Source organism: Cimex lectularius, unplaced genomic scaffold (assembly GCF_000648675.2).
Source record: "Cimex lectularius strain Harlan isolate CLEC.00 unplaced genomic scaffold, Clec_2.1 scaffold106, whole genome shotgun sequence".
In the NCBI taxonomy this organism is placed as follows: domain Eukaryota; kingdom Metazoa; phylum Arthropoda; class Insecta; order Hemiptera; family Cimicidae; genus Cimex; species Cimex lectularius.
This window is the reverse complement of record NW_019392769.1, coordinates 11,044-299,401: the sequence shown is the minus strand read 5'-3', so window position 1 is coordinate 299,401 and position 288,358 is coordinate 11,044. Positions and strand designations below refer to the sequence as shown.

At 33.2% G+C, this 288,358-nt stretch overlaps 13 protein-coding genes, 1 long non-coding RNA gene and 1 other non-coding gene across 19 annotated transcripts; 8 read left to right on the top strand and 7 right to left on the bottom strand.

Annotated features, from left to right (window-relative positions):
• The first annotated feature begins 15,435 nt into the window (after positions 1 to 15,435).
• Positions 15,436 to 31,957, top strand: LOC106673352 (U2 snRNP-associated SURP motif-containing protein). The gene is made up of 21 exons (XM_014405441.1): positions 15,436 to 15,693; positions 15,791 to 15,907; positions 15,983 to 16,076; positions 18,575 to 18,770; positions 18,842 to 18,924; positions 19,038 to 19,123; positions 19,325 to 19,490; positions 19,559 to 19,722; positions 19,784 to 19,849; positions 22,578 to 22,621; positions 23,072 to 23,176; positions 27,299 to 27,414; positions 27,482 to 27,747; positions 29,249 to 29,328; positions 29,571 to 29,760; positions 29,818 to 30,004; positions 30,061 to 30,286; positions 30,360 to 30,519; positions 30,592 to 30,674; positions 30,812 to 30,880; positions 30,938 to 31,957. The coding sequence occupies exons 1-21, from the start codon at positions 15,673 to 15,675 to the stop codon at positions 31,164 to 31,166; spliced, it is 2,748 nt and encodes a 915-aa protein (XP_014260927.1). The 5' UTR covers positions 15,436 to 15,672; the 3' UTR covers positions 31,167 to 31,957.
• A 2,532-nt stretch (positions 31,958 to 34,489) lies between these two features.
• LOC106673362 lies at positions 34,490 to 40,420 on the bottom strand. The gene is made up of 2 exons (XM_014405454.2): positions 40,144 to 40,420; positions 34,490 to 35,577 (listed from the first exon to the last, which is right to left on the bottom strand). Exons 1-2 carry the CDS (start codon positions 40,187 to 40,189, stop codon positions 35,153 to 35,155), a joined length of 471 nt encoding a protein of 156 aa, XP_014260940.1. The 5' UTR covers positions 40,190 to 40,420; the 3' UTR covers positions 34,490 to 35,152.
• A 9,584-nt stretch (positions 40,421 to 50,004) lies between these two features.
• LOC106673359 (troponin C) lies at positions 50,005 to 79,641 on the top strand. 2 transcript variants are annotated; one of them, XM_014405451.2, is made up of 6 exons: positions 50,005 to 50,084; positions 64,792 to 64,816; positions 67,091 to 67,234; positions 77,563 to 77,682; positions 77,744 to 77,875; positions 79,449 to 79,641. In XM_014405451.2, exons 1-6 carry the CDS (start codon positions 50,082 to 50,084, stop codon positions 79,475 to 79,477), a joined length of 453 nt encoding a protein of 150 aa, XP_014260937.1. In that variant the 5' UTR covers positions 50,005 to 50,081; the 3' UTR covers positions 79,478 to 79,641. The 2 variants fall into 2 exon arrangements, with proteins under 2 accessions (XP_014260937.1, XP_024083319.1); XM_024227551.1 differs by lacking the exons at positions 50,005 to 50,084; positions 64,792 to 64,816 and adding an exon at positions 66,038 to 66,190.
• A 1,711-nt stretch (positions 79,642 to 81,352) lies between these two features.
• LOC106673351 (hypodermin-A-like) lies at positions 81,353 to 82,352 on the top strand. Its single transcript, XM_014405440.2, has one exon. The coding sequence runs from the start codon at positions 81,383 to 81,385 to the stop codon at positions 82,313 to 82,315; it is 933 nt and encodes a 310-aa protein (XP_014260926.1). The 5' UTR covers positions 81,353 to 81,382; the 3' UTR covers positions 82,316 to 82,352.
• Positions 82,353 to 84,278: 1,926 nt separating this feature from the next.
• Positions 84,279 to 202,823, bottom strand: LOC106673358 (synaptotagmin-15-like). 3 transcript variants are annotated; one of them, XM_014405448.2, is made up of 10 exons: positions 202,709 to 202,823; positions 168,991 to 169,082; positions 157,200 to 157,350; positions 135,699 to 135,844; positions 130,312 to 130,531; positions 125,994 to 126,087; positions 124,334 to 124,498; positions 113,420 to 113,527; positions 91,929 to 92,136; positions 84,279 to 86,102 (listed from the first exon to the last, which is right to left on the bottom strand). In XM_014405448.2, the coding sequence occupies exons 2-10, from the start codon at positions 169,070 to 169,072 to the stop codon at positions 85,975 to 85,977; spliced, it is 1,302 nt and encodes a 433-aa protein (XP_014260934.1). In that variant the 5' UTR covers positions 169,073 to 169,082; positions 202,709 to 202,823; the 3' UTR covers positions 84,279 to 85,974. The 3 variants fall into 3 exon arrangements, with proteins under 3 accessions (XP_014260934.1, XP_014260935.1, XP_014260936.1); XM_014405449.2 differs by having other exon boundaries at positions 202,713 to 202,823; XM_014405450.2 differs by lacking the exons at positions 157,200 to 157,350; positions 168,991 to 169,082; positions 202,709 to 202,823 and adding an exon at positions 152,752 to 152,939.
• On the bottom strand, positions 129,097 to 129,169 carry Trnae-uuc. Its single transcript has one exon. It is a non-coding gene; the product is annotated as a tRNA-Glu (tRNA).
• A 2,129-nt stretch (positions 202,824 to 204,952) lies between the features above and the next one.
• Positions 204,953 to 208,580, top strand: LOC106673360 (hexamerin-like). The gene is made up of 13 exons (XM_014405452.2): positions 204,953 to 205,062; positions 205,140 to 205,261; positions 205,316 to 205,504; positions 205,570 to 205,747; positions 206,075 to 206,400; positions 206,728 to 206,892; positions 206,954 to 207,121; positions 207,185 to 207,316; positions 207,375 to 207,524; positions 207,584 to 207,788; positions 207,855 to 207,997; positions 208,053 to 208,249; positions 208,314 to 208,580. Exons 1-13 carry the CDS (start codon positions 204,993 to 204,995, stop codon positions 208,390 to 208,392), a joined length of 2,124 nt encoding a protein of 707 aa, XP_014260938.1. The 5' UTR covers positions 204,953 to 204,992; the 3' UTR covers positions 208,393 to 208,580.
• Positions 208,581 to 211,858: 3,278 nt separating this feature from the next.
• Positions 211,859 to 224,986, bottom strand: LOC106673357 (mitochondrial folate transporter/carrier). The gene is made up of 7 exons (XM_014405447.2): positions 224,510 to 224,986; positions 217,329 to 217,479; positions 217,120 to 217,257; positions 216,465 to 216,576; positions 216,155 to 216,268; positions 215,943 to 216,088; positions 211,859 to 212,136 (listed from the first exon to the last, which is right to left on the bottom strand). The coding sequence occupies exons 1-7, from the start codon at positions 224,661 to 224,663 to the stop codon at positions 211,998 to 212,000; spliced, it is 954 nt and encodes a 317-aa protein (XP_014260933.1). The 5' UTR covers positions 224,664 to 224,986; the 3' UTR covers positions 211,859 to 211,997.
• A 2,781-nt stretch (positions 224,987 to 227,767) lies between these two features.
• Positions 227,768 to 231,332, top strand: LOC106673363 (ATPase inhibitor mai-1, mitochondrial-like). The gene is made up of 3 exons (XM_014405455.2): positions 227,768 to 228,038; positions 228,119 to 228,260; positions 231,055 to 231,332. Exons 1-3 carry the CDS (start codon positions 227,983 to 227,985, stop codon positions 231,184 to 231,186), a joined length of 330 nt encoding a protein of 109 aa, XP_014260941.1. The 5' UTR covers positions 227,768 to 227,982; the 3' UTR covers positions 231,187 to 231,332.
• Positions 231,333 to 234,776: 3,444 nt separating this feature from the next.
• Positions 234,777 to 240,131, top strand: LOC106673353. 2 transcript variants are annotated; one of them, XM_014405442.1, is made up of 4 exons: positions 234,777 to 235,007; positions 237,968 to 238,172; positions 238,982 to 239,130; positions 239,207 to 240,131. In XM_014405442.1, exons 2-4 carry the CDS (start codon positions 237,989 to 237,991, stop codon positions 240,053 to 240,055), a joined length of 1,182 nt encoding a protein of 393 aa, XP_014260928.1. In that variant the 5' UTR covers positions 234,777 to 235,007; positions 237,968 to 237,988; the 3' UTR covers positions 240,056 to 240,131. The 2 variants fall into 2 exon arrangements, with proteins under 2 accessions (XP_014260928.1, XP_014260929.1); XM_014405443.2 differs by having other exon boundaries at positions 234,785 to 234,954.
• A 208-nt stretch (positions 240,132 to 240,339) lies between these two features.
• On the bottom strand, positions 240,340 to 243,848 carry LOC106673355 (splicing factor 3B subunit 6-like protein). The gene is made up of 4 exons (XM_014405445.2): positions 243,711 to 243,848; positions 240,752 to 240,870; positions 240,555 to 240,684; positions 240,340 to 240,498 (listed from the first exon to the last, which is right to left on the bottom strand). The coding sequence occupies exons 1-4, from the start codon at positions 243,735 to 243,737 to the stop codon at positions 240,403 to 240,405; spliced, it is 372 nt and encodes a 123-aa protein (XP_014260931.1). The 5' UTR covers positions 243,738 to 243,848; the 3' UTR covers positions 240,340 to 240,402.
• A 175-nt stretch (positions 243,849 to 244,023) lies between these two features.
• Positions 244,024 to 247,751, top strand: LOC106673354 (60S ribosomal protein L27a). The gene is made up of 4 exons (XM_014405444.2): positions 244,024 to 244,133; positions 244,334 to 244,397; positions 247,277 to 247,527; positions 247,594 to 247,751. The coding sequence occupies exons 1-4, from the start codon at positions 244,131 to 244,133 to the stop codon at positions 247,720 to 247,722; spliced, it is 447 nt and encodes a 148-aa protein (XP_014260930.1). The 5' UTR covers positions 244,024 to 244,130; the 3' UTR covers positions 247,723 to 247,751.
• A 3,718-nt stretch (positions 247,752 to 251,469) lies between these two features.
• Positions 251,470 to 263,779, bottom strand: LOC106673356 (zinc finger with UFM1-specific peptidase domain protein-like). The gene is made up of 9 exons (XM_014405446.2): positions 262,535 to 263,779; positions 262,345 to 262,462; positions 260,258 to 260,373; positions 259,070 to 259,238; positions 258,880 to 259,003; positions 258,540 to 258,821; positions 255,335 to 255,462; positions 255,040 to 255,263; positions 251,470 to 254,963 (listed from the first exon to the last, which is right to left on the bottom strand). The coding sequence occupies exons 1-9, from the start codon at positions 263,213 to 263,215 to the stop codon at positions 254,919 to 254,921; spliced, it is 1,887 nt and encodes a 628-aa protein (XP_014260932.1). The 5' UTR covers positions 263,216 to 263,779; the 3' UTR covers positions 251,470 to 254,918.
• Positions 263,780 to 266,620: 2,841 nt separating this feature from the next.
• Positions 266,621 to 272,316, bottom strand: LOC106673361. The gene is made up of 4 exons (XM_014405453.1): positions 271,946 to 272,316; positions 267,966 to 268,176; positions 267,700 to 267,866; positions 266,621 to 267,620 (listed from the first exon to the last, which is right to left on the bottom strand). Exons 2-4 carry the CDS (start codon positions 268,165 to 268,167, stop codon positions 266,712 to 266,714), a joined length of 1,278 nt encoding a protein of 425 aa, XP_014260939.1. The 5' UTR covers positions 268,168 to 268,176; positions 271,946 to 272,316; the 3' UTR covers positions 266,621 to 266,711.
• A 2,845-nt stretch (positions 272,317 to 275,161) lies between these two features.
• LOC112127149 lies at positions 275,162 to 286,486 on the top strand. The gene is made up of 2 exons (XR_002910417.1): positions 275,162 to 275,390; positions 286,405 to 286,486. It is a non-coding gene; the product is annotated as an uncharacterized LOC112127149 (long non-coding RNA).
• Positions 286,487 to 288,358: the final 1,872 nt, after the last annotated feature.

Sequence of the window (288,358 nt, the reverse complement as noted above, 5' to 3'; positions counted from 1 at the left end):
ATTTAAAACTTATCTCACTATAGAGAATCTGTGTACGAATAAAACTTCTTTTAATTCCAGCACGTATCCTCACAACAATTAACAAATATACACACATCAACAAATTCCCAGTTCATTAGCTGGTTTTATAACTTATAAATTAATGTGTGGTGATTAGTAACCGTTAATCGATAATTGTTCAGAAATCGTGAAATGCGGTCTGGTGTGATGTAGGTTTCAGAAAAACATTTTCTTTATCGTGCCAACGTTTCGATCTTTATTGAGATCATCTTCAGAGCCTGGGATTTACAAACATTGTTTACATTTAACAAATACATGTAGAGTGTGGAAAAAAGTGAATTTATACAATGCAAAATATATTTTTATATCCAACCAACGTATTTCTACTCACTCATAATGTTGTCTTCAATCGTGCCATTCTTGCGTGTCGTGTTGAGAGTGCCAGTGAGATATTGCTGTATATACGAACTATTACCAACTTTTTTTCCCGTCGTCGGCTCTTTTCACCTCAAAGAAGCCGACGCCTTATACAAAAATGTTTTTTCTATACCGACTTCCTTCCCCACCCCTTCAAAATCCAACGTCCAATTTCTATATAAATCTCACTGGCATTCTCAACACGACACGCAAGAATGGCACAATTACACAGAAGACAAACACTTTGAGTGAGTAAAAATACTTTGATTGAATATGATAAAAAAAAATATATTTTGCATTGTATAAATTCACTTTTTCACATCCTAAATGTATTTATTAAATGTAAACAATGTTTGTAAATCCCTGGCCCTGAAGATGATCTCAATAAAGATCGAAACGTTGTCACTGACTTTTTTATCTCAACCACTACATTACATAAAAATTAATTACATAGTTTAATACACATTTTACATTAATCCATATTTGTTTAGTGGTCATGATGAACATATTAGTTATTCTTTTATCTAAAATTTTTGGTTGAAATTAAAAATTCATGTCACGAGCGGTATTCGAACCTTCGAGCCAAACCCACACTAATTTTTCATTTCAACCAAAAACCATAGATAAAAGAACAATTAATGGGAATATTTTAAATTCATGATTTTGTTATTATTTTTTATTATAGATATTTCTAAATTTATGTAAGCTATAAGCTCTATACTTTTCCTTATATGTTTAGCGGTCATAATTGTCGTATTTAATTATTTCAATTAGTTATACTTTTTATATCAACCAAACATTCATATATTTATTCTAAGCATTTTTAATTGGAAAACCGTAAAATAAATAAATGTGAGAGTTCATAGTTTTAGTACGCTATGTTGTCGAAAAGGTTAATTAGTTCATTAAATTCACTAATTTAGTGGTCCGCTTGACCAATTAATATATTATGATTAATTAAGGTTTTTAGTAGAGATAAAAAAGTCAATGGCACGAGCGGGATTCGAGCCCACGATCTTCGGCTAGATACGGCGCTGCTCTACCACTTGAGCTATCGTGACCTCGATCCACTCGGACACCAACTTTCCATCTCAACCCCTCCTTTTGAGTTTTCCCTCGTTTTTGCCATTTTTCAAGTTAAATAAAGTTAATTAGTTCATAACTGTAAAACCATGACCTCCTGAAAAGTTGGCTTACTGAGCCAGATTAAGACTTCCTATTGTTAGGCCAAATTCACAAAATCCATTTGTTTAAAATACTTGATATTCATCTTATCAATTCGTCTGTGGTTTTTCTGTTTATCTTGGGGGAGAACCCTGTTCCATTTGATGTTTGATTAATTTCTTCTTTTTATCGACTTAACCCTTCTACTATTACCAACGTTTTTTTCCCGTCGTCGGCACTTTTCACCTCAAAGAGGCCGACGCCTTATACAAAAATGTCTTTTCTATACCGACTCCCTTCCCCACCCCTTCAACATCCAACATATATAAACATAAAACAGCAAAATCTCACTGCCACTCTCAACACGACACGCAAGAATGACACAATTACACAGAAGACAAACACTTTGAGTGAGTAGAAATACTTTGATTGAATATAAAAAATATATTTTGCATTGTATAAATTCACTTTTTTCCACACTCTACATGTATTTGTTAAATGTAAACAATTCCAATTAATTAAGGTTTTCAGTTCAGATAAAAAAGTCAATGGCACGAGCGGGATTCGAACTCACGATTTTCGGCTTTATACGCCGCTGCTCTACCACTTGAGCTATCGTGACCTTCATCCACTCGGACATCAACCTCCCATCTCAACCACCGCTCGTGCCATTGACTTGACAGCGGTCTGGTGTGATAAAATGTTAAAAAGTAAACAATGTTTGTAAATCCCAGGCCATGAAGATGATCTCAACAAAGATCGAAACGTTGGCACGATAAAGAAAATGTTTTTCTGAAACCTACATCACACCAGACTGCATTTCACGATTTCTGAATAATTATAAAATAATTATACAGTCTATATCCAATATACCCAACATGGCTATTGTTATTTTTGATACGTTCTTATTAATTTTGTATTTTTTTTAAATATTATAAATAAAAGTATCTATCGGGGTGTTCGGGTGTTACTCGTGTTACAAACTATGCCAGTAGATTCTACATTCAAAATGGAACCAAAAAGTCCTCATTAACTATGGATCGAATGTCTACAGTTTAGGAGTTATTCCACTTAATCTGATTTTTGAAGATTTTACGATCTTGCTTCAAATAAACAATGATAACTCCGAAACAAAAAGGTTTTGGACAAATCCGTTGATACCATTGTAAGCTACGTTAAATTTCCAATAATGTTTAATCAATACTAAACTAGTAAACGATCTCGAAATAAGCGTTTTAGCAGCGAGGTAAAAAAAATTTCATAGTTGAAAAACATTCTATGGTGATTTTACACTACTATTTCCAAACCTTGGGACCAGCAAATTTCAGCAAACGTACTTCATTTAATATCTTTTTTAGTGTGCAATTGCTGTTCTAATTATTTTGTCCAAAGATGAAGAAATTGATGAAAAAAAGGAAAAACGTGCTTGAAAGATTGGTAAGATGGAAGATTAATAATAATAAAAATTTTTAAAAATTAAGGAAATTTTAAATGAATTTATTAAACGGTTTTTTCATTTTGATTCGAAATGCTTTCCACCCTCCGTAATGTATTTTCGACGCGCTGCCTTCACATTAAACCCGTACACAGCGTATTCTTCATTAGAAAAAGTAGCTATAGTTTTAACAAAATATTACATAGATAACTAAGAATGTTTTAAAACTTTTTTATACCGGAGAATAATAGTGCAATAATCCTTTAATCAAAGTTGCAGTCACTTTAGTAATAAGTAAACACTTGCACTACTTCGGTTTTGAACCCAAATTTAAAAAAGTTTAATAAATTCATTAAAAATTTCCTCAAGTTTTTTTTTAATTTTCCTCCTTGAAAATCCATCAGCCTCTGTTTATTCCTTTTCTCGATCAATTTCTTCATTTTTGAAAAAAAGTAATTAAAAAAGAAATTACACCACTAAAGAGGATATTAAATGAAGTACGTCTACTGAAATTTGCTGATCTCTAGGCTTGGAAAAAAAATTTAGAATCACCATAGTAATTTTTTCAATTTTGAAAAAAAATTTTAATAATTGGATATTTAACGTATTTTTCAGTGGTATCAACGGATTTGTCCAAAACCTTTTAGTTTATTTGAAACAAGGTCGTGAAATCTTAAAAAATCTGATGAAGAGGAATAACTCCGAAACTGTAGACATTCGGTCCATAGTTAATTAGAATTTTTTGGCTCTATTTTGAGTGTAGAATCTACTGGTATAGTTTGTAAAACGAGTAGCAGAACACCCTGAAAAGCGGTTGTTCAAAACTCAAAAAATCTTTTTGACTTGCTTCCATTCAGTTCGGTTGAAAATAACAGAAAAACGTCAAAAGTAAAGACGAAAATCAAACGAGCCATTTAGGAGATATACAGATGACTGTGCCAAATTTATCGGGGTTTATAACGAGAAGGATTTGGGTAAATTTTTACAAGTAAACACTGAAGCTTAACTCAAAATGTACCGACAACAGAATTAACTGGTATTTCATACCTGTGATGTCACCCCATTTTCAAGGGTTCCTAAAGCATTCTAAAAACGTTGGAACGAAGACTATGAAATCCTAACAAAAATAAATAAAGAAAACTTGAATTATTGGGTTGTCCGGAAAATAATGCAGGATTTTGGTATTAAACAAAAAAAAAAGAAACTAGTTACTTTAAAGCAATGTTCTTTAATCAAAATAATTTCCCATACTCTCAATANTCTCAATAAAGATCGAAACGTTGGCACGATAAAGAAAATGTTTTTCTGAAACCTACATCACACCAGACCGCATCTCACGATTTCTGAATAATTATCGATTAACGGTCATTAATCACCACACATGTCCTTAAAAAGGAAAACTACAATTTTTTACTTTCTTGTCTTGTAGAAATAAGTTGTTGAGTAAAAAGAGCATGAAGTATTTTAGAAAAACACCTTTTTCATTTTTTCTGCGGACGTTTCTTACTTTATTCCGGTCATCTTCAGATCTGGTTGAATTGCCTAAATTTCTCCGTATTTAGGAAACAATGTCCTGGGACGTGATATGGAGGAAATTAACACCCTTTACATCAATTAAGATTTAAATTACATTAGTTTTCTTTAGTTTAAATCCTTGATTCTTCATGTTTACTGTTCAACAGGCGTTACAGTTTTAAATTAAATAATACGATGTTTAGTATTATTTAGGTATAGGCGGTGCCCTTTAAAGTTCTTGCGGCTCCTTTCATGTCCTAGGAACGTGAAGAATTTTCATAAATTATATAGCCTGAACTGTAAAGAAAGGTGAAAAACCGAGGCCATTTTATAACGAAAAGGAGTAGTGGATCTATTATAAAAAATGCTGTTTTTTCTGTCTTTATTTTTCCTCTGTAGTTAACTTTTATCAACCAATCATGGCCTGAAATGGAAGAGAAACATACAAGTAACATGTTTTACGAATACTACTCCTGTAGGAAATATGTTCTTAATTTATTTTTTAATCGTTGTCCTGCAATAAAATAAATTATGTCTTTTTCGATGACCGTGTGCCTGATAATGGCTTTAATTCCTTGGATTGACATTCTAACTTGTTTCGTTAATTTAGCTCGAGATGCCAAGCCATTAAAAAACAAAAACTGTTTTAAATAGAGAAATATTTAAAAACATTAAAATTCTGTAGCTTATTAATTAAGAGCTTTGTGACTTATAAAAACCCTCAGATTATTATTATTTTTTGGTCGTTTTGCAATTCTCCCGTACCTCGTACTTCTTTCTCTCCCCGAATTAATAGTTATTCTTCTCCATCAGACGTCTTACCGCCCCGACAAATTAGTCCTGTTAAGAGAAAAGTCCTGCATAAATAATTAGCACATTAATTGCGAGGGCTGAAAGAGAAATGTTCCCTTCTGGAAATTAGGAGACCCATTAACTTTGACAAAACATCACCTCGCTCCTGATGTGGCGAATTCAGAGAGTCAAAATGAATTTATATTAAGAGATTCTAATTTACAACCGCATCGTTAATTTGCAAGTTTCTCGGTTTCAATTTGAACCAAATGTTTTAATAAAAAGACTCCATGAACAGCGAAAGTGTGTATCAAGAAAAATCCTCTTCAAAAGCATAGTAGCAAAAGCATGTAGATTTCTTTACCATTAATTAATATTTCAGTGATCATTGTGAATTCAGGAAAATCAAACATTCAGAAAAAAGTCACAGATAGCAAAAATGACAGAGATATTGAAATTAACATTTAAAAAACTAACTTTTTATCTCAACCAATAACTTACATAAAGATTAATTAATTAAAAAACGTTATTCTTTATTAAGATCACCTTCAGGGCTCAAAATGTTTATGAGCACTCTCAACACGACACCAAATACAGACACACCTACAGAAAAAAAAACACCTCGAGGTCTGAAGATGATCTTAATCAGCGGTCACTAAACACAAAACATTTGTGATTAGAATTGCCATGTTTCTAGGCCCTGACTAAGGGCAAAGAAGCTTTTATTGTACCTATAGTATTCTACTGTAGGATAATTTGTACGACATTGATCAATTATATATTCAAGACTTACAATTCTTTAAATATTACGTTGTAAAAAAATGTGCATTTTCCGTACATTCCTACGAAACACAAGCACATCGGGAAAAGATTAACTCAACTTAAAAACAATTTTAGAATAAAATAGAAAATAATAGATGTTACAGCACTTAACTATAAAGTTCAATGTTTTTCATATAACATTGAAATGATGTAATAAAACACATGGAAGCGATACAGACTTCATATAATATATTTTGTATATTCAAATAGTTATTGAATAAATAAAGGTTGTTGGATGAGATCGACAGTATTAAATTCGATCCTTTAATTCTGTAATGTGTAATGGAATCCAAATCTGTCGATCTTTCATTTAATCGTCAATGCCAACATTGATCAGTTTTCTGAATTCTGTTACAGTTCTGGTGACGTCAATATTAAGGATTCCCTGCAATGTAAATAGACTCGTCCGTGTTGCATGCCAATATCCATCTGTGTTCTGCCCCCGAATTATGATGATGTGATTGGTACATCCAGTTATTCATGTCATGTCAATGTTCGCTGCAATGGAAGTAGTCTCTTCCGGGTTGGATGCCAATATTAATCTGTGTTCTGCCCCCGAATTATGATGATGTGATTGGTACATCCAGTTATTCATGTCATGTCAATGTTCGCTGCAATGTAAGTAGTCTCTTCCGGGTTGGATGCCAATATTCATCTGTGTTCTGCCCCCTATTTATGATGATGTGATTGGTACATCCACATTCATGTCATGTCAATGAATCGCTGCAATGTAAGTAGTCTCTTCCGGGTTGGATGCCAATATTCATCTGTGTTCTGCCCCCAATTACAATGATGTGATTGGTACATCCATTTATTCATGTCCTGTCAATGATTCGCTGCAATGTAAGTAGTCTCTTCCGGGTTCGATGCTAATATTCATCTGTGTTCTGCCCCCGAATTACAATGATTTTTTGGTACATCCAGTTATTTATTCATGTCACTCATTCGCTGTAATGTTAGTCGTCATATCCGGTTCGATGCCTATATTTCTTATTATATCAATGATCATTTCATCTCTGAATATTTACTCTCTTTTTTTGGATTGTCATGTTTGTGTATTGTCGATTCAATTTGTAGAATTTTGTATTTTATTTATTGCTACACGACAATGGTATCATTATTACTCATTCTCATTGCCTCCGTGCTATGTAAGAACAAAATTCCATAATCATTCAATGAATCACTGTTAAAATGGTCATTAAAAAGTTACTTCTTTTTTTTCATATTTAGTAACTTTATTATTTGATTGCTTGGCTTGGGTGCGGTGCTAGGATTTTGACTATGTTCGTTTGTGGGCTGTGTTTGAAGTGTAGCAGTGTGAATCGACAGTATTTGTGATGTATATGTGGATCTAATTTTTGGGTGTTTTTTTCTTAACTTGAATTGAATATTGGGTTTTTTAAAAAATTGATAATTGATTTGAAAATTGTAAATGTCATGTTTTTTAGTCTATCCAGCTCTATATCACCCAGCACTCAAGGCGCGTAACATATCCCGGTTGTGATTCAAATATTAAACATTGCACTTACCCTTGTTAAGTCCTTGGCGTGTGCTGGGTGACCCCAAGCCAGCATTAAAATTTTTGAAAAAGGTTGTTAGGGGCGCCTGCAAAATGCAGGATGCATTTTGCTTCGCCTTTCTTCTTCCTTGGTTCTCAAGTACTGTCTGTAGTAAAGTATTCCGCCCAATGTAAGCAATCCTGATGCATACCATAGTTTGTTTGATTTCTTCATTTTATTGTTTATCGGATATACTGCCACGTCCCAGCCTTTAGTCAGTGGAGGCTCGTCCACGGTACGCTTGTGAAAAAAACTGAACAGTTTTTTGAACATGATGTAGGCAATAATTTTTCTTCACAGAAATAAGAATGGTAACTATGACAACACTAAGCACTTTACAAAAAATAGTTATTAATTGTTTCACATTTGTTATGGTTTCTGTTTGAGTTGTAAACACATGTGTAATCTGAATTCAATTCTCAGTGCTTATGAAGGTGGCCGCAGAGAGTTGTTAGCAAAGTTATAATTAGTTTTTCTTATTAAATCCATTGTGTTTAGTGGTCTGATTGACCATATTACTTCTTTCATTTAATTATTCTTTGTATGTAAGGTATTGGTTGAGATGAAAAAGTGTCATGAGCAGATTCGAACCATGACCCTTGGCTCAATCCCTTGGCCGCTGTTCTAACCACTTGAGCTATCGTGACTTCGACCCACTTGGAAACCAACCTCTCATCCCAACCTACAACCTGTCGAATTTTCCCTCCTTTTTGCCACATTTTCAAGCCGAAGGTCATGGGTTCGAATCCCGCTCGTGACATTAATTTTTCATCTCATCCAAAAACCTTAGATTAAAAAATAATTAATTGGAATAATTAATATGGTCAATTATGACCACTAAACAAATATGTTTTAATGTATACATTATGTATAAATATAAATTAATGTATAAACTAGGTTTTTTAAGTTAGCTGTTAATAGAAAATAAAAATAGATGATTAAGGTATTTTTATACCTAGCAATGTGTCGTTTGAAAAGTCCTACCCCTTTCCTATAAAAAAGAGCCTATATAAAAACCTATAACAGATGATCCAAAGCTATGGCCATTTTTTAGTACTAGTTAATTAACTGTTACTTAAAATTATCCCTAGTTACAAGATCGATATAGGAAATATTTATCGGAGAATAGTTTTGAGAGTCTTTGTAATAAACTGTAAAAAACGACATTAAATCTTTTATTATACCTCAGCAACATGGTTTCTGCTCTAATAGATTAACTGTTACTAACCTGCTCACATTTCAAAATTACATCTTAGATGCAATAAACTCTGGACACCAAGTAGACTCAGTGTATACTGATTTTTCTAAAGTTTTTGATAAAGTAAATCACACAGTACTGTTAAGGAAACTAATGGATTATGGTTTCACCGGAACTATCTTGAATTGGTTATCCAGCTTTCTCTCCGACAGAAAACAAATAGTCAAAATAAAATCATTTAAATCATGTCCCTTTGCGGCTTCCTCAGGAGTCCCGCAAGGATCTCATCTTGGACCAGTTCTGTTTCTCTTATTTATTAATGATATCCATCTTGCTCTCCCTTCTGCTCACTTTTTATTATTTACTGATGATCTGAAAATCTATTCCATAATCACTTCTCCTTCTGATTGCTTTCAATTACAAAATTCTATCATTAATGTGCTAACCTGGTGCTCTAATAACAAACTTGCTCTTAATGTTTCCAAATGCTACACATTCTCTCATAAGAAACAACCTTTTATTTATCTCTATACTCTCCATGATGCTCTTTTAACGCGAGTTGAGGTCGTAAAGGATTTTGGTGTACTTTTTGATCAAAAGCTTCTTTATAAGAAAGAACATATTTCTTCAATAAAAAATAGATATATGAAGATGCTAGGTTTCATCATCCGGAACACCTATTCTATGTTTTGTCCATCTTTATAAAGCTTTTGTACAAGCCATACTAGAATACGCTACACCTGTTTGGAACCCATTCTATCTAAATTATCAAAACATTCTTCAATCTGTACAAAACAAATTTTTAAAAAAACTTTCCTACAAACTCAATTTTCCTCCGAATTCTGCCTAGCCTGGAATCCGCTCTGAATTTAAACTTTTCGAACTGGCACTAAGAAGGTATTACTTTGATATTGTTTTTGTATTTAAATTATTAAGCAATCTCATTGATAGTCCTTCTCTCCTCTCTCATCTACAGCTACATGTCCCTTTGCACTCTCTTAAAACCTATAAACTATTTTATATTGAATTCTAACTACATGCTCTCTTCTCCTCTACACAGAATGATGATCAAGAGTAACATCTGCAATAGCATTGACTTCATCAATAGTTCTGTGCAATCTGTGAAAAACCATATCCTACAACCTTAGTTGAATGCTTTTGTATTTCATACTGTACAAAATTATTACAATTTATTTCATTTACTGGTTCAACTAATTCTCGCACTCTAGTCTTATTATATATTTACAAAGAGCTTTATTTTCATTAAATATGTACCTAATTATTGTAGTTTCAATTGTCTTTCAGCTTTATTTTGTTTCCTCTGCCTTATTTGGTTAGTAATTATGTCTTTCATTTTTGTTGTTCAGTTTTTACTCTTTAATTGTATTTTTATATTTGTCATTTATATTTACCATTTATATTGTAAGCCGGGCCCCGTCTTAGCGATAAGTTAAATTGTAAAATAAGAACAAAATAGGTAAACGAGGAAAAGGGACAGGGGTTGTGCTTTGAAGGGGCAACCGCCGTGACACATCTGGCAAATGTAGCTTGGAAATGGTTACCCAGGTAGACAGTGAGGTAAGAACAGAGGACATCGTAAATTGGGAATACGTCAACCCTGTGCTAGACCGCCGTCTTTGCCGGCCCAGACGCGGTGTGAGAACTCCCCCGACTTCTGAGTTTACTTTCCACCCCTACTCCGGGAGAGACCCGGTATAAAAGGGATGACTGGAAAATCAAAAGTCAGTCAAGATACAAGACTCACCCCAGGCAGACCAAGACCCAGTCAAGACTCACCCCAGGCAGTCAAGACCAGGGACTCTCTCAGGAGCCACCTCGGAAGACTGGCCTGAGACAAAATCCGAGACTCACCCAGGCAGTCAAGATACAAGACTCATCCCAGGCAGTCAAGACCAGGGACTTTCTCAGGAGCCACCTCGGAAGACTGGCCTGAGACAAAATCCGAGATTCACCCAGGCAGTCAAGATACAAGATTCACCCCAGGCAGTCAAGACCAGGGACTCTCTCAGGAGTCACCTCGGAAGACTGGCCTGAGACAAAATCCGAGACTCACCCATGCAGTCAAGATACAAGACTCACCCCAGGCAGTCAAGATCAGGGACTTTCTCAGGAGCCACCTCGGAAGACTGGCCTGAGACAAAATCCGAGACTCACCCCCAGGCAGTCAAGACCAAGGACCAGGAGAGAAGCAGCCACACTCTGTCTGGGATTCAACAAGAGGACTCAGCCAGCCAGAGCCAGCGAGGATCAGCCAAGTCAGAGGTCGAGAGAAGAGATGCTGTGGACACTGATATCGTGGTGAGCATCGTTTGGGGTAAGACCCTTTGTTGATAGACTCATCCCAGATTTAGAGTTGTAGCTGACTTGTAGAATAATTAAGATTCTGTGGTTTGCGTACCGTTAAGAGACGGAATTGTGTACAATAAATGTTACTGAATACGTTCTCTGGTTTATTGAATTCTGGAACCTTAGTCCTTACCTTCCCCTACACAAGAATAAGTAGCGACGCGCTTACGCCGACTCATCTCTTGTCGCTTGGAGAAAAACAAGCGAATATCGAGAGATATTCGGCCGCCACGCCGTCCGCTTACAATATTATTACCATGTATATATGTCCTTATTCTTTTTATATATACTATTTGTATTTTTACATATATTATTTGTATTTTTTGTTATTGTAAAACGTCTTTTTTTATAGTGGATTTCGATCCGTAAGTAAATAAATAAAGTGGTGGGAATTTAAATTTTGTGCGTGGGGATAAACCCTACCCCGCGACCTTTGGTACCTACTACCTTGCCTGTCGTGGTATGCCAGACTCTTACTTCTAAGTAACCGCCGCTATTGGTTGTTCCTTGTTACGTCTAAAAACGATAAACAATCACTATTTCTACGCAGTGAATTTTTGTGCGAATTTGTTGTTTCATTGCTATAAATATGGAAGAAGGAAAGACTTCGGAGGATCTGGCGACGGCAGGTCAGTCAACTTGTGAGGAGTAAGTACTTTGGCACTGTTAGTTGTTACTTTGGTATTACCAACCTTTTGTTTTTGTTTTCATGTAGGTTTCGTTAGCATGGAGCCAAAAATTATAGTTTATCGTGACCTAGATCCACAATCTTTTTATCTCAATAAAAACATTAATTAATTGTAATATAGTAATTGGTCAAGCGGACCACGAAATTAGTGAATTTAATGATTTAAAATGAAGTACACTAAAGCTCACCGTGGCCATTTCAATTGTCGTCGAGAATCCAATCCGATTACACGACATTTGAAAAATTGCAAAAAGGAGGGAAAATTCAAAAGGTGGGGTTGAGATGGGAAGTTGGTGTCCGAGTGGATCGAAGTCACGATAGCTCAAGTGGTAGAGCAGCGGCGTATCAAGCCGAAGATCATGGGTTCGAATCCCGCTCGTGCCATTGACTTTTTTATCTCAACTAAAAACCTTAATTAATTGTAATATAGTAATTGGTCAAGCGGACCACGAAATTGGTGAATTTTGAAAAAGGTTATCTCAGCCTAGACCTTACATAAAAAGAATAATTAAGTGAAATAAGTAAATTGGTCAAGACCACTGAACATAAATGAATCTGGAATAAACGTTCAATTCTCATCCAATGAAGAGTGAGAAAGAGAGATGAGTGAGGAGGATAAACTGATAGATAGGAATAGAGAGATGATAAAAGGTCAGGTAGGAGAAAAGAGAGAGGAATGAGGATTATAAATTGATAGATACAGAGACATGATAAAGAGTGATGGAGGGAGAAGAAAGAAAAGGAGGGGAGAGAAAAGAAAGAGAGAGGAATTAGGAGAATAAATTGTTAGATAGATTCAGAGAGATTACAGACCACAGAGAGCCAAGCCTGCAGCTAATAAAATTTGCTCATCACCCCTGGTTTTATTGCTGGGAACTGGTACAAGAGTTCAATTATTGATTTATTAGAAGATATTTTTACTTAATCAATGGTATATAAATCTATCTTGTTCTGTGTTTACCAGATTATTTTGTTTTTCTATTATTTTTCTTTCAGATTATATTATAAAGCACAGGGAATATTATTGCATTTTATTGGTTAGTTCATTATCTGTTATCAGTAATGTCGACTCCAAGACGGATATTCCATTGCTGTAAATACTTATATTTTTTTAAAATGGTATGCTTTGTTATTTATCAATTAATTAATCTTTATGTAAGGTATAAATAATTAATTGAAAGATGTTATTTGGTCAATAGGACCACGAAATGTAATGAATTTTTTATTTATGTTAATTGTCAAATAAAGTATTATTATTATTATTATTATTATTAATAATTTTATGGGCGTTTTAATGGCTAAGGTCATTTCACGCCCTAACATGCCAAACCTTCTATCTTAGTTTAGCTATATCTCTTCTGAGTGCTATAAAGCTCTGACTCCAAACATTCACTCGTAGACTAATTTATCCTATTGCTATCCAAGCTTTAATTTATCCTCTTAAAATTCTTAATTTGGAAGGCCAAATGTATGCAAAACTCACATTTTAAATTACATGTAAAATTTATTTTTTATTTTATTTTATTTTATTTTTTAATTAGAATTCTGAATTTTTGTTCCAAAATTTAAACATTTCCCATAGGCTTGTTTGGCTAATAATAATAATGGAGTCAGACTAGCAACAGTCTCAGCATGAGTATAGGCTCATCCTTATCATTTTATTCTTCCATTCAAATAAAATAAATAAACTAATTCTACATAACAATAATAATAAGAAACAAAACCCAGTAACACTTCTTTTGCTTTATCCTTTTTTTTTTCTTTTCTTTTTTTTTTTTTTTTGAGGAAGCTATCTTTCTTATTTAAATTGGGATTTTGGGCATTGCAGTTTATTACCCCGCAATTTGTATTTTTTCCATTTCATTTTTCCGCTCCGGCAGCCTCAAAAACTTCTGAAAAAAGAAATCTTGCACACACAACTCTCATTCAAACATTAGCAGGCAAACGTTGAATGGTATAACAATTTGGAAAAAGGCCTAAACATCATTATAAATTCCAATAAATTTGAGAAAACTGAAAAGTGCTCTTCAAAAAAAAACAATGGGGACCCAGTAACTCCTGTAAATCACTCGAACTTGCAACCTAAAGGGTTGCAAAGTGGAACAGTCGACCAAAATATGTTTTACTGTCAGAATGATATGTACTCCACTTCGTATACATCGAGGACAAGTTGGAAGATTGTTGCCTATTATGGATTAGCCTGATGTGACCTATTCGTTATTATTATTATTATTATTATTAATTTTTAAGGGCGTTTTAACGGCTAAGGTCATTTCACGCCCTAACATCCCAAACCTTCTATCTTAGTTTTATTATTATTATTATTATTACTGAGAAATTATAAAGAGTGAAGGAGGAGAGAAAAGAAAGAGAGAGGAATTAGGAGGATACATTGATAGATAGATACAGAGAGATGATAAAGAGTGAGGGAGGAGAGAGAGAGAGGAATGAAGAGGATAGTTGATAGATAGATACAGAGGGATGATAAAGAGCAAGGAAAGAGAGAGAAGAAAGGGAGAGGATTGATAGATAGATAGATACTAAGAAATGATAAAGAGAGAGAGAAGACAGAGTAAGAAGCGAGATGTATAGTTGTAAACCAAAAGACTGAGGTAAGACAGGGTAAAGAGAGTGATGCATGTAGATGAGAGGAAGAGAGAGAGTGTGAGTGAGAAACAGCAGCAAATAAAGAGAGGAGGGAGAGAGAGAGAGAGAGAGAGAGAGAGAGAGAGAGAGAGAGAGAGAGAGAGAGAGATGTATAGTTGTAAACCAAAAGACTGAGGGAAGACAGGGTAAATAGAGTGATGCATGTAGGTGAGAGGATGAGAGAGAGTGTGAGTGAGAAACAGCAGCAAATAAAGAGAGGAGAGAGAGAGAGAGAGAGAGAGAGAGAGAGAGAGCGAGTGAGTGAGTGAGTGAGAGTGAGTGAGTGAGTGAGAAAGTGAGGAGGTGAGAGAGAAATGGGTGGGGAAAAATGAGAAGAGCAGGGGTTTGAGGAATGACAAAGGGTGAGAAACTGGGTGAGTGAGTGCGGGTTTTAAAATCACCACGAACATTTTCTACACTCAAATGTCAATAATAAATTATATTGTAACATTCAATTTCTCAATTGAAAGATAATTTATTCATTTGATTGAAGTTTGGCGGAGGCTTGTCAATAAATTGACACCATTGCTAATCAATTAACCATGTTTTAATGAGGTCAATGAAATGCGGTTTTTGTTAAGGAAAAGTGACATAGTTTCGTTTTTGAATTGTATTTAACAAACTGGCTACTGGCTAGATTTTTTTTTTTTTTTGTTAAATGTATAAGTTTTTATCGGGTTTATTTTCGTGACGTGACTTCTTCCGGGAGTGAATTTATCAAAGTTTATCTTTGTAAAGTTGAATTTTTAAAATTTTTTTATTTTGTGACTTGGAAAATAGGTGAAAGAGTGTGAACAGTTGATTTTGATTGAAAACGACAATGAATGGAAAATGAAAATTCCCAGCCATCGATCCAGCAGGCGTTAGCGTCAGCGGCGAAAAAGTCAACTCGAGTCAAGTCGGATAAGCGTTTCGCACCGTCTCTCGTTTTTTTTTTGTTTTTTTCCGTGGAAAAATGCCTTTTTATGTCGATGAAGCCGAAGCCGTTGTCCGTCTGGTCTCGCTGATCTGTGGTCTTAACTCGATGTCGTTTTGATTTTGTCGCCGTCCGAGGGAAAATCGCTCGAAAATGGCCGATAAAGTGCTCAAAGTGAGTTAACCCAAATTTACAAACAAGGATCGGAAAGACGTAAAAAAAGTTTTTCCTTCAATTTGTGATTTTATTTGATATTTTCTCCGTCTTCCAGCACATCCCGGAGCAGAAGCTGAAGGCCTTTTCCATCGGGACGATGGGCAAGAGGCAGCTTTCAAAGAGGGAGATAGAAGAGAACAAGAAAAGAGAACAGGAAAAGGCCGCCGCTCAGGTATAGACTGCGATCTTTCTCGACCTTTTTGTGACCTATTTTACACTCCGATAACAAACGTTTCTCCGCTTTCAGGCCTTCGAGGAGTTCGTGGCCACGTTTCAAGAAGCCCCGACTAAAACGAACAAAGTCTGGGTCAAAGCTGGGACTTACGATGCCGGCAAAAGGCGTAAGTGTTTATCAAATTTAATCAGTTTCGGTCTCATTCCTTATGTCGCATTTAAACATTCGCGCTCGTGGCTGGCCTTGTCACTCTCTACCTTTGCGAGAGGTATTCGCACGTTCATTCCCCATAGCACGAGTGGCCATTTACACACTCGCTGACTTCAGTTTACCAATGTGAACCTTTGACGCGTCCCCAGAAAACTGTTTCCAGAACGAGCACTGTGAGCAGTGAGGTCATCTACACGACCCCATCACTCGCCTCACGGTTCAACTCGCTGCTCGTGTGAATATGTAAATGCAACATTACAACCTAGTAGAAATGGCATCAGGTCTATTGATAAAGAATCTGACCTTGTATCGTACTAGTATGAGACAGCTTAAGGAGGCTACTGGCTCAGGGATATGCGGATCTGGTCACCAGCCGTGTGACACCAAGAGACTTGAGGTTTGTTCCATCCAACCAGTTGCCAATTAATCCGTGATTTATGGCTGCGCATGCCCCAACATTGCCTCATCATCATTATCACATTAACTCTGATGGAACACTCTTTCCAATGATTATTTTTGGAGATCATGAGATGCAGTCTTGTGTGACGTAGGTTTAGAAAAAACATTTTCTTTATTGTGCCAACGTTTTGATCTTTATTGAGATCATCTTCAGGACCTGGGATTTATAAACATTGTTTAAATTGAACAAATACATCAAATATGTGACAATTAATTAATAAATTATATAAATTTTAGGTTTAATCAAAGTATTTGTACTCACTTAGTGTGCGTTGTGTTTTCTGTTAAGATGTGTCATGGTTGTGTGTTGTGTTGAGAGGTTGTGAGATATTAATGTTTTTAATTTTTTCTCACCATTTATGATTTTGTTAAAAAATTTCACTTGTAATTTTTTTTTTTAAATTTATTTTATCACTAGCACTAGGAAGATAGAAAGATACATTTTTATTTTTGAAAATTTAAAAACGTGTTATTTCAAATAAATTGTCTATTTTGTATTTTATTAACTTTGTCTTTTCTTCCTTTTTACACATTTTTCAACTAATATGTGCAATTTTTTTTTAAGCATAACTAAATGTTTTAATTTAATTAATTAAGGTTTTTAGTTGAGATGAAAAAAAGTTAATGGCATGAGAGGGATTCGAACCCACGACCTTCGGCTAGATACGCCGCTGCTCCACCACCTGAGCTATAGTGACCTCGATCCACTCGGACATCAACTCCCCATCCCAACCCCACCTTACGAGTTTTCCCTCATTTTGCCGAGTGGATCGAGGTCACGATAGCTCAGGTGGTGGAGCAGCGGCGTATCTAGCCGAAGGTCGTGGGTTCGAATCCCTCTCGTGCCATTAATTTTTTTTCATCTCAACTAAAAACCTTAATTAATTGTAATGATTTAATTGGTCAAGCGGACCACGAAATTAGTGAATTTAATGAGTTTTAATTTAATTTTTTTTACTTGGATATTTGTTCAAAACATAATATATGAGCATTATTTATATTTTATGTCACATATAAATCCAGTCCCTTGTTGAATAAGAACTTTGCGATTTGACAAGAGTGAAAGCATTGGGAAACATCTGCTCATGTCTTTGACTGTCAGTCCTTAGTAAAATCCTTGGACTGTTTTGACCACTGACAAACCTGGTCTGAAAAGATGATGGAACGACCAAGTGATAGTAGGGCTTGGGTTTGAAGCATGATGGAATGCCTAAATTCAACTTAACTTAGTTGGTTTGGATGCATGATGGAGCAAACCTTTGGTGACTAGTTGATTCAAGTAGCCCATCCTTCATACAGACATGAATCAAGTAACACCAAGTCATATCAAATACGTGCAGAGTGAACATGTTAACATTTCACTAGTACCATTTCCACTCTTGTAACATTCATCTACAAAAATAATAGTTTCTTCTTCCTTGTCCCCCCCCTCTATTTAACACAATGTGACCACGCTACCTGAGTGGTTAACACATCAGACTCTTGGCTAGTAGATCCCACAACCATGGGTTCGATTCCCACCATTGTCTCTAGACTTTTTCTGATGCCTAAGGGGACCGGTGGCTGCAATTAAAAAAAAAAAAAAAAAACACGGCACTCATGAATGGATGGTCTGGGGCTGAATAGCTCTCAACAACCCTACATTTGATTCCTACCCCTTCAAAAATGAGTTTCTTTCGGTTGAAGAACACAGGCACACCGGGGGCTCAAATTAAAATGCGTGTTGCAATCTCTCATAAATGAAGTCAGGAAAGAAGTTAAGGGGAAACTCCTCTAGTTCCTGGTATCCATTAAAAAAAAAATAATAATAATCAAATTTTGCACCCTTTTCTTTGTGCTTTTATTTAATCTGTGGCCTTTTCATTAATAAAACTTTTATGAATGCCACTGCAATATCAAACAGGTTAAATTTATTGTATGAGAAACAACCAAATTTAAGTCATTTTAATATTCAGTGAGCGTAATAATGATTGAATTTGTTAATCTAAATTTTAGAGGAAGATACTAAAGAAAAAGGTAAACTATACAAACCTCAGTCACGATTGGACTTCCCAGAGAAGAACTCCGCTGAGCGGGCTCAAGAGTACGCTAAACTACTCGGAGAAAGGTCCAAGCCGGAGCGACCCGGCAAAAAGAAAGAAAAAGAAAAAAAGAAGAGCAATCTTGAATTATTCAAAGAAGAATTAAAAATGTAATATAAAGCGAATTGATATAGGTTTTTCTTTATAAAGTTTTTTTGTTGATTGTCTTTTGAAATTTCAGGATACAAGAAGAACGGGAAGAACGGCATAAATACAAGGGAGCCATCAAAGCTGCCGTCGTTGACCCTGATTTTGTAAAAAACTGTAAGAACCTTTTGGAAGAAAGACTAAGTCAAAAAGGGAGACTCCCTTAATACAAATTATTGTCCTTTTAATTTATTGTTTACACAAATTAAAATGTTTACATAATTGTTCAGCTGGTGTTTTGCCGGAAGAAAAAGGTTCTTTCGATTGTGGGGATCCGAACACAACAAACATTTACCTGGGAAATATCAACCCAAAGGTAAACAACCTTTACTTTAAAAAATCCTAACATTCACATTTTCAGACAAAAGGTAAAATCCCTGTAAAATTTCCTTTTCCATTATTGTAAGAATATCTTGAAAAATATAATTTGTTTGAAATTCTATAACGAAGTGGGTTTAAAAGAAGTTTTTTGTTTTCTGTTTTTTGCTTGTTCGGTGTTCGTTCCTTTATTGGATAGATTACAGAACAACAGTTAATGGAAGTGTTTGGCAAATACGGACCTTTAGCCAGCATTAAAATCATGTGGCCTCGTTCTGATGAGGAGAAGTCGAGAGGAAGGAACTGTGGGTTCGTCGCTTTCATGAATAGAAAAGATGGGGACAGGGCGATGAAAGCGCTAAACGGTAATAATCTATTATAGCCCTGAATTTTTTTTTTTTTTTTTTTTTTCAACGCTTGGGTGTGGTTTCAGGAAAAGATATTCTTGGTTACGAGATGAAATTGGGTTGGGGCAAATTTGTACCTATTCCCCCTTTCCCTATATACATTCCTCCCAACCTCCTGTCTCTTACCCAACCGCCACCACCTTCTGGTTTGCCTTTCAATGCCCAGCCGCATCCTAGAGATAGAAATCGAGTAAGTCATCTATTGTGAATCAGCTTTTTGTATTCAATAATTTTATTTCATTGTTGTAAAGGTGCCAAGAATGAAGACAAATGAGCCATACCCAGTTAATCCTGAGGACATGGACAAAGTGGAGAAGGTAATTCTCATTAAACCAGGTTATATCAATAAAATAAATATTTTTAAAATTGTGCATGCTAATATTTACACTTGACAATTTTAAAATCAAATAACACCATCATCTAGTAAACTAAATTTTTATGAGACGAGTCTGGTAAGTAAGGGTGAGTGGTACATTTTTTCAGAGAAGGAGCCAAGAGGGAAAAAAAGGAATGGTGTATCACACTTAATGTTTATTCTTAATATTGTTTATTGTAATCATTGAGAGCGAACGATGATCAGTGTTGATAATGTGCGTGATTGATACATGAAGTATATATATTTTTTGTTTTAATCTATACAAAAATAATTACTTTTAACCACTCTTAGATTATTTTTTCAAACAAAATCAAATTATCGCAGTTTATGATATAAAAATAATTGTTTTACCTACCTTTAGATGATTAGTTTATCGTTTTATCCAGTTCATTACTTTCAATTACCTTGTACATGAATGTTGTATATTTTATGAACAATTACAGTCAACCTTCCCATAAGTGGACACCACACATGAATATTTATAAGGATCCACATTTTGAAAAAATCTTAGGTATCTCCATAAAAAATTAATTGAATACGAACAGAATTATAAATGCACATGAAAGCTGATTTTCTCTTTCTCGTGGACTTGCATGACTTAACCTTTTCTCTGACAGAAAGAGTTACTTTTGAGCATTTATCTCCACATCGTCTTGTCACAATCACAGTCTGAGAACTGGATCCTGAGTTTTTCTTTTTGCTGTCTTCTTACAAGAGACTTTTTTATGGTTAGGCTGAATATGGCAATAAACCAAGGACTAGAATTCGTATAAGCTTTGGACAATATGCCGCAATGTTTCAGGTGAAGACTGTGACTGTTCAACATTGTGCCAAGAAGTCTGCAAGAGGGTATAACAAAAGCATAGCTATCTAATGATAGTCAAGTGGCACTAAAGTTAACTACCTCATCTATAGTAAAATCCAAAGCTGTCTGGAATTGCATCAAGGCCCTGACAGGCATTGGGACAAAATTTGCCCCTACTAGGGAAGAGAGGACGAGTAAATTGGCCAAGGAAATGGATGAGGACACCTATCCCCCTGAACCCTTTTACAGCATACCTAATGTTACTAAAAACAAGATTCCATTTGACACTGGATTAAAAAAAAGTCCATGGTTAAATAAAAATGTATTCCAGGTGAAAGGCATTTACTGCTGTAGAAACAACAACTACTAAACCTAGGACTAGAGTGCAAGTAGGACTGCTCATTAGACAATGCAGACTCAGGAGTCATACTGTAAACTCGGAGCAACTGAAACAAGCCTGTGCTGGATTGCTAGGAAGAAAAAGAAAAATCTCCTTTAGGTGTAGATGTATTTGTAATATTAGAGGTGTGTATTATACTGGGACCTATTGAGATTACTGTATCCCCGTTCAGTACCGGTGAATCCGAGTTAAATCATGAAATTAGTCCTGGTTTCAATGGTGTTTTTTCTTTTATGGTTCAAAACCATCAAGTAACGTTCAAAAGAACTTCCTCCTATGGGCAAGTGTAGCACCACAGTTTGTTAGTAGATGCACTGGTTGTTCTGCTTCCTTGCAGAATCTGCGTGTACTGTGTTGGATTGCACCAATCTTCCTCAGATGCCGATTCAATCAGTAGTGTTCTGTTTGGAATCCTGCTAGGATTTGAAGTTTAGGCCTGCTTCCTTTGATATCTTCTGTTTGTACGAAGGCTTATCCAGACAAGGATTTACTCCTGGGAGAGGAGAAGTCAAAAAGTGGGGTCCTTACAAACCTTGGGATCTGGCAGCAAAAAAAAAAATCATTAAGCTTAACAAAGAGCTCTAGATGATAATGGAAATCGGATAGACCAAATATTGGTCTTAAAGTGGCTGATTGTTAACCATAAACTTTACCCTTACAAAAAGGCTTATTTATCAATAAATTCATAGTGTCTGTTTTCATTTATTAGAATTTCCATTTATTAGAAATACTTTTAGTAGAGTAAACAAAATAATGCCAGGAAAGCAGGAAAGATAAAGCTGTCTGGTCTTGAGGGATGTCCAATTATTAGAAGTGTCCATTTTGGGGAAGTTTGACTGTACATTTATTTATTATTGCATTCTCAAATTGTTTAAATTCAAAATAAGTGTTTTTTTTCTTAATTTTTCTTTACTTTAAATTGCTTCATTCCTGTTAAGTACAGCAGTAGCATACTTTTTTGCTTTGTCTATAATTTTTTTTAATTCAAATTTTGGAATGCTGTTTTATATTAAAAAAAAATATTGATGTCATTTTCACATTTTTGACATCATTCTTTTATTTCCTTAATTTCTTCAAAATTTGATAGTTGATCTGCAAAAAATTGAAGAAAGTTCCATTCATTGTCAGATTTAATAATTTATAAAGTTACTAGTTCCACATCAACTTTCAAATTCCCGAGATTTGTTTTGTTAAGCATAAAAATTAATCTGACATATATTAATATGTTAAATAGAATATTTGAGACATTCAAAAAATTATGTTACATTGATGTACTTTTCTAACTTAATGCTTCATTTTTAATAAAATTAACTAAATGTTTCCTGTGTGAGAATGGTGTGTGTGTGAGTGGGTGTGTGAGTGTATGCATGCGTGCGTGAATGTGTGTATTTATGACTTTTTCTTTTTATGAGTGCTCTTGGTCAAAGTCCTGGTGTGTAATGTGTTCTGCTGCTTTTGTCACAGATTTTACCCCAGGCACTCGTCAAAGTGGTTATCCCGACCGACAGGTAAGGTCACTTCCAAGGTATTACGTTAAGGTAAGGTATATATGTCAGTTCCAGGGAAGACTGCCCGTCGAACGGGAGAGAGAGAGACACTCAAGAGAATTTAAGTGATAAGAGGGAGAGGAAAAAACTTGAGGCAGTCTTGGACCGACAAAAAAAATATTGAAAAATGAAAATTCTATTTTTCACTTTTCTTTTATTTTTTTACTTTTTTTTTAAATTCCCTAACTTTTTTCAAAGCTAAATTTTTATAAAAGAAAAATTTTTAATTCAAAAGAAAAATACAAATTAAAATTTTCATTCATTGCATGTCAGCCAAATCAAATTTAGTTTTTATACTCTTTGTTTTTTAAGATGATTTCTAGTAGTAAATTAAAAATAATTTTCTGGGGTTCATTATTTACTTTTTGGGTATTTGGGGATGAGTGGTAGAATGTTATTGTATATTGGCAGGAACCTGTTGATGTTGATCCACCGAATGATAGAATATGTGATCCGGGAAGGACCTATGTTCGAGGCCATGATTATGAACAGAGAAATCAACAACCCTATGTTCAGGTAAATACAATTTTCATTCTATTAGTATTTAATATAGAAATGTATGACTGGTAATTTTAAAGCGGTGATAGGCTATTCTTAGAGGAAACATTTTTAAATCGGATAAAATCAAAATCACCAATATTTAAAACGAACAAATTCTGAAATATGATCGAGGGATAATTTAAAACCCATTAAAACACTTTTGAACTAACTTTAGAGTAAATTAAAGAAACAGCATAAATAAATGGACAAGACCTAGCTCTTTCATCCAATTTAATTGAATCATCTCCTTAAACTTTAACGAAGTTCAAATATTTTAAAATTTCAGCTATTTCCTAGAATATACAGTTATTTATGAAGCCATGTTCAAAGGTTTTTAAATTGCTGGATTAAGCAAGAATAGTAAAACTAGAACCAATATTTGAAAATCTATCTACAAATATTTAAAAGAAACTGTTATTCTATTAAAAATGATAAATTGTTATTATGTTTCATTATTGGAGAAATATTGTGGTAAGGTTTATGAGTTTGTCTCTGATCTTGGTTTGCCTATTCTCGCTGGTTTTGTCTGACAAGATTAAAATTTAATGTACTTGTTAACAAATTTAATCAACAATATATGAATCATTTTGTTGCTGTAGCCATTTTCCATGTAATTTTGTAAATCTGTCCTCCCAAAATTTCTCAGGTTTTTTAGCGATTAACTCCTTGATGTGCTTTTTGCAGTCCTAAAGCAAAGTTTTTCCATTAAAGAGTTTTTTAGAGCCTGGAATAAGTGAAAATAAAGAGGCAATGTCAGCCAAACGCATTTGGTGGAGTAGCACACCCCAGCCAAGATTGAACAATTTCTGGTACGTCTGTCAAGAAATGTGGGGTGAGCTCTATCCTGGTAGAAAATAAGCCAATGGTGGTGATTTTTGGTAAACTACTGACTTTAAAGTTCCATTTGCTTCCAGTCAACTAGAATTAATGGTTCGTCTGGGCAGAAGAATTCATAATAATGCTCTTTTTCTATAGCCCACTAAATGCATATTATCTTCTTGGGATGTAAGCTGCCTTCAAGGGTTGTGCATTTAACCAAGATTTTCCTCAGTGAATATTATGAAGGACTCACTTTTCATTCCCAGTTATTAATTTTGAGAAAAAAAAATGGGCCTCACATTGCATTTTAGGATGGATTTCTAGATGGAGATCAAATCCAATAAATTCTTCTCAGTAAACATGTGAGAAACCCATATATCACTGTGACAAACAGATCCAACTGCTCTCAGATGCTTCGAAACATTTTTTATGAGATATGTAGTTGGCTCATGTAGTTGAATGTGGGTTATTTGTGACAAAAGCCAGCATTTGTTTTTCATGAATGGTTGAAAGACAAACTATCTATTTGAGTCTTTGAAATCATAATTTCTGCTTCTAAACTGAGCAGACCACTCATGAACAGTGCTTTCTATTCAGGCTCTTCCTTTTCTGGTAATAAAAACCTCCATTAAGTGAACAAATGAAATACTTTCCCTCCATTTTAAATTAGAAAAAATTGCTATAAAAATGTGCTATCTGAAAGGAAATTGACGAATAAAAAACACCTTAACTAATCTCATTTCTAACTTTGTAAAAACTAATGACAACGTGTAAACATTGCTTCAAAACACAAAAGGGATAAAATTGCATTATTGAAAAACGCTTCAGATTATTTTATAAGCCCATAATGCCTGCCAGGGGCTTCAATGGATGCAACCCTTTAGAAGTTGACATGGTGCTGATCTTTGTAAAGTAAAGGTCCTGGGTTTGCATCTAGCAGCCTTGCATTCAATCTCAACATAGGACTTTTCCCCCTTCCTCAAAAACACACCCCAAGGATTTGATGACCTGCTTAAAAAACAGGGCCAAACCACTTTATAATATTATTCTATATCTCTTTGGTGTTTCCTTTTACTGGCTGGATAATATGTAATAGTGTGTGTGGTGTTAAGTGACAGTTAGCCAATAATTATTTGGAGATCGTGAGATGCGGTCTGATGTGACGTAGCTTTTAGAAAAAAAAATTTTCTTTATCATGCCAACATTTCTATCCTTATTGAGATATTCTTCAGGGCCTGGGATTTATAAACATTGTTTAAATTTTACAAATACATTTAGGATGTGAAAAAAATGAATTTATACAATGCTAGAAAATTTTAGATTACAAAAAATGAATTTATACATAAGCGTTGTATAAATTCATTTTTTTTCCCAAAGTCGGAGACTGTAACATGGACAATGTGGTCCCCAAATTTTTACTAATGTTTTGAGTGACCGTTAATTCATGATTATTTGGAGTTGATGAGATGACAAACCATTACCCTTTTTTCCCCATTGTCGGCCCCTTTCACCTCATAGAAAAATGAATTTCAATCCCTACTTCCTTCCCCACTTCTTCAAATTAAAACGTATATAAGCAAAAAATATTTATATAACTACCACTCCCAACGGCACACAACTGTGACATCTACAAAGAAAACACACTTTGAGTGAATACAAATACTTTGATTAAACCTAAAATTTCTACTTGTGTAAATTGTATAAATTCATTTTCACAACTTACATGTATGTGTATGTGTGTAAGGTAATCAATGTTTGTAAATCCCAGGCCCTGAAGATGATCTAAATAAAGATCGAAACGTTGGCATGATAAAGAAAATGTTTTTTTTTAAACTTACATCACGCCAGACCGCATCTCACAAACTCCAAATAATCATTTGTCCTAATATTGTATAAATCCAGGGTTGCAGTGAAATGTGGGTTTCAGTCCAAAGAAGAATGCTTCTTCGTGACATTTACAAAAGCCAGAAAAGTCATCAATTGAAATAGGAAACATTACATAAGAGTCTGAAAACACACCGGAGTAGTCAGTTCTGTTGAAGAAAGCCGAAACAAAATATTTACTTGTGACTGAATATGACTGCATGTCTAACCACACTGCAGGCAAAAAAAAAAAAAAAAAATTGAGTTATTTTGAACCTTCAGACTCCTTTTGTGTACTATAATATCTTCAGATGAAGAAAAGAGTGATAGTGTTCCAGTTTTATGGCAATGGCTAATATTGACCTCTAAATATATAATATTAGGTCCTAAAGCGAAACCCAATAAATAAATAAATGTGTATAAACCTGAAAGAACTTGGTCTATACATTGCTCCCATCTCTTGTGAAATATCAATCCACAATTTGTCAGTTTTGACTATTGCTTTATTCTTTTAATTATTTTAAATCTTTATTGCTGTAATTCATTTTAAATTTAAATGAAGAAAAATTGTGACTTGTGCAGACTGAAGTAAACAAAATGTCTGTTTCATTTTCTCTTGAGTGTATTCTTAAAACCGCTATCTCATTTTGCTTTAAACCTGCTGACACAGCCCCAGGCTGTTTTCACTAATTCAGTATGGTTTTGGCCTAAGACAAAATAAAAACAACAAACATATACTTCTTGACATTTTATCTCTCAACACATTTATGCCTTACGTCATCATCAGTGGTTGGTTTTTTAAAATACTTTTTTATATAAACGTACAAAATAACCCTGAAACACATTGAACAGACAAAACCAACGAGAATGGCCAGGATGATCGGGCGATCAAGTATGGAAATAAAAATATAGTTCCTAACTCAGTTTTTTTTTTTTTTTTTTGACGGGCTTTTGACATATAGGTCATTTCAGCCCCCCCACAGTTTGTAATTGTGACACAAAATGTGAGTAGGAACTATCTTTTTATACTTTTTATAAAGATAGATCAAGGTATGTGTTATTGGTTTCCATTTCTGAAAATATTCCAGATAATGATTAAACAGTCTGTGCCATTATGTGAACAAAGGGTAAAACTGCTGTGAATCTATATAAATAAACAGTTATTGACAATTTGTTTAAAATTCATGTTCATTTCTGTAAAATGCTGAATGTTTTAACACCTTAAGGGTCACTGTATAAAATGTTCAAGTTGCTGAGTCTCGAATCACACCACATTAACTTAAACAATTAACTAGAAAATTGGAAAATTATGGCAACCTAGATGGGAAAAAATCAAAATTACCATTACTTTTAAGGCGCATTTTAAGTTGTGTTTTAATAATTTTAAATTTAAATGGTTTAATTATGTTTCTGTAGGTTTCTGTTTGATAACCAATCTCCTGCACACACCTACTACCGTTGGAAGCTCTTCTCTCTGTTGCAAGGCGACTCTCAGAAGGAATGGAGGTTACAAGAGTTCAGAATGTTCAAAAGTAAAATTTAAACAGATTTGTTACAGTTTATTTCATTACTTTTATTAAAAATTTATTAATTCTTCAGACGGTTCAATATGGCGGCCCCCACCATTGAACCTTTACACTCAGGGAATGCCTGAAGAGCTGATCGAAAAGGACGATGATCGCAAGGGTGGGCTCTCGCCAGCTCAGCGCGACCGTCTCGAGCAGCTCATCCGTCACATGACCCCTGAAAGGATGAAGGTAGCCGATGCCATGGTATTCTGTATTGAACACTCAGAGGCCGCTGATGAAATCTGCGATTGCATTGTGGAATCACTTGGTAATCCTGATACACTCTTGTACAAGAAGGTTAGTATTTTAAATTTTGATACAATAGGAAAGGTTGATAATTCATATATTTTTTCCACCTTCAGCAAGCACGAATCATTGAAATATACACTTCACTATTTAACAAAACCATTATACATAAAACATAAAATGTAAAATCATACTGCTTTTTAAACATAGGTCGATCACATTTCCTTTTTTTTATTCATCCTTTGTTCTCGATTTCTTTTTACATTATAGGGTTGGTGTTAAAATTTTGAACTCAAAAAAACCATACCTTATGATCTCTGGTCATCATTAAAAGTTATGACAAAGCTGTTCAATGTTGAAACTGCACTAATAAAAAAGTCCTCTTTTTAAAGGGATGTAGTTTTCGGTCAAATAAACCATTTTTAATTTCTAATTGAACTTTTTTAATTTCAAATTAACCTTCTTTCAATTGAAAGACCTTTTTTCAAATTAACTCTACATTTAAAGCTATGGATGGTATCAAATGGAAGCATGTAAAGGAAAATTCCTGCATTTGAAAAAAAAAAAAAATGAAATGTAAAAACAAAATACATTAATATATAACAAAATAAATAGAAAAATATTATATTTCAAATTTAAAATGACATAAAACAAAACATGAAAAGAAAGCATTCTTCTTTTAATTTGAGCCATGTAAGAAATTGTGGTTTTTCAGAGCCCAATTATTTTATTGTCTAAAAAATCTCAAAAAAAAACAAAAAAAAACAATCATTTATTGTTTTTATATAATTTTTTATTTTATTTGTAATTAATTTTCATCATATCATTTCAGTTTTTTATATGCTATAATGAATTAAAAATTTGGTTTAAAGAAGTTTAAAAAGGTTAATCTCAAATTAAAAAGTTTAGCAGTTAAAATAAGGTTAATATGAATTTAAAAATAGTTACTTTGAAATTGAAATGAAGAGGTAATTTGAAATTATAAAGTGTTAATTTGAAGTTAAAAAAAGACTATTTGCATTAGGAAAAAATAAGGTTAATTTGAAATTGAAAAAGAGTTAATTTGTATTTAAAAAGTGTTAATTTGAAGTTAAAAAAGGCTAATTTGAAGTGGAAAAATGATTACTCCAAATTAAATGGTTAATTAAAAATTGTTAGTTTGAAGTTTAAAAAAAAGCTAATTTGAAGAAAAAAAATAGAATTTTATTAATTGAAATGGATTACAATGAAATTAAAAAGGGTTACATTGAATTCTAAAAGGTTAAATTTGAAATTAAAAAGTGTTAATTGGATATTAAATAAGATTAATTTGAGGTAGTAATAAAGAAGGCTATTAATTTGAATTTTTACTTTAATTTAAAATTAAAAAATTATTTTTGGGTTAATTTGACAGAAAAATCGATATGTGAATACATTATGTAAATTTTCTTCCACATTCCAAAATTTTCTTTCGGAAAAACAGCAGTCAGAAAAAAACATTTTTCTTTTATAATAAACGTGAAATTTTGTAGATTTGAACAGTATTTTTTAATTAAAATTTTTTATATTCTAGGTTGCCAGACTATATTTAGTTTCAGACATACTACATAACTGTAGTATTAAAATAACTCATGCTTCCTACTATAGAAGATGGTAATTTTTTATGACTTATTATTTATTTGGATACTCAAGTTGATGTAGTTTTGTCGTTTCTGATTATTGTTCTGCCTGACCTTGTCATTTTGGCTCTTCTAATATGTTTTAGCTTCTCACAATCACTGAAATGCGCCTCGGTATAGGCAGAACAAAATTATTAGAAATGAGCAAACTGCAGGTTCATCACCCAGCAGACCTCAAGATTCTCAAAACTCAAGTTTATGTTATAATTTTTTCAGCCTAGAATCAAGACTGCTAGAGATATTTTACTTAGCTCACATTACTTATACCAGTTTGGAGTCGAGGTTAAAAGCCGAAAGTTTCCGGGTTAGAGTTATGAACATCTTCAAAGCTTGGGATGATTGGGCCGTTTACCCGAGAGAATTTCTCATAAGGTTGAAATCGACCTTCCTCGGAACACCGATTACCGTATGTGCTGATCATGTAAAAATTCTAGGCCGAGTTATTTTTTTGTTTTGTTTGTAGCATGAAGACGAAGAGGAGACAAGAAGAAGCAGTGAAGTGCACGATGATGACATTGATGGCATACCATGTGACAACTTAGGGTCGGAGATGGATCAAGATGACCTCGATGGCGTACCGCTAGACGGTGCCACATTGCTCAAAGGGGCTTACAAACATACAAATGTTGATGATATCGACGGAATTCCAAGTATGTCAGGCGACGACCAGTCGTGAAAAATTTTCCTGATTGAATTTATTTTACAGTGGACGATGACATCGATGGAAAGCCAATGGAATTTGGGTCAAAGAAGACACAACCTACCGGTGCATTTGTTCCTTCCCGGTGGGAAACAGTCGATCCGGAGCTTTTAGAACAGCAGGCGATGACAACAAGTAAATGGGAGCTAATTGAACAACAGCAAGGAAAGCCGACCGATGAACATCAAAGCCAACAAGAAAACTGCACCCCTGATGACAGTTTAGACAGCTGGTATGCTGAAAGTTATATTTTTCTTTCATATAAATTAAAGTGTCTTTTTTTAATCATTTTTTTTATTATTTAGCCGTGATATCCAAGAAGAAATACGCAGGGCGCGGCTGAGGGAGATCGAGGTCAAAGTTATGCAATATCAGGATGAATTAGAATCTGGGAAAAGATCTCTTAAAGTTGGATGGACTGTAGCTGAACAAATTGAACATCATAGAAAAAAATTATTAAGAAAGGTAAAACATAAAAATATGCAATGTCATTCATAATTTTGTCTTCATATACTAATATTGAAATGCTTATTTTAGTCTGAAAAAGTAGACAAGGATAAAGTTACAGATAAAGCACAACTTAAAAGAACTCCTTCACCAGTAGATTCTCAAGATTCTAGGTAAATAATACACAGGATGTATCAATTTTTTTCTGTTCAGCATTCCAACATAATGCTAAGACATTCTGAAACTCCTTTATTTATCAAAGTTTAAACAAAATTAAATGCTAAAGATTTTGTTTTTATTTTTAATATAGGGGTTGTAGAAGATCGAAAAGATCTAAAAGTAGTTCATTGAGTCCGCCTCCTTCAAAGCGATCATACAGGTGAATAAATTATAATAAGACTCTATTTTATCTATATTTAACATGGTGTTTAAAAAGGTCAAGGAGCAGGAGTCCATACGGAAGGAGGAGGAGGTCAAGGACACCACCGAGTCACAAGAACTCACCAGGTAGGAGGCGATCGCCGGTCAGCTCCAGGAAAAGACGTGGCGGCTCGAGCCCAGATGCGAACACTCCACGACGCAGGAGGGGCTCAAGCGGCGAGCCGTCGCCACCACACTCACACAAGAAACACTCATCGAGACACAAGCACAAACATAGGCATTAGCAGTTTTTAAGCAGCCCCTTGTAAATAACGGAGATCCTCTGTTCTGGAAATTTGTAACAAATTTTCTTGTTGTACGGATTTTCCTTTTTTCCCCCGAAGGCATTTTACGTATGTTTCTATTGTAAATAGCACTATTATATCTTTTTGTTATTTAACAATTCAATTTTTTCCCCTCAATTTTTTTTTTTTTTTAATTTGTAATAAACCTTTAAGACTGACAGATGAAATTTATGTACTTTTTTTTTTTGCTCTTCTTGTAAATTTTAATTCAACTTAAAAGCTAGATTGACACAATTGTTAACGTGAACAGCATACTCAATAAAGTTCAAATACTAACAATAAGACTTTACCTAATTTTTAACTTTAAAAAAATTGAATTTTTTGTTTTAGGGTAGTGTAATTAAAATGGAAATCTTAAATAATGAACATTATAAATTTTGTACTTACATTGGACATGCAGTTCTACCATGAAATTCCAACTACGATTTATGAACACTGATGAACTAAGCGGGCACGGGAATGATATTTTAGCCCCTTATTTAGAAAGGTCCACACTCACAGAAATTAAGTACATAAAGTGAAAGTAGAAATGAAGTAAATTTGAATGAGTGATACATTGACATCTGGGCACGAATACTAATTTTGTCTTTCTCACGGACTTTATGACTTTCTCTGACAATGAATCAGACAAAACCTGCTAAATAATTTTAACTTACAAATAGTGATGATCTAGGTGAACTAAATTTCTGAATGTATAATTGCATAATAAATAAACAAAAGTATGAATAGTATTTGTTACATTCTTGCCAGCATAAAAATAGGCAGCCCCTATACATGTATGGTATATGATGCACATCTATGTAATCTAATATCCTGACTGTCTCATCTTCCACATGATGTCTATAAAAAAACAAAAAAAAAACCACATTTTTCTTTATTAAGATAGATGAGTTGACGCATAAAAATCTGCAAAAATCAGTTGTTTAAAAAAAAAATTAACAGCAAACAGTCCATAAATGTATTATCTATAACAACGATAATCTACCAAATCTATAATATATTAATAATGATTAAACATAATAAACTTACCATGAAATAATTATTATTCATTACTTAATTGTAAATAACCAAAAGGTAACAGAAAATTTTACATAATTTTTTAAGGTAGGCAATTACAGAGGCCCTAAATTCTCAGGCTGTACATCAAAATTATTCACAGGACTGTTGCTAATGAGAATTCAAGACTGGGCTAATAAATAAGATGTGTGAGTAACAGGCCGGTTGAGAAAAGACTTCTCTGATGAGTATAATATAGCTTAAAACAGTTAATAAACAGGATTTTTTTCTAAATGTGAAAGCGGCCTTTGGTTCTTCAGATAGGTTAGACGTAGTCTCTAGGTCTAAAATGGAAATTAATATTAGGCCAACCAGCGCGCAATAATGAGCGATGGGTGGTCTTGTTTAAATTTTTATAATTAAGGTTTTTAGTTGAGATAAAAACATCAATGGCACGAGCGGGATTTGAACCCACAATCTTCGGCTTGATAGCCGCTGCTCTACCACTTGAGCTATCGTGACCTCGATCCACTCGGACACCAACTTCCCATCTCAACCGCACCTCCTTTTTGCCATTTTTCAAAGCAATGTAGAGCAGCGGAGTATCAAGCCGAAGATCGTGGGTTCAAATCCCGCTCGTGCCATTGATGTTTTTATCTCAACTAAAAACCTTAATTAATTATAATATATTAATTGGTCAAGCGGACCACAAAATTAGGGAATTAAATTTTTATATTTTTTAACGAGGCTATTTCAACTACCAGGTTATATGAACCCTTGGGGTGCCGATTTGCAAGTATGTCGGTTCGTGGATTCAAACCCGGGACCTTTACCTTACAGTGATCAGTGCCTAAACCGTTGCGGCCACCAATGCCCCTGAAATTGAACTTTAAAATGGCAGATTATATAAATGATAATAATTTATTAGAGGCATTGGTGGCTGCAATGGTTTAGGTGTTACACTGAGCTCATCAGTGTAAAGATCCCGGGTTTGAATCCACTGACACCCCAAGGATAAAATTAAATTAAAAAAATTTTGTTGTTTATTATTCAGAATTCACTAATTTCGTGATCCGCTTGACCAAGTAATATATTACAATTAATTAAGGTTTTTAGTTGAGATAAAAACGTCAATGGCACGAGCGGAATTCGAAAAATGGCAAAAAGGAGGGAAAATTCAAAAGGTGTGGTTGAGATAGGAAGTTGATGTCGGAGTGGATGGAGGTCACGATAGCTCAGGTGGTAGAGCAGCGGTGTATCTAACCGAAGGTCATGGGTTCGAATCCCGCTCGTGCCATTGACTTTTTTATCTTAACTAAAAACCTTAATTAATTGTAATTATTCAGAATCTTTAAAATAGGACTCAATTACTAAACTTAAATTTTAGAATTGTAAGGAAGGAAAACAATTTTTTATTTTAATTTATTTTTTTAACGGCCTTATGTTTTCCATATTAGCTTAACAACCTGTGCTAAATGATTTATACGGAAAAAAGGGAGAGTGATAGAAAAATCCAAGGGCAATGGTGCGAATTGAACCCACTACCGTGCAGTATACGAACCTAGGACTATCTTGCTGACCACTCGGCTACCATTTTCCCCAAAAACAAAACAAAATTTACAAGAAAGCAAATTTAAGAGCTCATTGTGCTAAGCCGACACGACACCCATTTTCTATCACAATGTCTTCACTGAGTTTAGAAAATGCTACATGCATAATGAATATTTGAATGATTTATGTAAACATGTATAAATGCGTGCATCAATTCTTGGTCCATTGGCAAAACTGTACCTTAGTAAATTACTAGCAGGTCTTAAGAACCACCCACTCGAGTGTTGGCAGTCCAGGGTCAGACCTCGGTTTCAGTCATCCAGCCTCTGGAGGTTGGGCTCCGGGGGCTCTCAACAGCTAGGTCATTTCTGCCTTCTATGCAATCAGTTCTCAAATCCAAACCCAATCACACTCTCACTCACTTTTAAATACATTTTTTCTTATTTACATTATATTCACTCAGTTACTCAATATTCCTCCATCACCCTTTTCACTTATATAACTAACCTATTATTTCATAACCAGTTAAGAAAAAAATAATTGTGATACAAAACTAAATGATTTAGAAGGACCAACTCCAGCAGACCACCAATGTGGAAATGTTGTTGCATTTATGTACCATTTAGTTATGTGTGTACCAGTTACTTAATTGTAAATAATGCCACTGCACTTATTGTTAAATGTCATGATGAAGGTTAGAACTAAGTACTAGAAAGTAATTATTCATAAAACATGTCTTCATTTATTTTAAAAAATTAACTCAATTTTATTATACCTGGAATAGTACAATTTTGCACATTTATCTTATCTATTAGGTGAAATCTAAGTTGTATCAAATTTGTAATTGTTTGAGGTATCCAACAGACAATCATATTGATCTCATTTCTAACTTAATAATAATTTAATTTAATTTGCCAATAGATGCATTATCCATAAGGGAAGTGTCCATAACAATTTACAATATATGTTGTTAATTTTTATTCTAACCTAGCCTTACAAGTAAAACTAAACACTACACATGTCGAGATATTAAAATGATATTAAATCAAAAATCAAACAAATACATTTTTTGGTCAATGTATACTTTTTCAATTTAATATCTGTCAGTAGGACAGTACTCACAGCTCATTGTTTAAGCAATAATTCAATAAACATATGTGTTTATATGTATTTTCTAACTGTTGTACTTTGTAATCATTAACCATAAAACATGGCACATGTCATTCTGAATCATACTGAAAATAATATATTTTTAAACCATTTGATTTAAAAGTATTGATTTACATTTGGACAAGTTTATTATTTAATTGTACTAATTAAAAAAGGTAACGTTAAAATAGTAAAATTCAGTCTTAGGAGGAGATAGCTATCGGTGGAAATTATTCAGTAGTGAATTCTGATGGGGGCGATTCCGAAGTCGTCTCGCCAAGAATCGTTTCGTCTGGCGTGTACACTGTGTACTTTTCTGTCCCTTCTTGTTTGGGCGGTTCACTCGTCTCCTTTGACTCAGACGATTCCATCGAGCCGGTGGTGATTTCACTCTGAGGGTAGTTTGTCGTCGAGTCCATTTTCGGCTTTGGATTGCAGGCTCCAAAGCCGCAGAGCGATGAGATGAAAGTTTTAATAAAAGGCGGTTCGACGACTGGCTTCAGGCCCTTTTTTTCATACTCGTTCTGCTCCTCGATGGCATTCTCGTTTGAATTCTCCTTTGTCTCCTCAGACACAGTTTCCTTCGAAATATCAGATTCAGTTGTTTTGAGGGCTGATTCTGACAGTTCAAAAGATTTCACACTGATTACACAAACTGAAAAAAATTACAAAAGATAAAATAAGTATTTCCGGAAATTTAATGATGGCAATAATATAATATAATATGAGTTTTTATATAAAAAAATATGCCCTTTTATTTTTACACTGTTTATTTTATTGTACAACTAAGTATGGTTACAAAGGTAAAGAATCATCATTTATCACGAAGAATAATGCTGGTGTTATTAGAATTTTAATAAATTGGTGAAGTTTAATAATCTGGTGATCAACTTTTATTTCTATTTTTCAAACGTTATTCCATATTTTTTCACACATTTTGAAAATCCTTTCCATTCGAAAAAAAATATACCAGAAACTAAAAAATTCATCAACTCATCTTGGAGACATTTTTCTTTTAGCACTTGGTAATTTCAATTTATTGGGTCATTGGTTAAAAAAAGGAGCAAATTTAAAATTTAATTGAGCAAAATATAACATAATAAATATAAAATAACTAATAATAAATATATATAAAATTTAACCCTCTGAATACCGGCTGAAAAATTTGACAAAGTACTGGGTGGTACTCCTTCATTCCCCAATTTTTGTTAATTTATGTTAATTTTTTAAACCTAACTTTAGACAACAACAATCAGTTACATGATAGATAAATTGAAATTATCGAGTTCTGAAGCTGAAGGCGAACTTTTCAATATTTCCAGAACAAATCGAATTTTAGAGGATCTAATTTTTTTGAACATTTTGAAAGTGATTTCCATTTTAAAAACAATGATACTAGAAATTAAAAATGTCAATGTATGCTTTTGGTTATTTTAAATCATGCAGAGCTGTATATCTATTATCTGTATCTATTTATTATCGTAGGATAATCTCAGACAGTCAAAATGCTGATTAAATATAATTTTCTACATTGTATAGGCTTTTTTATTATGTGTTTTAACACATCCAAGAACAACATGGCAAAACGTTTGGAAATTTACTAGATGCTAAATTTAAAATTTATGAAATTTAGGCTGACTGTGGCAAGGACATGTTCATGAGTTAAAGGTCGTATTTCTGCTATAATATTTTCATAAAATGTTTACATTTTAGGCTAAATTTTTAGTCTATAATACTTTCTTAAAATCAATATCTGAGTGTTGATAAACATTGACAGATTTTCATCAAAGTTACAGCTAATTCATACACGGAGGCCTGTAGGAAAGAAGAGTTTTCAGTTTCTTAAAAAAATTTTTTTTAAAATTAGTGATCTGTAATGATTACTGGTGCTTAATTTTACTTTATTTGGTGCAAAACATGCTACAGACATAAAAACAGTTAAATTGATCTACCTTAACAATCTTACACCTACAATCCTGACTTATAACAACTTTCACTTGTGACCATGAATATGGCAAAATTGTATGACAATTAAATAAAAAAAATCTGAGAACCGGTTTAGAACGCTGGATTTAGGAGTTATAAAACACCAAAACAAAGCTACAAGGTTATGTTAAAACAACATAATCTGTAGACTAGACATGCAGCACAAAGGAAAGAAGGGCACTAAGCTAGGAACTCGTCAAATGTAGAATTTTGCTGTCACCTTGACAATTTGATATTTAATTAATAAGCCCTATATTATTATTTAAAACATAAATAAAACAGTAATAAATCAGAGAGGTATTATTGAAACTGCTTGATATTTGGTACTTCATGATGAAGTAAGCATATTTCACAGGATTTTTTTTGCACCTTGATACAATGGAGAGATTTGAAACTGTTTAATTCTTTCAACTATGGTTGGTTTACATGACAGTTTTAATAATTTACCCAAGTATATTTCAAAATTAAAACTTACATGTGACTATGTATCAATCCTACTTGAAACTGGCTGGTCAACGATTTTTTTCAGCCTACATAAAAAATTTTTTGTTGCTCTATTAGTTGAATATGTGTATTGTGTGTGTGTGTATATAAAAATGCTCTGCTACTTCATAATTATACTCAAGTTTTATGTAAGTCTGGATAAGTAAAAAGCTGAGCTTTCCAGGGTTGCCTGTTGAAAGTTTAATTCCCCCTTTGGTACAAATCCAATGTCTGCAGTAGATTTCTCAATACAGGTAATGAAATTGTAATATTATCATAACCAATGAGTTTAGTCTGATCATCCTTGATGTATTATAAATAATCAGTAACGACCAAAATATCAGACATGTTTCAGTAGAGTAGGCAGATCAGAATTATCTGAGACAATCAATATTCATTCCAGAATGGTTTTCGCTTTATTCTTAACTTTTTTTTGAGACTAGTTTTGAGTATATAATTAATAATGAATGAAAAATTAATAGCTGGAAAAGTTTTTTTTTTAATACATTGATTAAAAAGCAATAATTATGTTGAGTATTTTTTGTGACTATTTGTGTTTGTGTGTTTTTTATTTTGTGCGTATTTTATATGAAATATTGTTTGTGTGGGTATTGTTTAGGCGGAAAATTGTGTTTGTGTGTCTGAAATAGCGACAATTCTTAAGTCAAAATATATAGATAAAAACATTTAAGAGACATAGTTAATTTGTTTTAGTTTTGTGACTAAATGAAAATGAAAAATTATAAAAATATATATATAAAATATTATAACACCCTTTGGTTGCTGTCTATCATTTTGTCTGGTTCAATGCCATTGATTACAAAATGATGATGGTCACTAGATTAATAAGGCAGTCTACACACTACATGGGTTAACTACTGATGACCATAAAAAATTGTTAGGGCTGTATATATCTCAAACAGAAGGCACACATCATTGGCTTAAAAATTATACATATGACAGTGATAAAACTTGCCTATAAAGCAGGTTCAAAGGCAAAAATAGTCATTCCAGAACGGTTTTCACTTTGTTCTCATATTTAGTTTTTTAGAAAGACGGTTCGTGATACTGGAATATGAAAACTTTTTGTTAACTAGTTATAATTAATAATGAATGAAAAATTAATGGCTGGACAAGGTTTTCTTTTTAAACCAGCTTTAATTAATAAATTGATTTTTTTTAAATATTGTGTTGAGTATTTTTTGTGACAATTTGTGTTTGTGTGTCTAAATTAGCGACAATTCTTAAGTCAAGACATATAGATAAAAATATTGATTGAAGAAACATAGTTAATTTGATTTAGTTTTGTGACTATATGAAAATCAAAAGTTATAAAAATATATCAAATATTAGAAATTACAAATTATATGTGTGCCAGTGATCAAACTCTTCTATAAAGCAGGGTTTGAAAGCGAAAATATTCATTCCAGAATGGTTTTCGGTTTGTTCTCATATTACGTTTTTTAGAAAGACGGTTTACAAGACTGGAATATGAAAACTTGAACTTTGTATTAACTAGATATAATTAATAACGAATGAAAAATTAATGGCTGAACAAGGTTTATTTTAAAACCAGTTTTAATTAATAATTTTTAAAAAATATAAAAAAATGTGTTGAGTATTTATTGTGACTATTTGTGTTTGTGTGTCTGAATTAGTAACAATTCCTAAGTCAAGACATAGAGATAAAAATATTTATTGAAGAGACATAGTCAATTTGATTTAGTTTTGTGACTATGAAAATTAAAATTTATAAAAATATATAAAATAATTAATTACAAATTATTATTTAGAAATCGTGAGATGCGGCCTGGTGTGATGTAGGTTTCAGAAAAACATTTTCTTTATCGTGCCAACGTTTCAATCTTTATTGAGATCATCTTCAGGGCCTGGGATTTACAAACATTTACATTTAATAAATACATTTTGGATGTGGAAAAGTGAATTTATACAATGCAAAATATATTTTTTATATATTCAATCAATGTATTTCTACTCACTCAAAGTGTTTGTCTTCTGTGTAATTGTGCCGTTTGGCAACAAACAAACACTTTGAGTGAGTAGAAATACATTAATTGAATATATAAAAAATATATTTTGCATTTTATAAATTCACTTTTCCACATCCAAAATGTATTTATTAAATGTAAACAATGTTTGTAAATCCCAGACCCTGAAGATGATCTCAATAAAGATCGAAACGTTGGCACGATAAAGAAAATGTTTTTCTGAAACCTACATCACACCAGACCGCATCTCACGATTTCTGAATAATCATCGATTAACGGTCACTAATCACCACACACATCACAAATTATATATGTGCCAATATGAAACTCTCCTGTAAAGCAGGGTTTGAAAGGAAAAATATTCATTCCAGAATGGTTTTCGCTTTGTTCTTATATTTAGGTTTTAAAAAGACGGTTATGACAATTTCAACTTTCGCTTTAAAACGAAGAAAGGATTTTACTTGTATTGTGAGATATTTCAAAATAAAATCTGTTTTCTCATGATCGCGAAGATGGGCAGAAATAGCGTCCCTTATTTTTAATGTCGCGCCCTATAAAATTGGCAAAGGTTGTTTTGTTTTTTAAATATTTCTTTCTTTAAAAGGCCCCTTTAAAGATTCTTGGCATTCGTCGATGACCGATTTTAGCGTTATGACGCAACATAATGAACTAATAGTGTAAGGGTAAATAGTGCACAAATAGAAGAGAGATGGGCAAAAAAAATTAGATGAAGCGTGACCTACTTGCAGAAAGGAGGAGAGCAAAGAGGTGCAACCGGTTCAGTTCCATGTTGTTCACTGAAAATCGGGACCCCCAGATCTCGGATGTTGAGTCATCCACGTTAACCCGTTCCCTCTCTCCGTTTCTTTCTCAGGGACGAGAGAAGATAAAAGCAATTTTCTCCAGCAATACATTTTCACGGACTGTCCTTGATATTTCGCTGTTGGATTCGTGCCATATCTTATCCCTTCATCTTCGTTCAAATCGAAGTAATCATCAGTCGCACAAACCTATTTGTTTTCTAGTTGTTTTCAAGCGTTTACCTTATGTGTAATCATTTATTATGTTTTATAAGTAAAGTATTAAAGAGGGCGAAGAGGGGGTACAAATTAGCCTCGAAATGTATGTACAATAAAAATAATATAAAAAAATTGTAAAATAAATTTGTTAAAGTCGTGAGGAACGGTCAAGAATGAGGTTTAGAAAAACATCTTTTTCATTTTTTTTTCCGCTGACGTTTCGACCTTTATTCGGGTCATCTTCAGGGTCTAGGTAAATTACAAAACAAGTTGATCGGAAAAAAACAATTTAAGATGTAAATATAAATTTTGAACCAAGTATTGCATTCAAAAAGATAATCAACAACAATTGTAAGCCAGCACTACACAAAACAATATCCACAATCATACAAAGACAAACCAATATACATGTCCATTCCGTTCGGCCACACATTGTCACACAAATTAAGTAAATTTATCTCCTCAGAACATACTCAAATAGCTTTTAAAACATAAAACAGTAAATACGTTTTTTTACAAAATCAAAGACCCAATACCAACAGCCTACGAATCCGATTTAATTTATAAATGTGTGGTGTTTAGTGACCGTTAGCCAATGATTATTTGGAGGTCGTGAGACGCGGTCTGGTGTGACGTAGGTTTTAGAAAAACATTTTCTTTATCGTGCCAACGTTTCGATCTTTATTGAGAACATCTTCAGTGCTCAGTGTTTGTTTTATGCGTAATTGTGCCCTTCTTGTCTGTCGTGCTGAGTGAACTCACGTAGGTTTTAGAAAAACATTTTCTTTATTGTGCCAACGTTTCGATCTTTATTGAAATCATCTTCAGGGCTCAAAGTGTTTGTTTTCCGTTTAGATGTGTCATTCTTGTCTGTCGTGCTGAGTGTGCCCACGTAGGTTTTAGAAATATATTTTCTTTATCGTGCCAACGTTTCGATCTTTATTGAGATCATCTTCAGGGCTCAAAGTGTTTGTTTTCCGTGTAGATGTGACATTCTTGTCTGTCGTGGGTGTTTGGGCACTCTCACACGACAGACAAGAATGATACATCTACACGGAAAACAAACCCTTTGAGCCCTGAAGATGATCTCAATAAAGGTAGAAACGGGCACAAAGACAATAATTGTATCAGCGTTCGATGAACAATTGATTCTTTATTGATTGGATACAACATCAATTTAAGATCTAATTTCTGTTTTTACCTATCTTTCAAGAGCGACAAACCTTACAAACCACTCGCAAATTCAGCTGTTTGTGGTCTACGACTCATCCTGTAAGGTAAAGGTCCTGGGTTCGAATCCAGAGGTCCTGAATTTGAACCCAACATTCTTACAAATTGGCTTTTCTTGTAAAAACTCCAGCACCCAGGTTATGACCTCTGCTTTTCAGAATCCCCGTAAAAAAACTGGTTCTCTTTGGCTTCGTCCAATTTCGCTTTCTTCCTAACCGAAAATACTCTTATGGAGATCACTTGTTTTGTTTATGCTGTTAAAAAAAATTGAGAGTGGAATAAAGCACAGTACCTTCAGATTTCTTCATTTTAATTGGCAATAATCAATTGCATTATCTTATGGTAGGTAATTGATTCCTGACTGCTTGCCATGTTTAGTATGCGGTTGAATTTTAAGATATTTCTTTTAGTAATTAGCTTTCAAAGGGTAACAAATTGATTCAGTTTAATAGCATCACGGAGCTGTGGGAAGTCAAAGTAACCCCTAGACGAAGTTCACCAAATTCACCAATTCCCCACCGGATAAGAATACTTCCTTGTGGACAACTTCCTATGGAGGGGAAACGCAATTCTGCCAAACGATGTTTCCAAAACTCCTTTGATCCCTTTAAATTTTCTAATGGCGGGTCAAGAATTTTTTTAAATCTTGGGCCGGAAAGTGCTATCTCACCCCTTAAATAAACGGCGGCTTATCGCGTACAAAGATTGACATCTCTTCCGGCCAAATTTATTCAAAATGATTAACTGGACGGAATAAAAATTTCGAACATATGACACGAAGTTATCCAATAAAAGGAAACAATTGTATCATCAGGATAACTATTGGCAATGTTCAAAAAACAAGTAATTTAACGATTTTTTTAAGATGACTCGATCAACGAAAAGTTTATTTAGCATTGGAATAAACTTAAATATAAACCTTCCGTAAAAACAGTAAAGTCTCGAGGCAATTAGTATAATTAATTAAGTTCGATTTCAGCAAGGGTGATAATGGAATTACTCTTGACACCCCGAGTGTAGAAAACAACTTAGAATTACGAAAGGGTGCAATGTTGAGAAGGTTAGCATAGAAATTCTAAACGTATAAGGTTTTACATTATTAAAATTATAAAAGCAATTAAAATTATTCCTCATTTCTCTGCATAAAAGTGGAAAATTTTTATAAAATAAATATAAAAATTTGTGGATTAATGTTGAACGCAACAGTGTTGAAAAACAAAAAGCCTTTCTTTAAAAAAATTAAATTGGGTAGTCTTTGTAAGTTGGTGAACTATTTACAAAGGTTTTATCCGAATGGGGAATATCTGAATATTCTTTATTGGAGAAAATTGCCGTCTTTCCAAAAAAGTTCCAATAGATTCAATTTTTTTAAATTAAAAATAATTTCTCTCTGTATCATGTTGTGTATCTAGGCATCTTTTAGATTTTTTTCCCCGAGGATGACGAATCGACTGAATCATGACTTTTAATAATTGCTGAAGTGGAATTTATTATAACTCTTGTGCAATTCGTTTTCTTTTCCTTTTGACTGTCAGTCACAACTTTCATAATAATTTTCACACGTTCTGACACAGTTCAGCATGTGAAACGTAATGGAAATGAGACTAAGAAAACATACCAAAGCATGGAAGTGGCTTAGATATTAAAACTCCAGTGAACTGAAATTAGGTCTTTCCGATCTCGGTCCGCCTATCGTCGCTAGTTCTGTCTTTCAAACATGTTTCGGCATTTCGCTAATTTAAGTTTTTTTTTTTCAAGCTTCTTTTATACGTGTTACTCTTCAAACGTCATTATTGGACTTGATCATTGACATATTAAACCTGTTTATCATAAAATGGCATGAGATGAATCCAACAATTTTAGAAATGTTATTAAGAACCTTTAAAAGAAGTTAAACCAGACAATCTCTTGACATTTCGAGCAAATAACTGCAGATAGTTTGGATTATTAAATCTTTTTTGAAATTTCATAAACACTTTTCATTACTCAAGAAATGAAAATTGGACCAGTAAGCCAGTAAGACCAATAAAGCGTTCAGGTAATCTGGCAATCTACTGTCCCAGTTCCAAGACAATGAAGTTTTATAAAAATAAAATAAAAAATTATTTAGCCGATATATTCCGAAATGTTTATCGCACAAAGTAAAAGCTGTTATATCTTGTCTATTCTCTTCTATCGCTACCTATCTCTATTTCCATCTCCAGATATATAACTCTTTCATTTTCACTTTATATCATTTTATGTTTTCAAACGCCTTTTTTCTTTATTCTCCTCTCTCTCTCTCTCTCGCTCTCTCTCCCTCCCTCCCTCTCTCTCTCTCTCTTTCTTTCTCTCTCTTTCTCTCTTTGGTTCTTTTTTACTCTATATTTTTATCTATCACTATCTATCTAACTTTTTATTCTACCTCTTTTACTTCTTTACATCATCTTCTTTCTTAATCAGTCTTTTTCTTTCTCACTTTCTCTGCCTTTGTTTCACTCTCTCACTTTTTCTCTCTCTAAATATTACATCTCTATTTCTATTTATCGCTATCTATGTAACTATTATATTCACTCTTTTCTTAATCCTTTACATTTTCTTCATTCTTAATCTGCCTTTTTCTTTCTCTCTCTCTTTGTTTCTCTTTTTATCTCTACTTTTATCTATCGCTATCTATCTAACTTTTCACTCTATCACTTTTACTTCTTTACATCCTCTTCTTTCTTAATCAGTCTTTTTCTTTCTCACTTTCTCTGCCTTTGTTTCACTCTCTCACTTTTTCTCTATCTAAATATTACATCTCTATTTCTATTCATCGCTATCTACATAACTATTTTATTCACTATTTTCTTAATTCTTTACATTTTCTTCTTTCTTAAACTGCCTTTTTTCTTTCTCTCTCTCTCTTTGTTTCTATCTAACTTTCCCTTCTTCCTTTTTTACTGGTTTACATCATCTTTCTTAATCTGTCTTTTTCTTTCTCTCTCGCTCTCTCTCTCTCTCTCTCTTTCTCTCTCTCTCTTTCTTTCGTTTACGCTTTCAAATAATTTAACAATAGGTTTTTTTTATTCAAGAAAACTGTGCTATTTTGTCAAACGTGGTATTTTCTTGCAAATATATCTCAATGAAACTGTTTAAACAATATTTTGTATTGAACATTGTGCTATTATTGGTCATTTTAAATATTGTTTTTTAGTAATCGTTATATGAAATGTAGTTTGGGATTTGTTTTTAACTTTTGCAAATATAGATAAATAGGCTAAGTGGAGATATTTCTATCCTGTACTACGCAACAAGAAATGTTATTGAAAACTTCCAAGTTGGCAAATTTTTATTTATTCTTTTTTCCCCTTTACAATATTAAATATTGCTAGAACCTCAAAGTACGTAAAACATGGCATTTCTTTCAGAACGATGAGACTGAAAAGTATTCCAATCAACATCGAACAATAACAAATTAAAGTTCAGATCAGGAACGCCACGACAAACAATTTATCCCCAGAATTGATCCGACTTGCAAACGTACAGATTTTTTCAATGTCTCTCTGGTAAACCGGTTTGTAGGCCCGACAAGCGGCGGGTCTTACTCTGTAAACATGGTGCCAATATAATTCCAGTCGATTCAGCCATGCCTGAACGAGCCCTAACCTCGTTTGGTTCGTATTGAGAAAAAACGTTCGCCTTGAGCAGACAAGCGTCTTACACGACGTCGACCTTTGACATCACGACTGTTTGCATTCCGTGGCTCTCTTTCGAGCCCTGGTCAATCACAATTGGTTTAGCCAAAATTGAATTTCTCGTTGAAAGCAAACGACGTTTTCACTGTCGGGGGATGTGAATTCTCAGTTGATTTCCCGAATAAATAAAAGGGACGAGGCGGAAACTTTTCCTCCTTTTTCTGATAGAAAATCTAAGTGGCTGTCGAACCCTTGAGAAATGAGAGATTCCAAATGGTTGCATTCACTGAAAACAAAAATCAACTCGAGTAAAGGAAACTAACTGTGTGAGTTTTCTGAGCAATTTCCGATGTTACGCTAATGCAAGCACGCACGCACGCACGTACGCACGCGCGCGCGCACACACACACACACACACACACACACACACACACCACACAATCCATAGTCAAATAAGTTAACACAAAACATTGAACAATTATACACATATAAACAAACACCACTGTTTTATTTAAACAAAACAGAACAGGAGACAGAGAAACGTAGTAAACTACTGTACACAAAAAACTCGTTGAGGAAAATTGTTGACTTAAATAAACTTTGGTAGCTAGCAAGTCTCTCTCACAGATTTTTAAACAATCAAATAAAAATAAACCAACAAAATAAACTAAACGACAAGTAAATGAACTCAAAACATATAAAATATATATACACAAGCTAATAAGCTAACAAAAACACACACACACCCACACACACGAATTAAAAAGAAATCTACACATAAAAGTACAAGTACACAAACAAACTAACCGACTGGCATATACAAATAAATTAACCGTCCCAAAAACGAACAATCTTCGGTACAAACAAACCAAAACATACTAAGAAACAAACACACACAGGCTCAGACATTAACAAACAAATAAATCAGCACGCAAATACACAAAGTAACCCAAAACAAACTTACTAACACGCACGGATTAACAAAGAAACCTATACACGCACAGTCAAACACATATAAAAAACCAACACAAAAACATATAAACGAACTCTGACACAAAGCAATAAGCCCGACATAAACAAACCAACAAAAACACACAAAAAGCCGACCCAAAAAATACAAACAAACTCAGACAGAAACTTACCAATTTGCATAAAGGAAACTAGGCAACAAACAAACTCAGACACATATTTACCAATACCCTAAAAAAATATAGACAAAAAACTCAAACATAAACAAACAATGGAATTAAAAAATACCCAACACACATAATAATAATAATATAATAATAAACAATACACCAAACAATATACAAACAGCAACAAACCAATGCAAACAAACAAACTAATAAATCGACACAGGTAAATACAAAAAACATACTATTCACACAAGATTTTCTCGAAAAAAGCGAACACAATACCTAGACAAGCTTCCTTATTCCAAGCGCGTATCTCACGATTGGAAAGCGTTTTTGAGAAATACATACAACGTCGCCATTAAAAAACCAATAGATGATCATAAAACGCAGAGTGACAAAATGGAACAGATGTATTATGAATCCCTTGCACTTTCCATCGAGTGTACCAACGCCACTAACACCCTGGTGAAGGCAACGGAGATACTGGTACTTACAACACCGCGTACAAAGTTGCCTGAAGTCCACCTCCCAAGTTTTGATGGCAAATTGACTAAGTGGCCAACATGTAGGGACACTTTTAAGGCTCTCATACACACCAACCCTGAATTGTCGGGAATTCAAAGTACTCACTGCTGCGATAATAACTTACTGAAGAAAACTGCTGTCAGTCTGTGCTTTCTCACTCACACTCTCTCTCCCTCTCTCTCTAGCTATCTACCTAGTTATTTACCTATCTAACTCAAAAACACAAATAAATAAACCAACACACAGATCTATAAATCTTTAAACAAAATATCTTACAAAGAAACAAATGCAGAAATGCAAAAAAATAAATCCAATCCACAAATATTCCAACACAAAATTATAAAATATAGTACGTAAATGTGTGGTGTTTAGTGACCGTTAGTCAATGATTATTTGGAGATCGTGAGATGCGGTCTGGAGTGACGTAGGTTTTACAAAAACATTTTCTTTACCGTGCCAACGTTTCGATCTTTATCGAGATCATCTTCAGAGCTCAATATGCTTTGATTGAGTCTACAATTTCGAGCATTGTAAAAATTCATTTTTTCACGTCCTACATGTATTCGTATAATTTAAACAATATTTATAAATCCCATGCCCTGAAGATGATCTCAGTAAAGATCGAAACGTTGGCTCGATAAAGAAAATGTTTGTCTAAAACCTACGTCACAACAGACCGCATCTCACGATCTCCAAATAATCATAGTACATACACTTACAAACGCACAAACAACTTAGGAATACACAAAAACAAACATACATACGAAGTAATTCGGATATAAAAAGCACAGAAACAACCCAAAATACAAATGTGTGTTTCTTAGTGACCTGTTGTTACATAATTTGTTGAAGTAGTGAGGAGCGGACAAAAATGAGGTAGTTTACATAAACACGTTTTTTATTTTTTTTGCTGACGTTTCGACCTTTATTCGGATCATCTTCAGGGCCAGGGTAGATTACAAAACATATGTTGATTGGAAAAAATACAAATTATACAATTAATAAATTATAATTAATTATAAATAAGTATGCAAATGTACGAACAAACCAATGCGCACAAGCAAAGTGAATGAATCAACATAGAAACATACAAACTCGTACATAACCACCCACACATTGTTTCTTCGAAAATACGGAACAAAGTACTGAGAAGCTCTCTGCTGTGCTCAATAACTTCCTGAAGTAAATTGTTAACCTAAGTGACAATTAATTAGGGTTTTTAGTTGAGATGAAAAAAAAGCTAATGGCACGAGAGGGATTCGAACCGACGACTGTCGGCTAGATACGCCGCTGCTCTACCACTTGAGCTATCGTGATCTCGATCCACTCGGACATCAACTTCCCATCTCAACCCACCTTTGAATTTTCTCTCCTTTTTGCCATTTTTCAAATGTCGTGTAATCGGTTTGGATTCCCGACGACAATTGCAATGGCGACGGAGAGCTTTAGTGAAGTGTACTTCATTTTTAAATCATTAATTAACTACTTTCGTGGTCCGCTTGACCAATTAATACATGACAATTAATTAAGTTTTTTAGTTGAGATGAAAAAAAAGCTCTGAGAGCAGCGGCGTATCTAGCCGAAGGTCGTGGGTTCGAATCCCTCTCGTGCCATTAGCTTTTTTTCATCTCAACTAAAAACCCTAATTAATTGTCATGTATTAATTGGTCAAGCGGACCACGAAAGTAGTGAGTTAACCTAAATAATTAAAAGTATTTAAAACATTAAATAGAATATGTCAAATCTCTCTCTCTCTATCTTAATCTCTATCTTTCTATCGATCTTTCAATCTAACTATCTACACAAATAAACACATTTACTTATCTTAGAAAAGACACATCTGCACCGATACAAAAATAGTTTGAAATATTGCTTCGTTCCTTATTATTTATCTAATATTTTTTATTTTTCTCGCATTTCTCTGTTTTTCTTGTTTACGCAGTACGCAAACCTTACTCTTGTTGCTGGTTAGTAATGAGCATCTATAATTTTATGTTCTAATTCCTCTTTTTTTTTACTTTACGCCAAATGCACAAATTGGTTAAATAATTAAATTTTCTTTAAATTATATTTTGGTAATTGATATAGGAAAACCATAAAAAAAGTTGTAAAATAATAAAATTTAAGGATTTACAAATAATACACGATAGGAATTTTATTGACGCGTTAGATCCACTCAATGAAAATTGTAATCTGATTGCGACGTGACCATAAATTAAGGACAAACCAAAACCCCAATATTTCATTTTAAAAAAAACTTTGATTTCAAAATTCGCAAGTGCGCAAGGATCATTCCATACCATGCAGCTACTCGCTCTTTATAAGGAGCCAGACAATTTGTACGGCACGCTGAGAACAAATATTTTTGTTCTATTTTCAGAACGTTGGCACATTCTGTGTCTCGTGACTTCGATCACTCCGGATGTGCGCACGTTAAATGAATAGAGGTTGTAAATTGTATAACAGGCCAAGGGGCTTTCTCTCGACGAAAAGCCCCAGTCAGGTCTGATTACCATTGTATTAGTATAATTCATCCTCTTGTCTGCGGTGGGCGCTTCGAAAGCCAATCTGGGTTACTCTGATAATGGTTTCTAGGTGTGAAAGTAGTTAAGGGAATAGCAGTTTCTCCTGTATTTCCCAGAACAGAGGATGAAGAATTGAACGATAATTGCATGGGTCTGATTGAGGTTTGTTGGGTCTTGGACGAGTCCAATAATTTATTGTTGCCTCACTGAAATGACGACCAATGTATGAAAAATAATAAAGGTGATAATATTAGTTCTGTTTTTACTTTTTCGCTTTTAATTACTTTGATTTATATGTTTTTTTTTAGGTTTTAAAATACACGATGCATGTTGGCAAATTGGGTTTATAATTTCTCGTTTGGAAAAAAGACGCGCAATTGACAACGTGCTTCTGTGTAACTGTTTTCACGTCCGGTGTTATAAAAAATATATTCCTCCATTGTTTTTCTTTCGGTTGGAAAACAGGTATGCGGTCTATTCCCGTGGCGGATTGTCTCGAGTCATCGAGGGCTTGAAATACCCTTCGGTCGCGGGGGTGGGGCGACGACGACCGAGGGCTGGTGCAGTGCTTTCGGGACAAACGGACGGACATGGTCAGTATCCTGTATATAAGCTCGATCGGTACGCGACGAGTTTCAAAACCGACGGAGGATCATTTTCGGTTTAGCACGCGAAATGACGGTAAAGTGGCTTCATCTTATTTCCGAGAGGACAAGGCCTACTTTTCAATGAGACAACATTGACGATAGCATAATAACATGAACTACTTTAACGTTTCATAACACACTAAGGTCTTTTTTAAAAGCCCAACCCTGCAAAAGATACAGGAGTGTATCAATAAAGAATTAATATTGAGGAAAATACAATTTTTAATACTTAGTTTAATAGAATTGAGTAATTGCCGATTTTTCCGCAATATTCGGTAAATTTCTAACCTGAATTTTAAATTTCGTTTATATGAGATTTTTTAGAGTAAAAATACAAATTTTTTGAAAATTTTATAATAATAATTTGTAAATTTTAAATTTTGAAAAAGAAACATTTAATAGAAAAATGTAAAAAAGTCACAATACACAAGCCATATAGAAAAAAAGTTTTGGAAACAGAAAATATAACAGATAAAATAAAAATAAAATATAACAGATAGAAACTATGTAATGTAAAAAAAAATTATATGCTGATTGTTCAGCATTTTCTTAATCTCGAAGAAAATAAAAAATAGAATTTTTAATATTTAGTTGTAATAGCATTGAGTGATTGCCGATTTTTCCGCAATATTGGTAAATATCTAAGCTGAAATTTTAATTTTGTTATATAAGATTTGTAAGATAAAAATATAAATTTAAAAAAAATATTGTAATAATGTGTAAATTTTAAATTTTGAATAAGAAACATTTCATATAAAAATATAGAAAAATCACAATACACAAGCCAGATAGAAAAAAGTTTTCAAATCAGAAAATTGATATAAGCTTTATTAAATGTATAAAAATTATATGCTGCTTGTTCAGCATTTTCTTAATCTCGAAGAAAATAAAAAATAAAATTTTTAATATTTAGTTTTAATAGCATTGAGCTATTGCCGATTTTTCCGCAATATTCGGTAAATATCTAAGCTGAAATTTTAATTTTGTTTATATAAGATTTGTAAGAGTAAAAATATAAATTAAAAAAAATATTGCAATAACGTGTAAATTTTAAATTTTGAATAAGAAACATTTCATATAAAAATAGAGAAAAATCACAATGCACAAGCTAGATAGAAAAAAGTTTTCGAAACAGAAAGTTGATATATAAGCTTTATTCAATGTATAAAAATTATATGCTGCTTTTTCAGCATTTTCTTAATCTCGAAGAAAATAAAAAATAAAATTTTTAATATTTAGTTTTAATAGCATTGAGCTATTGCCGATTTTTCCGCAATATTCGGTAAATATCTAAGCTGAAATTTTAATTTTGTTTATATAAGATTTGTAAGAGTAAAAATATAAATTAAAAAAAATATTGCAATAACGTGTAAATTTTAAATTTTGAATAAGAAACATTTCATATAAAAATAGAGAAAAATCACAATGCACAAGCTAGATAGAAAAAAGTTTTCGAAACAGAAAATTGATATAAACTTTAATCAATGTATAAAAATTATATGCTGCTTGTTCAGTATTTTCTGACAATTTATGCAGTAAGAAGTATTAAAATGTTATGGTAAGGTGATAAAGATAACTCAAACAAAACATAGCAGCTTTTAATTATTTTTTTAGTTGTTCAATAATTAATTAATTCAGAATGCAATGCGATACAAATTTGAAAAGAAAAACTGCCTTTTTAAGAGGAAAATGTATTAATTCAAAACATTACAAATTTTATGCTTCTTGTGAGATTATTATAATGTAATCAGTGAAACCATGTGCAACTCAAAATCAAACCTCTTCCAATATTTTTATATTTAGTTTTTATTTCTAAGCTAAAACTTATTTTTTTTATTATATAGGTTAGGCAGAGAAAATATTTAATTTTTGGTATATAATTTAAAAATTTTACTTTTAAAAATATATAAACTTTTCAAATAAATGTAGAAATGTCACAATTTATGTCACAAAACAATTGTTTTTTAAACAGAAATTTGATAGAAGTTGTATTAAAATATATAAAAATTATGTACTGCGTATTCAGATTTTTTCTGGCAGTTTATGAAGTTATTCAATTTTTATGGAAAGAGGAAAGGTTAAGACATTAAAAAACCCACAGTTGATTTAAATTCTTATCTGGCAGTGTAAGATTTTTCGAAATAATTGAAACACAATACAGGGAAAATCTCTCGTAAGCTAAAGAATGTTTTCTTTCCTATTAATAATTAAAACAATTAACAAATGTCTCACGTTTTTAAATAAAATCAGTTAGACCAAACCTGCCATAAGGATATATCTGTTTTGAAAAATATTGATCAGAAGCAGTGAGTGAATCCAAAATATTCACAAATTGATGGTGATGTGATATTAGTCACGGTAACTGAAATAATTCAGGTGAAACTGAATGTCCTTTGACTAAATTAAATTCTTTTTTAAATCTAGAATATTAAATAAAAGTGTAAAGTTTTCCAATAAATAAACGATCTGTCTTGCAATACGTCATTTCAGTTTCAGAATAAATCATTTCACTTTAAGATGAACGAAGTGAATGAATTCAAATTATTTCAATCACTACAGAGGTTGATTTTGTAAAGGATTGTAAAATAAGTTAAACAACTAAAATATTTAACAAAAATTGCACGTATTCCAATAAATAACTATAAGCGATAAAATACAAGTTAAAAACTAGACCAATTCCTGTCATTCATGAGGGCTTAACTCCCAACTTTTCCAGTTGACTGTCGCGGACGAGGGTCAGAACCACTTTCTCCCAATTTATATCAAATGAAATTCTAAGGACTATGACGGGATTCATACCCAGAGCTGATAGCTTGCTCATAAGCAATAAATATCAATTTTAAAAGTAGACAAAAATGACAGTTTAATCTTAATTAATGAGAAGTCTTAATGAACTTTAATTATTATAAATTTTGAGAAAGTAGGGCTTAAGAGGATATAGACTGGGTTCACCGATTTTAATGAAATATTTTTGGCGATACCAGGCGGAAAGATATTAGACAGGTGTCCTTTCGATCTCCATCCAGGTTCTTTCCAACCCTGGGGACTAGAAACCAAGAAAAATATTTAGGCAATTTAGGTACTTTTAACTAGATTTTCTGCCTTGGTTGTACATATATATTTCAAGGCTATTGTAATATTTCTGTCCATTTTGATTTTATTTATTTAAATTTTTATGTAGGATAATATGAATGGTTGTAATAAGTTCATCTATAAAAAAAGATTCGTTTTAAGCACCATTAATGCTCGTAGCTACGAATTTTTAAAGTAACAAAAAATAAACATTTTCCATCTGTTTCTTTTCTTTGTCTCAGATATCCGGTACATTTAAAAAATTCATAAACCTCTGCATTGTATACATTTGTCATTATTATAATCAGTGGAAAGCTGAGATTCTCTTCTTTTAGGCTAAGTCAACAAGGTTTACATTTTCAAGCTTCATAAGTTAGAAAATTAGATATAAAATCAGCTAACACTCTCATATCCGGCTGTTAGTTGTGTAAAGAGGCAAAATGTATGCCATTCTGTGTGATTTATATGGTTCTAAACTCCTGTAAAAATTCCTATAGTTCAAAGGAGTTGTTTAAAAGTAATCGCCATTTTTGTGATAAAAAAATGGAATATGTATTGTATGAAATGGATATGTATTGATGTTTTTTTCAAGGAACAGAACACGAATCTCAATTTTGTATTTTTATAAAAAATAATTATTTTATTCTGTTTTTGCTACGTTGCTCTGGCAAACGTCAAAATTTATTTTACTTCTTTTTAATACTAACCTACATATTGTTTTGATATCCTACGTAAAATCGACTGATACAATAACCTTGAAATACAAATGCAATAAATACAAAAAATTTATGAAAAAATATAGATTAATTGTAATATATTTTTTATCCGCTGTTAGGACCACATAGTATTACAAATAAAATGCATCATTCTTCCATTTAATAAAGGTTCAAAACTTATTAACTTATATTATATCCTTTACTTCATAGACTTTATTTCGTCTATAAAACCTGGAGTATAAGATTACTTTTTAATGGTACGACGTTGTCGTAATAATAATTTTTTTAACAAAAGAAAACCAACAATCTTATATTTTTTACTTTCTAAATTTTTCACATATATGGTTGTAGGTACGTATTGAAAGTGTCGTTTTCGTCCACTTTCAAATAGGGATTTTAACAAATACAAAATCTGATAAGAATATTTTTTTTCAAAATTTCCTGTTTTTTCCTTATTTAAATTTAATTAAGATTTGTCGACTGTCTTAGATAATGAAATATTTAGTCTTTACTTTAATATATTAGGGACATTTTTGCACACGTGTCTTGTTATACCGGTTTGTAAAAGAATATCTTATAAATTGGACACAATTTAACTAATTTTTATATAATATTATAAAGTATATAAAATATTTCTGTAAATTCTATAAAAACTATAATATTTTTCTATATAATAATAGAATGCAAAGGTGTATTTTAATAAAGTTACAAATTGATAAACACTGAGGCATAAATTATTTGAAAAGTGTGGTGGTTAGTGCACTCTCAACAGGGCACACAAGAATAGCAAAATTACGTAGGAAATAAACACTTTGAGCCCTGAAGATGATCTCAATAAATATCGAAACGTTGGCACGATAAAAAATGTTTTTCTAAAACCTACGTCACACCAGACCGCAACTCACGATCTCCGAATAATTTATTTGAAAAAAAATTCCTTCTTTAAATGATCAGTTCGGCTTTATTCGACATTTATTTAAAAAACAGTGTACTATTTATTAAAAAAGTATGTATTTATTTTTATAAAAACAACAATATATAAAAAATATTTACCCAGTAATCTTTTTAGATCGTCCCTGTTACTGAGAGAAGCGGCTTCTAAGAAAGAACTTTTCTGCTTTTGAACTAATTCTAAAATTTTACTTTAATCAGGTTTCCACATAATTACATAACCCGAGAAAAACGTTTATAATTATTAAACCTCAAGCCCTTCTACTTTTTTCTTTAAAGTTTCAAGTTAAAAACAAAGTCTGAGTAACCCTTAATTAAAAAAAGCATGTATTCACAGCACCATTTTAAATTTGTCAAAGCTTGTAGCTTATTCACTGGCGGTAAAGTAAAACTAATTGATGAAGCTGAAAAAAACGTTTAATAACATAGTTAAATATAATATAGTCCGTTTTTTATATTGGCATAATTTTATATATTCTTAATTGAGTTTTCCCTACCATTTCAAAGAAAGATTACAGAAGGCCTTCACTTTTTTTTAACATTAGACACATTTGCTTTAACTATAATTGGAAAAATTCAAATTTTCTTTGCAAAAAGACATTGATTGACCTGAAATAATTAATGGCAAATATTTGGCAAAGTTCCTGCAGGTTTGAGAGGAGATTTATGTTTAGACCTGTCGTTTTAATTCTCAGCCGTTAGAACGCGGATGCGCGACTATAACTTTAAAGGGAAAAAAATATCAAAAATGTTTTTTTCTTATCTAGGTCAAGATCTATTTGTGAGGTTTATTTTGAAAAGCTCAAGATCAACGTTGATCATTTGACACTTATAGCCTATAAAAAAAAGTGCCACAAAAGAGTTTTAATAGTTACAATTTAACACGCATTTTATACTGCCTACTAATAATCTACTTATCTAAATTACATTTAACATGTTCAAAATATATGTTTAACGTAAATAGCGGAAATTTAATGATGAATTTTTTGTGAAAAACCTTCGCTTTTGACTTTGCCTATCTAACTTAAAACACATATGTGATTGCCACAGAAAAAATCACCTAGTAGGTGTATAATCGTCTTTTGTTATTGTATTTTATAAATATCAATTATTGATAATATTGATATTGTTTTTTAGAAATCGGAAATTGTAAAAAATTCAAAATCTGTTACGTTTCTATTTATGTCAATCATACAAACATTCCGCTTCCAGACAAAAATCACTTGGGTACAAATTTCGAGATTTTTCTGCAATAGTTCTAATATAACTAAACCTAGATATTTATAAATGAATGAATAATAGTACTTATTTCCATAGAATACAAACAAACTCAAAATAATTTACGGCATGGACAACAGTCCGTCAGCCGGAGTCTAAACCTACATATCTAAAATTTCATTAACTGATAGGCGTTCTGTAGTGGCTATAAACTTTGAAAAGCACATTAAAAAATATATTCTCTGTTTTACTGTGTTAGATGAGATTCTTTCTTTTGAATGGAAACAGTAATAGCCAGAGATCATTTTCAAATTTTTGCTTGAGATCATGTTTGTTACCAGGGCTTGTAGGTTCAAAACCACTTTTCCGTTCATTTACTTCATTAATTTGTAAACATATTCTGTCAAATTAAAACAGAAATTATATGCATTGTTGCTATAATAATTCATCGAGGCAGAAGCTAGTTTCTTATGCTATTCAGCATACTAGCGACAATCCAAACAATTCTTGAACAATCCTTTCCATTTGAGCTGAATATATAAATATTCTGGGACGTCCATTCCAACATTTTATTCATGACAAACCTACTTGAGTCCTATACTTCACAAGCAATAAATTAATCTTTCATTAATAATTATCTCCCTCACTGGACTCCACTATACATCCTATATAAAATAACCAAATTTAATATTATCCTATTATTTGTAATTTTCCCTAATATATTAGTTAACAAATTAGGAATTAATAAGAAAAAGACCAGGAACACAATTGGAAATCTTATAAGACAAATTTGACAAAATCAAACCCATTTGTAATCAATATGGAAATGCGGAAACAAATGCAAAAACATGTAAGGTCGGTAAAGGATGATGATGGAAACTAACGTGGAACGTCACACTCACAGAAAACTATCTCGAACCCTCAACAAAACAGACAAGATCGAAACGACGGCCCAAAAAAGACAACTACTAGCTGAAAAACTTGGACACAACACATTTAAAACTAAAAACTCATTAAACACAAATTAGCAAAAGTTCAAATCGTTTACAGGATTTCGCACCAATCTAGCGACAATAGGCAGACCAAAAATTATATAATGACTTAGAGGTCATTATGACCACCCTAACCATCCCTTATAGGTGCATCACCTGCTGATCGCACATAAAAATCCTTTAAAATTGATTTGTTTTGACAACATAACAGGGTAACTAAAGTTGAACTATTGGAGGAGAGGGGTTAAAGAAAATTGAAATAGTTCCGTTTGCAAAGAGTAAATATTTTAGGTTCCTTTAACCTCCCAAGTACGAACGTAGTTGCATTGCTTACATAGCCGAATCTGAATATTTTTGGGGGTTCAGCTATTTTTTCCAAACAACCCCAAAATAAAGAAAATTTATTCCTTATTATCTTTCATTATCCTCTACGACCTGTAGAAACCCTAAATGTCCAATCTTTTTCAGAATCTGGATAGACATCAACAAATTGATTGCAGAGTAGATTAAACTATATTCCGTAATTTTATAATAATTATTATAGTTTTATAGTAGTACACACAGTAATTATTTGAAATAACTAGAACCTTCTAATATAGTTTCACGGATTCAGCTGTTTTCGAAACAAATGCTATTAACTGACAGTCATCAACGATGAAAATTGTTTTGGCGTTGATCTCATTTGACAAAGTTCTATGTTTTATCCCTTCCTATTATCTTTCAAGGGGCTCCACAGCCGATTGGTACGCAAAATTACCAAATTACTTTGAGCTCTTCATAGACGTTGTCTAGAAAATTTTGGTTTTTAAAAAAAAGACTGAATAGCTAAAAATAGAGGGATCCGAAAAAAGTTTAAATATATTATTTCTTTTATTGTTGGTTGTTGATCATATAATGTTGCATGGAATTTTATTTATTAATAGAACGTTTTTGTTTGTTTTATTAAAATGTTCTTTATTAATAAAATTCCATGCTGCAGTATATGTTAAACAACCTACAATACAAATAATAAAAGAATAAAATAAACAGCAAAAAGTTGATTATTATTTTTTAAATATTTCTTTTTATTATACATGGCAATCCACAACTCATTGATACATCAAATTACCGAACTGCTTTGGGCTGGAGTTTTCTAGAATTTAATTAAGGTTTTTAGTTGAGATAAAAAAGTCGAGCGGGATTCGAACCCACGACCTTCGGCTAGATACGCCGCTGCTTTACCACTTGAGCCATCGTGACCTCAGTGAGGTCTTTGAATTTTAGAACATTTTCTTTATCGTCCCAACGTTTCGATCTTTATTGAGCCCTGAAGATGATCTCAATAAAGTTCGAAACGTTGGCACGATAAAGGAAGTGTTTTTCTAAACCTTACGTCACACCAGACTGCATCACAGGGTCTCCGAATAATCATAGACTAATGATTAGTAAACACCACACATTTTATTTTTTCTTATTATTCGTCAAGGAACTCTTCACCGACTGGACGGTACACCAAATTACGAAACTGCTTTAAACCCCGCAAAACCTTTGATCTAGCCAATCGATCTCAATTAAATTTAACACATACTCAAAAACATACATAAACAATTAAAAAAAACTCTTCCCGACCAAAAAATATCAAGTTCGCCCAAAATTTCTTACATCAAAGAAGGTTTAAATCGTTAAAATTATAAATAAATCCCTAATTCCTTACATAAAGGCGTTCATTGTAACAAATAGGTCTGAAAATCTGAAAGGGGTAATTTTTCATCAGGATCACTAAAGAAGTAAACCAAATCCATTGATTATACTTTGCTATTGGAAAATTAATAATATTGGCAAAGCATAATAATTATAATCCATTAGAGTTCGAGGTCGATTGATCGAATAACGTTTTTCATTGGTCGAGATAAAAAAGTCAGTGTCACGAGCGGGATTCGAACCCACGACCCTCGGCTAAATACGCCGCTGCTCTACCACTTGTCACTTGAGCTATCATGAAATCAATCCACTCGGGCACTAACTTTTACACTTTGAAAAATGGCAAAAAGGAGGGAAAATTCGACAGGTGTTGTTGAGATGAGAAGTTGGTGTCCGAGTGAATCGAGGTCACAATAGCTCATGTGGTGGAGCAGCGGCGTATTTAGCCGAAGGTCGTGGGTTCGAATCCCGCTCGTGACCCTAACTTTTTTATCTCAACCGATGCCTTATATAAAGATTAATTAATAATTATAGTATTAAACTTAGCATGAAAAAATGACTTTTGAGTTAAAATTTTTAAAAAGTAATATTTTTTCTGTACATACATTACATATAATTTAACAAAAATATGTGCTTCATTAGATTTTGTAAAAACTAAGAAAAAATTCTACAAGCGTGTCCGTTTTGGTCTTTCTGTGATTGTCAAATAATATAATTTGTGTTTACAATACTAGACTTACAGCTACGTGAAAATCGTTTCTGTTTGTCGAGCGTTGTTTATCATCTACGTGAAACGCACATCCCCATTCTCACTGTTCAAATACAACAGTGTAAAGTCTGTGATTATTATTACGACCCACATACATATCACAAGGATTTTCCGTTGATATATGTATTTCGTTTGGTAATTGGTACAACGTTCCCTTTTCAACCTGGGTCGATGTGATATCAAAATTATATAAATTAAACATGTGGCTTATATCAACTCGAATATTATACTTGCATATTACAAAGTAAATTTTAATAAAACAGTTATTCTCAGTATTTAAAAAATGCTAGCCTTCATTAATGTAGGATAAAAATTAAATAAACAAGAATCTTTTATCCAATCATAGTTGAAAATCGATCTTTCGTTTTTACTCCTTAATCAGGACGAGGTGCCCCTGATCTCTCTAAAAGAATAAATGCCATCGCCAACTTGAAATTAAGGAAAACCCCTGTATTACACGGAATCCAAAATAAATTCTACATTTTTTATGGTGTCCATCCTGATTTTGTATAACTATATAAAAGATGATGGTTAGGAAATAAATTGTCTTTTTCACCATAGGCATTTATTTTGTCAGACGCGTTTCGGTCTAATGTACAGGGTGACAATTTAAGATCGCCCGTCTGAATTTTTCTTGAACCAATGACCCTATAAAAAAATAATATAAAATAAAAGAAAATATTTTTTAGTCTAGTTTAAAATTTTTACCTTCTTTTGAGAAAAATTATACAGGGTACATCTAACGTTCCTTGCACAAATGTCGATTTGGGACGATCAAACTTGATACTTTGAACCACCTGATGATGACAAGAGTACGAAATTCTCGGCTTTTGCTATGTCCACGTTCGAAAATTCGTCCAGTATGGCATTGGTGGTGAACTTCGATTCATCAGTCCGTAGGATGTGTGGAAGAACGTTTTCTTCAGCCTCCCAAATCGACATTTGTGAGAGGAACGTTAGACGCGTGCCATAGAACCCCGAAGTCCCTGGACAAGATGAGAACGATACGGCTTAAAATTGTAAGTCTAGAGTATATCTCTACATTTATTTTTTGAAAAACCTAAAACCCTTCTAACATTTCGGAGAGTGGAATTCGGATTTTCGCGAACGTAAGTAAAATATTCAGGCCCTCGTCGAAATTACGCTGCCGGTTCTTTTGCCACAAGTTTGTCATTTTTTGACTTAAAATCCAATTGCATTATTGTTTTCAGCGTAAATATCCTTTAAAATGATGTGTAAGGATGTCTGAACTTGTCTTAAGGTACCTTGTATATTTTTTCCCAAAAAAAGGTAAAAAAGTTGTAACTAGACTAAAAAATATTAAACACGTATTTTTTTATATATTTTTTAATAGCGTTATTGGTTCCCACAAATTCAGCCGGCCATTTGTAGACCATCTTCAGTGACTTTTTTTATATAAAATGGTTTGGTGGATGTTTTACATTCTTATAAGTCAGAAGTGGATGTCTAGACGACTATGAATTTGGCGTGTAGTCTGTCAAGAATCCAGACATCCAATTCTGAACTTATAAGAATGTAAAAAATCGTGACTTATTTTGGGTTAAAACATCGGAAGAAGCTAATAATTTGCATAAGTTTGTCATTTCAGCACTAAAACTGAGACAATTTATTACAGAAGTGTAACGTAATTTCAATTCCATTAAAGACAAAAAGTAATATTATGTCCATTTATTTATTTTTTAATTTTATTTACTCTTACGTTACTTTTCAGCAAACAGTACCTAGAATGACTTGTGTTATTTTCTCATTTTTAATCCTCTTCACCTATTGCCGAGTAGTATTATGATTATTTGTGGTTACTAGTTGTTTTTTTTTTTTTTTTTTTTTTTTTTGGTGCCGGTGTTTTTGAAGAAAAGCCCATTTGTAACGCAGGGCCGCTGGATTCGAACCCCGGACCTTTACCTTACAGTGATGAGCGCCGTGTCAACGTCTAAACCGTTGCGGCCACCGACGCCCCTAATTACTAGTATTAAAATATGTATTGTTTTTTATTAAAATTAACTTCTCTTACTTATATTTTTATATTTCTCTATACAGATCTGTAATAATAGAAGTGACTTTATCTGTTAAGGTTGTATTTCCTATGTACAGATTATTTATAAAATAAAATAAAAAATAACTACTTAATGCACATTTTACAAATTCATAATTTAAAATAGAAAAATTAAACGAGTATAAATGAAAACAGAACTCATACTAGTTTTTTAAACCGTCCCTTATCATCCAGGTCCACTTTTTCGTGATTAAATATTTCAATCGTGCCATTCGGCATTTTGCCACGTCGAAATATCCAATTCTCAGCAGGTCCAACGAGACTAAACAACTTAAATTGTGTTGTTTTTACGTAATGTAAAGATTTGCTTAGAGGATAGCCAGGCTAGAAGGAAGATTGATCGGTTTGTTTTGGATACTGAATAGCAAGTACCCTTTAGGAGGGTGGCCAAGGAAGTCGAAACAATTAACCCTTGCAAATGCAAACAGATCTGTTCGCATATTGTGCATTTTTGTTCAACTATAACAGATTGAACGACGGAAAATTAAGAATTTGTAAAAATTAATTTTCATAAACTATTAATCCTTAAACCTTTATGGAAATACATAAACTTTGGTCTCAAGATTTGTTTACAAATCTGAATAGCTCCTAAACGAAGCATTCTACAAAAATTATGCTTTGGATAAAACATTGTTTAATAAATCCTAGATCCAAGTATCGTCATCGAAAGTATACCTTCAAATTAAAAAAAAGTCACTCCCTCCTTGGGACCTTACGTCTAATAAATTTTTGACTTTACATTCTACGTACAAAATTATTTAAAGACACGTCATCAATTTCTTTAATTAATTCCAATAGAAAGAATAAAATGAGGTAGTTCGTAAACAATCACCCAGTAAATCTTCCAGATCAGTCACGTTTTTGGTTGCTTTGCTCTCTGATCGTATGAGAGTTTTATTGCTAGTAAACTCTTTTACTTGGAGCTTTCCTTAATTTTTCTTGCAGAACTAGTGAATATAAGTTTTTTATGTTTAATGTTCCTAATTGAAGACCAGGTGCAAACTGCTAATGACGGCTAAGGCCTTTGATCATGTTTTTTATACACTACAAAAATTATGCTTTACGACAAACATTGCTTAAAAAATCCTAGAATCGAGTTACGTCATCGAAAGTGTACCTTCAAATTAAAAAAAGTTACCCTTAATAGAGACCTTACGCCTAATAAATTTTTGACTTTAAATTCAGATTCTATTAATTTTCAGATTTAATTAATTCCAATAGAAAGAATAAAAGGAGATAGTTCTTACATAATCATGTAGTAAATCTTCCAGATCTTCCTCAGGCAGGTTTGTCTGCCTGATCATTAAAAATGATTCCTTTATACATTGGCACCCTCAATATAATGAGGTTGTTATGTTTCACTACGTTTTGAAAATGTTTGATGTATTCATTTTGGATCTGACCTGGTCACGTTTCTGGTTGCTTTGCTCTCTGATCGTATGAGAATTTTATTGCTAGTAAATTCTTTTACTTGGAGCTTTCCTTAATTTTTCTAGCAGAACTAGTGAATAATAAGTTTTTTATGTTTAATGTTCGTAATTGCCTTTTGATGACCAGGTGCGAACTGCTTATGAAGCCTGAGGCCTTAGATTATTTTTCTTTTTTTCACTAGCAAAAATTAAGATTTGAATTGAGATATACACCTAAATATTTAACAGCCTTTGATCTTGTTATTGAAGAGTTGTCTTACATCACTGTTTATGGTCTTTCAACGCCGAGTAAACCATATTGTAACAGGAAAATTTTGAAGTAGTAGGAAATTATGATGTTCACAGGACGGAATACATCTTGTAATTTGAGGTTTTTTAAATAATTATTCAGAAATCGTGAGATGCGGTCTGGTGTGATGTAGGTTTCAGAAAAACATTCTCTTTATCTTGCCAACGTTTCGATCTTTATTGAGATCATCTTCAGGCCTGGGATTTACAAACATTGTTTTCATTTAATAAATACATTTTGGATGTGGAAAAAAGTGAATTTATACAATGCAAAAAATATATTTTTTATATTCAATCAAAGTATTTCTAAATTTAAACAATGTTTGTAAATCCCAGGCCCTGAAGATGATCTCAATAAAGATCGAAACGTTGGCACGATAAAGAAAATGTTTTTCTGAAACCTACATCACACCAGACCGCATCTCACGATTTCTGAATAATTATCGATTAACGGTCACTAATCACCACACATATTATTTAAATATTTATATTATATACTGTATAGTCTTGAGGGGAGTCGCAAACTATTGTTGGTCTTCCAGTTTTCTGCAAGGTGGTCCTGATTGTAGGGATGGCTTTTACCGGACGTGGATTGTGCTAGTGGGTTGGGGTGAGTGGATAGTTTGTCGTGGAATTGGATGAATTTGGACGGGATTAATTTATTTGCAAAGGGTATTTTGAGGTCATTGGAGGGTGGCGTTGGAGATATAGTAAGGAGCGTTAACTATAATTCAAAGGACTTTGGATTGGAAGGATGTTAGTAGGTTTAGCGGTGCCCCACACTTCTAGTCCGTATGTCCAAATCGGTTTCAGTACAGGAACGGAATTAAAGATGTTAGTAAGGAAAACGAGGGCTTTTTTATTGGTACCGAATGATTTGACACGTAATCAAATCAAATCCTGATAGGGGGAGGTCAGGAGGAATAAGGTATTTTTAATGATAATGGTAGTGCCTCCGTGACAAACCGCGTCACTTGGTGGTCTGTCCAGTAGGATGTAAAAATGTGATCTACCGGTAATGTGCGTCTCGGTGATAAGTGCAATGTCAATTCGTCTGTGGTGAATCAGTGCGTCACGTCTTTGAAGGCCAGCTCTTTAGCATTCAAAAGAAATATTGACAGTGATTTTTGGTTTAAGAAGCTCATTTGGATGTTCGAGGAAGGAGATTGGAAACTACTGAGGTAGAAGAGAAATGAGGGGATTTATGGTATTCTTTGATCACTCAAGAAGAATGTGAAGTGATGTCATGTGTAAGAGGAGGTGCCGACTGAAACGCCATTCGTGGCTTGAGCGTATAAAAATTAATAAAATGAATGTGAATGATATTGATTTATTGTAGTAATGAAGGCGCCTGTTTAAGAAAAAATGCTAAACCGGCAATGTCTTCTCGTATTGCGTATCGTACCGTTCGAGCTGTAGGGCGCGTAGAGATGTAAAAAAGCTAATAACTTTCCAAATTTCAGGATGAAGACGAACAAAAGTTGGCGAGTGAGTATGATTGCCTTAGTCGAAGCTTTTATCCGCCTACGTAGGAGGAAGGGGAAGTCGCTTTTCAACGAGCCGATCTTATTTGGGAAAGCCAGGATGTCATAACGTCGAAGATTGACAGCCGCTTGCCAGGCTTTCCGCTCCGGCCAATCCATCACTCGAAAGGATAACTTTTGAAAAACCTGCATTCTTCGCTAATTGCTCGCCGATATAGTTCGCAGTATCGTTAATCAGCCTGACGGGGGAAATGGCTTTTTTTTCGATTCTGGAACTGCCAAACTGGGCGATTAATATTCTGATGCTTACACAATAGGGGAAATTCAATTTTAATATCTTACTGCTATCAGATCAACTTTATCAAGTTTATGTTGCTTTTTGTATTGTCTTTTGTAATTTTGCAATTACATAAATACAAAATTGTATAGCAATTCTTTTCACGATTTTTTAAATCTAGATCGTTGGTTTTGTTGAATTTAACCTCCAATTATTTTTTATGCCAAATAATTTATTATTTATGCATTTCGGGCCACGTCCTTGGTCCCACTTCAGAGATGTTATTTGGGCTAAATAGAAATTTTATTAGATTTATTTTGCCCAAATAACAGCGATGAAGTTTGACCAGGGACGTGGCCCGAAATACATAAGCGAATAAAATATTTGGAACAAAAAATCGAACTCCAATTATTGTTTATGACAAATATTTTATTCGCTTATGCATTTCGGGCCAAGTACTTGGTCCCACTTAAGTGCTGTTACATGGGCTAAATGAAACTAATAATACTTTTATTTAGCCCAAATAACATCTGTGCAGTGAGACCAGGGACGTGGTCCAAAAGGCATAAGCAAACAAAATATTTGGCATAAAAAATAATTGGAGTTTTAGTTCAACTCAACGAATGACCTAGGTTGTGAAATCCCAAAACGAGGAAACGAAAGAAAGGAAAAATGGGTGAAAGTAAATCAAATTGAAAATGCCATTGGTCACCAGAGCAAGAGAAAAGAGAAATAGAGCTAGGAAAACCACAAAAGAGCAGCAAGAAAGGAAAAGAGAAAAATGAGAGGGATAGAAAGAGAAACGAAGCGCTCTCTCTTTCTTTCTCAGATACATACAGAGAGAGAGAGAGAGAGAGAGAGAGAGAGAGAGAGAGAGAGAGAGAGAGAGAACAGACAGATGGATAAATAGATAAAAGAATTCAACAGAAGACATAGAAAAAACAGACCAAAAGAAGAAAAGAGAACGAGCAAGCATGAAGTGTGACAAAGCAAGGAGAAATAATCAAGTGAAATATTTGAGAGAGAGAAACATATCTGAACAACGAAGAAAATCCTGAAAGGGAAAATAGGCGAAAGTTAAATAAACGAGAAAAAATGATGGTAAGAGTGCACGCGAGAAAGGGGTAGAGAAGAAAAAAATAAAAATAAATAGATAGTAAATAGATAGACAGATAGAATGAGAGAGAGTAAAAGAGAGAGAGAGAGAGAGAGAGAGAGAGAGAGAGAGAGAGGGAGAGAGAGAGGGAGAGAGAGAGGGAGAGAGAGAGAACAGAAAGATGGATAAATAGATAAAGAAATTCAACAGAAGACATAGAAAAAACAGACCAAAAGAAGAAAAGAGAACGAGTAAGCATGAAGTGTGATAAAGCAAGGAGAAATAATCAAGTGATATATTTGAGAGAGAGAAACATATCTGAAAAACGAAGAAAATCCTGAAAGGGAAAATAGGCGAACGTTAAATAAACGAGAAAAAATTATGATAAGACTGAACGCGAGAAAGGGGTAAAGAAGAAAAAAATAAAAATAAATAGATAGTAAATAGATAGATAGATAGAATGAGTGAAAGAGAGAGAGAGAGAGTGAGAGAGAGAGAAACTGAAAATCGGATAAATGAATAGAGAAATGTAATAGTAAAAGAAAACAGTAAGAGCATAAGAACAAAGAGAGTAATTAAGAGAATGGCTGACTATTGAGTGCTGTTTTATTTAGTCCCCGAATTTGGTCACATACTGATCACTCTTACAATCAATGAGAAAGATATAGATAGAGAGAGAGAGAGAAAGAGAGAGAAAAAGAGAGAGAGAGGAGAGAGAGAGCGAGACATAGATAGATAGATAGATAGATAGATAGAGGGAGAGAGAGAGAGAGAGTGAGAGAGAGAACTTAAGTTGGATTGACTTTTTAGCTACTGGTTATCGAAAAAAAATTCTCCTAATGATTCATTTACGTAACTGCTTTCTCAATGTTTGACTATAGATTAAACCATTTGTACTTTTACAGTGCTTAGAAAAGCATTCCAAATGTTCGACACCACCAAATGCGGCTTTATAGACACTTGCAAGATCTCGACAATTCTGAACACGATGGGCCAGCTGTTCGAAGACGCAGAGCTCAGCCGGATCATCGAGGAGGTCGACGTCGAAGGTAAGCCGCGTCGAAAAAAATAAATAAATATAATTAAAATAAAAAACACGCTAATTTCAGTTGGGTAAAAGGCGTGACAAACTCATTTCCCGAGTATTCGCCCATTCAAAAATAGAACCGACGGTCACAGATGCGTGCTAACGCCCCAAATAATTATTTGTTTACAGAGTGCCCTGAAGTATTTGGATGTTGGCCAGGTATGACTTATGCCCCGTTCGTAAAATACATTAGATCACTCGATACGGTCTGTTTCAACAATTAAACAATTCATTTAAAATAAAAAACATTTTTAGACGATTCACATTGCCAAACGTGCAATACAGCACTACTGTATCTGGGAAGAGCATATATTTTTCAGTTTTACACTGTTTCTTTGTTTTTTGTAGTTCACCTTTTTTTATAAAGCAATCGTCAACCTTAAGCTGAAGGTAACCACAAGGAGTTACAACATCCACTATAATATTAAGGCGGTTTCGGATGATGTAAAATTTATTGCCGAGCCTTGCCGCAGTTCCCCGGGTACAATTAACTTCCTGACTTACAAGATGCCACGTATAAGAGCAGGATTAGTCAGACAACACAAAAGGAATTAATAACGGAGAACATTCAATACCGAGAACAATCATGCTTGAATATAAATACGGCGAATTTTCTGCAATGGAATTCAAAGGCTTTAATCATTAATTGTTGATAATTATATCCGTTTTGTTTTTTATTTTTCTTAAGATTCATTAATTTTTCTGGAAATTAGCAATTTACTATTATTTAGCCAATAATGCATACGCTAGATGCAAGATCAGGAAGGCAGAACTAATTTTTACCCGGTCTGTAATGAAGCATGGGACTGAATATAACAAATCTCCACCAAATCTGAAGTTATGTCGAATGTTTAAATGTCTTTTTAATATGGATATGGGCTGAATACATATTTTTTGCGTGACCATTTTGGTGTTATCAATTCGGAAATACGCAAGGGGTGGTTTTGGTTTGGTTGTGTTTTGCTAGGTTAAAGTTAAGGATTATTTGGAGACCGGGAGATGCGGTCTGATGTGACGTAGGTTTTAGAGAAACGTTTTCTTTATCGTGCCAACGTTTCGATCTTTATTGAGATCATCTTCAGGGCTCAAAGTGTTTGTTTCCTGTGTAGATATGTCATTCTTTTGTGTCGTGCACTCTCAACACGAATGACACATCTACACAGAAAACAAACGCGTTGAGCCCTGAAGATGATCTCAATAAAGTTCGAAACGTTGGCACAATAAAGGAAGTGTTTTTATAAAACCGACGTCACACCAGACCGCATCACACGGTCTCCGAATAATCATTGACTAACGGCTAGTAAACACCACACATTTTATTTTTTTCTTATTATTCGTCAAGGAACTCTTCACCGACTGGACGGTACACCAAATTACGAAACTGTTTTAAACCCTGCAAAAACTTTGATCTAGCCAATCGATCTCAATTAAATTTAACACATAATCAAAAACATACATAAACAATTTTAAAAAACTCTTCTTTTATTTTCCGCAGATATTATTAATAATGTGTGGTGATTAGTGACCGTTAGTCGATGATTATTCAGAAATCATGAGATGCGGTCTGGTGTGACGTAGGTTTTAGAAAAACATTTTCTTTGTTGTCCCAACGTTTCGATCTTTATTGAGAACATCTTCCGGGCTCGATGAGTTTGTTTTCTGTGTAGATGTGTCATTATTCGGTGGCGTGTTGAGAGTGCCACACCTACATAGAAAACAAACACTTTAAGTCCTGAAGATGATCTCAATAAAGCTCGGAACGTTGGAACAATAAAGAAAATGTTTTTCTAAAACCTACGTCAACCAGACCGCATCTCACGGTATCCAAATAATCATTAACTAACGGTCATTAAACACCACACACACGTTAGAGTTAAAGTTATTTATTACCACTAAAGTAACATTGCCATGAGTCTTTCTACTCGACCATGTCTGATTACAGAATAAATTTACCTAATTTATTTTTAATATTATTTGTTTTAAACTGGACTGTTATTTTGACGTAACATAAAGATAGATTTATTTAGTTTTTTTATTGCCATTTATTTTATTATTCAGATTAAGTTAGTCTAGAGATTTTAAACCTAGAAAAAGTCTTCACAACATTTCACAACTAGTGTAATAGTTTAACGTGAATTTGAATCTTCGAGCACTTCCAGAGTCATTTGGCTGTCTGTCCAAATTATCGATGTTAGGCTGGATGTGTGTCGAGGAGCATGTTCTATTGTGTCCTTTAGCCACAGTACTGGCTTAGCAATAGCCAGAAGTTCTGCATGATTACTACATTGTTTTGATAATTTAAACCTTGTGTATGAATAGATAGGGTATTTTCTTGTTACACAAACACACCACATCTAACTTAAAAATCATACTTCCATCTGTACAGATCTCATAATAAGCATCTCCTTTCTCGTTTCATTAGAAATAAATTTCTCAGCAGCCAACGATGGGTTGATCTAGAGACTGGTTTGAATCCTGATTACATATTTTCAATAATGTGAACTCGCAGCTATCAAACCATCCCTATCGACTAACGTACCACTGAAAATGCCAAAACGCGTCTGAAGAAGAAAACGATAGGACTACATACCGATTAATTTTGTTTTCATTTCAGGAAGAAAGGAACACAAATAATTCAATCCCAAACCAACAAACATTTATACAATACAATTTTCTGTCGTTTTCGACGTATATTTTAAGCATTATTTTATTTCAATAGTACCTTTACACCATGAGATCAGAATTACAATCAAATATTGTTTAGAAAACATGTCGAACAATCATTTCCTTAATTGTTATCGGGTTGTCCGGAAAATAATGCAGGATTTTAAGTTTTCATTAAAAAAAATCTATATAAAATATTCTGTTTACGTTTACAGGATTACTCATTTGTATGAATGTCAACACTTATTAATCCTCTTCCAAATGATATTGTTTGTTTACCTCTGTAGCATTCCGCTACTTGGAAATAATTCAGTCATCCTTATAATGTCAAAGCGAGAATTTCGTACGATTTTCTTTTACGAGTTTAAACTCGGCCGAAGCGGAGCCCAAACGGCTAGAAACATTAACCAAGTCTGGGGCGAGGGTTGTGTTAATGAGTGCACTGTGCAAAGGTGGTTTAAAAAATTTCGGGAGGGAGATTTCAGCCTTGAAGATGAAGAAGGTCGTGGAAGGCCTTCCTCTCTTAATGATGATGTTCTGCGATCAGTGGTGGAAGAAAACCCCAAAACAACTGTTCGAGAACTTGCAGAGCAACTCAAAGTCAGTAAAACGACCGTCGCTGACCACCTCAAGGCGATTGGAAAAGTGAAAAAACTCGAAAATTGGGTTCCACACTCATTAAACGATCGCCAAAAAATCAGCGCTTTGATGTTTGTGCATCACTTCTTTGTCGAAACAAAAATGACCCATTTCTGGCCAGAATTGTTACATGTGACGAAAAGTGGATTCTCTACGATAACACTAGACGTTCTGGACAGTGGCTCGACAAAGGAGAAGCTCCAAAGCCCCCAACTCATCAAAAAAAGGTAATGGTTACGGTATGGTGGGCTTCATTTGGTTTAATACACTACAGCTTCTTAAATCCTGGCGAAACCATCAATGCTGAATCATACTGTAACCAAATTAATACCATGCATCAGAAATTGGCAGTAATGAAGCCCTCTTTGGTCAATCGGAAAGGGCCCATTTTGTTGCATGACAACGCTCGACCACATGTGTCACGTGTAACGTCACAAAAATTATTGGAGCTTGGCTATGAAACTTTGCCTCACCCACCCTACTCTCCGGACCTCTCGCCTACTGACTACCATTTTTTTAGACACCTGGACCACTACTTAGAACACATAATATTCAAAAATCAAACGGAACTGGAAAATGCATTTATTGACTTTATCAATTCTAAAAATTCTGAATTCTACTCAGACGGAATTAATAAGTTACCAACACGTTGGGAGAAATGTATTGAGAGTATGGGAAATTATTTTGATTAAAGAACATTGCTTTAAAGTAACTAGTTTCTTTTTTTTTGTTTAATACCAAAATCCTGCATTATTTTCCGGACAACCCAATACAAAAGGTCATTTTCGACTCGTTTTATTTATATTATTAATTGCACAATAATAAATCTGTAGATCGTGAGATGCGGTCTGGTGTGACGTAGGTTTTAGAAAAACATTTTCTTTATCGTTCCAACGTTTCGATCTTTATTGAGATCATCTTCAGGGCCTGGGATGAAAAAATGAATTTATACAATGCTAGAAATTTTAGACTCAAAGTATTTGTACCTACGTCACACCAGACCGCATCTCACGATCTCTAAATAATCATCAACCAACGGTCACCACACAATCATAAATGTTTTTGATTTTTATCTACCACGTTTTTGAGAATTATTTAGAGGGGAAAATAAGTGACCGTTGATTTATAAATATAGAGAAAAATATCTAGTAAAAATAAACTCGGGCCCATCTATTTTCAACTAATTGGCCTTATGTTTTCCATTAGGCATTCATTAGGCAATAAACACAGATTGTGCCGAAACAGCAAGTTTAAAAAAATGTTAAACCCGTTAAGTTGAGAATGTACTAAATTGCACTAATAAAAAAAAACTCTTTACCGGACAATAAAATAAGTAAAAAAGCAAAAACCACCCCTTTACAATATGAATAATAGACTTTTCGACTTGAGAGTGTTTTTAATCCATTTTCTTGTGTTATAACTGTCAGCATTTTATCTTAAAAAAAAATTCGACTTTTCAGAAAGCTAGGGAAACAACCCAAACTAACTCTGAAAAATAAACTCATTTTTTATTATTTTGAGACCTATTTGGACTTAAAGCATCAAACATTAGCGTCCAACCAAATATTCCAACCTCCAACTTATCGAGTCGTTCCAATCCTAAATCCTGCACAATCGTCAATGTTCCTTTCTATGTACCTAGACTTATTATTCATAGCAACTTTAATATCAAATTTTGAAGAAATCAAAAATAGCTCCAAGAAGGTTCACAAGCGATTATCCTTTTATACAACCCCTCATTTCAGCAGCTTTTCATCCCACACCCTTTCAAGTAATCGACCTTGATGGAAGCGTCATTTGCTCGCGACCTTCTAAGGAGGTGTTTGTTACTTTACCGTGGTACTACTAGAAGCAGCATTTTATAACTGTTTAGGTAAAATAAAATATATAAATATATATTTTTTATCGAGCAAAAAACAACAACTCGTATTTAGGAATGTAGATGAAACAGTGATTGAAATTTTACAACTTTCCTTTCTATTTAATTAATTAGGGATTTATCACATATTACTATTATATTAAATTTTAATTAGCTAAATTGTAGAATGCTCGTATTGTTCTACGAGTTGAACATTTGTTTTACGATTTTATCGTCTCTGATTGTCTGAAGTAATGTCGGAATGTTTAATTAAAATGCGTAATAAGAGTTTGGATTCGAAATGTTCTTTGTAACAATTAACCTAGATTCTTGATTGGCGGAAGAAAGTTGAGATTGTGATTACATCCAGTTGGAATTGGTTAAAGTTCTAAAACGAAAATTGTTTTTCAGTTGAGCTGCTTAGTAAAAGTAACTGACCAATAATTTTAGAGTTAAAAAAATAATGGATATTAAGCGTTAGAGAGCTTAATAATTTTAATGTCATTGAAAAATTACCAGCCCTGAACATAAGAAAATATTTTTATTTTTCATATAAATATAAATACTAATCAAATAGAAAACTAAATACAAATTTATTTGTGACAATAGTGAAATTTGTGGGGTACTTTAAAGCACAAATTGGAAAATCCTTCTTCCCCACACTCTTTGCTGAAGCGGGTGTTTTGCAAGGTACCTTCCTTAGTCTCATTCTATATTCAGTTTACACGGCAGACAATCTTATCAATTCCGACACATTGCTACTGAAATATTCAGACAATACCACCAAAATTTCAGCAAATCTAGAAGCCAGTTATATGTTAACACACACACACACACACACACACACACACACACACACACACACACACACACACACACACACACACACATATATATATATATATACAGGGTGGCCCCAATCGATTCAGCACACTTCCAGATCTTACAGGAAATTGAACGCTGAATAAAAAAGGTCCTATGTACCTGTGTCCGCAAACCCTTCAGTTCCGAGCTACAGGCAAAAAAACCATGAAAAACCACGTTTTTTGACCTTATTCGTGAAATTGTTAGTAAACCATTAGCCTGACCATAAAACAGCTCGAAACAACATCTGTAGAGGATTAATTTCTGCGTCGAATGAGATTAAAACCAGCCTGATCGGCCGAAAATTTCATTTTTGACGATTTTTCGAAGTTAGGATTTGAAGGGATAAACAAAATTCACCATTTCTGACATTTTTATCGAAAATTCACAACTTGAACCTCTATCAAAAAATTCTCCGTTACAAAACTCCAAACTCCGCTTTCATGATAGGTGTCCTTTTTAGATGTCCCGGCTGAATTTCTTTTGAACCAATGACCCTATAAAAAAGTGTTTAATATTTTTTAGCCTAGTTACAAATCTTTACCATTTTTCGGAAAAAAATTATACAGGGTACCTCAGGCCAAGTTCAACTTCAAAATTTTAAATACGACCCTAAACACCCTGACACATCATTTTAAATTTTTTTACGCTGAAAACAATGGTGCAATCGAATTAGTTAAAAAATACCAAAGTTATGACTAAAATTTGAAAAACGCATTTCGTTTGTTATGTTGTTAATTACAATTACTTGCTTCTTCTATCATTGTTTGCCAAACTGGTATTATGAAAGTAAATCTTCATTTTTACATCGACTGAAGAAAACGTTCTTCCATACATCCTATGGACTCCAAGTTCACCTCTAATGGCATTTCACTACCGTTGTAATTTTCGAACATGGGCAGAGGAAAATCCGAGAATTTCGTATTCTTGTCATCATCAGGTGGTTAACAACATCAACGTTTGATGTGGACTTCTCGGAAATAAATTAATTGGGCCTTATTTCTACGAAAATAATTTAAAGGGTGCTCAGTTTCCCAATTGTTTTACCAACACTCTTAGATGATGTTCCTCTGCAACAAAGGCAAACTATGATTCTCCAGCTTGATGGATGCCCAGCATACCGCATACAGCAGATGAGAAGTTATTGGAATTGACACTTCCAGGATAGGTGGAAAGGACCTCATAAGAAATTCAGCCAGGCTATATATAAAAAGGACACCAAGTATATTTTATATATATATATATATATATATATATATAAATGCTAAAAAATAATTGAATCAAGATCGGTGCAACAAATATCAGGTCGATTGCTATATCTTAAAGTTCCTTTAACTTTCCTTTGACCAACAGACCAATAATTATTGATATATAATTATATATATAAGTTTTTAATAAATATATATTGTTAGAGGGAAGTCAATTTTATACGATGGACAGAAGCAAATGGTTATGCTTTACTAAAATCGTCTTACTCTGACTTCATACCTCGACTCCGGAAATACAGTTGGCTTGAATTTTTTCGGAAATTAAATCTCCCTCGGAGGCCTAATTGCTCGGCCAAGGGCATCGGAATTAACAGTACATTAAGAGGGGTTCAATTAAATCCGGCGGGGGAAGGTGCCAAATGATACGAAATACCAGCGATTCCGGAGAGACGGTTCCGGCCCGAAAGTGGCCCCGCTCCAGCGGTTTGTTTTTACGGCCAACCTGTAAACCGAGTCGACGTCTATTTCGAAATGGTGAGCCATATATTTTCAACATTGCGGAAAATAAGTACGACTCCTTTAAATAGTATCAGGAGGCTGGAAACGCGCATTAAAAAATACTGGTCAGTAAGAAATCTATGAAATTCATAAAAATGCATTTAGTCGTAAAATTCCATTAGAAGACATTCTATCTAAGTGCAAGGGTTCAATTATTATACTCTTTACTTTTGTTTGAACACATCACCTATTGACTTTTGTTTTTAAAAGAGATTTCATGGTCAATGCCGTTTTAGCTTCGTAGAGGGTTTAGAGGATATCTTGGTGAAGACATGGAGAACAACTTTTTAAAAAAAGATGTAGAAATGTGTAGGATGTCTGACCACGCAATGAAAAAAAAAGTTAGAGGAAAAACTTTGAATCCGGTCAAGTTTCTTAACAGGACACTACAGACTAAATGGGCATCTGAAGAAGATTGATATAACCCAACATGGCACGTGCAGATTCTGCAAAGAAGCAGAGGAGGCACCAATACAAACAAACAAGCGCCACATTCCCTCGCAGGAGAAAGTATTTTGGGATGTTCATGGTAACCGTAGAAGAAATTAAACAACTGAGACCGGGTTTACTAATCAAGTTTCTTGATGAACTAGGATATGTGTGCTGTAGGTACAGAACGGAGGATTCAAGTTATCAACGCGCGCAGTTTAATCTTAGTCAAAGAAGCATATTTTAATGTAAACTTATTAACCTTGTCATCAAATAGACTAACATAAAAAATGATAAGAGTTTCAAGTTGGGTTTTATTTGAGATATAGAAAGGTTGGTTAAAATGAGGATCACTTGGGTCTGAAATGTTTGAATTTGGCCTAGGTTTCATTACTTGGTAGAGTGATTATTTGGAGATTGTGAGATGCGGTCTGGTGTGACGTAGTTTTTAGAAAAACATTTTCTTTATCGTTCCAACGTTTCGATCTTTATTGAGATCATCTTCAGGGCCTGGGATTTATAAACATTGTTTAAATTATACAAATACATGTAGGATGTGGAAAAAAATGAATTTATACAATGCTAGAATTTTTAAATTTAACAAAGTATTTGTACTCATTCGAAGTGTTTTTTTCTGTGTAGACGTTATTGTTTATGGTTTATTGGGTGTCGTGTTGAGAGTGCCAGTGAGATATTGATGTTTTATATTTATATACGTTGGATTTTGAAGGGGAGGGGAAGCGAGTCGGGATAGAAAGACATTTTTATATGACGGATCAGCTTCTTTGAGGTGAAAGGAGCCGACAATGGGAAAAAACGGGTAATAGTTCTACCTGATTATCCTTAACTTGGTAGAGTTTCAAATTCCAAATCAGTAAGTCCAGATGGGGCATGTAGTCTCGTAAGTTAATTAACTTTGTTTTCTTTATAGTCTGCATGATAGTTCCAGACTGCTTAGTTCTAATCTATTCCATCTAATGTGCGTACATTAGTTACGTTTGTTGCCATGATGAAATCGAGGTATCGGATATGGGTCCGTGCTGGAATAGTGATGTTAAAGTAAAGTAATTCCTCTCATAATTGCATACTACTATCAATTAAAAAGTCATCGGCTCTGCGGGGATCGAACCTAGAACCAGTAATGGCAAATACAAGTCGGACGCTCTAACTACTCGTCCATCGCGGTTCAATTAATAATAGTGCTATTATTTATAATAAAAGACAGGCGGTTGGATATTTGAAGGTAAATGTGACGTGATCACATTTATTTTCATTCAGGGTTAGTACTACAGCAGACAGAAAGAAAAGAGGCAGATGAATATTTGGAACAAGACTGCGGATAACCACACCGGCACAGATGGTCAATTGAGTTTCTCTCCAGGAAGGATTACCTGTCGTAAAAATATACAAGATAAGACAAAGTACAAGTATGAGACAAACCGCTTTTTGTGGAAAGGAACGAGTTTTCAGAATCTGTACTACCTGTATAAACAATCAGACATAAACAAAATTAGGACTAGGTGTAGGTAAAAGGGAGGATAAGCTTGAGCCAAGCTGTGCCAACAAAAGGAACAATTAATTATTCTTTCTAAGGTTGAGATAAAAAAGACAGTGTCACGAGCGGGATTCGAACCCACGACTTTCTCTCTCACCCTTATCTCAACCAAGACCTTAGAACGAATATGAATTGATTGAAATGAAGTAACATGGTCAATTGACCACGAAAACGTAAAAGGAACAATGTTTTATTTCGAAATGTACCAAAATCATAATCGATTGTGACACTGTGTCTCCGTGGGAAGAAATATCAGCTGTGAAAATTATACAGAGAATGTAGATCTTTAAACCTTAAAAGACAGCGAATTTTACATGTTGAAGTTACGAGTTTTCAGTATCTTGCAACCTGAAGAAACAGTCAAAAAAATTTTGGGACTAGTTAAAAGGTTGAAAGGAGGTTCTTGAGTTTGTGCATGCCATGAGTTTGATAAAAAACAAATCATAAAAAAATTGGATGTTTGTCTTAATTTTTGAAACATTTTGACAAATTCACTCACAATCGTTTATTTAAAGGTAGCGGGAAAGTGAATTTCGACGGTTTCTGCGAGGTGGCCGCTCACTTCTTAGAAGAGGAGGACGCCGAGGCAATGCAAGAAGAGCTTAAAGAAGCTTTTCGCCTTTACGACCGAGAAGGTGAGTTTGGAATAAAAATTCCTGTTTATTTTCCTTTATTTTTCGTCATGAAACGTTTCAGGCAATGGATACATCACGACGGCTACCCTCCGGGAAATCCTGGCTGCTTTGGACGACAAGCTGAACAACGAGGACCTCGACGGAATCATCCAGGAAATCGACACAGACGGATCCGGCACCGTGGACTTTGACGGTTTGTATGATAACAGTCCTTTAGTTGGTAATATTTTTAACTTTTAATTCTAAATTAGCAGCAATAAATAATGTTATATATTATTAGTTTTTATTGTAATCTTCTTACTGACGTCATAATAAAACGAACAAGGTAGGAAAAAAATTATTAGTGACCGTTAATCGATAATTATTCCGAAATCGTGAGATGCGGTCTGGTGTGATGTAGGTTTCAGAAAAACATTTTCTTTATCGTGCCAACGTTTCGATCTTTATTGAGATCATCTTCAGGGCCTGGGATTTACAAACATTGTTTACATTTAACAAATACATGTAGGATGTGGAAAATACAAAAATTTCTTTTCTATACCGACTTCCTTCCCCACCTCTCCAACGTGTATAAACATAAAACAGCAATATCGCACTGGCACTCTCAACATGACACGAAAGAATGGCACAATTACACAGAAGACAAACACTTTGAGTGAGTAGAAATACTTTGATTGACTATAATAAAAAATAGATTTTGCATTGTATAAATCCACTTTTTCCACATCCTACATGTATTTGTTAAATGTAAACAATGTTTGTAAATCCCAGGCCCTGAAGATGATCTCAATAAAGATCGAAACGTTAGCACGGTAAAGAAAATGTTTTTTTGAAACCTACATCACACCAGACCGCATCTCACGATTTAGGAATAATTATGAAAAGCAGTAAAATATTGTATTTACAAGTGAAAAGTCATACCACTTCTATGTACAAAGCTTTTTTCAGAATAGCCTCCAAGAACCAACTTCCCAAAACAGTCGAATTTCTAAAGATAGTCTGGCGAGGTGTCTACAAATGTACGCCACCTCAATAAAGCACCGGTCACGGAAAACCACAAAGGACGGCGGAAATTTTTCGAAATACACTAAATCAGACAGCTCTTGGCATCTGTCCTTTGACGGGAAAAGAAACGGTGAATTATGCCGGGCTTTGACACGATTTTTTTACGTTTTACCAAGGGGGTCTTTTTCATCGTTTGGGGCTGTGTTGAATTAGCGCGGTTTGTTCGATAAGCAAAGAAGAAACGTCTGGGCCTAATTCTTCTCTTTTGACAATTAGGACTTGGCCCAGTAAAAAAAAACAACTCTTTTTGGCTACAAGACAAATACTATCTCTACAGAGACATCCCCACTTGATTTTCATGTGCAACGAATTATTATAGTTTAAGGATAATCCTAAAAATAAATTTATTTCAAAGTAAAATTGTCTCTCAACGAATGAATTTTTTTTACAATAATCTTGAGATAGATAGATAGAGTAGAGAGAGAGAGAGAAATGAACAATTGCTAATTAACTTGAGAGAAATTTTACAATCAAGAATTTTATAATCTATCACATATTACCAAAACGTTCGATTATATTATCCTTACATGTTTTATTATTTCCTTCTTTGTAAGCGTTTTATAATACTTAATTATCGCAATTTTAATAAATAAAGGTATATTAGATATAAAGCAGCAATGTTAACCATTTTATTTAAGAAATTTGTTAGTAATTGATTAATACTTTCTAATAAACTTTTGACTTTGTTGGTTTTGTTTCAGAATTCATGGAGATGATGACTGGAGAATAAAAGTAATGATAACGAATTATGAATACTTACTACTTCTCGCTTAAATTTAAATAAATGAAAATGATCATAATTGTATAATTGAAATTTTGGCATTGATGTATTTGCGATACAAAAAAGTGAGTGTTACACCAACTGAATATTGCCAATAAACGTATATTTTTTCACGTTTGTTTCATTTGCAAACAGCCATCTTCCATATTTACAAAAAATATTTTATAAACAAATAATCTTGTTTCTTCTTCTTCTTCGATGAAATCAAGGATTTTTTTAGGAGTATAAAGGTCTTCACATTTCAAGTATTTGATGATGTGAAATTTAGTGAAATGGTTCTTTTTTGGGTTTGTTTGCTTTTCCACGATTTGTTATACAGGTATTACAAACATTTGACTTGCCAACAGGTTGTACAATGTAATTATTAGCAGTTATATTTTCTTCGCGAGATGGCCATCTTTTAATAGCTATTTTCTTATCTATTACTATATCCGGGCAAGTGATCTCTCTCTCTCTCTCTCTCTCTCTCTCTCTCTCTCTCAATCTCTCTCTCTCTCTCTCTCTCTTTCTCCCAAGCGAGTGAGAGTGAAAGAGAATTACATTTCTTATGCAAAATGAATTTTAAAATGTTTGTAAATAGTCCTGTCAACAGAGCTCTTCAAAGTAATCTTGTCGAAAATAAGTTGAAGGAGACATCTGTACAAACTTTCAACTCGATGCTTTAAGCTTGTTTAAGTATTTAATTCTGTAAAAAGAACGTTTCAAGTACAAGAAGTTCTTTTTAATTGAATACTTCAATTTATATTTCAAATTATTAATAGCTAAAATATAATTTGATAATATTAAAAATAAGTACAAAAACAAAGCACAACCTGCTTAAATTGACGATCAAGCTACTTATTTATAACCATGCCCGTAGTCGAAGTGTCAAATCGTCCGTTGTACGAAAGGGCAGATTGAGGAATGACACATTGGGAGTTGAGGATGAAATGTACAAAATAAAATAAAAATTATGCCACAGATCACTTGGACTTTCGTTTTTCCACAAACTATCTAAATGAATTTTCTCAGTTGTGCTGGCATGATGTCGTTAAATTTTGTACAGCTTACTGAAATTGGTTTCTATTTTTTATGTTGGAATGAAAAAATTTCACATACCCACCATTCCATCGATGTTGTTAGTCATCCACATAATGAGCGGTGGGTGGTCTCGTTCAATTTTTATTTTCGCAACAGCAGGGGTCATATAAACCCTCAGGGTGCCGGTGTTTTTGAGAAAAAAACCATTTGTAAGTATGTCGGGTTCGAATGCAGGACGGCAGGATTCGAACCCAGGACCTTTACCTTACAGTGATGAGCACCGGGTCAACGCCTAAACCGTTGCGGCCATCGACGCCCCAAATTTTTATTCTAATTTGACATTGAGTTCATTCGTAATGAAATTTTTTTAGCTTTTTCCCGAATTCGACAAAAATTTTAGTTTTTTTTCTATTTAGTTTTATTAATTAGAAAGTACCTAATAAATTTTCATTTTATCGATGGTTTTGTTTAAATACAAAATGATTTTTAAGTTTGACGGAATTCTTTCATTAACAGTACATAGAAAAATTAGAAATAAATTCTTTCTGGTTAACCAGGAATTCGTTATAATTAAAAACTTAACAAAATTCGCCAGAGTCCATTTAAACAGGTGGTGCATTGTTTGTCCCCAAGGGGTGGCGAAAAATTCACCACCCCTGTTTACTCGCATTCGTAATGAATGTAATTGTTAACATTGTATTCAAGTTATGTTATACACAATATTACGTAATTTTCGAATTTAAACTGAGACATATGTAATGAAGTGCAAACGTATGTTACAAAATTGTTATAAACAGGTGCTTTTTTAAATTTTCAGAAGATTTTATTTATATTATGTTTTTAGTTTTGTGTTCGTTCGTTTTTACTTTACTCTTTTCCAATGGACTGTCGATGAAGAAGATAGTCGGTGGAAGTATGGCATTTCAAGAGGATTTTCCGTATATAGTCAGCCTACAGTGGAAAAACAGACACCACTTTTGTAGCGGAAACCTGCTGTCTTTGAAGAAAGTCCTGACGGCCTGCCACTGCACGAGCATATTCTTCAACCACGAGCACATCCTGTTCGATAGAGAAGACGTGATAGTCGTCGGCGGGGTGTTGAAACTGAAGAACAACATAGACGAGCAGATACGACACGTCAAGGAGCTCTTGCCCCACGAAAAGTGCGAAGAACAGGTGTACAGCTGGAGGTTCGACTACGCCCTGTACATCCTGGATGCGCCTTTTCAGAAACATTTCAAAGGAGGCGTGGTCTCCACGGTGCCGCTTTATTCCACAAACAGGATAAAGGCGATCGAGAAATTGGAGAATATGTCTAAATCGTCTCAGGTGTGCAGAACCGCCGGCTGGGGAAATCAACTGGTAGTTGAAAACGGCACCGTCTATTCGACACTCTCGGAATACCTTAAGGTCTTAGATGTCACTCTGCTCTCGAGAAAAGACTGCTTGCTCATTCTGTGCAGGCCTCCGATGTGCCGTTGTTTGGACGATGGCGATCTCCAGAGGAAGACTCAGTGGTGCGCCATCGGCCCTGATGAACAGGACGTCTGCGAAGGGGACTCTGGCGCCCCTTTGATCTGCTCGGGCTTCCTCTTCGCCATCCTGTCATGGGGGCCCGCCTGCGGAGAATGGACCTACCCCTCGATGTACTCCGGAGTCTACGAAGTCCTAGACTTTTTGTCTTCAGACGTCTCCATGCTCGCTTCAAGTTCCTACACTCTATTAGAAATCGGCTTTTTCGTCCTCATCTTGATACTACTTTTTTAACAACTTTAAAAATAAAATCAATCTTTTTGCATTGTAACATGTGTTTTTTGTACATTGAGTTACTATTTACTGCAACTATATAAGGATTAGATTGATCAAGCATTCATCATTTTAATCTATCAGATGTAAACAATTACAATAGAAAAAAAAATTCAAACTAACTTGATCAGATTTCTATCTAGTAAATTTAGAATAAAACACATCTTTGTCTCTGTACCATAATCCCGAAACCCAGCAAACGGCAGCACAACATCTCCTTCTGTCGTCCTACTCTCATTTTCTAGATGGAGAAGATCCTGAAAAATCCCCTCATACAATGTCTTTATCAAACACATGATTACTCCCATTTAATCCCTGATTATCAGTTTTGTTTCCGACAGTGCCCAGCTGTCCTTCTCGACGTTGCGCAAGGATCTTTGCATCTGGTCTGACATGTGATGCAGTGTAAACTCAGAGGGGATCTCCAATTTCACCTTGTCCTAAAGTCCTTCTTTGCCGACCGGTACTTTTGAGTAAACATTCAGTTTACTTCTTCCAATTAATTTATCTTTTTAGGTAAGGTAACCTAAATGACCCATAGTGGTTGAAGGCCATTTAATAATAATTATGTAAGGTTAATAATAATTATGTAAGGTTTCCTTTACTTAATGTATACTGCTGACATACTTAATCATCCGAATATTTTTCTGTTCTCAATTGTAGATGATACTACTATCCTGTCCTTGTCATTCATTCCTTGAAATCTCAACATAACTGTCTTTGAGTCTTGGCTAAGGAAAAGGAAGATTACATTTTACCTGTTTGTAAGGCATTGGTCGAGATAAAAAAAAGTCGGTGTCACGAGCGGGATTCGAACCCAAGACCTTCGGCTAAGTACACAGCTGCTCTACTGCTTGAGCTATCGTAACTTCGATCCACTCGGACACCGACTCCCCACTTCAACCCACCTTTCCAATTTTCCCTCCTTTTTGCCATTTTTCATTTATTCTCGGCGACCAATGAAATGGCCTTGGAGAGCTTTAGTGAAATATACTCCATTTTCCTTATTACATCTATTAGGGTCCGTGGTCTGATTGACCAAATAAATGATGTTCAAATAATTAAGGCTTTCGTTGAGATAAAAAAGTCAGTGCCACGAGCGGGATTCGAACCCACGACCTTCGGCTAATACGCCGATGCTCTACCACTTGAGCTAATGTCCGTGTGTGTAAGCGAACCTTGGACCGAGTGGATCGAAGTCACGATAGCTCAAATGGTAGAACAGCGGCGTATTTAGCCGAAGGGGGGTTCGAATCCCGCTCGTGACACTGATTTTTTATCTCAACCAATACCTTACATAAAGGTGAATTAACTGAAAGAAGTTATTTGGTCAATCGGACCACGAACTCTAATAGATTACTCTTTACATTACGGCATCCTGTATATCTCACCCATGTTCCTCTACCTACGATAACCTGTGTTCACTGCTTAGTAGTACATCGCAACTTCTCATATGTGGCAGGACTTTTTGCAAGTAATCCAGCTTCTAAAACTCTTCGCCTTACACTTCAGTCGGCTGACATTCACATATCTAACTTGAAGATGTTGATCTCAACAACGTAGAATGTCAATTATGGACGACATTCGAAACAACCTCTGAAATGTCATACGATGGCGACCTGATCCTTGCCTTTTGAGTAACATCTTGGTAGCGAAGGAAGCACATTCCATGATTCCTTCAAGAATTCGGACAGCCCCTGGCCGCATTCGCTTGACTTCTTCCATCTTCCAACATTGCTATGGTTCTAGCCGAAAAGTTGTACACTGCCCAATGGAGAAATATCTATTTTCTGTTAATACCTTTCTTCTTATTAAATAATTCATTAGGCTGTAAAGTAACTTTTTCCATCGAAACTTACATCTTTATGCATTGCTATTGCACAGGATTGGGAATCGGGATCAAGAAGGATGAATGACAACAGACAATTTTGCAATAATTGTTGATTAAAATAAATTCTACAAACTGTGACTAAGAACCGCTAGAAATCTAAGCCGGCGAACCCGGCGGTGCTTTACCGATACAGCTGCAACTTACAAGCTACATGGCTAAGCTATTATCTTCTGAACATGTGCCATCCACGCATTTTCAAGACACAAAGAAAAGCAGTATAAATAATGATATAAAAAAATTAAAAACATCCATCAGTCAAAAACCTTTTTTTATAAAAAAAATTATTAAGATTCGTTTTGTCCAAATTATTAGTAAAGAAAAACTTTTATTACAACACTTTTTGTTTTCCATTTCATAGAAGGAAAAAATCGAAAATGTATCTTTTTCAAAGACTCTTATCACACCTTTTTTTTTCTTTTCAATCTAAATAAACTATTAAACAATTATCGATTATACTACTTTTATTTTTCAATACGTTCAATATATTTTATATTTCGATTACTTCTAGAATCGGCAATTCTAAAAATGAACAAAATTTTCTAATACCACAAAATAAACAATGGATTTTCAATTTTATTTGTGTTTGTTTTTGAGAGTGATTTTGATATTTTGGAGAAAAACATGGCCCTTTGAACTGTAAATATTAGGTGAAAATAAGTATAAATAGTCACACTCAAGTAATTAGCAAAAATTAAAGTTATTACTGCCTTTACAGGATGCTTACGTCACGGGCGTTAGGGGCTTAACGCTGGGGGGTCACTGACGAGGGGGTCAAAGCACTTTACAATATATTTTTCATACTATTTTTATTAAACAAGTCGGACACCCTAACCACTAAGACAACTTGGTAAGAAAAAACTAAATCACTTTGGATAATAAATTTTATTGTTTGCATTGTTAAACAACCCACAGACCTGCCAAAAAAGCAAAAAAGAATTTTTTGATTTTAGTGTTAACTTAATGGGACTATATCGGTTTATTTTAGGAATTGGTTTGAAGCACGTACTCGTGCAAATGAAGAAAACTTTTGACCAAGATAAAATACGTCTTTTGCTTTTTTCTAATCCAAACAGTGCTTGTTTTTAAAGTTTTTTTATTTTAAAAAACTTACAGCTCGGTTTATATTTAAACTGCTGTACGGAAACTCCGTCAGGAAAGGAAAGAATTCTCCGGGGGAAAAGAAACCTCCAAGGGTTCCAAAATTTTTGTAATGTAGTACCTGTATTTTATTTATTACTGCACAATGTACTATTCACAATGTATAGAACAAGGACTTATCGCATGTGGAGGACTTAAATGCCATTAAACATTTAATACAACTTACTGCTTGAGTACAAAATTTAAAATAGTCAAAAGTTTGAATGTTTTCAGCACTTTGTAAGAAAAAATGCTTAGTATCATTGAAGACAAATAAATATTGACATATATGAATAAATATTTTCTTTGTTTATTTTATTATCCATTAAAAATAACGTTAAAGTTGCAACCATAATATAAAGATTAGTTATCTCAGGCCACGTTTTCCCTCCAAAAAAACTCACCTCAATTCAATCGGACAATATACACACAAAATAGGAAACATTTGTGTACACAGGAAACTCGCTAAGCTGCGGCCCTTGGCCCCATATCTGAAAAGAAAAGATGCACTTTGTCACCCAAGTCGACTGAAATCAAAGATGTACGATCGAGCCGCAGTGGTTTCTCGTCTCGGTGCGATCTCGGCCGACTTTCACTCGGTGAGCGGCTGCCAGTTCTGGATCTGCTCCATCGGGTTGGCAAACGCCGAACTCCAGTGGGTCAGCGCTTTCCCACGGGCGAACATGTACGACCCAAGGACGCATTTCCCGATCGATTTGTCTGAAAAAATATACACGAAATAAAACATCCACAAAGAAAGAAGATGAAGAATTCCTGTCATTTCATTCGGTACCATAAACTAGTCACATTGAAATGTAACTGCAATCTTTGGTTGCATAAGGATAAAACAAATACTGGGAGCGTCCTTTCTTGCGATGGCGTGTCGTCGTTCTAAGAATTTTTTTATATCAACGTTTTTGGGCACCGAAAATATTTTCCAAGACAATACATAGCAAAAGAGAAATTGGCAAATAGAGGGAAAATTCGAACAGGTTGAAATGCAGAGTTGGTGTCTGAGAGGATCGAAGTCACGATAGCTCAAGTGGTAGAGTAGCAGCTTATTTAGCCGAAGGTCGTGGGTTCGAATCTCGCTCGTGACACTAGCTTTTTTATCTCAACCAAGACCTTACATAAAACGAATAATTAATTGAAAGAAGTAACTTGGTCAATTGACCACCAAATCGTAAATGGACTATACATAGAATTTAAGTATTATATGTCACAATCACAATAAATGATTTTCAATTAGTTAAGACTTAGGTTGAGATAAAAAAGTCAGTGTCACGAGCGAGATTCGAACCCACGACCTTCGGCTAAATAAGCCGCTGCTCTACCGCTTGAGCTAGTGTCCGTGTGTGTGTGTGTGTGTGTGTGTGTGTGTGTGTGTGTGTGTGTGTGTGTGTACTCGAACCTTGGACCGAGTGTATCGAAGTCACGATAGCTCAAGTGGTAGAGCAGCGGCGTATTTAGCCGAAGGTCATGGGTTCGAAACCCGCACGTGACACTGACTGTTTTATCTCAACCAAAGCCTTAATTAATTGAAAATCATTTATTTGGTCAATCGGACCCCGCAACCTAGTAGATTCACAATAAATATAAAGAAAAGTAAAAAATACATGTATTCTTCAGGGTTATTTTTTACAGAATAAGCCAAATTGAAGTAAGACTAATTGTTGCAAGGTTATATAAAATAAACCAAGGTTTGACAAAAGTAACTTGGAGGAAGAGTCCATTTTATTTTTCCATCCTCATTAACCCCACCCTGGCAGTTAACCTAGAATTACGTTTTACTTTTCCCAACTTCCCCCCGGCCCAAGTGTAACGACTTGAAAAGTTTTTAGTTTAATTGGTGCATTAGGCTGTAAGGATGAGTGGCTTTTTCGCCGTTTTAAGATGGCCGAATGATTAGGCCGAAAGAAATTAGCAGTTTTAAATAAAAAAGGAAACGCGGATCTCGAGGTTTTTCTCTCTTGTGATTGAATATGCACTTTGGCCAGGGTTTTATAGCAGCTTTTCTATAAAATTAGCCGTTTTACGTCTTAACGAGCGCTGATTAACTTTAACAAGAGTAACAAGACAGGGATCGTTGTTTGCTTTAAATTAAACCCATATTTTAGTAAATAAATTATTTAAATTCTAATCTTTTTCATTATCGGATTTTCAATTTGTTACTAATTTCTTAGTTTCATAATAAATCTCCATCTAGACGTTATTTAATAAAAGATCGTTAAAGTTTTTATTATTATCTATTCATTATCAATCTTTTCGTATCTAGTAATTGAGCCCTTCTACTATGAATTTCAAAGTTTAAATTTTTGTTGACTTCATTATTTTTATTCTTAAAGTCATTATTAAACAAAGTACAACTGTACATAACAAATTAAGTTGGTATCAAAAAACTTCTACTTTATTTAACTTATTTATTATTTTTTATATATATGAGAGAGAGAGAGAAAAAAAAGGGAGAGTGAGGCGAGAGGGGGAAAGGAGAGTGAAGTAGTAAGTTCATGTGTGTTTAGGTTAACTAGAGTAAGTTTATGTGACTTAGGGACGGATGAATGTGATATGATACCAGGTTTGAAGAACCTGCTCAATAAATTGGTTAGACCCAATAGCGTGACAGTTTCAAGTATGCTTCTACGTTACGTCACAATAGTTTAGTAAGGGAGCATAATAAAGATCGACTTACGTGCTCGTACGTGTTCGTAAATGTAAGTTTATTTTCGTAAATGTATTTTTATTTTGTCACCTATTGTTCATGACGGGAAAAAATTTAGTTGTTGGTGTCATGTTCTTTACAATGTTAGTACACTGTATTTTTACTTGTGTAAAAAACTATAATTCTGCGGGGGGGGTTGTTTTCTTTGTAGACCATCTTCCTCCCTAAATCGAAATCTAGATCATTCGATTTTTTTTTTCTACGGGTTTCGCAAAAGCAGAAGTCATACCAACTCCCGCTGTGTCGGACACTGTTTTAAGTATGTGATTTCGAGTTCAGGGCTGCTCGATTTGAACCCGAGAACTTTACCTGACGGTCATGAGGGCCATGACTTAACTGTCGGCGTCCCCGATCGCCTTACCCACACACCTTCCTTGCGGGTCCAGGTAAAGTCCGACCATCAACCCTGGTGCCTCGGGGTAACAAATGATGGAGGCAAATTTCCCCCTTACCTTCCTATACCCTTCCTTTCCTAATTTTCCTTTCTCTTCCTTACACCCTTCTGCTTTGGCAGAGGCTTCCTAGGTTACTGAACCCGCACCCCTCAGGCAACGGGTGCATCAGTAGGTGGTTCGTATGAACTCCCGGATGGGCGATCAGTCCCACCTTAAAAATAATACTGAACCACGGAGTAGTACTAATACTAGTAGTATCCAGGCGGCTCTACTAATTGAGGTTGGACTCGTGGTGGTCGTGGTTTGCAAACAGATTGTACCTAAGCTGGAGGATACCGGCCAACCGGAGCCGGAGATAGAGTGCCTTCTCTATCTCTCCAGGGGTGATGAAAAGCACAGCTGAAAGGCTGGGCCAGAAACCACAAAACCATTTTCAAGGCACAAGTACGGATGTGCCCTTTTTAGGACACTTCTGAACTTAGTTAGTATTGCACCACCTCGCTAGCTAAGGGATGTGACAAGTCCATGCATGTAAAATCTTCCTGGTGTTCTCTTTGAGAACACTGGGCGTCTGAGAAGTCCTCTCGGGGATAAGTCCGGACGTTAAAGATTCTCATGCGTCTCAACACCCATGAGTAAAGATGGGAACATGGGCCCCCGATCGCTCCTATCTTTAGACTTAGATGAATGTGATATGATACCAGGTTTGAAGAACTTGCTCATTAAATTGGTTAGACCCAAGATGGTGACAGTATCAAGTATGCTTCTACGTTGCGTCACAATAGTTCACCATTTCAATACAGTTTACGCGATGTGTAGTCTAACCCTTTAATATTAAGCTTTATAGACAATTCTTCTTTTTACACAGACAAGAGCCAAATAACCTGCAGAAAAGACTAGCATTGAATCATGTTAAAAATTGTCGTTATTCTGTTATTATTGTAGCAAATTATTCTGGAAAATTCAAATTACCGTAAGTCTACAAAACAAGAGATATTTCATTAGTGGGAGAAACGAAACGCGTCATTGTTATTTTGTGGTGCATGTTCGTTAGCTTAACGAAGGGATCCATCGAGCTGAAGGTTAACTAGATATTCGTCCATGCTTAAAACCGATTTACAGTGTGACTCCAAGTCCTTAAAATAGAATTTCCTCGTGTCCCTACCAGGAATGACTTTTTTCCCTGGTAAATATTTACGCAGCCGTGGGGGCATGGAAAAACAAATGGTTCACCTTTACAAGAGACATTATTACCCGCCCTCTGGAATCGGGATTTAAAGCTTTTCAGCGATGACCAAACAAACAGAAACAAACACGAATACACCATAAAAACGGAGAGTTTTATTGTATTATTTTAATAGGGGCTGGTTTAGTTTATTATTCCGTTTTATAAACAGACAAGAAGCAGCGTTCGCAGCTGGTCGGATTTGAATTGTAAATTAATTAGCATGAGTTAGACCCTTGCTATTTTCTCTATTTATTTCCTGATGCCTTCAATTTTGAAATTCGCTGTTCTAGTGTAATAATTAAAAGCTTTCTCTAAGCTGACGAAACAGTCATTCTGGCCACCTCTACATCCGCCATGCGGAGAGCCATTGACGTTGATACATCATAGTACATTTAAATAAATCCAAAATCTTAGTTTTTCGTAGAGAGGACAGGGTGGCGAATAATGTACTGGATCTTTGACGGAAGACGAATTGACTTTGTGAGTGAGTATAAAAGTATCTGGGAGTGCTCTTCACGCCCAAGCACTCTCTAACATCTCACCTCAAAAAGAAAATTTATACGGGGAAATATGCAATAAATTCGGTCTGGTTCAAACATCTCTCAATTTCTTCTGTGTGTCGTCGATAGTATGCAATGCTTCCCAGGTTTGGAAGTATCAGCGGTTCGATATAGTCGAATCTTTTCAACGTCTTTTATTCGTAAATTTCGTAAATTATTCCACCTGAAGAATTTCACACCTAACTGCACATTGAACGAAGAATCATCAACCGACCTTTTATTTGTTTACACCTTCAAACTCCACCTTTTATATCTAAGCACACAGCCTGATTACAGAATTCCCAAAATTACGGCGGTTGAAATAATTAACGCTAATTTATCCTGGTTTAAGGCACTCAATTCATTACTCCAATATCTCAATATTAACTTTTTACTCTCCTTTAACAATTATGAAGTTCTCTAAATTGTCGGCATTTGAATCATCCATTTGCTTCAGGCATTTTGAACATTGCACCGAACTGGCTTTCAGATCCAATAAATTTATGCTCTACAAAGAACTAGATCGTTCAGAGGCATTTTAATCAATAGACTGTATTTAATCTTAGATTATCAATTAATTATTTATTAATGTTTTGTAATTATTAGATTATTAGTAATTAGGTGTGTGGTGTTTGGTGACCGTTAGTTAATGATTATTTGCAGGTCTTGAGATGCGGTCTGGCGTGACGTAGGTTTTAGAAAAACATTTTCTTTATCGTGCCAACGTTTCGATCTTTATTGAGATCATCTTCATGGCTCAAAGCGGCACTCTCAACACGACCCACAAGAATGACACATCTACACGGGAAACAAATACTTTGAGTCCTGAAGATGATCTCAATAAAGATCGAAACGTTGGCACGATAAAGAAAATGCCTTTCTAAAACCTACGTCACACTAGAACGCATCTCACGATCTCCAAATAATCATTATTAACTAGTTTATAGAATAAGAAAAATGTATTTCAGTTGGATTGTTTTATAATTGAATTTCCGATTGTTTATCTTATATAAGAGGAAGATTGAGTCAAGAAATGAAATTATTATATTTATTACTTAATTTCTGAACAATAAAGGGAAATTTATATTTTAATTGTGATCAAGGCCTACTGTCCGCTGATGGACTAAATATCCAATCTTACGTTTATCATGTTATTATAAATATGTGTAATGCTTTAAAAATAAACACTGTATTATTATTATTATTATATTAGCTGTTAAGAGAATATGATAATTCTTATTTTACTCTTAAGTTTTAAGTTTTATTGTATAATTACGAAGAGTTTTATTTTAATTGTTTTAAATGAACACAAAACCAGCGCTCCCTGTCGTCTCCAGGGGTTTCAGGGTAAGGTTAGATGATTAAGTTTGGCTTTCCTCTCTCCTCCTGCGCTGGGGAGTTTTATTATTTTTTTTATTTATCTATCTTTGGTTTCTTTTTCCTTTTTTGTTATTTTTATTGTTATATTTGTTAAAAATATAACGACTGACGCCAAACCATTTTTTTTGTCATTTAAGTTCAAGTGTTTAGATATTTAATTTTTTTGCAACTCCACGGGCACATTTTTGTACACAATTTTGAGCCGTTGTAGTATCATATTTGTTTACAATGTTTTACACCTTTTGAACATTGTTAAGAATAGTCATGGGATAGATAAATTGGTACCTTTCCCATATCCTTGCTGAGGTTGGAAAATTTGCAGGCAGAGGCTGGTCACGTCGATGTTAGCCTGGGGCACCCTGAAATTGAATCCCTGAGAGTATTTGGGTTCGCCTGCTCCTTTGACGTTGGACGTCCTCTTCACCTTCACCGTGTGCCAGTGTTGGTTCAGGGTCAGTCTTACGTACGTTTCGTCTTTGCCGGTATCGTGAAGCTGAAATGACAGAATGCATCATTGAATACATCAATAAGCAGTGGGGGTTCTTTAGGTCTGCTAGAATTAACTGATTACAACACCAAAAACCAGACCACAATTAAATATTCACCTTTTAGACTTAGTTAAATCTCAATAAAACTGACAACAAAAAGTTTATTAAGCGATAGAATAAATTGAGTTCGCAAATGGAGAAGGATGTGGAATCTCCTTGCATGCAAATGATGAAATACCAAATGCACCTCTGAATAATGAGAAGACGTGATCACATCATTATCAAACATAGCTACTATATTTTGTTTTATATACTACAAATCAACACACAATTTATAATCCAAAATATTTATATTTATGTTTTATTTAAATAAATTAGACAGATACCACATAAAAGAACAATTAAAAAACAAAAGAGCGAGGAAATCCTTAAAACGTTAACGAATTAGAATAAAAGCAATGTAAACGTAGTCAATACATTAAAAAATAATAACATATCAAGGAGAGAAGTGCAAAGAGTACAACAGAATGAGAGAAAGAAGAAAAATGACAGAATGCAAGAATAACGAAATAATCAAGAAAGAAACCACCAAAATAGAGTAAGAAAGAAGAACAAAATCAGAAGTATAGGACAAGAGTAATAAAAATGAGAACATACATAAAAACTGGAAAATGACAAGGTTAAAATAGAATAAAAGCGAAAAAAGAGATCGAAAACGACAACATGAATTAAAAGAAGAACAAATAAAATTACTAGCTAGATCTCAAGTATGTGTAAATATAAAAACAAAACGGACTTAAAAGAAATTATATGGAAAACTTAAAAATAAGAAAACTGAGATCAATAGAAAATAGAATTAAAACAAAAACAGAATAAAACAACCTGGCAAAATCAGTATCAGATAGAACAATAATAATTTGATGATACAAAACACATATACAAACCTCAAACGCTAAGTAAAAATTGTAAACAAGTATTGTATAACAATCATAAAAACCATAAGAATGCAATAGGAACAAAATAGCATAAATATGTTTAACCCATAATAATCAAGACAAAGAACAAGATCAAAGGCCAATAACAAGATGAAAAAATAGAACTTAGATCATCAATGAAAAAGAGAATGGACAAAACACCAACTAGGACAAATATAACAAAACAACTGGGCAAAACCAAGACCAGATAGGACTAGATTAAAGTGATAACACAACACACATATAAAGGGGAAAAAATAAAAATGCGAAATGAGAAGACAAGATAGCTGCAATAATATGATAAATCATCATCAAGACAAAGTACAAGATCAAATAAAAAGATGGTACAATAAGAATAAGAATAAAACTGATCATAAATAGAAAACAAACAAAAAAATTAACACCAACTTAGAGAAAGAAAACTAAACAACGGGACAATAAAAAGATCCGATAGAAACAGAATAGGTCGATAACATACCTAGAATGAGACCCATTAAACAGAAAACAATTATTGACAAACACACACATATATATAAAAATTAGTCTAAGAAATTACCAAGGACAAGTACAAAATTGAAAAAAACGAGCACACATATGAAAACTATACAAATCTACAAGGCTAGATTCAAAATAGAAAACAACGAAAATAAGAACATCACAACGCAAATAAAAGAGCAAATCAACGAGGATAGTAAAAGCTCGAAAACCAAGTTAACAAAAAAATTAATTAGTACGAATAAAATATCAAGAATAAAACAGAGAATATCAACGGAAAACGGAGTACGAGCGAAAAATATGACAACAAACTTAACCGACATTTCTACAAGTTAAAGTATAAAATCAAAAACGATTAAAATAAGAAGAACAATAAGGGCAAAAATGATATACGATCTTCATAAATAATCAACCAACAAAACCAATGAAAAAATTGAAAACAACTAGAATAAAAGAAGAGGTATAAGGATTGGGGAAAAATGAAATGTGAATTGGTTTAGAACCCAACTGAAAAAGAAAGAATAAACATGAGTACATCGATTGAAAAACAACAGCACGTACAAAAAAAACGCAATACACACGAATAAAAATAAGTAAGAAAATACCTAATGTAAACAAGACAAATACAAAAGGTAGTGAGATAGGGCAAGATGCAAGCCCAGATAGATGAAGAGCAATGTCAACAAACGTGAGAATGTATAATTATGATAAAATCAGAAAGAAGACAGGTAAAGCAAAAATTAGGTGAACAAAATAAAACTACGTGTCATTAAAGATCGTAAATCTATTTGCCTAACATTAAATTTAAAGCCAATAAATTTAAACAATTTAAATAAATGTTTGAGCCTTTAACAGTGCACACAGTGATGTCTACAACTGATATAAATAATATATGTATTAATTAAATTGTGTTTAGAATACAAATGTTTTTTTAAAATACTAAGTAAGCTATTTCAATAGTGCATTTGAGCCAATTTGAGGTTGATTTATTTAAAGGAAGGCAGAAAAAAAACCACCACCTTTGCCCGTGACGCATTGTAGTCCCACACGCTCAATTAGGCAAGGTTCCCACCGGAATCTCCATCCTCACCCAAGTATATTTTGGTTATATCTATTCTACTTCATTCATTGTCGGTTGGAAAGAAACCAACCAATGGTTATGAATAGAACGGTCCATAACCCAATGAATTAGGACTCTTAATGAAATCCTTGGCAGATGCGTGAAGCCTAAGAAATCCGCACGTAATATTTTGTCTAAACGACTTGGCCACACATTATTACGACGCTATCACCTGTAATTCTGTTAAAACATTCTACATAATTTTCACTTATTCTAGTTATTACAATTATCTCTAATATTTAAAGACAAAAATAATCCAGTAAAAAGGGAAACTTCTGTTCATCGAATACGGCGTAGTGTGAAGAGGAACACGACCAAAGAGGAAAAGCGAGAATAGACGTGCCCAGTTTTGAATATTCATAACTAAACCTCTCTTCATAAACTCGCACACCAACTGAGAAACTTCTCACAAAGTAAAGTTTATCGTTATGAACCGTCAATACTCGATAACTTTATTAATAACGTATTAATTTTACTTTGCTTTGTTTCCTTAACTTTTGTTTGTTATTTACATCTACAAAGGCTACAAGGGCCCATAGATCAAGGGGTCTGGTGCAGTGTTTTTGGCTTACGTACTGGTATAACGTCTGCATGTTTCCAACCTCAAAGAATCTATAAATTTTTAAGGCATATAGTCAAAATAAAAAGTAAAAAGAATATATTTTTCATTTCTGATGATAAAATAATTTTTTTTAAATACAATCAAAGACAAAAACCAGACACTTGTATTGATTTGTTAAAAATAAAGGCTACGAATCTTATTAGTCATTAAGCCTTGAGTCTATACATGTCAACGGCGCAGTGGCGACGCCAGGCTTGGAAAGAATGGAACCCCACGGATCCCTCGCAATTGATGCTTTTAATATTAATATTATGCGCTATCGAGAAGGGTCGGTGTCTAGTCACCATCGACATTCTTTGATCTAGAGTCCGGGGACCCATCAATCCAGCCCAAAACCGACCAGCACCCGAGGTCCCGTGTGGACTTCGCCACAAATAAGCCGCGTCACACCGCCGTTATGGGGCACCAGCAGAAGAAACAAGAGTTGAGATGATGGGATATTAAATTTTATCTATTTGTTGGATATCTATTAAGAAGTTAAAAAATTGGTTTATTGATGCAATGTTGTTGTTTAGTATGGATTGGAGGTCTTTGGGATTTCGTGGAAGGTTCTTGGACAGGTGTATAAAGGAAAATCTATTACGATGTGGGATATAGTGACAGAAGATGTACAGGTTTAGGGGTTCTTTCAAGGAGGAAACTATGCGTGAGTCAGGAGTGGCCAATTGGAAGCCGGGTTAGTTTCTTCTTTTCAGGAAGGTCTGGAAGAAGATTTCTTTACATCTTTCTTTAGTGCGAGGAGCTTGTTTCCTGTGCAGGCACTCCATTGTGCTTCCATGCATCCCAGACGAATTGCCTAAAGTGACAGCATAGGTCACTGTAGGGAACCCCATTGTGAGGAGTACCATTTGAGGAGGATTGATTTGTTCATTTTGCATAATAACTGGGCATAAAGATTAACAACTGACCGCAAACATAAACACAACATTAATAATTTGTTGTTTACCTTTACAGAGTTTTATTAATCGTTTTACACTCTTTAGATTAAAAATAAAGAAAATCCTTTCAATTTCATCATTTCCAGGGCCAAGTTTTAAAAACATTTCTTAAAAGCATGGTTTTAAGTCGAGAAGATCTTGGTCGGGCAGATACTTCTGCCAACGACGGACAAAGCCCATGTGCTGGGTGTGCCGCACGCTACCATCTACGATGGTCTACGGTGGTTTAGTGCCTCTGGAAATCTCGCTCGAAGAGAAAGAAGGTAGTGGTCGTCCGCGATGTACGACGGCTAAAAACGATCGTTTTATTGCTCTTACCGCACAACGCAACGTCATTTAACGGCTTCCTTGATAGATAGTCAACTCAAAATGTATGGGCGAGCTCTAAAATAGTAATATACAGAAACAAACAACAAAATACGAGTGTGCGTTCTTTTCTCTTTGCGTGTATATTAATCATATAAAGATCTTTGATTGTTCCAATTAAATTTTTTTACTGACATTCTATTGGAGATTACCCTGAGATATTGGAATGTCGGTATTCTTCACTATATTCTACTTTTCTATTTTCTAACTTAAAAAAACCATACATCTTTTAAGCAAAAAAATTACTTCAAATATCAACTCCTATATATTTAAAAAAAAATCAATTTCATATAACTGGGAAAAATAGTGCAAAAAAAATTTAAGCTATATTACGGACTGGTCCGTCGTAGGCGAAGAAAAACTCCATAACCATCCTTTTTCTCAGGGACACCCGTTTTTAAAAGGAGTCGACTGTCGCCGGATCAATTTCAGGGAAGCACCTAAGAAAAGCAATTTGACCCATATAAGTTTACGACTTCACACGTCCTTTTCACTTGGTATGTATTAAAAGGTTAAAAAGTTATATTTATAGAAAAACTGTTCAATCCTTACAAACTTTATCTTTAATGATAAAACGTGACGGAATGCAGTGAACCAACTTGTATGTGAAGATTGGAATAATTCAAATTCAACCTCAACTAACCACATAAACCGAATCGAAAATACCACTCTCAAATTGGTGGCACTGGCTATTACCACAATAAGCCGTACATATTTATTTAGATACAAATTTTATATATTTATCCAGTACCAACCAGGAATTAACAAAAAATATTTTGTATTTATAACCAGGTACTATATTTTCCGTGATAAAACGAGAATTGATATTTATTTATTGTTCATGCGTATGCAATGAGAAAAATGATCATCTCCCGATTGTCAGCTCTTAACCATAATACATACATTAGAAATCATTCTATTGATTTTTTTCCCGTTTATACTGATGAAATAGAAGAATAATTTATAATTGAAATAAAATTAACAATGGATAAGAAAAATTTAGCAAAATAAATATAACACAACATTAAATTGTTATGCAATTAATTAATCTTTAAGGAAGGTATTGGTTGAGATGAAAAAGTTAGCGTCACGAGCGGGATTCGAACCCACTTTGCCACTTTTCAAAGGGTCGTGGGTTCGAATACCGCTCGTGACACAGACTTTTTTACCTCAACCAATACTTTCCATAAAGATTAATTAATTGAATTATATTATTCGGACAATTGGTCTACGAACTCTAATGAATTTATTAAATAGTAATATTAATTGTTAACAAAGATTAAACGGATAATAAATTGATAAGTTAAAATATCAAGGTTTGTATGCTATTTTGGTCGGCTGGATCAAAATCGTTTGTTTCGCACTATGCTCCAGGACCGACATAATTTTTTTTAGATAATTTTATGCCTCGGAAAAATTGTGTAGCCTATTTTGGAGAATTATGTAGCCTTGTACCTCTTCTACAATCTATGTGGCCTACGTGATTTCATGCAGGGCAGTTATTTTTACGTATCTACTGGAGTGCCAAGTCGCAGACATTTGTTCGGTATAACTTTTTGTCTATAGGTGATTGGCATGTGTGACTCCAAGAAGGACAGAAATATTGACAACATGGGTTTGGCGGTCATGTAGTAAATCATGAGTTTGTTCTTTATTCTCATGGCAGAGGACTTAGCCTTTTCCCACTAGGTTTTTACATGTTCACATCATACAGGACATTGATCTTCAATTTCCATCGAAAACAAAAGCGCTATATTCGGTCAAGTTCCTTATTTAACTTGTTTGCTATCGCATTGACGCAGTTGACAGAACTTGGGTTTCGGCAATACGTTTAGAAAAATAGAAAACAGAGTCAGACCCAGTATTGTGCACTGTGGAGCTCCTACTGCTATAATGGTGCAAGATTAAATTGAGTCGTTCAGCGCAACGTGAAAAGATTTAACAGACCATGAATTGTCTATTTATATACAGTGAAATCACGTAAATCTTTAGAAATGTATGTACAATATTTGACAGAAAATTTAGAAATGTAATTAATTTTTTGGCATTAGTCCTCCCTTCATATTTAAAATATAATCGCATAATCTTAAGTCTACCTGGAATCACTTTTTAGCAGCTGACAGTATATTTTATCTTCTGGAGTTTTATGTGCGTAAATACAATTCAAAAAAGGATTTACGTACTGTTACTTGCTTAATTATGTATTTTTAATTAATTGGGAAAAAAGGAAACATGTTTATTTGTTTTTATGTTTTCCTTTTTCCGTCATTGCATCGGATTAAAGAAGACTAATATGCGCAGTGAAATTTACAGGGCGGATGTTCCAAATATGATTTGCCAAGTTTTTAAATAGACGAAGAACGATCAGAATAATCGCTCGATAATAGTAAAATTGGCAACTAGATATTGTCTATTTATAGATACATAGAAGAATAATCAATTATAAATATTTGTATAGGTATTTTCTTTACTCCATTAATAAAACAATCTATTATAAACCTTTATTTAGGGTACAAAAGTGGGATTTGTCCAAACACTTTAGTAGAATAAGAGGTAAGAATGATTAAGAAGCTTTAAAACATCTTTGATGCAAAATTTAAACTGTTGTTAAGGTTAACAGTTTAAATAGTTGGATGGTAGTTAATTAAACCCTTTAATTTCATTAATTATTCGAATAAGACCACAGAATTTTTCGAAATCTTGTCTAATTTAAAAAATTAAAACCAATGTGTTTTAAATATATCGAGAGGCAGAAAATGGACAAGCTCAATATTTTTATTGATTTCTGAAACCATCTCAAAATGAATATCGCACAATATTTCAAAAGATTTAAAAGATTAGACATAAATAAGACCTCTTTACTACCAAAGCTGGAGCACATTAGAGATCAGTCAATTTCTTATCTTGAAAAGAGAGGTGTATAATTTATCTTGTCAGTGATTTTACCGTGCTTATTTATACCTAAAATTGCAGCGTCAATCGACTCGAGGGTTGATTCTATAGAAAATGAGTGTAACACGTCGATTTTTTCGTTTATCTAGCTTAATTTGAGGTTTGCAAGCTTAATTTTTGCGTTGATCGACTCAGAACGGTTGATTCTATATAAAACAAGTATAAACAGTCAAAATATTTTATTATTTTCTGAATTTTGAGCTTTACGTACCTAATTCTTGTGCCGATCGACTTAGAAGGGTGGATTCGCTAAAAAAACACGTATAAAAACTTTAAAAAGTCTGGTCTGTTGCGTTTCTCTTGCTGATTTTGAGGTGTTAGAGCGTAAATTTTTTCTCAACCAACTCAGAAAAGTTGATACTGAAAGAAAGAAGTATCAATATTTGCGAATTGTTTAGTCTATTGCGTATATCTTGTTGATTTTAAGATTCACGACATTAATTCTTTCGTCGATCTTTTCAGAAATGTCGATTCTATAAGAAAAAATATATAAATACATCGAAATATTTTATCTTACTTATTTTGAGGTTTACGAACATAGTTATCACTTATCATTATTATTTGGAGGTCGTGTGATGCGGTCTGGTGTGACGTAGGTTTTAGAAAAATATTTTCTTTGTCGTGCCAACGTTTCGATCTTTAATGAGATCATCTTCAGGGCTCAAAGCGTTTGTTTCCCGTGTAGATGTGTAATATGTCTGTTGTGTTGAGAGTGCAACTTTGAGCTCTGAAGATGATCTCAATAAAGATCGAAACGTTGGCACGATAAGAAAATGTTTTTCTAAAACTACGTCACACCAGATCGCAACTCACGATCTCCCAATAATCATCAAGTAATGGTCTCTAAACACCCCACATTTATCATTGTTATTTCATTAGTATTAAGCCAGAAACCAGTTTACATAAACAGTTATAACGATTCTAATTATCTACAGGAAAAATCATGTGTAGTCGCTTTTTCCTTACAGTTTAGATTTTTTCATTATACAGATAAAATAGACTGGTGAAAGCAAGGTTTTTATAATAGAAAATTCGGACAAAACACCAGTGAAAAGTCAAACACAAAGAAAAATTTCAAAAAGCCATGTAAAAAAGATTTGCAGCACATTAAAAAACCCATTTTCCGTTATTTTAATTTAATTTAACAGCAAAAAGAAATAATTTTAACTCATAAAACCAGTTTTCCTATGTTATTTTTCGCCATTCCATTGTGGGGCTTTGCTGTTTAATAATCTGTCACCTCCCGATCTACGTTATAAGCGACGACAGCTAAAGGAATTCAAATCAGTCGAAAAGAATGCTGCCGATGCCGAGGAGATTATTTGATTGTGACAAAGAAGGATGAATGAAAAGAAAAGAAGATTGTTTTTTTCCACCGGGGAAAAACTGAAAAGGGTTGAGTTCATATTCTTCAACTAAGTAAGCTTACTATTTTCCCTTTTCCTCTGATAAAACAAAACCTTGTGCTCAGGACAAAATATCCAATATATAATACTTTTGTTTATTTTAAATTTAGTCGGAATACAATGCAATCTAATTATACACGGTATTACAGTATGAATAAAGGTTGCTGGGCGGAAGGATAAACAGCAAAAGGAAAAAATGAGGCAATTTACTTGGCATTATTGATACTTATAAATTAGACCTAAAAACTTCAGTGACCGTATCATAAAAATAAACTTCATAGGTCTTCAACCCTTAGAGAAAGCAGACATCTTAATGATTTATATTACATAATGCACGGTATATTTTAATATATTGTAATTATCTAACGAATATTTTTTAATTGTTTTGTTGCAAACTGGTGAAATTTGACATAACCCATCATATTCACTAAATTCGCAATGATATTTAAAATGTAAATTTTCAACAAAACAATTTGGGCTTGTTAATTAAATATAATTTATTCGTTGTCGATCGTCCTGTCCTTGTTATATTGATATAAGGCGTTTCGACATCTCGCCATCTTCAGTGTTAAGTTGTCATCTTCAGTTTTATGTTAAGGCCTCTTTACAAAGTATAGGTGGGAGCATTTATAGATTACGTTTTAATTGATCTAGTCGGTCTGTGTCGCTTTCAGGCCAAGAGGTGCTCATGAGTTATTCTTATGTGACCTATGCGTAGACTTTATGACCTTTTCCAATTTCGACCTGTTCTCCGTGGACCAGGAATCGAAGTTTTTCTTAAACTGTATCAGTTTAACTGCTGCCATGTTTAACTACATGTAAAGTAATAGTTTTAAAATACGTTGGGCGAATATGTTGGAATGCGTCGTAGGGTCTTCCTGCGGCTTCTTAGTCCTCCTGTCTGTTTCATCGTTTCTGATTATCCGCACCCAACACGACCATCTTTGATATTTGTCGATCCCTTTTAACCGTTACTTTATCTTATATATTAGAGGGTCCAGGCCCTTCTGAGCTTCACGACGGCACTGAGCGATTCGGTCCATATAAAAAAAAAACCTATGGTTGTTTGATCTTTGACCAACGCGAGGGATATACAGTTCCGCACACTGGCACCCACCGCACAAATTGATTTTGAATCTGTCTGTAAAGACGGGTCAGGCTTCAAACATTACTTTATGCATAGTGGAGTGTCTCACTTTTCTTTAATTTTGCTTTTGCGTATGAAAACTGAGAGAAATCAGGGGGGCGGTTCAGGTAGCTTTCCTGGCTCCACCTGGTTCAGCTCTACTCCCCGCGCCGCTATATGTCCCTGGCACTTCTTTTGTCCAGCGGCCTCCGGAAGCGTATCTTTCGTCGTTAGACCTTATAGGGTCTTACGTAAGAAATGGTCCGGCCTTGCCCATTGGGAGAACCCTTGCCTCTACGCAGATGCTATCGATCGGGCTTGTCCTAAACGCGCCTGTCACTAATTTCAATCCTTGCATCTAGATAGTTGATAATTGTTTCAGGCGCGTTTTTCTTGCCGAGTAGGCCCTACAACCGTAGAATAATTTTTGGGACAGCAGCGTTTCAAAAAACATCATCAATACCTCTCTGTCAGCTCTACATCTGAAATTTCTCATTATTAGAAAAAAAAAAGTTTTTGTGTACTATGATTTTGTTTTTAATTCGTTTTTGTGCTTTCTTCCTCAAACCTACTGATGACAGTGGGGAGCCGAAACGCGTCTGAGATTCACCAAAGTTAGGCAGATCAGGATGATCGGGTACGACCAAATTATAGGTTCATCCCGCAGAGCAAACAAAGTATTCTCACAATTAAAAAATTTATTTTGAAAAATCGCTTTGCTTTTCTGATTAAATTGGAAATTTCAGTATATTTACTCGACATTTGTTTTTAATTAATCAATGGGAAAATGAACCCAGCTGACTTAAAATCAATTAATTTGAACTATTATTTCTTTCATTATTGATCTATTCTGTCATGTATGAACTAATAGTTTAATTAGTATTTAAATTTTATACAAAGACATAAGTAGAAATTCAGATTGAATCCAGTTTATATACAGAATTGATAAAACTGCATATGCTATTTAAGTAAATGATGACAGAAAAAGACGTGAATGCAATACTGAAGCAATTAATTAAGGTTTTCAGTTGAGATAAACAAGTCAATGGCACGAGCGGGATTTGAACCCACGATCTTCGGCTTGATACGCCGCTGCTCTACCATTTGAGCTATCGTGACCTCGATCCACTCATTCGCTAACTTCCCATCTCAACCACGCCTTTCGAATTTTCCCTCCTTTTTGCCATTTTTCAAATGTGATCGTGCCACAGATCGTGGGTTCGAATCCCGCTCGTGCCATTGACTTTTTTATCTCAACTGAAAACCTTAATTAATTGTAAGATATTAATTGGTCAAGCGGACCACGAAACTAGTGAATGCAATATTGAAGGTTAGTTTAGAACAGATATGAACACGATTTAAGCCTTAATGTTATAATTATTAAGTGAATTGTTTAATTTTACTATTTACATTTTTTACCTACCATATTTCCTGAAAGTTATGATTTATATGGTTGAACGAAAAATATGATAGTAATTGATAAAATAGATATTTTAGTTAGGTAGATAGTTTCTCTGCCTGCATTGGAAACTTCTACCTGTCAACAAGGACCTTCGGCTGCTTTGACCACTTGATCTACCGTGACTTCCATCCCTCAAACACCAACTCCCAATAAAAAGAATAATTAATTGAAAGAAGTAACTTGACAATCAAATCAATTGACCACTAAAACATAAATGGATTGACATTTAATAAATAAAAGATGTATCACTTCACTAACAGCTCTCCGAGGCCACTTCATAAGTCTCTGAGAATCGAATCCTGATTACACGACATTTGAAAATGGCAAAATGAGGGAAAATTCGAACGGCTGTATGTTGAGATGGAGAGTGTCCGAGATGATCGAAGTCACGATAGCTCAAGAGCAGAGGCGCATTTAGCCGAAGGTTCGAATCCCGCTCGTGACATTGACTTTTTTATCTTAACCAAGATCTTGCATAAAAAGAATAATTAATTTTTAAATAGTATTTATTTTAATTTCCATAATTTTTTTCTATGTATATCATGTAAATCTGGAGTCGGGATTTAGGAAATATGGTGATGGTAGCTTCTCCTATGTGATTACCAACGAAAAAAAGTGACTTTTATCATATATAATCATATTTTGGATAGTTTTGAGCCGGCATAGTATATTGGCCATCGTCAGCCCTCCTCTTCTTTACAGTTCTTTTTCTTTTCGCCTTTTATTTCTACTAATTCATTTTTCTGACGCTGAAGCCTAGTTATGTTCAAGTTCTATTCGTTTTTTGGTGTTAAAGTAACTGATTTAACTCGTTTCTTTACCCGTTGCAATTTTCTCACAACTTCAGGCCTCGTTTGACAAGGATAAGAAAATATATATGATATACACTAAATACTTCACACATATAATAAAAATATGTAGATTTAGAAACAAGTGAATTTAATTTAAATTCATCTGACCAAGAGTATGGCTTAGCTGAATTGAAGAAGATGGTCCATTCAGGGCAAACGTTAATTCACAACCAACAAACTTCATTCACACTGTCCAAGAGTATTCGATATTTCTTGAGGTTTTCTTCTTCCACACTAATAATTACTCACTCAGTTATTGATACAAATAAAACCGCAATTTTCTTATTCGCCCTTTTCATTCGGGCCAATAAACACAGTCATAAAGCATATATCCGTGCCTAGTACTCAATATTCTTGGGGAATCGAGGGGCCTGACTTCTTCATCTGACTAACAAATACATTCGTTCCAATAATTAACAACTATTTTGAAACTTAAAGCTAGTATGCTAAGGTATTGGATCAGCTATCTCGGCTCACAGGACCTACATAATTTTGAAGTTTGATCTATGCACTTCTCCGTATTCATATTTCTTAGATAACGGACACCGACGTGGTCTTAGAAGGTGCCCACTGGTGTTACTTATGCGCAACCTTTTCTATATCAGACCTCAAATTGTCATAGAAATAGAAACCCGTCTCGAATTACTTAATAAGTTTTTATTGATAGTAGTTTCGTAAAATTGATTGTTTCATTTAGTAATTATCCCATTAACGCTTAAATCGTGTATTTATTTCTTTATCCGTTCTACGAGTATTGAAAAATTAGCTTGATATCTATAGATTTTTTTGTCATTTTTTTTCATAAGCCTGATATATTGGAAACTCTTGACACTGACTTTTTCTATCTCAACCAAGACCTTACATAAAAATAATAATTCATTGAAAGAAGTAACTTTGTCAATTGACGACTAAAACATAAATTTATTATTATTATTTAAAAATTTGCGCTTTTTGAGTGAATTGGAAACTTTTCCGTATCAAGGACATTTTTTTCATATATCAAGTTTATGATAAAAACAGACTTAATTCGCAGGACATCCCATAAATTTATATTGTACTTAAATTAATATTACAACATTAGCAAGGGGTTATTTTTATTAAGTTCCTGTTAGTAGAAAATGTCTATTTAAGTAAATAAAAAAGAAGATATTCAATTATTGCAATAATACTCGCTATTTATTGCCTTATAAAATTATTGGACTTAGTGAGAAATAAAATCGCCCACCATATTTGCAGAAATTGGTTCCCACATTTACTTGAAAAAGTGGTTTTTATTATGATGTAAAATATTATTTTAAAATTAAGTATGCAGATAATCATATACCAAGGAAAGCAACAAATGTTAAAATAAATATTCCAATACTAGTGTGTCAGCCGTAGAAAGCTATAATTTGATACAATCGTTGACATTGCTAGCTAATACATTTGTGGTGGATTAATTTTACTTTGTATTAGATATTTCACCACAATATTTGATTTTATTACTATCAAGGCAAATTTACTGAAACGGAAATCACTTTTGTTCTGTTAACATTGGTAATTAATTACTATATCATTGGTAATTAATTACTATATATGTTCGAAATATAACTGAACAACTTCCAGGGGGAAACTGTACAAAGCAATTTCCTTGATGACAAATAGAAAACACACAAACACATCACATGAAGCTTATGCAATCGATATATGCAGATAAGTATGAACTAGAAAATTTGAAAACTATGTAAATATGAAATAGCGTTGCTGTCAAATAAATGCAACACGTAATACTTAAATTTATGCACGTGTGCAAAGAAACAAGTCGCCAAAAGGGGAAAAAACACCGTGGGATCAGAAACCACTCCTCCTAATAATACGGCGACCGATTTGGCAAATCTCCTCTCCCCAGGCGCTTCTGTTACGCTAGAAAATTACTCTTCCGCTTGACAAATTTAGAATTCTTTTCAACCCCGGATTTAGGCCGTTAGTCACCCGAGGAATGGTAATGTTCGCATTTAGTCAAGTGTGAGCTGGATTTTGGCCATAACGACGAGTTAAAATTGATATTATTGAGATATCAACAAAGATTTTGATGTACGCTCCGATGATCACGGGAGAATAAAAAATTGACGGGTTTTACAGGACTTGTAATTTTTTTTTTCCAGTGTAATGAAATTCAGCAAATATATGAGCCATAGAAATTTAAAATCGTCGCCCGTAAAATCACTCGAATGAAAAAAGTGGAACTTAGCCTGATTGTTAACTGTAAGGATAGGCAGACGATAATGACAATTTCAAATAGATAGAAAATTGTTCAAATATAAATCCACTTTAACCACTCACAAATGAAGTTAATTAAGTTTTCTCTTGTACATGTTGGTCGTTTCAGATCAACCTAGTCTGCCTATTTTTTATTTTTTTTATTATGTGATAAGTTGACGATCCCCTTTAGGAATTGTCAAATCCCTAATATCAATTTTAAGTAGGAATGTTGGCAGGTGAAATAACAGATGCTGATTGCTGCTGATTTATAAAAGCTCAAATTTGCACCTGCATGTACATATGCACTTACGTGAGCTGAGCTTCTCGCAGTCCGGCTTTTGTACTTTACAATCAATTACCGGCAAGCAGGGAGAATCACCCACCCCGGAAGTTGACACACCGGGGTCAGGTCTTATCCGACTAGTCCCCGTTCCTAAATCCAAAGCCATTCACACTATCACTCACTATTAAATACATTCTTTTGTACTTGCATATCATTCACAGGTAGTACTCGATATTCCGATTATATAACTAACCTATTTAAGGTTCGATGGCATGAACAGGATGTTTGAATTTAATCAAAATTTCCAAATAAATCTAGGTACCAAAAAAGAATGGGAACGAGAGGGAAACTCCTCTTTTAAGAATGGCACCATCCTTTGGTACACAGATGGATCTAAAACACAAGAAGATACAGGGGCAGGAGTATTCCGTCCTGGAACCAATGCTGAGAACCCATGGGAAAATACACCAGTATCTTCCACGCAGAGATTCACGCATACATATATTTACCCAACTCAACCTGAATAAAGGGTACAAAAACAAGAACATAGCTATCATGTCAGATAGCCAAGCAGCCATCAAAGCACTAAGCTCAAATATCATTAGTTCAAGGATGGTGTTGAACTGCGAAACCTAGTTAAACATATTAGGTACGCAGAACAAAGTCAGCCTCTCCCAGGACACATGGGAGTAGAAGGCAACGAGAAAGCGGACACCCTTGCAATGAAAGGAGCTGCTACACCGCTGATAGGACCGTACTGTTCTGTGGCAAAGGAACCCACTCTATCAATGAGTATCTCAGACAGAAGGACAAAAAGAAAATGAAGGAACAACGGAATTCACTTATCGGACACAGGCAATCCAAGAATCTCTTAACAAATTTTGGAAGAAAAGAAATTACAGAATGTGTCAAAGGAAGCAGGAACAAAACAGGACACTGCAAGCTAAATGGACACTTAAAGGAGATTGGAATAATCCAAGACGGCATATGCAGATTCTGCAAAGAGGCAGAGGAGACACCTACTAACAAACTTTGCCCGCAAGAGGAAGTGCTTTGTGACGTACAATGTGACCATAGAAGAGATTCAACCATTAAAAACCGGGTCTGCTAATCAAGCTCCTTGATGGGATAGGACTCACCGATATGCTTTAGGCAGGGAACAGGGGATACAATAGCTCTTAAATGGCGCAGTATATTACACCACGAGTATTACATTTACATCTACATCTACAAGGTTTGATGAGTACTTAATATTCCGCCATCGACCCATCCACACTACACATTCATGCTAATAATCCATTCACTCTCAACACACGCTAGGACGAAAATAAAGGATTGGACCCAAATCCTCGCTGCTGTGTTCAAGCACAATTATCCTAGTGGAACAACAGAATTGCACCCTTTGATTAGGTAGGTACATCGAGCAACCTTTCTCTGCATGCCGGACATATACGCGGGCTTTGGCCCAAAAGTAAGTGTCCGTGCGTCAACCTCGCTTAACCTGTTTTTAATCGTGTGAGATGACCATTCTTCTAAGAGACATATCCTCCGAGGACCACTTATCATCAGTGTTCCTGGTTCATGAGAGCTTCTCTGCTAGTGCTGCCCACCTTCTTTTAGACGTGATTTTTATTGCGTTTTTAGTTTCAAGAGGCCGGATCGCGACTAGAGGTTAGGCATCTCGGTCATAGAAGAAGAAATAACAAATGATACATTTAATAATGTACTACATATCACAACTACAGAAATCACTCTCAAAGGCTGTATTTGTTCCTTGTTTGCTTTTATGCCATGTACTGTTTTAAATAGAGATTATATTCACAGGCATCCTAATGTTTGGTGTGTTGTATTTTTTATTGCTAAATATTACAAATGAGCAAAATTCCTAAGATTTGTCACAAGGTCAATTGTAGTTTATGTGTTTTATAAATGTATTGATTAATTACTTTCATCATTCAAGCTTAACAAACAATGTGAGACATGAAAAGCGAAAAAATATGTAAAAATAAAGAGCGATCTCCACAAATTCATTTGATAGGGTTTCAATTTGAATTAAATTTCAATTTAAGTACCTAATGAACTCGTCTGGCTTTAAACTCGGACCCGATTGCGTGTTTCGGCCCATTTGGAATCTCAAAGCACAATGTTCCAACCTCATTTGGTTTGCTAATACAGCTCCAATAAGAACTGAAATTCTAATAGGGTAGGAAAAGAGAGAATTTCATTTTCCGAGCCGAATATGCCACATTTGGTGTAATGAGGCTCATTCGTTGAATAATTAATGAGTGTATGGCTGTTGTTTTTGTCGGAATAAAAGGGTCGTGGAAAAATCTCTATTAATTAATTCTTTTAATCGCCAACATACCCGTTTCTGTTGGAAAAAATTGGGCAAATTACAATTATATACCTCTACATTTTAGCTCGCAAAAAAACTCCGTTCTTACCTTCAGTAACACCCTTTTGGCAATTATACCTATTTATGCCTCCTAATGGTCTTCACATTAACCATTTCCGGTTGCGTATTGTGTAATATGAATATAAAATTAAAATATACTTCCAAATTTACCGTAAATATTAAAATAAATTTTAATTAATTAAGGTTTTTAGTTGAGATAAAAACGTCAGTGTCACAAGCGGGATTCGAACCCACGACCTTCGGTACAATACGCCGCCGCTCTACCACTTAGCTATCGTGACTTCGATCCACTCGGACACTAACTTCCATCTCAACCCCACCTTTTGAATTTTCCCAACTTTTTGCCATTTTTCCACCTCCTTCCTTTTTTATCTCAACTAAAAATCTTAATTAATTGAAAGATATTAAGTGGTCAAGCAGACCACGAAAACTTGTGAATTAAAATAAATATGTAAAAAATATAATGTAAAAAAATCACATATACGTTTGTCATATAAAAGCAAAATAATAAAATCAGTTTCAATTAATTAGCATTAACATCAACCCATTATATTTCGTGGTCCGATTGACCAAATAACTTCTTTCAATTAATTATTCTTTTTATGTAAGGTATTGGTTGAAATGAAAAAGTCACGAGCGGGATTCGAACCCACGATCTTCGGCTCAATAGGCTGCTGCTCCAACCGCTTGAGCTATGGTGACATTAACATCAACATTAAAAATTTATTCTAAATCAAATATAAATTTATTAAATACGGATGATTGATGGATGATAATGATGAAAACAAAACTATACGCTGATATAAAAGTAAACAGTATCCATTGATTTCAACTTGCATAGTCAATAAGCCATAGCAATGGAAATTAACCTATAAAAACAAACTATAATAAGTAAATATTTGATGTATAGCTAGTTAAATTTTAAGAAAAACGTTATTTATTCGCCATGTTTAAATAATGTAGCGATATATAATAAATTATTTCAGTTGATCACCCCGGTGGCCATTAATTATGTGGCACATGGAGCAACATTTTTCAAACAGCCGGTCATATACGCGGGCTTTTGCCGTGTATCAACCTTCCATGGCTTATTTTTAGTCAGTACTCGTATTTTGTATTTGTACTTACTGTTTTTATTTATATTTCATATCTGTATTTATATTCGTATTGTCATGTTAAGTTTATTCTTGTACCTGTTCGTGTGCATATTTTGTTAGTAACTTAATTCATATTTACAATATACATTTCATCTGTGTCGACATTCTACTGTGTCATTATTTCAGGGTTCGTGTAAATTTGTCTTTGCGTTTGCACTTCTGCATATTGAAATCTTCCTGTATTTCATGTATTTGTTTTATTGTATTCGCACTTGCCACGGCATTTTTGTCTCATGTTTGTATGATTATCAGCATATGTATTTGCGCCAGAATATTTTTTTTTTGAAAATTAATAATTGTATGGATTTTGTGAGTTAATAATTATATTTTGGCCAGTACATGGATTTTGTGAGTTAATTTTTTGGGCCAGTACGTGATTTTGTGGGTTAATAATTATTTTTGGGCCACTACATGGATTTTGTGAATTAATAATTATATTTGGACAGTGCATGGAGTTTGTGAGTTAATAATTAATTTTTGACATGTGCATGGATTTTGTGATTTAATAATTACATTTTGGCCAGTGCATGGAATTTGTGAGTTAATAATTATTTTTGGCCCAGTACATGGATTTTGTGAGTTAATAATTTTTTTTGGGCCAGTACGTGATTTTGTGAGTTAATAATTATATTTTGGCCAGTGCATGGAATTTGTGAGTTAATAATTATTTTTGGGCAGGTACATGGATTTTGTGAATTAATAATTACATTTTGGCCAGTACATGGATTTTGTGAGTTAATAATTATTTTTGGCCAGAGCATGGAATTTGTGAGTTATTAATTATATTTTGGACAGTGCATGGAGTTTGTGAGTTAATAATTAATTTTTGACCTGTGCATGGATTTTGTGATTTAATAATTACATTTTGGCCAGTGCATGGAATTTGTGAGTTAATAATTATTTTTGGCCCAGTACATGGATTTTGTGAGTTAATAATTTTTTTTGGGCCAGTACGTGATTTTGTGAGTTAATAATTATATTTTGGCCAGTGCATGGAATTTGTGAGTTAATAATTATTTTTGGGCAGGTACATGGATTTTGTGAATTAATAATTACATTTTGGCCAGTACATGGATTGTGTGAGTTAATAATTATTTTTGGCCAGAGCATGGAATTTGTGAGTTATTAATTATATTTGGGCCAGTACATGGATTTTGTGAGTTAATAATTATATTTTGGCCACAACATGGATTTTGTGAGTTAATAATTTTTTTTAAATTTTTATTTTACGAGGGTGCGCAACAGCAGAGGTTATGTCAACTCTCGGGGTGCCGGTGTTTTTGAAAAAAAGCCCATTTGTAAGTATGTCGGGTTCGAATGCAGGGCCGCTGGATTCGAACCCGGGACCTTTACCTTACAGTGATGATCGCCGTGTCAACGCCTAAACCGTTGCGGCCACCGACGCCCCTGAGTTAATAATTATATCTGTATTTTGTGATCTAATAATTTAAGCTATATGTGATGTAATAATTTTATCTGTATCGTATTTGCGCCAGTATCTAGATTTTGTGAGGTAATAATGTATCTGTATTTGGATTTTCACACTATTTGTATCTTGTGAGCTATTAATTATATTTGCACCAGTGTATGTATTTTTGTGTGATAAAATATGTATTTGTATTTGTGCCAGTATGTGTATTTTGTGAGGTAATCATTGTGTCTCTATTGTATTTGCGCCAGTATAAGTGTTTTTGAGCGTTAATATTTCTATTAAGTCGATGTTTTTGACCAGTTAATTGTAAATTTAGGACGTGTAGTGTTGTATCAATTAAGAAATTAGTTCGTGGGTCATCTAAATAATTGGTAGCTCTATATAATGCCCGGAGAAAGGTCAATATAGGCCTAAAAAAACTGGGCAATTAATAAATATCTCACACCTGACTGATTTCAACCCTAATTCACCATTTGTTTCTTTATTTACAGTTGCACCACTATTGGCATTTTTTCGATGTTTCTATTTTGGCCTGTATTTATAATTCCATTACCGTTGCTTTGTATGTATTTTGTATTCTAATTAATTGTAATTAAGTTCTTTGTATTTTTATATGTCATTTATTTTATTCAGAGGAACTAGGAAAACTCCGGATTAGAGGAACCTATGCTCTTTCGCTAGATTGAAATTGACGGAGCATGCAGATTGTTCAAAGGTGGCTGAGAAATCCTCGCTCCACTTGAAAACAGACTAAAGAGTAACAATTCTCAAAGGAAGAATTCTTTTCGCGAGTTATTACTGCGGAAGTAGTACTGCCTCTGGATGTTGGAAAATCACCGTTGTACTATAAAATTACCAAAAGAGAGATGCAATATATCACAAAAGACGCGGTAGTGTAAAATCACAAAAACATAAACAGTTTAAACATAATTTCGTTTTGCTTAAGGACATACTTTTTCTCGTAGGAAACAAATCAGAAAATCGGGGGCAGAAAGTGGTACTAACCATTTTAATCCTTGTACAAGTCTTATTCTCTTAGACTGGTGAAAATATTTACGTTCTAACCTCTAATCATAAACCTAAAGTTCACAATTCTATGTAAACATCATGACGAAAGTGGTAATTTTCAACCAGCAGAAATGGGAAGCAGTATGAAAGCGGAATCAATTACGGCATTTTCATCACAAATGAGATGATCAATGCATAAAAAAGCAGTTATTGCTCGTTAAAATTGACCTTTTCACCCCGAATCGACCTTTAATTCACGGTCTCATTTCGGCGGGTTAATGAACACCGAAATAAACCCAAACCTAACCGCACATAAAACCCCTCCAGTCGCAAACAACACGAAATTGCTCTTCTCGAGAAGGTCCTTGTCCTCCGATTCGCTGTTTTTTCGCATATGTATCAATAAAAAAAATCGAACGTTTTAATAATATCGACTTACTTTAATATTTCTTGCAGCAATCACTGAAACTGTGAGTCTATGAAGGTTTTCGTTATAAAACAGTGAAATCAGGAGCTCTCCGAGATCTGAACAGGGACCATCTGTCTCCTGGAAAAAAAAATTTAATTAAAATTTGCACAAAAAATTTAGAAAGTAAAGAGATTAGCATTTTCTGCTTGGTAATAAACGTAAACTTTTTACGGAATATCTTCGATCCGATGTCACATCGGTTAGAACTATTACGAAGTACGTTGATTCCATGTGATCAATATTGATTAAACTGTTGCCTAACATTTAGGAAAACGTGATATCTATTATGATAACTACAGGGGTAGCTTCACCCATTAGTTTTTTTTAAACAAAATGCTATTCTACAATATATCAAAATTATTCAGAATTCGTGAGATGCGGTCTGGTGTGATGTAGGTTTCAGAAAAACATTTTCTTTATCGTGCCAACGTTTCGATCTTTATTGAAATCATCTTCAGGCCTGGGATTTACAAGCATTGTTTACATTTAACAAATACATTTAGGATGTGGAAAAGTGAATTTATACAATGCAAAATATATTTTTTATATTCAATCAAAGTATTTCTACTCACTCTACTTTTCTACTAAACACTTTGATTGAATATAAAAAATATATTTTGCATTGTATGAATTCATTTTTCCACATCCTAAATGTATTTGTTAAATGTAAACAATGTTTGTAAATCCCAGGCCCTGAAGATGATCTCAATAAAGATCGAAACGTTGCCACGATAAAGAAAATGTTTTTCTGAAACCTACATCACACCAGACCGCATCTCACGAATTCTGAAGAATTATCGATTAACGGTCACTTAAGAGACCACTTATATATGCTTTCTATGTTGTTTTTGTTACAAAAATTCCTTAAATTAACTTTTTTTTAAATTCATAAAGGTAAATAATTATCAACTATTAAGTAAAAGAATAAATCAAGCATAAACGGACTTGCAAATTAGCTCTCTTTGTTAAGAGTACCAAAAAACAGGTATTTACGACGAAAATCATGCTACCGGGTGAATTAACGGCCTTGACATCGCCTGTTTCCACATCTGCAAACGCTATTTCATGACGAGGTCATATCAAGCTCATACATCTTGGGTCGTGTACGATTTTCTAAGCTGATTTATACGCTATTTAACACTTACGGTTTTTCCATAACCATAACTTTTCTTATTCCATTAACAAAATGGAGGGTGAAGAGTACGTCAGCGGCTAGATAGATTATAGATTTTTGATTCATCCGACCCAGCACAGTCAGTGAAGGGATCCGCGCTATTTATAACTTTGACATCAATAAAGCTATTGAAATAAAGGATGAACTTAGTTATCCTATCTCTTCATTGATATTTTATTTGTAGTGGAGATTTCAAGAAAAAATACCATACTATATAAATAAAGACAAGTGTTTTTAACTATTAATAATAACATACAATACTCTCCTTCTTCTTCTCTCACTCTCTCTCTCTCTCTCTCTCTCTCTCTCTCTTTCTCTCTCTCTCTCCCTCTCTTTCTCCAAGATCTAGGCATCACTATCGATAAAACATTAAGTTGGAAAAGACAAGAATCAAATGTATGTCAAAACATTTATCGAAGCCTGCATCAACTAAGAACAAGGACAATAAAGCCAGGCTTAACTATTAAAAAATAAATGGCTCAATTCCTCATTTTACATCACATCGAGTATTGTCTTCTACCATCGACATGAACCAGGAAAATATCAATAGATTAAAAAAATGTTTAAATGTCTGTGTCCGCTTCATATTAAATTTAAAACTATTTAAGCATGTGACGCCATATTATTTGAAATTGAATTGGTTGAAAATAAAGGAACGTTTCACACTAAACACAGTTACAACGGCTTTAAAAAAATTAAAATTTAAAAAAATCTATTTACCCATACTCAAGATTTACATTCATGGCATCGATTTATAAATAATCCTCAAAAGTCAACCTTGTACAAATATCCAATTACCATACAGCTATATACAACAAATCATTTCTGGTACAAGCCTCGCGTAATGTCAACATTTTCTCAAAAGTCTTAAACTGTGAGCATTCTGTAGAAATTAACAGGCTAAAAATGCACTCCATCCTAATAAAGCAATATGGTGTTACAAATAAATAGTTTCATAAACTAAACAATCTATTTGTCAATGATCTAATATGTTTCTTTATAAATCTTAATATTTATTTTATTATTTACTATATGATGTGCTTATACCCCTCGGTTTCTCGTTGGATGATGTCACAAATATTTAATTGTCTCTAGTATTCTAGATACTACGATACAATTTAATTATTATTTTTGTGAGTATTATTTTTTAGCTTTAATGATGAGTTTGAGATTATTTACTGAAACAAATTAGTAGTTATTTACCTATGTTTTCACGTATATATTTCATCTATTATTTATTATCGATTAAGTTGCTTGTTAAATTGAATTATTTGTAGTTTTTTTTTAATTATTTGGAGATCGTGAGGTGCGGTCTGGTGTGACGTAGGTTTTAGAAAAACATTTTCTTTATCGTGCCAACGTTTCGATCATTATTGAGATCATCTTCAGGGCCTGGAATTTATAAACGTAGTTTAAATGTTACAAATACATGTAGGATGTGAAAAAAATTTATTCAATGCGAGAAAATTTTTGGTTCAAAAATATGAATTTATACAATGCTAGAAAATTTCTGATTAAAACAATTTATACAATGCTAGAAAATTTTAGTTAAAAAAATAATTTATACAGTGCTAGAAAATGTTAGATTAAAAAAACAGGCCCTGGAGATGATCTCAATAAAGATTGAAACGTTGGCACGAAAAAGAAAATGTATTTCTAAAACCAACGTCCACCAGACCGCATCTCACGATCTCCGAATAATCATTAACTAATTTGTTAACCAACAGCTAATTGTTACTAAACAAAACAGCGAATGTTCCTATTGTTTAAAAAAATAATTTAACTTAAAAAAACGTTATTTAAAAAGATAATATCTAGATTGTTATCAATGCAGCCTATCTATAAAAATGCAACAACAAAAGGCCCAGGTTTCGAATGGATAAAATCAAATCAGTAGAGCAATCTTTGAGAGTATTATGAGTATTACATTCCCGAGGAGATACCATTGAAATGTATAAGCGGGTAGACTGTAAACGAGTATAAAAATAGTTCCCAACAAGAAATACTGTATAAATTCTAGCATTATTTGCATGCAAATCGCATACTCTGGTATGATCATTATATTGTTAAAATGGTGCAGTAGGCGATTTTTGGTCACAAACTTTGTTCTGGTTAAATAAAGCTGTTTTATTTTAAATACATTTATCGAAAGTAGTTGTTCGTTTCAAAGTGAAGTTGGTTTCATAACAATAACTGTGGCCTGAGATTAAAGAAAGTTTGCGTGAATTATTGCCTCTTGAATACCAAAAGCTAATTGCGTTCTTTGATCAAAATCTTGTTTTGGAGTTTACTTTGTTAATGTTTTGCAATCAATCAATAAATCTACTTTTTGCTATTTTATTATTTATGCTGAATTTTATACAAATAATATTTTTCAATTACGGAGAACAGTTATTTCTTATTATTTTGAAAAATTTAAAATAAATCAACAATAAAATTAATTAGTTTATTTTACTTAGTTGATCAATGAATTTATTAATGTGAGACAGATGAAGGTATTGTTAAAAAAATATTGTCATTTCTTTATTATTGACAATTCTCTTTTTTTATCATTTTTATTGTTGTTCAGAGTGGCAAAAAGTGAAATTTAATTTCTCTACCAAGTAACAAATCATTCGTCTTCGGTTCATTTTTGACGTCCTTGGCTGTCTGTCCGGGTCGAAACGAAAATTAAACTTCCACGTCTTGTAAAGTGATTAAAAACCTGAGAGGATTCATTACTACCGACGAAATGAAATGGGGTCATTAAGGTGTTTGATAATTGTTCAACGGAATTAATTAAATTTACGGAAAAAAGCGCTAAATTTACAAATTTCAACCAACCAGTTGACACATTCGGCGTAACTACCTTAGAAACAGTGATACCAAGGTTTATAAAATTACGTCGTCAAAATTTAATTGTCTTAAGTAATTTCAATTTGGTAATGCACAGTTAAAGCCAGCCCAGAGATGTTCTTGTCAGAAAACATTACTCACTGGCTGTTAACTAAACATTTAAATTTTTTACTGAACAACATAATTTTAATTAATATATTTTACACCAGTTTTAATTACAATCTTCATTTTTTGAGACAAAATAAACACATTTTTTAGGGTGAAAAATATTACTTTTATTATATTTAAAACATTATTTATAGAATTGTTTTGTAATTATACCAAATAATTACTTGAAGAAAATCCCCAGATATTTTTATTCAAGTCATTTATTCCAATAAAAAAATCTTGACTTAGGTTCTCGTAGGCGTTTTAGGTGGTTTGACTTAATCTGACATTTGAACTTTATTATGTCAGCCCATAAATACAGACGAATTGATCTAAAAAGCCAATTAACTTCGTTATTTTCCATTGATCAAGTTTTTCTCGTTTAAAATATCTCGTTCGCTGGGTCCGCGTCCCAGTCGATATTCCTCTGTTCAATTAAAATTAATTCCAAACCAAGAACTTTTGAAATTATTCTTTTATTCGTACGTCATTATTTTTTTAAATGAAAAACTGTATAAAATCAATTAAAAAGAAATTCATACTTTTTGTTGGGAAACTTGTACTTTATTGGCAGGTTGTATAACAATTCAAATTAATAAAGGCTAAAAGAGAAAAATACTAGATTATAAAATAATAATAAATAATTGAGATATTACATAATTTGCTTTACAAATTAGAACGTATTCTGAACATTTGTGATTTAATCATTAATTATCTGTTTCCCTTGTTTTCTTAAATTGCAAAGACTGCTGGCCCTTTAAACACCATTCTTTTTTTACTGCGAAATCGAAACAACTTTGCCACTATTTAATTAATTGGTGTGATTTATTTTTAATTATTACATTTCTATAGTCAATATGTACATTTTCTTTGAATATATTTTATTGGTATATGGATTGGAATATGGATTATTTGTATATAAATATGTTTTAAGGCTGGATGCACAATTTTTTTGTTTGAAACGAATGTAATGAAATAGGCCTTTTTTCGGGGGTTCGAAACAGCAGAGATAATAACAACCCTCAGGGTGCCGGTGTTTTTGAAAATAAGCCCATTGTAAGGATGTCGAGTTCGAGTGCAGAGCCGCTGGATTCGAACCCGGGACCTTTACCTTACAGTGTTGAGTACCGTGTCAACGCATAAACCGTAGCGGCCACCGACGCTCCCGATAGGCTTGTTGTTTTACATAGTAGGATATGACATAAAATAAATTATATTATTCAAGATATCACATGCTTTTATTCAAGAAAACCGTTCTGAAACACTAATAAAAAACGGCCTATCGATTAAAGGGTGAAGTTTGGGTCCGGCTCTAAAGGAAGAAAAGTGCGTGAAAACTATTCGACATAAATATGGCAAAAAAACAGTCTTAAGAAATGCCAGGGCTTAAAAGCTAAACACCTCATCCCACTACTTAGTAAATGTTGAGCTCTGGCAGAAAAACTACCTCTGGGCCATTTGTGTGACTACCTCCTAGCATTGACTACTTTTCGAATGGGAGTAAATTGATATTTCAAATCAGAGAAATGTTAAAAACTCATTTTTACCTTCAGCCCATAATATTATACATTTTTAAACTTCTAAATATAAATTTAATAAACTCATCGCTATCCCTATCATTCAGCTTCTTTTTATTCTTACAAAGTAAAGGAGAGCGACTGGTAAAAATTTTATAAATAATTACAAAAGAGTTATCTTTAATTTATAGGTATTAAAAATTAAAATTTAACATTAAGCCATATTTGTTTAGCAGTCATAATTGACCGTACTAATTAATTGGAATATTTAACATCAAGCTTCTTTCATCGTAGAGAATATGTTCGCGTAATATATTTCAAGGTTCAGCTGTGGTTGGGTCAAGTATAGAGTTAGAGTACATATGATTCAATGTTTTATGTAAAAATATTTATTTAACCTTAGGTTCTACCAGATATTAAAAGACTGTAAAAAGATATGTGAAAATTTATTTTTTTTAAATCCTCATAGGAATAAGTATTTTATATTATTAAAAACGATATGGGATAAGGCCAATTAGAAAAACAGCACTCAGATCTTTCGTTGGGTTTTCTAGGAATATATCTCCCACATCAGGACATTAACACTTTTATGTTAACATTACTTAGCAATCATTACACAATAGCTGAAAAAGTTAGAATATTTTTTTTAATATGAAGTTATTAATTAAAGTTTTCATTTACAGTCCTGATGTGAAAGAATATATTTCTCGAAAGTTCCATAAATGGTGATTCTATATTGCAAAATATTAGTCATATGCGGAAACGTTGCCAAGAGCCCGAAGAACTAAAGTTTGTATTCAGGGATTTTTAGAGTAAAAAAAATTATATCAACTTTGCTGCTTGCTGTAAAAAAATTTAACCAAGCAAATGTTGACCGAGCAACCCACCAAAAGCGTATTATTAGAATAATCATTTCGCCATTTTATTTTATAACATAAGCTGTGACTATGAGTTTTTTTATATATGCTAAACTGTGCGCTTTAGGTTTTTTCAAATTACTGGTGGAGTAAGACGAGAAGGTTTTGGCATTATTACTCAAGGGACAGACTGGAAAGAAAGAACAACACTCTGTTTTATTAAAAATGTTTAAAAAACGGCTTGGGCGCTTTGAGCACTAATTGTAAAAAGAAAAAATACAATGCTTCAGGATATTTGTCATTAGTCTTGGCAAGCACCTTTTGTTATTTGATCCCCTCGCCGTCAGCTTTAAATCCGGCCACGTACGCTTTTTATAATGAATTTTCCCCTTTTATTTTGCATTCCGTTGTGATTCTGTTGAACGCAGCTGGTAAATCCGTTGTCAGTTGGCAATTCCGTGAATTTTGCTGCAAAGTTACAACCTTACTCACGGATAAAGTGTATAAACGCTACCGGAAATGGTATAGGGCTTGACGTGGTTAAATGGAATGCCCTATTATTAACTCGACTCAAACAGGTTGTTTATTTACAACATTTGATATTCCAATTAATTATTCTATTTATTTAAGGTTGTTGGTTGAGGTGAAAATTTAGTGTCACGAGTGGGATTCGAACCCACGACCTTCCGCTCAAAACGCCGCTGATCCAACCACATGAGCTATCGTGACTATTGGTTAAAACAGTGGCGTATTCAGTCGAAGGTCGTGGGTTCGAATCCCGTTAGTCACTAATTTTCATAACCCAAAAACTTAGAAAAAAGGATAATTAAATGGAATAATTAATATGGTCAATTATGACCATAATCAACTAACCATCCCTAACCATGACCAGAAAGCAAATACTTTTTAAAAGGATAGTTCCTACTCACAGTAAGTTTTTTTGCAACGATCCGGATTTCGAGCCTTTTAGCTCATCATCAGGTTGAAGGACTTCTACAATCTGATGATGAGCTAAAAGGCTCGAAATCCGGATCGTTGCAAAACAACTTACTGTGAGTAGGAACTATCCTTTTAAAAAGAATTGAACACCACACTCACTCCATCATTTATCATTTCTACAAAGCAAATATGGCTTAATTTGATATATGGGACTTAGAATGGAATAAATAACTTAACATTCTAACAGGACTGGACACTATAAGGATAATATTAATAGAATTGGACAAATAAATTGTTATTTCTTGGTCTATAAAAATAAAAAGACACACAGCAAGAAAAAGCGGACAAAGATAATAGGCCAAAATTCTTATGAAAAACGTTTATTTCTTAACAGAGAGCGTTGAGCCTATCACTTTTCGTAGTTCGCCGGCAATTCTAGCTTTTGTGTAATTTGCCTCAAGAAGACCCACCCAGAGAGGGTGAGAAACCCACCCCCGGTATGGGCTTCCTAGTCAGACCTCGGTCTTATCCACCCAGACGCCGAGGTTGGGTTCAAGGGCTATCAACAGTTATTTCAGATCCAAAGCAAACAATTCCTAAATCCATTCGCACTCTCACTCACACTTAAATGCATTCCTATTGACATGCCATTCAATCAGGCTGATTGCGTACTTGATATTTCTCCGTCACCCTCATTTTGTAACTAAAATAATTGAGGGTACTCAATATTCCCCCATCCAACCTCTCTCACATATTCGTACTCATTATTTTCAATAAACACTAAGAAGCACAAGAAGAGATATCTGCCAAGTACTATATACAATAAAACAGTCCTGTTACCTACAAAATCGGAACGGAATCAGATACTTGCTGCATGCTCAAGTACAATTACCATACTGGGTGAAATTCCAATTTCATTATTGGACGTATGGTTCACAAAGTTGAAAATAAAATAAACCTGAATAAAAGTTTATAAATTTTATCTTGCTTAAGAGTGTCTGTCCTCAAGTGAAGCGAAAGTGGCCCGGAGCAGCAATGAAAAATTTGTGTCAAGGCGGGATTCGAACCCACGACTTTCGGCTAAATACGCCGCTGCTCTACCACTCGAGCTACCGTGACTTCGAACTGATTTTACCTGCGACACAAATTTTTCATTTCCAAAAAATTGTGTATAATTAATTGAGTAGGTTTCAGTGTGAAGGAGTGTTGTCACTGGGAAGCTTACAAGTGACTCAAACAACTCATCAACATAAGAAAATATTTAATTAATAGTTAAATCGTAGTCATAAATAACAAAGAAAATGCAAAAAACTAGTCGAACAGGTAAAAACAATAGCAGATACGTTGGAATTTTAATCAGAACCTTTTCCATGAAGGATTATACGATAGGATAGCAAACCGTTTATTAAGGTTGAGTGGAGAGGAATGATAAGGCGTATCTAATAAATCAATTATCGAAAGTGCTAATCGTTTATGTCGAACTGTTTCTGAGAAAAGAACGGTCAGTTCCATCAAATAAAGTTTCCCCAAGTCGACCCAACTAGCAAATTGAATGGCGGAATACATTAGTGAATTGGAATAGATTTATTTTCACCACACTGTTTTTCTGAAAAAAAAAATTGTTCCACTGAGAAAATCGCACCTACAATTAAAGACTAATACATTTCCAGTTAATAAAAATAAAATAAAATTTGTACTTAATGATTATTTGGAGATCGTGAGATGCAGTCTGGTGATATCATAGAATTATATATTTTGTGTGATGTGATGATGATATGTGTATGTTATCGATTTTTAATTTGATTGATGATATTAGCGTAGCTGCGACTGAGTTTACATGTGTCTGTTCTGTAATTGATGCTGCGTTTATCTCTGTTGATGTAAACCATTTCTAAAAGGTTACGTTTATGTTTGTTTTGTGTGCGTAATATTTTTGGATTGTTGAAGTCGAAATTGTGTTTGTGTTCAAAATGATGGGTAGCGAGTGGTGTAGGGTTTTGTTTGGGTTTTTTGCAATCATAGAAATGTTGCGTTACTCTCTTATCCAGATATTGGGATGTAATACCGATGCAAGTTGCCGGACCGTTTAAACAATTGATTTTGTAAATTACGTCAGATTTATTACTTACTGGGGTGGGATTTTTAATTTTGGAAAAAGTGTGTGGATTGTTTTATAGCTTTCAAAAACTTTTCTACACCTACAACAAACACTTTCAGTGAGTACAAATACTTTGATTGAATCTAAATTTCTAGCATTGTATAAATTCATTTTTTTCCATCCTACATGTATTTGTAAAATATAAACAATGTTTATAAATCCCAGGCTCTGAAGATGATCTCAATAAAGATCGAAACGTTTGCATCATGAAGAAAATGTTTTTCTAAAACCTACGCCCCACCAGCCCGCACCTCACGATCTCCAAATAATCGTAAACTAACGGTCACTAAACACCGCACATTTGGACTTAATCTAAGTTACAATGCAATATCCAAGTTTCTAGTAGAATTATACGTATGTATGTACTATTTATGGGCCGACAAACATCAAGTGGTGGTCATTGCTGGCCTTCCGTGCTTAAACAAAAATTCGTTTGTTTTTCCCTCATCTTTGTCTGTCATATTTTGTCTCCGGTTTTCTCTACTTGCCAACCTCTCGAAGTTACCTCAGGCTGTCAAAAGACTATGAAAAGAACAAGAAACACCATAAACTCATAACACATGAAGATTTTCACGTTTCTTCCTTCCCTCGGAAGCACCGCCAGCTGCGAAAGCCCTACCCAACCGGCTTTGGACATTCAGTAGAAGAATGATAAGGCGAAGTGATACGCATAAACGCCTCACAGAATAAACATAAAACGCATAAAACATAACACATACAACATACATTTAAACTCTTATAAAACTGAAGTACTGAAACGGCGATCCATGCCTACTGACGTAATAGGCAATTAAAAAACAAAACATCATGTAACTTTATGAAAAATAAAAGATCATATTGTTCCGGTAGATAACTTCAAAGTGGGTAGCGAAATTTTTTCCCAACGTCCACCTGGTTTTTCCTTCTTAAACTTTTTTCGTTTTTTTGTTAGAGGTCAGCAAAGAAAAATGATAAGGCGTATATAATAAATCATAAATAATTCAAATAAATACATTTACTTTTTTCTTTCTCGTACTTTTACCCAATGGATTTTAATTTTGATAGACATTTCTGTTTCAGAAAAATACGTTTTTTTAAGCATCATACATCAAAATTGAGCCGTGTTTCATCAATTTTTCAAATCATTTTGTTGTCAAATACGAAACTAGAATGTACATAGTACATTTTCACAGGGCGCGTAAAGCTGTCAATCAGCCCCTAATGAAAATAATTATTAAAACACGTGACACTGCCAACGTCCAATTGGACAACACTGACCTTCTCCAAATCCATTTTGAGCAGTTCGAGCTGGTCGTTGGGATGCTCCGTGGCGAGGTGTCGCAGGGGGAATGTGATGTGACCGATCGTCCCTGACCGCTTGTTACGTCCGCTGTCAACCACCGTCATCCTCAGTGAGTGGTCCGCCAACTCTTTTTCGGACACCTGTCATATAAAGAGGTCAGTGTTTTTCTCAAGAATTGCGTAAGGGTAATAATAAAATTACGTTATTCCTTATTAATATTATTTATTAANTATAATATATTATTATTAATAATTATTTTAATAATTATTAATTGATATTAATTTGTAATGATGTCCTTTTCTTAAACGTTTTATTTTTAAAAGATCTCTTTCCATTTTTTTTTATAATTTCACTTTAACTAATAAGTTAATATGGTTAATTATTGTACTTTTGTCTACTTTATTTGAAAATTTTAATTATTCTAAGAACCTTTGTGCGTTTACATGAAATTGCTTACAAAATTGTTTACGTTCGATCGAAAACTAAGAAAATCAAGCCACGTGTTAGCAATTAATAGACGTTCTCCGTCTCCTGTCGAAACTAGTTTAAAGTTAGTTTCACCTTGTCGACTTGATCGTTGATTTTTTTACAACTTTTTAAAAACATTAGCTTAACTCTACAACTGTGTTGCTGCAAATGCATAACCAAAATGGACGTACGTTATGCTTACTCGTGTCAAATCAAATCGAATTTTACAAATTACATTCAGGCAATTGGAAAACTTTCTTTCCCTTTACAATAGATTGCCCGACGGGAAATAAAAAAACTTGATGAATACAGTGCCGTCCTTGGACCCGAAACAAACAGGTATAAAACAAACCAGACGTAATCGGCTCAAGTAGAAAAATAGACGGTCGTAAATAAGGTTTTATTTATTTGGAAATCGATACAGAAAATGGGATACCAAAATTTACATTTGTTGGTATAAAATGTTTATTTTACAGTCAAAAAATCTTAACTAAAAAAAAGTTTAATGTTAATTTAAGATAGATAGATTGAGTTTCGAGGTGTAAGAAAGCATTTAATTAAACAAACCTATAAGAATGTTTTCCACCTATCTTTTAAGTTTTACTTAATTACTTTTAATTGCAGTGTGGAGATATTGCAAATAATTAGGTTTAAAAAAGATCAAACAAAAAATTGAAAAAGTGACCAGGGGGTAAAAAAGATAAATTTCTACTAAATTTTTTCATGTTCTGTCTTAACAATAAACCTGCTAAATATACCATTTTTAAATAAAATTAAATAAATATATAAATTATGTTGGAAAACATTTTATGAGAGAAAGAGCGTTTAAAAATATTGTAAATGCTATCAGGGTCGGAAGGTGTCGTGGCGTTTGTAAAAAAACTTCCTTATCTTTCCGCAGGAGCTGTTCGATTAAATATTTTGCAAAAGGGAAACACGTGTTTTGAGAACAAAGCCGCCGCCGATCTGACTTTCGTTCCACTTTGGGAACGTGTAAAATTGACGTTTTGACAAATTTGATCTATTGTCCTTTACAAGTTTCTTGATTGAATATGGCAAGAATTGACGCATAGTCAAAGAGAAGACGGTCTATTTGTATCGTCGGCAACTTGTAAAAAAGGTCAAAGTTGTCATTGAGTTAGGTAATATATTTAAATTGGGTCTGACCTGGAAGACGAAAGTCTCGTCGAAGAAAGGATTGCAAGTTTTCTTCTTCTGTCTCGACTGCTGGACCCTTCTCTCGTTCGGGACAAGATGAAGCCTAAAAACACAATTTTAAAAAATCGTTACAATAATTCACATAAAACTATTTTTTTATGCTGAAATAATCGCAAAGAGAGGATTTTTAAAAACAAGTCTTTTTAAGATTCAGTTCCATTATTTTGATAACGAAACTGAAACAGACCTTATAATAGTATTTATAAAAAATTCCTCCGGAAGATGTCTGATTATAAAAACATTAGGTTGCGACTATTACATAATCTTATTATAAAATAGAAAAATAAATTGTAGCAAGCAACAAAGAGAAATTAAGTTCCATGGAGACCCATTATGCAAGCAGTTTAAGGCCTATTCACCCTCAAGAACGTGTCTTAAGTGCTCACGTTAAATTAGGAAAACTTTGAATAATATCACAGGGCCCACATCTCAGCCAGAACTCTGCTTTCTAGGCGAAAGTATTTCATTATTATTAAATGTCATTATCTCACTAACAGGCCTCAGGCTCATTTGGCACATGTGGGAGGCAGAGAAGGCTTAAGAATGTGTACTTGTCAGTTACGTGGGCTCTATTTTAATCAAATACACGATGACACATTATATGAGGTTTTTCAATGGTCCTTTCATTTATAACAGCAAAACATTTCTCCAATTTATTTTATTTTAAATTGTTGACATGTATAACAATGCTTCTGACAATAAAGCATTGAAAATTTAATAGAATGTTTTGTTTCAAATAGTACGATTCAACTTCCAGTGTAAATTGGTATAATAAGGCTTTATTACAATTTCGTTCCACATTTTTATTTAATAAATTTTCCATCTCGGGCTTTCCCGTGCTTCATTTTTCCAAGTAACCTGGAGGCTTAATCCTCCTAGTGACATACGTGACATTGTAAAACTGGCGTTTCCACGGCCCTCGAGCATATCCGGGGTGGCCCAGAATGAACAATTTAAACAAAGAGGGAAAAGCTGAATTTGTCATTATTTTGAAACCGATTCCATTTATCCATAACTTCCGTCCTAACAAAACCAGATAAATTGTGGGGTCAAGAGGCCATTGAACTCCTAAAGTGAAGGCAACAAACAGTCTCTTTAACCTCTGTATCTCTTTTCATCCTCATTCTCATTGATCACTCACTCTCTCCTTCGCTCCCTCCCTCTCTCACTCTCTCTCTCTCTCTTTCTCTCTCTCCCTTTTCAACTTTGTTGTGTATAGTAGACTGAGTAGTGTCAACATCAAAATATGTTTAAAAATATTAAACTGTAATATAAATTTTTTCCCTCTTTTTTCTCAATTAAGTACAAAGACTGTCATGTTAAGATGTTGATAATATATCTTTACAACTGTCACTTAAGTTTATAATGTTAAACCCTTACAAATGTCTATTGTAAGTTTTTTCTTCTTCTCCTGATAGAAGTTACGTTTGTTATTTGTTAAAGTTTACTTTTTATTTTGTATGTGTTAATCCACTGTAAACAAGTATATAGCTTTTAAGAGTTAATTAATTTATTACAATTAATTAAGGTTTTTAGTTGAGATAAAAAAGTCAATGGCACGAGCGGGATTCGAACCCACGATCTTCGGCTTGATACGCCGCTGCTCTACCACTTGAGATATCGTGACCTCGATCCACTCGGACACCAACTTCCCATCTCAACCACACCTTTTTGAATTTCCCTCCTTTTTGCCGTTTTTGGGTGGGTTCGAATCCCGCTCGTGCCATTGACTTTTTTATCTCAACTAAAAACCTTAATTAATTGTAATATACTAATTGGTTAAGCGGACCACGAAATTAATGAAGTTAATTAATTTGTTCAACTTTGTTGTGTATAGTTGATTGAGTAGAGTTTATAAAATCATGTTGCTGTAATTTCACTTTAGTCCTAGAGACCAAACGTTGAGTGATTGTTAAATAAAGCGATAATCAATCAATCAATCTCTCCTCTCTTTACCATTCCTATTATCCCTTGCACTAACTTCTATACCATATTTCACTTTTTATGGTTTCTGCTAAGTTTATGCATTAACCGTATCATATTTTATTTGCTTTTTGCTGTATTTCTCACTTTTTCTCTTTTTTTCGCTCTCTCTCTCTCACTCTCTTCCTCTATTTCTTTCTCTCTCTCACACTTGCTCTCTGAAAATTAAATTCACGTTATTTGTAAGAAAAGTTTGCGACCTAAATTAACAAGAATTGTTAAAGAAAACGATATTCATTCATTCCGGCTATCCCCCTATTTCTGTTTCTATCTTTCTTTTTCTTTCATTCGTTTCCCATCTCATTATTTCTCCCCCTCTACATGTTCACGCTTACAATTACTTGTTTCGTTTTGAGTGTCTGTATGTGTAGTTTTATAAAAATAATTTTCACTAAAATGAAGCGCAACAGTAAACATATGACTACAAGCAAGATAAAACTGATTTTTCTTTATTATTGTTAAATTTTAAAATCGAATATATTAGCTTCTTCAGCGCAGAACTGTTATTTTTATAAACACGAACCTATTTATTATATGAGGCGATAAATGTCACGAGTAAAAGTAGATCAGAGTGTGAAAAGCTTTTTTGCCAGTGTGCTGAAAGTTGGTTTTATCTGTTGGAAATAAAAAAAGGGCAACCGCTCTGAGTTGGTGTATTTCGGACGAAATAGGTCGAATAATCGGTGATGACACCGCTTCTGTGTATTTTGTTTCGGCCTGTTTTATCACAAATGAAAACATATCGAATGTTAGGTTATTTTCTGTTTTTTCTTCTTCAAAATGAAAATGATTAATTTTTCAGTATTTATAGTTTTACTGTCAGGCTAATTATTAGGAGGAATAAAAACTGTTTCCTTTCACTCGAAGTTTTAAAAACATAGTTGATCTGATGAATGTTAGATAAAGTAATATTTATACACAATAACTTATAATATATATTGACGTCTAATCTGTTAAATCTGAAAACAATTGGAATATTTTACAAACCTGTCACAAGGAAAGATATATCGGAAACACTAGTGAGAATTACAATTAATTAACGTTTTCAGTTGAGATAAAAAAAACTCAATGGCACGAACGGGATTCGAACCCACGATCTTCGGCTTGAAACGCCGCTGCTCTACCACTTGAGCTATCGTGACCTTGACCATTTGTCGCCGAAAATCAAATTGATTACACGACATTTGAAAAATGGCAAAAAGGAGGGAAAATTCAAAAGGTGTGGTTGAGATGGGAGGTTGGTGTCCGAGTGGATCGAGGTCACGATAGCTCATGTGGTAGAGCAGTGGCGTATCAAGCCGAAAATCGTGGGTTCGAATCCCGCTCGTGCCACGGACTTTTTTATCTCAACTGAAAACCTTAATTAATTGTAAGATATTAATTGGTCAAGCGGACCACGAAACAAGTGAATTTAACTATTGAGAATTTTTTTCTAGATTTATTGAGAGTTTGCCGAGATTAAATATCTATCATAAATTATTTATAAAAAAGTACTTTTACTAATCTTCAATTCCAAATGTCTTTGATAAAAAAATCAAAATTGGCATATAAGGTCGAAATGTCTTACAGCCTGTTTTGAGTTATTTGATTATAATAAATCAACGTTTATGTTTAAAATGTAGAATAATGCCAAATTTGATATTTTATGCTATGTGCGTTTGAGAGAAAATTTTGGATCTAAAAAACGAAATAGAGGTTTTTAAAGATAAAGGGAAATAATCGTAATACGTGCATTCATTCAGTAATAAATGAAGTTGAATCATTTAGTACGAGGTTTTATGGTTTTTCAAACATACATTGACAACATAAAATATAAGAACGCAATTTATATTTCATTCTAAAAAAATGTTTGTTTGTTCTTGGCAAAGAAAAGACTCAATTATTACATGCTTTTAATTTGCTACGTACGGTAGCTATTGGCCAAAGTCTAAGGAAAATAAATAAAAAATTGCTCTTGTTATGTCAACTAAATAAAAGTCAACGATCCAAGATTCTTTATCTGCCTTCTTTCGTAAATTGCCATGCCATAATAAGAATGCTTGAATCGTTTTTCATGCTGTCCAGTCAGATCTGTTTCGTACATTTTCCTTGGTGAATCAGAGAAAACGCCTGTGGAACTTTGCGAGGAATTGAAATCCATGCATCTTCCCTAACGTCCCGGGCGTGATGGATGCGGAAATTTCCTTGCGGACATAAAAACAAAAGCGATGTGGACGAGCAAAGGCTTTTATCATCCACATCGGTCAGTGACATCGGAAGAAGTTTCTTTATCATTTTTTCTCACCTGACGATCGGATCGCAACCATTGGCCGTCCCGACGGTCCTGCTGGGTAGGTTCTTCATCTTGAGGAGCGTCACTAAAAGCTTTTCGCAGCCGGCCTCGTAGCGTAGGTAGAACCAGACTCGTCCCAAATGTCCTTCCGGGTAATGAAGTTCGTCTTCCAAGTCGCCCCTGTTTCTGTAAAGCGCTGGGTCCAAGCCGCCTAAGTTTCCACCGTAGCCACCTGAAAATAAAATAAATTTTCAGGTTGAAATCCGACCAAGATGAAAAGTGTCTTGAGTTAAACAAAGGACTATTTTCCCTTTTTTAATTAAAAATAAAGATAAAGCTAATTGAAAAATTCCTTCGTCGAGCATGTATAATATAAATCTAAGAAGCAAGGGATGCTAAACCAGCATGACCGATCTGCCTTGCGTTATGGTTTATTTCGGCTCCGTACAATTTCAATTAAATTAAAATCTACAAAATATGAAAAATCACTTATACCAAACATACGATATTAACATCTATTTCTAATGAAAACCTACTGTTTTAAGCATAATGGGTGTTCTCTTTTAACCTAGACTGATGCCTGATAATACAAAATCAGCACCGATGGCTGATATTATTATAGCGGGGTTAAAAGTGGCTTCCATATCCATTCATAACAATAAATAAAGTCATTTATTTTCAGCCTGTACATTAAAAAAAGATCTAGTGTGTCTTTATAATTAATGCAGGATTTCTTTTTTATCTTCACAGTTCGTGAAAAATAATTGGCAAAAACCTCTTCCAAACTTGGCCTAGGGAGTCTTTTTGATGTGCGTCAGAATTCTAAAATATTCTTTTTTTTAACGATTTTTATGCATGAGAAATCTGAAATTATTTTTCCTAGATGTTCTTTCAAATCTTACGATATTAAAAGCTTCCGATGTACGAATAAAGCCAAAAATGTCAATATTTGTACTACCCATAGAAATTGAGTGATACGAGACGGTAAATGAAGTAGAATTCGGCGAAACGGGTTTTCTAATTCACTCCAATAAGAAGATATGATTTATTTAAAATATTTTCGAGAAAAACATATATGCCAAACATACAATAAAAAAAGTCTCGAATATCAAAAAAATTTGTTTACATTCATTTAAGTCTATCATATTTTACTTTTAATCTTTGCTCCGCAGTATTTTATGTTATAAAACGTCTGCCAAATAAACAAATTACATTTGCCCCTTTCCTTAAAGCCTTTATTTTTTCATGTACGCCGAATTTTAGTGGGTTCAGTACATTACTCATTCTGTAGTAGAGTAGTACTTTTGAGTTCGTAATGAGTTGCACTCGGGAGAGGATCGTCTCTACTCTAAATGTGTGGTGATTAGTGACCGTTAATCGATATTTATTTAGAAATCGTGAGATGCGGTCTGGTGTGAAGCCTACATCACAAAATCCAACGTATATAAACACAAAACAGCAAAATCTCACTGGCCCTCTCGATACGACACGCAAGAATGGCACAATTACACAGAAGACAAATGCTGAGTGAGTAGAAATACTTTGATTGAATATATAAAAAATATATTTTGCATTGTATAAATTCACTTTTCCGCATCCAAAATGTAATTGTTATATGTACACAATGTTTGTAAATCCCAGGCCCTGAAGATGATCTCAATAAAGATCGAAACGTTGGCACGATAAAGAAAATGTTTTTCTGAAACCTACCGAAACCAGACCGCATCTCACGGTTTCTGAATAAATATCTATTCTAAATATTATTTTGAATGGGTAGTTGGCCGTTATGATTCCTATAATTGAGACACCTAATTCTAGGGTTCATCTGCTCCAGGACAGCAGGTTGTTGAATTTCATATCGCGAACAATTAGGGATTGCGAACAGTTTACAATTTTGTATTTATCTGGAATCAAGACGGGGCGGATCAGCCGATATACATCTTCGTCGTGATAACCACTCGTTATTGTAGTGGGGCAATCCCAATCTCTCTGGACAAAACTGAACGTGACCTATTTCCACTCGCCCTGATATACACGCACGAGAGAGAGAGAGAGAGAGAGAGAGAGAGAGAGAGAGAAAGGAAAAAGCGAGAGAGAAAACAAGAAAAAGATAGAGGAATGAGAGAGAAAGAGAAAAGGAGGATAGAGTTAAAAACAAAGAATGTGAGGATGCTTGTTTAAGTCCAATTACATTTTACTACTCACCCTTGAAGTTAAAACAAATCTTTAAATTGAAATCATTGTTTCTACGTGTTTTTCATCGACCAACATAATTTTATAAGCAGTGAGGCATGAACTGTTAACGTTCTCTTTTCCGAAGGCCACTGGCCTGAAAATTAGCGATTCCGTGTAATTGCGAAGAGGAAACCCTCAGTAATTGTCTGAATATACAATAGGGCCCGCTTCAGCAATTAATGTTCCAACGTTTCGGAGTGGTATTCTGAGTGTCGACATGTTTGCAAACCGGCAAATCCGACGAAAATGGAAAGCGTACGATTGTCAGACTTTGGAAAAGGGGACGTCGACAAATGGCAAATCTTAAAGATTATTTCTTAAAAATTGGTATCGACCAGATGCCCGGTGAGATTCCGGTCACGGGGGATGGCCTGATAGAAGAAATTGCTGTTCAGATATTAATGATACTGCTTCTCGTCCTGACAAAAAACTTCACAATTGCACCGTTATTTTCAGTAAAAGATCGTAATATTTCGATTAGATGTAAAATATATTTTCTATTTCTTTTAATATCAATCTTTAATTTTTAAGTACAAATCATGAATAGGGTCAATTTAAAAAAAATTACTCAGTTCGATCAATTAGCATGTTAAAAACTTAAAATAGAAGGCGCTAGGTATGCTAAGCCAGCATGACCTATCTCTCTTGCGTTATGGAATCTCCGCCGTACAATTTCAATAAAATAAAAATACCATAAAATCACAAGAACCATTTATTCCAAACAAATATGGTGACAATAAGAGCCCCAATTATAAAAAATATTTAATAAACTTAAAGTTGTTCGACGATACAATGGTTCATATAGTTAATATCATTAATTAACATAATTAATATCATATATTATAAATTTATATTAAAAATCACTAACAAGGCCAATTAAAAAGAAAAAACAGCTTTCAAACTAATCCTCTTCATCATGTCATTTGAATTATAATTGATACTTTACAAAGTTACTTTTTACCATAATAATGAAATTACGAGTTAACTTAACCGTAGACTTGTCAATTATAATTGTAGTTTCAAAGCCCTTATAAAAATGATGTATTCCTGGAAAGCTCGTCGAAGTAGGTGAGTGTTTTTCTTTAGGCCAGTTTGAAAGAAACAATTCCTTTGAGTATTCCTTGAAATTTAATCGAAGGAACTGAATTGTTATACAAAATTTGATGGGATCGGGGAAGCGTTTCAATGAATGTTCGTTCTGAAACGAGGCCAAGCTTTCGGTGTTTTATTTCATATTCTTTAGTGTTTAAAACGGTTATACAAATATATAATTATTTTAGTGACTCAGATTTTTAAGTGAGAATCACCAATCAACTTATTTTTACAAAACACAAATTCTCATTCAATATTAAAACATTATTTTCTTTTATCAACAAGTATAAAAATGTCTGTCTCTTTTTTTACCATCTCTTCTTTTTTTTACGTTTTATTCTTTTTTAAAGTATGGAATTTCTTTCAAAAAGTTCCAATGTGGCAAACTATTTAAAATGAAATGACAGTCCTACCACATAATACGGCCAGACGAAGAAATACCTAGGAGAAAGAATAAGACAACGTAACAATTTTATGATTGTAAAAAATAGACAAGGTATTGCTTTGTCTAATTATTATCATGAAAAAACTCAAAATTCAATTTTTATAAGGTAAAAATCACGACATAGGAACCTCTCCTAAGCCGTAGACTCAAAAAAAAAAAAGATTATGTACATATTTATGATGAAAACATCTGTAACTTGCAATCAGGTACGCTTTAAGTTCAGTTACAATAGGATTTTAAACGACCAAAATAAATAGATAAAGAAATAATTTACGCAAAATGTAATGTTTTTTAGTTGTTTATTTTTTTTTTTTTTGTAAAAAATTGTTTTATTAGGTTAAAGAAATCAAAAGTTATAAATTTAATTATTTATTTATTATTGTTATTTATTATTATTAAAATAAGGATTTTAATGCACAAGTCCCAAACGTGGGCAGATATAACCGTATTTGTGAGTAACCTACACTAGTCCTCTACGTTAATGTTCCGTTTTAGTCTGTGGAATTAAATTGTAAAAAAGTTTTATTTATTTATTAAAAAACCATTATATTTAGAATTCAAGAAGAACAGATGGTAAAAGAACAAACAAAAATATTTATAAATGCTGAAAAAGAAAATAATGTTTAAATATTGAATCTGTAAGTTGTACAAATAAGTTGATTGTTGATTCTTACTTACAAAGTTGAGTAATTAAAAAAATTGTACACTTGTATATTTTTTATAGATCCCAGAAGACTTAAATAAAACAATATTCATTGAACCATATCCCAGATCCCAGCAAATATATTGTGAATAGTAGCTGGTTGATCATCTTTACTTTATTAAATTATAATATTTCAAATTGCCCTTTATCTCTGATTTTCGATACAAAATATGTGATTTCTCTATTGGGCACATTTTCTTCGCATTAAAAGGTTTCTGCAATTTCAGAAACAGCCCAAATTTCTTTTTAAAAAATTCAATTTCTATTCAAACGTTTATATAAGTGTACTTAAGGGAATATCGTATAAAACATTAGATAATCAAGTAAAAGATACTCCCTAATAGAAAAATTATTTACAGTACCCCGTATTTCTAAGGTGTATCTCAACTATTTTTTCTTTTTTTTAAAGAAGAATGATTGATGGGTCTACGTTTCTTTATGTCGATTCGGGTTCTGACCGTAGGCTTTTGTACGTGCTCGCATCATCTGAGAAGATGGAAGGTTTGTCAATAATTCACATCCGAATCTTTCAGACGTACGGCCTCCGTTTTTGGAAGCTATTTTATTTCTTATATAGTCATTCATTTTATTTGTTATCGTAAAATACAATAAAACAGGAAGTAAAACTCCTGTTCCGCATGCATCAAAACTCCCATGATCTAGATAATGTACTAAATTTGCAAATACAGTGAACGAATTACCCAAGTACTAGATCAACAAATATGTGATTATTTACCAATTTCCCTACTTGTAAACAATAAAAATATTTCAAAATGTGTTAAATGCTTCAAGCGTGTAAGTGTTCCTTTAAATTTATGATAGTTTGATTTCAAATCTCATTTTATTTATCATCTCCGTTATATAATAAAAAGTTTTTATTCAGCAATTTTTTAGGTCAATTCACGTTATTTTACACGGGCTTACTGAAAGAGTTTGATCTGTGTTGTTTGATTGGGGGCGGTTGATCGGATGCCCTCCTCTCCTTCTGAGCCGGCTCTTCTTCAGGCATGAGGTCGTCCAACGATTCAGTCCTTCTCATCTGCGGAAGGAGGAAATCGATTTGTCTGCAGCTGAAACCAAAGAAAACAAAACTATTTTAAAAACAAGTTAATTCCGATCACGATTCCAACTAATCGTTCAATTTTATGTTCAAAGAATTTAGGGGTTGACAAAGTTCAAAATTTCTTATTAACTACTGCAACGAGCTTCACACAATTTCTTATGAGCGATACATATATCTCTTAAACATATTTGGTAGGTTTTGGTTAGGAATATTATGCAAAATAATGTGATTATTATTTGAGTTTGAGGAAAGGATACAAAACATTTTTGTTCTTGTAAAGTTTGATTAACTCAATATATTTTTTATTTTATTTTATTTTTTTATATTTTTTAAATTTTTTTTTGCATGGGGAGAGAGAGAGTGAGAGAGAGACAGAGTGAGAGAGAGAGAAGATAGAGAGAGTGAGAGAGAGAGAAGAGAGAGTGAGAGAGAGAGAAAGAAGAGAGAGTGAGAGAGAGAAGAGAGAGTGAGAGAGAGAGAAAGAAGAGAGAGTGAGAGAGAGAAGAGAGAGAGTGAGAGAGAGAAAAGAGAGAGAGAGAGAGGGAGAGGGAGAGAGAGAGAGAGAGTGAGTGAGAGAGAGGTCAGATGAAATGTTTCTTTAAATATACTTTCCTTACTTTCTGTGATATGCACTTATTTTAATTATAAGATTGTATATTTAATGGTTACGTGTAAAATACTGGTTATAAATTGTTATTACAATGTTAGTTATTACGACAACATAAATGTAAAAATTTTTTATCAAACTGAAAAACAGAATTCCGGTTCTCTCACGGTTTCGTATTTTAACAGACGATAAACGCTGGGTTTACAATACATCTCACAGTTGATATTCGAAGGAAGCCAGGCATCGACTGGCCTAAACGGAATCCCATTTAACGTCAATGGACCATGAAAACCAAATTTTCGTGCATCGGGAATTTTAAGCTTGAAATTTCCCTATAACTTCACTGAAAAGTATTGTTTGAAAAATTATTTTTTCGCATGCGATGTGAAAGTTGATAAGTTGGCTATATACAACTTACTGTGCACCAAGTTTTATGCTAGAAATTTGGTCATTATTATACTTAAAAAAACACTGAGGATAGTGAAAAATTACCAATACAATTGTTTTTCATTACCATTACAAATAATTAGATTTATAAAAAGACGCTGTTTTTTCAATAAATTTTTTTTAAATTTGTTTAATATATTTTATTTAATATTAAAATTGCAAAAGAGCACATTTAGATATACCGGCATTAGCAATCTTTTAGCCAGTAGATCAATCCAAAGCTCGTACCACTAGGAAAACAAGCACAAAAAAATTTGGGCTGGCTATCTGGCATATATAGTAGCGCGGTAGAGCATCCCTATATTTTAACTCTGTCTTGTCAGGAGCATTACATAGATGAGTTTCGCTGTAATTTAGTAATTTGTAATTCTTAATAATTGTGTCCAGTAGACGTTGCAGTACTTAAGGATCCGGAACAAACCCATTAGCAATAAGAACTTGGTAGTTCTTAAGCATCAAAAATGTAGGTTTTTCTCTGCCACTTCTAGCAGCTGTAACAGCCGTCAGTCCAAAATCGCACCGTTGTTCACGACTATCAGAATTTCATCAGTTAATACTATCTTCGCAACATGACCATATTTGGCGAACTAATTTTTTAAATATGTTTTTCTGCCTTTATTGGGCATGGATTTCACGGTTATTATATATGTACTTTTTTTATCTACGACAAGAAAATAATATGCAGCATTGTATTTAATGAAATCTAGATAAATAAAAAGTTACTAAAAATAAAAATAAAACAATTCCAGTCACTCGGACACACATTATATATTTCAAGATCCGTCGCAAGAATAATGATATATATGCTACGACTAGCTGCCGATACAATTTTTAAAATATGTACACATTAACAAGAAAAAAAATTTGCTATTTATGATAGATAGATAGATAAATAGACATACTTTATTTATAAAATGAAAGAAATTTAGATTTAAAAATAAAAAACACAGCATTTTTATTGCACGTTATTAAGACCGTCAGCCAGAGTTCGGAGTACACTACTATTCCAAGAATATGCATAATTATACAGGGTGTCCCAGTTCCTTCTGACGAAACCCAGGGAATCGATTCTACTCTTTATTTGGAGCAAAAAATGACCAGGAGAAAATTTTCGGAAAGTTCTCCATTTTGAAGATATTCGTCAATTTAGGTTTTTTTAACTTTTCTACCTTACCACATAAAAACGCTTACAACTTCCAAAATGTTCAGACTACAACAAATCCAATTACACCATTTGAAATAACGCTAAATTTGCTGTTAGATATTTCTATTTGCAATAATCTGAATGATATAAAATGTGAGCCAATATCAGTTGGAACATGTCAAAATTACAAAATTTAAAATTTTGGTCATGATTGCACGTTCTACTGAGGTTACAAAAAAATACCTACAACTTGTCAAATTTCACAAAAACTTTTTCATCTAATATGTTTTATGTTGATATATTCAGGTTTTTAAATAACGTTTAGTAGAGTTGAAAAATAACAACTGAATGTTCGAAAACGTGAGCTAAGGTAAATTTGAAGGGGGGTAGAAATAAATCAAATAGACGTATCTTACAGGAAATTGAACGTTCTTTCAAATGGTGTAATTGGATTTGTTGTAGTCTCAAGATTTTGGAAGTTATAAGCGTTTTTATGTGGTAAGGTAGTGAAAAGTTGAAAAACCTAAATTGACGAATATCTTCAAAATATAGAACTTTACGAAAATTTTCTCCTGGGTATGTTTTGCTCCAAATGAAGAGTAGAATCGATTCCCTGAGTTTCGTCAGAAGGAACTGGGATACCCTGTATAATTATAAAAAAAGGAGAATTTACAATATCAACTTCAGAGGACAATTCTTTACACGATTTTCAAATTACAAGATTGAAATGCGATAAACTTTGAAAATAATAAAAATGAGACTTTAAATGGAGGTCGAAGTCGTCGAAAGTAATGTACAATATGCTGCAAGTGCATTTAATCAGTTCTGTAGGAATATAAATGACGATAGTTTGTAGTTGCTATTTATGTTTTGAATTCTTAAAAAACCCTAAATACTATTTTTTTCGATTTTCTCCTTTAAATTTTTCTCAAAATTGTTGCCTTCCAAATGCCTCCGACTTTTTTCTAAAATAAAATTGGAAAGATAAAAAAAATGTTCTGCTTTCCGACGGTTGTACAATCCACGTTCAGTTCGGATAAAATTCATATGGGTGATTAATTTTTAAGTGGAACCCTGGACATCGACAAAAAATAATTGTAATAGGCAAATCATTTTTGAAAAGTTCTCGGAAATTTCAGCTGTTATCAAATTATGGCCAGGTGAATTTATTTAGAAGTATTTCATGCCACACTTGTTTTATAGTAAATAGGTAAATTGGGGATTAGATAAAAAATATGACAAAAGAAGGTGAAGACACATTTCCACTAAAGAACAGATGATTCAAATTTAAGAACAAATGCTAATCTTTGTTTTAGAACAAAATAATTGAAAATATTTTAATGTGATTTTATTTGAAATATAGTATGAAAAGCAGGAGTTATTTCGCCCGATTTATGTTACAGCGTGTGCGATAGACCATCCCTCAGGAATGTCTTCATAATCGGAGTCGGAGAAAGACATGACGGGATGGGTCGTGCTGGAACTGTTGGTCGTCGCATGATCGGTGTGCCGTTTTCGAGCAGAATGTTGAGAAGGCTCTATTTTCGAATTCCGCTTGGAGGGTAGGTCCGAAACCGAAACTATCTTGTACGGCCTTCTGCTTCTCTCGGGTACGTTGGGCCTCTTGAGAACGTGCGTCTGGTTACTTTCGTCTGCCCTGTGATTTGTAAGAGACAGTTCGGTTGGTAAGTTGGGTGAGAGATGAGCAACACCCTCGTCCCTCACTGGATTCGAGTTGGGCCTGTCGATGACGGACGGCACCGGTGTGACCCAGACGGGCGAAGGTTCCGTGAGGACCACGGGGACCTCGGGCTGCACGACTTGCTGTCCTGCCGCTTCCTTCTTCACCCTGTAAACGACTTGATTCTGAACCACGAAGGTGCAGTTGCTTCCCACATCAGCTTCTTCCTCCCGTTCCGAGGAACAGCAGTAGAAACACCAAATGGACATAAAGATTTTTGCTCCGAACACTCACAACCCGTTAAAAATAAGGTATTAAAATGAATTGTAATAAGTATTGAAATATACATAATAAAAGTAAATGCTTGTTTTGAATTCGTAACTTAGCAACCACTCAGCTGAAACTTGACGGAAATATCATGACTGACTTAAAACAATTATGGTTTACTCATTTTTACACAGACTAGCTAGCAAAACTGAAATAAACCGAATAAAACTTGTCTTAAGGTGAGGGTCCAGGTGTATATTGCAAGATCAGGCATACCAACAGCACTACCCTTCACAAAAGAACAACTAGTCAGGCTAAGGAACTTGATCAATAATTTCAAGCTGATTAGTGGGGCTTTCAGAAAACGAGAGGGGAACAAAAACAACTTTTATGACAATGTGGAATGTTTTTGTACTAGGTTTTCTATCCCTATCCTAAAGTTCCTCTCTGAAGAAATTTTTTTACACCATTTTACCTTTGAATGTGAAATTAGTGATTGTAAACTTTCCTTTTCTCCCGGTCTAACTTTTGTTTTTTTGTAAGATGTTTTTCGTCATCTCTCCATCTCCGGTGATGACTTGTGTCTTATTTTTCTAACTAAATCTCTATTATATTTAGTTTCCCGTATCATTTGTAGTTAGGTAGAATTGGAGATGTGGTTATAAAGGCAAACGTTGGTTTCTCCTCAAAGAGATTTTTTCCATTACATACAATGCAAAAATGCTGGTACTCTTTGGTAGAAGGCAATTCTCCCTTCAGCAATCTACAGTACAAAGAAGTAAAAAAACAAAAATCAATTTGTAGGTTGCGTCTGCGTGGTTTTCTGTGTTTTACTAGTCTTGTGTTGAACATGCTTTCTAAGTTATTCCAATAATGTTACTAAGAATCTATATAACCTGTTTAAGCTTGATGGATTATTTTTTTATATGAATGTCAACACTTTTTAATCTTTTACAAACAAAAATGTTTGTTTACCTCACTAGCGTTTTGTTACTTGGGAATAATTTTGTCGTTGTTAATACTGTAAGATGTCATTTTTGAGTATTTTTATTTTACGAGTTTGAACTCGGTCTGAACGGTGCCCAATCGGCCAAAAACATTAATGATAACTGGGACGATGGCAGTATGAGTGAGAGCACCGTTCAGAAATGGTTTAAAAAATTTCCAGAGGAAGACATTAGCCGTGAAGACGAAGAAGGTCGTGGAAGGATTTCTTCTCTAGACGATATGTTCTGCAAGCTTTGGTCGAAGAAAATTCCAGGACAATTGTTCGAAAGCATGCCGAAAATCTTTCAGTGGCTGGCCACCATTAGGCAATTAGAAAGGTGGAAAGTTTGGTTTCTAATCCAGAAAACGACCGCCAAAAAAAGTCATCGTTATGAAATATGAGCAATACTTCTTTGCGAAATAGAAACGAACCTTTTCTGAATAGAATTGTTACTTGAGATGAAAGGTGGATTCTCTACGATAACAACAGACGTTCTGGTAGTGGCTCGATCAAGGAGAAGCAGCACCACATTTTCCAAAGCTCCCAACTCATCAAAAAAAGCTTACCGTGGCTCTTTGCTGGGCTACATTACGTCTGATTTACGGCTGCTTCTTGAATCCTGGCGAAACGATCATTGCTGAAATGTATTGCTCGCAAATTGAAGCTATGCACCAGAAATTGACATTATCGAAGCCACCTTTGGTCAATCGGAAAAGAAAACTGTTGGATCTTGGTTATATGGTTCTTCCTCACCCTCCTATTCTCCAGACCTCTCGACTATCGACTACCAATTTTTCGGACAACGTTTAACAAAAAAAAAAAGCTATTTATCCAAAGTCGTTGAAAAATGTGTTTGAAGAATTTTTTAATAATAAAGACTCAAAATTCTAATCAGAGTTTATAGACAAGTTACCATCACGTTGGAGGATGTATATTGATAAAGAGGGTATTTTAATGATTAAAAATTGTTTAAAATCAATTATTTCACTGCTTTTATTTTAAAACAATATATAATAACTGTACTTCTCGTATGACTTTTTTAATCATTTGTATGTCTGGGAGCAAATTTAAACCTAAAGTATTGCCGAATGGAGGTAAAAGTATTAAAGTTGTTTTGTTAAAATATGTTTCTTCCATTTGTGTTTCTTGTATCTCTTTTATTTTTCTTCCTGTGTTTGATCTATTTTCAAAGCGCTCGGGTACGTCTTGTCTTGGTTTTTCCTTGGAGGTTTCCGTGTGGTATGATATTGTACGTTGTTAATTTGTGTAAACGTTACATTAATGTTTAATATTTGCCATCTGGGGGACCATCCACCCAGATAAAATTTGTATAATATTTAATCGGCCTTCACGTTTTGGATGACGTCGAAGTGGGAAGAAATAATTAAATTGTTCCACCAAAAATGCAAATCAAACATAATTGCTCACCGATTTAGTGTTACATAAACACCGCCCTCTTGGCAATCAAACTTTGTTTGCTCAATCAACACCCCGAGTAATAGATTTTGGTAAACGGCTCGGAATTTATTAAAGGCAGAGAATAAAGGCCGTGTTTGCCCAACATCCTCGGGTAAAGTTATAGCTAATCAACAAAGAGATTGGTAGGAAGTCTTGAGCTGCCTTTAGGCTTTCCACCCCCTTATATTACATTATAATGGAACTGTTTGATTTAAGGAGTTAGTAACCGTATTCATGTAATCCACGAAAAGACAATTCAAAAAATGCTTAAAGACAAAAAATAATTGAAGATACAAATTCAATTAAAGATCAAAGAAAATAACTTATCGATAACAAGTACAAATTTGATATTCCTTTCTGTTATCTTACTCTCAAAAATATATATGTTGTAGGTTCAACCGTGAACAGCTGGTAACTTAAGAAAAGATATTGCTTTTGTTTGTATTCAATACCTGCCAAAGTGATAAATAAATGCACTTCCTTCACACTTACAAACTTTCTTTTTATTCTGAAATACAGTCAGAGGGACAGACTACGGTTTTACGATTGATGGGATTTCTTACGCAATCTGGTAGTACTTCTTGAACGACAAGCGGTCGCTTTTCGGAAACAGCAACTTGTACGTTTTAGGATTCTGAAAACTGGTTATCATTCGGAAGCACATTAATGTAAATTAATCTACTTTTGTTTTTATTTGACCTCACACAATTGTAATGTTTGACACCAAAAACTTAAACAACGTGTTATACAGAAAAACTTAAAAAAATATTTGTTTAACTTTCAATTAATTAAGGTTTTTAGTTGAGATAAAAAGTAAGTGTCACGAGCGAGATTCGAACCCACGATCTTCGCCTAGATACGCCGCTGCTCTACCACTTGAGCTATCGTGACTTCGATCCACTCGGACACTAACTTCCCATCTCAACCCCACCTTTTGAACTTTCACCCAAAAAGTGGGGTTAAGATGGGAAATTAGTGTCCGAGTGGATCGAAGTCACGATAGCTCAGGTGGTAGAGCAGCGGCGTATCCAGCCGAAGATGGTGGGGTCGAATCCCGCTCATAATACTGACGTTTTATCTCAACTAACAACCGTAATTAATTGAAAAATATTAATTGGTCAAATTAGTGAATTTGTTTAACTGTTAATTTTTTTAAATTAGTATCAATTTTGAAACTACGATTTGTACTCGAGACAAGGGATTATAGTGATTAGCAAAACGAAAATTTAGATACACAAAATAACAAAAGTCACCCAGCGTTTACACTCCCTCACATCGACTCAATCTATCAGAATATCTCTTGGCTATAGCCGTCAAATTGAAGTGTAGGAATGTTGGAACAAGAGAACAATTGGTCAAATGGATTGGAGTAAAAGATTAATTTTTCGGTTTATTTTTTATATCCGGATTTAAAAATGTCGATTGCGGTAGAAGTTGATTGTGTATTTTTGGTTTGAAACGTACAAAACTATTGTATTTATATCACTAGTTAAAGCGATATGTGTGTTTGTGTGTGTGTGTGTGTCTCTCACTCTCTCTCTCACTCTCTCTCACTCAATATCTCTCTCTCTCTCTCTCTCTCTCTCTCTCTCTCTCTCTCTCTCTCCATCATTCTGTCTACCTATCTACCTACATACCTAAACATCTATGTATGTATCTATCGATCGAACTCTATGTACTTGCCTCTGATATCTCTATCCATCCCTCTATCCATGTATCCCTTTTATTTTTAATATTTTTACAAATTACCGTTGTGAAGGTCTTCTTTTTTTCAAAATATCTTCACCCTTCATCTGTTTTATCACTCTCTCTCTCTCTATCTATCTATCTATCTCTCTCTCTCTCNCTCTCTCTCTCTCTCTATCTATCTATCTTTCTCTCTCTCATTCTCTCTCTCTCTCTCTCTCTCTCTCTCTCTCTCTCTCTCTCTCTCTCTCTCTCTCTCTCTTCAGATATTTATCGGTCCGTCTATCTATCCATTTAAACAATCATACGTCTCTCCCCCTCACTCTTTATCTCACTGTTTCTGTTGTATTTATTGTTTCAGAAAATTAAAGTTATTGCAAGGCAATTTATTTCTCTTGATTTCCTACTTTCCTACTTCTGGGATAATTAAAAAATCATTTCAATGATTTTTTTTTAGTTCGGGAGACATGTTTGTCCACCAGCTGTGTAATAACTGATTGTAATGAGTTCTACGAAAGACATTGTTCAGCCTGTTAAATTTGAGATTTTTTTTCCATATTCAACCACTGTATAATGCCGTCCGCTTATTTTGCAATGAAATAATTTGATTTCATTTCTCTGCGACCGCCGCCCGGGGGTTTTTCTCCCATCCCAAATACAAATGTCAATAGCAGTAAATCGTTTACGTAAGTAGGCCAGATTGCTTTTGACGTTGATGGAAAAGGGGAAATAAATTTTGAACAGAATTCGTTGTTGTTTTTTTTTTTTAATTATACGGAAAAATATTTAAAACTCTCGCAAAATGACTTAATTAACTCTGATTTCTCTGTCATTCAATACTCAATCATCAACATATTGACATATTACAATGTGATATGTCATTCACAATTTTTTGACAATATAAGCCATTTATTTTACTGAATTGAAGTGTTGTTATATTATATATATAATAAAAATAATAAGGAAACATCCGATTGCTGAAGTTCTTCAATTACTTGCTCCTGCGTGGGAGCAAACCTGTTATTTGGTTAAGGCGTAGTTGGTTGAGCCTGAGGCGGTGGAAACTTTAATTGATCTCAATATCTGAGATCGCAAGCATTTGAACGCTAATAATAAAATTAAAATTGAAACATTAATTACGTTATAAAATAATTCTAAAACATTCAAAACGATTGAGTGTCAATAAACACTTAATGAACCGTAAAAGCCCTGGGTTTTTCAAACACTTAAATAATTTATAATAATAGTTTATTTAATTTTTACTCTTTACCAACAAAAATTCACAGTTTATGAGAAAAAAGATCAAGTTAAGGTCATCAAACAACGCCATCTCCGTTTTTTTTCCTAGACAATCTATCGAGATATATTATTAACAATTACGTTAAAACTTCAACTGTTTTAAACTGTAATAAATTATTTATTTATTTTTATTAGGTTTAGTGGTCCGCTGGACCAAATAAATTCTTTTCAATTAATTAAGGTTTTGGTTGAGATAAAAAAGTTGTACATTTGAAAAAAGAAAGAGAACAGATAAAATTGTGCCCGAGTGGATGGAAGTCACGATAGCTCAAGTGGTAGAGCAGCGGCGTATTTAGCCGAAGGTCGTGGGTTCGAATCCCGCTTGTGACACTGACTTTTTTTATCCCAACCAAAACCTTAATTATTTGAAAAGTAATAAATAATATTAATCCATAAAATATCGTAAAGATCAAGCCTTTTTTATTCTGTTATTTGTTCAAAAAAGTTGCCTTCAAAAAAGTCACTTAATATAAATGATTTAACACCCTAATATTTTTATCCAAGTCATCATCATATAATATTATTTTTTACAAATAATTTGAAGAAAAGAACTGAATACAACGATATATTTTCTGTATAACGATGGAATAGTAAAATTATTATTTTATGGTATTACACAAACATGTGGCAAATTCTATTTATAGTGCGAATAGAAAACTTCGCAATTTGACACAGTGGTGGAAAGCCCTCGCATTTAATGACCAACTTGTTTCCCAAGTTATCGACCTCTATCGGATCTAGGCGAAAATCAACAGAACCCAAGGGGGTCAGATAATAACAAATTGAAAACGATAAAATACCAGAACAAAAGAAAAAAGAAAAATAATAGAAATTATAGATTTTGTTCGCCTGACAGAATTGAATTTAACGAAGCGCAATGACCGGCTTACTTCATCTGCCTAGGAAGTGAATTCCCCATCCCTTTTTCCTCCCTTCAACTTTGAACCGATGTCGAAAACTTAGATGTTTTTACTTTCAAAGTATTAAAGGCTAATAATAACTCCATTTTGTTGCCAAAGGCCCTTGAGTAAGTCACGTTTTTTAAGGTGGCATGTACTAATGTTAATTAGGGGTAATAACTCCTGTTAGATTTAAAAAAAAAAATTGAATTAAACTCAACGATGTACAGCAATTGTAAATAAGGTCGAGCTATTTTATTTATACAGACCATTAAATAAATAACATTCAAGTTGAACCATAACTCAATTATCAAACAGCCCACATTAACATATAATAGAAATGTGAGTTTTGTTTTAAAAAAGAAAGATAGGAAAAACTTAATCTGCCATAAACTTATCTAGAAATCTATTTACCTCCACACTAAATTTAGGTCATTTATCTCCGTCGGAAATGTAAAGTTCTGTCATGTTTCTTCCTAGCAATGTTTTCTTTAGTATTAACACACGGATGAGAATAGTGCAGCAATTAAGCTTTCCAAATGACTTCCTAAAGTTGAAGGGAAGAATGAAATCCTGACAAACTTTAGGGTACAAATAACATGAGTTGAATAATAATAAATAAAACTCATAAATTGGTCCGAAAATAAATTCTAAATAACGTTGTTGTTGTTATTTTACATCCCAACTCAATTTTCTTTTTGGTAATTTCTTTTACCATCCATTGAAATTAAATCATATTTATTTTTTCTTTAAAATACTAGCAGTGAAGAAAAAACTTTTTTTTCAACTAAGACGGAAAAAATGAAGTGCAGCTAACATTGCGGCTATATAAAAGTCCTCTCTTTCATTTAAGCTTTAGGTAGTCTTCTACTTTCTAGATCTTCAAGAGAAAATTCCCTTTAAACCTGGCCACGCCTTGACCCACCCACTCACTAACGGCATTTCTCAGCACATACAGAAAATATTTTCTATCTTATATGAACAAAATGTTGTTTGTATCGCAACAAAAAATACTCCAATTTAGGTATATAGGTTTATGAATAAAATCTCAACCATGGAATAAAATCAATATATACACGGAATTTATTATAACAAAATTGTAAAGATTTAAGAGCTATTTTACTGCATTCCACATCATCGTTTACTTTATCAAAGACAATAGGCATTCATGTGTAATCAATGCATATAATTATTTAATTTTCTACAATTCCAAAACATTATACACATGCACTTATATATACTGAGATAAGTTACCAGAAATAAAAAGTTTCATACATGAAAGGAATCGCGGGTTAATGCCACCTATATCTGGCTTACAGATTTAGGACTGCGTATTGTCAGGAGCTGGTGTCTATAGAAATAAACCAAGGACTAGGATTCACATGTCTTGGGCAATATATAATTTCAGACAGCCATCTTTTCAGACAGCCAAATAGCAATAAAAACAACTACATCATCAGTAGTTAAGTCCAGTTGTTTGTGATGCCATAAAGTCCTTGCAAACTTTCGGAAAAATAACCAAATTAGCCTTGTTTGAGTCCCAAGTCCTTAGGAACAGAGGGGCAACGAGGAAGCCGACAAATCGGCCAAAGAAAGTTCGGCAAATGAACCACCAAATAATGTGAAAGAAATAAGTCAACGGTTCAACTGGAATCCCAGGTCAGAGGCATATCAAAATTTTTATCAAGGAACCATCGCAGATGCCAGTGGAATAACTACTAAAACTAAAACGCGTTGGGCTAGAATGATAGTTGGACTGCTGACTAGACACTGAACTACTTCTATTTTCAAGAAAGAGAAGAACAGTAGAAAATGTCCTTTGTGGCGTAGATTTCTATTACTGGCCGGAACGGTATACAGAGGAATTTTTAAACCATTGGGATCTGGTTAAAAGCCATCCCTAACTCTAAACAAAGTATGGAAATTGAACAATAGACCAATATTGTTGCTCAAGTCGTAAACATGCCCACTATTTTTAACTTTCAATCGCATACATGAAAGAAAAAAAAAGAAAAATTTATTAAAAAGAAGAGATTTCGATGCATTTTAATAAATTGTGTTTTAATTGTGTGCAGGATTGAATCTATACAATAACTAGTCTAATTGAGGGCCTAATGGTGTACTCATTCCGCCATCAACTCTTGTACTACATACCGTCACGCTTATAAATACATTCACCCGACACTGTTAACATAGAATTCACCCATCAACAAACTTTATAAATACGTTAAGAATATTACAGAACATGTTTATAAGCAGAAATACTCTTATTTATTCCAAAATCGGAACAAGGGACACCAAAGAATAGCTATGCGTCTTATTCTTATTCTTCAGAAATCATCAATGAAAAAATTCGCTTTTCCTCTTCCAACTGTCCTCATTCTCCAAAGCAAAGTTCAGTTTGACCAATATAGCCAGATCCAGGCTTCCAACTGGAAATAGAACCGCTTTCGAGGCTTCATGGAATATTGGATGAAAAACCCACGGAATGATAGATGGAATAGAAGCAAAGAAGGACCAACCTATGGATTCTCACATAAAGACGGGACAAGGGAATTTCAATCCTTTTTTAAAAAAAGGTAACTCCTACTGACAGTAAGTTGTTTTCCAACGATCCGAATTTCGAGCCCTTAGCTCATCATCAGGTTGAAGGATTTCTACAAGCACGTCTAATTGAGCGCCATTAAAAAACCAGCTTCTCATTGGAACGTGACGTTGGCAGGGGTATCGGCGGGTTCGCTTTTGCAATTCATGTCGAGAGACGTCGTTGTAGAACTCCTTCAACCTGATGATGAGCTAAGGGCTCGAAATCCGGATCGTTGGAAAAGAACTTACTGTGAGTAGGAACTATCTTTAAAAAAAAAGGATTGAACATCGCACTCACTTCATCATTCATCATTTCTGGGAATTTCAATTCCTACCTCCATCGGTTTAGCATAAAAGACAGTCCACTTTGTTCCTGAGGGATAGAAGAAGATATTTAACACTCCTCCATCTCAACTGACCACCAATCTTAAAAATTTTAGTTAAAGAAAGGAACCTGACAATAATAATGTTGTGTTTATTAATTGTGTTGATAATTATAATTTACCTATTCTCGTAATTATTATTTCTATCTTATGAGGTGAAAAACTGTAGAATAATTTGAAAATTAATGCCTTTAAATTAGAAAATAGAGAAGTTAAATAAATGTTATTTTTAATCTGGTTTGCTCACTTTCATTGATGTTTGTTGACAAGTCATCAGAGACTTCTGCCATTGACAGACTTCCATTGGAGGTTGATAGTGGTGAAATTCAATTTATAACCGCGGATATTCCAATTTCCATTCTTTGAGTCGGCTATGTTATTATTTACTCGAACTTCGTCGAAAATTTGGCCAAGTCTACATTGCGTAACGGTCTCGGCGAAATGACGAGCCGAAATATTTCCAGGAATTTCCGTATAAAGCAGAGCGTTACTTAGAACGGTGGCGCGACAGGTACAAAGGGAAGCGGGACATAATTTCCTCTACGAAGGAAATGAGGGGACCCGTCATTAAAATGGGTTAACCTTTGACTAACGGTGAATGTTCCAGCGTTTGCCCAGCTCTAGCCTGTATAATTAAACATGTGTACTTTAAAGGAAAAAGTATATCAGCTATCCAACCTTAGTACGCCTTTTTTAACCATCGAAGACATCAACAGTCGTAGGAAAGTAATTCTTTACAGTTTCATATATGATATTGAGCATTCAATAAGTAACACATTGAAAAATCCAATCAGTCGTTTTTAAAATGCAAAATGTTTGTTGTACCCTCTGACAATAACAAAGACGCCGAGATAAGGTGGAATGAACATTCACAACATCCCAAATGAACTGAGAAAATTAAAGGGATAACGAAAACTTGGCTGAAGTGTAGAAGTAAGGGTCGGTTTCCACGGTTACGTCTGATAAAGAAGACACCCTGACGGTACGTCGGCTTTCCGGAGCTTTTCTAAGGGCTAAAGCTTTTCCCGCTTTTGATTGGAACTATTAAAACCCGGAGTTGGATTTGTATGACAGTTTTTCATATTAGGATAATGATGACGAAACTGAAAGTTAGGTTCAATAAGTCCAATAATATAGCGTGTCAGTTTTTAGATCAGACTTCGATTTTTGTTTTTAAGCTCCATATTTTATTGTAAAAGTATAGTCCCGAAGGAAAATTATTGGGTTTTTATAAAAACTCACATTGTATGATAAATATAATAATATACGTCAGAAAAGAATTTTCGAGATAAGTTAAATTTTTTAATAGTTTGTAATAATTTTCAATTAATTACTTTTTAATTAAGGTTTCGGTTGATATAAAAAAAGTCAGCGTCACAAACGGGATCCGAACCCACGACCTTGGACTAAATATGCCGCTGCTCTACCACTTGAGCTATCGTGACTTCCATCCACTCGGGCACAATTTTATCTGTTCTCTTTCTTTTTTCAAATGTACAACTTTTTTAAGGGGGAAAAAGGACAAAAAGGATGGAAAATTCAAAAGGTGGTGTTGAGATGAGAAGTTAGTGCCTGAGCGGATCGAAGTCACGATAGCTCACGTGGTAGAGCAGCGGCGTATTTAGCGATCATCGTGGGTTCGAATCTCTCTTGTGACACTGACTTTTTACCTCAACCAAAACCTTAATTAAAAAGTAATTAATTGAAAAGAATTTATTTGGTCAAGCGGACCACGAAACCTAAGAAATGTTTGTAATAATATTGTTATCATTATAAGTATTATAAGTATAAATTATACTTAATCAAAAATATTACACTGCAACAAAAAATTATTTGAAAGATCACTAGTTTCGTGGTCCGCTTGACGAATTAATATCTTTCAATTAATTAAGGTTTTTAATTGAGATAAAAAAAGTCAGTGTCACGAGCGGGATTCGAACCGACGATCTTCGGCTATATACGCCGCCGCTCTACCGCTTGAGCTATCGTGACCTCGTTATTATTTGAAAGGTTTTTTATAGCCGATTTTTTTTAACTTTCTTTAATCTTACGTACTATATTAAAGATAGAGTATATTTGTATTTGTATATTTTATTGACATTGGTAAAAAATGTTTAAATATATTGCGCGATGTATTTTATCAATCAGCTAATTCAATGCTCTCAGATATCGGGTTTGTGGTTATATATATTATATATCATATTAAATATATTGCAAACCGATTTTTCATAATAAAATAGTGGGCAGTTATTTGTACTGGCAATCCATCAGTTGTACTTGCGTAAGATTAAGTGGTTCTTTTATTACATTTAAGGACAAATTGACGAAAAGGGATAATGAACTGAGCTCTAAATAATTACCGACTTGAAGTTTCCTCTCATGTACGCTCATCCACAATCCACATCCAAATCCCATTCCCGTCCAATCGTCTCCAGGGAGGATTCGATTAGGCCTCGACGAGGCGATATTTCAATTGCGAACAAACGGCTTATTTGTGCCTGGTGACGGGTCAATTATTGACCACTAGATGCTGAAGCAATAGGGTTTTGTAACCGGAGACGAACTATTGAAATAAACACGAGCACACGGGCTGTTAAGGGTTGGCAATCTCTCTGGAACAATTATGACGACTCAGACGATGTGAAGACTTTCAATTAGTCAAATCAACATCGAATCTCTCCATCTTGCATGCTGGAGTTGGATTAGTTTAATTATTTATATCTCTCCTAATTACATGTTGTAATTAAACGGGCGTAGGATGCCCAACTCGTAACTTTACTGCAGTAACTAATTTGCTGTTTAAAAGAGGTTTAAATATTTTTATTTTACTAAATGCAACACTGTGTTGGTAGATTAATTTTTAACCGTTTAAAACATGAAAGTTCAAGTCTTTAAAGATCCAATTATCATATATTTGAATTTATTATCGTGGGTTTGTCGCCAAAAATAAATCTTATAAATATTTCTTTGAAATAAAGACATTTTGGATGAAATAGTATCACAATGAACTCTGTAAAACTTTACAATTAGTCTAAATTAAATAATGTTAGTAATAAAGATTTTTCTTGTTGGGGAGTGCCAAAATAATTAATTGGTTTAATGGCAAGTCAGTTTGCTTATAAAAAATCCAATTTGAATAGATTATCACATCATTTTTCTATCTAAAAGATAAACTAAAGTTAATTAATCAAAACACACTATAACATACCAAGACACTCTTTAACAACTTACCAGGTGTGACATTATATAAAATATTGCCTTAGTATAAGTTAAATGTAATTATCAATAAAAGGCTTTTTCGTGTTCGTCAAATAGCAAAATATTTGTCTATATAGAAATTACTTAAAGTTACATAAATTGTTTTAAAATGAAAGGATTAATTTTTTTTAAATATTTAAAGTGACTATTTTTGAGCGATTTGGTGAAAGTTGTTTTGAAATGGAAACGTTTTTTGACCTATTTTGCTTACCTCAATTCGCACTTGAAAAAGGATAACATTTTAAAGGCAGAACTTGCAAGCGAAATGTCACACAATGGAACAAATCACTCTGACGGATCTCGATGCTCCTTTTTTACCGCGGGTTGCTCAAATTTTCCCCATAACTTCTAATATGGTACGATTCTGGTCAAATGGCGACAAGACGAGAAAGACGAGTAGTGTGAAGGGCTATCGACCCAAGGGAGTACGTCACCAGATTCCGATAATTAGCAAAAAATCAACAGGTGGCGCTGCCGGACAACGTGCAAAAAAACGTTACGCCATCTAACAAATCGACCGTGTCAATTCCTGTGTCGTAATAAAATACACAATACAAACAATAAAACAAACAAATTGTAGATTACATTCATTAATATATACAGCCCTTCACCCTCGTCAAAACTTTATTGGTCAAAAATAAATATCAAAAAGAACTCATTGTAAAATAAAATACATATAATACCGGAAAGAACAAAATCCAACTTCCAGTTATTTATATGTATAAACCGTGTGAAATGTTTCTTACAACTCTTAAATTCTTTCGATACTGTATTTAATATTCGATTTTCATCAAAGTCATTTTTTTACGAGGGTTCGCAACAACAGAGGTCATATAAACCCTCAGGGTGCCGGTGTTTTTGAAAAAAAATTTTTAAGTATGTTGGGTTCGAATGCAGGGCCGCTGGATTCGAACCCGGAACCTTTACCTTACAGAGATGAACGCCGTGTCAACGCCACCGACCCCCCCCCCGCGTCATTTTTCTATTCAAACATCATTAGACCGGGATTAAACCTTTAGTCAAAATCAATCCATGATAGTCTTTGAACTTTGAATTTGTTCCATGGAGTATGCTAAAAACAAAGAGTAAAGCCAGAAATAAATGGTTATTACATTGTAATTGCTTTTTGTATTAATTTAAACAACTTTGTCACGATGTCATACAATGTCAAATGTTTTTTATTTTGATTACAAATTGTATTGTGTATTGTATTGTAGTTGATTGTTTTTGATTGATAACTAGTATTTTTCTGGCCCGTAGGATTTCAACAAAGAATACTTTGATGAGCGGGCAAACCATAAAGGCATAATAACCTCTGACCTTGTCTGATGGAAAAATTGGTCTCCTTTTGGTAACACTATATTTGAAACCTCTTGAACAAGTTTAATAAAATTAAAAACATTTTCTGGATAATGTTTGATGGTGATTTTTACTACTTGAATGTTAAAAATAAGTTTGACAAAAAGAGTTATGATGAGCTGTTGTTTGTTGGTTTATGCTAGGTTAAATTGCTAATTTATATAATTGTTTCTTTGGAGTTCACTTTATTTTATCTACAATTTATGAAAATTTGATCGCATAAACCTTAAAGATGGGAGAATAAATTTATTGATTCAATAAATTTAAATAAATAATTTATCCAAAAAAAACCACTTCGAACCATCCACAAAAAATGGACAAGGACAAACTGTTGTCTCCAATATAAGAAATTTGAAATAAATATATTGTGCCTTTGAAAAATAATGGTGAAACTAGTTTTTTTTATTATTTATAATTATTATTGCAAATTGTTAGCTTACTAGTAAAAAGATTTTTAAAATTCATGTACGATACGATGTAATACGATTACTCGAGTCCCCACAATTACCGCGTAAACGTCTTAAAAGAATATGGATAAGAGACCTCTTAAATGATTAATATCATTTTATTAATCCAGATCGTTGCTGCCAATGTGTAGCTTTCTCTATAACGCCTGTAATGCCACAAATAATAAATTATCCAATCTCATGTTTGTATATAATGCATATGCAATACAAATAAACGAAGTAAAAAATTCATCTTTTGAATCTTTTTCTAAATTATGATCTCTTTTGCATTTTGCAATATGCACAATCGATTGTAACATGAAAAAACTTTTTGTATTACACATAACAAAAGATCGTCCTGTTGTCAATAATCGACATTTAGCTTGCCAGATAATTCTAAAAATTGATTTACCATATATAGTTGCTAAATCTTGTGTAAAATGTTTATTTGTTTCTTTTACTGTAATTTATTATTATTTGTTATTGTAGCCATTATATATTTGCAAGTTGATTGGAAAGACTAGCAGCTTTACGGGGAAAATATAAAGTTTCGGTTTACCAACTTACAATGATGCCTAACTATATGAAATACAACTATGGTTTCAAAAGGTATGTGGAAAGGCCTTTTATCAGAGAGATTATGAGCCAGGTTGCACAGGGATCTTGTTGATGTTGTGAAATCGATTTTTTTGTTTTTGTTTTTGCTTTCTAATAAGATTTTTTGCTAATAGTAATTTGGTAAGGTTCTATCCGGTTAGGAATTACGTTAAATTTGTTCCTTGGTATATAACATACATATCACACAAGGTAAAAACCGTTTTGATTAACTAAATTAAATTTTTGGTTTAAAAGTGTTGTATAACAATTGAGAGAAGTGTTTGGTTTTTTATACAATTAAAAAAAATATTTTACATTGTTATTTTAATAATTTCATAAATCTAAAGAAGGTAAACTGTGAAAAAAGTGTGTTTTATAAATTTTTCTAACATTTCGAACATATTTCAACTTGTGCTTTCGTTAGAGAGGCTTCATGAACTGGGGGGTTTTGGCAAAACGATGGTTTTTGTCCGGACATATAGGTCTGGAGAGTAACAAAAAGGCTGATCAGACTACTAAAGACGAGACGCCCCAACGTCCGGATTTAACAACCGCGATCCACCCCTCTGACACTAAAAATTCAATAAAAAACATGATCGAAAGAAAATGCCAGCGTCAATGGGCCGGATCAGCAGAGAAGCTTTCGAGTATCAAGATCACTGTAGAGGACCTGAATAGGCCATGCGAGGTTCCTACACCAGCAAGCAGAAATCAACTTATATACATAACATTCGATTAGTTTGGGTGGTGGAGTACTTGAAATTCCTCCACCACCTTTGACACCTATTATATTAACCTATTTACATGCCAATCACTCAATAGGAGGGAGTCACTACACATTCACACCAATAAATACATTCACTCTGAACGTTTTAAACTATCACTAGTAGATATAATAAAACAACCCTGCTTCCTCCAAGACCGGAAGGAGGGAACCTTAGCTCCGCATAGAGTGCACGTAGGAATGTCACCCGATATGAGAACTGTGCTTGTGCTCAGCAGCAAGTTTCGACGTCCCTTTTTCCGATCTTGGAGAAAACATAGTTGTTTTATTGTACATACCAGTGATGGCTTTCTGCTGTGTGTTCATAGTGAATGTATTTATTAGCGTGAATGTATATTGCCATCCCCCGTAAATAGGTTAGTTATATAATAGGTGTCAAAGGTGATGGAGGAATTTTGAGTACTCTACCACAGAAACTAAGCGAATGGTATATAAATAAGTAAGAATGTATTTAAGGAAGAGTGAGAATGTAATTGGATTTAGAAACTTGGGGGTTGAAATTACTTAGCGGTTGATAGCAGCTGGAGCCAACCTGGGCGGCTGGATGGATGTGACCGAGGCCTGCTGACCCCCGACTACCAACTCCTGGAGAGATTCTCAAGACCTGCTGGTAATTCATTATAAATTACAAAAACTCGAGTGACGGGTGGACTGTGAAAAGTGATGGGCTCAACTCTGTACACGCGTTTAAGACGTCCATTATTTTTTGAAGTACCTTTACTGCCGTTGTGTTTTTGACAATAAATTTATATATTACTAATGGAGCCTAATAAATTAATTAACGGTTTAGAAATCTGATGTAAGAACATCATTGTTTTAATAATTGTACAAAAAATTTTTTTTTCTAGTAAGTACCATAAAATATACAAGCACAGGATGAGTAATTTTTTGTTTCTGTGAACCTATAAAACTACTTAGAAATATAGGGTTCTACATAAAAAAAGAAACCAACAAGAACGATTGATAATTATTTTTGATTACACGTTAAACATATTTTCCCGACGCAATAACGGTTCAGATCCCTGCATATTACTTCTGAACGCCACACTCGCGTTATTTGTATTATTTAAGGTCGAATTTTTACCAAAACAACTTCAAAATATTAAAATTCAAAAATAGAAATACTATTATAATAATATGATTTAGTCGGAAATAAGAAATGTTTTTTCCATAAAAAGGAAATGATCGCTCGGAAAAATCGCTTCTCTAGAAACATCAGACCAGAAAAAAATATTAATATTAGTTAGTATTCCATTATTTTTATGTTTTACTTCATGAATTATCTATTAATAATTTGATAATATTTTATATTACGATAGTATGCATCACATCAATAAATTTGGAACGCCAGTTAATGTATCTGAATATTTTATGCGCCATACTTACAATTTCAAAAATTATTTTGGGGTCGGGTTTTTATTTTGTATTATATTACAAATAAGTCGAAAACAAAATTGTAAATTAATAACTTACATAAGCTGAGGGGCGGCATCGCCTTGGTAGGATGGATAGACAAGTATGTGAGGGGCCAGTGCGTCGCATTCTGATCCTCGTCGTCTCTTTCGCCATACAATGTAGCCGGCAAACATTGCCAGAAGGATTGCTCCAAAGGCGACCAAAACAACTGCATCAAAAAAAAAGTATGAGAAAAAAATGTTTATACTTAAAAATACATATTTTATACATCCCTGCTGTTTCTCTATTGTCGAGACCTTAATCAAATCAAAGCACTGGAGGGTTTTGAGATTTTTGTTAAAATAAGATTTGAAAAATGTTAGTTTTGTTATTAATGTTCAGATCTGCATAATTCAGTGCCTGTTTTTACTTTAAAATTGATACAACTTAAGTGTTGCCCTGTATGTGAAACTTGGTTCGACATAAGCTTGAGATTTTCATTGATAATTTGACCCTGTCCCTGATAAACAGCGAGCATTTCTGAAGTTATGCAACAATGACACATAAAATACCAAGTATAAAATATGCATTATGGAACGCACAACAAAAATGATGTAATATTTAAGCGATAAAGAATTTACGGAAAAAACTATGGATTAAGTAATATAGGGGATCTGTTTAGATAGCCCGGCTGAAGTTCTCAAAAAAAGAGTTTAATATTTTTTAATCTTGTTTCAAATGTTAACCTTTAGGCCCAGATAAACTTCAAATTTCAAATATGACCCTTTACATTCTAACACCTCGTTTTAAAGGTTTATTTTACGCTGAAAGCAATGATGCAAACAGATTTTAAATTGGTCAAACAATGACAAAGTTATTACAAAAGGTTTGAAAAAACTCATTTCGTTTCTTTCGTTGTTAATTCCCATAATTGGGTTCTTCCCTAAAGTAATCATTAATTGCCGTTATTGTTTACTTTCTGTCATTATTTGCCAAAATCGCATTATAAGAGCAAGTCTTAATTCCTGAAAGTAAATAAATTTTACTGTAGTCATCTGTATATTTATTAATCATATTTCGTGTTCGAACTGCCTGCCTTTCTGAAAGATGCAAATATTTGCTCCTTTTAACCAGTCTTCACCGGTGCTTAGAGCGATAGAGTCAGGGAAGTTGGATTGACAAGGATTTTCTATGCTTTACAGCAGTTTTTCAACTGAGGTTTCTGGGTTATCATTGGCGTAGACACTGGTTTTTTTAAAGGGCCCCGTAGAAAATAGTGGGCCCGGCACTCCTATCCACCTATCCTGGACGTGACGATTCAAATAACGTCCCACCGACAAAGATTTGTGTGCGGCCCATCTATCAAGCTGGAGAATAATTCTTTGTCGTTTTGGCAGAGGAACATCATCTAATAGTGTTGATAAAACCTCACTCAAAAAATTGATGAACTGAGCACCATTTAAATTATTTTCGTGGAAAAAAGGTCCAATTTATTTATTTCCGAGAAGTCCACAATGTTGATACCGTGAACCACCTGATGATGACAAGAGTACGAAATCCACGGATTTTCCTATGCCCACGTTCGAAAATTCGTTCAGTAAGGCATTAGAGGTGAACTGCGATTCATGAATCTTTTCAAAGTTTTCTTCAGCTTCCCAAATCGAGATTGGTGAAAGAAACATTAGACGCATGTCATAATCACAGTCCCGAAGTCTCTAGACAAGATGAGAGCGATAGATCTTCAAATTGTAAGTCCGGAGTACATCTTTAATTTTATTTTTTGAAAAACATAAAACCCTTTCAATATTTCGGAGAGAGGGATTCGGATTTTCACGAACGTACAGTAAAATCTTTTAATTAAGTAATCAGTATGTAAGGTTTTGGTTGAAATAAAAAAGCGAGTGTCACGAGCGGGATTCCAACCCACGAACTTCGGCTAAACACGCTGCTGCTTTGAGCTATCTTAACTTCGATCATTTGTCGCCGAGAATCAAAAAGATTACACGACATTTGAAAAATGGCAAAAAGGAGGGAAAATTCAAAAGGTGGGGTTGAGTTGGGAGACGGGTGCCCGAGCGATCGAAGTCGCGATAGCTCACGTGGTAGAGCAGTGGCGTACCTAGCCGAAGATCGTGGGTTCGAATCCCGCTCGTGCCATTGACTTTTTTATCTCAACAAAAACCTTACTTAAGAAGTAATTAATTGAAAAGAATTTATTTGGTCAAGCGGACCACGAAACTTAATAAATGTTAGTAAAAATATTGTTATCATTGTATAAATTATATTTAATCAAAAATATTATACTGCAACAAACATAAATTATTTGAACGGCTTTTTTTTATACTCGATTTTTTTACTTTCTTTAATCTTATGTACTATATTAAAGGTAGATTATATTTATATTTGTACATTTTATTGACATTGGGAAAAAATGTTTAAATATATTGCAAACCGATTTTTCATAATAAAATAGTGTGCAGTTATTTGTACTGGCAATTCATCAGTTGTACTCGCGTAAGATTAAGTGGTTCTTTTATTACATTTAAGGACAAATTGACGAAAAGGGGTAATGAACCAACCTTCCATCTCAACATACCTTTCGAATGGCAAGAAGGAGGGAAAACTCGAAAGGTTCCAATCCCGCTCGTGACACTACCTTTTTCATTTCAACCAATACGTTACACAAAGATTAATTAATTAAAAGAAGTTATTTGGTCAATCGGACTACGAAATATAACGGATTTACTACAGTAAAATATTCAGTTTCTCGTTGAAATTACGCTGCCGGTTTCTTGGTGATGGAACAGTGTTTCCTCATATTGCGAGCAACACGATTAAACGTTTTGTGGTTTACTCTGGGGCGATCAGAAAATTTCTGGAAGTACAACTCGACTGTACGATGCGCATACCGCCACTATCAATAAAAGAGATGCGCGTATCAATTCTCTCTTGATTCGGAAAAATGTGTTTTTCGATTCATTTTGAATGGAATACTGAATGTAACGAATAAAATTGATTTACTTCCAGGAATTAAGATTTGCTCTCATAATGCGAGTTTGGAAAACAATAAAAGAATGTAATCAATAAAGGCAATTAATGTTTATTTTAGTGAAGAAGGAAATTATTGGAATTGACAACAACAAATATGAAATACGTATTTTTTGTTTTTTTGATAGCGTCATTGGTTCAAGAGAAATTCTGTCGGGCCATCTAAAAACGACATCCTGTATAGGTTATGCATTATGGAAAACGGATTATCATCTAAGCATTTCCCATGTTCCGATTTTACTTGCACATTATGCAAGTTTAGTAATCCGAATAAATAAGTAATTTTGGTCGCTGTACCGGCTGAATCACGTCCAGCGGTTTAATAATTCCAGGGCGTTTTGATATGCTAAACCAGCATGACTGATTTGCCTTACGTTATGGTATCGTTCGACGCCGTACAATTTCAATTGAACTAAAATACTTTAAAAACACAAGAATCGTTTATATTCACCATTTTTAATATACTTAAAATTAATTATATAATTTCCCATAAAATTGGGCTAGTATGTATTTCAACATTTTAGAACGATTAATTTTTATAACGACCGTTGTGTGTTTCACATGTGTGTGAACGTAACTTAGACACGATCTTTAGAAATTTTCCACATGGGTGCAGTTCGCCTAACGAAGAGTTATTAACCATTCCTTAATTAACCCCGTTTTAATCATTGTGTACTTGTTACTAGGGGAAAACTATGTTATTAAATTTGCTGAAATTCGCGACCTTACAAAAAAAAACTTTTCGGCCTGAATTGCGGTTCTAATTAAAATGGAGGTCTGTTCGAGAGTAAAAAAAAGTCAGACTGTTAGTGTCAGATTATAGATATTCTACGATATAATTATGCAGAGATGTGTCTTTTTCTTTTTTTTGCCCATTAATTATTAAAAGTGAAAACATCAAGATAGAAATTCCAGGTTAATAATTGCAATTTAATCAAGTCAAAAAACTGTAATCATAAAAATAAATAATAAAAAAATCAAACTATTTCATAAAAAAATTAAGTTTCTACGCAGAAATCAGTTCTGCAGCAAGTTCATTGAAATAGCAGTCAAACAAATCTTGATTCAATTAGAAGAATTACAAGATGTTTCCAACAAAACCGATTTACATCTTCTAAACCATCCTAAAACAGCCCTATCTCTGAAATTCTCGGAACGTTAATAACTTCACGCACAACTTTACCGATTATATATGTTCCGTGATAAAACTCAACATCATCAGATTATAACGTAATCCGTAAGTTCATAAAGTTTCAATAACGGTCGGGGTTTTAAGAGAATATAGGAAAACATGAAATCGAGCAAGGGGAATGTGGGTCGGGCTTATAAAACGTGCTAACCAATTGAAGTTATAAAATCAAAATACGAGAGTAGGTACCACTAAACTTGTTATATCAGGTATGCTTGAAAAAAAAATTATCTTGAAGCTTACGTAATCAAATAAATATTTGCATTGATAAACTGTTTGTTCTTAATAAAAAAGTAGGTAGATATATAAGCAAAATGTTGATGTCAATGCGATTAATTTAACAAAGAAGAGAACAATAAAAATCCAACTTAAAACAAGACAAAAGAAAACCTACCAACAAGAAATATCTTGTCTTTATATTTGTAAAGGACAACAATAAGGCCATCAAGAAGATTCACAAACAGCAACGACTTCCCCTTTCCACCAGTTCAAGTTTTGCCGATAAAACATACTCGGGGGAATTCGTGTAAAAGCTCTCGCAAGTTGGAATACTCAAAACTGACATTCCAAGAGGACACTATATTATTATACTTCCTACGTCAAAAAATAGTTATACTTCTTCTTCCGATCTAGGTTCAAATCGTATTTGATAACAAATTAAACTTGGCCAACGACGGCGATTAGGAGAGAAAAAAATAAACGGGCCCTTTTTCATTTCAGCATAAAAATACCCAACCCCTCGTGGATATATATTTTTTTAATTTCAGAGATGAAACGGGAGACTTTGTGTGTACATAATGGCGATCGTTTTATGAAAACCGCGATCCCTGAAAGAAAAATCTTACACGATTTAAAAACATAGAAATAATACGGGGATATTAAATTATTTTCTTTAATTTTATCTAAAATTACCCAACTGAAATGCAACTTTCTCTTAAAAAAATCAAATTTAAAGATTTATTAAGATTTAAATCAAAGTTCCATTTCAGTTGAGTAATTTTAAAGTTAAGTTAAAATTAAACAAAATATATGTGATGTAACGTTTTAAATATTAAAAAACACACACTCATATTATGTGTGTGTGTGTGTGTGTGTGTGTGTGTGTTTGTTTGTTTAATATTTAAAACGTTACATCACACTCCACTGAAAGAGATTGATGTCATTGAGAAAAAAGTTGTCTTGGCATGGTTTTTCGGCGGGTAAACCAGAAACGAAGGAGATAAAAGAATCCACGTTAGCAACGATGACACCACATAACACCACACACGCTGTACGTCCAGCGGTTTCAAAAAGAAGGATTTTTAAAGAGGACTAATGCAATAAAAAATGAATGACGAATCCACTGGATCAAAAGAAATATTAATTCTTTACATATAAAAACGACGTCTGTCCCTGGCCTGCGGATGCTGGAAAAAGTTTCTCATAAGTCATACCAAGATCACATGATCTAATAAGGGTGAGACCACGAAGGTGCCCGTTGTATGGAGAAATTATCTTGGTAGGGTAATCTTAATAAAAGACTGTAAAAGAAATATCGAATATAAATATACTGAAAGAAATATGACATCCCAAATGACCTATTCGGCCTTAGGGCACGACAGCAGGCACATATCGTTGATCCAATGTCACAAGCCATAAATAGTTAAAATTGTAAATATTCCTTTGAACCTGTATGTATATGTGTTATTTATCTGAACGAATGTATTAATTGGTGGGACTTATTCTTCATAACGAAGAGAAATATCTGGGGAAGTGGAGTGAATTGTGGCGTGTGAATGGAATTTATTAGCGGGAACAGACGGGCTTATCCTCAATTACATTGATATCATATAATATCAATATTGAGAACTGTGGAGTAGTGTAATCATAATTTAACTTGATTTTGTTTTTATGTGTATTTGTATTAATTTGTCCTCTAATTTTGAAGGTCTGAGTACAGAGAAGCAAGCAATAGGATGAAGAAAAAAGATAGTTGGTCACCGTCATATCATAAATCATCATAAATTGGTTGGGGAAGCAAAATAAATAAATTATAATTATTAAAACGCGAGAAAGACGAGAATAAGAGTAAAGGAAGAGAGGGATGGCGATGACCAATGTATTTTGCCGGCTGATGTAAAATAAATTATTTTTCACTGCATTAGTCATTACAAGTACACAAAAAACTGTACACACATTAATTCAGATCCAAGAAGAAACTGCTTTGTGGGAAGCCAAAGAAATCCCAAGGTGCTACAGGAAAAGAAGTCTAGCACACAACACGCACTCGCAGTCCAGAAGAAGAAGGCATTAAATACCAGCTTCTCATTGAAACGACTCGGTGGAGAGGGGGGATCGGCGTGTTCATTCTTACAATTCATACAGAGAGACATGTTTGTAAATTCCTTCAACCTGATGATGAGCTATAAGGTTGAAAACCGGATCGAAAAACAACTACGTGAGTAGGAACTATCTTTTAAAAATAACAACATATCCACTCCACCATTTATCATTCTGTCCTGAAGAAGATGCTGAATAAGGGCCTGACTGCAAGTAAAATCCGAGTGTAGAATGATGTTGAAGCGATGTAAATTGTCGAAAGTTGAAAAACAGTCCCTGGTCGATCTGAATTGAATTGGTCTCCACTGTAGCCTTCATTTAATTTTTTCGTAGCAAATGATAGATTAACCCTTGAATAACATAATAAACAAAATCTCATTTTGGAAGGTTTAGCTATCAGCGAGCTTATCCCCACGTAGCGCTTTGGCCCATGAGAATATAATGCAGACTCCTCAATTATTTTTAAAAATTTTCTTATTTCTTCTATCAGAGAGAGGAGTATATTATTATTCATCAAAAAGAAATGGTTTTATCTTTTATCAAAAGCAATCCTTTTTCTTCTTGTGTTGCGAGACCAACGGCCCCCTAGAGTTTTTTTTTTTCATTATAGCCAGTTGTTCAGCATGATTATATGAGCAAGGGCCATACAATGCAGTGCCATGTACTGCACGCCCCTGCTGAGGACCAAGAAATGGTCTACATGATCCAATAAATTCCAGATTAAACTTCCAAGTCCAGGTAATAAATTTGAATCAACTTTTCACACCTCTTGGGCAGGTTAAGTACGACATCTTCTGAGCCATCATTTCAAATTATATATACATATTCTCTCTCTCTCTCTCTCTCTCTCTCTCTCTCTCTCTCTCTCTCTCNAAAAATAGATATAGACTATGGTTGTTGGACAATTACTAACTAACGTATCTGTTTATAAACATAAAAACATAATATAATTTAATTTATTAGATATAATGTAATTATTTGAATGATTGTACATAATTAATAAGATCGATTGTGATATTTAATTGTGATAGAAAATGGTTGTATATGAATTAGTGAAGGATATGTAATTAAGAATACAGAAAAAAAGCCAATGATATTATTAATAATGTATATAGAATTAATAACTATTAATAACTTAAGGTATTAACTAGGTGTCTGTGTGTGCTAATAATGAATTGTACTGAATATGTGTAAATCTCGTTAAATGTAAGAGTGGTTTATGTAAACCAAATTTTGCGAGAATAAATAAATCATTAATCAATCAATCAATCAATCTTTCTCTCTCTCCCTTCCTCTCTCTCACTCTCTCCCCCTCTCTCTCACTCTCTATCTCCCTCCCTCTCTCTCACTCTCTCTCCCCCCTCTCACTCTCTCTCTCCAGTCTCTCTTTCTCCACTCTCTCTCTCAGTCTCTCTCTCCACTCTCTCTCTCAGTTTCACTCTCCACTCTCTCTCCACTCTCTCTCTCACTCTCACTCTCACTCTCCACTCTCTCTCTCACTCTCTCTCTCTCTCTCTCTCTCACTCTCTCTCTTTCTCTCTCTCTCCCTCCCTCTCTCTCACTCTCTCCCCCTCTCTCTCACTCGCTCTCTCCCTCCCTCTCTCTCACTCTCTCTCCCCCCTCTCACTCTCTCTCTTTCTCCACTCTCTCTCTCAGTCTCTCTCTCCACTTTCTCTCTCTCCCCTCTCTCTCTCTCTCGCTTTGTGTGTGTGTTAAGGTTGAAATAGTATTCTAAAGTGCCAAAGTGTCAAAACCTTTTTAATGCCTTTTACGTTTGTTTTATGATTTTTCCTGGCGCAGATAAATTTATTTTCGGCTGTGGCTTTTCATTAACAAGATTTACATAATTGAACATTGACCAAAAAAAAGCGAAAATCCACTGAAAACCTTTCCCACTTTTGAACATGTTAAGTGTGTCATTCATAAATTAAATCAAAACGGAATTGCGCGCAACTTCTCAAACTGAAAAATATTAGGGTTGACCAGGATTTGCATATTCATTAGGCTGTAAGTGTCCGTTATTGATTTGGCTCAGGCATCACAAGTCAACGAAATATCTTTTCACATGAACAGAACAAACAGTAAAAAATTTGACTGAATATTAATTAACCTGAAGATCACAAGCAAAAACCACAACTTTTTAAAAAATTATAAGTATTATTCCGTAGAGCACTGAGAAAGGCTTAATAAAATCCGAAAATTTGGGAAATTGTCGCAGATTTGTGCCCACATCCCTGATTTAAATCAACCTCCTTTGCACGATGCATTAAATAACATACTATGTGTAAATGTAATATATAACAATTACAATTTCCCTCTTTTTATGGACAATGAAAGATAATGATAAAGAAATGAAATTAAAATAAAAGATAATCAAGTAAAAATAAATATATTGTCTTTATTAAAAGACTACTGCCAGAAAAAACGTAAGGAAATCAAACGTACCAATTCAAAAATAATAGACTGCTTGTAAACCTACCCTATTAGTACAATGATTTCCAGTTCATTAATCTTTTCAAATTATTCTATGAATCAAACAAGGCTCGTCCTTTGATGGCGGCTTAAGGGACTTAATTGAAACAAATTAAACTGCAGGGTAAAAAGATTTTTCGTCATTTACAATAAATCTTACAGGCTGAACAAAGTGGGTTGTGACTTTTTTCGACAATATATCTCAGTTGGTTTACTTGTCCACATCGTTTTCTGAACCTTTGAAAAAATAAAAAATACCCAATTGTTTCAAATTTGATTAAGAAATAAAACAGCGCTAGAGCAATAAAAATGGGATGTAGTTCCAATTTTACCCTTTTGAAGTATCATTAAGTATGAAAAGAAACAATAAGCGGCAATAATGCAATGTTGAAATCATCTAGAGTCATTTCGGAAGGCCTCTTTCACTGTAATCCAACGTTCACTCTACGAGTAAAATGGTTAAAAATTGCCTCTTTTTTTAACATCTCTCGTCTTTTTGTTAAACAGGGTTCGACAGATTAAATTTTAATTACATTAAAAATGTAATTAAAAGCATTATAATCCTACTTTCATTTGAGTTTATCATGGAATACTTAGAATTTAAATACTACAGTTATTTGTTGTAGAAATGAGCGGTCAAGAATGAAGTAGTTTAGAAAGACCCCTTTTTCATTTTTTTCGACGTTTCGACCTTTATTCGGGTCATCTTCAGGGCATAAAGTGTAGTGGTATTCTTGTGGTGTCATTGGTTTTGTTTGAAATTGTTGCGGAACAACTACAGTTTTTGTTTACAAAATGTTGGGTTACGTTTAATCTTTTTAATATTTGAGAATAAATAAACTATTGGTTTCGAAGAAAAGCTAAATATTGGGTTATTTCAACAATCCTTGAGCATGAAAAGTTTAATAACAGCAAATAATAATTCTTGCTAATTATTTTTTAGGTTTTCAACCATTTGCACATTAAATTTATTATTATTATTCATTTTTAAGGGCGTTTTAATATTATTATTAATATCTTTAAAAAGAGCTACTTGAGTATAAAAAGGCTAAATTGTAAAACAGCAACTAAAAAATGTGCCAAATGTTAAGCCGGATATTTCAAACAACAGCTTCAAGTTATAGACGATGAGCTATTATGTTCCTACTAGGAACTTTGTAAAGTTATGGTTAGAGTTTTACGGCCCTGTGTCCCGCGACCAATATTGGTCTATTGTGCAATTCATAAGGTAGAACTAGTGTGTTACTTGTCACAATTAAGTATTCAAATGCCATCCTAATCTAGCATCCTAAAAAATCTAAGATTATGTCGGCTTATTATCTTGACTGATCTTCTGTTCTACGACTATTGTTTTGATTGAGTCCAGCCAGTTGATATATGAAAAAATTATGATGAAAGAAATCAAATGAGATCAACTATGTTGATAATGACAAGAGAGGAATTGAGAGTACCTTTTGAAAATCCTATCATCCAGAGGTTAGCGTTTCAGAAATCAATTATTTTTACATTTTAAAGCCTTTTCTAAAGTTAAGATACATTTTACTCAACAACCGATAGGTAATAATTATCACAATATCAAGTTATAAAATAAAAAACTTGGTCAATAACACCTACAGCAGGTAGCTCGAATCGTAACTCATTATTTAGTCGTGTAACTTCGGCGTAGGTTCATTTTTTACTACGGTCTGCGATTTCTCTATGGGTATGATCGAGTTGTACACTGTTGTCTGTTGCCCTAGTTTTCGAAGGGAGATCATCACTTTGGCAGATGATAAAGTTTTCAGGCGAAGCATGAAGCACCGAAAACCTGTCAGAAGGTGATACAGAACCTTCTGAACGCAGCGAGGGGGGTCGTCACTAGACCTGATGGTAAGGTCTTCAGGTGAAGCACAAGAAGTCTAACACCATCGGAAGAGGATACAGAACCTTCTAAACGCATCGAGGAAGAAATATTGTCATTTGACTATATGGGATACGGCCTCAGACGAAAAGCAACTGAGTAGTCATTAAAATTGGCTTTGGTTTTTCAAAAATGTAGAGGTGAGTTTGTTTCCAGATGGCAATGCTTTGAATGCAACCTTTACGTTTTGTTTGAATACTGATATGTATTAAAAGTCAAATACCAAACTGTTATTAGCAAAAATAAAGCTACAAAATAAGACTTCTGAATTTTGTCTAGAGTAGACAAAATTGAAGTAAAGCATTATTTCACTTTGCATATAACCTTGATATTGTCTATCCCAAAAGCAGTTCTTTTTAAGAACGTTATATTATCAGCAGATCCAAATTCCTGCTAAAATATTCATAAAAGTGGAGTCGAGACCCAACTAATAATAAATCTGTTTTGAAACGTTGGAATTTTTGTTAAAATGTAATACCATTTTTTTAAATTCAAATATTGTTGAATATTTCAACTCAAACTCCGTCGACTTCAAAACTCACAAGCTATTGAGTAGATTTTATTTTTTAAAAATATTCAGTCTGATTGTGTTATTTAAAGTGCCAAGTTTAAAAGATTTGCTCAACAAGAAGTTAAATAAATACAAGATCGTAGAAAAATTAATGAAAACGGGGCAAAATCTATCACAGCCATGAATTTATTTAATGGTACCCGCATATCGACGGTATGACTGCATAATAAATACTCGAGATTTATCCCCGGCTTCCAGCCCCTAGGCCGGAGAAATTCAATTTTGTCCGGTTTTAATAATGAACGAGAGAAATATCCCAGATATTCCTCGTGTCAATAATTATTTTAAGATTAAAGGAACAGGTATCATATAATGAAAAATTTCAAATTTACCAGTGCTTTGTGAAGAATTTTGATAAATAAATACTTACTCGGTAGTGCGACTGGCCATCTTTGAAATGGGTTTTCGTACTCGGCATGAGTCCTTGTGACCTGTTTTTCCGTCAACCTCATTTTAAAACACCTAAAACAAAATAAGGAAAAGATTATTATTTTATATAATAGTACATATTTCATTACAAAATAAGGCCCCTGTTGAAATAGTACACTTTTTATCATTTTATTTATTTATTTAAATTTAATTAACCGTAAATAGCCGGAACGAAATAAAGAAAAATCTGAGATACAAGTGCCTCGAATTGAATTAACAAAATATTTGTTTAAAAAAATTTCCGTACAAAAATAGCCCTATGGAAATCTCATAAAGTAAAAGTACGCCCCATTTCAGAATAAATAATACATTATTAGTTGTCATACTTGATGATTTTCAAATTTTTGTCAGCTTGATCAAACATTATCATCATGTTGTTCAGTCTCGTCTCGCTGAGTGACAGTTAGCAAAATTAGTCTTTAGTGATGATCACTGACCAGGATTATCAAGGATGACAGTAAATAATAGAAGATCCTCGTTTATTATTGAAACCATCAAAAGCTCTTAATTTCGTATTGGGTCGGTCAATTGTTTTTAATTCTTACAGTATAATTAATTTATTTTAAATTTTATATTCAAATAGATAGTAAGTGTAACGTCTTTGCTCTATATACAACCAACTATAACCGATTACAAGTAAAATTTACGGAGCCAAATTCGAAAAAGGAGAGTGGTGTGTAAGAAATATTAGGAAAATAATAAATGTGTGAAAATGTTTGCAATGTAAGAGAAGTGTTACCAAAAATAGTGTCCTAGGAAAAGTGGAAGGAACTAGAAGGGAGGGAGACCAAGAAATAACATGGAAATATAACGTTGAATAAAATTTAAGGATGAGAGTTGTTAACTAGGGAAAAACGGCACGAGACTATCCAGATGGAAGAACACTGTAACGGAGCCTAGAGGCCTGTAACACCAGCTTAAGTAAGTAAACAAAAAAAGTCGTTTATAATTTCATTTAAAATGATAAATAAATTTAAAAACTAATTATAAAGTTTTTTAGCTGTACTACGTTCTGACAAATATAAAAAATGTATTTGGTAAAAATAATTCAACGTGGTCTGCCTATTTTCGCTGTATTTCTGCCAGATTTGTTTTAAGCATCAATGCTTTCAACAAAAATAAGATGAATAAGATGACGTGTTATAACAAATAAATTTCGTAAATGAAAACGTATTCGGTCAAAAGTGTTCATGGATAATACTAAATATCGGGCGCTAGGAATGCTAAACCAGCATGACCGATTTGCCTTGCGTTATGGAAGCTTTCAGCGCCGTACAAATTCAATTGTATTAGAATACTGTAAAATCATTTCATAAAACCACATAGAGTCAATATTGGCCCAAATTAGATTAATGAAAGTTTCGAAGTGCTGACATATCCTCCAAAACGGGACAAAAGGACTGTCCGTTTTCTTTCTAATTTACCTCGTTCATCGTTTTATAACACATAAATTATAGTTTGAAAACTGGCCATTAATTATATCTGAGATGGCATACATAAAATAGTAGGTTAATCAAAGATTCATTTTTTAGGTTTTACTTATGGTACAACAAATATATTTGAAACCGTTAAACTATAGCAATTATCAATTGATTTATTAATATTGTTTTAATGTAAATGTAAAAATATTCGGTAAAAATAATCCAACGTGTTCCGCCTATTATAGCATTGTTCTTGCCAGATTTTGTTTCAGCTTTCAGGAAAAATAAGATGACTAAGATGGCCAGGTAGTAGGACAAACAAATGTTCAACTTTTGCGAGAACAATTAATAAAAAGTTACGTACTGCATCCACAGAGAGAAGTATAATCTCAGACCAAGATAAAAATCGTCCTATGGTAATGGAGCTTTTTAACTTGATGTAATTAAAAAGCAGGAATAAACCCAATTTCAAACAAAGCCCCGAGTTCCTCGTCGTGAATAAATAATACTTCGCGGGCGCTAGGAAAGCTAAACCAGCATGACCGATTTGCCTCGAGTTATGAAAACTTTCAGCGCCGTTCAAATTCAACTCTATTGGAATACTGTAAAATTACGTCATAACACCATATAGAGTCAATATTGGCCCAAATTGGATTAGTGAAAGTTTCAAAGTGCTGACATATCTTCCACAAATGGACTAAAGGACTGTTTTATTTCTAATTTACCTTGTTGATCGTTTTATAACACATAAATTATAATTTTGAAAGCTGGACATTAATGATATCTGAGATGGTATAAATCAAATTCGTAGGTTAATCAAAGATTCATTCTTTTTAGGTTTTACTTATGGTGCAAGAAATAAATATATTTGAAACCGTTAAACTATAGCAATTATCAATTGAATTATTAATATTGTTTTAATGTAAATGTAAAAATATTCTGTAAAAATAATCCAACGTGTTCCGCCTATTCTCGCTTTGTTCTTGCCAGATTTTGTTTAAGTATTCAGGAAAAATAAGATGGTTAAGATGACCAGGTAGTACCTACAAACAAATCTTCAACTTTTGCCAGAACAATTAATAAAATGTTACGTGCTATATCCACTGCGAGAAGTATAATCGCAGACCAAGATAAAAAGCGGCTTAAAGTAATGAAGCCTTTTTTTATTCTTTTTGTAATTAAAAAGCCGAGATAAGCCCAATTTCAAAGAAAACGCTGAGTTCCTCCTCATGTATAATTATTAAATCTCGGGCGCTCAGAATGCTAAACCAGCATGACCAATTTGCCTTGCGTTATGGAAGCTGTCAGCGCCGTACAAATTCAACTATTGGAATACTGTAAAATACTTCATAAAAAGGTATAGAGTTATATATACAATATATTTGAAACGGTTAAACTGTAGCGATTATCAATTGACCTATTTACATTGTTTTGATGTAAATGAAAATATACTCATTTCAAATAATCTATAGACAAATCGTGACTCTTTTGCACGATGACAGTTAAAAGATTAATACGATATGGTTTCAAAATCACTGATGGTTTCTGTTTTTGATTATTAGTTGAGCGATACAACGTCAATATCCAAAATATAAAGAAGCCCTAAACGTAATTGATATCAATACAGTATGTGTTTACTTTCTGTATCAACTATTTAACATTTTGTGCTGTCAGTTGTGGATATTACTGTATTTAATTAAACATTTTTTCCCATTTTTTCATAGAAAAATAAACGACAACGAAAATTAAACGTACTTCTCTTTATTAACAAAAATTCACATTATTATAATAATATTATTTATTTTTTATTTAAAGTTAAATATTCTGTATGTAAATATTTATTGAACGTCCTGGATAGCTTGCTTTGCAGAAAAGTTTTAAATAAAAAATCGAGCCAGTTTATTTACAAAAGTCATGTAGAAGTGGAGTTAACTCGAATCGATTTGCACGAGCCGAAGGAAACGAATCGGTTTCCCTCGCATCCACATCTCGTTGCGTCAGCGTCTAATTTTCTCCTGAATTGTCTCAAGTCGGTCAATTAGCATCGTCAACCGAAGAAATGTGAGCATGCAAGAGGCGCTTCCATACAACAAAAGGGAACGGCGGACCATTAAAAGCAGACAAAAACCAGTAATAGAAAGGAGTTTTCCCACCTTTTCGGAAATTGGTATAGATTTCAACTCATTTTCCGTTCTTTCGCCTTCCAACGTAGGAAAATTAACCGGCGTAATTTGGTTATTTTACCTCCATCATCGTAAGGCATGCTTGAAACTGTTTAAACGTACAGAATTATTGGCGATTTGAGACTACGTAAGAAATAAATAGCCTTAGGGGATGAAAAAGTGTGACAGCGTGCAATAACTCATAGAAGGCAAAGAATAAACAAGCACGGACTTTACAAACTTCATTTAACTTGAAACTTGATAAGTATGAAGAATTCTCAATTAAAGTTATACTCAAGAAATAATCATACAAAATTTTTCAAATTTAAAGGCAAATTAATAACCATTTTTTTCGATATTTTTAATGATTTCAAATAAAAAATTATTCCCAATTGTTAGTGCAAAAATGATCTCAATGTTCTTACTTACGAAAGTAGAATGAAAAAATTCAGTTTGTTCCTCCTTTTTATTTTATTGCTTTTTTGAGGGGGTTGGATGATTTATCTAATTAACCATTTTTCCAATAATATTAACTCTTTAATTTAAAATTAACCCTTTTTTGCATCAAAGTAATCTTTCTTAATTTCAAATATTAACCCTTTTTAAATTATGATTATCCCTCTTTAATTGCAAATTAACCAATTTAACATTAAAGCCTAGGAGGATTTTAAGAGCCCAATTATTTTATATCATAAAAAATTGTCAATTATGCAGTTTTTTAATACTTTAAAGAAAGGATCATCAGTTAAAAAAGTTATTTTGGTGCAAAAAAAGTTTTATTTAACGGGCAAAGCTATAAATGTTAATCTTCATTAAATCGTTGTTTTTTTCACTTTGTAGTCGGTCCGTCTTTTCTCGCTGTGTTCCTTACAGATTCGTTTTAGCGTCGATAATTTCAAAGCTAGATGATACGACAAACAAATTTTTAATTAATGGTAGGTCAATCGACAAAGATTGACGTTTTAAGTATTTAAGTTATCCATTGTTTTTATATAAATAAATAAAAATATATTCGGTCAATAGAATCCATTTAGGTCCGCCTATTCTCGCTTTGTTTATACCAGAATTTGAGAAAGATATATTTAGATTTTGGTAGACAAAAGTATTCATTATGCACACTCTGAAAATTTTCTTAAATAAATTAATGTGTCATTGGCTAGAATAAGAATACAGTTGGATGGCACGCGCCACGTCAGGGTTATAAACGGGGTGAGGCGAGGTATTTCGGTAAATACGAACGATATACACTTAGGTTTTCTGCCTTAATTTAAGTTTTTTGATTTATTATATTTTATTGAAGAATAGAGCAGATAATGGTGACATGGTTTTGAGCCGTCATAAATAATAAATCAAAGTCAACAAAAAAAGAGCGGAAAAATAACAATTTAAGACATTTCAATACATAGTAAGCAGAACTTCACATCAGGCTGGCGTATTTAATATTTCTTATATCAGGGGCTTTTGTAATTTTTTTTTATTGGTGGAATATAAAAGATTATTAAAAGTCAATTTTCAAGTTAGCCAACGAAATGTATTAAATATATTTTTTCGATGTCATGATATCACAGCATACCGAAATTTATATTGAGAAGAACATCAATGTTGAGGACAAACTCGAGGTCAAATTGCATTTTCCGACGTTTGATCTCCATGATTTGTTATTCGATTTAATACAGCGACGTAGAGTGGAAGCGAAAAATGGGTCGTCAGTTGATTACCGTTTTATCATCCTGAATATGAATAAGAGAAATATCAGTCAATCCTTAAGGGCTGATTTCTTTTTGAATGAGTCAATTTTGCATGTGATGTGAATATGTTATGCAATGAATTATTAAACACGACAGAGACTTTTATCCGAAAGGAAAATCAGTGAGGGGACGGATATTCATATATATTCATTTCACCTCTGCGGTCTAACTGGAAAAAGTTGGTTATCTCCTGTCCCTTTATAAAAGGTACGGTACAGATACAAATAAAGGATTCTAAAAATCGGCTTTCCTTCCTTTTATCCTGTACCGTTGACATCCCACATCCTGACAACAAATATACAAAAAAAAAGATTTCTTAATTTGGATAACCCTTACTAATTGGCGTTTAGACATTTTTGCTTTGGAAAAAGTCGTTTAAATAACATTTTGGCTTCACGATAGAAAATAATAATGCTGTGAAAAGAGAAAAAATAAATTAAACATGATCTACAATAACAACTCGTTTTGTTTGATATAAAATCAAACAAATCAATCTCCAATCATTGAGTTACAATGCCTGGTATGCTTCAGAAAAAACAATCAAATATTTACGATATCGTAGCAGACGAAACACCATTTTATATCAAATAATCGAACAGTTAGTCATTATTTTTCATTCTGCATGTATACGTTCATTGGACAACATATTCAATCACAAAAAATAAAAAAATATTATAAATACTGCAGATTTTCTTATTTATTAAAATCAAATAATTAAAATCATTTCTACACAATAATAGCAATCAAAAATATTTTTGATTCTCGCACCCTTTATAAAATATAATTATGTGATTTGTTTAAGTAAATTAAAGAAGAACTTAATAAATTCTATGATAAATATGTTTATTAAAATGATTATTGAAAACGATTATTTACCAAATCTCAAATATATTCTCATGCCAATCACTTTAAGAAAAAAAAATGGGGGACATCAAATCAACAAAGACATATTAAAATAAGGTTAAGTATTACAAGTAAGCCGATTAAAATTAAAACCAAGAACTGGAGTTCTTTTGACAGAAAGCATTAAAAAGTATAACAAAGCTAGGGTAATTTAAATATTGGGAGTTTGTACAAAAATACTTTTAAAAAAACACGCCTAAAGAGCTCCCTGACTGATATTATAATAAATAACCAAGGGGAAAATATAGAAAATGAGGATTGAGTGGTTGGAAATGTCAACAGGGACTAAGATGAAAAGTCACTTAGGATAAAATGCAATATGTGGTGTTAATGACCGATAATTAATGATTATTTGTAGATCGTGAAATGTGGTCTAGTGTGACATAGGTTTAGAAAAACATTTTCTCTTTCGTGCCAACGTTTTGATCTTTATTGAGATCATCTTCAAGGCCTGGGATTTACAAACATTGTTTAAATTATACAAATGCATATAGGATATGAAAAAATGAATTGATATTATTGAAATTTTAGACTCAATCAAAGTATTTGTACTCACTCAACGTGTTTGTGTGGATGTCATTATTGTCGTGTTGAGAGTGCCAGTGAGATATTGAAAAATCATAGATATGTTGCTTTACTCTTATCCAGATATTGAGATGTAATTCCGACGTAAGTTGCCGGAGAATTTAAACAATTGATTTTATAAATTACATCAGACTTATTTGTTACTGGTGTGGGATCTTTAATTTTGGAAAAAAGGGTGTGAATATTATAGGTTTCACAACCTACATTAATGTGAAGAATGACGTACTTGGCCAAAATGGCACAGCAAGGCCATGATTTTCTATATTTGCTTAAAGTAGTAATATCACAATCTGTTCCGATGAATATATTATTTAAGCATTTTGTCAAAATTTATTTATTTTTAAGTATATGATTTTAAATGGAAAATTATTGTCGGTAAATGATATCCACTTGAGTGTTGGATTTTTTTGTAACATAAAAGAGAAAACACTTTACAACCAATTATGACAGGAAAAATCTACATCATCAACACTGTCAAACACTCAATCGAATCTTTCTCAAGTACCTTATATATAAAAATAAGAGTACGATCAAGCAGCAAAAATATATGTAAAAATATGATCAAAAGAAAGAAAATAATAAAAATATCCAGTATATCCACGATTAATTGATAAAATAAACAGGTGAATAAAACAATGGTAAGCGTTTATAATCTATAAATAAAATTTTTACGTTGAAATATTCAAACTTTTAATAAAAATCTGTTTGGTTATTCAAACAATGAGTGGGGAGAGAAAAAAATTTAAGCCTCGTTTCATTTAATCTGCATTCGAATCAGATTTATTCGTTTAATTCCACGTTTCATGAACCAATTTTCTAGGCAAACAACACTCTCCGTCGCCACTCCGGGCCGAGATTATATTTAACGCGCGTAGAAAATCCCTCCCGTCGTAGTTTTTCGTCAAGGTTTAATTAATTGGCCATTATTCCGTTAAGTAATGCAAATCTGTTCACGTCCGACGAAGCGAAACTTAAACATTACGTAACAAACGAGGTGAATATTTTGGTTTGTTAATTTTTATACCGGTTGCCGACCCCTGCTGGGAGAGTGTAGGCGTCCAATTATTTTATTTCAACCAATCGATGATCGGTTTTAATTGAGATTAACTCTAGTCAAGCGTAAAAATGGTAGCGAGCTGGTACCACCTTCGATTTTCTCCTCTCAAATCGCTTGCCAAAGCTTATTTCCCTGAGATTTCTTTAGATTCTACCTGATATATATATATATATTTTAGAAAACTTCTATTAACAGCAAATCAATAAAATATATATNGTATATATTTATATTTATATATCTGCTTACAATTGAGACAAAAATAAAATACATCTGATAGGGTTGAGAGGTTATATAAAAAAGATATATAGACAATGAATTAGAAAAATAAAAATAACCTTAAAAGAAGGAATCAAATACATAATTGAAGCTAGACAATCTTGAATCGAAGAGACCAGGCAACCCGGATATAACCAATGACATGGCGGCATTTTATGGTAGAGTTGAGGAATTCTAATAGATGAGACGCAGAAAGCCGATGCGTACCAAAAAAAGATATACGCATACGGAGTACCGAGAATATACACCCAAGAAAAGAAAAAATCCTAGATTCACAGAATCCCAAGAACCGCACAGGATACTTTGTTCATCCATACGCTCTATCCACGGGGTATGATTCAAATAAAAAAGCTCTCTACGGAATTTTAAAATGCATCGGGGGACCGCGGTAGCCGAGTGGTTAGCATGAGAGACTCTCACGCCGCGGTCGTGGGTTCGATTCCCACCGTCGCCTCTGGCCCTTTTCTCCCGATAACCCCCAATTTGAACAACATATATAAGAATTCGTCATGGCTAATATGCATAGATCATAAGACAAATAAAAAAAAAATCTTAAATCGGACGAAGACAATCCGTTTGAACGATAAATAAGCCAGGGTAAAGGAGAAAAGCTGAGGGTAGAGAGAAAAATTGGTAGAAGGAGCGGCAGGTGATGGGACATCTCGGCTAGGTGAACTTACTCCAGCCAATAAAGTAGATAATTGGTCACCACAGAAAGGGATATTTAGAAGTGATTCTACTTCGATTCTTTTCACTTTAAATATATCTATTCGTCGTTGGCCACATAAGAAATCTTTTACGCGTTTTGCACCGTCTGCGATTCATTCTGTGCCCCCATTCTTTCCCTCTTTCATGGACGGAAAATGTTAATTCAACTATATTGATCGCATTTTCAGAAAAGATAATGGAATTACATTAAAGGTTGGACAATATTTCACCCGCCTCGATCTATAATCTCGGCTCACGTCATAACTCCAGAGTACGTCGGAGTTGTTAAGGGACATAAATACATTTCTTGTCCAAAGGTAAAATAAATGTCAGGAACCAAATCTGCATTACGTGGGTTTAGTTTATTTTTGAAAATATCATAGGGCTCTTATTTTTATTAATTATTTTAATGTTAAGAAAAAACATACTACATCTTATGTTAAAATATGTTTTGTCTTAATAATCGTTTTAATTAAATATTAAAAAAATTGAGTAATTACATAAGGTCAACATAATAGTGTTGCTGCAGGGTTGTAAAAAAAATTGCAGCTTCACCAAATTCAATTTTATGAAAAATGGCAACAAAATTTTGAAAATCGGTTAAGAAAAAATTAAATATTGCATACATAACGCCGTAAAACTGATACTGCAAAAAACTTGGTAATTGTGATTAAGCCAAAAAAATTTTTTTTTCGCTTTTCTACTTGATTTATAATACTTATGAACTACTTATGACTTCACGTACTTAATACCACACTGGATTTTTTAAATAAACTTTATAGAAGTACGTTGTGGAAGTTTTACATCTGTAATAAATTAATTAATTTATCTTAAGTAAAGTATTGGTCGAGATAAAAAGTCAGTGCCACGAACGGGATTCGAACTCACAACCTTCGGCTTATTGGGAAAGGAGGGGGGAATTTCAAAAAAGGTGAGGTTGAGATGAGAAGTTGGTCTCCGAGTGGATCGAAGTCACGATAGCTCAAGTGGTAGAGCAGCGGCATATTTAGCCGAAGGTCGTGGGTTCGAATCCCGCTCGTGGCTATAACAAACGTGGAGATCATAACATAACGTATGATATAGAGGGAGTGTTGCTCAACTAGGTCCTCGAACTTTCTGTGACCAACAAAGAATGGATTTACATAAATAAAATGCGGACGTTTTATGTCTGATTTTGCGGTGAAGTTTTGTTTTGCGTGTGCTGAATTATTGTTTGAATCGTATGTGTTGTAGCCGTTATTAGGTAACTGTTTTTATTGTTTTTACATCGATTTTGTATTCCAATTTTTCCAGTGCTAATGTTTTAGTTTATCTGTTCAAAACCAGAACTAAACCCTCATTCATATACAAGGTGTCCCAGTTCCTTCTGACGAAACTCAGGGAATCGATTCTACTCTTCGTTTGGAGCAAAAAATGCTGAGGAGAAAATTTTCGGAAAGTTCTCTATTTTGAAGATATTCGTCAATTTAAGTTTTTCAAATTTTCGCTACCTGACCACATAAAAACGCTTACAACTTCCAAAATGTTGAGACTACAACAAATCATATTACACCATTTGAAAGAACGCTAAATTTGCTCTAAGATACTTCTTTGCAATAATCTGAATCATATAAAATCTTAGCCAATATCAGTTGGAGCATGTCAAAATTACAAAATTTTGGTCATGATTCGTTCTACTGATGTTACAAAAAAATACCTACAATTTGTCAAATTTTACAAAAACTTCTTCATCTAATATGCTTTACGTTGATATATACAGATTTTTAAATAACGTTCTAGTAGAGTTGAAAATTGACAATTGAATGTTCGAAAACGTGAGCTAAGGTAAATTTGAAGGGGGGTAGAAATAAATCAATTAAAACTTGCTTTGTAAAATAAAAGTGACACATCTGTAATCTCACTATATATATATAGAATATCACTATATTCTATATGTAATCACTATATAGAATACTACACTATGTAATCTCACTATATAGAATTTTTTATTTTTTTATATATATATATATATATATATAGAATACTACACTATGTAATCTCACTATATAGAATTTTTTATTTTTTTATATATATATATATATATATATATATAGAGAGAGAGAGAGAGAGAGAGAGAGAGAGAGAGGAAGAAAAAATTCTAATAATCCCATTCAACATTTTTTTTAAATATTTTATTACAATCTGTAATTTTTGGTACAGCTTGTAAATTGATGATATATTCACAAATATTTCTTCCACTCCACTTCACTAAACTTCATTACCAACTTCTCAAAAGGAGGGCGCGAGGCCATTTCCTCTTGAGACGCCTATGGGATTGATTGTAGGGGTGGGTTGTCCTGGACAAGGCTGCAGTGATGGGAGAGATTATTCTGGAACTTGGTAAATTTGGGGGAAAGAATTTTTCGATAAATGGGATTTTAAGGTTGGAGGATTTATCCTCTGGAAACCCCAACCACTCAGCCACCTCGGTCCCACTAATAATTCAAGTATAACAATGCTTCTAAGTTCACTAGTGTGTTTGGAAACATGCGATGACGTCTTTTTTGTCTCTGTTTAAAAACAATTTTTTGAATATACCTCGTTTTTGGCTCTGACCTGTCATTAACAAAACTTACGTAATGGAACTTTGCCCCCCACCTAACAAAACGAAAAGCTTTTGTGTATTTGTATAGAAGTTAATATTCGTAAGGCTTTTAAAGAAGTTAAATATTATACAATACTTGTTAATTGCCGCAATATTCTACGCACCCCGAATGATACAAAGAAATTAAATACAAATTTTATAGGAATCCACTCTTCCTATAAACAAAGACAAATTCCTTTAATTCGGCTCCTACACAAATAGCGCAACATATTAAAAATTGCTGCGATAAAAAATTAGTCGTGACTTTTAAAAAAATATTGCAACGATAAATATCTAAAGCCCTTTGGCGGTGCCCGTGATTAATTCAATATTTGGAAATTAATCATCTATAGCCCGCTAAGATTCGTTCCATGTCAGTCTGTTGTCAGACATAATTCGGCTTTGTAGGTTTGACAAACGTCTACCAAAAATGAGCACAATCAATCAAGCCAAAACAAACCTTTCAACCTAGAATATTTATTTACAAACCAAGCCAAATATTTATTTTAAATCCCCTTCAATTAACCAATCTTCAATCAAGATTTTGGTTGAGATTAAAAAGTCAGTGTCACGAGCGGGATTCGAACCCACGACCTTCGGCTAAATACGCCGCTCCTCTACCACTTGAGCTATCGTGACTTCCATCCACTCGGACACCAACAAGTCACGATAGCTCAAGTGGTAGATTGAAAATTGGTTAATTGAAGGGAATTTGTTTGGTCAATCGGACCACAAAGCCTAATAGATTAATTTTAAATTTTTAAACTTGGAGATATAAAAGTAAAGTTAGAAAATAAAATGTACAATTACGATTTTTAATTTTTTCTAAACAATAAATTCCCATACTTCTTTATAGGTACAATTCTTATATTTTAATTATAAAATTTCGATTTACTTCTATTAACACCAAAGTATATTTATTTATTTAAAAACACTCATTTTGCGTTGTTACAAGGAGTTTGAACAGAATACATATTTTTTACGATTTTTAATTTTTTGTAAATAATTAATTCCCATACTTCTTTATAGGAACAATTCTTATCTTTTAATTATAAAATTTCGATTTACTTCTATTAATGCCAAAGTATATTTATTTATTTAAAAACACTCATTTTGCGTTGACAAGGCGTTTGGACACAGTATATATTTTTTACGGTACTACATTTACGTCTGTAGCGTTTGCTAAAGCCTTTCAAAATTTTAAAAAAGAAAAATTTAAAATATCAAAAAAACGTTCTTTTTTAATAAATAAAGTGTAATTCAGTTTTCTCAAAAGGTTTTTTTTAATAAAGGAACATTACTAAGTATAGTCGTGGTAGGACATCTTCAGATTTGACAATGACTTTCTTTTCCAATCGGCTTTGGTGAAATTTATAAGTTATAATCTATTAGAATCGATTGTCTGCAAAAGAAGAAAAGTTTCAAATCTCTCCGGCTCAGACTGAACTTCGATTCAAAGAGGATTTAAAAGCAACCGTCGAAAAACCAAGATGCCAAAAGCCGAAGTTTTATAACTCTCGTAAAAATAATTTTTTATATATGGAAAATTCCCAGCTGAAGCCCTATAAAGCTATTAGAGGCGTTTCGTGGAAAGTGTAATAAATAACTGTTTGTAGAAATAATTAAACTTTCCCTCTATTTGTTTAAGCATACGGCAGCGCAGTTCTCAGAAGAGTACAGAGAAACGGAAGCTACCAAAGAGCTGAAAATTAATATTTTAGGTTCTCATGGGTCGGATATAAATTTAGCTAAAGAGTGAAACAGCGTTTGAGAATTTTCCGGAAGAGCAAAACAGCACCAAACCGGTAAATGAATGAGTATGAAACAGGTAGAATAGGATTCACCTAAGTAAACGGTTTAGTTTGCTGGAATAACAAAAAACTCCAAAGCAATCCAGATAACATCAGCCGATATTCTAGAAAAATTGCTACTGTAAAACAAGTTCAACACAATTTATAATTTGAATAAAAACTTTTAATTTATTTAAATCTTAATCTATGCATGTTGAATATACTAAGAACACAAACACTACGTAAGGGAAAAGGAAAATAAATTCAACCCCTCCACATAAATTCTGTCAAGCGTTTGACAGTAAAAAATGCCCATCCTATGAACAACTTTGAAATAGTCAACTGTTAACAATAAACACAAATTCTCAAACTGTCAGTAAAAGTTTAAAAAATATTTAAAAAAATAATATTTAACAGTGTTATCAAATTACAGGAAATCTTACAAGACGACAACATTTCTGAAAAAAATTCTTTCTGTAACTTTATAATAAATTGGGCTATTATGTTAATTTTATCGTTTTATATAGTGTTATAACTTGTGAGTAGGATACTGAGAACAGCAATCTGATGAGTTTCATACCGTTGCATAATTAAATTCAACTATGAAACATGGGATTATTAAACTTACCAGGATAGGATAAACCACTCCTTAAGTACTTAGTGGGACACGGTCTTATTAAAATTATTAGGTAGAGAAATTATACTTGGCCTTCTATGAAATGTACACCGTTTCTGCCCGTTTCAGTAGTTGTATCGGTATCGAATTTTAAATTATGATTTTTGCAATTTTCTACTTTAGTAAGGGACATTCAACTTATCATTTTACAATTCCAATTGGTTTTACGATTTGAATAAATCATCTATACACATCACAAATCCCGCATGACAAAAATCTATATAGATTCTTAAAGTTTTTACTAATATGTTACGTGATCTACTAGCCTAGAAAGTTCTGCCTTGGTTGATTGACAAGGACGAAATCTGAATCGGGACGGGGTCATTAGGTTTATTTGATTCCATGAAGGAACTGTTGTCAACTACTTTTAGGAACACCGATCAGTGACTGTTTCTTCTGTAGTTTTCGCCTGGTTTTAATAAACAGTTAAAAAAATTTTAAAAATATTCAGCCTTTTAAACAATGTAAAAGATTGTAACAAAACAAACCCTTTGAACTGTAGTTCATGACTTGAAATGAGTGAAAATCTCACCGTTTTCTGCTCAACTTTTCCAAATTTTAGAGTTGTGTTGTTTTGGTTTTCTTTGTAAAATACTTAACAAACTTAGACTTGAAGTTTGATGGTAAAAATCTTAGAATTTTATCGTAAGCATTACTGGCTTTGAAATCAACGGCAATATGTATATATTTTTATATTATATAAAAATTCAGCATGGTGTAAAATGTTTTTTGATTTATTACCAAAGAAAAGTAATTTTTACAATTCCAATTGGTTTTACAATTTGAATAAATAATCAACATTGTCGGATTTATTATTGCAAAATTAAGACGTTTGACTTTTTCCTAGGATTATCAGACAAGCCCGGGAGTCTCTTTGGCACAAATTTTGCTGACATTTATGATTTATGGACTTATTAATCGCTTAATTATGACTCGACATACATTTATGTGTTATATGTTTGTGTATACAATTTATATGTCTTGTTTTCCTTTTATTGATAATTTGAAAACCGGGGCTAACACCGGAAGATGAGAAAGTAAAAAAAAAAGGCTAGAAAATATCGAAATCAGAGAAAAAGATAAATGAAAGAGAAAACGAAGAATTTTCCGTTTTAAGCGCAGAGAACCACACTAAGCCCATAAATACAGTACTACTTTCAAACATTTTTCTAATTTTATTAGTATAACAATAATAATAATAATTGTAATGCATTATGTTTATAACCAAATTACTTCTTTCAATTAATTAATCTTTCTATGAAAGGTTTGAAGTTGAAAAGTTGAAATGAAAACGCTAGTGCCACGAGCGGGATTCGAACCCACGACCTTCGTGTCACCTCACTCATGTGGTCAATAGACCACTAAATATAATGGATTTAATAAGCAAAACGAAGGACAACTTCACTAACAGCTCTCTGTGAACACTTCATATGTCGCCGAACTTTGAAATTTGTAAATTCTTAATAAATGTGTCCAGTAGAAGTTGCAGTACTTAAAAATCCGGAACAAACACATTAGTAATAAGAACTTGGTACTTCTAAAGGATCAAAAAACGTAGGTTTTTCTCTGCCACTTGCAGCAGCTGTAACAGCCGTTAGTCCAAAATCTGACCATTGTTCACGAGTATCAGAATTTCAACAGTAAATTCTATCTACTTACGTTTTAGTGGTCAATTGATCAAAAATCAATTGAAAATGGCAAAAAGAGGGAAAATTCGAAAGGTTGTAGGTTGAGGTGGGGAGTTGGTGTCCGAGTGGACCGAAGTCACGATAGCTCAAGTGGTTAGATCTGCAGCGTATTGAACCGAAGGTCGTGGGTTCGAATCCCGTCCGTGACTCTGACTTTTTAATTTCAACCAAAACCATACATAAAAAGATAATTTGATTGAAAGGAATAATTATAACATTAAACCATCATCGTCAGTTTATAAGATATGAGATTTCACAACATAAACTTATTTGGCAGTTGTACAAAATCATGGAAATTTTTAAATTTAAAGTTTTTTTGTACAAAATTTGCTCTATTCTAAAAATTAATCAGTAATTTTCCATTAGTTGTATTGGTGTGTATAATTTTTTTCTCGCTTTTCTTTTTGTTGGATATTTCTCCAAGTTTTTATAATCGAAATTTGTTTTAAAGTTTGAATGTTTTTGTGTATTAATTTTTAATTTAGTTTTATGTTGTGATATTAATCTTGATAGATTGCTTTTTGATTGATCAAATTTAAGGGTTTCTTAAAAGTGCTAAAACAAAATGAAGCCGGGTTAGAGGTGTGTGAAAAAACAAGTACAGAAGGAAAAGATCTCCAGGTTCAGAGATCTCTGAAACTGAAAAGACGCCCAGCTAAGTCAAACATCAACCGTCAAAACCATTCGAAACTTGTTTGACAAGTATGAAATCAGTTGTGTAAACGCGTAAAAGCAAAATTTTAGACAAAACAGTGAAATGTTCAACCCCCCCCCCGTAAACCTCGGTGTAAAGGTTAAAGGTGAAAGTCTTAAACACTTAGGTTTGTAGAGAAATCAATCCAGAGAAACCGGAATAAAATGAAGACAAGGGTGGAAATTTTTCAAGGAAATATATTAAAAAAAGGAACAAGAAAAGAACATTCTACCCTTGGCATCCTTTGCTCATTCTTGGGACCAATTCCACAAATAGAAGAAGAAAGAGGAATATAATTATTTATTAACTGAATTATATTCAAAAATATATCTTTATCGTTCCACTTTAATTGAAGTAAGTATTATATAATAATAATGCTATATTTAACACCAAACAGTGAATTGTTTTTTGTTTATGCTATGTTAAATTATTATTTTATATAACCATTTTTGTTTAAAGTGATGAAAACCCTAGAACAAACAAATGTATAAAATTAAACAGTACAGCAAAAAAAATAAATAGATTTTTACATTGGCATAAGCCATCTGCCACTGTTTAAGGTAAGATAAAGAGAGAAAAATACAAGAAGAAATATTCAATTTAAAAATAAACAAACAAACAAAAATTTAGAAAATGTTTAATCATTTCCAACCTATATTTTCAAGCAAATTAAGCACGTTAAGAAAGCGAGTTATTAATATAACATCATTTGTTTGTATTTATTTGTACTTGGCCATTTTTGTAAGGAAGGTAAATATATTAAAAATTATAGTTTTGCATATCCTCGCTGAGTTAATTTGACAGATCCAACACTGAAGATGGCAAATTGCCGAAAAGCGTATAGATCAACCAAACAAAGATAGGCAAACCAAAATGATCCTTAACGATAAAATTTCATATTTGACATCGCGCAGACAGCACGAAAAAATCTCAGAATTTTTAAAGTTGTTAAAACCGTGTATTACAGAATGTATTTTAAGTCTTCGAACCGGTAGATATTTTTCGCATGACTTTATAATACAACGGTGTGAGAGATGGTCTTTTATTTTTATGCTGTCTATTTTATTGTAAAAATAAGTATGATTTGAAAGGTAATTTTTCACGTAGAATCTGTGGGTGGTATTAGAGTTTTAATAAGTTGGCACATTAAGTCTCCTGGTAACCAACTTTTGTCACATACTTTGAAAAACTTTCTATTCTAAAAAAAATGATACTACAAATCAAAAAATCATCTATTTGTTCGGAAGATATTAAAATTTTATTTCAGAACTCAATTATTTCAGTTTTGTCATGTAACCGGTAAAAAGAGGACACATTATTATTTTGTGTTAATTTTTGTAAACATAATGTTAGACTACAACAATAGTTACGTGTTAAATTGAAATAATCTAGTTCTGAACAAAAACTTTAATACCGCCAGAATGAATCGATAAATTTTGAGTCTCTAGTATCAGTTTCTTAGAACTTTCAAAATTTGTGAAAAAAATCTATCCCTAAAAATTGGAGATATAGAAAAATTTTAATTCAATGAATTTTTGAGGATTATATTTTCACACTTTTTGAAGGTCCTTTTGATTCTAAAGAAAATGATACCAAAAACAAAAATAATTTCTGGAAAACGATAAAACAAAAAATGATTCTGGAGATATTGATGTTTTCGTTCAGATCGAAATAATTTCAATTTATCGAATAAAAGAGAAATTTAAAAATTTAATTGAATACAATGTGAAAATTTAATTTTTTTAAATCTAAAACTAAACAAAATAATTAGTTACACGATAAATGTAAATTATCGAGTTCCGAAGGAAAACGTACATGTGTCCATGAATAATTTTTTCATACATTGTGAAAGTCCTTTCCATTCTAAAAAGAATTATATCAAAAACGCAAAAAATCATCCATTTTTTCTGGAGATATTGAAGTTTTCGTTTAGAATCGAAAATTTCTGTTTATTGAAATTTATAAGGTTTCGTGGTCCGTTTGACCAAATAAATTCTTTTCAATTAATTAATCTTTAATTAAGGTTTTGGTTGAGATAAAAAAGTCAGTGACACAAGCGGGATTCGAACCCACGACCTTCGGCTCAATACGCCGCTCCTCAACCACTTGAGCTATCGTGACCTCGGGAAGTTAGTCTCCGAGTGGATCAAAGTCACGATAGCGCATGTGGTAGAACAGTGGCGTATTTAGCCGAAGGTCGTGGGTTCGAATCCCGCTTGTGACTCTGACTTTTTTATCTCAACCAAAACCTTAATTAAAGATTAATTAATTGAAAAGAATTTATTGAAATTATTGAGTTCTGAACAAAAACTTCAATATCTCCAGAACGAACCGACTTATTAAAATTCAAATAGCACTAGCAGATTCTACGTTAGTAGTTTTGTAAAAACACACACAGCTTACACCAAATAAAGAATTCCGGGCTGCTTTATACTTTATTTAATTTCTTCCATTCTTTGAAGAAGACATCGGGTATTATTGAAATGTCCACTTTAAATGTTGATCGAGAGAAAAAATAGCCACGATCTATTGAAAAATTAACTGTTCGCCTTGTCACTGAAAGTTAGGAAAGCTTACAGAGAATACAATACCCTCAAATGGGTCAAGCATTGAAAAGAAGGCCGTGGGAATGATCGAAACCGCCCCTTTTTATTCTCACCCTTTTCAAGAGAATTTATCCCGTTTTAAAAGAAAGCCACTGGGCTTATTTTTTTCGGCGAGGACAATTCGTCCAAATAAACAATCCGGACAAAGGGATTTAACGCTTAGCGAACTAATCAACCGGGGTCAACTGCTTCCGCCTTGTGTGGAAACGGTCTAATTACCGTCCCTCGCTGAGGCTTCATTGTTCGGCGTTGAAAACGGACCCAGAACACTATAATTGTGTTTATGCCGTGTAACATTTCCCTTTTGCAAATACGGCTTTTTGTTTTCTCTCGGAAGAAATGGAAGCTGGCTCGAAAAAGAAAACAAGACTTGAAAATGGTTTTAAAGCAAATTAATTCAGCACTTGCTCATTTTGAATCCTCAACAACAGATTAACATTTAATAAATATGTGCATTTGATTACAGACATCAATGAAATAGGTCTTTAAAGATTAAAGATACTGTTTGATATATTTATAGAAACTGTGGCTTTAAAAACATAAATTACTAGTATTTTTAGAAATAAATACATCAATGTAGATAGAGAACACAAAAAGGCTGCTTAAAGCAATAAAAAGCAGTTAACTTACTAGTGTACCCCTGGTTCTAAAATTTCTCAACCTTTAAAAAAATACATTACAGTTCGTGGTCCGATTGACTAATTAACATTTTTCAATTAATTAATATTTATGAAAGTTATTGGTCGGGATAAAAAAAAGTCAGCGTCGAGAGCGGAATTCGGACCCACGACCTTCGGCTAAATACGCCGCTGCTATACCACCTGAGCTATCGTGATTTCGATCCTCTCGGACACCAACTCTCCATTTCAACCTACAACCTTTCGAATTTTCCCTCCTTTTTGCCATTTTGTCGTGTAATCAATTTGATTCTCGGCGACAAATGAAATGGCCACGGAGAGCTTTAGTGAAGGTATCCTTCAGTTTAATTATTAATGTGTAATGATTAGTGACCGTTAATCGATATTTATTTAGAAATCGTGAGATGCGGTCTGATGTGATGTAGGTTTCAGAAAAACATTTTCTTTATCGTGCCAACGCTTCGATCTTTATTGAGATCATCTTCAGGGCCTGGGATTTACAAACATTGTTTACATATTGCAATTACATTTTGGATGTGGACAAGTGAATTTATAGAATGCAAAATATATTTGTTTATATATTCCATCAAAGTATTTCTTCTACACGCAAGAATGGCACAATTACACATAAGACAAACACTTTGAGTGAGTAAAAATACCAATAAAGATCGAAACGTTGGCACGATAAAGAAAATGTTTTTCTGAAACCTACATCACATCAGACCGCATCTCACGATTTCTAAATAAATTTAATTATTAAATCCATTACAGATCGTGGTCCGATTGACCAATTAACATTTTTCAATTAATTAATATTTATGAAAGTTATTGGTCGAGATAAAAAAGTCAGTGTCACGAGCGGGATATTTATGATATTAATAGTCGAGAGGTCACGATAGTTCAAGTGGTAGAGCAGCGGCGTATTTAGCCGAAGATCGTGGGTTCGAATCCCGCTCGTGACGCTGGATTTTTTATATATATATTACACAGGGCGGGCGACCAGGACCCGAGGGGTTAAAAGCCTCCCTGGATTTTTTATCTCGACCAATAACTTTCTTAAATATTAATTAACTATAAAAAAATTTAAACCTTTTTTTAGCAAAATCTCTATTTCAAACATTGCCATAATAACAGTTTTTTATAGTTCTTGAATATACCCAAAATGCTCTAATATTTTTCCTATATTCGAGAAAGGTAAGTGTACAGGGATTAGGTAACTGCGAAACAATCTCCTTCGGGGATATCATAGGACAATTTTTTGCAGGAGTTCTCGTTATGATAATATCCAACTGGGTGGATAAGGTAACATAATAAACAAACACCTGGCAGGCTCTAGGAAACTGGCGATAATATAATTAGCATAATGAGCATTATCAAAATAAGATTGAGTATGAAGAGGAGTAAGGTTTTTTTTCTCGACCTGCACTCAGCGTTTTACTCTAATGATATGCTCTTTTTTTATAAATAATCTACAATAGAAATTGCTAGTAAATTAATTAAAATTTTGAAAAACTTATATACTAGGACGAACGATCAACTTAGAAACAACATTGGGGTGAAGCAGGGTTACCCCCTTACCCCATATTATTTTTCCCATTTATTAATTAAATATGAATGTGCAGATCAGTAAATAGTGGAAGAAGTAGAAGATTTAGCACTACTAGCAATTGAAATTAGTTTTGCAACAAATTTAGTTTTGTTATGATTATTGCTTAATACGGAACCTATTCTGGACCTAAGTAAGTCAAAGGTGATAATATTTAGAAATGCAGTATATACATATTTACTGTAGTACTGTACACAATAATTATATGTAATATTTAGAAAATGTACAGACAAGAAAACATCCCCGTATCCTTTAAAAAGCGGAAGATTAACCCATCAACCAACTCCCTTGCCTAAGTACTATCTTTATGTCGGGTGCCATGCCTACTTCGCTTCCAAGTCGTGGTTTTAGTAGACCAAATATGACACAATGAGCAATCTATGTCCACAAGCAGGACACCACGCAGAGCACGATCTATTCCTTGCATATGTAATGTTATACTGGATTTTCACCCCATGGCGGTTGTCTTTCCCTATGCGCTGACACTAGGATGAACCAGAGAGTTTCCCTCTCCGTTATGTGGTTGGGTCACTAGAATCCCGATTAAGCTATATGCCGAAGAGATCTTCGTTTCCCAACCAATGGGTTAAGATTGTTCGGCTGTCGACAACTAGGTCAAAAAAAAAGAAAAAAACTAGGTCAATTGAGCACCAAACGCATGCAAACTATAATCTAGCCTAATTAAATTCGATAAGCCATTCGAACAAATAAATACATTTATCCAGTACACTAATTCTGATCAGTCGGTGGAGTGCTCGATATTCCTCCATCGACACATGGCATGGAATCTCATCTAAATTAAGATCGATGGGATACTTTTATAAATATTCCGCCATCAACCCTAAACACACATAATGCTGGAGGGGCGATGATAACGCTACATTCTCCATCACCCCTCACCACTCACACTAATAAATACACGCAACAACAAACAAATCACATAATTACAAAACACATAGAACATAAATATATACAATAAAAAACCCGACGTCCTCCAAAAAGCGGATCAGGGAATCCAGAAACTCGCTACCCTGGCAGACAGCCGTTCTTAAATTCGGCGGCAATTGTAAATTCCTGTGATAGACTAAACAAATTGACTATGAACATGGCTAAGAAGACGTGATTCAAGCTTTTGGTGCATCATTTTGAAAAACGGACTATCCTGTATATCTTTTGCCAATATTTAACATTGACAACCTGAGGTACAAAGAAGTTAGCATTTTATCGTATAGTATAAAATCAGTCAGTAACCAGATTGAGACAAAAAAAAAGCGCGTGAAAGATAATTAGAATAGGCAAGAACGCGTAAATGGTTGACCATGGCCTTAGTTGTATGTTGATCCTTAAACTTTCCAGATAAAAGGGTCTGTGTCAAAAAGTATTTATGAAAATGTTGTGTCTTTAATTCTTCTTTGGTTTTAAAATTTAAAAAACATTCATTATTTATAATAAGTACACAATTATGAAATGATTGGAAGGGAATAATTTTTCATTTTCGAAAACAGTCCTTCGTGTGTACATTTTTCAAGAAATACAGCAAGGCCACGATTTTCTATATTTACTTAACGTCGAAATATCATCTGATCCAGTGAATATATTATTTAAACATTTTGTCAAAATTTATTTATTTTTAAGTACATGATTTTAAATGAAAAATTATTGTAGGTAAAAGATACCCTCTTGAGGGTTGTTTTTTTTTAACATAAAATAAAAAACACATTACAACCAATATGACAGGGAAAATCTACATCATCAACACTGTCAAACACCCAATCAAATCTTTCTCATACATAAAAAAAATAAAAAATTTCTAAATTTCTTGTTCCCATGGTTGGAAGAAATTCAACCACATCAGGAAAAATGCCTTCCACTTTTTATGGTTGTTTTATTTAATCAATGTTTTATGTCTTAATGTTTTTATATTTGTGTGAATGTCGTTAATGTATGAATCGCCCCATTAGGCCAGTCATGTAGTGTGAAAAGTACTAAAATATATTTATTATATTTATAAAATATAATTCCTTTCGCATCATAAACCAGCAAGATAAGTAACATTTTCATAATAGAATAAGGATTTTTACTGCCAGGAGTAGCAAAGTAATGCAGTCAAGTGTACAAAATTTACAAGCGATCTGTATGTAAGAGGTTGTTGCGGTAAGGCACTAAAATTCCATTTTAACGATCTATTCTCAAAAGATTAATGGCCGTGATGAAAGGTGGATTTCACGTGATATTATTAAAGGCAGATGAACCTCCAGCGACTTTCAAGGAGTTATGGAAGAAGGTTGTGGTGTGAGTAAAAAAGAATATTCGACCGGGGAATAATACGGTGGAACCCATCAAATCCTGGATTAGCAAATAGTAATGGATTCGTTTCGTTCCAGGGCCTAAGGGAAAATATGAGGCAAAAAAACCACCATGTTCTTTTGATACGTCCCTTTCAAATAACCATTTACTCCAGCCGATGTAAAAATTATTCAAAATATCCTTTCATATGGAAAAATGCGAATATTGGCCATTTAAAGGATGCTAAACAAATATCATATTTGTCGGCTTTTCTGTCATTTTTATTGTGAAATTTTTTCAAATGGGTTCAGTAAACTAGAATTTTTCTTAAACTTACTGGTAAATATTTTTATTACATTATTTTACTGTTTTTTCTATAAAAACTTGTTAACCCGAATATTGGCCTAAGTAAAAACAAAAGTTTCCATAATTGGGCTTCAAACGTGTTTTGTTACTCGAAAATAATCTAACGTGTTCGGCTCATCGGCCTGAAGTGCCAAGTAGATAACTAATCGAATCATGCAAATGCAATGTTATTCTTTCCACTGGATTTTCTGATTATACCATATTAACTAGAGTCTAATCCGATTAGCCCTGATTATTAAAATTGAATAATAAGACGCATTGTTTCCGCTGGCGAGCGGTCCGCTGTTTAATTATATAGCTTGAAAATTTCCAAAGGGGCGGTGTTCTATAAATTCTAAAGTCAATTGTTTTCGAGGAATTCTCATAAATTTTAAACGGCAATAAACTCGTTGCGATAACAAAACAATAACTCTTTTATACATTTCAATATTTATTTAATAAATTCAATAGTGCTTTTTAAACAATAGCCTTTAATCTACTTTGTCCCTTTTTTCCATTAATTAAATATTTATTAAATTCACTAATTTCGTGGTCCGCTTGGCCAATTAATATATTTCAATTAATTAAGGTTTTTAATTGAGATAAAAAAGTCAGTGTCACGAGCGGGATTCGAACCCCTTCGGCTAGATACGCCGCTGCTCTACCACTTGAGCTATCGTGACCTCGATCCACTCGGACACTAACTTCCCATCTTAACCCCACCTTTTGAATTTTCCCTCCTTTTTGCCATTTTTCAAAAGGTGGGGTTGAGGTGGGAAGTTAGTGTCCGAGTGGATCGAGGTCACGATAGCTCAAGTGGTGGAGGAGCGGCGTGACTTGCCGAAGATCGTGGGTTCGAATCCCGCACATTGACTCTTTTATTTCAACTAAAAATTTATATATTTATGTTCATATCTCACAAGGAGAATCTAGTGGATTTTAATCAAACTTTATTTTATACTAGGTCGAAAAAAGAAAGAAAAAAGTCTAGCCGAAGACATGTTACTAAAAATATTTGCCAATGCAACCTAGGAACTAGAAATAAAAAGTAATTTACATAAATTTTTAAAAAAAGAATATCAGCCTATGTTGTGCTTGTTAAGTTATTATTTATAAGTCGATTCGGTATTTTTTCTACGTAGGATTAGAAAATAATATGTAAAATCGTATTAAATGGACTAGATATATCAAAAGTTTCAAGTGAAATTGGCCAAGGAAATTAATTTTTGAAAAAAAAACTGGTTGTTTTAAGCCCACTTGAAAGTACTCGATTTTGAATTTTTATAGTAAACAAAACATATAAATTTTTCGACTGGATTCATCAGAGGAAATTCTTTTCACCTATGTTCTGTGTTCCCCTTAAAAATTCATAACTTCTCTGAAATTTATCCAATATTCACAGTAGTAAAACCGTTGAAAAGCTGAATTTCTCTTCCTTCAGCCTTTATCCTCAAACTTTGATTTTTATGTCACTATAAACGAGAAAAATGTGGATGAATTCAACAAAAACTACCCCAACGATTTATACTACATCTCCGGTTCTGATTTATTTACGGAGACCAGGTTTGGCCATTACGAGTAAGTTATAGGAATTTTAAACCCTGTAAAGTTTCCTATAGATCGGAAAATTCTTTTCAAGTTGTTTTAACATTGTTGTGATTGTTTAGGGGAAAAAATCCGAGGAATGTTGAAGGAGAAAAATCTGATGAAAAAAATGTTTTCTATAAAAAATATATTTAAAGGTTTGGGAGACTTCTTGCTAATAAATATCTTAACCAATACATCGCTGGGTTACTAAATACTTACATATTGTATTGCTATAGATTTTCTCTCACGCTAAACAATTGTTTTCGTGATTTTTTAAATGTATTTTAAAAAACTTATAGTTTTGAGTAATGTGATTTTTAATCAAATAGATTCTACTATTCAAAATAACATGCTTTTACAAAGTCTAATTTTCTCTTCTTAAAAACGTTCTCAACCACAAGTGGCCTATCGCCAGGCAATTCGAGCTCCATGGTAATATCTCTGTATGGCCCTAAAGGGAGAAAAGGACCTAAAAAGACGGTGTAAACTGTACGTGTATATTCAACAAAAATATGTCAAGAAATGCTAGTTAGAAGTAGGGCACAGCCTTGTTTTTCTAGTCAGTTTATTGGAAGCCTCTTTTGGTCTTTGTAACTTTTTATATATTTAAGTGGTTATTTAATATTTATTGTAATTTCAGTTCTAAGTTTTTTCCTTTCCATAAAAACGCAAATAACTCGTATCTATTTGCATATTAATATTAATGCTAAATTTACCCAAATATTAAAAAACAATCGTTTGCCTTTATTCTAGAATTAGAACCTTTAAAAACTAAATTAAGATAACTTGACAATTTAATATACACATCATTCATTTGAGACTTTAATACAATATACTGAATTATGAAAAAAATTATGAAAAAGCGAGACTTTGCAAAGATTTTAACGGACAATAATTTAATTACTGCAGCTATGATGATAAGCCTTACTTGAAACTCCGTGAAAATAAGATACCGACAGTAATCACTTTGGGATATTGAAAAATGACAGGAAATGCTTGAGAATCGGAATAACCCGAAATCCGGCAAATAAATTCAGCTATTTCATGGCGAAAGAAGCTATTATATTCGATTATTTTTCAACTAAATGAAATAAAACGAATGGGAATCGGCACGTAGTTGACTAAAAATCTAAACAAGTATTTTTTTTCAAAATTGCCCCCCTTAAAACTAAATTTCCCCCCTTTGGGTAGTAGGGCACAGCCTTGTTTTTTTAGACAACTCTACCTTTTGGTCTATGTAATTTTTTACATGTTTAATAGTATTAAATAATTATTCGGAGTTCATGAGATGGGATCTGGTGAGTCGTAGGTTTAGATAAACATTTTCTTTACAGTGCCAACGTTTCGATTTTTATTAAGATCATCTTCAGGGCCTGGGATTTATAAACATTGTTTAAATGTGGGATGCGAAAAAAATTAATTTATACAGTGCTAGAAAATTTTAGATTAAAAAAATGAATTTATCCAATGCTAGAAAATTTTAGATTAAAAAAAATGAGTTTATAATTGTTTTTATTGAAAATTTTCTAGAATTGTATAAATTCATTTTTTATTGCATTTTTAATGCAATTTTAAAATAAATGCACAAAAAAGAACAAACCCCATATTTAAAAAAATGATGTTTTTTGCCCCTAGCATTGGCAAAAACGCTTGGTCACGATGTAAAATTTTTGGACTTAGTATCACCAAAAATTGTTTCACTAAAATGGGTGATCCTGCATTAGGTAGTGATAAATTTTCTTTATATGTTTACTTGTTCGTTAAATTTTTATTCACTTGGTGAAGTTTTTTTAGTGTTGTTTGTTTCTTTTTTTTTTTTTACTTTTTTCCAAAATATTCGACAATTTAGTTAATTATGGATTTGTGTTGTGACAAATAATAAGGTCATACAAGATTTTTTGAAAGAAATTGTACATTAATTAGCAAAAAATTTCATTTTAAATTCATTATTGGCCTCTATTATTATTTTCCCCACCCTCGTTATTTATTCTTCTTGTTTAAACAATTTCAAAAAATTTAAAAAAAGCGTGTGTCGACACGGCATGCAAGAATGGCACAATTACACAGAAAACAAACACTTTGAGCCCTGAAGATGATCTCAATAAAGATCGAAACGTTGGCACGATAAAGAAAATGTTTTTCTGAAACCTACATCACACCAGACCGCATCTCACGATTTCTAAATAAATTTAATTATTAAATCTATTACAGTTCGTGGTCCGATTGACCAATTAACATTTTTCAATTAATTAATATTTATGAAAGTTATTGGTCGAGATAAAAAAGTCAGTGTCACGAGCAGGATATTTATGATATTAATAGTCGAGAGGTCACGATAGCTCAAGTGGTAGAGCAGCGGCGTATTTAGCCGAAGATCGTTGGTTCGAATCCCTCTCTCGACGCTTTTTTTATCTCGACCAATAACTTTCATAAATATTAATTAACTATAAAAAATGGAAACCTTTTTTTTAGCAAAATCTCTATTTCAAACATTGTCATAATAACAGTTTTTTATAGTTCTTGAATATACCCAAAATGCTGTAATATTTTTCTAAGAATGGCACAATTACACAGAAGTCAAACACTTTGAGCCCTGAAGATGATCTCAATAAAGATCGAAACGTTGGCACGATAAAGAAAATGTTTTTCTGAAACCTACATCACACCAGACCGCATCTCACGATTTCTAAATACATTTTAAAAAAGCGTTGGTTGTTTGTTTGAATGATTGTTTGGTAAATTGGCTATAAGTTTATTGTTTGATTAATTTAACGAAGTATTATATTAATTCTTAAGAATGTTATTATCAACTGTTGTTTATCACCAATAAACATCTACATACTATTCGTTTGCCTCGTGGCGGTGTGCTCTTTTCGAACTTTGTTGCGTGGTTTGTTTGTTCCAGGTTGAAGGTTCTTCTGTTTATTTTTTCAACCATTTATCATTGTTTATTTATGTATTTTGATTTTTATTACTTATCTCATCTCTTATTTTGTTCACCACCAGTAAGTCGTGTGTTTGGTTGAATATCGTTCCATCCGCCCTTTTTGTACATTTGGTCACGTATTCCTTTGATTGTACTCCATCAATGATCTACGCATATTTCCTGTTTTCCTATTGTCCTTCAGGTTATATGCTTTTGTTTTTGTTTGTTCTTTGTTAGATCGTCTGTTTGTTTGTTTTTGTTTTCCTTTTTACATAATTATTTTATTGTTGGTATGTTCTTCTATTCATTATTTATTTATTTGATGTGGTTACTTTATCAATTGTATTTTCAGTTTAGTATTTTTTTGTTCTTTTGCTGGTTTTGTGTCGAATTGATTATTTATTAATTTGATTGTTTGTTCATCTGGTCATTTCATAATTCGTTTAATTTATCAACGTTATCAATATTAGTTGTATATTAAGTTAGTTATATACTTTGTTTGATTGTGTGTTTCCTTTTTGTCCTGAATTTGTTTAATTGTGTGTTTATCATCAATAAGTTGTGAACAGCAAAACTTCATCACAACCTGTTGGACAATGTGAACCGCTGAAAAGTTGGATAATTGTTTTTACGCTAAAGAAAAGAAAAACTTCGACAAGAGCAAACAATCCAGAAGAAACGACACTGATAAGGCGTTTAACACACACACACACACAAAGAGAGAGAGAGAGAGAGAGAGAGAGAGAGAGAGAGAGAGAGAGATCACAAAGTGTAAAATAAAAAGCTCAAATAAAAAAACACCTTTAAGCCTTGAGGAAAATGTTGAGAGAAAATTAAAGACCCTTATTTAGAATTTCCTTTCATGTTTTGAATAAAAAATACATAAATAAAGATGAATTCGTAACGGTTATTTGTCAATATCTCAAGTTCTTCAACCTTTAGGTTTTCCCAGTACAAATTTTATTACTCTACTCTCTAAAAGTACGTTTAAATCCTTATTCTAACTCTTTCTTGAATAAACAAATATTTTCTGCTTCTTTGTTATTTGCAATGTAGGTCAGAAACATGATTAGGGTCAGGGATATTGGAGTTAAGGATTCCCAAGGAACTCTACCACGAACAAACAAGAGCGCTTTTTTCATTCCATGGCTATTATCACACCACTAAAAAAACATCACGATTTGCAAATTCTTCGCTCCGAATCAAGAGAAAATAAGATACATTTTTGTCAAAAGGAAATTAAAAAATAAGAATTCAGAAAAATACACCTTATTAATAAACATGGACAATAAAAACGGAGTTTGTCTTTTTCAGTTGTTAGTTCTTTGTTTACTTTGTTGAAGGTTTTTTGGTTTGGTCGGTCGGCTGTTTTTTAAAAATTTGGTTGGTAATTGATCAGAAGTTTGGTTTGATAAGTTTGTTGCTCGATGCTAGTTTAATTAGTAGGCTGTCATTGGTTCGATAGTTTAGTGGATGAATATTTACCTAGTTTGGTTTAGTTGTTTAGTGATTGTTTAGAATCTGGCTGGATGTTTAATTAGAATTTTGTTTTTTGGTCGATAGTTTTTCCGGTTAATTGAATCATGAGTTATTTGGTTGTTTGGTTAGTCGTTAATTTGGTGGTTTTTTGTAAAGAAGGTTTGTTACTTGTTCGGGATGTTTCTTCTTTTTTTTGTTTGAGAGCGTGGTTTTGTAGTTTAGTTGGATGTTTAATTAGATGGTTGTTCTTTGTACGTTAATTTGTTTAGGTTTATTCGTTCAATAATTTGTCCAGCGTTTAGTGGGTTGAGTGGTTGTTTAGTTTGTTTATTTTCTTGTTGGTGTATTGGTTGTATGATGAGTGGTTTGTTTAGTCTGATGTTTAATTAAATGGTTTTGGTCGGTAGTTTGTTTTGTTGATCGCCTGGTTTTTTCTTGTTTGGCTGATGTGGCCTGGTGTGACGTAGGTTTTAGAAAAACATTTTCTTTATCGTGCCAACGTTTCGATCTTTACCGAAATCATCTTCAGCGCCTGGGATTTATAAACATTGTTTAAATTATACAAATTCGTGTAAGATGTGAAAATGAATTTATACAATGACAGACATTTTAGGTTTAATCAAAGTATTTGTACTCACTGAAAAAGTGTGAGTCTCAACATACAGCAATGTGCACAGAAAATATCTGCACAGAAAACACACACTTTGAGTGAGAAAAAGTACTTTAATTGAGTCTAAAAGTTCTATCATTGTATAAATTCATTTTTTGATTATTTAATTAGTTAATGTATTTTCGTTTGTAGTTATTTAGTCGATAATTTATTCTAATTGATTGAATTTTGTATCTGTCCTCTGTTTGGTTGGTCGTTAGTTTGGTTGATACTTTAATTTGTTTCTGGTTGTTTGCACTTCAACCCTCAGGGTGCCGGTGTTTTTGAAAAAAAGCCCATTTGTAAGTATGTCGGGTTCGAATGTAGGGGGGCCGCTGGATTCGAACCCGGGACCTTTACCTTACAGTGATGAGCGCCGTGTCAACGCCTAAACCGTTGCGGCCACCGATGCCCCTCTAAGAACATATTGTTGTTATGGCATTTATTGTATGGTATTATTTAATATTAGTAATATTTTATATGAAAACTAATTTTTTAATGTAATATAAACCAACTGTGATGGATCTTTTTTTTAGTATTTAGCTCTAACAGTTCATATCAGTGTTTTAGTTCATGTAATGAAAGATGCACTTACTTGCTAACAAGATTGAGGTTTTTTTTTAATTTTTACTCGAACTGAATAATTTTATGAGCAAAACTATCGTCTTTAAATTAAAAAGAACATAGACTGTGGGTTTTAAAGTCTTAAAAAATATTTTATGAAAGTCTTTCAGTTCCTAGAAATATTTATGTAACTATGTTGTAATGTTATAATTCGGGTATGAACACTGTTACGGAATAATTACAACAAAGGCATACCATAAACGAGAAAACTGTTGACGAAATAGAACAAAGTTCGAACAACCTCGACAATGTAGAAATAAACAGACTGTCACTCTATCGATAACGTTACAGGACTTGAAATAAAACCCCAAACTGGTAAGGGTGGAAAGGACGCCAAACATTGACAAGCTTCACTTTTATTTTCAAGAGGTGGAAACTAACATAAAAGGGCAAGCAAGTACGTGCGGCAAACAGACGCCCATTGAAGAGCAGAAATGTTGAGACCAACAGGCCGTATATGTTATACTTTCATCAAAATAACATATTGCGTTTAATGTTAATAATTTATACAATTGTTAGGATGAGCTGTAACGAAAGTAAATAATTAGTGATACTTTAAATTCAAGTACCGTTTTAATCTTACTACAGGTTGCTGAATGCCCACTCGAAGAAAATAACACAAATTGCAAAAGGAAAGTTTCAATTGAAAATAATAGAAAAAATGTTTGAGAAAAAACGCAATCCTTATACGTTAAATTATATATTCTATACTATATTGTACAATTAATTTTTCTAAATTGCCTAAATTCTAAATAAAAAAATCGTACCATTACAATAAAATTGAATCAAATCAACTATAAAGCCTTTTTCAAACTAATCGATGAAAAAGAATTCAACAACAACTATCTTATTAAACTAACTTAATTTTAAAGTTTTGAAGTAGTTATAAAACGTTCGTTTTATTACATCGCGAATCTAAATCAACCCACGCCCTGTTTTACAGCCTCTTTCGTATAACGATTTGAGTATGAAAACTGTTTTATGTCATGCAACGTGAAAATGTAAATGAAATTGTAGCTTCGAGTGTTAAAACTTTAATTTACATTTATTTTTAAAATATCTTTTATGAAATGTATTGGTAGAAAATGTGGAAATCACATAGGGAAATTTCAATTTAAAATATAAAAGATAATGAATTAAATTCGTTCTTTTGATTACATATATGTATTGTGTATTACATATGTGCGCGCGTGCGTGGTTGCATATAAAAATAAAATATAATGATTTCATCAGACTTTTCTGTTCGCCATCTTTTAAAAACTAAGCAATCTTTAAGCATATGTGCAACTCAAATTTGAGAAAATTACATTATACAAAAAAAAATTTTTGTTTCGTTGTCTGTGTGTATCTCTGTGTTCGTTCCATTGTGTGGAAATAATAGAGAATTTAAAAATGTTACTGGGGCTTTAGATTAATCTTGCTAAAAGTCAAACAGGGCCAGATAAATCAGACGTGTTTCTTCTCAAGTACATTCATGAAAATGTTGCCCAAAATTTTCAAGTTTCAAAAGTTGAAGATGATAAGAAAATCTGTAGTCGCTGTACTTTCTTATAAGTACTTGATATATTTATATTGATAAAGGACTTGATATTCTTATATAAGTACTTGATAAAGAAAAACACCGCTAATGGTTGAGACCTTTAAAGTAATAGCACACCATCATAATATCATATAAGAAACTAGTGCCTTACTTTACAGCAAATTTCTCCACCCTCGAATTCTCATCAATACAGCAACTTTACAAGACAATGCGTGCTCTTTAAACTTAGAAATTAATGATTATTTGGAGATAGTGAGATGGGGGTCTGATGTGACGTAGGTTTTAGAAAAACATTTTCTTTATCGTGCCAACGTTTCGATCTTTATTGAGATCATCTTTAGGGCCCGGGATTCATAAAAATTGTTTAAATTATACAAATACATGTAAGATGTGAAAATGAATTTATACAATGATAGACATTTTAGGTTTAATCAAAGTAGTTCTCCTCACGGAAAGAGTGCCAGTGAGTTTCAGCACGACACACAGCAATGATACATCTACACAGAAAACACACATTTTGAGTGAGTAAAAATATTTTGATCGAGTCTAAAATGTCTATCATTGTATCAATTCATTTTTTTCACATCTTAAACGTATTTGTATAATTTAAATGTTCTGTACGTGAGTGTAATTATGACGATAATGTGATTTCTTTAAAAACAAAATTAGGTCACTTGGACTTTTCAACCATTCTGTGAGAAAGAGGGAAAAAATGTCAATATTAATCACATTATCAAGTAATTTCCTCCTGTGATCTAATGGGGTTTAATCTGTAATTTGGTCGTAACCGATCATTTGGTCTGCTTATTCTCGTTGGTTTATCAGACATGTCCCGGCTTCTCGCCATCAACAATGTGTCTGTATGATTCTGTCAAGTCAGATCTGTTTTATAAGGTCGTGCGGTGTGGGATGCGTGTGTTCTGTTTGTCGGTGCCTTTAGTGGATTAAGTCTGGCTTTTTTTTATTGTTCCGTTCGGCCTTTCTTATAGTCGATTATTTTCAGAAATAAATGGAAGTTTTTTTAAAAATAAATTTTTCTTACCAACCCTCTCAATAAAAATAGTCCTTCGAAACTTTTTGATGAGGAACAATTTTTTTCTGTACGGTTTCGTGTTCAGTGTCGACTTTACTCGACGACTGTCCAAGACGTTGACTACGTGCGGATTTGGGCAAGACTGAGTTTCAACTTTCAAGGGGGAAGCTGTCACAACTTGCGCGCATGTCAGGGGTGGGAAAGCTGGCAGGAAATGAGCGAAAAAGTTAACGAATTCGACTTGAAACTTGGTCCGAGTAATTATAAAAGCAACAATTATAGTCCAACTCCACCCGTCATGTAGATGACATTTGAAAGAAGAAAGGCTGGGGAGGGTTGAGGCGTCCGTTTCTAACAGGGTGGCTTTGAACATTTCGATCATAAAAAATTAAATAAATAACCGGTCTCTAAAAATAAAACAATTGTCTTGTCTTTTATAATCATTTACCAACTTTACTCCTTCGGATTACATAAGAAAAACACATTGAAAACTATGGCTGAAATACCACAATTTCCCACATTTCTCAAAATAAAAGGAGAATCCTTTAATTTTATATTTACTTTATTTAATTTTAATTGTAATTAATTTTTTCATGGTCTTCTAAGGGCTCATTATTTTATATTTAAACAAATCTCATTTTTTTTTTTTTTTTTTTCAAATGCAAGAATTTTACTATACTTGCTTACAGTTCATACTACTCCTATGTTGCTTAATGTTTTAAAGAAAGGGTTAATTCTAAATTAAAAAGACCATTTAAAATTAAAAATGGTTAATTTGAAATTAAAAAGGTTGTTTCTAGCAAAAAAAATGGTTAATTTGAAATTAAAAAGTGCTCATTGAGCCTAAAAGAGGTTAGTTTGAAGGAAAACAGCTATTAAAAAATGAAAAATAAAAATAATGTAAATGAGTGTAAGTAGAGTGTAAGTTTCTAGCAAAAAAAATGGTTAATTTGAAATTAAAAGGGTGGTTTCTAGCAAAAAAATGGTTAATTTGCAGTTAAAAGGGTGGTCTCTAGCAACAAAAAAAATTGTTAATTTGAAATTAAAAAGTACTCATTGAGCCTAAAAGGGGTTAGTTTGAAGGAAAACAGCTATTAAAAAATGAAAAATAAAAATAATGTAAATGATTGTAAGTAGAAAAATTACAATAATAAATAATATAGGTACTCTCTTCGTTAGTCCTGTTTTTAAATTTGGGCTAAAGTAAATGTAAATAAGATCCAGATTTTTTTTTTCAAATGTTCTTTTTTTTAATGTTACTTTTCAATCACAACTAAAGTGTGATAATTTTACCTTGAAGGACCTTGGTATGCAGATAGTAAGATGTAGGGCAAGAAATAGACTTGTAAACGTTTGTTGGCTGAATTTGTCATTTTTTTAAAAACTTCAAATATACAAAAAAATAAAGGATACCTCTTTAAATTTGAAATTTTTTGGGCATAAAATAATTATACTAAAAAAATTATAATATAAAATAACAATGTAAAATAATACCTAACCTAAATAAAAATTAATTCCAATAGTTCGAATACCGCTTGTGACACTAATTTTTCATCGAGACCAAAAACCTTAGATAAAAAGAATAATTAATTGGAATAATTAATATGGTCAATTATGACCTCTAAGCAAATATGGAATAATAAAAAATAAAAACAAAATAAAATTAAAATTAAATAAATTATTTTTAAATATAAAACATGTGTGTGTTTTCTTCTCACCAAACTGTTCTAAGCAGATCTGAAATTAAATAATATTTCAATATATTTTTTATTGGGAAAATGGCCCATTAAAACAGCTACGCCTTTTCTGAATTGCAATCTTTCTAAATTACAATGCTCCAATGTATAAGTGATTTAAGCACTATCAATAATGTTGTTTTTGTTGATTAAGAGTGAATGAAAATTGGAAAACTTGTATGTAAGTGGGCTGGAAAAATACAAATTTCTTGACATTTTAAGAAAATCGTACTTTCTACTTGCTCATTCTGTGAAGAATGCCGTTGGTAAAAAAACATATCTTATACAATATATAAATTACATAGGATGTGATACAACACTTCTTTATATTTTTCCCTGTCAAACGAAATAAAAACAAATCTTACATACGACAACATTCGCACTTGACTAATAGATCTAATTTGCACATTCTTTTTTCTATTCTCCCCTCTTCCTTTGTGTCCTATGTCATTTTCCAATTTATTTGATGAAAGACAAGTGGGGATGATGATGAAAATATAAAAGCTTTGTCAAGATGGAAAAAAACATTCATCGGATAGTCCAGGACCTGGTTAGACATGATGAGGGTTGCGGTCCTGGTCTTGTTGACCATTCTTGTTTCATTGACAAGGGATATAGTTGGTTCAGGTCATGAATTTCAAATTTTCTCTCTAAACCTTCTTATGAACATGTGGAATTTTATTAACGTGGTTTATTACTTTTAGGATCTGTGTCTAATGACCATCCGTCGAAACAAAAACAATACGATGAAATTCTGATTGGCTACACTTCAAAATCGAGCAGTGAAGACGTACCAGACTTGGCCAGGCTCAAGAGCTTCAAGAAGGTATTGTAACATTTATTATATAAAATTACTGAGTGTTAATTTAGACGTGTATAGATCGTAAATGGGAAATCATCGCCATTCTTCAAAGACTTAAAAGTAGTCGATGAAGTTCAGAAAATACTCAATCACAAAGGATTCAGAAAAACGGGTGTTTTTGATTTGCTTGATTATGAAATGAGACACCAAACGATAAAACTATATGAACTGTTCTCATCAGTAAGCGATTGGCGAGATCTGAAAAACGTAAGAGATGCTTCTTGACCCAAATCTATTCTATAAAACAATAATTATTAAATAATTGATTACAGATTATAAATGCGCTGAATGGCAAAGTCCATCCAGAGCAGTTGAACTATGCTCTCGCAACGACGACATTCCACCATTTTAACAATTTCCGACTCGCACCTCCAAATTGGTTTGAAGTATATCCAAATTATTTACTACCTGCTGCAACATTGCGAGAATTGTATAGAAGGAAAATGAAAGGTAAATGGTTTTATAGTTGAACAAAATTTATCCAAAAGAATGGGGGCTAATGAGAAATTTGTGGTATTTTAAAATAAAAAGCACTAAAGACAGAAAATTTTCCTTATTTAAATATTCACTTAAAATTATTTTCTGTTTATATCTGACTTGTTACAATAAATATTAATAATAATGTTGTTAGTATAAATGTCACATTGAAGGACATTGCAAAATTATTATTAATTAATAATTTATATATAAAAATCATCATCAGATGTGAAAGGAAAGTGTTTCTCTAATACTAATTTTGAAGAGGTTTTATTAAAAGTAATATTTGGTTTTATGAAGGGATGAAAGAAACTGTCATTTATGTCAATATCGCAAACGAGACTGTCCATGGGAAGAACAGTTACTTCAACGCGTTCAGCGACACTGACCCAGAGTCAAAGCTGAGGTATTTCAGAGACGATACCGGCCTTTCGAACATGTTCATCAACTGGCACATGCATTTTCCGAACTGGCGGCCAGTCGGAAAGATCCCAAAAACTCAAAGCTGGGAAGACAGGGGCCACTTGTTCTACTACTTCCACCAGCAGCTACTTTCGAGGTACAACCTGGAAAGGATCAACAACAAAATGGAACCGGTCGATGGCCTCAGTTGGGACAAAGTAGAAGTAGGTGGAATTTTTTCCATTTCAATTTTTTTTTTTTTTTTTTTTTTTTTAATTGGAAATTGATAAATATTTTCAAGTTTTTAAGTACAGTATTGAGTGTTAAAAATAGCCTTTTTAAACTTCCCGGTTCAAACGATTGTACACAAAAGAAAAATTCTCTACCTTAAAACCTTGAAAATCAATTCCGACTTCCTTCTATCCTTTAAACTGTTTTGAATAGATTTCAAGGACAGTTAAATAAAAAAATTCTTTTCAAATCTTATGTTCAATTGTTCAATTTGATTTGTAAATAATATTTTCACTATTTATAAACTTTTTTTTATAAAGATGGGAAGATATGTCTTGGACTTGCTCGACAATGATGGAGACCCGATACCCGGCAGGCATGCAGGTGCACCAAATATACAAAACACTTGGTGGAAGCGTGTCAACGATTTAACAGGGCTGCAACACAGAATATCACAAGTCGTCGATTCCAACCTGATTCTAACTGTAAATATTTCTTTGCCTTGACGAATATCATAAAAATATAAATTCATTCTATTTTCTAAAGACGTCCTGTTACCATTTGGAAGAGCTGAGAAAAGGATCCGAAATATACCAACTTGGCAACACCATCCTCGGAACTGGAAATTCTTCGCATCCTGAATACTACGGATCATACTTTTTTGAGGGCACCGACGCGGTTAATATTATGGGCAAGGGTGACATTGCTGATAATGTAAGTATGGATTAGTCTAATTATTGTTTTTTTGTTTTTCTAATGCTGTTCATTTGAATAAAGAAAGAGCCAGGGTTCTTCTTCAAAATGCTGACAACTTTAAGAGACCCCATTTTTTATTCTATGTTGGAAAATATAAGATCTTTTATTCAAGACTACACAAATACATACATTTCTAATTATAAAGATCTGGATGTAAGTGTTTAAAATTTACTATAATAGAAAGATTTGTTCTAAAACACTTTTTTTAAAGGAAATGTATGATTATGAAGGTCTTTCGCTTGATTCTGTTAAAATAAACAATGAACTTACCACATATTTTGATTATGAAGAAATAGATGTGACAAAAGTAATCGATCTTGCTCCAAATGAAAAACTAGAGGATATCAAATACAAAGCCAAGGTATTTCACATGCTGATAGAAAAATAAACCAATTATTTTATTCTTTTCAAAATTTTCAGATTTTGAAATTAAACCACAAACCTTTCAGCTACACGGTTAAAGTAACAGCGAATAACAGTTACTTGAAGTCGAATAACACCGGAGAACCACCGCAAGTCATGTTCCGCCTGTTTTTGGGGCCGAAACACGATTGGAAGGGAAGATTGATGGACTTCCAATCGGCGATTCACTACTTTGTTGAAATTGACCGTTTTCCTATTAACTGTTTGTATAGCCAATAAAAATATACACTTTTATGAAATTTTTTGGTAAAAAAAATTGAAATTTTAGTGAAAGAAGGAACGACAGAAACAACTAGAAACTCCAAGGACTCTTCTATTTATGTAGATGGCGAATTAAACTATGCTAAAGTTATTGAAATGATGAAAAGTGGCAAAAGAACAGGAAAAGATTGGAACCTGGACTACACTAAGGTTTGTCATCACAATTTAAACAAGAGACTTTTAAAAAAAATATATTTATTTTCAGGAAATATCATTTTGTGGTTTGCCCAGTAATCTCATGCTACCCAAGGGTGAGCCTCATGGAAATAAATTCAGAATAATTAGTCTGATAACTCCGTTTAAGCCTGAGGAGCAAGGCGAAGTGATCAGGGAATTCAAGTCTTTCCCACTTTGCGGAAACTTGAAGATGATGGACCACTGGACTGGATTTCCCTTTGATAGGTACAGTTTAAAACACGCTTTTGGCAAATTAAATTGTTTACTAAAAAAAAAATTGTGCTTTCAGGATTGGATCGATTCACGATGATTACTTCAAACCACCGTTTGCTCTTCAACAAGAGCTTACAATATTTCACACAGATTGAAGAATTATATTTAATTATTTTATTTATTTATTGCATTTTTTAAGGGACTCTTATATGATGTTTGGATGAGATTGTTAATAAAACAAACATGTTGAACTTAATTATTAGAGCCATAATTGTGTATGAGGAAGACTATTTTATTATTTGATTATTTTATTAACTATGTTAATAATATTTTCTTGAAAATATTGATTCTTTTATTACAGAAAAACTCTGATAAATATGTTATTAAAATAAATAATCATCCTTCAATTTTAAACTTATTTTTGTAATATTTGCCAATTTAATCAATAATTAATAATTAATCGAATGAAACTGGTTTGTAAAGTTGTCAGCATATTGAGAATTCCTTACTTTTATAATGATAATTATAATTAGAAATGGTACTTTAAAAATAACTTACATCAAAATAAGACAGATCAGTGATGAGCCAGATTTTAAACCATTGATAATGCATGATCATTTTTGGTCCAACCAATTCTTGCAGTTTTGGCTTGTCAGGTGTTGTTGACGTCTCGCTATCTTCGGTTTGTTAATAATAATTTTAGTTAAAACACTCCACTGAATACGGCAACAAGCTGAAACACATGAGACAGCCGAAATATTTGGAAAAGTCCAAACTACAGACCTCATGATTTTTTTGATGAAAGTACAACCTTGAGTTTGGAGTAAGCAAATCCACAATAATTGGCCAATAATACAATTTAAACTCATCTGGAAAATACAAAAACATTATTTTCTAAACTAAAAATTTCCTTTCTGCTGACCATGGGACTGCGCTGTATTTAATTTTCTTAATTTGTCTCAATCCCAGAAATGAATTTGTACAATTTAGAATCCTATTTGACTTTCATGATTTATGAGATTTCAGTTTTTTGGGGGGAAAATATTCAAACTGGCAACTTACTGCGATGGCCGAGTGGTTAGGGCTGGCCGATTCATATTTGCCAAGCTAACAGTCCTGGTACAAATTCTGTCATAGCCCATGGATTTTTAATTATGAATAGTATGGAGAAAGTATTGTAAAGTGGTTTGACCCCTTGTCTGCAACACCCCCATACTTAACTGTTTGACCACTTTGTGGATGGTAAACATATTTGAAGCTATGGTTTCATCCACAGCACTAACAATTAAATTCATTTGCCTCCTAATTTACTTCAACCTATCAAATAAGCCTTTAATAAAGTAAGAAAAGAGTTGAGCTCAATTTACAACCTTGACATACTTTTTTAATTTTTTGAAGAACAACATTTCTTCTAGTTTGAAGCCACCATTTTGTACAGTGAAATTAATCAAAGTTTCTATTTGATCAAAACCTAGAGTAATATAAACTGAATATGAGTAATAATCTTTAATTAAAGTTATATTTATATCAGGCTTTATCACTGTTGACCATTTTCATAGAAAGGGTTCTTAGTTAAAAACAAGTATAAACTCGAAATCAATCGTTTTATTCGAAGTATAACAAGTAACAATTAACGTGTTTTTCTACACACTTTTCCCCATTACCACTTATAACAACTTTATAATTGTGAACTGACAAATTGGGTGTTTTGGTAATAAATAAAGTCAGAAAAGCTTTTTGTAGTTTTTCAAATTATTTAAAAAAAAATTGTTTAATGTAGTTGTCCAAATTGCAAATGAAAATCTACTGGATACACGTTTGAAGAATAAATTGGGTGAACTTTGGATTTCAGCTCGTTTAATTTATTCTCTCCCCTGTCTCCGTTGAAACAGTCTGGCATCGTGCAGAAGTGTAGTACTCTTCCGAATTACCAATACAACTTGGTTTTTTTTCTAAGTTTTTGATGTACTTGATCAATTTTAATGCAGTATTTGATAGATAGGGTCTCTCTAAACTAAAAAGAAAAGTGAGTCTCCAGCCATGAACTTCCATACGGTCACTGATAGGTTTTTGAATTTTGGGTTGCTTTTGGCATTTTTCCTGACCTTTCATTGACATTTAGCCGCCAATTGTTGTACATGCAATTAATACTTTCAAGAAAAGGCTGTCTTTTGCCTATTAATCAATAAAAATGCATGCCTGTGCTTCACCTGCTGTTACTCAGAGCACATATAGTACCCATAAATTGAACTTTTTGACTTTAAAACGATCTTTAAATTTTATTCTGCTATTTTTTTTTTATGGCAGGCTGTCATCGATAATCATATTATCAGCACAATGTATATAAATAATTATGGATAATAACTTACAACTTATATTTATTACTCGATATTCACTTATTTACACAATCAAATATATACATATACATATACATACACTATAGAGCTAACAATTATATATATATTTACAATATTTTCAGATATGGAAACAACACTGTTTCCTTTAAAAATTAAAACATGAGACACTATAAAATTCCCAAGGAGCGTCTTTTTGTTGGGTGCCAAAACAACTCGCTCCCTGTAAAAGGCCTAGGAGTGGTTAAAGTTAACTGAGCAATCAAATCTTTCTCTACAAATGAGACACTGCATGGGGTTGGCATGTCTGTGGGCCAATTGAGTATGGCCTATCCTCAAATGGCTGAGCACAATCTGTTCATTGCGTTTTTGACCATCAATGGACAAACAAGAGCTTCTCAGACAATCTAGCCCATTCATGCTACTGTTCTTTACTGTTAGTAGTGTCGAGCTAGATTATGGTGGATTCTGTTTGCACATTTATGTTTGTACATTCATTGATCTTCAGCCCATGTAACAGTATTCATACAACTGTCTTTCCAAGGTGAATGTTCTTTAAGCGTCTTTAAACTGTGGGTGCACTTGTATTTAGTTGTGATCAATCCATTAACATTTTGATCCGGATTTTCTTTCATAGTAAGCCTAAAGTTTTGTCATAAATTGATGATGCAGGTCTTCCTCAGTGTTGATTTTTAAATTTGTTATTTTCAGTCCAAAACTTCACAAACCAATAGCAAATGGTTTGTTAACACTCCCCCAAAGCCATACTGATGTTTCTTGCAAACTTGGCTGCCTAATGACCGAGTTTAAACACTTAAAATAATTTAGCACAAAAATTGTTATATTTGAAGGTATATTAAAAAGAGTGTGTAAAGGATTAGCGAGCATATCAATATAAGCTGAAAATTGAGGATTAATAGCAGCTTATAAATTGTAAATATGCCAGTAGTAAACAACAGGAAGCCGCAGTAGGGCCAGCCCAATAATATTCACAACAGCCTGAATATAATAAATATAATATAAATTGAGATAGCGTTAACTATTTTTTTAATATGTAGATGTTTTGCCTGTTATTTTTTTATTTGCTTCTTTCAGCATGTGCCATATTTTGTTGGTCAGGGAATGAGTTGGGTGAGCTGACAGATTCTTTCCATTTGTGCCAATTTTTATTGTACAGAGGTTACCACCTGTAGGTACTTTCAAAAGAAGGATATGGTTAAAAACAAAGCATCCTTAAATTTAGTATTATGAAGGTAAAAGAAAAAACTCCACCATTTGATTGTTTAATTGAGAAAAATAAATCACATTTTGAGAAAACCACATCTCAACTAGCAACATACTAAATTAAGAGAAAAAAGGAACTGGGCAGTTTATACAGTAATTAATAAGCAATACTGGTCAATCTATTAATGAACTGCCATTCTATTATAATCAGCTAAAAATCTCCAAACGTTTTCATAAACAAGAAATGTTATCACTGTTGCCGGTACGACCCTTGTCATATTTGGAGTCAGGCCTTTGTAAAATCCTCGATACCCCTCAAATCTGCAAACAGTTAAAACAATTTATGTTTTTTTTTTAATTCTTTATAAATGACAAAAAGAATGAAGTGAAAATGTTCATAAAGCCCAATTGTAAAAAAAATTAAATAAATAAAAAAATTAACACTGCTTTCTCTAAAAACTAAAATTAATTGATAAAAAGTAGGCAGTTTTAAAAATTTTATTGCATGCATATCTAACATTTGGAACAACCAGTTTAGATAGGATTTGCTCAAACTGACTCAAATACCTGTGTTTTGTCTTTTCATAATTGAGGGGTGATAGCGGAGTCGTCGGGTCACAGATGCCAGCGACATTCTCAGTACCTCTAACAACATTGCCACATATCACACCCCAAAACTGCCCAAAGTACTTAACTAAATAAATTCAATGTACCATCGACTCGATTACGCTCCTCTGGGTATGGACCGCCGGATGCGATTATTGTATTATTAATTGTGTCAGGTCTATGGCCGCATTCGATTATTAATCGGATGAAATATTAATATCAGCTTAGAATGTTTAAAATTTCTCCACACATTTTCAACCACATCCACAAAGCTCACCTTTGTATTCTTAAAGAAGACTCCCTCGACTTGTAACCTCTTGCCACGGGCTGCTTTGTAACGAGTCCTAAAATGAAATATTATTCTCTACTGTTATGAGATAATTATTATAATAAAATTTAACTACAATGCCAAATTTCTGTTGTAAAATATTTGACTTACCAGAACTGTATTTTTTTAATTTAATATCTTCTAACTTTTCTGAAAAATGATGATAAACCGCTTTTTTTTCTGAATTTAATTTTTTTTTTTTTTAATATTCCAATATTTGAAAGAAAAACAGCTGTTCTCACTCCTTTACAACCAGTACAGAAGAGACAAGCATCCTTCTGTACTTATATTTTAGAATTTAGAAAACAGCAATAAATAAATTGACACTGAAATATTATTAATATACAATTTAACATCCATTAACATTTTGAGCTGCAAATTGCTGAAATTATTCATTAAAAAAAATTTTTTAATCACTTATTGTTAATCGTACAACTGAAAATTTGATTTTGCTCGATATCAAATCATATTAAATTTCACTAATATTTTAAAATATACTCAAAGTGGCCTGCTCTTAAATACATTTGTTTATCATAGCATTTAAAACAAACAACCAGCAGACCGTGGTTGCCTGGTGGTCTATTGCCTTGCTAGCGGTTCTGGGTTTGAATCCCAGCATAGCCCTTGGAATTTTATTTGCGATTAATTTGGAAAAAGTACTGTAAAGTGGACTGACCCCAAGTTCATGATATCCAACAGGTTGTTGGATGTTAAGCACTACTAATAAGTAAAAGTTAAGAAACTACTTTCATTGATTGAACCACAGTGGTTAAGGAGTCAGACTCTCGGCTAGATCCCGCTGTCATGGGTTCGATTCCCACCGTCGCCTCTGAACTTTTTTTTCTGTTGTATAAGAGGAGCAGTGGTCACAATGAGGATCTCACTGAATTCAGTCCCGACTCCCTTCAAAAATGAGTTTCTTCAATGAAAAAACCCCGGTATACCAGCGGAGCCAGGTAGCTGGAAAGCTGCAGTGCACAGGGGGAACTCCTTGAGCTCCTGGTATCCACAATAAAAAAATAAAAAACATTCAACTAAGCATTGGATGTTGCAGATGAGGGGTCAAACATTCACTTAAAAAGCTGTGGGCTCTGCTCAGATTATAATGCAGAAACGCGAGGAAGGCAAAAACTCGGCCACTGTGGACCCTTCAGCCCTACCATATAAACAGGAATATCTTTACTTTCCAAACAACATACCTAAAAATCTTTTTGGTTTTAAGCAAGTATATAATGGCCTTTCTTAGCAAACCAGTTCCTTTAGTGTAGAATTTCACTGGGTGATCCAGCTTGGATCCATCTTAATTAAAATAAATTTGGTTATATTTTGTATTTCCATAGGATTATGATCATTCTTTTCCTGTAAAGTTTTATTTAATTTATTTGTCAATATTTTCTGTTTGTAAACACTCACTATATTTTACAACACCTAATAAAAAAAGTTTTCATCGATAAATAGTAATGCAATACTAATAAAACAAACCAGTTTCAGAGCAATAAAAACTTACCTTTACACTAAATAATAAAACAATAAAACACTTGTGGAGAACTTTTAAACCTTTGCAAAAAAAATATACAATTGGCAAATCACAAATATTAATCGAATACGGCCGGACGTTTTCGATAAGAATACGGCGTATGTGAAAATAAAACGTGGTTGAATAAAGTATGAACAAAAGGTACAATTATTTATTTTTAAATAGTACACACACCGCTTGTGAAAATACAATCAAAATAGAGAAGGAAAAAAAATTAAAAAAGAGAAATTAAAAGAATATGGAAACCCTGCCAGCAGGAGTCATTTTCTTCCAAAACATTTGTTTTCACAATTCAAAGGAAAGAAAGGTTAAAATGAAACCAACTGGTCGCCATCGACCAAGCTGGAACAAATTACTTTAAAAAATCTTTTATCACAGAGGGCTAACAAATAATCAAATAATAATTTAAAAATCACGTTCCTCGTAACTATTATACTTAAAATAAAAAATAAAAAAAACCACCTTTCTCTCCTATAACTTTTACAAAAAATACATGATTTATTAAACACAGTTTTAAAGTTGTTTATATATTTATTTGAGAAGGTTTTATAAAGGGAAACTGGCTATTGAATGTAGGAACTAATGACAATTTTTCTGTTTTATTCATCCCAGAATCATGACAATAAAATTCCAAGCTTCGACTTATTTCAACTTTCTATTTTATAAAAAACTGCTTTATCAGCATTTACATCAGGGATAACAAAAAAAATTGTTTCCACCACCCAAATAACAGACTATTAAAATTATTAAAGGCATAAATTAAATATTTGTGTAATATATAAATCTTCGAAAAGGCTTTATATTATTTTATTTTTATCATCTAACATAAAACATAAGCCTCGAGTTGATTAAATCCGTATCAACCCGCTATTATAACGCTTCGCCTTAGAATTTCATTGTCATGTATAAAATGAAAAAGGAGTTAAGTTAAAAGATATATTTTTTTTAACACTAGCTCTACCTTAAACTAATTCTGTTTCTACTTATGGGCCAATTCATTTGAGACTTACACAGAAAGTTGATACTTAACAATATCAATGGGAACAAAAAGATAATTCCATATAGTTTATTTTGTCTCAAAAATATTTCTATGAGAATATATATCATCAAATTTTCTATTTCTAAATGAATTTAAGAAGTCACTTAGAATATAATAATGAAAAATTCTTAAATTATAATGTTGGATCACATTTCTTTTTTATTTTATTTATTTATTTTTTTATTTTAATAATCATACTATAAATATATCTATAATGTCATTTAATTTGTTAACTAAATTCAATAAAACAAAATTTTAAGTGTTCATTGAAGAATTTGATCACCTAAAGTATATTACAATTAACAAACTTTGGATTTTTCTCTTTTAAATTAACCATATAAGATTCACGAAAAATCTAACTTAAAAAAAAAAAAAAACAGGGATAAGTCAAATCATTAAAACTGATTTGTAATAAAAATGAAGTAAAATGATTTTTGAAGGTGGTAAATACTTTATTATCAGTGTTTTTATCTATAATTAAACACGTGCCTAAGCAAAAGTCGGATTAACTACCATCAGTGAACTTTTCATATATGATTAATACTAGACATATATTGGGCATGACATGCAGTAAATAAGGTAATAGCCCCTTGTAAAACCCTCTAATCCCTTCATACCTCCATGTCTGTTGTATGCAGTCCACAGCGCCTTTGTACGTGTGGTACTGATCTTGTAGACGTGCCCTGATTACCTGGTACGGGTACGTGATGGATGCGGCGAGCAGTTTGCTTGTGGCAGCAAACGCAATGTACTCCAGAGTGCTCTGTAATGTCGATACATAGGTAACGTTTATTCATTTTTTTTTTTTTTAATTAGTTGTATAACTTACCAATTTAGCATCAATCGGTGAATTTTTATACTGGTTGTAAAAGTTTTTCATCTCTTCATAAGTCATGAATTGAATAGCACCATGAGAAACACCAAACATGCCAGGAAGGAAACCCTGAAATTTTCAACACGTCATGAAACAAAATATGACACGTAAGACTTAAAGTGCTTCATTTGAATTAGTCAAAAAAGTTCTCTCGAAAAAAAAAATGTTAATTTTATTGAAACATTATTGAACTTATTGACATCAAAAACAAAACAAAAATAAATAATAAAATAAAAAAACGAAAAATCATCGAATCTCTCTTTACCCTGTACAGTCCTCTGACACCTTCTAGCCTATATATTGTAGTTAGAGCGTCAACCATTCCGGCGTAGCACCTGCCTGATTTTGGCTGTGCATCGTTATATTGCAAACATAACCTGCCAAGAATATTAAACCCCGTCTTAGGGGCATAAAGGGGAAATAACAATACAAAGAAAACAAGCTTTTTGGGCAATCTTCATTTTCGAATTAACGTCTATTTAATCTTAATTAAGTTTAGTTTAAATAAGAAAACTATTTGAATGCTTGGGATTCATTTAACTTTCATATAACATAGTGAAAGAAAGAAATTTCATGTAATGAGAGCATATTGTGTTCTTTCAAAATCAAAAGCAAACAGGAATTTTTTTTCCCAAATAAAAACATTGCTGCACTAAGTACAATGTAGCAAAAAAGTGTTAATTTAGCAAAGATAAAAAATTCATGCTTCTATAAATTTATCTAAATTTAAAAGAGAAAGAACAACATACACTACATTAAAAGAATTTTGGAATTTAAATACCCAAGCAATCATTTGAAAAAAGAGTTAAAGAAAAGAAAAAAAGAAAAGAAAGAAAAATTACTTTTGCCCAAATTATTTACTTACATCACCAGATACTTGTCTGTATTTACATAACCGGCATTGTTTGATATAGGCTTACCTAGTTTTGACCACCCAAACGGGGTTGGTCATGACAAGTGTGAGGATCCCTGCCTGAGCGGCTAGAAGCATGTGCATCGAGGGGCCCAAGGGCGTTTTCGAGTTCCCTCCTTGAACCCATGTTTTAATAGAGTTGTAACTGGCGACAAGATAACAATTTTAATATTGCAATTTAAAATAGACACAAACATTAAAAAAAAATTGTCTTACAAAAGGAAATAGAAACCCCAGGCACTGCCAGAACCCCAAACATTCGGCGTGACACCTTTATATAAACCTCGGACGCCTTCCTGTTTGAATATTGTCGTTATCGCTCCTTTTAACCCATTGTATTGCGGCACAGCCGATCTGCCATCATTCACTTAAAAGAAAAATTTAAACACTTATTAAATTTGGGCAATTCAAGAAGGTATTTTTGATTAACCCTACACAACACATAAATAAGCTTAACTAGATATGAATAGCAGTTACAAGGCTACTTCTCAAAGATTCGACGCAAAACAAGGGAATAGTAGATTTCCCCTTTACCTGCCTCTCATCGTAAGTGAAAAAAAAATAATAAAACTATTTATTTTAATTAAATTGATTTAAAATATTACTACAAGAGATAATTTATTCATTTGAAAAGAAGTAAATAAAAAATTTTATCTGAAAAAGATTTGAACCAATGACCAAACGATGTGCTGATTGTGCAAAGCAGGTGAAACCTCAACACATTTATTATCGGATGGCATAGCTTCTTAACTCTTGCAACAGAAGGAAATAAAATTCATCAAAATAAATTCATAAAATAAAATTAGCAGATGAACCATTAGAAGAAGCATAAGCAGTAGTTAACTGAACAGTTATAGTTTTTGAGTAAAAATTCCATAAGGAATTAGAAATGACTTAAAAAAAAAAATTCAAAAGAAATTAGAATTGGGATGACCAAGGATGATGAACTCATGCTTTTTCAGGAATAATGTACATGTTCTATCTGTAATATATGTTGTACCATTATACCTCTGTTGGTTCATTTTATCAAAATGAATTTAATTGAAATCATTGAAGAAGACAATGGGACTAGAAATGGCAATGGTCATTAATGCTCATTTAGAAAAATCAATAGTACCACGGAAATCCAGTTTCTTATGAGCGAGAGTTGGTTATTTTAAAGGCAAAAAATCGTGCAATTCTAATGTAATTTATCTTTTAAGAAGTTTCGAACTTTTAGAATTTAACTGCTTGTTTATCATCAATAAACTTTGAACAAAACGTCATCACATTCTGTTGAACAGCGTGAAAAGTATAAAAAAGTTAAAGAAATGGAAAACTTCAACAAGAACAAAGAATCCAGAAGAAACATCACCAAGGAGCAAAAAACTCATACAATTCTATTGTATTTTCTCTTTTTAGAAGTTGATTGTTACATTGAAAGGAAATTTTATCTAAGGTTATGCCAGTAGAAGTGATAAGTTCCAAATCAAAATTTAGGTAAAAGATTTAATTAGTTTTTTTTTCTTGATAACCCAAATATTTTCCTTTCAAATTGAAGTTCATAAATTTGTGTCTTATTGCGTTCAGTGCACTGATAAAAGATTGCAAACTGCTGACAAAACACCTTACAACCAGACGATTAAAATGGTTCCCAAAAATGACAAACTTTCAGCAGTTTATCGGCCGAAAATTTCCTGAAGTCCAAAGTGGACAAATGGATAAGGAAGGTCGGTGAAATTTACTTAGGCTGTTTGTGTAATGGGGCCAAATTTAAATCCCATAGTCCTAGAAGTTTAAATGTCTTTGAAAACTACTATTTTTTCTACATTTTATAGTTATTTGAATATTTTTGTATTGTGTAAAAACTGTGACAAAATGGAATTGCAAATGTCTGATTGAAACATGCAGCTACAATCGTAGGTGTACGACAAACATCATACAAATACACAAGAAAAAAATTCCCAAATTGTACACAACAAACAATTGTACAAACACTGAAGAACTAAAATGATTCTGAAAGTCCAAACCAGTACAAATAAGCTGACCAAGATGGTCATACTCGATCAAATGACATTCGTTCTATTTATCTTCTGGCCCTGTAGAGCTTGATTTAGTTCTGTAGAAAAATCAATAAAATCCAGGTAACATGTAAATCCAGTTCTTCTTGTATGAGCTTCAGTTGGTTTCCAAGGTCGGTAGAACAAAAGAACTAAAAATATTCAATCCGTTGACTGTATTTGGAATGAGCCCAATAAAAGTGTGAAAAGGAATATTGTTAAAATATTAACTGTAAAAAATTGGATTCTTTTTGCTTTGCCAAGTAGAATGAAGTAGTGAAGTATAATTGCCAATAAATGTAATGAAGAACAATTCATTTAACCACAAACGTTTTTATCTCCCAATTTAGATCTAATTTTGAGAAATATTAATATGTTTATCCTGGCCCATGTATCAGAATTAAATATTATAAATCTTAACAAAGCGGACCCAAGAGTTTCTATTTTTTCCTGTATCTATTTATCATCTAAAAATTATTATCAAGGATGACAAAAGTATAACAAATTCCAGACCAGAACATGAACTAGTTCCAGACATGTCCTCTGTTGGTGCGAAGGCTTACGTAGGTCGAGTTTTTTAATTCTGGGAGAGGAAAAACCAGGGCCTGAAGGATACATACGGGAGGCCCTTGAAAAAGCTTTGGGGTCAGGTAAAAAGCTTAGCAAGGATCTGTACATGAAAAAAAAAATGGAGATTCACAATAGACCAATACAGGTGGCCCAGTGTACAGGTCGTAAAGAGACCAGCTCAAGAAATTTAATGGCATTAAATAATAAAATTTATATTGACTAAATGGACCCAAGAAAAATTGGTGAATGGCAAGGCAATTTTTAAAACAGATTGCTTTTGATTTAATCAAATGAAGTAAAATTTCAAATAAATGGATTGATGTGCCAAAGAAATATATCTTTCAATTAGTTTTAAAAAAATTCTTTGTTTTGTGAAATAAAATTATACTGGGCAAAGGATGAAGACAGATCTAATACAAAGCTGATCAAAGAGTTTTACTGTTATTTACATAAAAATTTTCACTGAAGTTAATTCTATATGGTGAATTAATCAAAGTTGAACATATTTGGAATGACTGTAGTTACCATTAAAGAATAGAAAAAAAATTAATGGCAGAGTGATCATTCAATATTTTATTTACTGTGTGAGGATTGTTGTAACGGTGTGGTAAAATTATTCAGAAATAAGAACAGAACAAAATCTCGGCTCCTTTTTGGAAATGAATCACCCCCGTAACAGGACACAACAATCCTCCCAACTGGTCCTATATTCAAAAATAATAATAAAAAAACATAATAAATAGTTTAAGAGAGGAATTTCATATTGTATCTGTCTATAGTTTTCCTCTACACCAGGGAAGTTCAATTAATGTTGGCCACAGTTGTAATTGACCCAATTGAGTAGGGTCAATTAAATACATTTTAACATATTTTGAATGGAAGTTAAATTTTCAAGAGTAGAAAGACTAAAAAGGAAGACAGGTTCAATGACCACTATTTCACTTACCCTATAGCAAAATCAATAATGTAGTGGGAATCTAGACCAATTGCAAGTTCGATGGAATGTTGGAATATTAAAGAAAAATAACTAAATTTAACTAAATTCCACTGACTGTCATTCTATTTAAACTTGAAATAATATTTAATTGTAAAACTTAGATCCCTTTTAGGTTTTGATTAAGCAATTTCCAACAAGGGGACTGAATAACGAAAAAAAAAACAACTAGAAAATCTCAACTTATTCCCACTTGACTATGATAATACTCTAAATCAAAGCAAAGCTGTTCAAAAAATTTTACTGTTGTGTTTATTCCTTTTTCTCATTATTAAACCATTATTTTTCCATCATACTTGATCGACTTGTGACTATTTTGGTACAGTGTTGTGTAAAAATTATTCTGTAGCATTTTGATAGAATAAAACAGCGAAAATGGGCCAGGATGATGTCAGGTCCCAGACCATCTTCCGTGCAGGTTCTGTTGGCCACTGTTGTAACTGTCACGATTGGCTCAACACGGTTAAGTAACTAAAAATATGTTACGTATTTGGAAAAAGGGGGTTTAATGCTAAATGACCACTATTTTACTTACTCAACTAAAATGTGGTAACAGGGAAATCTAGTTTTATATATTGATTGTTGATTTCATAATCCATAGAAGAACAAAATAACTTCCAATTCAATGAAATTCATATTGATCTGTACTTGAAAGGGATCCACGAAAAATTGGCGAAAGGCAGGACAATTTTTAAAACATTAAATCGAAAAATTGCATTTATATTTTTATCAAGATAAGTGAAGTATAAGTTTGACTAATTGGATTGAAGAACAAAAGAAATATAAGTTCATAGCTGCATATTTGGAATAACTGTTAATGTCTAAATATAAGAGAAGAGAAAAAGGGAGAAATTTAGTGGCTCAATTGCCAACCAATTTTTTATCTACTGACCCTATAAAAAAATAAATAAATAAAATAATGTGGTACAAAGAAAATCCCATCTTCTAATCTTCATATATGGAGAATCTTCTGTTGATTTCAAGGCCAACAGAAGATCAAAAGGACTAAATATCCATTCCAATTCAATGAAATTCACATTGATCTGTATGTAAAAGGGAATAGGTGAAAAGCAAGAAAAATTTTAAAAACAAAGTATAATTTTGACCAAATGGATTGAAGAGCAAAAGAAATACAAATTTATAGCAAAACATTTGGAATGGCTGTTAGTGTCTGAATATAAGAGAAGAGAAAAAATGAGAAATTTAGCGGCTCAATAGCCATCCAACTTTTTATTTACTGGCTCTATAAAAAAATTAATAAATAAATAAAATAATACAGTGTAAAGAAAATCCAATCTTCTAGTCTTCATTTATTGGAGCTTCTGTTGATTTCAAGGTCAATAATAAAACTAAATATTCATCCCAATGCAATAAAATTCACATAGATCTCTATGTAAAAACGAAACCAAGAAAACTTGTTGAAAGGTACAAACATTTAAAATTAATAACCTAAAAATTTAATTTTTTTGTATTGTCAGATGAAGGAAAGATTACTGATCAGATTGTATTCTTCTTCGACCTGTCCACTTGTAAAGTATAATTTTGACAAAATGGATTGAAGAACAAAAGAAATACTAATTCATAGCAGAATATTTGGAGAAGAAAAAAAGGAGAAATCTAATGGCTCAATAGCCATCCAATCTTTTATCTACTTATCCTATAAAAAATAAATAAAATAAAATAATAAAGTAACGAAAATCTAACCTTTTTAGTTTTCATACAGGGGTAACTTCCGTTGATTTCATGGCCGATAGAAGAACAAAATACCTAAATATACTATCGGATTCAATGAAATTCAGATTGATCCGTATATGAAAGTGATCCAAGAAAAATTGGTGAAAGGCAAGACAATTTTTAAAACATTAAATCAAAAAATTAGGGGGACCGCGGTAGCCGAGTGGTTAGCATGAGAGACTCGCACGCCGCGGTCGTGGGTTCGATTCCCACCGTCGCCCCTGGCCCTTTTTTCCCGATAACCCCCAATTCGAACACACAAGAATTCGTACTATGGCAAAATGCAAGATCATAAGGCCAATAAATAAAAATAAAAAATAAAAAAATTGCATTTATATTAATTTTTATCAAATGCAGTGAAGTATAATTTTGACTAAATGGATTGAAGAACCTCCTGAAAATCTGTACTTGAAAGGGATCCACAAAAAATTGGTGAAAGGCAGGACAATTTTTCAAACATTAAATCAAAAAATTGCATTTATATTTTTATCAAGTGAAGTGTAATTTTGACTAATTGGATTGAAGAAGAAAAGAAATACTAGTTGATAGCTGCTTATTTGGAATGGCTGTTAGTTTCTAAATATAAGAGAAGCGAAAAAGAAGAAATCTAATGGCTCAATAGCCATCCAATCTTTCATGTACAGACCCGATAAAAAATAAATAAAATAATGTGTACAAAGAAAAACCAATCTTCATAGTCTTAATATAGGAGGAGCTTTTGTTGATTTCTTGGCCAATACAAGAACAAAAGAAGTAAATATACATTCCCATTCAATGAAATACACATTGATCTGTATTTGAAAGTGATCCAAGAAAAATTGGTGAGGCAGGACAATTTTTAAAACATTAAATAGAAAAATTACATTTATATTTTAGTCATGCGAAGTGAAGTATAATGTTGACTAAAATGATTGAAGAACAAAAGAAATATAAATTCAACTAAATTCACATTGATCTGTATTTGAAAGTGAACCAAGAAAAATTGGTGAAAGGCGAAGCGAAGTATAATTTTGACTAAAATGATTGAAAAACAAAAGAAATATAAATTCAACTAAATTCACATTGATATGTATTTGAAAGTGATCCAAGAAAAATTGGTGAAAGGCAGGACAATTTTTAAAACATTAAATCAAAAAATTACATTCATATTTTTATCATGCGAAGCGAAGTAAAATTTTGACTAAAATGATTGAAGAACAAAAGAAATATAAATTCAACTAAATTCACATTGATCTGTGTTTGAAAGTGAACCAAGAAAAATTGGTGAAAGGCGACGCGAAATATAATTTTGACTAAAATGATTGAAGAACAAAAGAAATATAAATTCAACTAAATTCACATTGATCTGTATTTGAAAGTGAACCAAGAAAAATTGGCAATAGACAAGACAGTTTTATAACATTAAATGGAAAAATTAGATTTAAATTTTCATCCAATGTTTAAAGAACAAAAGAAATATAAATTCATAGAGGCATATTTGGAATGATTGTCAGTTTCTAAATATAAGAGAATAGAAGAGGGAGAAATTTAGTGTCTCAACAGCCATCCAATTTTGTATCTACTGAACCTATAAAAACATAAAATAATAAAATAATGTGGTGGCAAAGAAAATCCAAACTTCTAGTCTTCACATAAGAAGTTCTTCTGTTGATTTCAAGGTCAATAATAAAATTAAATATTCTTTCCAATGCTATAAAAGTCACATAGATCTGTATGTAAAAACCGAGCCAAGAAAAATTGTTGAAAAGCAAAAAATGTAAAATTATTAACCTAAAAATTTTATTTTTTTATTTTTTTAGGATTGTCAGATGAAGAAAAGTTTAATGATTTTTGTTTGGGTATTGTTTTCTTCTTCGACCTGTCCACTTGTACGGTAATCGTTGGAACGTTGAACCCGAGAGAATTAAAGATCAATAAATCCGCAAATTACATAATCATTAAAGAAAAGGGTATCGAAGAAATGGAGAAATGTAACGATCGACTATCGGAGAAAGCGACCACCCATGCGCGACACGTTCTCCACATGCTTCTCGGTGAGAGAATTTGAAGTTTTGATTTACCTGCAAATCTGATTTTGATGAGGTCCAACGGGTGGAGAATGAGGGTCGACGTGACACCCCCGGTGACGCCAGCGACTAGGTGCTCGTACCTGACGTGCTGGAAGACACTCTTGAAGGTGGCACTCGGGGTCGTTATCGTTTTCACGGATGTCATGTCCACTTCTTTAGTCTGACAGTCGCTCCGGCCTTCATCGGCGTACGGTATCGTCGTGCTGGAGTGGACTGGCCTCAACGATCCGTCTCGAAAGGCATAGCCCTGAAAGAAAAACTCGCCCTCTCAGCGGTGCTTCTCGTCAACCTTCCTTTTTAATACTTTTTCAATTTGAAATAAAAGCCGCCTCTGGTTCAAGAGCCGTCGGATTTGTCAAAGCAACGCGACCACGATTGATCCTGTCGAGTGTGGAAACCGTCTGCCTTCGGGACGACGTGCACGATGAGATCGCTCTTGAAGATTGACTCTACTCACTTGAGTCCAAGTCTTACGCCGTTACAGACGGGGAGGAGCAGGCGCTTCACTCCTCTTTTGTCCGCCTTTCCCGCTCTTTCCAAACTTTCAAATTCAAATCTATACGTAAAAATGGATGAGACCTTTGTAAGAAAAGTAGTACCAAGTTACAAGAAGGGGCCGTAATATGGTACACTAATGGATCAAAGATGGAACAGGGAATAAGTCCCCGAGACAAGTAAACTTATTTTTTGTCCAGTTCTCATGAAGTTTTGAAGTTGCCCTAACAGTAAGTTTTTTGAGAGGTGGAGATGCGAGATCTAAAATACTAAAAAAAAGTTTTGGATTGTGAAATATTTTAAAATAATATCCAATGCTCTCTTTTATCACCTTTTAGCTAATAATTGTTTAACATGGAATGTGCATAACTGGTTAACACCTTCCATTAATAAAAACTAAATAACAGACTTCTGACTATTTCAATTCAGACTGACTCATATCCAGTGCAAACTTATCTAAGGCAATTAGTCTATTTTGCAAACAACACAAGATGAAACTTCTTAAGACAAATGTTTGCACTGACAATGTCTTAATAATGCAATATTTATGTACAAAATATGGCTTTTGAGAGTGCCAACTTCTGAGATACAAGGAAATAAAGAAGGAACCACCACAAAATTCTGGAGAGAATTAAAATAAATAAGAAGGCTGCAATGGTATCTGACAAAATGAGAGAAAACCTCAACTGTGACAGACTTTTCCCAAGTGGTCATAGATAATAGAAGCCTTTGGAAGAAATATAGTACCAAGTAATTAAGGTTTTTAGTTGAGATAAAAAAGTCAACGGCACGAGCGGGATTCAAACCCATGATCTTCGGCTAGATACGCCACTGCTCTACCACTTGAGCTATCATGACCTTGATCCATCCACGATAGCTCAAGTGGTAGAGGAGTGGCGTACCTAGCCGAAGATTATGGGTTTGAATCCCGCTCGTGCCATTGACTTTTTTATCTCAACTAAAAACCTTAATTAATTGTAATATATTAATTGGCCAAGAGGACCACGAAATTAGTGAATTTAATATAGTACCATGTTTCAGGAAGGGGCCCTAATATGATACACAAATGGATTGAAGATGGAACAGGTACTAGGACTAATCCCAACAATTTTCCAAACTGACAGTAATGTAATATAACTCTGTGCAGGAGTTAATAAAGAAAAATATTAAAGGTGCACAGAGTTACACACTCTCAGTGGGTACCTTGACCAACTGGTCTAAAAAAGGGACAGTCCTCTCCCATGGTACCAGAACCTCAACTAGGTGCACCAGATGTGTTCTTAAGTTGGAATTGGAAAAATGTTTAAAAAAAGGAAAAGTAACTTTTTTTAAGGTGATTTTTTAAAGTGACCAGTTATTTAATAATTGTTGGATTCGTGAGGAGCAGTCAAGAATGAGGTAGTTTAGAAAAACACCTTTTTCATTTTTTTATAATGTTTTGACCTTTATTCAGATCATCTTCAGGGCACAAAATGTGGTGTTATTCCTGAGGTGCCATATTGGTGTTGTATGAAATTGTTGTGCTAACAATTTGCTGCTCAACAATTTCACACAATATAACACCACACTTTATGACCCGAATAAAGTTCGAGTCATCGTTAAAAAATGAAAAAGGCATTTTTTTTAAATATCTCATTTTTGACCGTTCCTCATGAACCCAATAATTAATCATAGCATTGTTAGAAGATGGAAGAAATCAAGCACGTGTGGCCAGGGTGCTTAACATTTCTAGAGCAATTGTCCAAGGGTCTTCCATCACTACAAAGATACAGGAGATTACTCAAGAAGGCATGGATCAGGTCACCATGGTGTCACATCGCAGCAAGATTATTGTTTTATTTTTTCAAATGTACTCCTTAATAATGACTTCAGAGCTTCTAACAAGGGACAGAACAGCTTGGATAAATTTTGAAAGAAATCATATCAATTGATCTGAGCAAGATTGGACTAAAATCGAGTTTTTGGATGAGTCAAGGTTTTGTTTGAGGAAAGCTAACAACTTAGCTAAACTTAAATCTATTAATGCAGAGGGTCAGATTAGTCACCAACAAAAGATATATAACTGGCAGTGATTTGAAATAGGTGGAATGATAGGGAAGTAAAAGCAAAAGATATATAATTGATGTAAACGGAAAATAAAAGAGTACCTGAGATGGTCCCCTGTGGAGATCCAGAATTAATAAAACCAATGCCAGAATTAAAATTGACAAGTTGTGAGCGATTTCTTTTTTTAAGTTTCAGTAAAAAGATACTGTGTAATTCTATATTAGGGGATTTATAAACAATTTGCTTTTCAAAATTATACATGTTATCTATTTGTAACTGTGTTTTTTATCCGTTAATAATAAATAAATAAATTTCAGACAAAGTGGCAAATACAAGAATACATTTTCATGGATTGGCACCTAAACTGATCCACACATGACATACTTTGAATGTGGAAAAAATTATTCAAGCAATTTACTTTTAAAAATAGTTTTATTTTTGAATATTTCCAATAATAAATTATTTTATTAAGTACGAGAGGAGGCGATTTATTAATAAATTTCGTGATTTTTTTTTTTTTTTACTATTTGCATCCTTGTGTTACTTTCAAACTAGACAGACCGTTATTGAACATGGCTCCTCTGCCGTTTGTAAGGCGTTAGAATACTTTTTGATCAAGCACAGCTGATCAGATGATGCAATCTGTTGCAAATATTGTAAAATTGTATTAACAAAAATATAATTTAATTAATTAAGACAATGTCTTTTATATTAAGGTTATATATAGTTTAATTCGTTAAATAAGTTTTGAAGGATTTTAGAGAGATTTATCACCGACTTGATTTCGCCGTTGAGAAATCAAGGAAATTTTATTCTTGGGCAAAGTCTCGGGCTAGCTGATAAGTTGAAAGTTCTATATCGAAACTACCAGTCCCTGTCGGATTGAACTGAAGTTTTTCTCGTTTCCAACTATTTCTTTTGTAATGTCATCAGCCCAGCACTCCGCTGGAAAGCTTTTGAAAGGCATTTCCTCTCTGAGGTGGGCGTATTGTGCGATATTTCCTGTTTAGAGCGAGCCAATTTTTTTTAAATATATATTTTTTATTGCGTTTTATTCAGGGATCTGCGCTTTATGAGCCAACTGGGTGACTTGGGCTCCGGGGCCGGCAAAGGAGGCGGAGGAGGTGGTGCTATTCGCAGCGCAGGAGGATCTCTTGGTAAAAAAGAGGCTGCCCATGAGGAAGAGTATTTTTACAAACAGGTAACTATACTAGATAAATACAGGCAACTTACTAACTATATATAATTAAAGTTATACGACTAATTAACTTTAATAGTACATAAAAAAAATCATGCAAAATCTTGTGAAATATCAATAAAAATTTGAACACATCTGCTAAAGCAAAAGTATGCGTTGAATGAGCTTGTTCAGCTTTCCTACATGAGAAAAAGCTCTTCTACAGTCATGACAATTTTGAGTTGAATCTTCAAATGATAAAATGTTTGGTAGTTGAAAACTAAGATTTCAACTCACAAACTTGGGTTCACGATGCTCATAATCAGACTAAGCAGGTCATCTCAGCAACAGTCAAGAAGAAACAGCCACCCGTATCATCAACTTTGAATGCGAAGCACGGCTCAACGGAGACATAACCATACCAAAACAAAATTTTAAAAACAAAGGAATAAAATTGTAGCAGCAACAGACGATGACCTAATACTTCTGATGAGAAGGATTAAGTCGATTGCACTGATGACTGAACTAGGAAGGTACAATAAGCCTGAAGGCTGTAGTGCCTGTGGAGGGAGCACAAACTCCGCTTCCTAGTATCCATCATCATCATCATCAAGCAGGTAGTGTACAACGATATTACCATGCAGAATGGTTAGGGCGTAACTCATTTGGGTTGCTGATGGTGGGCTATTAGCACGAAATGTCCATTAAAATTTAAAAAATTTATCACAACACTTGGTTGTAATTTTTCTTTATACATGGAAATTATAAAACAGTGAAGACACAGCAATACAAAATAAACATCCAACTCCAGGAACCATTTTGGCCAAATTGGCCTCGGAACATCTGGTTTTAATTTTCCACCTACCACTTCAATTACAAAACCGTGGAAGATGCAACAAATTATACAAAATAAATAGAATTGGAAAAAAAAGCAGATATCTTTCTCCAGGAACCATTTTGACAAGAATTATTCTGAAGTCTATTTGATATTTTGAGTTTTTTACATTTTGAAATAATTTTACCAAAATATTTAATAGTTAAAACCACTGTGAGATTTTTCAACTAGGACTGTTCTTCCCCTACCAGATTTCTTGGTACAATCTACGTGGAAAACTACTCATAGAAAACTTGTATAGTTTGACTAACATATTTTTACTTGAAATCCGGGTGTTGGAGGTGAAAATTGGGAAGTGACCCATTTGATACTGTAACAAAACTTTAAGCCTGGAACATCTGGTATTAATTTTCTCTCTCAATTATAAAACCGTGGAAGATACAACAAATCATACAAAATAAATATAATTAGAAAAAGAAAAACATATTCCTCCAGGAACCATTTTGGCAAGAATTATTCTGAGGTTGTGTTATTTCAAAATTTTACCTTTTGAAATCACTCATAATATATGGTTAGACCAGTGTGATATTTTTCAACCAGGATGTTTTCCTTCCATCAGATTTCTTGGTAAAAGATCCCTGGAAAGCATGCATTTTGGATACCTTGTACTTCCAGACAATGAACATTTTCTGCTCAAAATTTGGGTATTGAGCAACAAGAATTGGGGAGTGATTCGTTTGGGCTGAGGATGCCAATGAGACTGAAACGCCCATTATAATTATTAAAAAAAAAATGTTTTCATTTTCCACTAGTCATCCAAATTCTGTACACTCAGTAAATTTTTTTATAATTTTCATAATTAATTTTTTTCCAATTTGTACACAAACAGGACTCTAACCCATGACCTTCAGCTTTGAGTCCCGCTCGTGGCACTGATTTTTCTTCTCACCGTCTTTGCATACAAATTGGAAATAATAATTAATAATGACCAGATAACTAATTAAATAATTAATTCAAATTTTGGCATATGTGCATATTACAGTAAGTGTTTAGGCCTGATAGACTATAATTGATCAATTGATGGGAAAGATACTGCTTCCTTTTAATTGCAATGTGCCTTTTTAGACATATCGAAACATTAACCCACATTTTGATAATTCTATTTGTCTATTTGTAAACTTTTTATACTGAAATGTAATTAGTGTATTTACCTAATGTCCTAATGAATACGTGTCTGTGCGACAACAATTTCTTTATTTATTTTGTATCTGCTTGAATTAGCATTTTTTTCGTCAGTGAATTTGTACAGTTATCTCACCAGTAAAATAAAGTCGCTTAATGTATCCATTTTACCCACATAGCAAATTAAAGTCATATGTGAATAACTGCAAGTGGTGGTATAATTGACAACCCCTAAATTTGTGTAATAAGTGTCACTGCGTAATGTGATTAGTAACAAAAAGTCAAGATGAAATGAAAGCACAATAAAAAAAAAAAAAATAAAAAAAAGTCATTACAAAAATTGAAGTTGTTCCAAAATTCTTAACTTTAAAATTGTAGTCCTGAAATATTATATTTTTTACTTATCCAGTTTTGCTTCGAGAGTGCAAAATTGTATTTATATTACGATTAAATTTAATTTTAATTTCATATACACATCTGATGTTAAATTAATTTAGAAAGAAGTAATGTTATTTTTTTATTGAAAATCCCAAATTCATGCTGTAAAATACACTCACCATATGTATGTAGACTTAATACGGCTGGTATTGGAAGGGTTGTTATATTTGAAAGCTTTTCCTCATTAGTAAACTGAATGGTAGATTGGAACCAGTCAGATCTTATCACTAGATTGGCTTGCTATGTTTCAAAAGTAAATACTTGTCACTTTGTACAGGCTTTAATCAGCAGCGAATATTTTGGTCCTTTCTACCTTTTAAAAACAGCGCATTTGTTAACATTTTTTTGTTCTTTGTGTTGCAGCAAAAACAGCAATTGGAAAAATTGAAAAATGCATTGGACAGTGAGATCACCTTCCATGAAGAACAAGTCAAAAGGCACCAGGAGGCCATCGACAGATGTAAAAACCAGATGGGAAACCTTGAGAAGAAATAGACTTTTTTTTTTGTTTTCTTAATTGATTTGTAGTGTTAATGCAATTAAGTCAGGTCATAAATGACTATTTTTGCTCTTTATTCATTCTTTTTGAAATTGTTAATTGCTAATGTAAAATATGATTGAATAAATACACTAGTAATACATAGGCAGTTTAATAACCTTTCTAATTGAAATGTGTGGTGATTAGTGACAGTTAGTCGATGATTATTTAGAAATCGTGAGATGCGGTCTGGTGTGATGTAGGTTTCAAACATTGTTTAAATTTAACAAAAACATGTAGGATGTGGAAAAAAGTGAATTTATACAATGAAGAAAAAATTTTTTATATTCACTCAAAGTATTTCTACTCACTGAAAGTGTTTGTTTTCTATTTTACGCTTTTCTGTTTCTGCATTGGCACCATAAAGAAAATGCTTTTTCTGAAACCTACATCACACCAGACCGCATCTCACGATTTCTGAATAATTATATTTACACTTGGCAACAACATACTTTTTAGAAAATTATCCAATAATATTCAATTTTGATAGCACTGGTGAATTTTTTTAAATTAAATTTATTTATTAAAACTGGTCTTATTAGACCAACCATTAATTTTACAATACTTGGTGAATTAAGAAAAAAATGAAATTGTAAATCCTAAAAACCAAATACAAAGAGTTGCGAAGGAAGGAAAATCATAATATTGTTGCTAAGGATCCATATTTGACAACATATTTGTCTTGTTTGTCATGACAATATGGCATTAGCCCGGTTGGCCTTTTCTTTATGATGGCTGGCACCATTTTGCTCTTACCAAAAATGCATCTCACCTGAATATATTTTCAATTTTTTTTCTCTGATTTTTAAAGAATCTTGGAACGGAAAATTTTTTTCATTTTGTCTTTGTATTTATGGACCTGTACTTTGGTTGTATTCTATTGTTTTAGCCGATAGCTAAAATATCCTTGTCAGTATGGATTGTCAGATGCGTTTCAACCATATTTAAGCGCTGGGTTTGTATGCATATCCAATGGTGAAATGGAAACAAACCAGAGGACTAAAACAGTTGAAAATAACCTAACCACAGAATCTGTAGCAATTTGGATGGAAACACCCTTTTTCTGCATATGTATTAGGATGGAATCTGCCAACATGATTAAGTACAGAACATCTCGCCAACTCGAACCAACACTACATTTCTCCATGTATAGAACAAAAGGAAAATTTCATAACTAGATTAATAAATTAACTACAAGACGCATTGGCAGGTTAATACTAGGCAGTACAGGATAAGACTACTTATATAGAGAACTAAACTTGTTTTGCAGGGATCCAGATTTCAAACAGTAAATGTTCATCCAGATTATATTCGGTTAACTACAATCTATGTAAAAAACAATATATATAAATATACAGATATACTTATGATAACTTATAATGATGCAAGTAGAACTATCATTTTCAATTATTGACTAGGTAAATGTTGGTCACTACCTGGTCTTGTGGTTTTATGGGTTTAATACTACCAAGTCAAAGTCGGGCACTTACAGGTCATTGTGTTAATAAAAATTTAATGTAGGGTCATTGAAAGGCTAAGAGTTATTAGTTGTTAAGAATGAATAAAATCAACTAAAACACCTAATTATTAAAATCAGTACTTCAATATTATTGTATTGAGTACCCAATTTTGAGGTGCATAGTTTTATTTTTTCTTCTTTGAGGTCACTACTCACTAGGACTGGTTTCCCCTTTTTATTTCCAAGCCTCAAAAATTGCATTACTGTCTTCATGACAGAGTCTGCATGTTTCTGTCCATTTTTCCAATTTTTTGGAGTGGTAATTAAATGGGCAATCACCGGTATAAAGACCTATTTTCCTTAATTCTTGCCTTCTGAGAGAGAAGTTTTTGTTTTCCCATCAAGGAACTTCTTTTATCGCTTTGCACTTGGTTAATGCATACAGTGTGTGGTCAACTCTTTCTCCATCCAATTGTTCAATTTCGATTTTAGATTTGGGGTGTGCCAAATTGCGCTTCTGATCCAGGGAGTGTGAGCTGCTCCTGCTTTGGCTAGTTTGTCCACCTGTTTGTTGCCTTTAAACATATATCCTGGTTCCCACATCAAAGTTATTTTGTTTTCTCAGGAAATAGATTCCCAGACCAGCTTTGTACTGAAGATGGAGGAGTCATTTGGTTATCTGAGATGTATAATTGTGCACTGTTTAATACTTTTTAAAGTATTTCTTGTGTGCAAAGTTTTATTGCATGGACCTCAGCATGGAAAATTGATGGCGTGGGGCTTAAAGGATTTGCTAGATCAAAATTTTGAAAGTACATGTTGATGATGATTATGATGGTAGATACTAGTAATTGGGGTGTTCCTCAAGTACTGCAGTCGTCTGGCTTATTGAACTTTCGTAGTTCCTTAGTTCAATGCAATTGACTCTATCCTTCTCCTAAGTACTAGATCATTGATTGTCGTTGAGACGATATAGGTGACTGTTTCTTCCTCATCGCTTAACCTACAAATGGGATCATTATTGAATGTACCCATGTTATGAGGATGCTTTCTTAGATGCCAGTAACCACCAACCGGTATATAATCCTATTAGTCCTCTGTACTTAGCCCTCTCTAACTGTAGCAGTGAGTTTGCCACTTTTGGGGAGTGTTGTTTTAGCATAAGCTATATCTAGCACCTCTAGAGTTTATCCACTCTCCTTTTTTGGATCCATTCTGTGATGGAGGATGGTTCATATTTTACAACGACAGGCAGATTAATTAATTCTTCAGGTTAATGAAAGGTCATGTAAGGTCAATAATTAGTTTGTGATTAGTAGATTAGTATGGTTGGTCATGATGATGTGTAAGCAGACATTAACACTGGCACTACATTTGGCACTTCAATTTGATTGATGATCCTCAACATCTGATTTTGGGTGAATTCTTCCCAGAAGCAAATGTTCAAAACGATTCTGAAGTCGTAGGTTCAAAATAGAAACCATTGCAACTTTGTTATTCATGGTCTCTTTTTATAACGTTTCTTTCCTTGTGAGATTTCTTCTTGGTTTGGGTCGTTTTCGACCATTTTGGTCTGCTTAACCCTGTGTTGATCTTTGTCGTTTCTGTTTTCGTGAAAGGTGGAAGGACAGGGCACTCAGCACTGAAGATGACGAGAAGCCGAACGCGTCTGAGAGACCAAAATGGTCGAAAACAACCAAACTACATTTCTTTCTTTGCTACGATTCCGTTTCACGTCCTCGTCGGAATGGTTTCTAACATTTCAGACTGAGAAAAAAGACTTTCCACACAATCTATTTAATAATTATATTACCAGTTTATTAACAATTAACGTTCTCACAAGCTAACCATAATAACACAAACACCATCATCATTGGTACAGGCGGTTTTGGGGACTTTGTTGATATGCGGAAAGCATTAATAAAGTTGGTTTATTTTTATTTAGTGCGTTTGTTGCGAGTGTATACAAACATTTCAAAAATATTAAAATGTCAAATAATCGAAAATGCCTACCTTTAAAGCCAAAAAAACTTGTAAAAGTTATAGTAATTTAAAATATAAAAAAACACATTTTCGTTTTTAAAAACGCTGTATTTTAAAAGTAATATGTTTTGTTTTATGGTTCAATTAATCGTATTGTTCGTAGATATGGTTAAAATTACGTAAAAACACACCTCTGTTAAAAATATTTCGTTGTTAGTAACTTTTAGTACGTTTTTCAATTCGGCCTTCTTTTGTCTCCATTTTGAGTAGTAATGTTCTTTTGGTGAGCCAGGATCCTGTCCTACGTTTTTTTATTATTATTAAAATAATAGTAAGGTAAGTGTAAGTTTTAAATCTATGACAAAGAGGAAAAGGTATTTATTTGTATTTGTGACAAAATGAATGACAATGACAAAAGAATTAATAAGAGCACAGCGAAGTTTGATGTTGGACGATCGATTTCATCTTGTCTTTTGTCACACATGTGACAAATACGTTGTTTATCCCCGTTTTGAACTTATTTTAATAATCTAATAGAATAAAAAATGGATTTTTATCATTTTTTTGTACCTTAAAATCATTTTAAGGACAGGATATCTCATTTTTCTTACAATTTAGTTATTTAGTTAGTTAGTTTAGTTATCAGTTTATTTTCAGAAAACTCCTATGAATTTTTATTTTTTCCGGAGCAAAAACATCACAGATCAAGAAATAGCAATTAGGAACTAATGGATATTGAAGGAGTATTTGACTACCCTACTTTTGAATCAATCTCCTTGACGAGCGAGGACTGACAGACCTTTATAGATGGATAAAAAAACTATGCTAAAAAGCTGAAAAGTGCAGGCCTCCATGTTACATGAAATAGTGTAGCAGCCCAGCAGTAGTGACGAGGGGGTGTCCACAAGGACGAATGCTTGCACTTCTCCTGTAGAATGTGATTGCGGATGACCTTAGCAAATTAAATGAAAGTGGAATCGACACCCAAGGCTAAACAGACAATATTTTCATATTTTTGCCACAGAATTAAAACAGCTCATCCAAAAAGAACTCAACATGAGCAATAAAAGAAGTTTATGATGGAGTGAGTATACCTAATAGTTGAAAAAGATAGTTCTACTTATAAACTGTTTTAGACAGTTATTTAGACGTTTTGCATTAAATACGCATTTTCTGATCATGCTTACGCCTGACCAAAAACAGTTGGTAAGTAGAACTATCCTTTCAACTATTGATAGAGCAATGGTCCTCAAAGCCCCTCAAATAATAACAATCACTAAATAACATTTATCCAGAAATAAAACTTAAAAAATAGGAGTCCCATGGTTTTAAAATGAAGTGTTTCTGTTAAAAAATGAACTTAAATACCTAGGAATCATCGTTGACAAGAAATTAACCTGAAACACTCACCTAAAACATATCATAACCAAAAGTAAAATATTACTAATGACCACAAGAAGAACCTTGGGGACTAAGATGAAAATGGCATATTGGCTAATACACAGCAGTGATAAGATATAAGATATTCTATTATGTTTTTAATCTGGTAAAGTTAACAAGTGACCCAAAAATAATGCAGTGTGTAGGCAATGTCTATGACTGCATTAATGAATTAGAAACACTATTAAACTTACCATATAAAAGGAGATGCTAGGAAAAGCTCAATCAAACTGCTAAAACTAAACATATCGGGCATATAACAAGGAAGAAGAAATCAAGAGAAAATACAATACAATTATATAGTATACAGTTGGCTCCAAAGCCGGGAAAGAAACTATGTCTGGTATAATTGGTGCAAGCCCAAAATATGAGCAAGTTCATTGTAGAAGAGCACCTCGGCCTTTCAACCTGAAGTACATTCTATTAATACTTGTGCTTACAATCTTATAAAATCTTACACTGGCAGAAAAAAATCCTGAAAACATTAGCAAGTAAAAAGGTCACATATAAAGTACTCAGTGGATTCTTCCAAAATTTCCAGAACCAAGGAAACCATTACAGCCTGACCTGTCTAGGGTGCCTTGGTACAAAAGAGTTTTGGGTAATGAACAGACTGGCTAGAGAATGTATCTAGGCCCAGAACCTTAGATAAAACTAAACTTAAAGTAAACTTAAAGATTAAAAACACCCTCAGCAATACAGGTAAACTTATTACTAGTTAGATAGGGTAAAATAAAGGAATGGTTTATGGTTAGTCTAACTGGTCAATGGCGTTGGAGAAAACATCTACACAAATAGGAGGTATATTCAACCAAAACCTTACATAAAAAGATTAATTAATTGAAAGAAGTAATTTGGTCAATAGACCACTAAACATACTGTGTATATTCAATGATGACCCTATTAGTAGGTTATGCAATAAGGAAGAAACTGCCACCCATATAATCTTTGAATGTGAAGCAACGAAGACATGCCTAGGATACAAAAAAGACACAAGAAAAAGATTTGCAACAATAACAGTCAATAACTTACTATTTTATAAAAGAAGGATGCGTCAATTGAACTGAACTAAGTAACTAGGAAAAGTACAATAAGTCAAAAGACTCAAGCTGCATCCTCCTCATCATCATTACAGTGATTCAGAGGCAGAAAAAAGCTCTTTTTTAAATTTTATCTTTCCTTCAAGTAATATAATTAATATTTAGTTTATTAGTTGTAGCACTGTGTTTGGGTATTGTTTATACATTGGGTATAATTTTTTTATGACATCAGAACTAGATTTCTGTCAACCAAAAGTTTTGCAGTTTGTAAAGCAAAAGTTGCTTTAAAGTTTTTATTACTAATATAGTTATCTAAAAACAAATTTGCACCATAATAGTACATACTTAACAGAATCATTTTGTAAATGCTGCGAATATCACTGTAGTAAGAATTCTACAATAAAAAAACATGGAAATGAATGTATAATTTTTCTGCAAATGCATGTTAAAGACGCAGAGCTCCAAGCTAAGAAGATGGTTATTATTGTATTAGTTATTTCTTTAAGCTTTTTGGTTTCTGTATTTCAATACTACAATTTTTTATATTATTCATTTATAATTAATAATTATATTTAATGTTATACTAAGTTTTTTATTTTTCTGCAGTTATTTCAAGTATCAGAGAGAAAAAGTAACCCAGAGTTTGGAATTAATGTCACTCTATATTTTACTTTATAGTAATAGTTTACTCTATTTTTTAATCTAATAAAATAAGATCTGTATACTTTTGATCTTACATTAGTTAATTAGTTTAATTAATAAGACTTCAAATCGTACTTATTTTATATTTTTCAATGTTATTCAAACATTTTTTAGCCATTGTCAAGAGAAACAAAGATGTCATCAAGTGACTGCTTTAGAGACTCGCTACCGCAAAGTTCTGGGAGCAAGGGTGCAGGAGATGCTGAAGAAGAAAGCGTCGGCATTGACACCTTCTACGATGGATTCTTTGAGGACAGCTCAGCAGCCTCAGGAAATGAAGCTGTTGATTTAGAAGCAGAGTTTTCCTCTAATGACAGCAGTAAGTTGTGCGGGGGGGGACTCATGTTGCTAGATGATGTGTAAAGTCCTAGGCTTGTCTGATGGGAATAGCTGTTAAGTTGGGTTTGAAATAAGTCGACCTTTCCTCATTTGGAGGGTCGATAGTACAGATCTCTATTTGGAAAAAAAAAAAAGAAAAAAAGAAGGGTTTGCAACAGCAGAGGTCTTATGAACCCTCGGATTGTCAGTGTTTTTGAAAAAAAAAATGTATGTTGGGTTTGAATGCTTCACAGGACCTTTATGTTACAGTAATGAGCACTGTGTTAACACCTAAATCGTTGTGGCTACCGACACCCCAATTCTACAACATTGCTAGAAATTCATACTGGTAGTACACTATAAAAGTTTTTGGTTTATTTATCCCCACTACTTCAAAGCTCAGGTTTTAAGCTTATACTGACTGATTGAAGATGGCAAAATACTGAAACACATTTGACAAACAGTACCAATTGTCCTTAATGCTGCTTGACAATCAATGTTATATTCATATAGCTTTAAAAGGTGATATTTCTATTTTTTTTTAATGTTTTCTGTCAGTCTCTTTTGGTATTTTTATGGGATGTTCTGTTATTTTGTCATTTATGTCCTTTTTAAAGTTCACACAGTTTAAAAAAAAAAGATGTGACTAAATAACAAAGACCAAACATTGAAGATATGCCAAAACTATTGAGAATATAGACAGAGAACAGGTAGATGATTAAGAAGTTAAACATGTTAAATTAAAAATATGTATAATGTCCAATTGTTCAGTTAATTTGTAAAATATATATTTTTGTAATTGTTTTACAGATTCTGATTTGGATACAAAAACGAATGAACATCTTTCAAACCCACAAAATTCAGGAGACTTTAAGAAAAAATCATTCAAAGATGATGAGGACAATCATAAAAAGTTGACTTCACGCATAAAAGAGTATATGAGGAAAATGAGATCCCAGGTGAATTTATTCTACAAACACCGTACTTAGTCTACGTCAAAAATATGAGCATTGGTCATTTTCAGGAGAAAAAAAGTTAGCAGATGGAGCACACGGTGGAAATACATCGGTAGGAGACAATCCGATGAATCTTAGAGATAAAGAATCAATATTAAAGAAATACAATTATAAAAATAGTCTGAAGCAGGTGGAAAACCTGAGTTTTCTGGATATGCACGATTCGTCAGACAGTTCATTAGAATGTAGATACAGATCGGATTTTGATGCGCGTACGAACAGATTTGAAAAACTGAGGAGTATTTCATCGACAAAATCAATGCCACCAAAAAGAAACAAATTAGAAAATTCTAATATACCAAAGGAGCAATACTTCCCTGAATATGCTGACTTGGAGGAGAAATTAATCGAGTTGAAAAATGCTGGAATACTCGACTCGCCCGATCAAAACAACGAACAACTACTTAGAGTTAAAAAGAAAGTCGCGGAGTGGATGAAAGGCGAGAATGCGAAGACTGAATCGTTCAAAGAGAAAATCAGAACAAACAGAAAATCCTCCCTACGCCATAACACGAACGCAGTGGACGAGGTGGACAAAGAACCCACCAAACTGTCTAAAGCTGAAAAATTACTGTCTGACACAGTGAATTCACTTTCGCCCTTAAAATACAGAGATTCTTTAAACAAGAAGAGAGAAGGTATACTGCAATTACTCCGTGACGATACATGCTCGATGCATTCAAAGCCAAAAGTTCAAGCTTTAAATAAACTGGTGCTCACTGACAATAAGTCGGCAAAGAAACATGGATTTTCCTCGAAACTTCTCCAAAATATTAGTGGATTGAAACAAAAGGTAGATTCTGAAATGCCCAAGTTGACACCAAAGAAGTCAATCTTAAAAAAACCAACTAAAAGTACAGCCCACTGAGCCTCGAGAACTTTAAAGAAATCCTGAAAAATGGCTATAAAAATATTTATAAATAAATAAACTGTCCCTTAATGATTGTCTGCCTTTTTATTACTTATTAATTTAAATTTTAAGATATAAACCATATCCTAGACTTTACATAAATTAACGAAAATTTAGTAAATAAATGTTTGAACCATAGTAAAATACAATAAATAATAAATGCAATTCATAAAAATTTAAAACAAAATAATCAGGGGTAAACACTGATAAAAATAATTTAATTAGCAAAGTATAATAATTACAAATGTTTTATTACAAATATAAAATAGCTTTACAATAATAAATATATACATATAATAAAAGTTTTATTTCTCTTCGGTATTGATACCATATTTTGCCTTCATTTTGTCAAGTTCTTCTTTCTTCTTATCAATATCAACTCTCTTAAATGCTTTGTTCGCCTGAAAATAACACAAATTAGAAATTGGTAATTTTCTAAGCTTAGAAAAAAAATTACCTGGTAGTAAAGTACAACGAGATAACGATTGCAAACATTGAATCCAGACAGGTGGTCGCAGGCATTTTTAGCATCGAATATGTCTTCATATACGACAAAAGCAGTGCCTCGTGTTTCCGGTGTGTTACCTCTAAAAATAAAAAAATAAAATTAATGTTTACTCCCAGGCTATTATTAGAAAAAAGTGTGATACATACACTCTAACTTGTCTTATAGCACCGTATTTTCCAAAAATATCGTACATTTCTTCTGCAGTTATTTTGTACGGGAGATTCCTAATGTAAAGCACTCTATTGACCTCAGGTGGCAACCTTACCTAAAAATAAAATATATAGCAACATTAATAATATATTTAGAGATCGTGAGATGTGGTCTGGTGTGACAGGTTTAGAAAAACATTTTCTTATCGTGCCAACGTTTCGATCTTTATTGAAGCCTGAAGATGATGTCAATAAAGATTGAAACATTGGCACAATAAGAAAATGTTTTTCTAAACCTATGTCACACCAGACCACATCTCACAATCTCCAAAAAATCATTAATTAATGGTCACTAAACACCACACATTAGTAATATACCATTATACTACTAACTAAACTGTTATCAATTATAATTTGTAACTTAATCTATTCTAAAATTAAACTAAATTAAAACTGTCATAATTAAATGCTATATACAATAAATAATATATAATGAACAATGTGTAAAGTAGAGGGTGAATATTTGGAAAAACCCCAAGACTTTTTTTAATCTAGTTCACATGGGCCAAAAATTTTTGATTTAACAGTAAGTTTGTGAGACACGAAAATGTGCTCAGTCTGAAATACTAAAAAAAGTTTTTGCTTCAAATATTTTAAAATAGCATTCAATGCTCTCCTTTTAGCTAATAATTGGTTAACATGTAATGTGTGTAATTGTTTACACTTTCCATTAATAAAAACAATAAATAATGGACTACTGACTGTTGACCTTTGGAAGAAAAGTAGTACCAAGTTACAAGAAGGGACCGTAATATGGTACACAAATGGATCAAAGATGGAACAGGGAATAAGTCCCCGGGACGAGTAAACTTTTATTTTTTGTCTTGTTCTCATGAGCCAAAACGTTTTGCCCTAACAGTAAGTGTTTTGGAAGGTGGAGATGGTAGGTCTGAAATACTAAACAAAGTTTTGGATTGCTTGAAATATTTTAAAATAATATCTGATGCTCTACTTTATCACCTTTTAGCTAATAATTGGTTAACATGTAATGTGCATAACTGGTTAACACCTTCCATTAATAAAAACAATAAATAATGGTCTACGATTTCAATTCAGACTGAACTCCTATCCAGTGCAAAATTATCTAAGGCAATTAAGTCTACTTTACAAAAACACAGGATGAAACTTCTTAAGACAAACGTATGCAAAAACAATGTCTTCATAATAAAGGGGCAATAACTTTCCACTCTTAAATATTTATGTACAAAATATGGCTTTTGAGAGTGCCGACTTCTGAGATACAAGGAAATAAAGCCAGATCTAAGGAGGAACCACTACAAAATTCCGGAGAGAATTATAATAAATAAGAAGGCTATAACAGTACCTGACAAAATGAGAGAAAAACTCAACTGTGACAGACTTTTTCCAAATGGTAATAGATAATAGAAGCCTTTTGAGGAAAGATAGTACCAAGTTTCAGTTAGGGGCCAAAATATGGTACACAAATGGATTGAAGAAGGAACAGGTAGTAGGGCCAAACTATAACACAGCAAAACCCGTTGGACTAATCCCAACAATTTTCCAAGCTGAAGTCAAAGCAATATAACTCTGTGCACAGAAGTTAATAAAGAAAAATATTAAAGGTGCACAAATTTACATACTCTCAATCAGGCAGCTAACAAGGGACTAATTACAAATGCTTTTAACTCCAAACATGTCTCTGAGTGCCTAAATTGCATAGGAAAACACAACAAGATTACTCTAAATTCCCGGACATGAAGGTATATAAGGAAATGAATAGGCTGATCGACCAACTGGCCTAAAAAAGGGGCAGCCCTCTCACCTATAGGACCAGAACCACAACTAGATGCACTAGACTGTGGGCTTAAGTTGGAATTGAAAAAATGTCTTAAAAGAAAAATTCAAGCGCTGAATAAAAGCACCAGGTATGAAGCAAGCTGAGATTTTAAATGTCTCAAAAAGGAAGGCAACTCCTCTCTCTCAACAGGCAGGATTTGAGAAAAATTATAATTATTGGCCTCTATACCAGCCATTGCTCTATTAACTACCACCAAGTATACAAGCAAAGTGGAGACAGAAACATGCTGACTTTTACATTTCTTGACTCTGGACACTCAGTCTCGAGGAACCTGAGACATCGGCACATATCGTTTGTGAATGTGAAATATTAACCCCGTTACGGGACACCCACTTCGGTAAAGCAATTCCCACAACAAGAGATGCGCAAGTGCTTAACCGTATAGGGAAAAGTGCACTTTGTAAGTTATAATAATTTATAGGGGTTCCGCAATAGTTCTACATGTCACAGTGGAGAAAATGATTTTTACAATTCTTATTCAACCCCAAAACTCAAAAACAAAAACAAACCAAAAATGCACTGAATAACTTGTAGAAAATATCAAGGTAAGCCAAAAACGCAAATATCAATGTAGAAGACATCTGAACAATGTTTAAAAATTTCCACTTGTTTTTCTTTATAAGTTATAAACGAAAATACATCAAAAACTAAGATAATACCCAAAACAATCTGAAAATTAGAAATTCTCTCGTCTGAGTGTAAATTGCCTGAACACCAAGAAAATAAAAACAGAAAATACTACCAGCCTACTTTTTTTTATTAGAAAAGGAGACAATTTTGAATTTCATTTATAGTTCAATTATTTATTAATTACTTTGACTGCTTTAGACCTAAAACAAGTTTAGAAAACACAGTCTCAGAATAATTAATTTTAATTATGAGTAAAACTTATTTTATATTCATGCATATTTGTTTAGTTGTCATAACTGACCATACAACTATACTTTTTTTTTAAGGTTTTTGGTTGAGATGAAAAAATTACTGTCACGAGCGGGATTCGAACCCGCGACCTTCGTCTTTTTATTATGCTTATTATTATAATTTAGAATTTTAATTATAAATATATTTTAATCTTACATTTGCTCTCCTCTGCATTAAAGCCATTCTGCAAAGTTTCTCACTTCTTCAATACAAACAAAACGACACCCAACGACTCAAGGCAAGCAGTCAAGCACCGAACTTGGGTTTGATATTAGTAAGGTACTGTAAAAGTGTAAACCCAAGTTGTTTGGAATCGATCAAACCTTTTCACACATTGTATCAGAGTGAGCGTTTAAAATTTAATATTGTTTATATTAAAATGAAATAAACTTTAAAACAATAAATGTCTATTTTTTCTTCAAAAATATACTATTCTTGCCAATAAAAACTACTTGACTTTGCGATTGAGTCAACTCTGGAACCCTGGTGAGCCTCTTGCTAAATAAAAAATCCTTCATTACTTTTTTTTAACGTGGTTCAGATCCACGTTTCCCGTACATATTATATTATTGAAAAATGGTGAGTATTTATGAAATCTTAAATGTTTTAATTTATTACTCTTGCTTTAAATTCAATTTGTTGGTTTACTTTTAAATATATATTGAATACGACGAGATATTTTTGGGAAAAAGTCTTGTTTACGAACATGCCATGTGGCTTCTACTTGGGCTCTTTAAAATTATTCCAATTTTCCTTCTAACATTTTCGATTTTTTTCAGTCGACTCATAAAAAGAAGACTAGGAAGCTGAGAGGGCACGTGAGCCACGGGCACGGACGTGTTGGTGAGATATTTGCTAAATTGTATTTTATTGGTTAAGTTGACATGTTAGCCTTAAGTACAAAGCTCGGAAAAGGCCAATTTAAAGAGTTACTTAAAAAAAGTGAACCATCATTTATTAATTGTAATCAAGATTATAATAACTTTAGGTTTAAGGGGGAGGTACATATGCATGTGAGTTATATCGACACTTTGGGAGGAGTTCTTGAGTTGGGTTGCATGTATGTTTTTCCTTATTGCGATACATAATTAAAGTTTTCAATTATTGTACTAAGTATTTTTTCGATGGTGGGTGTTGGTCTGCAAGTGAACACATGTACTGGTACTGGGTACGCCAATATTCAAGGGTTTTTGATGTTAGTCAACTTAGAGAAACTCACTACGGGCCATTGCCCCTTGAGAAGATACCTCTTCATAATGGGTACTCTACCAGACCCCTTCTGCCGCTTCTGCGAAACAAAAGAAGAAACGGCTCGACACTACCTTGCAGAATGCGATAGGTATGCTAGGAAAAGATTTGATACTTTCGAAGGAGAGGACATAACCAAAACACTCCCCAGGATAAAATGGTCCACAATCTTGGGGTTTGTGAATAGGTCCAAAAGGTTTATGCAGGACTCGTGAGCCAACCAGGTCCCGGACCTTTTAGTGATGGGGTACGGGCCTACCCAGGCTTTTAACCCCTCGGGTCCTGGTCGCCCGCCCTGCGTAATATATATATAGAGAAACCCACTGGTGTAGGTGAACCCAGTTTTGGTTCAAGAAAAGTTGTTTGTTTTTGTTTGCCAAGGAAGAAAAAAGACATCTATTGACCTTCCCAGTTTAATTTTTTTTCTAAAAGAACTAACTAGCATTAATTGCTTGTAGGTAAGATGTTGATTCCTTTTTTCATAAAAAAAGAAAAAAGGGTAAAAACAGTAAAAGAGGGGTGCCAGAGGCACACTGGTTAAAGTAACATCGCCGTAAGGGTATGGGTTCGAATCTCTAACCCTGAATTTGAACTCAACATTTGTAATGTTTGGTGATTAGTGACGGTTAATCGATAATTATTCAGAAATTGTGAGATGCACCTCAAAGAAGCCGACGCCTTATACAAAAATGTCTTTTCTATACTGACTTCCTTCCCCACCCCTTCAAAATCCAATGTATATAAACATAAAACAGCAAAATCTCACTGACATTCTCAACATGGCACGCAAGAATGGCACAATTACACACTTCGATTGAGTAGAAATACTTTGATTGAATATTAAAAAAATATATATATATATATTTTGCATTGTATAAATTCACTTTTTTCCAAATCCTAAATGTATTTGTTAAATGTAAACAATCTTTGTAAATCCCAGGCCCTGAAGATGATCTCATAAAGATCGAAACGTTGGCACGATAAAGAAAATGTTTTTCTGAAACCTACATCACACCAGACCGCATCTCACGATTTCTGAATAATTATTTGTAATGTTTATTATTTATTTTTAAATACCAACACCCTTGGTTGACATGACCTGTTGCAAATCCCCTTGAAAAAGTATCTCCTGAAGCGAGTCAAAACATTGGGAAATATGTGTGATGTTTAGTGACCGTTAGTTAATGATTATTCGGAGATCATGAGGTGCGGTCTGGTGTGACGTAGATTTTAGAAAAACATTTTCTTTATCGTGCCAACAGTTCGATCTTTATTGAGATCATCTTTAGGCCCTGTGAAAATGTTTTCACATCCTACATGTATTTGTAAAATTTAAACAATGTTTATAAATCCCAGGCTCTGAAGATGATCTCAATAAAGATCGAAAACAGCATGATAAAGAAAATATTTTTCTAAAACTTACGTCATACCAGACCGCATCTCACGATCTCCGAATAATCATTGGGAAATACCTTTGTAAAAAAAAAAGAAAAAAAGTCTTCTTCCCAGGCCAACTGCTCACCTTTCATACATAGCTTGGATTGTATTAGATCATCCTGGTATGACTATCTTACTGGTTTTTGTCAGGCAAAGTAAAAGTTATTTGTGATCATCAGTGTTTGGTCAAATATATATGATGATTGTAGCATTGAGTAATTTCTAAACCTATTAGAATTAACTCCCGAAGCTAGCAAAATGCTAAAACCTGGCTTGTTGGACACATCAGCGATAATAGGTAGAATGATTGGTCAAATTTTAAATTTAAAAATTTATGTATGAACTTACTTTGCTTACAAAAATGTATTTTTATTAAAATGTTACCAACTGTTATTTGCAAGAGTATTTTTTCAATCAGTTTATAAATAAAACCCGAACTTAGGGGATTAAAAAATTATTGCTTAGTTAATGTGTATGCGTTCAACTTCAGAACTCAATTAAAAATTTAGAGACTGCAGTGGTACGGCGTCCAATTTGCATTTGCCACACTAACAGTTCTGGGTTTGAATCCTGGCTTGGAATTTTAATTGGTAATAATATGTAAGTGGCTTGACTTTTTTGTATAACAGGATTTTTTTTCCCTTCCCCCTGCAATGGATGAAACTCTCTGGGCACTGCAGTCTGCACCACACTTTTTTACTCACTACCAGGTTCCATTTTAAAAGTGATGAAACAATTTTTTTTAATGCTATGGCCATCGCTCCCGTTGTGGGTGAGAAAATCCAGGGATGAATCAAACCCACAACTTGGGATCTACTAGCCAAGAGTCTTGCTTTAAAAATTAAATAAATCCATGTAAAAATTCAGAGCATCAGAAAATCAAAATCAGGCATATTTTTTTATAAACAATATTAGTTTAGTAGAAGACTGCTTTATTAAGGAAAAGTATTTAGTGAAATATTTAGAAAATGTGTTATCCCATAAGACATTGATTTGTATTTTCTAAAATTTTGGTCAAATATTTCAACTTATTTCAGGTAAACATAGGAAGCATCCTGGAGGCCGAGGAAACGCTGGTGGCATGCACCACCACAGGATCAACTTCGACAAGTACCATCCTGGGTATTTTGGTAAACTGGGTATGAGGAATTACCATTTGAGAAGGAACCAAAAGTTCTGCCCTGTTATCAACCTTGACAAGCTTTGGACTCTTGTCCCACCAGAAACCAAGGAAAAGTTCAAGAACCATCCACAAAAGAAAGCTCCCGTCATTGACTGTGTCCATGCTGTAATAATCCTTTTATCTTCATATTCCAAAATTTGAATTTATTACAATAAGATGTTTTATTTTTAGGGTTACTACAAAGTTCTTGGCAAAGGATACCTTCCTAAACAACCTGTAATAGTTAAGGCTAAATTTTTTTCTAAGGGCGCTGAGGAGAAAATTAAAGCAGTCGGTGGAGCTTGTGTTTTATCTGCTTAGATAAATAAAAGTTTTTATTAAGATTTTTATTTTGTTGACCTTATGTGTACCTTACAATCATTCTTTGTTTTGAATGATACAACTTCTAAGAAACATTCTCACACAAAATATCTGCTGGATTAACATTAAATACTCTTGCTGCTTTGTAAAGGTGTAAAACAGTTTTGAATACAATAAAAGAATTTCATTTAAAATAAAAATATTTCCAATTTTTTCTGCAAGTTTGGACAAATATTCTCATTTTGTTACCAGTTTGTGTTCATCCACGAGCTTCAAGATTATACATATATCTATTTTTATGTACTTTCGCCGCTAAACAAGTTTTTGAAATCTGACTTGCCCATACAACGCATTTTCCATTGTGCATGCTTCTTTTTAACTGTTCACGAAAGTTGTTCAGAAGTTAAAATTAACAACTAGACATGTTTTTCTACCCTTTGCCTTTTATTTGTGTACCTAGGATGGTCAGAGAATTGAATTTTACATTTACAAACTTGTATATCAGACTGCAAGTTTCTTGCAAATATTTTTTTACGTAAAGTACTGCTAAGTAAAATTTTTATTCAAACCCTCAAAACAGCTTCAAGTGAAGCTTGATGAGATGTTTTATTAAACCTTCACCATTTTATTAATTTGTACGTGCCCAACATGATTTATTTTCAAATTTTTACAAACCCTCCAAACAGGTTCGAGTGGAGCATGACGAAATGTTTTATAAAACTTATTACAATTAAGGTTTTTAGTTAAGATAAAAAAAAGTTAATGGCACGAGCGGGATTCGAACCCACAATCTTCGGCTAAAAAATTGGCTTGCCAAATCTATTAGTCAAAAACATCATGGCTCTGATCACTGAGAGGGAAATCTATTTTGATATTAATGGTAAAGTTTCCGGTCCTAGAATCTCGCGTAAGGGTCTTCCGCAAGGAGGCATCCTGAGTCCACTACTCTACGCGATCTATGTTGCGGATCTCGTTACGGTTTTACCAGAGGGGGTGAAAATTACCCAGTATGCGGACGACATATGCCTGTACGTGTCGGCTAAAGATCCAACAAAATGCAAAACACTTTTAAGTCGAGCAATTTTTGGGCTTTCAGGGTGGATGAATGAAAACGGACTCACAATCTCGGAAGGTAAATCTCTCTTATGCCCTTTTACTAGGAAAAGGAACATTGATCTCCGTGGTAGTGAAAATCTAGGAGGGTATAACTTTCCTGTAGTTTCTCAGGTAAAGTTTTTGGGTTTACATCTTGATAGGAAATTAATGTGGAATACACATATCTCTTATATGTTAATGAAATGTGAGAAGCTGTACAATATTTTGCGGTCTATAAGTAATAAAAAGTGGGGAGTGGACCCACATATAGGTATGTTGTTTTATAGATCGACTGTTAGACCTATTTTGGATTTTGGATCAATTTTGTACGCACAGGCTTCTAACACCTCTCTGAAACGATTGGATACGGTTCGCAATAAANTAATGGCACGAGCGGGATTCGAACCCAAGATCTTCGGCTAGATACGCCGCTGCTCTACCACTTGAGCTATCGTGACCTCGATCCACTCGGACATCAACTTCCTATCTCAACCCCACCTTAAGAGTCGCTCCTTTTGGCCATTTTTCAAGTGGTAGAGCAGCGGCGTATCTAGCCGAAGATCGTGGGTTCGAATCCTGCTCGTGCCATTAACTTTTTTCCATCTCAACTAAAAACCTTAATTAATTGTAATGATTTAATTGGTCAAGCAGACTATGAAATTAGTGAATTTAAAGTTTTATAAAACCTTCACCATTTTCTTTATTTGTATGCACCCATAATTTATTTCCAAATTTTTACAAACCCTCAAAACAGGTTCGAGTGGAGCATGACAAAATGTTTTATTAATCTTCGCCATTTTTTATTTATTTGTGCCCACACAACGTGATTTGTTTTCAAATGTTTACAAACCATTTCTTGAGCTCTTGCCAACCACAGGGTTTTGAAAAATTAGATCATTCTGTGGAAGTATTTTTCAAAGCCGGCATGATGTCCTCTTTTTCTGTTGCCTTCGAAATCCAGTGAGATTTTTGTCAATTGAATCTCAGACCATTTTTTTTTTCTTTTGCACCTTTTTATTTATTTAAACCCGCCCAGAAGGGCCAAGATGATTTATATTCAAACCACCCGTATGTTTTTGAACAGACCCGGGGCAAATATTTTTTACTTGTCACTGTGCACCCATTGTTTTGCAAAAACAAATAGCCCCATATTACACATCTTCCACTTTTTAGGAGCTCTTGCCACTTCTCAATTTTTTAAAAATACGAACCAGCCCCAAGGCAAACATTTTCCATTTCCTCTTTTTCTGTCATGTCTGCCCATTTTGGGTGAGATTTTTGTCAATTTGATACGAGCTATACCAAGTATTTTTGTAACCTTGGATCCTTTTGACTTTTTTGTATCCATCCAGGAGGAGGGTCAAGATGTTCACAAACAAACTATTTCTCTTGTGTTTTTGTACAAAACCCTCAAGGAAGTATTTTCTTTGTGCACCTAGAGTTTTTCAAATCCAAGCAGACCCATATATCCATTGTATTCCCCTTTTTGCAAGCAATTGCCATTTCTCACAGGTTTTTGAATGTCTGAAGCAGCCCGTGTAAATATTTTTCAATTACTCTCTGTCTGTCTTTGCCCATTCAGGGTAATATTTTTACAAATTTGAATAGAGCAAGGCCATAGATTTAAGCAGAGCTAAGACGCTAGACTAAATGTTTTGTAAACCCCCTTTATACATGTTTGTACCACCTAGGAGAAACAATAAAGATTATTCCAATTAATTATTCTTTTCATCTAAAGATCTTGTTTGAAATGCAAAAGTTAGTGTTACAAGTGGTGACCAAGACTAGATAAAAGTACAATTAATTAAAATAATTAAATAGGTCAATTATGACCACTAAACATGTATAGATAGGTATGATTTATTTTCAAATTTTTACAAGCTTAAGGCATTTCAAGGTTTTTGTTTGTACAACTGAGTAATAGACCAAGGATTTTTTTTGCTTTCTATCACTGTGCACACAGTGTTTTGTAAATCCAAATAGTCAAAAATATTTTTTTTATTTTACTGATTTAACTGAACTTGGAGGGGTCTTGATGATTGATTTAAAATTAGTTCAAAATTTCTTATTACCATCTATTAAAAACTTAATTATGTTAGTTTGTAGATGTACAATATTTGTAAATATGTTTTGCACAGATGATGACCTTAATATGGATTGAAAGCTTGTCAGTAAGAAAGTAAAAAAGTGGTTGGTATAGCTGTATTTATATTATTATATACTGACATATACTTTAAACAAACTTTTAACCACTTCTTGTAATTTTTTTTTCAGATTTCCACTTTTATTATTAATTCTAATACAATTAATTAAGGTTTTTAATTGAGATGAAAAAAAGTTAATGGCACGAGGGATTCGAACCCACGACCTTCGGCTAGATACGCCGCTGCTCTACCACCTGAGCTATCGTGACCTCGATCCACTCGGACATCAACTTTAGTGAAATTAATTCTAATGTTTATGCATTATAGGGATCTCTATTTTGTTTTGCTACCAAAAGGTAACTTCTATTTGATTGGAGGAAGCTTAAAAGAGATCAATTTGGTCTAAATGTAGAAAAATTGACCCTAAAAAATTAATTCACCCATGTTGAGAAACCATGGTTCTAGAAACAGGATTGGGTTTATTTTTTGTCAGAAATTAGGAGCTGAATAAACTTCAAGCAAAATTATATATTTGTGAATTGAATTAACAAAAACGATGTACATTTGGTAAATTGAAATGATAAGAATAACAAAGTAAATTTATCACAGGTGGATATTATTTAGCACAAAGGCTATGGCAAATTTGGCATTGGAAAAAAAAACCAAGTATTTTGTTATGTACAATTTAGTAATAAAATAGAAACATGTGCATTGTTCAAATAAGAGTTTAAAAGAATGAAATTGTAATTTTCTTTTATATTTAATTACACAACAATTTTGGAAGAATTAACATAGCAAATATCTCTTTCAAAAATACTTTAGAAGTATTGAAGATAATTCATTTTTCTAACAATAAAGTGGCAGTTAAAATTTGGAATTTTGCAACATTTGGACTAAATTCTTTTAATTTGTGTTTATTAATATCAAATGTAACATAATTGTAAAAAATATAAGTTATGTTCTAAACTATATCTAAACTAAATATTATTCTACTTATAATTATCGTATTACGAAGTCATCTTTTTTCTTGAATGAATTACTGATTTCTTTTCTCAGACAAAAAACAACAATAAACTTTTGATTTTCGAAGTTTTTGACTTATAATTTATTCGGATTTCCATTTTCACAAAATAAAAACACCATTTAATTCATTTGTATAATACAGAAAAATCAGCATATTTATATATATTAATATGTAATATTAGCAAAAATATTACATATACATTGGATTTTGTATGAGTTATTCACTAAATTTCTTTACAGGACTAATAATTTTTCTTAAAATATTTATGTTAATAAAAATTCACCAGGAGTTTCTTTTTCTAAAGCTTTCATGTTACATATGAAAAAAATTCTTGATCTTATAAAGGATTTGAGATGACATAAAAATTGTCATATAACAGATCAATAAATCACAGTATGCTGTAAAAGAAACAATTTATTCAATATAAATTAACTTTTTATGGGTTATTTAATATAACATAGATACACTGTAAAATTGTCTTTTGTAAGTTCACTATTCTTAATATGCTAGGTTAACAAATGCTAAATGTGTCCAAAAAATGGTGCAGCTGCTTTTGCTCTCTAGATTTATTTTAAATCTTGATAATTAATACTTTGTATTTACAGATAAATAAATTGTAAAACTGTTAAGCTGTAAATACAAGAAATGTTTGTGTTATTAACTTATAAAAAATATTGAAAGGGCATCATGATTAATGTTTACTTTTGTGTGGGTATTTAGAGAATAAGTACTATTTATCTAAGTTGGACTAATATTTTTTAAACATTTCAACTTTGTACACTATAAAAATCCTGGTGAAATCTTTTCAGAGTGAAAATACCACCACCGGCAGAAAACATTGTTAATCCTGTTAAGGGAAAGATGATCAGATATGTTTAGAACTAATTCACAATTTTTTCCCTGAATGAGTTGAGATTGATTTGGCTTTGATCGATAATTTAAAAAAAAAACTTGATAAATGTGTGACAAAGGTGCTGACATTTTGAAAATCAAAAAGTATACCATTATTAGGGTAAAGCGCCAACCTCCTGCATACCTTCACCTTCAGGCCAAAATAATTTTTTTTTTTTTAGCATCTATAATTGAACAAAAGCATTGATCTTTTCTTTTCTTGTAAATTACAAATATATCAATTTTTAAAAAAAAGTTAGCAGTCCATATCCCTTGGATATGGTTCCTTCTTCTGGCGTCAAGCAGTCCCACCTCAGCGGACCACCTGACAAAAAGGCCGTAGGAATATATTCTAAAAATGTTTCAGTTCTCTCGGGTATTCATTTTATACGTACAAAACAATAAATAATTGAACAATTTATTTTAATTTTTTTAAATTTTTAATTTATTTAGTGGCAAAAAATATATATAAGGGAGAAAATTATTACAAAAGAAAAAGTGCTAATAAATAAATTTTTAAGGCGGCCCTCGAAGAAATCTCATGTTCTAATGCGTTCGGGGTTTTGTTCTGGGCCAGGTGATCTGAAATGTGCGTTGAATGCATTGGAAAAGCGCTATTGTGGCCAGAACGTGATCTCAACCATACAACCTGTGACCATGGAGTGAAGGTGAGGGTTCACTTGGGACTGCTGGCACTTTATGTTAATAACGGAATAAAATTAAGAATGTACAAAAATAACATAGACACAATCGTTAATTTTGTTAGCTATATTTAAAGGCAGTTATCGCTTTCTGAATTTTGTTGCCAGAAACAACATTTAATTAAGCATAATTAAAAAACAAATGAGAAAAGAAGTGTTTCTTGCGTAGCAGAAATGTTTTATTAAATGTATGGAAAACAGGTATTTTTATTTAATTTTGTTATATTAAGAACATTGATAATTGATCTGTGTTTAAATGGCATTGTTTTAGCTTAAAAAGCTCAAAATAATAAAATTGCCACTTACCTTATATTTATTGACAGAAATTTGCATTTTGTGTGACGATAATAAAAATGTGAGCACTGCTAGGTGTTAACGTCAAAACAGCCGATTTGTATAATGCCCTAGTTATACGCAGGTAGATCTTTTGGTGCAATCAAAATTTCGATATTGCTTTTTTAAATAAATCAATAAATAGTTTTTTTTGTGTGATTTTCACTTCAGTTCACATCTTACATAGGCCACAATCAGTATCAGTAAGAAATCAGGACCAAATTTGAAATTAATTCGTCCTCTTGTACCTTCAGAAAAGAAATATCACGATTGTCAACCTTGTTAACATGCAACTGTGTAAAAAATATTACTTTTTTATACTTTCCTTAAAACTAATACAAATACATACTTAAAAACTACATAAAGCTTATTTTTTCACTTATTATATTATTATTCTCATCATTCTATTTAAGAGTAATGAAAGGTTTGACTTTTTTTTTCTCACAGCATAGAAAAGTATATTTATATATAAATAGAAAGTGAAAGAGAAAGAGACGTTGCAAAAAATGTAGAGGTATGTAAACGAGCAATGAACAAATACAGTTTGTAACAACTATATTAATTCTGCTAGTTTAAGCTAAAAACTAATTTGTATGCTAAGCTGAACAACCTCTCACATTTGCTGCGATTTTCTCTCCAGTGTTTGTTCCTCATCTAAGTGACTCCAAATCAAAAAATGTTCAGTGTTTTTGTAAACGGGTCCAGTTAGAGAAAAAAAATCATATGGACACAATTAATCAACCGTACCTTCACAATACTCTTGACAAATCTATACGCAGTTAATTACTGGCAGACATTTTTATTAATTGCTGGTGAGATAAAAGTTTGATTAATCATTCCTTAGTTCATGCTATACAGAAGAATGTCTCTCTTTGTATACCCTTCTACGGCATTTTCCTCTATCTGGACTTATCCTAATAATAAGCGGAAAACACCTACAGTGAAATGATTGAATGCCTCTTAGTGCACATAACTATGTGTCTAATGACTCGATCTTTCATTTTCTCATCATCGATCTGGTGGGACCCTCACCGACCTCAAAATTTTACTCGACTGGAACACACAATTTTTATTAATTGACGTTAACCGTGGTTTCTTTTTTGCGTGTGTGTAATATATTACAAAATACCTGATACTCGGATTCACTGTCCATTATTCCGGCTACGGCTACGATCTGATAGTGTTTCGCTTTCATGGCTGATAGAGATTTCCTTATTAACCGCATCACGTTCGGGGCAGTGACTGTGCTTCTTATACCACCCATCTGCATTGGCGAATGACTTGGATCGAGGATTAAAAGATTTTCAGTGCCATCCCTCAACTGTTCCACACCTATGATTGTTCGACTGTGCCCTATTTGGTTTAAAAGTACAAAAAAATAATTAAAACAACTTCTAATTAGAGATTTAATTAATCACTTTTACCTTGATGTTGCAAATAAAGAGGAGGCTTGAAATCATCAAATGCTGAGAAGTAATCAATAACCCATCTGAAAAGGTCCGGGTGGCTTCCACTTACGTGTGTTGGACGATGGAAATCAACCAACTGACACCTAAAATGAGTAATTTGAAAGGATTAAATTAAATTCTTAATTTCATTTTCCATTTTGGCTGGACAACTTTTAAATATTGATTAATCGATATTACAGGCTGAGTCGAAAGTGTATTTTTCCTAAAATACATAAATTGCAAAAAGGCTACTTTTTAGAAGTATGTTTCATAATTTTAAACTTTAACTCCCTGCATTCAGCTTTGAGATATTCACGAACCTTTTACCTTGGAAAATCACGGTTCAAGGTCAGGACAGGTGGTTGTGGTAGAAGAAGGTGAATTCCTTTACATTTACAGAAATTTTTTGCTTTGTAAGTTCAGAAGTGTGCTGCCATTCCGACTTAAAATTCCTTCCTATCACCCAAATGCTGAAATGTTCTCAAAAATTGTCAAAAAAATGCTGAAAATCGTCAGAATTCCTTTCTGAAGAAACTTATGGTTGACAGTTTCTTCATAAGTTAAAAAAAAATTGACAATCATTTTTTAAATTGACTGTAAGTCGGACCCTGTCTTAGAATAAGTTGTTAAAATAAGAACAAAAATAAGTTTAAACGACCATACAAATACGGCTATAAATCAGAAGGGGCACTCTTGACATCCGCTACCAATCTGGGAAACATAATTCTGCAATAATTAAGCAGTTGGTTAAAGGGTGTCACAGCACAGGCAGGAGCGACGTGAAGTTTCTCACAAAACCAGGGGAACCTAGCCCTGCAATAATTACCCAGCTGGTCACAAGAAAAATGAAGGGTGTCGCAGGCCCAGATGGGAAAGACAGGATGTTTCCCACAAATCTGGAAAACAAACATGCAATAGTTGGACAACCGACCAAATTAATAATTAACATTAAGTAATAAATTATTTAGTGCTGAAGGGTTGTCACAAGGCCAAAAATATGTAGCAACGAAGGACATCGTAAATCGAGGTTGTGTCAACCAGGTGTGCAGCACCCGTCTTCGCCTGTCTACCCACGGCTTGGGAACTCCCCTGACTTTTTATTTTCCTTTCCACCCCTACCCCAATAGAGAAGCTGGTCTAAAAAGAGATAATTTGGAAATCAAAAGTGAATGTAGACCAATGGCTCAAACCAGTGAACAGTCGACTCCCAGAGTTGATCAGGAAGAAAATCAGGACTCACCAAGGGGACTCAGCCAGCCAGAGCCAGTGAGGACCAGCCATTGCGACTTATTGGATAAAGTCGACGGTCGAGAAATCAAAAAGGTGCTGATAATGCTGCGGATGCTGATCGAGGCGAGCGTTGTTTTGGGTAAGTCCCTTTGTTAATACTCATCCCAGATTTAGAGTGGCTGACTTATTAGATTAATTAAGATTTTGTTGTAGTTGTGTGCATTTAAAAAGCAGAATTGTGTTTAAATAAATATTTGGGAATATACTCTGTTTTATTAAATTCTCAAACCTTACCAAAAATAAACAGCGAGGCGCCTACACCAACTACTCTCTTATCGCTTAGAGAAAAACAAATATACAGAGAGATCGTTTGAACAGGTGCGCTGTCTCGCTGCTTACACTGCCTTCAAATATGCCTCTATATACTGTCACAGATACCACCAATTCTTTTGATGATACGATCATCAATAGGAATTTTGAAGGAGCAACCAGTCTGTTTCTAGGAAATATTTAGCTTGGTCCTTACTGATCATCTTGGTCTGCCTATCCTGATTGGGTTGATCTGTTAGACACTTTTGGCAGTTTGCCATCTTCAGTGTTGGGTCTGGGAAAATGTGAAAACATGGTAATCTAAATGGGGCAAGGTCTGGGCTGAAAACTGGATGAGAGATATCTTTTAAATAAGACTCCTTGATTTTGAGGGTGTTAATTGATTTGAGTGTGATTATATTAAAATAAGGGTACTTAGTTGTAATTATATTATAAATTAACAGTATTATTATTGTACTGATTAAATTACTGCAATATAAAAATTAATTTGTTATTTTGAACACAACTATTATACATCAATATGTGGTGTTGCAAGTCCCTCTGGTAACCAACTGATGGAAAAAAAATTGTTTCCCCCCCCCCTAACCATCCCTAAAAATTGTATTAATCCCGATATGTATGAAGTATAGTGACAAAATTAAAAGGAAAAGCTTGGAGGGAAGTAAAATAGCAGTAGTTGTGAGAAAGTGCATGTTTTCTGATATTACAACAATGAATAAACCCTCATTTTTCTTTGACTGGGTTTCTCTTTTTTTCTCGCTTATCTTCTTGCACAAGAGCAAGCTGCTCCCATACTGACTTCCAGTTGAGAACTTAAATGCAAAAGTTGCCTCGACTCAAAAGAATAAAACTGAACAGATGATGTTCTACTGAACTACTTAAAATACTACTTGACAACAGATCGCAACTCTCACTATAAAACAAAGGATGTATGGAATTGAACTGTAACAAGCTTTCCAATCTCCAAAGAATCTAATCAATCCAGGCCAAAATCTTTCGAAAAATTGATCAAGCTCCTTTCCTTACTATCTGCAAATCCCATTTGTTCTCGAAAATGAAAGAAGTTGATACAGACGTCTCCAAAAAACCCTAGATCCTCATCCCAGCCATATTCCAACAACTTTTATCCTGAACCCTTCCCTGACAATTCTCTAAATCACCTAAATCATTGATAGCCTCACAATTTCCTTGGGTCCCCACAAAATTAATAGGGGTGTAACTAATGGGTTACTTCTCCACCCCTATAACAAAATTGCTTGTTGCACTCTTTTACTCATCAAGGTATCACAATTATTTAAGTTATTTTTCTAGATTTAATAGTTTGTATAATTGAAATATGCAAAGTTAAAAATTAATATTTAGATTAAAACACAACATATTTTAAAAGGATTTAGTACAGCGGCATATCTAGCCGATCGTGGGTTCGAATCCTGCTTGCGACACAGACGTTTTTATCTCAACTAAAGACCTTAATTAAATGAAAGATTGGTCAAGCGGATCACGAAACTAGTGAATTTAGTACAAACTTGTCTTTAAATTTTACCATTATTTAAATGATTCCTTAACTAAACGTAAATATGTATAAGGAACATATAACACATATCAATAATAAAATTGTTACCTAATTCTAAGCGATGAAAGTATTGTGACCACTTCAGTTGCACCGATCCATTTCCTCGTATTTACAAGTTTGCCACCTAGCTGGTCAGCACCTTGAGTGTCAAAACCCTGACTCCAGGCCCATTCGATGTGCTGTTGTAGTCTTGAAATTGATGGCATCGCACTCCTCGACGGTAATTCAAGTGCGCTGCCTCCTATTCGGCTACCTAGCATCCACTGTTTATAGAGCTGTTCATTGTAGCCGGTATGGTGAACAAGTGACGAGAGCATCATTTGAGTATTCCTTAAACATTTAATTTTGAACTATTTGTTTTCCTTTTTTTATATTATATTTCACATACCGATATCCACAACCCCAACCTCTATCACCGTAAGTAGATGCGTAATGATCGACTGTAGTGCAAAGCAAAGTCCTAGCTATGGTGCTGGAACTCCCACTTACTGCTGCTATGTGATCCACTATGTCTAAAACCACATGAAGTTAGGTTAATTAGGTGATTTTTTTTATTATTTTTAGTTAAATTTCCCTACCTTTGGTACATGAACTACCATCATCTACACCTGTGGTTTCGGCCATTCTGAGTTCTATCTGCCTTTCATAATAATCCGCGACTGAAAGTTCACCGGAATAAACTGCTCTCTGCATATTTGTTAAGCTTTGCTCTTTGAAATTACCTTCATTATCCATGCCATACTGTGCCTGCATGGAAAAAAAAGTTATAACATTTTTATATAACTGACAAGAACAAATACAAGAAACAACAAAAAAGTCCATGTATAGAAAATTTTCTTATCAATATCTTATATTAATACTTTGGGGTAGTTGTCATCATTCCAATTTATTTATGGTAGGTTAACAATTAATTATTAGAATAACATATAAATATATAAATTATATTATTAAATAAAATTCTTGATATATTTGTAATTTATAAGAACATATTTATTTGAAATCGCACAAGGGCTATTTACCTATTTTTTAATTGGTAAAAATATTTTAACAGGTGATAAAAATGTTGCCTCTTAAAATGCACTAAGATTTAAAAATTTAAGAATCATTCTACACACTAATACACAATCGTGTAAATAGTCCATAATTGAAATTGTAAAAATTAAAGATGTACGTTCTAACATCAAATTATGACAACTAGTCTTACCAAAAGTGACTGCATTTTTTCTGAAATAACAAAGTTAACAAATTTAGAAATAAATAACATTAGATTTGGAATGAATTTGAAAAGGTTTCCGAGGTGTGTAAAAGGAAGTATTACATGAAACGAAAAATTTACGGACAACCAAACTATTGACAACAAACCAAATTTAACATATGAAAAAGTTGTGAATAATTTATTTGTGGAATTGGAAACAATTTCTTGAACATTTTATCTTCAGTTAATGCTTTAAAATTAACTTGCTACAATGGTATAGCTCATTTGTGAAGAAATATATAATGAAAGTGTATTAAATAACCTAATCCTAAAATATATATTCTGATTTAAAATGAAATATTCCACCCACCCGACTTGATTTGTAAGAAACTTGGAAACAGGCTGTGCTACTGTATTAGAAAACAAAAATCTAAAAGTTTGTCTTTTAAATAAAGTAAAAACATGAAAATAAAGTTGCCGTTAAAACGCCCTTAAAAATTAATAATAATAATAAAGTTACGTTATGGTAAAGTTACTTATAATAATTAATACAAAAAAACAAAAAAATTACCCTCAAAAGTTCAAATTCATGTTGCTCCCTCAATCTTTGAATTTCTTTATCCCTTTTCTCCATTTCTTTTGCGAGAAGTCTATCACAAGAGACATCAGGAGTGAGGGGTGATATGCCTAAAACAAAAGGAGGAAAAAATTCAATACGAAAATCAATTAACATGACCAAAAACAACCTTATAAAACAATTCATCCAAGCTGGAGTAGTCAATTCTATTTTTTGGAGATGCAAGCCAACTTTATTTTTTTTTTTCAAAATAGATAATATTGTAAAAAAAGTGTTATCATTATGTAAAAATTAATTTAGTATTTATTCTTGTTACAAATTTTTTTCTCTCTAGAACTGGATACCATCTAAGTCTACACGTACATTTATGAACTATAAATCTTGAACATCTTTCCAGTGGAAACAATAACACAAGTTTCTTAAATTATTAATATATCTAAACAAATCAAGGTGAAGAAATATTAAAAAAAGGCAGGGATAGGATCAATGAGAAGTAAAAAAAAAAAAAAAAACTTTTTTTTAAAGTAGAGTGAATAGAGGTGAAAAACTTAAAAGCGTTCAATTTTAGTGGCCAAAGTTTTTGTAGTCAAGTATATAAATTAATTATATAGAGAATTATATCCAAACACAAGAAATTTTTTCAAATTTTGCTCTAAAATAGTAATCTTTTTTTTGTCAAAATTTCTCGCTAGGTTTGCCTGTCAAACCCATATTGCCAGGTCCACTGGTCAGTGGTTGGGACTGTACTATTTGGTCAAGTATGCCCTCAGAATGGCAGTTCAAGATTATCTATCGAGCAATGTATAAGAAAATTTTTCAATTCAGTTTGTATTTGAACTATGTATGATGCAGATCAAGATTACACATTGTACATGACAACTCAATGAATAATGCTCACAAAATAAAAGTTTAATTTTAAAGATATCCTGTAAATATTAAAGACCTTGCCCCATCCAGATTACCATGTTTTCTCATTTTCCTAGACCGAACACTGAATTAAAAGATAAATATTGCCTGGAAACAGACTAGTTACTCCTTCAAAAATTCCTTTGATGATTGTATCATCGAAAGAATTGGTTTGTAGACAAAAAGCATATTCAAAGGTAAGGTTAATTAATAAAAATAATATAAAAAAAAGAGAACATTTTGAAGAAATTTCAATCATAATTTTTTCCTGAAAGTCATTCAATTTGTAGAAAGCTTGACTGAATAGGAAGAAATTTAAGTCAGAACGGCAGCAAAATTCTAAAGTTACAAAGCTATAACATTCCGAAAATGTATGGAATCGAGCTTCTACTGCACCCACCTGTCCCAACCTTGCACCCTCAGAGTACTTCTTTTCAAGCAATCTCCTACTTCCTCGAGGGAAAAATGATTCATAGATTGCATGCCGTTAAAACTGGAGTAGAAGACTTAGTTCTAAATGGAAATAGTGTTCCAGCCAGGGAATCAATACACATGGCAATAAACCATCGAGTAAGATGTAAATATAAAATAAATTTAATTTTAACTATTAATACAGTATTTTTTATACTCATCCTAATGCCATGATTTAAAAATTTACATTTATTAAAGATTTTTTAGTTTTAGTGGTTAAAGTTTTGAGAAACAGGCTCAGCTGATGTAAGTATAATACTGAAACATTTAGTTCAAGTTTGCTTCAGTTTAATAAACCATTGTTTAGACTCTTATTATTTATTTTAAAAAAATCATAAACGCTCAAGCAAATAAATTGATTAATTTAGCCAAAAGAAGATAGAATGTTTATATTAAGAATTTTTTTGTCGTATTACCAAAGTGTTTAGTAACAAATTTAACAGGAATCGCAACAAACCAATTAAGTTTCCATGCTTTTTTCCCCCTATTCGAAAGTTTTATTATTTTAATTTTATAATAATCTGTTTTAACTTTTATTATATTAATTACACTTTAAATTGATCATCTTTGGTTCTTTAAAGCAATAAATGAATAAAAAAGACATTATGTCGCATTCCAAAAGGTAGCACAAAGAAGGGCAAAAACCATTTTTCTTGCATGTTCTTTATAGTGGAGTCTCACTGAATTATTAAATAATGAACTACCTTTAGGGTTGAAATGTTCATCTATGTGTTGAGCAAGTTCATCTGTTGTCTTGAAGTTGGTCATGCAACAAATTGGACATTCATTTGTATTTGTTTCTCTTGTTAAATCTTGCATGGGCTGGAAATAGAAAATCAATTAATGATTATGATTAAAAAAAAAAAAAACGGATAAAATAGTTCAGAATATTACCTTGGCAGGGCTGAGTATATCTTTGTGTTCGATATTAACATGCAATTCCAGGTCTGGAGTGTTTTCAAACGTTTTAACACACAGAGGGCAGTTGTATAAATTATAAGGCTTAACAGGTGAATCTGCCGATACGGATGGGCTCGTGAGGTCGAAATGTTGTCGGTTTATGTGTTCTTCAAGGTGAGTGACATTATCAACTTGGAAAGAACACAGTGGGCATTCGAACATAACATATTTCTGTTTAGGCAGTGAAGACGAGGTGCTTGAGCGGAGGTTTAGAGCGAGCTGAGACCTCTGGGGCGAGCTCCAGGCAACAGAATCCCCATTCTTTTTCCCTTCCTTATCGTCGTAGTAAGAGTCAATGTTGTTGTTGTTATTGTTATTATTGTTCAGTCTGTGGCTCTCTTTCGGCAGCCAACTTTCCGAAATGGGGCTGCACATATCATCGCTGTCGTCTATGAACGTCATGATCTCTTGCTCGGGAGTGAGGAAGTCCAGGTGGGTCGTGTTGACATGGACCAACATATCTTCTTCGGTCTCAGTGGGAAGACTGCAGTACGGGCAGGCAACGGAATTCTTGACATGGTTTATCATAACATGGACCCTCATCTCTTCGTCTGTCAACCCTTCCACACCGCATATCTCACAACAGTAATTTAAATCAGGTACCTTCGCGGCCATATCACAACCTTGACTAGATTTGAGACGTTGGAATGGTTAATTCCAGTTGATGGAATCTAGGCTACCTCAGACGAGATTTTTCAGAAAATTTAATGGAAATTTGCATGAACAATTTAAAAGGGGGCTTACTCATTTTAATCACCTCGCCTACCCCTTATCTATTTCCAACCACCTCTAAGAGGTTAACAATATTTTTCTCCTATTAAACTTAAACTCGTACACCTCTGGGCAAGAATTCATTTCCTCTCTTTACTTATTTGTTTACGCCGCTTTTTTTAAAGGTTAGTTTAAATACTTGCAAAATCAATAGAGTTGAGATAAAACACTTTCATCCTCACCACCTTCCTTTATTCACTCGGGGGTAGTTTTTTTGACGACGACTGTTACCCTTACCGCAACCCCCGGCTCGACTTTTATCAGCCACCCCTTCCAATCTACATCCTGACGGCAATGTCCACCTTCCGACCTCCCGCCAGGTTCAATTTACTTTCAATATTGCTGAATCGTTGAATAAACATAAATTAATTGTTATTCCCCAGATGCAATTAGTTTTTGGGTAAATAACTAAAAAGGAACAAAAAAGAAAAGCCTACACAAGTTGAATGCCTATCCAAAAAAAAAAAAAAAAAAAAAAAAAAATTGTGCTGTCTAAATCTTAAATTGCTTTACATTTTTGAGCAGTTGAAAAAAAGTTTTTTCTTTATTTTAGTATAAACGGAAAAATCTATACATATTTTGTGTGGTGTTTAGTGACCGTTAGCCAATGATTATTTGGAGATCGTGAGATGCGGTCTGATGTGGCATACGTTTTAGAAAAACATTTTCTTTATTGTGCCAACGTTTCGATCTTTATTGAGATCATCTTCAGGGCCTGGGATTTATAAACATTGTTTAAATTTTACAAATACATCTAGGATGTGAAAAAAATGAATTTATACAATACTAGAAAATTGTTTAGATAAAAAAAATGAATTTACACAATACTAGAAAATTGTTTAGATTAAAAAAAATGAATTTATACAATGGTAAAAAATTGTTCAGATTAAAAAAAAGAATTTATACAATACTAGAAAATTGTTTAGATAAAAAAATGAATTTATACAATACTAGAAAAAATTTTATATAAAAAAAAATGAATTTGTACAATGTTAGAAAAATTTTTAGGTTAAAAAAATAGAATTTCACAATACTAGATAATTGTTTAGATTAAAAAAATGAATTTATACAATGCTAGAAAAAATTTTAAATGAAAAAAATGAATTTTGCAATACTAGAAAATTGTTTAGATTAAAATAATGAATTTATACAATACTAAACCATTTTTTAGATTAAAAAAATGAATTTATACAACACTAGAAAATTTTTTAAAATAAAAAAAATGAATTTACACAATGCTTCCTACATGCATTTGTAAAATTTAAACAATGTTTATAAATCCCAGGCCCTGAAGATGATCTCAATAAAGATCGAAACGTTGGCGCGATAAAAAAAATGTTTTTATAAAACCTACGTCACACCAGACTGCATGTCACGACCTCCAAATAATCTATACATATTGTGGAATTTCTTATTGTACCTCTCTTTGTTTTTTTTTTGTACCTGTGTTTCTTAGTGACCTGTTGTTTCATAATTTGTTGAAGTCATGAGGAGGGGCCAAGAATAAGGTAGTCTAAAAAACACCTTTTTCATTTTTTTACCGACGTTTCGACCGTTATTCGGGTCATCTTCAGGGCCTGGGTAAATTACAAACATACGTTGATTGGAAAAAATACGATTCAAGTTTTAAATATACATTTTGAACCAAGTGTTTCATACTCACATAAAATATGGTGTATTCTTGTGGTGTCATGTTGGTTTTGTGTGTGTTGTTACAAAAATACAGAAAATTGTATTCTGCTGTTTTTATATGATTGTGACAGGGTGGGGTAAGCGGAAAATTTGGGAAATTTTCTGTGATCGCAGGCGGTTTTATCCAACTCAAAGGAAGTCGTGAATGGGGATTTTCTGGATTGGATTTGTGATTCGGCATTCAATATAGGAATGGAAGTTAATTATTAAGGACAATAACGGGAAAAAAATACAAACACAACTTTCTAGAAATGGTTTATATTAACAGATACACCCAGCATTAATTACATAACTGGGAGACCAACGATGGTTGGCGACTCTCCTCAAGGCATGATATACAGTGTATAATGTAAATATGTAAATAACCTCAAATTACGTGATGTATATTTTTTTTAATGTTGGTAGTAATAAATAAAAAACAAAAAATACCGAACAGATACATGCAACCACAGCTACACTAACGCCATAAAGCAAATAAACTATTAAACCTTATTTTTAGATGTCCCATTCCTTCGTTATCGGCCTTAATAATTAGCTTGCTTTCCAATATCACAAATCCAAGTTACTTGTCTACTCAAAACACACATTATTATTATCTGTGTGGTGTTTAGTGACCGTTAGTTGATGTTTATTTGGAGATCGTGAGATGCGGTCTGGTGTGACATAGGTTTCAGAAAAACATTTTCTTAGAAATGATGAATGATGGAGTGAGTGCGGTGTTCAATCCTTTTTTTTTTTAGAAAAGATAGTTCCTACTCATAGTAAGTTGTTTTCCAACGATCCGGATTTCGAGCCCTTAGCTCATCATCAGGTTGAAGGATTTCTAAAACCACATCTCTCGACGTGAATTGCAAAAGTGCCCTAACCAACCCTAAACATTTTCTATATCGTGCAAACGTTTCGATCTTTATTGAGATCATCTTGAGGGCACAGAGTGTTTGTTTTCTGTGTAGATGTGTCATTATTGTGTGTCGTGTTGAGTGACATCTAAACAGAAAACAAACACTTTGAGCCCTGAAGATGATCTCAATAAAGATCGAAACGTTGGCACGATAAAGAAAATGTTTTCTAAACCTACGTCACACCAGACCGCATCTCACGATCTCCAAATAATTATTATCATCTCAAATAATTATTCTTTTTATCTAAGATCTTGGTTGAGATGAAAAAGCTAGTGTCACGAGCGGGATTCGAACCCACGACCTTCGGCTAACCGAATCCCGCTCGTGACACTAGCTTTTACATCTCAACCAATACCTTAGAGAAAAATAATAATTAATTGAAATTATATGGTCAATTATGGCCGCTTGAGTGAACCTTTAATTTTATCCTTATAGACCATATTAGTTGATCTAATCTATCCAGGGAGATCCATCGCTCACAGACAAAACAGAACACAGGACGCCAAAATAGACACTCCAGATTCGAATACAGGGCTGCTGGATTCCAACCCGGGACTTTTACCTTACAATGATGAGCGCCATGTCAACGCCTGAACCACCACCCCAAAATTTGAAACTTTAGGTTAGACTCATTTTAAATAAATAACTTAAAATATTTATGGATAACAGTTTTGAGTATATTCTAAATAAAAGTCGTTAAATGGTTTTTCGAATAAGTTGTTCAGGTCGTCTCATGTTAGTATTATTCAGCTGGCACCCGTTCGTTTAACTGAGGATTTCTTCAGGCTTGACTTCTTATCCGCCAATTTTGGCGTGTTTCGCATTGAATATTGAGTCGGTTCCATTTTGGCCGAGATTTTGTTGGAGTCGCTTTTGGATGGTAGCAACCTGGCGGGCAAGCCGCTGGTCAACTTCGTTGGGACCATGTTCTTCCTCAGAGCGTCGGTCGACTTTTCCAAACCGACCCTCTGAGCTTTTGACTTTGCTGGAATCGAAGAATCGACATCGCGAAGAATCTGCAAAACGTCTTCTTTTTTCATTATATTTTTAATGGGGCCTCCCAGTGGTTTTTTCGTCTTAACCGGCGGAAGTGGGTTCCGAGCGTCGAAAAGCTTGGCCGTGTTTCCAGCTTTTGGAGTTTTGACAGGTTTCCTGCCGGAAATTTCTTTCATCAGAGTGTCTACAGGGAACTTCCTGCTGGCGCTGAATCTTTCTTTCAAAGCCGCGGATTTGGCGTCTTCTTCTCTCATCCAATCCGTAACTCTCTGCTTCGCTTTGAGGAGTTGTTCGTCGATGTGATCTGGCGTTTTGGGACCCCCGACAATCTTTTTCATCTCGGCAATCTTCTTCCTTATGTCGACGTCTTTACCAATCACTTCTTTTCCACCTTTGCCTTTGTCGAGCCTGATTTTGGCCGGTTTTTTGACAGACGACACTGGGGTCATATTCGCCATGGTATCGGCGAGGGCGTCGAAATCCGAATCTGAACCAGTTTCTGAACCGCTGTCCGATGTGTCGTATTTGGTTTTGACTGGTTGCGTTTTCGTTGGCTTCGTTTGTTCCTTACTGACCAACTTTTTTGAACTTGCCTTACTCTTTCGAGGTTTTGTGGTGTCCTCTACAAAACTCTTTTTATCACGCGATCTATCCTTCGTCTACAAAACAAAAAGTTTACAACCGCTTACTCACTAAAATAACATTTTAAAATTATATCAAAAACTACAGGGAACACACTTCAGATTTCATTTTTTTCATGAATTCTGCTATACGTGATGTCATAATTTCTTGGCCGTCCCCTTCACCTTTGCTAGATTTTTTCGTCGACATTTTATCCCTTAATTTCTTGTCGTACAAGTTTAAAAGCTGTTCTTCATCACTCGTTTTTAACTCAATGTCAGAATCTAAAACGAAAATTCAATCATTAAAAACGCTAAAGACACAAGACAAGTTTAGTCAAATTGTCTTGTTGGTGGACCAACTCTAGTAACTCAAATAATTACTTTTGTCATCATCGCTCTCCGATGATGAGAAATCGAGAGGTTCTGCTTTGAAATCGATCTCATCATCTTCAGAAGAGGTGCTCTCTTCGAAGTAGCCGTCGTGCAGGTCATCAAGGTTGCCCTTATTCTTGCTGTTGCCTGCTCTATCAGCCCGTACGTATGACTTTTGAAGGTCCTCTTCCTGGGAATCACCCGAGGACATCGTGCACTCCTGAGGACAAAATGGAACAAATAATTAACAATAAATTTGATGAAACTAAGTTAATTGGTCAAATGTTGTCATGTGTGCGAATACGTATTTTGACTAAGTAGTCAACGTAAGTTTGATCGTATACATTAGAAGTTCAGAAAGAGGTAAACATTTCTTTTTTGTCAATTGTGAGATTACTAGTTTGATCGTCTTGATAATTTTGGACTGCCAATCTTCAAGTTTTGGTGTGTCAAATTGTTTCTGTTTTTTGCCATCTTCAAAAATCCGTCACGGTTTTAAGCAAGGCGAGAAATTTGGAAAAGCCTAGTTTGCCAAGTTTGCAAAATATTTATATATTAATTTGAATTTTTAATACGGAAATTAAATTAAATGTTCTGTTATTACTTTTATTCGTCATACCTCTCTTAACTGATTCTCATTAAATATTATGAGTCAGACACAATTTAGTATTTGTCACATACTTTAATTATTAATCCATTTATATTTTAATGGTCAATGGACCAAGTTACTTCTTTCAATTAATTATTTTTTTTATGTAAGGTCTTGGTTGAGATAAAAAAGCCAGAGTCACGAGCAGGATTCGAACCCACGACCTTCGGCTAAATACACCGCTGCTATACCACTTGAGCTATCGTGACTTAGATCCTCTCGGACACCAACTCTTCGATCACATCACAACCTACAACTATTCGAATTTTCCCTCTTTTTGCCGTTTTCAAACGTCGTGTAGTTAGGATTCAAAATACTCAGCAACTTATGAAGTGGCCACTGGCAAAAAGTGGGAAAATTCGAACGGATATATGTTGTGATGGAGAGTTGTAGTGTCTGAGAGGTTCGAAGTCACGATAGCTCAAGTGGTAGAGAAGCGGCGTATTTAGCCGAAGGTCATGGGTTCGAATCCTGCTCGTCACTTTTTATCTCAACCAAGACCTTACCTAAAAAGAATATATAATTATTAAGTTAAAACAGCGCTAGAGCGCTACAAGCAAGTGTCTTGTTTTTATTGAATTTTAGTTTACAAGAGAGGAGAAGTAACCGATTAGTTACGTTCCTATCACGAGAACTATTCACTTTTCTCACTAGGAAAGAAATGGTGAGGCTACTGGCGTCTTAGGCATCTAGGAGGATGGTCGGAAAGGATTCGGAATGAAAGGTGTTGAACTAGGGGATTGGGGTGAGGGTGAGTTGAAGGTTTGTATGGTTAGTATGATTGGATTATGATCTTGGACAATGAAGGATTTTTGACTGGATTCTTTGTAGATTCCAGTCGTTCGGATTAGTTATAAATGACGCGCTTGTTCTGTAGTGAATTTTCATTTATTGTAAAGAGTATTTTAGTTTATATCCTCTGTTTAGTTTTATTCTTTTGAGTCGAATGTGGGAGTTCCAAGTCTTTTGTAGTCGCTAAGTCCCAAATAATTGTCAAAATTGGTTGCTAGGAGAGGCAAAGGGTTGTAGTAAATAGGAGAGGTGTGAAGTTATTTGCTGGGTTTTGGTTTCGTGAAATCTGATTCTCCATTTCTAGAACCATTTTCCAAACAAGAAAGATGGTCCTGGAAATTTGTGAAGGGCACTACTGTGTCTTGAGTTTGCTGAAAAAAAGTCTTCATATGTGAAAGTACTGCATCGGGAATGATAGATTGCAGTGTAAACTGAATAGAGAATGAGATTAAGGAAGCTGCCTTGCAGAACACCCAATTCGGCATTGTGAATACAATACAAATAACATTATAGCAAAATACATAGTTTAAGGTTATAATTTTGGTTTAATTTTCTCTAATAAGAATTTAATTTTCGGAGATATCTCAAAAGAACAAGTTATGTGAAAAAGGCAAGAAATTTCTTGATTTAATCTTAGAGTTATTTGTAAAGGTTAAACTTAACACCACTAGTTTTCGTGGTCCGTTTGACCAATTAATTAAAAAAGGCAAAAAGGAGGGAAAATTCAAAAAGGTGGGGTTGAGATGGGAAGTTGGTGTCCGAGGTCACGATAGCTCAAGTGGTAGAGCAGCGGCGTATCTAGCCGAAGATCGTGGGTTCGAATCCAGCTCGTGACACTGACTTTTTTATCTCAACTAAGAACCTTAATTAATTGAAAGAAGTTAAACTTAACTTTTCAAACCTAAAATATTTTTGGTAACTTGGATCTTTATGGTGTTGAATGTGGGGAATGTGAGAATATGTTTTCTACAATTCTAGTCAGAAGCTCAAAGATAAACTATTTGCAATCCATTTTTAATCCTCATCCAAACATAAATGCACAGCAAGTAATTCATATCTCCGTACACCTCTTCCTCCTCATGTCCCTTTCAAACTTTTTCAGATGAAAAGAAAGATTTCTGATGCTAATTACTACATTCACAAATCCCTAAGTAGAAAATCTTTTAGACATGACCCAATTGACTTAGAACCTATAATCAGGAGGCCTTAGAATTTTTAACCACTATATACAATGACATTCTACGTACCGCTCACTTTCCTCCCTAATGGAAGTATTAAGTAGTCATTTCTAAAGATCCCAAACCTCCCAAGTACAACTCTCCTACAGACAAAAAAACTTGCTACTCCTTTTAAAACATTTAACATTCATCCTTGATTCACATTGAATCATTCCTTCTCACTAATTCGGCTTCGGTCCCTATCATTCCACAATCAGCAAAGCTTCAAATACGTTGACAATATCTCCTCCGCTCTCGACAACAAAGAGTAGTGCTTGGGTTCCTGGACGTGGCCTATGCTTTGATAAGGTCTGGTTCCTCAAAATAAAATAAATATATGTATGCAATAAGGAATATCGATCAATACAAGCCGGCGTCTCACAGGGGAGCATTCTTGGTCCCATCCTGATATCATTTGTACTGCTGACTTTTCTACACATCCCAATACTATCAATGCACCCTACTCGGATGACATCGCAATTCTGCATTCAAACCCAAATCCTGTCCAAGCAGCCTCCATCGTTGAATTTATCAAACGTGGGGAACAAAAACTGAATGAGGACAAATGTATCAAGTAATTATATAAAAACACTTGCCCTCCACTGCACATCAATAACAAAGAGCTACAAACTTCCACTCAATTCTGTTACTTAGGACTACACCTACCAGACAGCAGACTGACATGGAATCCTTCATACAAAGCTTACGAGACTACATGTTAACAGAAGACTCGAACAAGTACGAAAACTTTTAGAACCAAAATCTGTTTTGTCTGCCAAAACTCAACTCTGTACAAGACATGCGACCAATCTGGTCATACGGAGTGGGACTGTGGGCTTCCACTAGGCCATCCAATATTCAGCGCATCCAAGCAAAAGTCCTCAAACAAATTGTCCTTACTATGTCACTATCCACAACACTCTCGACATTCCTTTTGTCAACGAACTGATCCGATCCCGCTTCCGAAAGTTCCACACCAAGGCTTTGATCCATAAACGACGTTAGCCTTGAGTCCTCCTCGCCCTTTATCACTCATGTTGAATGCCGGAGTTAGTTTTTCCTAACAGTGTCCGAGTGCAGTGCTGGCCATAGTGTCGTCGTAGCCGGAAGAATAAAACCATATAAGCATATATTTTTTACATGTAAAGGCTATAAATAATTTTTACATAAAAAGAAAAAACGAAAAGAAAGTTACAAAGCTAAATACAATACAATACTGTCTTCGATTGAAAAGTGATTATGAAAAGTTGTCTTACAAAAATAAACCTACGAAACCTACTTTAAAAACTAATATTCTTTTTCTTTTTATTAAATGTATTTGTATGATTTACCTTGTTGAACGACCACAAAATAAATAGAATGAGACACGACCCGGGCCTCACCGAGAAAACATGGACTGATATTTATAAATAAAACATATGCGTGCCGAATTGGCAAAATGAAGAAAACAATAAACAATATGAAACATTTATGTTGTTCTTTTGATGAATTAAAATCTTTGAGCATCTTCGAAACATGTTCGACTTGTAAACACGGGGATGTGGATGAAGTACGGAGTTGAGAAACTTGCGACTTCTTTTCTTTTCGTCTTTACACAAGTACGATCGACAAAAAAGGTTCAATATTATAACCAAAATGTATAATTATTCAATGAAAAATTTAATCGATGTTGACTTTATTTTTATTTATTTTTTAAAATCAGGCAGCACTAGACTTAATTTTAGAAAATGGCAGCTGATTGTAGTACTTTTATAAATAACTTGTTAAATTTGTATTTTTTCAAACAAATGACTTTTTCTCACCCTCACGTTGTAAAAATGGTTTTTCAATTTTTCCTTTTTTTGTATCAAAGTTAGGGTAATTGGGCCCCTAAGACTGACAAAACGCTTTGGTAATAAAACGGGGTTCTAAAAGCCGTACTCATCAGACATAAATTTGGTTTAAGATGGTAGAAATTATCTATGTTTATGGGGAAAATACGTCCGCATTTGTGCACTTTTCTCAAAAACTATTTAATCAATGAGAATAACATTTTATACGTGTTTGTTGCGAAAATGTGTGACGAACAGTGGTCGCTATCAAAATAGTTCTATTTCAAGTACATTTAATTTGAGAAAAATTTGACATTTGGAAAAAGATATGTCGATTTTTCTAACTTGAAATTTTTTTTTCTACCGCAACTCCCATTGATTGTACAATCTTTTAGACATAAATGTTCTAAAATGTCTATTTAATGATTCTAAAAATTCAATAAAAATAGAGAAAAGTGCACCTTTAAGTGTTAAGATATGCTTGTGACAGTCTCCTCGGAATCGAACCGAAAAATATCAAAATGGAGCACCAAAGCCAAAAGGAAATTGGAGGATATCTGCTAGTAAGATAAAGGTTTCTAAAAAATAATAAATCAATAAAATAAGATTGGTTGTATTTTTTAATATGGCTAATAATTTTATTTTTTAACATAATTTCAAAGACAAAATATTATGACGAGAAAAAATTTAATAAGGATATTAAAATGCCAAGTTAATGATATCCCCCTCGATGTTCTTGTTTCTTCTAAAGCTAAGAAAGCTAACTTCAAACAAAAAATCCTTAATTAATTAAATTTTTTTTTAAACACCACTATACCCAAAAAAGCCTAAAGCTTAAAAAAAATCTTCTGGTTTTGTCTTCCATTAAATCATAAACAAAATATATTTTCAAATTCTTTAAGTTTAATATTTCCAATATATGCAACATTGTATACATTATTTTTTTTATTATGATGTATAAATAGTACATTTTGTGATACTGCCAATTTACATCCAAATTTGTAACAATTTTTCGCGCTGATCTTTGCACCGAGCAAATCGTGTCTTTCACGAGCATGAACAAAGAATAATGCCTGAAACTTAATAATTCAATTAAAAAATTGTGAACTGACCCAAATAAACCAAAACAGTAACGTTTGAAAAAGTTTATTTAAAATGAAATAGAAATGATCACATTGGCATATGTTCCTCCTTGACACTCAAAGAAAAACAAGATGTGCCCCCCCTACAAAGTTGAGCAAAACGTTCTTCCTTTTCTTTTCGTGTTTCAGCCAGCTCTGCCAAAGTCTCCGGCTGGAGGATTAACTTATCCCGATCCAACGAGGATAATCCTTATTAAAAATAAATGTTATAAGAAAAGAAGTAATGAGTGTGAACATCCCAATGATCGAGTTTCTAGTTGATGAACCAATGCCACGTTTTAAGGACATTTGAAACTCCATGTACCATACTTACAATTTTAAATTTGGAATTTTGTCTTTTAAGACAAAAACTACCTACAAACTATCATTATTTCATCCTGGTCTGCTTGCTGCTTTAGTTTGTCAGACGCGTTTTGTCATTTTGCCATCGGGGTTATAAACTGGTCCAGGCGAGATACCGTTCCATTCTTTTTTATGCAAATTTTACCTGGATCAACTTTATTCAAATTTTTCAAAATTATTAAAGGAGTTATAAAAAAGATTGCCGGTCTGCTAATTTATAACCGATCGTGTCTCAATAAGAAATGTGACTATATAACAATTGCTGAATCGTATATATTTTTTAGGATTTAATGGGAATTAAAGATTCAGGAAAGCATGAAGTTTGAGCTTTAAACAATAAAATTTATCAAAACGATAGCTAGTTGTAGAGGACAAAACGTTAAAATAAACAAGACATCACAGAGATGAAAGTACACGAGGAATTTTATAGTTTGAATGTTATAACGTTAATAAACTAAATTTTTTTATTACAGGCATATAAAACGACCAGATGCTACCACGGTATCGTTTTTCTTTCTCGAATTTTCTTCCCTCCTGATTTCCTGAAAATAATGTGCTGTACAGACGGACAACACCCGCGGACATTTGCTGGACTTAACCAACACGTTCAACCACAGTTAAAACCAAGGAGAGAAACAGAAGTTTAAAAATGTGCTCAATCATGAAAACAAGCATAAATTAATATTGTAATTGTTATTCAAAGAGGAGAATCACTCAGGTGGTATTATTATATACAACACATATTTTATAAAAGGACACTATTGACAATATGACATATATATCAATGAGTGAATATGGCAAAGCAGATGACCGTCGTCTTTGACCGTCGGCAGCATAGAGCGCACATATGTGTGTATTGTGATCGGGAACTATGCGGCAGGATCTTGCAGAGGCTTTCAAGTGGAAATTACTGTGGGATCGATACGGTTTTTGTAACGCACCCGGTACCAAGGCGAGAAAGATTGATGTTCATGAGTAATATTGTTTTAGGCTTTATGCTTATGAGTGTGGGCCATTATTACTATAGAGCTTGAAAGACCGTATATCTCATCTAAGTTTGATGGAGGAGTTGATCATCCAGGATCAATTTTTTGAAGTTTCTTCGTCGCACACCGTCACCGACTTATACGGCGTTGATCCATCAACCAAGGAAGACTTGGCGGGACTTGATTGATGGTTTGGCCCTAGTTGATGCCAGAGTTCGTCAGGTCGCAGCACGATCACCGTCTGGGATTTAACAGCGGTGGGGAGAATGGTCTGGGAATAGTAGAGTGTAAGACTCGTTCCGGTTCAGAGTGAAAGTGTTCTTCAGATGTACTGCGTTCACTCCAGCGGGAATGGCCTTTTACAGCCGAAACCCGTTCAAATTCATTCAGGTGCTAGTCTAGTGGCGGCCGGTTCCGATTCCGCGCGTTAAACAGCCTGTCGTCAATTTCTTTTTAGAAAATTTCAGCAGTAGCCAAAGGCACAACACTTTATAGGTGAGTTGCAACAAATCTTAAAACACAAGTATAAATTTTTTTTTAAACATAAAACAGCAAAAGGAAAGTAAATTGTCGAATGACACTTAACATGACACGTATGTTGTTAGGGGTCACAACGGGATTCTTTCTTATACACTTTCGTTCAACGACGAAAAAAAAGATAAGATATCCGGAAAGATAAAATTTTAATTGGACTATACTTTCCTATTAGACCATTCGGATTTTCATATTGATGAAACCGGACGAAGGATAAGGTATAGCGATTTGTCTGTATAATTTTATTATTAAAACACAATACGTGCAAAAGGAGAAAGTTTTGACATTTTGGAATATGACAAGCAAATATTAAACATTTTTTCCTTACAAAAGAAAAAACGAGTACTTAATACTTAACTGAATTTTCGACCTGAGCATTACAATTTTGATAAAAATATATCATCTCATCCATGATGGGTGTATTCACTATTGAATAAATAAATAGATTAAAACAAAATGTCAGTTAGTTGGGAAAATAAAGCGTTGGTTGTGTAAAGCTCTTTTGTTATTTAATTATAAGGTGTGAACTTTGAATATTTTAGGATAGTCGATTTGTTTTGTCAATAACGCTTTTATGACTGATTTTGATTTAATTTTTTTTTGTTTCTATTGTGAGTTTAATATGGTAGATTATTCTTCTTTAAAGTGGTCCTTTTGGACAGACGTCTTTTACAATTAGCGATTATATTTAAATTTTCTTAAATTTTGGTCAGATTTATAATTATTACTTTTGTGAAAATACAATTGCTTTTATATGAATTTTTTTATAGTATCAAAACAGGTTTATTTACTTTTTTGAGCATGTATTTGGACTAAATCTAAAACTCAATTATATAATTAATTTGTTATTCCTTTTTCTTTTCAAGTCAATTTATTTTAAAATTTTCATTTCCAACAATTGACCAAGTGGTAGTTTTTTTTTTATTGTGCACCCCGGACGGGGTATTAATTCGATAACAAGCCTGTCCCGCCGGGCGACATGTATGACACTCGATTAGACGGAATCTCGCACAGGACTCGAACGGGTACGATGCCGGCGACGCGCAGTTGGAATATATAAATTTGACTATTTTTTTCGAGTTTGGGCCGAAAAGGCCAGTTTTGAAAAGTGAGAGGGGACTCGCGTGAAAAGTGAAGCAAGAGGCCGACTGCCCTAGATACCCACTCCTCGACACCGGTCGACTTCCGTTCGTTTCTTTTTTTGTTCTTTTACATTTTAGGCCTATTTTTTTTTAAACGAGCCCAATTTCGCTTCTTAGGGTTTCAAAAACCGTGAACCGATCATAGGACAATTTGTCGCAATTTAAATTTTCGATTTGTAAAAGTGTCATCCCACACTTTCCACTGTTAACTTCAATATATTAAACTTTTACAGGGTACACCATAAATGATTAAAAACTTGAAAATTGTGAAAATTTCAATTACTATTGTACGCATGTCTCTATATTTCAATGTATACAAATTGGAAATTTCCAAATTTCAATTATAAATATATTAAAAAATAAAAACAATCTTGCATTATCTTCTGATTTTAAAACAGCCGTCACATTCTTGCGGAAAAGCTATTATTTTATAAATAAAATTGTCATTTTGTTCAAAATTCATCTAAATGTACAAATGAAAGCCAAAAAATAATCCATAGTTCTTATAAAACTATGTTTCTAGGGTGCAATGTTTTTTCTTAATCCCCTTCTAGAATACATCCAGGCCCAAAGCTTGTTTAAACTAATAAAATCTTTCAACAATAAATTGTCAATAAATATTTGCCAAGAATTGAAAAAAAATTAAATGTTGGGTACTGTATCGATTCCGCTGCTGAAGTTTAGTGGCAAAACGAAACTCCTTGAAATTCACAGGATGATCGTATCCCTCCTTAATGATCGCTTGCGTGTTATAAATATTTGTATGTTTTTATTTTTTTACGAACTTAAAAAGTTTCAAATTGTGAAAAAATTCGGTCTAATCAAAACTTCAGAGAATATACCTGTTTCACATACCATGTCAACTTTATTCATTATATTTACAATACTAATCTCTTTTGCAATAATTAAACTTGAAATAACTCTCAAAGTAAATGTAATGAATTTAACTATTCAACTCGACCTTATAAAAAAAAAGAACTGTTAGTAGGAAATTTGTGTAGTAACAAGTGAAATACATCTGAAATTTTTTACTATTTATGTTATTTTTGAATAAATTGCAAACTCTATCATTATGAATTTTTATACAATCAATTTGCTACTGCCAGAAAGCATCTAACGTATAAGTACAAATCACAAAGACAAATTAAGATTATGGATGGTTAATTGACATACACCGTCAATTAACTATCATTGAAACTTTTCTCATGATAAGAAAATTGTACTCAAATTTAATTAAACAAGAATTAACTCTGAATATTTAAAAACACAACCCGATAATAAAAGTACTAATAAAATAACAAAAACTGTAGTTAAAGTTGACATTTTTTACGAACGTCAAAACTTTCCAATTGTGAAAAAAATTCGGTTTAATCAAAACTTCACAGAGGAACGAGTAAATAGATTTTAAGTAATGCAGTAAATTTTAAATCTTTAAAATCATGAATTATGTTTTTTAAATGAAATTATAAATTTTAATTAAGGTAACAATATGAATTTCAATTTTTACATCAAAAAAGACTAAGGGACAAAAGTATAATTATAAACAACGAGGAGAAAGCCAGATAACAATCAAACTGACTTATACACAATTAAAAATAACTACCAAAGTTAGATGTAATTGAGATTGTTGATGAAAGTAAAATATTTATAAATCCAACTGGATCATAATAATAATAAAAAGTAACATAAACTTTCCGTAGGAAATGAATTAAGGAGGAAGGTAAGTGGATTTAAAATAACGTGTTATTTTTTAACACTATGCATTTTTATTATTAAATTAATAATTCTGTCAATGTACATTGCAGTTTTACGTATGCTAACATTAAAAAGGGCCAAAAGTGTGAATTTAAACAGACAGGAGATGAATAATGATGAAACCGTTTGTACCGTGATTTATTATCAATCATAGGAATTTTCCTAATAAAATTACGAAAGTTTGATTCAGTTAAATCGTGCTATGAAAGTGAGAGTATTTATAAAGTTTAATTAAACTTAAATTATCTCTGAATTTAAGAGCATTTATAAACCTAACTCAATAATAATAAAATACAAAAATAACAAAAACAGTACGTAAGAAGTGAGTGAAGAAACAAGTTACGTAGATTTCCAATAATGCAGTATTTTTATATAATATATTGTGTTTTTATTAATAAATTACAAAATGTATCGACATGCATTACAATTTTAAATCTGCTAACATTGGAAAGGGCCAGAAGTATAATTATAAATAGGGACAAAGCCAGATGATGAGTAAAGATCAAACCGATTTATACTGTAAAAAAATCATTGAAACTTTTCTCGTTGATATGAGTATGTATCAAAATTTACTTAAACTTAAATTCACTATGAAATTAAGAGCATTTAAAAACAGAACTCGACAATGATAATAAAAAAATATATATAAAAGCTGCAAGAAGTAAATGCAGGAACAAGTTAAGTATTTTAACATAATACAGTTTTTGGAGATCGTGAGGTGCGATCTGGTGTGGCGTAGGTTTTAGAAAGACATTTTTTTTTATCATGCCAACGTTTCGATCTTTATTGAGATCATCTTCAGGGCCTGTGATTTATAAACATTGTTTGAATTTTACAAATACATGTAGCATGTGGAAAAAATTATGAATTTATACAATGCTAGAAAATTTAGATTAAAAAAAAAAACGAATTTATACAATGCTAGAAAAGTTTAAATTAAAAAAATGAATTTATACAGTGCTAGAAAATTTTAGATTAAAAAAAATGAATTTATACAGTGCTAGAAAATTTTAGATTAAAAAAATGAATTTATACAATGCTGGAAAATTTTAGATTCAATCAAAGTATTCGTACTCACTTGTACACGGAAAACAAACACTTTGATTGAGTACGAATATTTTGATTGAATCTAAAATTTTCTAGCATTGTATAAATTCATTTTTTTAATCTAAACTTTTCTAGCATTTATAAATTCATTTTTTTAATCTAAAATTTTCTAGCATTGTATAAATTCATAATCTTTTAACACATCCTACATGTATTTGTAAAATTCAAACAATGTTTATAAATCACAGGCCCTGAAGATGATCTCAATAAAGATCGAAACGTTGGCATGATAAAAAAAAATGTCTTTCTAAAACGTACACCACACCAGACCGAACCTCACGATCTCCAAATAATCATTGGCTAACCGTCACTAAACACCACACATAATGCAGTATTTGCTTATATGATGATTCATGTTTTTTTAAATATTAAATTAATACTTTTATCAATCATGTCAAGTGTATCACTGCCAACATCAAAAAGGGCCAAAATTATAATTGTAAACAAAGCCAAAGCCAGATGATGAGTAATGATCAAACCGACTTATACAGTCAAAAGATTTTCTCGTTGATAAGAAAATGAACCAAATTTAATAGAAACATAAATTATTATTCACTAGAAATAAAACAAGACTAATTTGTCAGAATCTTCGGCGCAAAAACGATGAGAGCAAGCTCCACCTCAGATCAGTAATTGTGTTGAGCAATCCTGACTAGTTTTAATGAACTATTATAACTAACTATGAATCCTAGTTCAAGGCCGATCTCAATTAGGCAGGGAGGCCTATATTATTTCCCTACCGCAAAAGCAGTTTGTTTACAAACATAAATTACTAGTTTACAACCTTTAATAACCTAGGAAAAAGAACAAGTTTAACAAGAACTTATTTTTCCCTTCTCTGATTTAAACTAAATCTGGCGCTATATTTAGCTCATTTTTGTTTGTAAGCACAATCTTGGGTATGTAAAGATGTTTATGATTTAACTTCTGATCCTTTTGATCTCGTTAATTGCAGAAATGGAGAACTACAACCAAATATCTCAAACTGTGGAAACCCGACCCCGGGTTGATTTATCCCCAAAAGGTTCGTGAGGCCGCTCTCACCTCTGGAAAATTATGTAACCAAGCTTGTATGATTACACTACTGGCTGCATGTAATTTCCGAGTGTTCGCAGCAATTCAGTAACAGCCATCGCTCTTGGCATGTTGAAAATAATTAAGCTCGAGTCTAATGCCCTTTTTTTTTAATTCGAAGCCTTCAGACCACTGCAATCAAAGTGTATTGATTTAAAAAAATATGATTAAAATTTATGCGTGCAATATATAAAAACATTGAAGAATCTTTTATCATAGCCACACTACAAAAAATACCAAAGCTATGTAAATTTCTTGAAGTCTGCATTCATTATTCAAATTGATTCTTTAGCTTGCGAACTTGTTTTGAAATAATTGTCAATATATGAATGTATTCCTAGAGAATACAATGTTATCAATGTATAGTGGCATACGAAAAAAACATAAAATAAAACCTTATTCGCCATGCAGTAACAGTAACAAGTAGCAGGCTTTTTACATAAAGAAAAGGTGTTTATTTTTTAAAAAAGACAAGGAAACAAAACCGATAATGGTTTATTAAGCAATAAAATTTGTAATAATTTTTCTTTAATCGTGATACTTGCCTTAATTATAATCCTCCAAGTTGGAAACAATAAAACTATTTAATTTAAACACAAAATAGGGTAACAAATAGCAGGCTTTTTTCATAAATTTAAGGTGTTTATTTTTAAAAAAGGTAAGGAAACAAAAAGATAATGGTTTATTAAGCAATAAAATTTCTAATAATTTTTCTTTGATTCTGATACTTGCCTTAACAATAATTCTTCAAGGGGAAACAATAAAACTATTTAATTTAAACGATGTAAAAATATGGTAACAAGTAGCAGGCTTTTTACATAAAGATAAGGTGTTTATTTTTTTTAAAAAGGCAAGGAAACAAAACAGATAATGGTTTATTAAGCAATAAAATTTTTAATAATTTTTCTTTAATCGTGATACTTGCCTTAATTATAATCCTCCAAGTTGGAAACAATAAAACTATTTAATTTAAACACAAAATAGGGTAATAAATAGCAGGCTTTTTTTTTATAAATTTAAGGTGTTTATTTTTAAAAAAGGCAAGGAAACAAAGCAGATAATGGTTTATTAAGCAATAAAATTTCTAATAATTTTTCCTGATTCTGATACTTGCCTTAACAATAATTCTTCAAGGTGGAAACAATAAAACTATTTAATTTAAACGATGTAAAGATATGGTAACAAGTAGCAGTCTTTTTACATAAAGATAAAGTGTTTATTTTTTAAAAATGACAAGGAAACAAAACAGATAATGGTTTATTAAGCAATAAAATTTCTAATAATTTTTCTTTGATCGTGATACTTGTCTTAACTATAATCCTCCAAAGTGGTAACAATAAAACTATCAAATTTAAACGATGTAAAAATATGGTAACAAGTAGTATTCTTTTTTTTCATAAAGATAAGGTGTTTATTTTTTAAAAAAGGCAAGGAAACAAAACAGATAATGGTTTATTAAGCAATAAAATTTCGATTTTTTTATCTTGATACTTGCCTTAACAATAATTCTTCAAGGTGGAAACAATAAAACTATTTAATTTGAACGATGTAAAACTAGGGTAAGTCATTGTCAGTCGAGACGTCCGGTGGTTTGTGATATCGTGTCCTTCAGAAGTCGGTGTACTGACAAAAACCGTTTGTGAGCCCATATTTATTAATAGTATGCTAAGTTACATCCGTTCATTTTTTTCCTGGCTGGCGAGACTATCGTTAAAATGAAAAATGAATTCATTTGTCGAATTTAATTTTTTCAGCTGGGCTAATTTTTGAAATAAACCGTCGGCGATGAAGTTTGAGTTTTTATTTCACATTTTTAAAATAAACAACTGGGCACGTAGCTGGTCTTCATTTTAGAATATTTGTAAGCTTGTAAGCTTTTTTACTGTAATTTCAAGTAGCATGTGGGCTCATCCAGTCGATGAGAGAGACACGATGTTAATAAAATAAACTGTGCCATCTGTCTTAATCTAAAGGCCGTCGCGCGGTTAAAGAAGGGGCAGACAGACAGTCGTAGGGGAGTCTATAAGTGAAATATATCGCTTTTCCTTTAATTTTCGCTTAAATTTGTCTCCGTCTAAAAACTGGACCAAGGAGGTCATCCAAGACAATATCGGATGTGAAAATTAACCCTTTTTTGAAAGCTCATTTCTTGTGGCTTCAGACATAAGAGAATAGACTTTATATTATAATATATTATTTATTTACATTACGTACACATTGTTATTCTACATGTCAAATCGGACAAAATTGTCCTATTGTCCATAGTCCGTATCTCTCATTTCTATCTGATTTATTTCACTTTTCGAGTTACTTTAAACTATCACAACTTTTTCCTATAAAGCCTCGGTATGTCATAAAATGTTAATCCTACTTATTAATTGTAATATATTAATTGGTCAAGCGGACCACGAAACTAGTGAATTGAAGAAGTTAATCCTACTGTAAATTTGATTACATAAGCTTAGAAAGGCATTAAAAATTCTATAAGATTGATATTTTTACTGCAACATTAAGCAAACAAAGTACCAAGTTAGTTAGAACATAAATTATGACAATTTTTCGAAGTTCTCGTTTAAAGTTTAAGCAAGATTTTTTGGTTCTGAAAATACTGACAGATAAGGCGCTTACAGAAAAGTCATCCCCACTAATGTCCTTTAAACACATATACTTTATTTACCATAGGTCAGTTATAACCAGAATAAAATTAACGTTTAGTTGCTAAAAGTTTGATTTTCTGTCACAAATAGTTTAAAAAAGAGATTAAGTTGTTGAAACTTCTATTAGTAAATAATGAAATATTATAAAATAAAGAGAAATTACTCTTTGGTACAAAATTGATCATCAGAAAAATCAACAAGCTAAGATTTAACCCGATTGACTTCTACACATTGGAAACTTATAAAAATTTAGGCTATTTTTTTGGAAATAATTTTTTTAGGACTTTTTTATTTTCAATTTTGTACCAAAGAGACTTTTTAATTTACTCTGTATAATTTTCATTATTTTGTAATCGATGATTCGACATAATAATACGTTTTTTAAACCATTTGTTAAACAAAATTTTTTTACAATTCAACATTACTTTTACATTTAATTAGGTTTCGTGGTCCGCTTGGCCAAATAAATTCTTTTCAATTAATTAAAATTTTGGTTGAGATAAAAAAAGGAAGGAATTGAAAAATGGCAAAAAGGAAGGAAAATTCAAAAGGTAGGTTGAGATGGGAAGTTAGTGTCCGAATGGAACGAAGTCACGACAGCCCAAGTGGTAGAGCAGCTATTTAGCCGAAGGTCGTGGGTTCGAATCCCGCTTGTGAGACTGACTTTTTTTATCTCAACCAAAACATTAATTAATTGAATTGAATTTTACACTAGTGAAAACTTACCATTGAGAAAGTAAGTATGTGTTTTTAAAGATCTAGGGGTAATTTTTCTGTAAGCGCTGTACAGGACACTGTTGTATTTACAGAGGAAAGAAACATTTACTTAAACTTTGGACAAAAACTTTTTGTACTTTACTTACTTTTTTTTGGAAAAGAAAAACTAATGAATTTTATAGTCGTTAGTCTTACAGCGCATTAGTAGTTTTTAATGCTCTTTCCACTGATGTAATAAAACTTAGCGTAGGAAAAATATTTTATAGGGCTTTATGGGAAAAAGTTGTTAAAGGTTGAAGTAACAAGAAATGTGTTCTCAAATATAATTGATAATCCGACAATGGACAATGGGAAAATTAGTCCCATTTGACATTTACAATCGCCCTCCGACGTATTGAAGTCTGTTCGCGGGACACCCTGTATATTGTACCTTATATATACCTATATCTATAAATATTATCGTCTATGTACGTCTATATATAATTAATAGTTATGATTTAATAAGATACATTCAAAAATAAAAAAGCGAACACTCGTATTATTTTTTTAAAAATCATGTCTATGTAGTGATAGATTAAAATTTAATTAACAATTTTTTTTACCTAGTATTGCTCTAAAAGCGTTACGATTAACAGAAAAATCAGGTAATAAATTTAAATTTTTTATTAAATTTTTTAATTTAAATAAAAAATCATTGAGTGTATACATTACTATAAAAACATATTTAATATAATTATTTTTAAAGGGTAATACAAAATAATATATACTAAAGAAAGTGGTTTGTCTTACTGTAATTCTTGTACTTTTTTAAAAATTGCGTCATTAATATTTTTGAAGGTTAATTAGTCATTGATATTGAATAAATCAAGGATTAAAAACATTATTGCTGAGAAAAGATATTTCATCGCATACTCTGACATATTATTTTCTATATCCGTACATTGAAAGTTATTATTATTTTGGAAGTCTATTAAAACATTTCATGTATGTTTTTTATTTAATGTCTACTCAGTTAGGCCTAATTTTACTTTTGATATGATTTTAGCACTTAGCCTGGGCAATGGAAATACATAGGCGTTAAACAATCGATAAATCTCGTCTTTCTTGACGATTTTAAGGTTTTATTATGAGTGCAACATTTTACAATTAACCCTGGATATAAAAATAAATTAAAAACGAAGGAAGAGAAAGAAAAGAAATTCTATGTATCTATTTGTAACGATGTTCAGAGCAGAAAGAATCCAATGGACTTTTCTATGTTGAACAAAGGACTTGATTAGCGTAATTGTGAGCTTGAAGTTAAGCCTTTAGCGATTCGGGCGATTTTTTAACGGAAATTGAGCGCATTTTTTTTAAAGGTGAGCTTTTGAAGGGCCCATCAATGCCCCAAATATCTTATCTCGCAAATTAGGACAGTGGTGATAAGGTAGTGTGCCATTAAGCAAAAAAATTGTAAACACACTTGAAAAATCAGATTCTTTTTTGTTTGTCGGTACGAATCCCACGTGAAATCAGTTTTGAATTAAGCCCGCAGCTCGGCTTAAATCATTAAGTCTGAAAGAAGTCTAGCGTTTGGCCTTGGTAACGGTAGAACGAGTAAAAACGAAAAAAAGTTTCGCCGATTGCTTTTCAGAGGAAATTCATATTCTGCGCCGGAGTTTCCGAGGCCCGATTAAATTGACAATTTTGATAAATTAAAAAAACTACCTAAGTTATTTATGGTTTGCATGTAAGTCCGTACAATGTGTTGGACATTTACAACGGTTTTTTACGTATATGTACCCAATTTTTGAAGGACACTCGTGAAGTATTGACGTAAGTTCGCGGGACAACCAGAATACTGAACCTTATTTATACCTATATCTATAAAAACATACTCTATAGAAAATTAATCTTAACTTCTTAATTATAATTTCAATTAATGCAAATCATCTGTTAACATCATCATATATTCTTGCGTCATACATTTATACTCCAAGTTACTTCACAGTATAAAAGTTATTGCCAGAAAAAATATTTTAAAATCCAACATTCAAAAGGTTTTTTAAACCGAATTATAGCTTACATACACTTATTATTACGTCATAGATACAATACTGTTTTTTTATTACACATACTTTACATTTTGACTTGGCTATCGTTTTATGGGTGTTTTAGAAATCAAGGTCTAAATGTTTCCATTTAATCCAAAACCAGCCAGTGGCGAGGCAGTTGAATATGCATGCATTTCGTTTGTAAATTGTTCAAAATTAAATTTAAAATTACGAAATATTTTGATTAAGAAAAGCTCTTCCAGAGTACCTTGTTTTATAAATTTAATTGTAAAAATTCTATTTTTCCTCAATATGATTGTATTAAATAAACATGATCAGGCTATAAAATGTGTTTTATTTATACCTTCGTCTTTCTTTTATTTTATTTTAATTTATACCAATATTTATTACTTTAACCAATGCTATACTTTAAGTTTATTTAAAAACCTACAATTTATTAATTTAATTTATCATTTTGTATATGTTGTAGGTGTGGGAGTTGAAAACGAAGACAATGACATTCCTGAAAAGTCTTTGAATCGTTCTGAAATCGAGTGTCAAAACTAATGAAGCAAAACGGAGGTAATTTCGACTTTCTTTTTGTCTCAAATTTCAAACATTTTCAATCTCGGATTGCTGTTATATTTGTATTATTCCCTTTTATTTTAATTTTCTTCAAAGAATGTTTGAGAGAAGCGTAACGACGTTGAATGTTCAGTTTGTAATTGAATTGTAATTGAAATAAAAGCCGTTTTTTAAAAATAGGATCGACTGTTTGTTTTTTTATAAGAGTTTAGACTGACGATGATTTATCATGAGTAAAAGTATGTTAAAGTACACTAAGTCACAGGCCCTGATCGATACAAGTTCGTGCACTATGACCATTAGACTTGAGGGTGAAGAGAAAAATCCTCACTTCTAAAGAAAAGAATGTTTTTTCTTTTTCGAAAGTAAATTTTACTAAATTCAATTCTTTCTTCTTAGTAAACGGAATTTTTTCATCTAAAACTTTATTAGGTTCTTCAAAAAAAAAAAATTATCTACAAAAATTGATTATATTTCACTCCTAGTGAAGCCAGATCAGGTCCTTTCTACCTGTTTTATACTGGACTATTTTTATGAATTGAATTTGATTCTTATTATTTGCTATCTGTTGTGAGATTCATCAATAATTCTATATATAGTAATCCAATATAATTCATCATTCTAATATGTACGTTTCATTTTATCCAGAGCTAAAACAGACAAATGGTACTTTTTTTGGATTTAGAATTAAATAGTTCGTTAATAATTTTTCTCTAGACTTAGTTTGAGAGCAAAAATGTTAAGTAAATATTTTAATAAAAAACTTTTTTGACCTTGCTGTTTGTAAAATTAGTTCATTAAAAAATTGACTTAATAATTAATTGCAAAACCAGAAGCCACTGATTTTCTTTTCTTCCCATGTTTTGGTAACACTGTGGGAAACACTGATTGCAGATAATGAGGTTACTTAGTTTAGTGCGTTTACGTTTTCGAAGCGCGTTTTTTTAACAACATTTATTTATAAAAAATACAGTAACGTGGATCGTATGATATGAACAAGCGTGGTGTTTCTCATTTAAAAAAATCGGCTTTTATAGTTATTATTTTGAATTTAAAAAAATTAACTCACTTCGAAAAACTGAGATACGTATATTCAAAGTGGACACGTTTTTCCCTCTATCCCAAATTTGGGTAACACTGTAGGCAACACTGATTCCGTGAAATAAGGTTGTTTATTTTAGTGAGGATTACATTGCACGTTAGAGTTTTTTAAAGTGCCAAATAATTGCAATAAAAATCTATTTACAATTTGGTCATAGGCGATCTTCTTCAGGTTATACTTTAATAAAATTTATAGATAATTAATAAAAATATACTGTACATTGAATCGTATGGTATGAACCGAACCAAAATTTTCATATTCGTTCATTTACATTCTAAAAAAACACTTTAGAAAACTGGGAGATGTTCAACAGTTGGGACTGTCCCCCCCCCCCCGGTCACCATGATTGGGTAACTCTGTGGGCAACAGTGGTTCAGGGACGTGAGTTTGTTTACTTTAGTGCGTGGACGTTTTTCGTAGCGCGTTAGTGTTTTTGGAATAGCCCAATAACTACAATAATAGCCTATTTATAATTTGGTTATATCCGTTCTTCTTCTTCAGGTTACGTTGCAACAAAATACATAATAACAAAATTTATGCAAAGGCTCAATCTTTCGAGTGATTTAAAGGAGTTACTTGGTCCCCAGTGTTTGTTTCGAAGAGCACTTTTCAGCTTTCTCAAATTTATTGATAGTTAATAAAATTATACAGAAAATTAAATTAAATACACTTTAGGAAAACTCGGAAATGTACAATAGTTGAAATGTTTTCCCCACCTTCCCAGGTTTGGGTAACACTGTGAGCAAAACTGATTTCA

What these genes read in the sequence shown, in the direction of transcription:
- LOC106673353 (XM_014405442.1), top strand. Translation starts at nt 237,989, where the DNA reads ATGTCATCAAGTGACTGCTTTAGAGACTCGCTACCGCAAAGTTCTGGG. An exon ending in GTTTTCCTCTAATGACAGCA is followed by an intron (nt 238,173 to 238,981) that starts GTAAGTTGTGCG and finishes ATTGTTTTACAG; the next exon opens with ATTCTGATTTGGATACAAAA. An exon ending in TGAGGAAAATGAGATCCCAG is followed by an intron (nt 239,131 to 239,206) that starts GTGAATTTATTC and finishes GGAGAAAAAAAG; the next exon opens with TTAGCAGATGGAGCACACGG.
- LOC106673355 (XM_014405445.2), bottom strand. Translation starts at nt 243,737, where the DNA reads ATGGCTTTAATGCAGAGGAGAGCAAAT. An exon ending in GCTATAAGACAAGTTAGAGT is followed by an intron (nt 240,685 to 240,751) that starts GTATGTATCACA and finishes TTTTATTTTTAG; the next exon opens with AGGTAACACACCGGAAACAC. An exon ending in TCGTTGTACTTTACTACCAG is followed by an intron (nt 240,499 to 240,554) that starts GTAATTTTTTTT and finishes TGTTATTTTCAG; the next exon opens with GCGAACAAAGCATTTAAGAG.
- LOC106673362 (XM_014405454.2), bottom strand. Translation starts at nt 40,189, where the DNA reads ATGGAACTGAACCGGTTGCACCTCTTTGCTCTCCTCCTTTCTGCAA. An exon ending in TGCTCTCCTCCTTTCTGCAA is followed by an intron (nt 35,578 to 40,143) that starts GTAGGTCACGCT and finishes AATTTTTTTCAG; the next exon opens with TTTGTGTAATCAGTGTGAAA.
- LOC106673360 (XM_014405452.2), top strand. Translation starts at nt 204,993, where the DNA reads ATGATGAGGGTTGCGGTCCTGGTCTTGTTGACCATTCTTGTTTCATTG. An exon ending in GTATAGAAGGAAAATGAAAG is followed by an intron (nt 205,748 to 206,074) that starts GTAAATGGTTTT and finishes GGTTTTATGAAG; the next exon opens with GGATGAAAGAAACTGTCATT. An exon ending in TGACCGTTTTCCTATTAACT is followed by an intron (nt 207,789 to 207,854) that starts GTTTGTATAGCC and finishes TTGAAATTTTAG; the next exon opens with TGAAAGAAGGAACGACAGAA.
- LOC106673352 (XM_014405441.1), top strand. Translation starts at nt 15,673, where the DNA reads ATGGCCGATAAAGTGCTCAAA. An exon ending in GGCGATGAAAGCGCTAAACG is followed by an intron (nt 19,491 to 19,558) that starts GTAATAATCTAT and finishes GTGTGGTTTCAG; the next exon opens with GAAAAGATATTCTTGGTTAC. An exon ending in ACATGGACAAAGTGGAGAAG is followed by an intron (nt 19,850 to 22,577) that starts GTAATTCTCATT and finishes CTTTTGTCACAG; the next exon opens with ATTTTACCCCAGGCACTCGT.
- LOC106673357 (XM_014405447.2), bottom strand. Translation starts at nt 224,663, where the DNA reads ATGACATCCGTGAAAACGATAACGACCCCGAGTGCCACCTTCAAGAGT. An exon ending in CATCAAAATCAGATTTGCAG is followed by an intron (nt 217,480 to 224,509) that starts GTAAATCAAAAC and finishes TTTTCTTTTAAG; the next exon opens with TGAATGATGGCAGATCGGCT. An exon ending in CACCGATTGATGCTAAATTG is followed by an intron (nt 216,089 to 216,154) that starts GTAAGTTATACA and finishes TCGACATTACAG; the next exon opens with AGCACTCTGGAGTACATTGC.
- LOC106673356 (XM_014405446.2), bottom strand. Translation starts at nt 263,215, where the DNA reads ATGGCCGCGAAGGTACCTGATTTAAATTACTGTTGTGAGATATGCGGT. An exon ending in GGTTGGGGTTGTGGATATCG is followed by an intron (nt 258,822 to 258,879) that starts GTATGTGAAATA and finishes TAAATGTTTAAG; the next exon opens with GAATACTCAAATGATGCTCT. An exon ending in CTTTCATCGCTTAGAATTAG is followed by an intron (nt 255,463 to 258,539) that starts GTAACAATTTTA and finishes TACTCATTTTAG; the next exon opens with GTGTCAGTTGGTTGATTTCC.
- LOC106673358 (XM_014405448.2), bottom strand. Translation starts at nt 169,072, where the DNA reads ATGAGGTTGACGGAAAAACAGGTCACAAGGACTCATGCCGAGTACGAA. An exon ending in GGTTGCGATCCGATCGTCAG is followed by an intron (nt 126,088 to 130,311) that starts GTGAGAAAAAAT and finishes TTGTGTTTTTAG; the next exon opens with GCTTCATCTTGTCCCGAACG. An exon ending in TCAGCAAGGATATGGGAAAG is followed by an intron (nt 86,103 to 91,928) that starts GTACCAATTTAT and finishes ATATTTTTTCAG; the next exon opens with ACAAATCGATCGGGAAATGC.
- LOC106673354 (XM_014405444.2), top strand. An exon ending in CCACGGGCACGGACGTGTTG is followed by an intron (nt 244,398 to 247,276) that starts GTGAGATATTTG and finishes AACTTATTTCAG; the next exon opens with GTAAACATAGGAAGCATCCT. An exon ending in TCATTGACTGTGTCCATGCT is followed by an intron (nt 247,528 to 247,593) that starts GTAATAATCCTT and finishes TTTTATTTTTAG; the next exon opens with GGTTACTACAAAGTTCTTGG.
- LOC106673363 (XM_014405455.2), top strand. Translation starts at nt 227,983, where the DNA reads ATGTCATCAGCCCAGCACTCCGCTGGAAAGCTTTTGAAAGGCATTTCC. An exon ending in AAAGGCATTTCCTCTCTGAG is followed by an intron (nt 228,039 to 228,118) that starts GTGGGCGTATTG and finishes CGTTTTATTCAG; the next exon opens with GGATCTGCGCTTTATGAGCC. An exon ending in AAGAGTATTTTTACAAACAG is followed by an intron (nt 228,261 to 231,054) that starts GTAACTATACTA and finishes TTTGTGTTGCAG; the next exon opens with CAAAAACAGCAATTGGAAAA.
- LOC106673351 (XM_014405440.2), top strand. Translation starts at nt 81,383, where the DNA reads ATGTTTTTAGTTTTGTGTTCGTTCGTTTTTACTTTACTCTTTTCCAAT.
- LOC106673361 (XM_014405453.1), bottom strand. Translation starts at nt 268,167, where the DNA reads ATGTCCTCGGGTGATTCCCAGGAAGAGGACCTTCAAAAGTCATACGTA. An exon ending in GGAGAGCGATGATGACAAAA is followed by an intron (nt 267,867 to 267,965) that starts GTAATTATTTGA and finishes TTTTCGTTTTAG; the next exon opens with ATTCTGACATTGAGTTAAAA. An exon ending in TGAAAAAAATGAAATCTGAA is followed by an intron (nt 267,621 to 267,699) that starts GTGTGTTCCCTG and finishes TTTGTTTTGTAG; the next exon opens with ACGAAGGATAGATCGCGTGA.
- LOC106673359 (XM_014405451.2), top strand. An exon ending in CGAGGAGGTCGACGTCGAAG is followed by an intron (nt 67,235 to 77,562) that starts GTAAGCCGCGTC and finishes GTTTATTTAAAG; the next exon opens with GTAGCGGGAAAGTGAATTTC. An exon ending in CGGCACCGTGGACTTTGACG is followed by an intron (nt 77,876 to 79,448) that starts GTTTGTATGATA and finishes GTTTTGTTTCAG; the next exon opens with AATTCATGGAGATGATGACT.